The sequence below is a fragment of the Thalassophryne amazonica genome, chromosome 10, assembly GCF_902500255.1.
Source record: "Thalassophryne amazonica chromosome 10, fThaAma1.1, whole genome shotgun sequence".
Lineage (NCBI taxonomy): Eukaryota > Metazoa > Chordata > Actinopteri > Batrachoidiformes > Batrachoididae > Thalassophryne > Thalassophryne amazonica.
In genome coordinates, this window is record NC_047112.1 from 89264950 (window position 1) to 89525506 (window position 260557).

General features: G+C 41.0%; 3 protein-coding genes across 7 annotated transcripts; 2 read left to right on the forward strand and 1 right to left on the reverse strand.

The window, feature by feature from the left end:
• Window positions 1-11639: 11639 nt before the first annotated feature.
• On the reverse strand, window positions 11640-117082 carry osbpl1a (oxysterol binding protein-like 1A). 5 transcript variants are annotated; one of them, XM_034180456.1, is made up of 29 exons: window positions 116858-117082; window positions 103431-103560; window positions 103263-103348; window positions 96660-96734; window positions 96457-96568; window positions 96232-96317; window positions 94674-94818; window positions 91380-91456; window positions 91244-91288; window positions 84035-84108; window positions 83834-83897; window positions 83639-83740; window positions 81870-81989; window positions 81645-81726; window positions 74878-74984; window positions 43619-43781; window positions 41195-41387; window positions 36321-36396; window positions 35992-36126; window positions 34458-34555; window positions 34175-34357; window positions 33264-33371; window positions 32954-33043; window positions 29726-29852; window positions 24618-24731; window positions 23382-23505; window positions 23208-23298; window positions 20537-20557; window positions 11640-13155 (listed from the first exon to the last, which is right to left on the reverse strand). In XM_034180456.1, exons 2-29 carry the CDS (start codon window positions 103552-103554, stop codon window positions 13053-13055), a joined length of 2925 nt encoding a protein of 974 aa, XP_034036347.1. In that variant the 5' UTR covers window positions 103555-103560; window positions 116858-117082; the 3' UTR covers window positions 11640-13052. The 5 variants fall into 5 exon arrangements, with proteins under 5 accessions (XP_034036347.1, XP_034036345.1, XP_034036344.1 ...); XM_034180454.1 differs by having other exon boundaries at window positions 91389-91456; window positions 103431-103577; XM_034180453.1 differs by having other exon boundaries at window positions 103431-103577.
• A 266-nt stretch (window positions 117083-117348) lies between these two features.
• Window positions 117349-214196, forward strand: impact (impact RWD domain protein). The gene is made up of 11 exons (XM_034180465.1): window positions 117349-117506; window positions 121791-121919; window positions 122008-122060; window positions 122172-122234; window positions 126594-126679; window positions 147729-147854; window positions 147973-148067; window positions 155856-155929; window positions 160628-160718; window positions 194527-194661; window positions 214122-214196. Exons 1-11 carry the CDS (start codon window positions 117459-117461, stop codon window positions 214161-214163), a joined length of 942 nt encoding a protein of 313 aa, XP_034036356.1. The 5' UTR covers window positions 117349-117458; the 3' UTR covers window positions 214164-214196.
• A 21778-nt stretch (window positions 214197-235974) lies between these two features.
• LOC117519165 (histamine H3 receptor) lies at window positions 235975-255805 on the forward strand. Its single transcript, XM_034180475.1, has 3 exons — window positions 235975-236384; window positions 239907-240073; window positions 254926-255805. Exons 1-3 carry the CDS (start codon window positions 236147-236149, stop codon window positions 255778-255780), a joined length of 1260 nt encoding a protein of 419 aa, XP_034036366.1. The 5' UTR covers window positions 235975-236146; the 3' UTR covers window positions 255781-255805.
• The last annotated feature ends 4752 nt before the right edge of the window (window positions 255806-260557 follow it).

The window sequence follows — 260557 nt, forward strand, 5'->3', positions numbered from 1 at the left end:
GAACTTTAGGACAACCTGATAATAATGAATTACAATAGTCCAGCCTAGAGGAAATAAATGCATGAATTAGTTTTTCAGCATCACTCTGAGACAAGACCTTTCTGATTTAGAGATATTGCGTAAATGCAAAAAAGGCAGTCCTACATATTTGTTTAATATCCGCTTTGAAGGACATATCCTGATCAAAAATTGACTCCACGATTTCTCACAGTATTACTAGGAGATCAGGGAAAATGCCATCCAGAGTAACGATCTGGTTAGACACCATGCTTCTAAGATTTGTGGGGCCAAGTACCAATAACTTCAGTTTATCTGAGTTTAGAGCAGAAATTAGAGGTCATCCATGTCTTTATGTCTGTAAGACAATCCTGCAGTTTAGCTAATTGGTGTGTATCCTCTGGCTTCATGGATAGATAAAGCTGGGTATCATCTGCGTAACAATGAAAATTTAGCAATACCGTCTAATAATACTGCCTAAGGGAAAGCATGTATAAAGTGAATAAAATTGGTCCTGCACAGAACCGTGTGGAACTCCATATTAACTTTAGTCTGTGAAGAAGATTCCCATTACATGAACAAACTGTAATCTATTAGACAAATATGATTCCAACCACCGCCAGCGCAGTGCCTTTAATACCTATGACATGCTCTAATCTCTGTAATAAATTTTATGGTCAACAGTATCAAAAGCAGCACTGAGGTCCAACAGAACAAGCACAGAGATAAGTCCACTGTCCGAAGCCATAAGAAGATCATTTTGTAACCGTCACTAATGCTGTTTCTGTACTATGATGAATTCTAAAACCTGACTGAAACTCTTCAAATAGACCATTCCTCTGCAGGTGATCAGTTAGCTGTTTTACAACTACCCTCTCAAGAATCTTTGAGAGAAAAGGAAGGTTGGAAATTGGCCTATATTAGCTAAGATAGCTGGGTCAAGTGATGGCTTTTTAAGTAATGGTTTAATTACTGCCACCTTAAAGGCCTGTGGTACATAACCAACTAACAAAGATAGATTGATCATATTTAAGATTGAAGCATTAAATAATGGTAGGACTTCCTTGAGCAGCCTGGCAGGAATGGGGTCCAATAAACATGCCGATGGTTTTGGACGAAGCAACCAATGAAAATAACTCAGACAGAACAACCGGAGAGAAAGAGTCTAACCAAATACCGGCATCACTGAAAGCAGCCAAAGATAACGATACATCTTTGGGATGGTTATGAGTAATTTTTTCTCTAATAGTCAAATTTTGTTAGCAAAGAAAGTCATGAAGTCATTACTAGTTAAAGTTAATGGAATACTCAGCTCAATAGAGCTCTGACTCTTTGTCAGCTTAGCTACAGTGCTGAAAAGAAACCTGAGGTTATTCTTATTTTCCTTCAATTAGTGATGAGTAGAAAGATGTCCTAGCTTTACGGAGGGCTTTTTATAGAGCAACAAACTCTTTTTCCAGGCTAAGTGAAGATCTTCTAAATTAGTGAGACGCCATTTCCTCTCCAACTTACGGGTTATCTGCTTTAAGCTACGAGTTTGTGAGTTATACCACGGAGTCAGACACTTCTGATTTAAAGCTCTCTTTTTCAGAGGAGCTACAGCATCCAAAGTTGTCTTCAAAGAGGATGTAAAACTATTGACGAGATAGATTTAGTTTCCTTCCCACTCAACATTTGGACTCCTGATGATCCACGGAATGATACAACATTCACAGCACATGTGAGCTGGCTTACGGCAACATGAAATATGAACTCTCTGGAGTCGGCCTGTCGCGGCAACGCATCAAAGTCACATGACTGAATTAAGCGGATGTACCATCAACTCCACCACATTCTGAGTCTCTGTTTGAATGTGTGTTGAAAGTGCGGACTTCAAACTATATAACAATTTTTTAAATTGTATTGATTGGGTTCGTAAAAGTAATGATTAATAATTTTTGCCATGCTTTTTCCTGAATATTACAGTCATGTGTGTTTCGTGCTGAAATGTGCTTCAAAACGGGAGTGTTGGAAAGGTGTAGTGACATGGACCCACAACAGGGGGCGTTAATGAACGGACAATGGATAATCCAAAAGTAACAATTTAATGTTGTGAATTGCACAACGGAATACAGACAATTGCAGTTGAGGAGTACAGTCAATCATACACAAGGTGACGTGTGGGCAGGCTCGAGGATAGAAGACGTCTGTCCAGAGAAGAGCCGGATCCCACACGGCTTCCACCGCCAACGGATCTGAAGAACACCGGAGCCGCCAAGTCCTGGGTCCCAGGTGGCCACCGTCTCCAGCTGTCAGACCAGGTACTGCTGGCAGAAACAGAAAACAGTTAATGGTGGGTGTGTGAAGACACACCCAGTAATCGTTTTCCTGAGTAGTTCCTCCGGAGGTAGAATCTCCACCTCCAGATACAATGTCACCCGTGCAGCTCCTGTTGGTCTCCTTCCTGGATGGAGTGAGAGGCGAAGACCGTCGTCCTCTCACTGTCTGCCAATCCAGCCTCCAATAGACCCCGCAGGAACACGGCTGCACACAGACCACTATTTTCAAACAACGAACAATCACAGCAGAGAAAATTACCTTGCTTGGTAGCTGATTTCTCGGCGGGGAGGTGGAGTTGTAGTCCGGCCTTTATGGTGATGGTGTTGAGTGGTGGATGAGTGACAGCTGGTACGGATGATGAGTGACAGCTGTCACTCCCAGTCGCTCCGACGCCATCTCGTGCTTGAAACCCGCACTTCAAGCAGGGCGCCATCTTGTGGTGGTGGACCAGCAGTACCTCCTCTTCAGTGGCCCACACAACAGGGAGTTTCTCTTCCTTTTCTCCCCTCTCTCGCCAGAGCAATTGTAAGGAAAAAAAAAATCACGACTTCCCCTTTACCATTGGTGGAAAAGATGCACAACCTAAACCAATCAAAAATGATCACCAACCCATGTATTTGGTTGCTGAGAAGATTGTGCACAGCGTAGAGCAGTTTCATTACGGCAGCAGCACAGCCAGAATGAAATGCAGAGAGAGAGAGAGAGAGAGAGAGAGAGAGAGAGAGAGAGAGAGAGAGAGCTGATATTGAGATGGAAGATCTGTACAAGTTTTTTGGTCTTCTGATATACATGTCATTGGTGTCGCTGCCAAGAGCAGGAGAGAGTCATATCCCAGATGCTGACTAAAAAGCCACCAAAGCCAGACCGAGGTGCCAATGCTGCCTTCAGGTGGACAACAGGAGGAATGACAAAGTGTCAAGCCTGTGAAATGCCCATCTGTCTTATGTTGGACAGGAAGTGTTTATTCTGATTGACAAAAACAATTTGTGTAGTATCTTATTGTTTTGTAATTAACAAAAACACCATTAGCATTTCCTGCATTTTAATGTAAATAGTTGTATATAACTTTGGTGTTTGCTACATTTGTACATATGTTTTTGAAATTTATAATTTGTATTTGCATTCTAATTTATAAAAATTGTTTGCTAAACATGTTTGTGGTTTTCACAGTAAAAAAAAAACCTACTGGATTTTATGCCTGTGTGAAATTAGATCTATTGTATTTTTACAGTATGTCAGAATGAAACAAATCCTGTAAAGTCACACAGGTAAGGTTGTGTTGGAAAAAATGACACCAAACAAGGTAAAGTAAACAGTTTCTTAAAGGTAAATTATGAAGGAAAAACAAAACTAGTCAAAAACGGTCAAGGGTTAATGTTGTTTCAGAATTTCCTGGGGGTTTTTTTTCTCTGCGTCTTTTAAGAAACAGCTGCCTTGCACCAGGTTTGCCAAGACAGAAAAGCCCACCAGAACTTTGGACCACAAGCCAAACATAACTTACATGGCTGCCAAGTGGCTCTTCAGAGGGTTAGGTACCTTCCATGTGGGGGTGAGCAAACTGATGGTGCCTCCAAGTGCAACAGCAAACTACAGAATTTAATGTTTTGAAAAAAAATAAAATAATGCTTCGATTCATGCTTCGCTTCATGCTTCATAACTGAAGCTTCAGTTAGCCTGGTTCTATTTATACCTTGGTTGTATTACTTCTTACGGGCATTTGTAAATAAATAAAATGTAACATATAAACATCAGCTGAAGAGGATAAAGAGCAAAAAGGCAGCAGGTCCAGACAAGATTAGCCCGAGGCTCCTCAAATCCTGCGCAGATAAGCTGTGTGGGGTCATGGAGTGGGTCTTCAACCTGAGCCTGAAGCTGAGGATGGTGCCACACCTCTGGAAAACGTCATGTGTGGTCCCAGTGCCCAAAACACCGCACGCCAAGGACCTCAACAGCTTCAAGCCAGTGGCAGACATCCCACCTGATGAAGACCCTAGAGTGTCTCGTCCTGTGTCACCTCCACTCCACGGTGAGCTCTGCTATGGACCCAAAGCAGTTTGCTTACTGGCCTGGCATCGGAGTGGAGGACGCCATCATCTCCCTGCTGCACTGCTCACTGTCCCACCTGGAGAGGCCCGGCAGCGCTGTGAGGATTCTTTTCTTTGACTTCTCCAGCGCTTTCAACACCATCCAGCCGCGGCTCCTGAGGGATAAGCTAGTGATTGCAGGAGTGGACGAGGATCTGGCTGAGTGGGTCCTGGACTACCTCACAAACCGGCCCCAGTTTGTGAGGACCAAGAACTGCGTGTCTGACCTCCTGACCTGCAGTGTGGGGGCCCCCCAGGGGACGGTCCTCGCGCCCTTCCTCTTCACTCTTTACACTGCAGACTTCAGACACAACACGGACAGCCGTGTCCTGCAGAAGTTCTCCGATGACTCCACTTCTGAGGACCTTCTATGACTCTGTGGTGGCATCTGCCATCCTGTATGGTGTGGTCTGCTGGAGCAGCAGCATCACAGAGAGGGACAGGAAAAGACTGGATAAGATCATCAGGAAATCCTGCTCTGTCCTGGGCTGTCCTCCGGACTCTGTGCAGGAGGTGTGGGGGACAGGAGGGTCCTGGCTAAACTTAAATCTATGCTGGACCACGAGTGTCACCCCCTGCTGGATGTTCTGTCTGCTCTGGAGCAGTTTCAGTGACAGACTCATCCACCCTCGCTGTGTGAGGGAGAGATTCTGCAGATCGTTTCTCCCGGCTGCTGTCAGACTGTACAATGATCAATGCTAGTACTGTGGTAACCATAGCAACCAGGACAAATCATGTCATTACCTGCTGTATTTATTAGGTGCAATAATTTAACTTATGGTGCAAACTCAAGTCACTTTACCTATATTACACTACATATTACATATATATACAGTAGTACTTATATTTTAACCTGTCCATATTGTAAATATCAGAGTAACTTATCGTACATTTCACGCTGAAGTCATTTTATCTGATCACTCTCACATCCTGACAGTGCAGCATTGAACTGAACAATGGTAGCCTCAGCTTTACCTGGCACTCAGTGCTTTTTTAGTTCTTGTTTTTAAGAGATGCTTGTTTGTTTTATTGCATGCCCTTCTGTCTACTCCTACTGTTCTATGCTGCGATGTGACACTGAAATTTCCCCATTGAGGGATGAATAAAGGCTTTCTTATCTTATCTTATCTTAAACATGTCAGTTGATGATGCTGGGCATCCTGTGTTTATCTGGAACAGCTGCTGAGACTCTGTGGCCTTCAGAAGCTCACACATAGGGGGTTCTTCCACGGAGCAGCACTCAGGTAAAACTCACACTGTACAACCCAAGTTCCAATGAAGTTTGGGACGTTGTGTAAAATGTAAATAAAAACAGAATATAATGATTTGCAAATCCTCTTCAACCTATATTCAACTGAATACACCACAAAGACAAGATATTTAATGTTCAAACCGCTAAACTTTACTGTTGTTGTGCAAATATTTGCTCTTTTTGAAATGGATGCCAGCAACACGTTTCAAAAAAGCTGGGACAGTGGTACGTTTACCACTGTGTTACATCACCTTTCCTTCCAACAACACTCAATAAGCGTTTGGGAACTGAGGACACTAATTGCTGAAGCTTTGTAGGTGGAATTCTCTCCCATTCTTGCTTGATGTATGACTTCAGTTGTTCAACAGTCCGGGGTCTCCCTTGTTGTATTTTGGGCTTCATAATGCCCCACACATTTTCAATGGACAACAGGTCTGGACTGCAGGCAGACCAGTCTAGTACCTGCAGTCTTTTATTAAGAAGCCACGCTGTTGTAACACATGCAGAATGTGGCTTGGCATTGTCTTGCTGAAATAAGCAGGGACGTCCCTGAAAAAGACATTGCTTGGATGGCAGCACGTGTTGCTCCAAAACCTGGATGTACTTTTCAGCATTGATGGTGCCATCACAGATGTGTAAGTTGCCCATGCCATGGGCACTAACACACCCCCATACCATCGCAGATGCTGGCTTTTGAACCCTGTGCTGGTAACAGTCTGGATGGTCTTCTTCGTCTTTTGTCTGGAGGACACGACATCCATGATTTCCGAAAACAATTTGAAATGTGGACTCATCAGACCACAGCACACTTTTCCATTTTGTGTCTGTCCATTTCAAATGCACTCAGGCCCAGAGAAAGCGGCGGTGTTTCTGGATGTTGTTGATGTATGGCTTTCGCTTGGCATGGTAGAGTTTTAACTTGCAGTTGTAGATGTAGCGACGAACTGTGTTAACTGACAATACGAGGTCTGTTAGAAAGCTATCCGACCTTTTTATTTTTTCAAAAACCATATGGATTTGAATCACGTGTGATTGCAACAGCCAAGCTTGAACCTTCGTGCGCATGCGTGAGTTTTTTCATGCCTGTTGGTTGCGTCATTCGCCTGTGAGCAGGCTTTGCGTGAGCAGTGGTCCACCCCTCTCGTCGGATTTTTATTGCAAATAACATGTCTGAACGATTTGGAGCTTTGATGCATCAAATTTTTCCAGAAACTGTGAGAGACCTCCAGGTGGACACCATTTGGAAAATTCAGATGGCTTTCAGGGATGATTTTATGGGGATTACACAGATTAAGGAGTGCTCCAGCCAGTTTAAAGACCGCCCACAGTGTCTGAGACCGCGGCGCACTCCGAGCGCTGATCGACAGGCTGACACCCCGCTGAAACAACCAGATCATTTCCAAAGTGAAGGCTTTGTTGATCCAGGACGTCGTCTGACTTCCACAGAAATGGCAGAAGACGTGGACATCAGCACTTTTTTGGCACATTCCACTGTTACAGGAGTTTTTGTCATGGAAAGAGAAGTGGAGGGATGCGCCACGAAGCCGCTCATGGCGCGGGACAAAAGCACCTCCGTGTTGGTCTCACAGGACGGCTTTCAGATGGCTTTCGGTGGCTCTTCAGTTGTGTGACTATCCGAGAAATTGTGGATGAGCTGGACATGCCAGAACATGTCCTGTGAGGCTTCATCACGGTGTTGCTTTGCGCCATGCGGCTCCATCTCGAAGCACGAATTTCTCCGCATGTCTGTCTCAATGTGCCGAAAAAGTGCTGATGTCCACATCTTCTGCAATTTCTGTGGTAGTCAAACGATTTCCCAGATCAACACAGCGTTCAGTTTGGAAATGAATGGCCCATTCCACTGTTACAGGAGTTTTTGTCATGGAAAGAAGAGCGGAGAAATTTGCGCGTCGGGACGGAGCTGCATGGCACAAAGTAACGCCGTGATGAAGCCTCACAGGACATATTCTGGCATGTCCAGCTCATCCACAATTTCTCGGATAGTCACGCGACTAAAAAGCCACCGAAAGCCGTCTGAAAGCCATCTGAAAGCTGTCCTGTGAGACCAACACGGAAGTGCTTTTGTCCGCGCCATGAGCGGCTCCGTGGCGCATCCCTCCGCTTCTCTTTCCATGACAAAAACTTCTGTAACAGTGGAATGTGCCAAAAAAGTGCTGATGTCCACGTCTTCTGCCATTTCTGTGGAAGTCAGACGACGTCCCGGATCAACAAAGCCTTCACTTTGGAAATGATCTTGTTGTTTCAGCGGGGTTTCAGCCTGTCGATCGGCGCTTGGAGTGCGCCGCGCTCTCAGACGCTGTGGGCGGTCTTTAAACTGGCTGGAGCACTCCTTAATCTGTGTAATCCCCATAAAATCGTCCCTGAAAGCTATCTGAATTTTCCGAATGGTGTCCACCTGGAGGTGTCTCACAGTTTCTGGAAAAATTTGATGCAGCAAAGCTCCAAATCGTTCAGACATTTTATTCGCAATAAAAATCTGACGAGAGGGGTGGACCACTGCTCACACAAAGCCTGCTCACAGGCAAATGACGCAACCGACAGGCGTGAAAAAACTCACGCATGCGCACGAAGGTTCAAGCTTGGCTGATGCAATCACACGTGATTCAAATCCATATGGTTTTTGAAAAAAATAAAAAGGTCGGATAGTTTTCTAACAGACCTCGTAGTTTTCTGAAGTGTTCCTGAGCCCACGCAGTAAGTTCCTTTAAACAATGATGTTGGTTTTTAATGCAGTGCCACCTGAGGGATTGAAGGTCACGGGCATTCAATGCTGGTTTTTGGCCTTGCCGCTTACATGTAGAAAGTTCTCCAGATTCGCTGAATCTTCTGATTATATTATGGACTGTAGATAATGGAATGCCTAAATTCCCTTGCAATTGAACATTGAGAAACATTGTTCTTAAAGTGTTGGACTATTTGTCACGCAGTTGTTCACAAAGTGGTGATCCTCGCACCATCTTTGCTTGTGAACGGCTGAGCCTTTTGGGGATGCTCCTTTTATACCCAATCATGACACTCACAATTAGTGTCCTCAGTTCCCAAATGCTTATTGAGTGTTGTTAGAAGGAAAGGTGATGTAACACAGTGTTAAGCATACCAGTGTCCCAGCTTTTTTGAAATGTGTTGCAGGCATCGATTTCAAAATGAGCAAATATTTGCACAAAAACAACGTTTATCAGTTTGAACATTAAATATCTTGTCTTTGTGGTGTATTCAATTGAATATAGGTTAAAGAGGATTTGCAAATCAATGTATTCTGTTTTTATTTACATTTTACACAACTTTATTGGAATTGGGGTTATATGTATATAGTAATGAAATGATGTGGATTACTGTTTTTCCTTTTATGTTTTACACGAGTTACCATGAAGTGTTTTTAATGTAACACGTTTGTGTTATAAAAACATGTTTTTAATCATGTTTTTTTTACATGATTGGAGCATTTTTACATTTTGACCTCTGTGTAATTCTTCATCGACCCCTAGCTGGCTACAGCTACCACCCTGGGATGGCTGTACTACATTTTTGAGTTGGCCAGAGGCTGGATTCTCAGTGTTGTTTCGTCAACTTAAGTGGTACCGAAAACCTGCTTGGCCCATGGACAGCAGCAATTCCACAGCCGGACGCTTTATTTCGTGAACTACTCCTGCCATCTTTTCTTGTCCTGACCGAGGTACTAGGGAAAGGCTTGATATCTTTTTAAATATGACTGACAAGAAAATCAAATGTCTAATTATATCTGACAGGAAGCCTTGCAGATTTAAAATATCGAGGGAGAACACCACAATCCTTCAATCATTCAACAAGTGAATTTTGTCAAGTCATTATAACAGTCATTATTTGAGATCTGTGAAACACTATATTTATATTGACTGAAATAGTAATCAGAAATAATGTAATTTTTTTTTTTTATCAAAGACTAAAATGTCTTGACAAATACGAGACTAAAATTCTGTTAGAATGGCCTAAGCAGTGGGTCACCCGAGTTCTCTCAGAGGGGTGACCTCTCTTTTGACTAAAACTAGACGACAATAACCTGACTTTTTTAGCTGACTAAAACCTGATTACAAAAAAAAAGTGGTATGTGAATGACTAAATATGACTAAATCTAAAAAGGGCAAGACTTAATAAAAAAACAGGTGACAAAATTAACACCTTCACCCAAAAGACTGACCATCTGGCTTCCCTTGGCGTGGCACTTCTGGAATCCACCTACAGTATGTGTGTACATTTGGTCCAAATCAGGTTAAAAACTAATTCCCTTTGCCAAAATTAATTACTTGACATCAATTTCAGGGTCAACCTTCATTGACATACAAGTTTTGCATAAATTGGTAAAATTTACTGGGAGTAGACCAATAAACAAACAGGCAGGCGCAATGACCCGAACCCCAATGACTGACCTTTGACAAATTTGGTCTTGTCTGGGCAATTCTGAAATCTACCTACGTGTGTGCCATCTTTGGTGCAAATTGGAGTCAAGAAAACAAAACAACAAAAACCCCTTACAGTTTGACCTTTGACTCCAAATGACATTGACCCCAATGATTGAGCTGTGGTATGGTTGATCTAGCCTGGACAATTTCATAACACACCTCCATCATGTTTGGTGGACATCAGAGTGAAAATAATTTCGACCTTTAACACAAATTACCTTGATCTTTGCCAAAACTAACCCTTTAAAGGTCATTTCATGGTTAGCCTTCATCCACCTACAGTTTCATAAAAATCAGATAAACACCTTGGAGGAATAGGAGAACAAACATACAGAGAAAAGTTGTTGAAATTGTTGCACGAGATCAGGTTTTATGAACAAACATTGACAGATTCTCTCTGTCTGCTGGTCTCCATTGAGGGGCAACAAGGTGAACTCAAGTCTCTGTGTCCTCACCATCTGTTGGCTGTGTGTGAAATGTAAAGGTTAATGGAAGGTCTGTTGTATTTGATGCAGCTTCCTGAGCGGTTGATTCTGTCTGTGCCAACGCATCCTGTCGGCTGAGAGAACGGAGCTCAAGCCAAACAAAGCTCTTTATCCCCAGAGGACGTCCATCACATTTACTCATAGTGGGAGGTATTTTAAAATTCAGCTGGAAATGGAACTGCAAAGACTGAAAACATCTGTGGTGTCTAAATGTGAAGGAAAAATTTCACAATGTTATTTACTTTTGGGGTAAATAACATTTTTGAATGTGTCAATATCTACTCATTGAAAATGCCTGGAGCTGCAAAATGCAGCAAAAATACATTCTGATGAATAATTCATTATCACCTGGAGCTGAAATTATGGCCGACCTCAAGATGACACTTTTTTTCTATTGTTTGTTTGTTTAAATGCATTTTATTTTATTTTAGTGGTTGTAGGGGAAAAAATTCACTTCATGATTCTGACATTAAGTAATATGATCACTTTCAATAATAGAAATAGTAACTTTTAGCTCATTTTATTTATTTTTACAGTAAGCTCAGGTGTGAAATGATTTACAAATTTTAGGTTTATATAAAAAAATCAGTGGTATGTGAAGGTCATTCAAATGTATAATGACATTTTCACAACTAAATGTTGGAACTGTTGAACCCAGAGATAAAATACTTTCACAAATATGTACAACACTGAGCATGTTTTATTCTGTCAATGTGCAGAAAACCTTTAAAAATTTGAAGGCCTGCTAATGTTAAGAAATAAACATGGAAATGTGTTAAAATTTGACATGTGCCAGGCAGTACCTTGACCAAGTTAATCTACTACTTTATTATTTGAAATGTGTGACATTTGATTTTTATTGGAATAACAATGCTGTGATGTTCCAAATATGAATTTGTGTTGACACTGATGAAGACACAAAAAACAAACACTGTATTTTAAATAAAAAATTGTAGGATGTGTGAAAAATGAAAAAAAAAAAAAAAAAGCAAAATTAAAGAGTTAATGCTGAAATTAAAAGGAAATTAACCCAAACACAAACACCCAGGTGGTTGCTCCAAAAGTAAATTTATGTTGCACTGAAACAAAATATATAAATTACATTGTGCCTTTACACATTGTTTGAGGCAGAATACATCTGTCAAAATAATACAACTTTGGGCCCTATCTTGATGATCTATGTTGCGCAACACAATACTCTCCATTCATCCTTTCTCATCAATTTGCACAGTCATGTAAATGTGGAAAATGAAGGGAAAGGGTGAATGGAGGGTATCAGAGTGGGTCCAATTCCACTTTGCTATTTAGCGGGCTTGTAATCTGAACGCAACACAGAACAAACTGCACAAAAGGGTTGGATTTATTTGTGCATTTAATCATGGGTGTGTTTTTGGGCATAGCATGAAATAAATCAGTGTCATCGGTTATCCCCTTTAAGAGCTGAAGGTATCAGGAAACCTGCGCATTGGTATTTAAAGACTCACGTAAGTGGTTTTCCGGTGAAATATCTGGTGCATCACTGCGCACCAACAGACACCAACCACCAAAGCTCTCTGAGGTGAAGCAGTGAATCACTAAAGTGAAGTTTTGCATTTTTCCAAAAATGTTTTATTTCCTTTCACAGTTGTTTTCAATTCAGTTTAATTGTATATACAAGCAGAATGTGTTTGCGTCACGAATCCCCCTATCTAAGGCACATGTGAATATTGCTCTACATGAATACCAGAACGACTGTGGTCTTCACTTGCAAACATGGTTTTGATGGTCTATGGTGCAATCATTCTCTACTGCTCCAAAACGGTGCTTGACCAGGCCTAAATTTTCAGCAACATGCCCGCGAGAGCATAAATGAGAGCAATCCTCGTTATTCACATGACGCGGATGCTGGGTGTGAAAATCAGTTGTATGCTACCAACTACACTTGCACTGCGCTGTGAGCTGCTTTGCAATGAAGATAGGGCCCTTTAACTGAGCTTGCTGCAGAAAGCTCAGAGTAATTTTGTGACTTTAACACTATTCAGCAATAAAGTGAATGGAATGATGAGCTACTCTGTGTAATACATATATACAAGTATAATGTCAAAACACGATTACATTTAAAACAAAACACACACAAAAATAACCCATTTACTGACATAATACAGCTACATTATGTCCGCTGTACTAAAAATACATTAGAAACTGTAAACAATCCTATCCCAATGTACAAACCAATTTCAAAGCATTGTCAAACAATTGCACATTTTGTAGCTGTTAAATATTAATTATAAACATTTTATCCACAGTTTTACATCAGCGTGTTAAAGCCACACTGTTTAAGTACAATGTTTGCATAGGTTTTTTTTTTTTATCTCCTGTCACCATTCCATAAAAAAGAAGAAAAGAAAAAGTAAAACGGAATTAAATGTAGCTTCTGTGAGAGAATATGTTGTGGGGTCTTTTGTATAGGAAATATTGGTTAGTAAATGTCTGGCAGGTGGCTGTATTTTCTGTCCCAGTATCCACCAGAAAAGAGCCAGTCCTGGGAGTTGGTGTGGGGGTTTTGTCCCTGGTGAAACCACCTGAAAAGATGGAGATGCATCAGCATTCAGCAGGAGAACAATCAGATCAAACAGAACATCACACCTCAAACAAGCCAGACAAGGACAGGAAGTACAAGCTGTCTCACAAGGTTATGGGGTCTGACAGTTTTTGTCATTTACTTTTTTCCTTTATGTACTTTGTATTGTTACGTGTGCTGTATTAATTAGGAAGGGGAATGATGGACTGAAGAAACTGAATGTGACATTTGAGTTATTCCATCCAAGGTCAGTGAGAACTGCTACAAGTTTAAACTTTCTGTAACAGAATTTAGAATAAACACAAGTTCAAAAACAAATAATGACTATGAACGTTTCAGCGTAATTACATCCATAAGTGATGATTTGTTTATGAATTACAGCGCTGTTTATGTATAATGAATACATTTTACAGGACTTTTTTTTACCTTCCTGTTTTATTTTGGTAGATGTCTGTCCTTGTTTCTGATGCTTTACATTTCCTGTTCCCGCCTTATTCAGTTGATTGCCCCTGCATTTGCCCTCATATCTCCCTGTGTATTTAAAGTCAGTCCTTTTGGCTCCGTGCGCCTGACTGTGTTTATCTCATGTTCTTTCTTCCTAGTAAACTGACAGTTTGATTTTTGGACACCGTTTAGGATTTATTTGCCATGGTGGACAGATTCCTGGTGTATGACCTTTTGCTTGTACACCTCGTTTTACTCGTTTGGACACTGTTGCCTCTGTGGACTAATTCCTGTGTACCAAACCTGTGCTTGAATCGCATTTTTACATTCTCTTGTGTCCTTTGAATGTTTCTCTGCATTTGGATCTCAGTTCATCATTTTTTTCCCCACAGTGCAACCAGCGGGCGAGACATCACTGTGTGCAGGGAGTCAAAGTAAAAATCTTTTGAGCACAATAACTTCTTTTTTAATGGCTTGATTATCACCAAATGTGGTATGTGTATAATATGTACAGCAGTATGCAAACGTTTGGGCACCCCTGATAATTTTCATGATTTTCCTTTATAAATCATTGGTTGTCTGGATCAGAAATTTCAGTTAAATATATCATACAGCAGACGAACATAGTGACATTTGAGAAGTGAAATTAAGTTTCTAGTATTTACAGAAATTGTACATTAATTATTTAAACAAAATTGGCCAGGTGCATAAATTTGGGCACCCTTGTCATTTTATTGATTTGAATACATTTAGCACTAATTACTGGAACACAAAACTGGTTTGGTAAGCTCACTGACCCTTGACCTCCTTACACAGGTGAAGCCCAACACGAGAAAGGGTATTTAAGGTGACCATTTGCAAATGTTTACCCTCTTTGCATCTCTTCTAATGAGTGGCAACATGGGAGCCTCTAAACAACTCTCAAATGACCTGAACACAAAGATTGTTCAACATCATGGTCTAGGGGGAGGATGCAAAAAGCTATCTCAGAGATTTCAGCTGTCAGTTTCCACTGTGAGGAACATAGTGAGGAAATGGAAGACCACACGCACAGTACTAGTTAAGGCCCAAAGTGGCAGGCCAAGAAAAATCTCAAATAAACTGAAGCGAAGGATGGTGAGAACATTCATAGTCAACCCACAGACCTGCTCCAAAGACCTACAGCATGATCTTGCTGCAGATAGTGTCTCTGTGCATCATTCAATTATACAGTGCACTTTGCACAAGGAGATGCTGTATGATGCTGTAATGCAGAGGAAGCCTTTTCTGAGTATACGCCACAAACAGAGTCGCTTGAGGTATGCTAAAACACATTTGGACAAGCCAGCTTAATTTTGGAATAAGGTGCTGTGGACTGATGAAACTAAAATTGAGTTATTTGTACATAACAAGGCGTGGCATGCATGGCTGAAAAAGAACACAACATTCTAAGAACAACACTTGCTACCTACAGTAAAATTTGGAGGTGGTTCCATCATGCTGTGGGGCTGTGTGGCCAGTGCAGGTACTGGGAATCTTGTTAAAGTTGAGGGTCACATGGATTCCAGTCAATATCAGCAGATTTTTGAGAACAATATTCATGAATCAGTGGCAAAGTTGAAATTGCGCTGGATCTTTCTTTTTTTTTAACTTTATTTTTATTGTTTTTAAAGGTTCATACCAACATTAACTCAACAATAACATCAGTCACAGTAACATAACAGTCTGAAGTTACAGATTTCTATAACAGATTGACAGATATTTTAGTACAATATTACAATATCAAATTGCTTGTCATATTTTTCCCCTTTCAGTTTAAGATTATAAGTAATTTTCTCCATCCCTGAAATATTTTCCACAATATTGATCCAGTCCTGTTGTGTGGGTGGGTCTGGTTGTAACCATTTCTTTGTGATTGCTTTTTTAGAAGCAGCTAAGATGATTTTTGTGAGATACATGTCTTCATTCCTCACCACTTCGGTTATGTTTCCCAGATACAACACCAGACATGTATCTGGAATTTCATATCCCAAGATTTTGGTCAAAGCTGTTTTGAATTGTTCCCAATAAGCCCTTATTTTTAAGCATGTCCAGAATATATGAGTATGATTAGCCTCCGTTTCCCCACATAACCTCCAGCATGTTTGCAAGCTTGAGGTTTGTCCACTCTTGATTTTAGGTGTAATAAAAAAACGGGTCAAATTCTTCCAACAGTATTCTCTCCACAGCAATGAGTTTGTTGTACTGTGTTGTGTTTCACACATCTTAAACCAGTTGTCATCTGTAATGTCTATTGCCAATTCAGTTTCCCATTTCCTTTTTATGTAAAGAGTGCTTTCTTCTCTACCTTCTCCCTGTGAATTGTAAAAAGCTGAAATTACTTTAGATGGATTCTGTTCGTATGCGCCTTTCACCACCCCAATAATACCTAGTGACTCATCAAACAAGTCAAATATACATTGTTTTTACAGTAGTCCCTTACTTGCAAGTACCTAAACAAAACCTTGTTTTCCATGCCATATTTCTCTTTCAGCTGCTGGAAGGACATCATTTTACCATTTTTCAAAAGAGTACAAATTGCAGCTATCCCCTTTAGTTCCCATTGTTTAAATGTTTGATCTAGTTTACCAGGCTTAAAATCTGGGTTGTACCTAAACCATTTTAGTAAAAAGGATTTTTCTTTTAGTTTATATTTTTCTAATGCAGTGTGCCATGTTTCTAAAGTAAATTTTACAATTGGGTTCATTTTTCCCCTTAATGATAACATAAACTGTTTGTCTGAGATGAGAATTTGAATTTTGTATCCCTCCACTTTTCCCTCAATGTCCTTCCAGCGTGCTTCGTAGTCCGGAATGCACCAGCACGCCAAGGATCTAAATTGAGCTGCATAAAAGTATTCCTTCAAATTAGGTAAACCCATTCCCCCTTTCTTTTTGGGGAGCTGCAATGTTGTATATTTTATTCTTGGCTTTTTGGAATTCCAAATAAACCTTGAAATCATTTTGTCCCATGCTTTAAATCGGTTTTGTGAAACAGGAAGTGGTAATGACTGGAACAAGTACAATATTCTTGGGAGAACGTTCATTTTCATTATTTGTATTCTGGAGTAGAAATGTGTAGGTAAAGTAGACCATCTATTCAAATCCCTTTTAATGTCTTCTTCTATTTTGTTGTAATTAGTGTCAGAAACTTCAGAGAGTGACTTTGTCAGAGTTATGCCTAAATATTTCAGGGTTTCAGAGTTCCACTTTAATTTATATTGATCTTTTATCTTTTGGGAAGGGGAGTAATTGAATACTAGAATTTGTGTCTCAGATATATTAATTTTGTAACCAGAGATGTATTCAAATGTTTCAAACAGGTGCATTAGATGTGGTAGGCAGTGTTCAGGATTTTGCAGAATAATAATCACATCATCTGCAAATAATCCGATAAGGTGTTGCTGGTCAGCTATCTTAACACCCTCTAAATTTGGATTTTGCCTTACCGCCTGTGCAAGAGGTTCCGCGTAGAGAGCAAAAAGTATCGGGGAGGGAACGCAACCCTGTTTAGTTCCTCTCTGTATATGTAATACTATCCGTTAAGCTGCCATTCACTTTGATTCGGGCTGTAGGTTTGTGGTATAATGTCTTAAAACACTGAATTGAACTATCATTAAAGCCAAATTTTCTCAATACTTCGTATAAAAACTGCCAATTAACACTATCAAATGCTTTTTCTTGATCTAAACTAATTAATACAGTGCTAGTGCCAGTTGTTTGGGCATTATCAATAATGTGGAGGACTCCTCGTGTGTCTGGCGCCCCCTAATGAAATCAGTTTGATCTACCTCAATTAAATCTGGTACAAATGCTTCAAGTCTTTTAGAAATAATTGATGCATAAATTTTGTAATCCACACTGAGGAGGGAAATGGGGTGAAAATTTTGACAGTACTCTTTATCTTTGCCTTCTTTGGGTAAGATTGTAATAATGGCCTCTCCCCAAGATGGTGGGGCAATGCCATGTTTTAGTGTCCAATTAAAGCAGGATAAGAGGAGGGGTTTGAGATCTTCACTAAATACTTTAAAGAATTCAGATTGATACCCATCACTGCCTGGTGATTTTGAAACCTTTTGTTTAGAAATGGCTGCCTCTAACTCTTTGTCTGTGATCTGTGATGTGATTAGTTTGTTCTGGCTCTCCCCGATTGAGGGCAGGTCAAGTGAATCAAGAAAATGTTTTATGGTTTCAGGATCAGCAGCTGCAGGTTGAGAATATAGTTTTGTATAGTATTTTTTAAACTCATTCTCTATCTCTTTTGGTTTAAATTGTAGGTTATTATTTTCAAGATTTCTAATTTTATTTACAGTCATTGATATTTGTTGTTTTCGCAGTCATCTGGCTAATATTTTGGCTGCTTTTGGCCCTGATTCGTAGTATGTTTGCTGTGTAAACCTTGACTTTTTTTCAACTTCTTCTCTTAGTATTTTATCAATTTCTTTCCTGACTGTGGTTATTTGTTGTAAAGTTCCTGGGTTGCTGGTGCGTTTGTGTTCCTCTTCAAGATTTTTAAGTTTTTCTGTTTTGCTCTCATAAGCAGCCATTCTAGCCCGTTTTTGTGCTGATGTGAGCACGATCAATTTTCCCCGCAAAACTGCTTTTAGTGCATCCCAGAGTATGACTGGGGTCACATCCCCTGTATCATTTTCATCTATATATCTTTTGATTTCTTCCTTTATACTTTTAATGTTGTCGTCTTGGTTTAAAATACCCACATTTAATCTCCATATTGTATTTATTTTCCTGCTGTTGAGGTTGATTTTAAGACTGATCAAACTATGATCTGAGACATCTGCTACATTAATTTTACATTCTGTTACATTATGAATTTCCTCAGCATTGATTAAAAAGTAATCTATTCTAGAATAAATTGAATGGGGAACTGAATAGTGTGTGTAGTCCTTAACTTGTGGATTCAGTGTCCTCCATACATCAATCAGTCCCACTTCTTGTATTATTGTGTTCATTAAATTAGTCATGTGATTTTTGCACTTTTTAGTACTGGTTGTATCAATATTCCGGTTCAAAACAACGTTACAATCACCTGCACATATTAATAGATTAATAGGTTGAATAGGGTCTTAAAGAAATTCTTATAACTCTCCTGGGGAGCATAGATGTTTACCAAGGTAACCAGTCTATTTTCCAGTTTACCTTTAATTATTACATACCTACCATCTTTGTCAGTTATCTCTTTAGCTAAATCAAATTGAACAGAGTTGGTGATTAATATAACTACCCCTCTTTTTTGGCTAGGTTTGTAGGAGCTATAATATGTATTTCTGTATCCAAACCTCTTGAGTTTTTCATGTTCTAGTGAAGGCAAATGTGTCTCCTGTAAAAGTATGACCTGGGCATTTTCTTTTTTAAGCTTAGACAAAACCTTACTTCTTTTTATTGGATTATTCAAGCCATTTACATTCAATGACACCAATTTAATATTATTAAAAAGCATGTTCTTTCCCCATATTTGAATTGTAGTTCTCCAGACGTCTAACACCGGCCTGAACAAATGGCCAACAACAAAACACCAAACATCAAATAAAATACAAATAAAAAGGAAAAAATGTCTGACTCCCAAGTTAGGGTGAACTCTTCACACCCTTTGTCCCCGTTGGAAGGCTGAGGGGAGATTCTCTTCGTGGAGGGCCCCTCCTTGGTGGCGAAACACGCAGTCTCTGAAGTGATTTCTTCAGCAGCTTATCAGCAAACTGTAACACTGAATCTTTTTCAGTCCCCTCTTTGATGTTGTAAATGCGGATATTATTTCATCATGCTCTTCCTTCCAGATCTGTCAGTTTATGTTGCATTATCCTGTTGTTTGCGATCACTTTGGTTAAAGCGTCCTTCATGGCTGCGGTCAGCGTCTCAGCCTCCCCGATACGTGCCTCAGCCTCGCTTAGCTTGTTTTCCAGTGCATTAGCTCGTTCGGTATTTGCTGTAACACTCTGGTATATTTCAGTTTTTAAAGCCGCCATCTCAATTTTCATGTCTTCTCTCAGTTCTTCACGGATTTTCTGGAAGTCTTGCTTATTCTCTGTGCGGAATATTTGTAGTTCCATTTGAATCTCTTTTAGCTTGTTGCTAATGCTATCCGCACCTTCACATTGCTGTTCGGGGTTTTCCATTTCCTCCTCTTGTTGTCGTGTTTCATGCTTTGCACAAATTCTGGTCCACTTACCCCCTTTCATTCCAGATGAATTTGGCTAAAAGAAAACCACGCTGGTCTTGAATATGGGGTCTTTTTCTGAACTTTGCTATCGGGCACTCTGAGTTATGCTGCCATCTTGTCTCGCTCGCTATTGGAAGTCGCGCTGGATCTTTCAACAAGACAACAACCCTAAACACTACTCAAAATCTAATAAGTCGTTGATGCAGAGGAACAAGTACAATGTTCTGGAATGGCCATCTCAGTCCCCAGACCTGAATATTATTGAAAATCTGTGGTTTGATTTTAAATGGGCTGTCCATGCTCGGAAACCAACAAACCTGACTGAACTGGAGATGTTATGTAAAAACGAATGGTCCAAAATACCTTCAACCAGAATCCAAACTCTCAATGGAACCTATAGGAAGCATTTAGAGGCTGTTGTCTCTGCAAAAGGAGGCTCTACTAAATATTGATGTATTTTTTCTTTCGTTCCCCCAAAACAGTGGACCACACCCACAGTGATGGCATTCCTAAATCATTTACCTGATTAGGATTTAATTACACTGAAATTAAAGCTGCAATCCACATTCAAAGCTCATAGACATTATTTTCTTTAAACGCTAATATGTTTTGATTGACAACTCAAATGACAAAACCTGTCACTGAAATATATTTGGACCCAAGTGCATATGTACAGTAGGTAGGGCAAAAACAACGAAATTGAGTTCCATGATCACACAGTGAGTCAAACAGCAGGAAGTTCTAACCTTGGGCCGAGGGCAGGATTCCTTTACACCAAAATGAGGAAGCAGCAGAAAAATACAGAGTTAACTTTAGCATCTCAAACCAACCAAATTATGAAATTAAAAACAAACAGACAAACCCCCTCCCCTCCACTAAACTAAAGACAGAAATTTCACATTGAAAACTCCAGCACAGGTTTAATTTTAGGGCCCCTTCACACATAACATGATTGAAGCCGACTAGCGCACAAAGAAGGAATTGCATGCCACTCGTAAAAAATCGGAGCTGCCTCAAACGCCTCGTACAGCTGTCACCACAACCATTCGCGCATACCAGCGACCAAAAGACAGCGAGTGCCCTGTGAGTGCCCATTCGACCCCCTCTTGGCAGGTGTCAGCCAAATTCCAGGTGCCACACATGAACATCCAACACCACTCGCTGGACACTTAGAAAAGGTGGGGCTATTTGCGCTCACCGCACGATAGTGGAGTGCAGATGACCACATTCGAGCTGCCTGTGAAAATTGTCTAAGTGCAACACGAGTGCACCATTACCAAGCAACACACATGGGTGTGACTGTGACGAACACCCACAACACACACACACACACACACACACACACACACACACACACACACACACACACACACACACACACACACACACACACACACACACACACACACACACACACACACACACACACACACACACACACACACACACACACACACACACACACACACACAAATGCCATGTAATACTAAAGACTTATTTTCCCTTTCGTATGGCGAGCATACTGACATAGTATGTTACTATGCTTTTTACTCTTTTAAATTCATTTTATTAGTAAATGGAGTGGGCCGCGGCCTCAACTTTATCTAAAGTCTGGGTCTTTTAGTGAAGCATAGGGCTAGTGGCCGGCAATCACCTTAGTATTTCTTCTGTTTTTCTTGTTGCTTAATGCTGACTAATTATTTTGTTGTCTTTCCGATGCCTGATTTTTTTTTTATTCTCTCTGTTTGAGGTGCGGCTCCATCCAGAGATGCACGTGGCATCTGTTTCTATAACCCTCCTGTCCTGTGCACCGGCAACATTTCCTGTATATTTGTTTTGTGAATTGTTTTGTAAATTGTGTCAGCAGCATGCCCCAAGCAGAGGGCCACCCCTTTGAGTCTGGTCTGCTTGAGGTTTCTTCCTCAAATCATCAGAGTTTTTCCTTACCACTGTCGCCTGTGTGCTTGCTTGGGTTGGTAAGGTTAGACCTTACTTGTGTGAAGCGCCTTGAGGCAACTTTGTCATTATTTGGCACTATATAAATGAAAATAAATTGAAACTGAAGAGTGTGGTGTGTGCTCCCCCAACACAAATGGCTTGTGGAATGTCCCCCCCCCACACACACCATGACCCGACATTGTGGCTGAGTGCGATCGCTGTCCAGCGCAGTGCACAGCTGGAACAGCTGACTGCTGTGTACTGCAACTCAGCTGATCACATGAGGACCGGCGAGCGTCTGTGCGTGCACGGCACGGTGTGAAATTAATGAGCTGGCTAGGCAGGCTGATGTCACTTCCACCATGTAAACTGTAATTTACATGATAGACAGAGTGGAAATTAAATACAACAAATAAGGGTAAAGCCATAAATTCTTCATGTGTTCATTCACTTTGCTAATACACTTTGCTGTGGACATACAGCGCCTGTCAGCTGACCGCCGACTATCAGACCTGACCGTGCACGCAAAGAGTTAAATTAGAAACACAGACATCAGACAGATGTAGGACAAAATTAAATAATGCATACAACAATAAAAATCACAGAAAAAAGGAACAGAGTGAGCCTTTTTTCTGTGAGCTGACGAGGGCTGCAGACAAATGTAGGTGTGTTCCTGTGACCTGCAGCTGTTCAGATATCTGTGCTTGCAAGTCACAACTGGAGAACACCTGTAGTGGCTTGTAGAATATGACCTGGCATAACTTTACTGTGAGGCGCAGATGTCAGCATGCCGTCCTCGCGTGGAAATAAATTAAAACACATACTGCCTGTTAGCTGATCACCGCATCAGCGCACCACAATGCTGGACGTCACCGCGAGCTGCGTGTAACTGCGGGATTTCCCCGCATTGTAATAATTAAACTACATATCACATTTGCAATGCAGTTACCAGCAGATCACTGCATGCTGGACACACCATGCCAGCTCTTCAGGGTAATTCATGTAAAACATAAAAGGAAGAAGAGTAATCCACGTCATTTCATTACTTCCTGGTGTACGTCTAAGTCCACTCTTTATAACAGGAATTACGTATTATAAATTATGGTGTTTTTACATTTTTTTGCTCCGCTGCTGTGTGCGCGACTTTCCACGTGCTCGCACTGTGTTCGTGCGCGCGAACATGAGTGTAGAAGGAACCGTCGCAGTGGTATCGTGCACAACTGTCTGACCGCGTGTCCCTCCCGACAGCAGGCGAAATTTTTGCGGTTCCCCATTTTGTTTTTTTGTTTGTGGATTTTTGGCCGTTTTCTGCGTCTTTAGCCCAACTTCGTTATGTGTCATGTATGTTACGTGTGAAGGGGCCACATCAGCTGAAGACACCAAACAGTGGTAGAAATAAAAAGAATTTCACATATATTTGAATATTACGTGACACCCTGATTCAAGCAGTTTAGAGGAGAGATATTTTTCTCATCTCACCTGGTCTTCCACTCCTCATCACATTTTGCGCGGTTTTTGCGAGCACCTCTCTGTTTTTCTTCCAGCCTTTTCTTCTCCTCGCTGGCCAGATCTATTGGCACAGTGGACAGTATTGAGTTTCAGAGAATCAGAAAAGGGAATTCACTTCCAGATGTGGGCACTGAGCATCGTTACCGATGTCTCCGTTCTCCATGGCTCGTATGTCTGGTCTGAGCCTGCAGTCAGTTTGAGGAATAACTCCCTCGATCTCCTTATGCAGCTCGTTCAGCTGCATCGCAAATGATGTGAAGCTGTACATCTGTGGTTAACATCAGAGTCAGTGTCAATATTAAAACACATCACACACATGGTAAATACAGCGGGCCCCGTGCAAGAACATTTCCAGAAATTTGTCTAAACTTTAAGGACAAAGGGCTCATAAAAATGGTTCCCCGTGCACCCCCTCCCCCCACCACCCCGACATGCACACAATTCAGGAAATGCTCATTAACTCCAGATTATTGCATAAATTATGTAATTGTTGAATGCCCTCTGTGCATAAACCTCACACTCATCCATGCACATGGTGAATTTGCATAAATAATGGCTGAGAATACCATATAGGACAATGCGCCCCACCCATACTGTAAATATCAGCAGTGCCCAATCAAGATATGGCTTTGGAGATTGGGGGGGGGGGGGGGGGGTCATTTAACATAGGTTGGTGGTGGTTTGCCCGGAATGCCTGTTTGGAACATTTGTGCGCCTCTGGGAGCCAGTAGGTTGTTCATGTGCATGTCCCCATGGCAAAGGGGACTTCTACACATTGAGTGAGTTTTGGGATTGTTCCATTTCCTCATTGTTGGACTAATGAAGGAATAAATTCACTTTTCCTTTGTTAAAGGTTTGAGGTTTATTAACATTTTGGATGGACTCAAAACAGTATTTGTTCAACAATAAAATGAATCCTCAGGAACAAAACTAGCTTAATAATTCTGCAAACAGTGTAGATATATTACAATGAAAAAAGAACCAACTTACAATGTTGGTTCAATTGGTAACATCTAAATGAATTACGTTGTTTGAACTTAAGCTAATAAGTTAGATCTTACAAACTTAAGTTCAAACAACTTAATTCATTTAAATGTTATCAACTGAAGCAATGAATTTAAGTTGGTTCAATGATTCTCTTTTTTCAGTGTACAACTGCAATTAAATAATGTCAAATTAATTATGATGTGTAATTTATGTGGGACTTTCAAAGTCCACTACTTCAACGTATTGAAATACACAATAAATTACTGAAAACTGCGCAACTCCTACTACATGTCTAATTCACTTGTAGATTTTGTTTGTACCTATAGCAAAACTCAGTTGTTCTTGCAAGAGGCCCAGTGTTTTGATACAAAATGCTACAATAGCTGGTATGACCTGGGCAGAGTTGGGCGGTCTGGGTGCGATTCTCCACAGCTGCTGGCTGCCAGGAATTACTTCCACAGTGTCTGTGCTCGGAAAAGGAATATGATCGGGATCCTCACTGCAACTCTAAAATATCATCAATTAACTCAGCTAGTAGAACTGAAAATAATATGTACGGTAATCACATTCTCTGCAGGATACCGTTTGTGACAACAATAATAAACTTTAATTGCACAGCACACATCAAAGTGCTGTGAAGCAACAGAAAAGTGATTTTAATTCTAACACCTACAACATGCATGATTGACAGACTTTCCAATGAAACTGATTAAAATTACCACATCTTGCTGTGGAAGACTAAATAAATAAGATTATCCAGAAACTCCTTCAGCACTGTAACAAACACAGAAAATTAACAAGTTTTTCCTGTTGACAAAACTCATAATGAACACTAAAGGTGTGCACACAGTATCTTCAGTCAGGGCAAAAATGAAAACCACACTGTATTTAAATCAAAGAAAGAAAGACTAAAAATGAATTATAAACAAGTTGTAAATAACTGTACAAATAAGTAATTGTAAAATAAGATGATTAAAAAACAAATAAATACATCAATCACATGAAATGCCAGTGTTATTACTTAGAAAAACAGACAGGAGCATCACAATGGTCACAATGTAATGAAATGTCAAAAAATCTGATATTTAGGACATTAACTGACCACAGACAGACCCATATACAAAAATAGGGTCAAGAGACCCCAAAGTTGTTTAGACAAAGAGTAATTTTGACCAAATATGGGAAAAGTGGCATTATTGATTCAAGGTCGGTGTAAATCTTTGTGTAGGTAGACACTGATTCAAATAATGTATGAGGTCTGTTAGAAAAGTATCTGACCTTTTTTTTTTTTTTTTTTGCAAAAACCTGATGGATTTGAATCAAGTGTGCTTGCATGAGCCAACCTTGAACCTTTGTGCGCATGCGTGAATTTTTTCACGCCTGTCGATTGCGTCATTTGCTGGCAAGCAGCATTTGTGTGATGTCGTGTGTAGTGCTCTACAAAACCATCTGATGCCCATATCATCGTCACCGAAAGCCGTCTGAATCTTCCAAATGGTTTCCACCTGGCTGTCGCCCAGTTTCTGGCAAAATTTGATGCAGTCGCGCTGCTCCAGTCGTTCCATCATTTTCCTTGCAATGAAAATCCGCCGAGAGCACTACACACGACCTCACACAAATGCTGCTTACCAGCAAATGACGCAATCGGCAGGAATGAAAAAATTCACGCATGCGCATGAAGGTTCAAGATTGGCTCATGCAAGCACGCTTGATTCAAATCCATCAGGTTTTTGCAAAAAAAAAAAGGTTGGATACTTTTCTCACAGACCTCATGTCTGTGAGAAAAGTATCCAACCTTTTTATTTTATGTAAAAAATATATGGATTTGATTCATATGTTTTTACGTCAGCCAAGCTTGACCCTCCGTGCGCATGCGTGAGTTTTTTCACGCCTGTCGGTTGCGTCATTCGCCTGTGGGCAGGCTTTGAGTGAGCACTGGTCCACCCCTCTCGTCATTTTTTCATTGCAAGGAAATGGCGGAATGATTTGGGCTTTGTTCCATCAGAATTTTTTCAGAAACTGTTAGAGACAGGCAGCTGGAAACCATTCGGAAAATTCACATGGCTTTCGGTGAAAATTTTATGGGCTTCACAGAGATTAAGGAGTGTTACTACAGCTTTAAAGGAGACCTGCATTGAAAAAAATGCAGTCAGATTTTTTGAACAAAAAATGACTTACATTTACACATGAGATCCTTCTGAATGTAGTAAAGTAAATCTGGAAGCCCAGATCTGTCATTCAACGGAGAAATCTTCATTTGAAAATGACAAATTTACAGCTAACATTTAGCCCTCCGCAAATTGTCCCTCTCATCATGGACGCTGCCGAGACGTCACGGACAAGACCCTCTCCCAGCATGCATTGCGCCAGTTGTAATTTGTGGATTTACGTCAGTTTGCATCTGCACCTTTTTCTTGTCTTATACGGAAGGATCTGCTTTTTTTAAAACTTCATATTGTCTTGTGGCACGTTTGGTGAGTACACATTTCTTTTATTTGTGCTTGAAAATTATTTTGGGGGACTTTTTCATACGCCCGTTTGATTGAGTGGTGTCGCAATGAAAATCTACTGTCTTTCGCCTCCGGTACCATCGCGGGATATGGAGGCGAGACCCGCAAAGAATCCCAGTCATTAAAAATATATAAACCTCTCTCAGCGTCCATGGAGCTCTGGGGCTCCGATTGCCGAGACGTGGGGTGCTGTGGATTTTGCCACAAGAAGTCTGTCCTTGCAGCAACAGGTGTACCGGCCGCTTCGCATTAAAACAGCGAGCGTAGCGGAGGCAGAGAGCGGGAGAGGAAGAACGGTGCCCGCTGTCGATGTCGTTGCTGATCTGAGCACACAGATCTGTATCTCACATTCATTACAGATTACTTTTGGATGTTGAAACCAGGATGTGTATAAGTAACATTACTAACAGATAAAATCAATTTCAATGCGGGATCGGACTGAAGGCGGGAGCGCGTCGTCTTGTCCCTGACGTCATGGAAATGATACGGCTGTACAAACTGTTTTCACAGAGGGCTAAATTTTAGCTGCAAATTTGTCATTTTTAAACGAAGATTTCTCAGCTGAATTACAAATTTGGGCTTACAGATTTACTTTACTGCATTCACAAGGGTCTTATAAATACATATCAGCTATTTCTTTCTGAAATCTGACCACATTTATTTCAATGCAGGTCTACTTTAAGGATGCCCACAGCGGCTGAGGGCGCGCTGCGCTCCGAGCCGCTATCGACAGGATGAAACGACCATTTCATTTCTAAACGGATGTCTGTATGGATCCGGGACCATCATGTGCAATTTCTCTGGTTATCACAAGAGCTGGACATCAGCCATTTTCCAGCAGATTTCATTTTTAATGCGATTTTGTCATGGAAAGCCGCGCGGAGGCTTTGCGCGTCATGACGGAGCCGCTGATGGAGCGAGACAAAGAACACCTCCGTTTTGGAGTGTCAGAGGACAAGTTGGCACATGCCCAGCTCTCCACAATTTCTCTTATACTCACTCGACTGGTAAGCCACTGAAAGCCGAGATAGGCATGTCCCAACTTGTCCTCTGACACTCCAAAATGGAGGCGTTCTTTGTCTCGCTCCATCAGCGGCTCCGTCATGACACGCGAAGCCTCCGCGCGGCTTTCCATGACAAAATCTCTTGTTAAAAGTGAAATCTGCCGGAAAATGGCTGATGTCTAGCTCTTGTGATAACCAGAGAAATTGCACACAATGGTCCCGGATCCATACAGCCATCCGTTTAGAAATGAAATGGTCATTTCAGCCTGTCGATCGTGGCTCGGAGCGCGGTGCGCCATTGTGGGCCATCCTTAAAGCTGTAGTAACACTCCTTAATCTCTGTGAAGCCCATAAAATTTTCACCGAAAGCCATGTGAATTATCCGAATGGTTTCCAGCTGCCTGTCTCTAACAGTTTCTGAAAAAATTCTAATGGAACAAAGCCCAAATCATTCCGCCATTTCCTCGCAATGAAAAAATGATGAGAGGGGTGGACCAGTGCTCACTCAAAGCCTGCCCACAGGTGAATGACGCAACCGACAGACGTGAAAAAACTCACGCATGCGCACGAAGGTTCAAGCTTGGCTGACGTAAAAACATATGAATCAAATCCATATATTTTTTGCATAAAATAAAAAGGTCGGTTACTTTTCTCACAGACCTCGTATATGCAGAATCAACTTAAATAATAATAATAATAATAATAATAACAATAATCATAAAATAACATTTTACTGAGCAGTTTTTCAACTATTAATTGAGAAATGTACAAAATGTCATTTGGGGGCCTCTTAAAATGATTCAAGGACAAAGTTTTTTTGTCCCATGTAGGCAACCTGTCAAAGAATCTTTATGTGAAATTAGAAAGTTATTACAGCGTTACTGAACAGTTTTTCAGTAATAAACTGAAAGGTGTGAAAAATTACATTTTTTGCCCTTGTTGGGGGGTTACTAAAATGTTTTTGAGAAAATCAGTGAGTGGTGATTTTAAAACTTTTGTTGGGGGGGGGGGGGGCTGCTGGATACTCTGGGCAGGTGCCACGTCCTGCTGAAAAGGAAATCAGCATTTCCATAAAGCTGGTCAGCAGATGGTAACACAAAGTCCTCCAAAATATCCTGGTTAGATTGCTGTGTTGACCTTGGACTTCATGAAACACAGTGTACCATCACCAGCAGATGACTTGGCACCCCAAATCATCACTGACTGTGGATACTTACTGGAACTGGCATTTAAGCAACTTGGATTCTGTGCCTCTCCACTCTTCCTCCAGACTCTGGGACATTGATTTGCAAATAAAATGTAAAATAAAATACACGTTCATATGAAAAGAGGATTATGGACCACTGAAGAGTGGCTTAAGCCAGCGATCACTGGGGAAGCGGAGTAAACCCTGGAACTTCTCCCACAAGGCAACAGTAAGCCACCATGTTGCCCTCATTTTCATCAATTACTAAGAAATGTGAAGAATATAGTACAGTATGATGAATCTGTTTGGAGGAGGCACTTATCAAAAACTGAGTGACTGTGTAAGAAGGAGAGTAGTGATGGAAGCCAACAAAACACCTTCAGTGACTGTGACTGGAGAAGCTGTGTAAAGCAACTTTTGCCTGTAGCATCACCAGTTTCATGGTGGACTGGAACAGGTAACACATTTCTTAAAAAAAAAAAAAAGATGTCAAATTTCAGCTGCAGTTTGCCAGAAAGCACATGGGAGACAAGGCCAGATTAGCTTCAAGTCCACTGTGATGGTGTAACAAACAAAAATATATGTGCACCAGAGTGGTTTTCAATCCTAGTCCTGAGGGACCCCTTTCCTGAACATGTCCTGTTTCTGCCACAGGTGATTACCTCAGTGAGCTAATCAGGAGTGAGCACACACCAGAATTAGTCAATCAGGTGAGAATGCTGGGAAATGTTCAGAGCAAGGGTCACTGAGAACCAGGATTCTAAAGCAGAGTGCTCCAGTAAAACAGGTGACACTTCATACCGGTTTGCTGGCTTTCTTTTCTTCTGCTGCTTTCTTATCATTTCTCTTATGTGCTTCAAAGTCAGCAGGATCGATGATGTACAGGCACTCTGTCCACTTGCCGTAGAGCACGCACAGCTTCCTTTTGCTGAGCAACACACACACACACACACACACACACACACACACACACACACACACACACACACACACACACACACACACACACACACACACACACACACACACACACACACACACACACACAGACTGCCTTCACAACAGATTACAGGCACTTCTAATAAGAAAGCTTCCACATCTTAAAAAAACAAACTGACAGGTGAATAAAAAGTCTGCGGGTCACAGAGCTTTCTCTTATCGTGCCCCTGTTCTGTGGAATGACCTCTCTGCATCAATAAAACAGTCAGATTCTGTGGAGACTTTCAAGTCCAGACATAAGACGCACCTATTTTCCCTTTCGTATGGCTAGCATACTGGCATAGTATGGTATTATGCATTTTACTCTTTTAAATTAATTTTATTATTAAATGGAGTGGGCCGCGGCCTCAATTTTATCTAAAGTCTGGGTCTTTTAGTGAAGCTTAGCACTAGTGGCCGGCGATCACCTTAGTATTTCTTCAGTTTTTCTTGTTGCTTAATTCTGACAAATTATACTGTATTTGTTGTCTTTCTGATTCCTTGATTCTGTTTTTTTCTCTTTGTTTGAAGTGCAGCTCCATCCAGAGATGGGTGTGGTGTCTGTTTCTATAACCCTCCTGTCCTGTGTGCTAGCAAAATATTCCTGTATATTCGTTTTGTGAATTGTTTTGTAAATTGTGTCAGTAGTATGGCCCAAGCAGAGGGTCACCCCTTTGAGTCTGGTCTGCTTGAGGTTTCTTACTCAAATCATCAGAGGGAGTTTTTCCTTACCACTGCTGCTCTGGGGGTTGGTAAGGTTAGACCTTACTTGTGTGAAGTGCCTTGAGGCAACTTTGTTGTGATTTAGTGGTATATAAATTAAAATAAACTGAAACTGAAATTGAACTTTTGTGTGCACTAAACACTGATTCCATTTAACAGATGTAGTAAAGGCAATTATTATTAAATGTGTGAAGTGTTTATTCTTCATTTAAGGTCAATTTAAAGTTATCATATTGTGCCAAATCAACTTTTCCAAAGGTTAACTGTTAAATATTGATGAAATCTAACCTTAATCATTGCTAAAGGATTGCTAAAAAAGCAGGTTGAGCATAATAGTTTTGAGTTTGTAGCGTCAACAGCAGATGCTACTATTATTGTGAACACCCCCTTTTCTACTTTTTTTTACTAATAGCCCAATTTCATAGCCTTAAGAGTGTGCATATCATGAATGCTTGGTCTTGTTGGATTTGTGAGAATCTACTGAATCTACTGGTACCTTGTTTCCCATGTAACAATAAGAAATATACTCAAAACCTGGATTAATCTTTTTAGTCACATAGCACTATAATTCTGAACACTACTGTATGTTACTGCTGCAAATAAGTATTTGAACACCTACCAACCAGCAAGAATTCTGGCTCTCACAGACCTGTTAATTTTTCTTTAAGAAGCCCTCTTATTCTGCACTCTTTACCTGTATTAATTGCACCTGTTTGAACTTGTTACCTGTATAAAAGACACCTGTTCACACACTCAATCAATCACACTCCAACCTGTCCACCATAGCCAAGACCAAAGAGCTGTCTAAGGACACCAGGGACAAAACTGTCAACCTGCACAAGGCTGGGATGGACTACAGGACAACAGGCAAGCAGCTTGGTAGAAGACAACAACTGTAATGATTATTTATTAGAAAGTGGAAGAAACACAAGATGACTGTCAATCTCCCTCAGTCTGGGATTCCATGCAAGATCTCACTTTGTGGGGTAAGGATGATTCTGAGAAAGCTCAGAACTACACAGGAGGACCTGGTCAATGACCTGAAGAGAGCTGGGACCACAGTCACAAAGATTACATGAGTAACACATGATGCTGTCATGGTTTAAAATCCTGCAGAGTAGCAAGGTCCCCCTGCTCAAGCCAGCACATATCCAGGCCCATTTGAAGTTCACCAGTGACCATCTGGATGATCCAGAGGAGGCAAGGGAGAAGGTCATGTGGTCAGATGAGACCAGAATAGAGCTTTTTGGAATCAACTCCACTTACCATGTTTAGAGGATGAGAACGACCCCAAGAAAACCATCCCAACCATGAAGCATGAGGGTGGAAACATCATACTCTGGGGGTGCTCTTCTGCAAAGGGGACAGGACGACTGCACCGTATTGAAGGGAGGATGGATGGGGTCATGTATTGCGAGATTTTGTCAAACAACCTCCTTCCCTCAGTAAGAGCATTGAAGATGGGTCATGGCTGGGTTTTCCAGCATGACAATGACCCCAAACACACAGCCAGGGCAACTAAGGAGGGGCTCCGTAAGAAGCATTTCAAGGTCCTGGAGTGGCCTGGCCAGTCTCTAGACCTGAACTCAATAAAAAATCTTTGGAGGGTGCTGAAACTCCAAACCTGAAAGATCTGTATGGAGGAGTGGACCAAAATCCCTGCTGCAGTGTGTGAAAACTTGGTCAAGAACTACAGGAAATGTTTGACCTCTGTAATTGCAAACAAAGGCTACTGTACCAAATATTAACATTGATTTTCACAGGTGTTCAAATACTTATTTGCAGCAGTAACATACAAATAAATTATTAAAAAAATCATACATTGTGATTTCCGGATTTTTTTTTTTAGATTATGTCTCTCACAGTGGACATGCACCTAAGATGAAAATTTCAGACCCCTCCATGATTTCTAAGTGGGAGAACTTGCAAAATCGCAGGGTGTTCAAATACTTATTTTCCTCACTGTATTACAGAAGTACACATTGTAACTTCTGTTTGCACAGACACATGCCTACTGCTCATGCCGCTTTCTTTCAAACAGGGCGTGGCTTTAAATCAACATGCAGAGAAGCCTGTCATATGTTGGAGACCTCAAAATGTCATTTTTTTTTTAAAAACAATACATTATTTTCATACTGATGACAATGGAAGAAAATCATGCTCAAACTTGAGGGAAAGCCAAAAGAGAGACTTAAGTATCTATGGTGTACTTTTAGTAACAGTCTATTATCTGTTTATGAACACCTGTTGAGCTATTAGATTGCTGAAAACTATATTATAACCTCCTTAAAATAATTTCTGAACACAGTGCATCAGTGTGAATTGTACCTTTTATCCAGAATATATCCCTCAACCTTGTGCAGTTCTTTGCCAAAAAGGCCACATGGTTTGAAATTCAGACAACATCGTTCACCAGTCCTAAAACAAAAACAAAAACAAAAAAAAGGGGGGGGGGGGGGCTTAATCTCTTCCTTCTTCATTTACCAAATCCATTCTTCTAATTTTCGATTAAACTACATCAATAACCGTTTAGAGATTTTCTTAACTTCATAATTTGTCATTTATAGCCATGTATGCCAAACATAGTTTTTGTATGTATAGGAATGTAAAACATGTTAGTTACTGCCTGCCGACGTACCTGTGATTAATCACCTCCACATTTCCATACTGTTCAATCCACAGCTGGCCCACAATGATGTTGTGTACACAGCATGTAGGATTTGTCCATGTGTAGGCTTCATTGTACCTGAAATTACACAAAAAATGGAGCTAAGATATATTAATGTAAATATTTACATTCAAGAAAGGTAACTAAAGTATTTTGCGATGTTTGCTGGTGGGTGCATAAATACTGATGTGAACAGATTACCTGACAAATAGAATATAGTGACCATAAGTATGTATAGATACAGTAAAATTATTGCACAAGATAAATTGCACAGTTGTGCATGCAGTAAAGCACAAAAGGTGAAGGTAGACGTAGTTGAAAAATCAGCAGGTGATTATGGTGCTAGATGCTAAATGTGAATGAAATTGCTCAACTGGTTCTTGAGATATGCTAAGAAGCAAAAATACCCAGACGGATGGACATGTTGATCACTATACACTCTGTATTTCATACAAGGGGGACAATAAATGAATAAAACGATTCCTTCTTGGCAGAAAGGGGACCACTTTTAAACTAATGAATCAGGGTGCACCAAAGGATTTCCATGATCACGCCATAGTCTCTGCATATGAATTTATGAATGGACTGATCACAACAGCTAGCCATGGTTTGGGAGGTTTTCCTGAAACCATGTAATTTCAATTCCAACAACTAATCCTGTTAATTTACATGAAATAAATGTGCTCCTGAGTCGATTTGACCTGGTGGATGTTTTGCTGTGACAGTCAATCCAGCAACTGTTATGAAGAATCAAGAAATATGGACTCATACCAAACTGTCAACAACTGAATGGAGCTCAAACACTGATCCATGTATAGAGTCATCAGGTTTTACTCCAGGAGAACAAGAATACTGTTTCTTCATCAGCTGTAAGTATTTACTTGGGCAGCTCCAGTGTGATGATGCCTTTTGGCTCTGCTTCCACACTCTTGCCCCAGAACTTCAGCTTAGGGTAGATGGATCCATGAAACACAAAGTCCTGCTGCAGCCCCTCAGCATGGAAGGCGCTGACTGGAGGGTGGTGGCTGACCTGTTCTGATATCAACCTGAAGCCCAGATCCTCTCTGAGAGCAGCAGTGAGACAGGAACACAGCTGTGATGTGAACTTGGTCGACAAAGTTCATGTTTCATTTGGATGTATAAAAACTGCACAGTCCCACTCACCTGACCAGTTCATAGGTTTCTCCCAGCAGGGGGTTGAAGGGTTTACCGGTCCGCTCCCACTGCGATGCCACAGCAGATACGGCAAATGCAGCTATGCACTAAACATAACAGGTAAACACAAATAATGTTACAATAAACTCCAAGGTCAAATCCAGTCTAAATATTATGTAACAGCTAACTTATAAATCCATAATGTTATGTGACATGTAAGGATATTCAAGATGGGTTACTACACTTATAACAATCATTTACACATTTTGAAGTTTTTATGTTTTATTTAAAAAGTTTATTTTTTAAGAAAGAAAAAAAAGATGACAGGACATGAGTACACTGTAAAAAAAGAAAATACTCCACTCCATATTGGTAGAATTTAAATGCAGTTGTTACTTAGCAATCTGTGTAATGGAATAAAAAAACATTTTTTTTCTTTTTTCAAATTTTTGTTTTCCATATTGAAAAAAACAAATAAATGACTGATACATGGATCCTTTTTGTGATAGAATTGTGCAAGCACTTTGTGTACTTGCTTCCCAAAGAGATCATCTCCAGTTTAAGGCTGCCTTTCACCCCATTCTCCTTTAATTTATTTGTTTTTTAGCAAATTACAACAGTTTTATACTGTAAAACTGACAATACATTTTTAGAAATATATTTAATATTATTTTTATATTATTTAATAATTTAATACTTCAGCTATTGTACTGAAGTCTGGGGTAACACATACGTATAACAGTCCCACTAAGTATCTGTGTCTGTTACAAAAAAGAGCCATTAGAATTATCAAAAAAAAAAAAAAAAAAAAAAAAAAGGTTACAGAGAGCATACCAATACGTTGTTTATTGCAACTAGTCAACTAAAATTTAAGGATCTTGTTGACTTAAAAAATTCATTTATTTTGGTTTGCACAGACAGAAGTGAAACAGAAGTGTCCCTCTGTTTATGTAGTTAAACTTTGGAATGTATTGACTGAAGAAATTAAATGTACAAATATTTATGGATTCAAAAGGACGTTCCTGGAGAGCTTGTGATGGTAAAATAAAATGAATGTAGGACAGATTGGTGAAATCCTGGATGAAAAGCTGATGCAGTCGCCACAAATCCTTACATTTGGGAGATTTGGCTTTCAGTAGTTCAATGACCTCAATCATACAACTTAATCTCCACAGGAACTGATGAAAAACAACAGTAATGATGTGGGAAAGAGGCCGAGCCAGATTCCAATTCCACTGAGAATATGTGACTAGACTTGAAAGCTGTTGTTTACTCTATGAAATGTGATAGAACACAAGCAGATTTGGGGAGAAGAATGTGGCAGCAGTATCGTCCAGATGTGAACAACTGATCGATGCACGGTTTGGTTTTCACTTTACTTTACTTTACTTAACATCACCCCCACCCCCTTTTTTGGAGGGTGAAAGATAAATAAATAAATCCAATGTGATCCAATAAAAAAGTAACACATGAAAACTTTAAAGGAAGTGGATAATTACAGAGGTGCTGTCTTAATAATGATATGCACTGTCGGAGAGCAAACCTTCATCCTGTCAATAGAGTTATCTGATGTGTTAGCCTGGTGGATGAGGTACGTGTGCTCCATGTACTCTGTCAAGCGCTGAAGGAAGCTGAGTGGCTCATTGAAAATGACTGGCATTGTAATCTTTGAGAGTTCCTGAAAGAGACAGGAGGAGAAAGTCAGACATAAGTTCATCTGTGAATTTGAACTCACATTTGAGAGCTATCTTTACAAATGTTCACCCATGAATCTATGTTTGTACTATTATGCAAAACTTGTTTGAATATGGGCAAGGTTGATTGAAATGATTTCGAGAAAGAATCTCAGTCTGGCACTGAAGACAATCTCACCATTCCGATGCAGTTCCTCAAGATGCTCCAAATGCTGAAGTCGTTTCTTGAAAACATCGGTGCAGGTAAGCTGGTCCTGAGACAACATATGTACTCATCAGTACTCTGACATGCCTTAGTTTGTACCACTACAATTAACCTAGTTAGATTTAAATTAAATAAATGAACCACACATGTAATAATTGATTGCCACCACCAAGGATATTACATTTTTACCCGCATCAGCTACTTGGTTTGTGCTACTAGGACTACACAAAAATAAGTAAATAAATAAAGGTCCATTTCTCATGTAATAATGTTGTGGTGAGCCCTGGGCCAAGAAAGAGACCCTCAGATTTATTTTTTATTTTTTTTGCAAATATGGATCCAGGGATAGATGGGATATTTTTCAGCATTTTCTTAACTTTTTTTTGTATAAAAAATATTTTTTTTATGTGTCCCGCACTCTCTCCCTCTCTGTTTCCCGGGGGTGGGGGTAGGGGGGAAGGCAGACTGAGCACTGCACCAGAGCCCTGTGCAGGACTAATATCTCCTTCCCACTCCCGGCCGCTCCAGCTGAATGTTGGACCGTTACCGCCGGCACCAGTAACGTGTGTATTACACTCCCTCCCGATCCCACAAAGGGCCTGTCCAGTCCCGTCCACACCTGCAAAATGCTGAAGCCCCCGTCACACATAGCAAGAATGTGCAGGAGTCAGCCTGACATGGCAAATATTGCCGAAACCGGATGTAGTTGGGAGGAAAACAGGTGTGGTCAGCAGTGTCAGAATCTCATCCACACCTGTACGATGGCATCCAAAACGCATGTAGACAACAGGTAGATGACACAGACTGCTGTCAGATGGCCATAAAAGGCGCTGTAGACTGCCCGATGTCCAAACGTCTGGATGACAAAAACAGGACCAGAGTGGGAGGCAGCGCTGTGTTCCTCCCTTTGCACAGGCCCTGTCGGTACTGAACATTGGAGTACAACCAACATATGGACCGGACTCACGCCATATGTGTCAAAGTCGGCATGGTGCGGTCACTCACTCGGTCATGCAATCACATCTGGGCTCATCCTCCCTTTCACAGCACTACTGATCTCACGTGCGTGTGCATGTATGCATGGAGCAGAGATGCTGGACTGATGCGGTGATCGCTGGGTGTGTGTGTGTGTGTGTGTTCCCAATTGCTGAATGAGCAGCTATGACATTATTATACGTGCCATGTGCAGGTCATACTGGCAGGCTTTGCGGTGCCAGATCCATCTCGAGGTTCCCTCGCATGCACTCAAACCATTTCGGATCCTGTTTTGGCACCATAAGAATATGTACATTGCAGTCAGATGGTCCTCAGACTGCACATGGCCCGCCTTCAGATAGGTGTCCCATCTCAACGGCGCCCAGAGGGTTTTGAACATGTGCATCACACTCGGGCCGCCGGCCGATTTTGACCGTGTGGACTCTCGCAGATGGCCGTCAGAACGTTTTGAAACTGAAACCCGACACTTTTCCGATGTGCTCCGATTCGTCATTGTGACGCCATTCTGCGTGATTCTGGCTATGTGTGACAGGGGTATGAGAATTTATGGGCATATAATAGAGCTGCATTCAATCTGTGTCTCCTTCCATCTCATGGAGGAAAACACGTCACTTAGGCCATTAAGGTGATTCATATGGTTGACTGTTTCGATACTCTGGGCTGTATGTCTTTTAATGCACTGGTCCGGAATACTGCAACTTGATGGATTTTTAGATTTAGTTTAAAGACAGCCTCATGTGACAGGTGAACATGCAGTGACTGACCTGTCACACGAGACTGTGAATGCAGCACCTCGCTGCCCGCTCCCTCTCTCTCTCTCTGTTTCACTCTCTCATTGTCTCTGTCTCTGTCTCTCTCTCGCTCTCTCTCTCTCTCGCTTTCACCTGGTCTCTGTGGAACAGTTGTGTATAACGGCTGCCATGCTGGCCAGGCGGGTTCACGCACGAGCCATGATGTGAACAAATGAGATGTGTGGATGAAGCAGGCACACACAGTGCTGTGATCAGCTGTTATCCCGGCCGGAGTGACAAGAGCAGGAGTCCATGTGATTGCTGGTTGCCTGTATAAAGTGCTGGTGGCCCCCACTGTCACATGGATAGTAAGGAAGGAGAAAAGGACTTGTACTGATTGGCCAGACAAATGGACCATGCTGGAAAGGATGTGCAGCAGGTTAGGGTAGTAAAAGATGCAGACGAGAATATGCCTGACAAGTGAGGAGAGTGTGTTGATAAGGTGGAGGGAATATTTTGAGGAGCTGATGACTGAAGAAAATGAGAGAGAGAAAAGGCTGGATGATGGAGAGACAGTAAATCAGGAAGTACAAGAGATTAGTAAGGATGAAGTGAAGGCAGCTATGAAGAGGACGAAGAGTGGAAAGGCAGTTGGAGGAGAAATGGAAATGTCTAGGAGAGATGGGAGTGGCGTTTCTAACCAGACTGTTTAATAAAATCTTGGAAAGTGAGAGGATGCTTGAAGAGTGGAGACGAAGTGTGCTGGTTCCTATTTTTAAGAACAAGGGCGATATGCAGAACTGCAGTAACTACAGAGGCAAAAAGTTGATCAGCCACAGCATGAAGTTATGGGAAAGAGTAGTAGAAGCTAGACTTAGAAAACAGGTGAAGATCTGTGAGCAGCAATATGGTTTAATGCCAAGAAAGAGCACTACGATGCAATATTTGCTCTGAGAATACTGATGGAGAAGTATAGAGAAGGCCAAGACGAGTTACGTGATTTGTTTGTGATTCAGAGAAAGCATAAGAGAGGGTGCCAGGAATAGAGTTGTGGTACTGTATGAGGAAGTCTGGAGTGGCAAAGAAGTATATGAGGGTAATGCAGGACATGTTCAATGATAGTGTGACAGCGGTGAAATGCACAGTAGGAATTACAGACTCATTCAAGGTGCAGGTGGGATTACACCAAGGATCAGCTCTTGAGTCCTTTCTTGTTTGCAGTGGTGATGGACAGGTTGACAGATGAGATCAGACAGGAGTCTCCATGGACTACAATGTTTTCAGATGACACTGTGATCTGTAGTGAGAGCAGAGAGCAGGTTGAGATATGCTCTGGAGAAAAGGGGAATGAAAGTCAGTAGGAGCAAGACTGAGCACATGTGTGTGAATGGGAGGGAGCCCAGTGGAATAGTGTGGCTACAAGGGTAGAAGTGGTGAAAATGGATGAGTTGAAATACTTGGGGTCATCTGTTGAAAGTAATGGAGAGTGTGGTAGAAAAGTGAAGAAGAGAGTGCAGGCAGGGTGGAGTGGGTGGAGAAAGGTGGCAGGAGTGATTTGTGACCGAAGAATATCTGCAAGAGTGAATGAGAATGCTTACAAGACAGTAGTGAGACCAGCTATGTTGCACAGCTTAGAGAGGGTGGCACTAACCAAAAAAGACAGGAGGCAGAGCTGAAGATGTTGCAAGTCTCTTTGGGAGTGACGAGAATGGACAGGATTAGGAATGAACACATCAGAGGGACAGCTCAGGTGGGACAGTTTGGAGAAAGTCAAAGACGTGAGACTGAAGTGGTCTGGACATGTACAGAGGAGGTATCCCCAGTATACAGGCAGAAGGATGCTGAGGATGGAACTACCAAGCAGGAAAAGAAGAGGGAGGCCAAAGAGGAGGTTTATGGATGTGCTGAGGGAGGACATGCAAGTGGGTGATGTGACAGAGGAAGATACAGAGGACAGGGTGAGATGGAAACAACCGATCTGCTGTGGCAACGCCTAACAAGAGCAGCCAAAAGAAAAATAATGTATTGCACAAATCTTATTGTGGCGCATGATCACACTGGTGTCATACTCATCACAGGTGTGACTGTGATATCAAAGAGCCACAGGCTTTTGTGCAACCAAGAATTATGGAATCAAAAAACGTGATATTTACTGTAAGACATATATCTTCAAATATTTTGACTCACCCAAAAATTAGATGTGCTGATATAAAAGGTACAAAATGAGATGTAAATACCAAAAAAAGGACGACTTTTTAAGCTTTTTATTTGTATGAATTTTTTGATTGTAAACCCAAATGCTTTCAACATGTTGCAGAGCAAACCCAAAATAAAAGGCCTTGTCATTCCAATACTCTTAGGAGTGGTTTGTAACACACAGATGAATGTTTTTGAATAATAAAAGATCCTGGTTAATGTCACCTGCGTGTTTAGACTGTGTGAACCCACATAGATAGGTTCAAACGCACTGTGAGTCGACTGCACGACTCTCATATAAATGTTTTATAAGGCTAAGTGTGGATGAGGTTCTTAACTCACAAATTTGGATCACTATATAAAGTGAGACGATTAACAGTCTTAAAGTTAACATTCCAGCAGTCTGACGTGAACTCCCAAGATGCTCTACAGCCTGGCGGGATCATACTGCGGTGTGATGACAGAGATTAACTGTGACTTAATCAATATTTATCAGCTCCAAACACCAGTCAGCCCTTCAACTTGTTCTGCTGGCCTTACCAGTATGGCAGTGATGTTAAATTATTCACAAGACCACAGAAAGCAATGACCTGAGTTGAAAATCAACAAGAAAGAAGATGTACCCCCTGTTAAAAACAGAGGTGGCCAAGTGCTTAATGCGCCTGGTGCCAGTGCGGAAGGTTCCAGGTTCAAACCCCACCCCTGCCGGTTTCTCCATCTTGAGTTGCCTGTGGAAGGGCATCTGGTGTAAAACGTGCCAATGCGACATGCAAATCCACATCAAATGTGCTGTGGCGACCCCGAGTGAAAACATGGGGAGCAGCTGAAGGGATTTACATTTATCTTGTGCTGAGTTTGTGCATGTTTTGATATACAAGCTGAATAAAATCATCCCATTTTTCAAACTGCGGGGGCATGTCTAACCTATGCCTTGTAATCCCATTGGGTTGCGTCTCATCCATGTCACCATGGTGATCCTCCTGTAACATGCTGTTGGGAGTGTTGCCACGTCTGCTCAGCGTGACAGAGCCTGCCTCCTCCTCCTTCTCCTCGTCTTTGTCAAACGAATGGCTGGCCACCGTCTCAAAGCCGCTCAGTGAGAGCTCGGAGTGGGAATCTGGCAGAGGTGAAGACAAATCTGATTCAAAAACCAAATTTAAAGAATAAAGACCAACACACTTCTGACTTAACGTTAGTGTCAGGCATTTTAAAGTTTGTTTAAACAGTTAGTTAATGAGCAGTCATTGTCATACGTGAGATCATGCTCAACATCACAGCCACACAAATACAGGTCGTCCATCCATCTATTCTACAGCATAGTGCAAACATCTTATAAAGCAAAGATGCTGCAAGCATAATAAATAAAACTTCTCAATATGAAGTTATGAAAAAGACTGGTCATCCTTTAAAAAAAAATATATTATGTAACTACTCTTTATCTTCAAAATCTTTGTTTTATGTGAATTAGTTTTACAGGTTTTACAACAACATACTGATCAATTCATTAATCACTGAATATTTTAATCTCTCTCTTCTCTTTTCCTCTTTGTAGGATGTAAACCTACTGTATTTAATTGAGTACAAGTCACTTTTTTTTTTTTTAACTAGTTTTGAAAGATTTATAATGACTATTTATATTGGACTTTCCCAGGAATGAAAACCTTAAACAAAATAATAAATAATAAAATAATAAATGATAATAATAAAAATAACAATGCACAAAAAACAACAAAAAGTTGATAATACAAAAAAAGTAAACATTTTGGAACATTAAAATATTTCAAATTTAATGAAAAGTTAAATAATAAAAAGTGTTTATTTTACAAACATATGTTGGTGCTTAAAAAGATCATGTTGTACAAATTTGTGCAAACTGGATTTTTAAAAGCTTTTAATTAAAGATGGCTGAGGTTTAATGTGATCATAACGTTAACATCATTAAAGACCCATAAGTGTGCGACAGTGCATATTGGACGTTGCCTGGTGTAAGGTCTGCTTTAGGTGTCTGTGGCATATGTAAATCCCCGTGCCCATATAGATTTTTATTTATTTATTTTTCTGGCATAAAAGTCCTGAGAGGGCACAGAGAAACGCTTCATTCCAGTGCCTTGTCTCAGAGCTTTCTGAAAAATGTAAACTGTTACTTGTGGGATGCATCTATGGCAAAAAAAAATATCCAACTAATGATCAGTTTATATTGGTATGGTGATTATAAAGCATGAGCCCTAAGCTGGAACCATGCATCTGTCCAATCTACTGTCACAGATGAGATATTTTTTGTCTCTATTGTGATAGATTTTGTGTGATATATCAGTATCAAAGCAGCCAAATGGAATATAATGAGAAAATAGAAAATCACTTCACAGATAACAACACAAAGCAGATGTGGGACTCCAGCACCTGACCAACTACAGAGGCAGCACCACCTCTGTATTGAATTGCTCTGCCTTACTAACTGATTAACTTAACAGCTTCTTTGCACACTTTGAGGTTTCTCCATCCACCCACACATATCCCCCTGTCACAACCTACCAAGCACCAATTGTACAGGTACTTGAAGTAAGGTAACTTTTCAGAACAGTGAAGCAGAGCAAAGCTGCTGGCCCAGAGGGGGTACTCAGGGCCTGTGCTTATGAACTACCTGGAGTCTTCACCCACATCTTCAACTGGTCCCTCGCACAAGCTGCTCTCCCACCATACCTCAAATCAGCCACCATCATCCCTATCCTAAAGAATCCACACAATAAATAAATGGAGCGCTCTGAAGACACTCTCTGAAGGCTGATGGATGTTGCCAAATACTCTTTGTTCTCATTTAGAATAACTGAAAGATGCTGGAAGCACTCTATGGACACTGGGCCTAATAGACGTTTACATGCGGACTCACACTTGGAGGCCGTGTAATGAGCGTCAGCTCCTTTCCGTTAAAAGCAACAGGTTGGCTTTTATAAACCTGAAAATTGTTTTCTTTTTGATGGATCAGCTCATTATTTTTAATGGGATATTTTCAGCTACAAACTTCAGTTTATCTTTTTGTACAGAATGATCCAGACCAGTTTGATGAAAAGGTGTGTACATTTCTGCACAGTACTGTACATCAGCCTCAATATATGAGTTGTGTTTTTTTTCTGCTACAGAACTTGAAGAACTTCCATACCATTCATATCAATTTTATTTCTTTTTTAATCACAATCAGGTAGCACTTACATCATACTTGATGACCACCAAATATAGCAATGACAATCATCAACAAATGAAAGGGTTTAAAGATAAATGACAGAGCACAGAGAGTGAGCAAAGCTCATCAAGAAATGTCCTGTCATCCTTGTTGGATAACTGTCAACTCACCAGACAGGGCGTCGTGGAACTCATCCTCGCTGAGCGCACTTCTCGGTGAAGATCCCTTGATGACGGATTGCTCAAGTTCGTGGTGCTCTGTTGCAAGAGTCTGCAAAGCTTCAGAGAGGATCTTATTCTTCTCCACCTCCTGCTCCAATTTCAGGCTGCGCACCTGAGCTCGCCACACACACACACACACACACACACACACACACACACACACACACACACACACACACACACACACACACACACACACACACACACACACACACACACACACACCTTCAGCACAGGAATGAGCCAAGTACCCATCACTCTTAAAGCCACTACAACTACCACGGATTCCATTTGTCAAAGCTGTTCCCCAGTAATTGGACCTACTAACTAAACCAACAGTTAATCACATTTTTTTTACTCTTAATGTTTTGAAACAGAAAGAATGACAGAATGATGACAGCATGGCAAACAAACAGCTGCCCGCTCTGTGCTGTTCTCTCATTATCAGGTTCACAGAGGCAGAGATGGAGCCATGTTTATCTGTAATAGAGCACAGCTGCCTGCTCCCTGCTGTCTCAGATGGCGTGTTGGAGAACATGACTCCAGTGCAGGACAGCAGATCAAATGACACTAACTGAGGAGGCCATTAGCCAAATGTGTCTTTTTAGACAAAATATTACTGCTAATAATATGAGGATGTGATTATTTTTCAACTGTCATATTCCCAAATCTTTCTTCACCATATTCATTTGCACTTTTTAAATACAAAGCATACAGATGATACAACCCCAATTCCAGTGAACTTGGGACGTTGTGTAAAATGTAAATAAAAACAGAATACAATGATTTGCAAATCCTCTTCAACCTATATTCAACTGAATACACCACAAAGACAAGATATTTAATATTCGCCGCGCCGATAAGGGGGGTGCTGCTGTTGTATCTTGAGGATACCACTGATGTTCTGAATCTAATCGATAATTGGAATTGTGCAAGTGGTGATATCCTTGTGTCTTTGGATGTACAAAGCCTATATATATATATATATATATATATATATATATATATATATATATATATATGCATACCTCACCACGCAGGCTTAGAAGCCATTTCCTTCTATCTTGCTGAACGTCCTACTGATGTACTGCCACCTTCAGACTTTTTGATTAAATTGGTTGAGATTGTCTTATCGAATAATTTTTTTAAATACTCAGAAAAATATTATCTACAACTACAGGGGACTGCTATGGGGAGTGCTTTTGCGCCATCATACACCTGTTTAGTGATGGGTTTTTGGGAAAAGAAACATATTTTTAGCATTGAAAACAACCCGTTTCACTCAAAAATATCATTATGCCGTAGATACATTGATGACGTCCTCTTAATTTGGAGGGGCACATATAATGAGTTACATCAATTCTTGAATTATATTAATTTCACCACAGATTATTTATCTTTTACTATGAACTATAATCCTCATTCCACAGATTTCCTAGATCTCACTATTTATAAGGATGTTAATTTTTTGCAATCAACTATTTACCGTAAACCTCTTAGTAGAAATACTTGATTGATAGCTGAGAGTAATCATCCACCCCATTTAGTTCGTAACATACCAGTGGGTCAGTTTTTGCCAGTCAGAAAAAATTGTAGTTCTATCACTGACTTCATGTCAAAAGCAGCTCATCTAGCAACTCCGTTTGAACAATGTGGTTATAGTAAAATTGATATTGGTAAAGCATGGGGCAGAGCTCTAAATACTGATCGTGCCTCTTTACTTAAGAAAAAATCTAAATCTTCTTCAACATCTAAATTGTTTTTTTCTACCTGCTATACTCCATTTGCGGGAAGAATAAAAAACATAATTTATAAACATTGGCACATTCTTAAGAGTGATCCCACACTTAAAGACATCTGTGCTGAACCGCCTAAATTTATATTTAGGCGTGCCCGAAATATTCGTGATAGACTTGTTCATTCAGATATGATTATTCCCGTCTCAACTGCCTGGCCCTCCAGCCCACCAAAAGGTTTCTTCAGATGTGGTAATTGTGCACATTGTTCAGATTCCACTAATGCTTCATGTTTCTCTCATCCTCGCACTGGTAAGCAATATTCTTTTTCTTCATTTATCAATTGTAATACTACACATGTAGTATATCTTTTAAAATTCCCTTGTGGATTGGCATATATTGGCCAAACAAAACGTCAACTTAAATTACGGATAGCTGAACATAAAATAGCAATCCATACTCAGAATCTAACTTATGCCATGGCAAGGCACTATAAACAGGCCGGTCATGGCTCTCCAGCATCCTTAAAATTTGGGGGGATTGAGAGAATCACAGCTCCACCCAGAGGTGGTGATATCATTAAAAAACTCTTATGTAGAGAAGCATTTTGGATTTACACTTTAGGCACCTTGGAACCTTTTGGTCTGAATGAAGAACTAAAATTTACTTGTTTTCTCTAATATCTGTTTTTATTCTGGTTTTAGTCATGTTTGTTTTGGGACAGTGTGTTTCCAATCATGAACTGATTACTAATTGAGTGAGTGTTGTGTCTGACGGATGGTCATGCCCCTATGGAAGCATTAGGACACCTGCTTCTTATTAGTATTTAAGCTGTACCATCATTGTCTTTGCAGGACTCTGAGGAAGATGTGACTCTCACGTTGAAGCGTTAGTCCCGCTGTATATTTTTGTTTTCAGCACCTTATTAAACTTTCCGACACTTATTTCTGTGTTGCACCAGTTGTTTTTCTCTTGTACAAGATATTTAATGTTCAAACTGATAAACATTATTGTTTTTGTGCAAATATTTGCTCATTTTGAAATGGATGCCTGCAACACGTTTCAAAAAAATCAAATCAAATCAATTTCATTTATATAGCGCCAAATCACAACAAACAGTTGCCCCAAGGCGCTTTATATTGTAAGGCAAAGCCATACAATAATTACAGAAAAACCCCAACTGTCAAAACGACCCCCTGTGAGCAAGCACTTGGCGACAGTGGGAAGGAAAAACTCCATTTTAACAGGAAGAAACCTCCAGCAGAACCAGGCTCAGGGAGGGGCAGTCTTCTGCTGGGACTGGTTGGGGCTGAGGGAGAGAACCAGGAAAAAGACATGCTGTGGAGGGGAGCAGAGATCAATCACTAATGATTAAATGCAGAGTGGTGCATACAGAGCAAAAAGAGAAAGAAACACTCAGTGCATCATGGGAAGCAGTCTAAGTCTATAGCAGCATAACTAAGGGATGGTTCAGGGTCACCTGATCCAGCCCTAACTATAAGCTTTAGCAAAAAGGAAAGTTTTAAGCCTAATCTTAAAAGTAGAGAGGGTGTCTGTCTCCCTGATCCGAACTGGGAGCTGGTTCCAGAGGAGAGGAGCCTGAAAGCTGAAGGCTCTGCCTCCCATTCTACTCTTACAAACCCTAGGAACTACAAGTAAGCCTGCAGTCTCAGAGCGAAGCGCTCTATTGGGGTGATATGGTACTATGAGGTCCCTAAGATAAGATGGGACCTGATTATTCAAAACCTTATAAGTAAGAAGAAGAATTTTAAATTCTATTCTAGAATTAACAGGAAGCCAATGAAGAGAGGCCAATATGGGTGAGATATGCTCTCTCCTTCTAGTCCCTGTCAGTACTCTCCTCCTAGAGGAAATAAATGCATGAATTAGTTTTTCAGCATCACTCTGAGACAAGACCTTTCTAATTTTATAGATATTGCGCAAATGCAAAAAAGCAGTCCTACATATTTGTTTAATATGCGCTTTGAATGACATCCTGATCAAACATGACTCCAAGATTTCTCACAGTATTACTAGAGGTCAGGGTAATGCCATCCAGAGTAAGGATCTGGTTAGACACCATGTTTCTAAGATTTGTGGGGCCAAGTACAATAACTTCAGTTTTATCTGAGTTTAAAAGCAGGACATTAGAGGTCATCCATGTCTTTATGTCTGTAAGACAATCCTGCAGTTTAGCTAATTGGTGTGTGTCCTCTGGCTTCATGAATAGATAAAGCTGGGTATCATCTGCGTAACAATGAAAATTTAAGCAATGCTGTCTAATAATACTGCCTAAGGGAAACATGTATAAAGTGAATAAAATTGGTCCTAGCACAGAACCTTGTGGAACTCCATAATTAACCTTAGTCTGTGAAGAAGATTCCCCATTTACATGAACAAATTGTAATCTATTAGATAAATATGATTCAAACCACCGCAGCGCAGTGCCTTTAATACCTATGGCATGCTCTAATCTCTGTAATAAAATTTTATGGTCAACAGTATCAAAAGCAGCACTGAGGTCTAACAGAACAAGCACAGAGATGAGTCCACTGTCTGAGGCCATAAGAAGATCATTTGTAACCTTCACTAATGCTGTTTCTGTACTATGATGAATTCTAAACCCTGACTGAAACTCTTCAAATAGACCATTCCTCTGCAGATGATCAGTTAGCTGTTTTACAACTACCCTTTCAAGAATTTTTGAGAGAAAAGGAAGGTTGGAGATTGGCCTATAATTACATAGCTGGGTCAAGTGATGGCTTTTTAAGTAATGGTTTAATTACTGCCACCTTAAAAGCCTGTGGTACATAGCCAACTAATAAAGACAGATTGATCATATTTAAGATCGAAGCATTAATTAATGGTAGGGCTTCCTTGAGCAGCCTGGTAGGAATGGGGTCTAATAGACATGTTGATGGTTTGGAGGAAGTAACTAATGAAAATAACTCAGATAGAACAATCGGAGAGAAAGAGTCTAACCAAATACCGGCATCACTGAAAGCAGCCAAAGAGAACAATATGTCTTTGGGATGGTTATGAGTAATTTTTTCTCTAATAGTTAAAATTTTATTAGCAAAGAAAGTCATGAAGTCATTACTAATTAAAGTTAAAGGAATACTCAGCTCAATAGAGCTCTGACTCTTTGTCAGCCTGGCTACAGTGCTGAAAAGAAACCTGGGGTTGTTCTTATTTTCTTCAATTAGTGATGAGTAGTAAGATGTCCTAGCTTTATAGAGCAACAGACTCTTTTTCCAGGCTAAGTGAAGATCTTCTAAATTAGTGAGATGCCATTTCCTCTCCAACGTACGGGTTATCTGCTTTAAGCTGCGAGTTTGTGAGTTATACCATGGAGTCAGGCACTTCTAATTTAAGGCTCTCTTTTTCAGAGGAGCTACAGTATCCAAAGTTGTCCTCAATGAGGATATAAAACTACTGACGAGATAATCTATCTCACTCACAGAGTTTAGGTAGCTACTCTGCCCTGTGTTGGTATATGGCATTGGAGAACATAAAGAAGGAATCATATCCTTAAACCTAGTTGCAGCGTTTTCTGAAAGACTTCTACTGTAATGAAACTTATTCCCCACTACTGGGTAGTCCATCAGAGTAAATGTAAATGTTATTAAGAAATGATCAGACAGAAGGGGGTTTTCAGGGAATACTGTTAAGTCTTCAATTTCCATACCATAAGTCAGAACAAGATCTAAGGTATGATTAAAGTGGTGGGTGGACTCATTTACATTTTGAGCAAAGCCAATCGAGTCTAACAATAGATTAAATGCAGTGTTGAGGCCGTCATTCTCAGCATCTGTGTGGATGTTAAAATCGCCCACTATAATTATCTTATCTGAGCTAAGCACTAAGTCAGACAAAAGTTCCGAAAATTCACAGAGAAACTCACAGTAATGACCAGGAGGATGATAGATAACAACAAATAAAACTGGTTTTTGGGACTTCCAATTTGGATGGACATGACTAAGAGACAAGCTTTCAAATGAATTAAAGCTCTGTCTGGGTTTTTGATTAATTAATAAGCTGGAGTGGAAGATTGCTGCTAATCCTCTGCCTCGGCCCGTGCTACGAGCATTCTGGCAGTTAGTGTGACTCGGGGGTGTTGACTCATTTAAACTAACATATTCATCCTGCTGTAACCAGGTTTCTGTAAGGCAGAATAAATCAATATGTTGATCCATTATTATATCATTTACTAACAGGGACTTAGAAGAGAGAGATCTAATGTTTAATAGATCACATTTAACTGTTTTAGTCTGTGGTGCAGTTGAAGGTGCTATATTATTTTTTCTTTTTGAATTTTTATGCTTAAGTAGATTTTTACTGGTTGTTGGTGGTCTGGGAGCAGGCACCGTCTCTACAGGGATGGGGTAATGAGGAGATGGCAGGGGGAGAGAAGCTGCAGAGAGGTGTGTAAGACTATAACTCTGCTTCCTGGTCCCAACCCTGGATAGTCACGGTTTGGAGGATTTAAGAAAATTGGTCAGATTTCTAGAAATGAGAGCTGCTCCATACAAAGTGGGATGGATGCCGTCTCTCCTAACAAGACCAGGTTTTCCCCAGAAGCTTTGCCAATTATCTATGAAGCCCACCTCATCATCAAAAAGCTGGGACAATGGTATGTTTACCACTGTGTCACATCAACTTTCCTTCTAACAACACTCAATAAGCATTTGGGAACTGAGGACACTAATTGTGAGTGTCATGACTGGGTATAAAAGGAGCATGCCCAAAAGTCTCAGCCATTCACAAGCACAGATGGGGCGAGGATCAACACTTTGTGAACAACTGCGTCAAAAAATAGTCCAACAGTTTAAGAATAATGTTTCTCAATGTTCAACTGCAAGAAATTTAGGGATTCCATCATCTACAGCCCATAATATAATCAGAAGATTCAGAGAATCTGGAGAACTTTCTACACTTAAGCGGCAAGGCCGAAAACCAACAATGAATGCCCATGACCTTCGATCACTCAGGCGGCACTGCATTAAAAACCGACATTATTGTGTACAGGATCTTACTGTGTGGGCTCAGGAGCACTTCAGAAAACCATTGTCGGTTAAGACAGTTTGTTGCTACATCTACAAGTGCAAGTTAAAGCTCTACCATGCAAAGCGAAAGCCATACATCAACAACTTCCAGAAACACCGTCGCCTTCTCTGGGCCCGAACTCATTTGAAATGGACAGATGCAAAGTGGAAAAGTGTGGTGTGGTCTGATGAGTCCACATTTCAAAATGTTTTTGGAAATCATGGACATCGTGTCCTCTGAACATAAGAGGAAAAACACCATCCAGACTGTTACCAGCGCTAAGTTCAAAAGCCAGCATCTGTGATGGTATGGGGGTGTGTTAGTGCCCATGGCATGGGCAACTTACACATCTGTGATGGCACCATCAATGCTGAAAGGTACATCCAGGTTTTGGAGCAACACATGCTGCCAACGAGCAACGTCTTTTTCAGGGACGCCCCTGCTTATTTCAGCAAGCCAATGCCAAGCCACATTCTGCACGTATTACAACAGCGTGGCTTCGTAGGAAAAGATTGCGGGTACTAGACTGGCCTGCCTGCAGTCCAGACATGTTGCTCATTGAAAATGTGTGGCGCATTATGAAGCGCAAAATACAACAATGGAGACCCCGGACTGTTGAACAACTGAAGTCGTACATCAAGCAAGAATCGGAAATAATTCCACCTACAAAGCTTCAACAATTAGTGTCCTCAGTTCCCAAAAACTTATTGAGTGTTGTTAGAAGGAAAGGTGATGTAACACAGTGGTAAACATACCCCTGTCCCAGCTTTTTTGAAACGTGTTGCAGGCATCCATTTCAAAATGAGCAAATATTTGCACAAAAACAATAAAGTTTTTCAGTTTGAACATTAAATATCTTGTCTTTGTGGTGTATCTGAATATAGGTTGAAGAAGATTTGCAAAACATTGTATTCTGTTTTTATTTACATTTTTTACGCAATGTTCCAACTTCATTGGAATTGGGGTTGTAGAAGATGCAGTGTCTAAAATCTTTTCCACGCAGCTGTTAATTTGAGCTGCATATTCCTATGTGGTTTATTTGCATTCAAACCCCACACCACAAAGCTTTCATGCTGGGATGGATGCAGGTCAGTCACAGGCATAACTTTGCATGCGTGTTGGCAGAAAATGTTCAAACTCAATTTTTACCAACTATACACTATATACTCTATACGGTTTCATAAAAAAAATGTATCAAGTAAGGTCGAACATGTGCTTTACATCAAGTTAATAAAAAATAATATAGTCAGGTCCATAAGTTTTAGGACACTGATGATTTTTGTACTGTTGATTCTGTACACCATCACAATGGAGTTAAAATTAATCTAATTTCTAAGCTACAGAAGCCCATTAATATCTTCAGTGTAGTCACGGTGTTTAATTACTGTTATTGAGAACTGCTGTACTCCAAACAGATTTGCCATACAGTACAGTTTAAGACTGATGTTAATGAATCCAAGACATATTCACTGACTTGTCTGAAGGAAAAAATAAAATAAAATAAAAAAACCCCAAAGAAAACAAAAAACTAGCTCCAACTGGCTCTGAAAATGGAGGCACTATGTATAAAAAGGCTGTAATTCCAAAATAGTTAATGTAAAAAGTTTTGTTAAACCTCTGGAATTAAAGCTGCAAACTTAAATTACAAGCACATTCTGACTGTTTCACTTCACCTCCACTGTGATGGAGCACAGAGGCAAAATCACAAAGATTGTGTCACTGTCCAAATACTTACTCACCTGCCTGTATACAAACATAAATGTGTGAGTGAGACTTTGTGAATCCGTGAGTGAAACATATATTACAGGACTATATTTATTTGGGAAAATATATTGTTGCTTGTAAGATCACTAATCTTAAGGTAGCCTGCAGTGTGTTTGTGTGTCTTATATAGAGGTTTTCTTAAATATAAAAATTCACACTCACAACAGGTTTTTGACAGCCAAAAGGCACAAAAGAGAGAAAGAAAATAAAATGGCCCTAAATTATCATAAAAGGTGGTAACCAAAACAAAACATGTAAGGTGACCTGAGGAGAAAGAGCTGCATTATAAACAGATGATGACAATCTGTTAATCCCATGCCACTGGTAAAAATTCCGTCATCTTGAGCCCTTCCACAGGTGACAGGCAGGTGTAACTGTGAAATGATTGTCTTGCTGTCACAGGCAAATAAACACAACCACTGCTGAATGTAATGCACATTTAGCTCCATAAATATTTAGACGGTGACGATCCTTCTATTTTTGCCTCTGTACACCATCACAATGGAGTTGATATTAAGCAAACGTGATTGAAATGTAGAATTTCAGTTTCATTTCAAAGGATTTAACAGTTGTTTTTATACAAAGACCTTTTATCTGCTTAATTTGCCACAGAGTAACAAGGAACCAGACCACACTTAGACATGAACCTGCTGGTCAGGCCGTTGTCTCATGGAAATGGAGAGACTGTGTATCCAAATGGCTTTAATTGCTTTAATTGCTGAAAACAGTACAGGACTTGTACTGTACTGCAAAAATTAGATGAGAGTGAGTTTTAGTCCTTCTCAGCCTGCTTGTGTCAACAATAACTTAATAACAATAAAAGTTGTCATCTTGTAACTCACCATATTATCGCTACATATCATTAGAACAAACCTTTTCATATCTGGTTCACTTTAATAGACCAGATCAATTTTTTTTTTAAAAAAAGGAACTTTGTTTTGCCTTGGATGTGTCTGTCACCTGCTGGATGGTTTGTGGACTTTGGATGGATTATGAAAAACTAAGCACGTGTGCTTGAACTGACATGAATTTTCTCTGCCACCCAATTAAAAATGGGCACGTCGTGTGTTTGTCGATGCGCTGTACCAACCAGCGTACACTTCATTGTTGGCGAGCAACAACAGGGAGAAATATTCTTGTCAGTATGCGGTCAAAGACAGGGCAAAATATACAACAGAACAGGAATGTAACAAGGAAACTAAAGAATGAATAGAATGTGTGGATGGGGATGAGGGAAAAAACTTTTCATCGGTACTGCAAATTACACTAATGGCAAAGTCAAGAGAATGAACTAGACCCACAGTGTTTTGATTCATACACAACACTAAAGTAACAATGACAAATTATTGATGGGTTGTTTATTCATTCTACTTTGAATGTGTGCAATGCTTACTGACATTCACAGTGGCAAGAAAAATATGTGAACAAGGGTTTATCTCCACACTGGGAACCACTGGATTAGACCATGATAAGTATTAGTTTTGAAATAACAAAAAAAAAAAAAAAAAAAATCTAACTTCTGCATGTAAAAAAAATGAAAATGATGCCCTTTAAACTCAGTGAAAGCTAATCTCTACAACATGACATAAATAAAATAGCCAAAATGATGGGTTGCATAATTGCACCCTTTAGTGTAACACAAGTAAATCATCTTTTTTTTTTTTTACAGCCAGTCAGAGTCAGAGGATGGATACATGAACATTTCCAAGTCAACATTTCCAGTGGAATTATAAAAAGTGACATACATCATGAATCTTAAATTCTGGTTTTTCCTTTTATTTCTCACAAATATGTGCATCTTATGCCAGCAGTGCTTGCCAGATACAGCTGATGGCTTCCAGCCCAAAAACTGTTCAAAAATGGCCAAAACCATATAACTATGAAAATACTAGCTCAATGTTTTGCTGAGTATTTTAAATGTCACAGTTGCTTATGGATCATAAAAAGCAATGCGGCTGAAGCAGCATACATAAAAATCAGGGACCCATTAAATCAATGTTAAGAACACCTATCAGTCATTTCTTAACCAGAATACTATTAGTTTGGAAGCCATACGCAGTAAAAACATTTTTCTTTTCTTCAGGGAAGCTTATTTTTGAATGTACTGTCTGGGTGAAAAACAGGCAACGTTAGCGTTCACACACTTTCAGAGGTTTGTACGGCCTGTGAGCACGGTACATCCATCCACACTGATGGCTACAAAGAAACCACATTACACACATCACCACATAAATACTGTGTTCATTTAATGGCATTAAAAAACATGCCATTTCACATCATTAATGTTTTTCAGTACACAGTAGATCCTGGCTGTGAGCTCGGAACATGACATTGTAAATACATCTGTTGAAGTGCACTCAAAGAAAACCAATTTGGCAACATATTATCTGCATCCATCGAAGCACGTTTTATCAGGTGGCATGAATTGTGCTCTTATGAATTAGGTTTGGTTCAAAATGTCATGTAGAAAGAGGTTTTATATATATTCAATTTAAATATATATATATATATATATATATATATATATATATATATTTTCACGCGTGTCGGTGACGTCATTTCCCTGTGGGCAGGCCTTGAGTGAGATGGGGTTCAGCCCTCTCGGCTGAATTCCTTTGTTTCACACGCTGCTCGAGACGGCGCGCGTTGCTTTATCAAAATTTTTTCTGGACCTGTGAGGAATATCCGAGTGGACACTATTCGAGAAATTAAGCTGGTTTTCGGTGAAAAGTTTAACGGCTGATGAGAGATTATGGGGTGTTTCTGTCGCTGTAAGGACTTCCCACGGAGCGGGACGTCATGCAGTGCTTCCAGGCGCCGTCGTCGGCCTGTTTCGAGCTGAAAACATCCTAATTTAAGGCTTAATTCACCCAGGACGTCGTGAGAGAACAGAGAAGATTCAGAAGAGGCCGGCATGAGGACTTTATGCGGACATTCCATTGTTTAAGGACATTTTGTAATGAAAGACGTGCGCGCAAATTCGCCGAGTCGTCATGGAAACGACTCGGCGAATTTGCGCGCGCCGCGACAGGAAAAACACCTCCGTGTTGAAAACCATTTGTAAAATTCAGGCGGCTTTTGATGGCTTTCAACAAGTGAGCAACTGAGAAATTGTTTAACAGCTTGGGCATGTTCTAACTTGCCCGTTAAGGTTTCCAACGGAGGTGTTTTTCCTGTCGCGACCCCCCGCGGTCGGGTCCGGCCCAACATGCGACTCTGCCCGCACGTTCTTTCATTACAAAATGTCCGTTAACAATGGAATGTCCGAATAAACTCCTCATGCCGACTTCTTCTGAAAGTTCTCTGTTCTCTGACGACTTCCTGGGTCAACAGAGCCTGAAATGTGGAAGTTTTCAACTTGAAACGGTGAGACGCTGCCGCCTCGAAGCGCAGATCGCCGTCAGGCACCGTGGGCCGTCCTTACGGCAACACTACCAGACCAAAATCTCTCATAAACCGTTAAAATTTTTACCGAAAACCAGCTGAATTTATCGAATGGTGTCCACTCAGTTGTGCCTTACAGTTTTGAAAAAATTTTGATCAAACAAAGCAGCAGTCTCTGAGCCATTCCTAAACAATGAAAAAAATCGATGAGAGGGTGGGCCACTCCTCACTCAAAGACTGCCCACAGGCGAATGACGTAACCGACAGGCGTGAAAAAACTCTTGCATGCCCACGAGGGTTCAAGCATGTCTGATGTAATCACACGTGATTCAAATCCATATGGTTTTTGAAAAAAATAATAAGGTCGGATACTTTTCTAATAGACCTCGTATATTTAATTTAAATGAAATTAATCGGCATATTATTTATTCAGAATGCAAACACCGCTACAACATGCAGAAGCTGACTAATTAAGTTAAATAATGTGGCGTGAATTGCTTCTTGTTACCACTCAATAGCCAAAAACCTCATTAGGATTGCCTGCCTGCACAGACTGTTTCCAAATGGAGGAAAACGTTTACCTCACTAAATAAATGAAAGTAAATAAAATTTTTAAAGAACTGAATATACAGCTACAGGGTTTGACCTAGGATTTGGAAATTTGGAGTCCCTGGGACTTCATGTGGTAACAAAATGTGGAATCCCCCTGTGATTTGATGTAGTTCCTACTCAATCAATGACTTTTGATGTTCAAAGGTGATGGACAATTGAATACAAACCATTTGGATTTCCTGCATGGTACACACAGCTTATTATTTTTTTTCCCCCACGTTTTGGTATATTATGATGTTGTGGCAGCTTTTTGAAAAAGTTCTAAAAACATTCTAAAAAGTATCACTGCAAGCTGGGATACTTTTCTATGTACCCCCCCCCCCTTTCCCCCAATGAAATTGCAGGATCAAAATGGCCAAAGAGCTGCAATTGTTATTATTATGTTTGCATAATGCATTAAAAAATAAAAAGATTAGTTGTTCTAGTGAGACATTTTATGGAATTGAAAACTATTTTGTTTATATCAATATCAGTATTGCAATTTTTTTTACTCCCCAATATTGGTGTAAGCACGCCCCCCTCCCCCATAGCATTGCACACACATTTAACTCATGCAACTAGCCACAGAGAGGCTGAAGAAGGTTTTGCTGGTTTTTGTCCATGTTCGTGGTTTACCTTTCTAAAAATTTGCAATGAAAGTTGTGATAGTTTTTGTCTTGTTTTTGCAGTGAAATTACAGGAACAAATGAAAAGTGCACAACAGTTGCAATTATTATTATTATTCTGTATAATGCATTAAAAATTTAAAAGGAAGTTGGCATATTATTGAAAACTATTTTTTTTCTATATCGGTATCATAAATTTATTTTACTCCGTAAATCTATATCAATACCAGCTCCCCTCAAGAAAATTGATATCGGTTGGGCTCTACCAGTGCATATGCACTTGACTGCTGCAGGCAGCCACAGAAAGGCCGGACAAGAACCTTTTGCTGTTGTGTGTGTCTGTTTATTTGTGTTGTACATCAATTACTGTGAAACAATTCAAAAATGTTTTGTTAAACTAAACAGTTTTGTTAAATTGAAAACACATCCTCTGAAAACCACACTCTGTGTCTCATCACTTTTAACTTGCTCTGACTGAAATGTTCTCTCTACAGCCAGGAACAGAAAAGGAAAAAAAAATGCAGCCAGGCTGCCATGATGAACCTAAGCACTGTGTGGTGGTGTTCCAGAGGGCACTGATGACTTCAACAGAACCTATACAGGGGGATTTTACATGATGTTCATTCTGTGCCCTCAGGACACTACATGCATGAATAATCTGTCATTTTTATATTCATTACTTTTTTTGTATGGAGGGCTGACAATAAACTGAAACCTGCACTTAGCTGCTTTCCTTAACTTAGCTGCCCCCCTCCAGTGCCCACTGTGGCATGTAAGTCGACTCTTAATTAGAATGAATGAATCATCTGGGGAGGCCAATTAAGTCTTGCAGGGTGCAATGTCTTTTTTAAATAGTTACATAAGTTGTGTAAAATGTGTATCTGTAATGAGGACAGCGCAGACGTCCGCTTGTTATTTTTCTGCCTGAGGGAATTCAGTCCACACATGATGGTAAAATGATAATACAGTAAAACTATTATTATTATTTTATTTTTACTTCTATTTTGTCATTTGATTTTTTTTTTTTGAACAAGTGTTTATTATTCAACTTCGTTTAAAGCTTTACAACGTATAATGTTCACTTATATAACACAGAACAGAGCTCACACACACACGCAAAAAAACCCCCCCAAAAAAACCGAACAAAAATCAGAACAGAGAAACCTTGGCAAATTTGTACATTTCAAATTGTTACTTTTGGTATCTAATGTATAGTATTTATAGTGTTGGAAAGAATATATACATTTCCTTCTTTTTCTGCTCTACTCCACCTCACAATCTGTATTTATATCCAGTCATAGTATGTTATCAGTGGTTTCCATCTCTTTCTAAATAGGTCCATAGTGAGATTTAATCTTGCTGTTATTTTCTCCATTTTGTAAACATCCAACATCCTATCTTTCCAATGATTTGTTGTAGGTGGATCAGGTTTATACCAAAATATAGTTATCATTTTCTTAGCCACCAATATCATTATCTTGAAAAGATACACTTTTTCTTTAGCTAGTAAGTCCCCTGGGAGCAATCCAAAAACAAAAACAAGGGGGTTCCAGTCAATATAGATTTGTAGAATATTTGAAATTAATTCCTTGATTCCCTCCCAAAATATTTTAAGTTTTGGACAATCCCAGAAAATATGAGTGTGATTGCCAATTTGTCCACAGTTTCTCCAGCATAAGTTTGTTTTTGATTTATTAAATTTGAAAGTGGTAGCAGGTGTCTTAAAATATTGAGTGTTTATTTTCCATAAAAACTCTTTCCATGTTGGGCTATTTGTCAGTTTGTGTCCACCTTCACAAATTTGTTCCCATTCTTGATCTTCAATTATTATGTTCATTTCCAATTCCCACTTTTCTTTTATCTCTAAAGAGTTCTCCGACATATTTCTTTGTAGACTTTTGTATAGATTTGATATCATTTTATCATATTGTTTATGCTTGAGTGTATTAATGAATAGCATTTCCAAATGTGTAGGTTGTTTATTCAGAAGAGACCATTCTTTATGGGACATTAAATAACTTCTCAATTGCAGGAATCTATAAAAATCTATTGATGTTAAGCCATATTTTTCCTGGCATTGACTAAATGATCCTAGTATCTCCCCTTTAAATAAATCATTAATGAAAATTAAATTCTTATTTTTCCAGTTTTTGAACCTCTGATCTTGTTGCCCTGGTATGAAATCTAAAATATCTGTAATTTTCATGGCTCTGGATATTGACTGGGGGGCTTTAATCTTTTTCCTAACAGTATTTAGAACTCTGTGAGTTCACTTCATGTAATTATTTGAGATTTTAAATTTGTTCCATATCTCATTTGAGCAGAATATTAAAGATTGTAATGGGATTTTGGGACAATACCTTTGTTCTAATGTCAGCCATTGCGTTTCTTTGTTTTGTTTTAACCATTCCATTGCTCCATTTAGTTGTGCTGCCCAGTAATATAACTTCAAATTCGGTAAATTAAGACCTCCACAAGCTTTACTGCTGGACAGTAAAGAGAATTTGATTCTAGCCTTTCTTTTTTGCCATACAAATGTAGAAATCATTTTTTGCATTTTATTAAATTCGGTTACTGGGATCCAGATAGGGACAGATGAAAATAAATATAACAGCCTGGGAACAATATTCATTCTAATTGTTTCAATCCTCCCGAAGAGGGAAAGAGGTAAAATTGTCCACCTGTCTAAATCTTTTTGAATTTGATCGAGTAGTTTTCCATAATTTTCTTTGTATAATTGGGAACTGTCTTTGGTAACATTTATTCCCAAGTATCGAAAACCATTGTGTGACCAATTGAATTTAACTTTTTTAGAGAGTTCTATAGGCCAATTCCCTGTTAACATCATTGCTTCAGATTTTGATTCATTTATTTTATATCCCGAAATGATGCTAAAGTCATGTAAACAGTCTAGAAGTTTTGGTATTGAGGTCATTGGGTCTCTAATGTATAGTATTATGTCATCTGCATATAGTGACAGTTTGTGGGTCCTTATATGATCTGGTATACCTAGAATTGAAGATTCGCTTCTAATTAATTCTGCCAGGGGTTCTATACTAATAGCAAATAGAATTGGAGATAAGCAGCAGCCTTGACGGGTACCTCTTTTCAAAGGGAAACGTTCCGACAAGTGCCCATTAACACGACCTCTTGAAGTAGGGTTGGAATATAACACTTCAAACCAACTGATGAAATTTTTTGTCAAAACCCATTTCCCCTAGAACATGCTTTAGAAACATCCAGTCCACTCGGCCAAATGCCTTCTCGGCATCGAGGCCAAGAAGCATTGATGGATGTGAACTTTGCTGTGCTGTTAATATTATATTAAGGGTACGTCTCATATTATTTATTCCAAATCTTTTTGGTATAAATCCTGTCTGGTCTGGGTTAATAAGTTTATTAATGATTTTTTGAAGTCTTTTAGACAAAATGGAGCTTAAGATTTTAACATCATTACAGAGGAGACTTATTGGTCTGTATGAGGCACATTGTGTGGGATCTTTACCGTCCTTATATATTACTGAGATGATTGCTTCTGCCCAGGTTTTTGGTGGCTCTTTGACATTTAAGGCATAATTAAATACCCTTTGTAGGAGAGGGACAAGTTCCGTTTGAAAACAAAAATAAAATTCCCTGGGGAATCCATCCACACCAGGTGATTTATTATTTTTTAACTTCCCTATGATGGATTTTATTTCTTCTTTTGTAATGGGAACTACAAATCCTTTTGCCTCATTTTTGTCTAGTTTAGTGAGATTAATTCACTGTAAAAATTGTTTAATTTTTCCTGGTTTATTGGGGATAGCTGTAGAATCATACAATTCTTTATAATATTCAGAAAATGCATTTGCTATCTCCCTTGGTTGAGATATATATTTTTTTGATTTGGTGCATACTACTTTTTGAACAATTCGACTAGCCTGTGCTTTTCTTAATTGAAATGCGAGTAATCTGCTTGCTTTATTTCCTTGTTCGTAATATTTCTGATTAGAAAAGCGTAAAGCCCCCTCCACCTTGTGTGTGAGTAGGTCATTCAAATTTTGTCTACATTTTTTTAATTCTTGTAAAACCATATCCTTATTTGTTCTTTTATGTTCCATTTCTAGTTTTTCAATCTGTTCTTCTAATCTTATTTGGTTCCTCTCGCGCTCCTTCTTAAGTTTAGAGGAGAATGAGATAATTTTACCCCTCAAGACTGCTTTTGCTGTGTCCCATAAAGTTGAAGGTGAAGTTGCCTCTTTGTCATTAGTCTCCAAAAAATAATTCAATTCCTCTTTTATATATTGAACTGCCTCTGGATTATTTAGAAGTGATACATTTAGTCTCCATAGTTTTAAAGGTTTGTCTTGATCCAAGTTTAAGGACATTAAAACTGGTCCGTGATCTGAAAGAGTTTGTGGTCTTTTATTATATGAGCTCTTTGTTTAGAAACACATAGAAAGTCAATTCTTGAATGACTTTTATGAACATTTGAAAAGTAGGTATAATCTCTGACCTTTGGATTTTTTACCCGCCATATGTCAACTAATCCCAATTCTTTCAACAGATTGTTCAATGCCCTAGCTTTGGATAGTTGGTATTTTTGTTCTAATGGAAATTTATCTATGTAGTGGTTTAAAACACAATTAAAGTCTCCTCCTAGTATTATTGGTCCTTTTGAATTCATCGCTAAAATTTGAGCTATTTGTCGAAAAAAAATTGGGTTGTCCTCGTTTGGGGCATATATGTTCATAATTGTTAGAGTTATTCCACCAATTGAACCAATAATAATTATCCAGCGTCCGTTTTTATCCTTCATAATTTTTTCCGAAACCAGACATAAAGATTTGTGGCATAGTATAGTAACACCCCTTTTTTTTTGTAATTTTCATATGAAGCGCTAAATACCTGTCCCACCCAGTCCTTTTTCAATTTTGCATGCTCTTCCTCATTTAAATGAGTTTCTTGTAGTAACGCGATTGAACAACTTAACCTCTTTAATTGGGCCAAGATCTTCTTTCTCTTTATGACGTGATTTAAACCATTTATATTATAACTTACTATCTTCAACACTGTCATTATGAAGTAAGAGTGGGTTTACCATACACTGCATCTCTCCTGGGTGCCTCAGCATCATTCCAAGCCACACTGACAATCATTTTCAATTTGCCAAGAAAGAAAAACATCGAACAAGTTGAACCTTCAAAAAGAACCTTAAAGAAAAACTTCCAAAAATACAGTTTGCTGTCCCGATACGGGACAACAAACTCCTGATGTAAACTAGGCAGGGAGGCCTGGCTCCATGGATAAAATACACAAAGATGTGTGAGCAGCATTCCACATTCTTCCCGACCTAATGCTGCTTTGAATGCCCGGGTTTAGACAGATATTCCCTTCGTTACACTCCGACTTATGGCTTAACAAATGTTAATTGTTTCTCAGCCTACGTGTTCTCTTATTCTTATATTGATATGCATACATATATATATATATATATATATATATATATATATATATATATATATATATATATATATATATATATATATATATATATATACACACACACATACACACATACATACATATACTCAACAAAAATATAAACGCAACACTTTTGGTTTTGCTCCCATTTGTATGAGATGAACTCAAAGATCTAAAACTTTTTCCACATACACAATATCACCATTTCCCTCAAATATTGTTCACAAACCAGTCGAAATCTGTGATAGTGAGCACTTCTCCTTTGCTGAGATAATCCATCCCACCTCACAGGTGTGCCATATCAAGATGCTGATTAGACACCATGATTAGTGCACAGGTGTGCCTTAGACTGCCCACAATAAAAGGCCACTCTGAAAGGTGCAGTTTTGTTTTATTGGGGGGGGTACCAGTCAGTATCTGGTGTGACCACCATTTGCCTCATGCAGTGCAACACATCTCCTTCGCATCATCCGTGAAGAGAACACCTCTCCAACGTGCCAAACGCCAGCGAATGTGAGCATTTGCCCACTCAAGTCGGTTACGACGACGAACTGGAGTCAGGTCGAGACCCCGATGAGGACGACGAGCATGCAGATGAGCTTCCCTGAGACGGTTTCTGACAGTTTGTGCAGAAATTCTTTGGTTATGCAAACCGATTGTTTCAGCAGCTGTCCAAGTGGCTGGTCTCAAACGATCTTGGAGGTGAACATGCTGGATGTGGAGGTCCTGGGCTGGTGTGGTTACACGTGGTCTGCGGTTGTGAGGATGGTTGGATGTACTGCCAAATTCTCTGAAACGACTTTGGAGATGGCTTATGGTAGAGAAATGAACATTCAATACACGAGCAACAGCTCTGGTTGACATTCCTGCTGTCAGCATGCCAATTGCACGCTCCCTCAAATCTTGCGACATCTGTGGCATTGTGCTGTGTGATAAAACTGCACCTTTCAGAGTGGCCTTTTATTGTGGGCAGTCTAAGGCACACCTGTGCACTAATCATGGTGTCTAATCAGCATCTTGATATGGCACACCTGTGAGGTGGGATGGATTATCTCAGCAAAGGAGAAGTGCTCACTATCACAGATTTAGACTGGTTTGTGAACAATATTTGAGGGAAATGGTGATATTGTGTATGTGGAAAAAGTTTTAGATCTTTGAGTTCATCTCATACAAAATGGGAGCAAAACCAAAAGTGTTGCATTTATATTTTTGTTGAGTGTATATACACGTACACATACATACACACATACATACATGCATACATACTTACACAAATATACACAAGCTTATGCACACAACCATACTCGTTTATATATACACTCACACTTACACATTCCTACACACGTACGCATATGAGTATTCACATGCACATATGTACCCACACAGACATATACACGCTTCTGGATACATATACACTCATACATTCTCACATATATATATATATATATTTATATATATATATATATTTTTTTTTTTTTTTTTCCCCCTCTTTCCTCCCCTTTCTTCTTTCTTTGTAACTTCTATAGTTCCAATAGTTCAAGGGGGATGTAGAAATCTTGTCTTCATTTTAGACCTCCTCAGAGTAGGTCATAGGTTTTATGATGGCTCTATTGTCCTCTGTGTTCAGCATTTGTCCAGACTTTTTCTGCCAGCCCCGAGTTTGCCAGCCATCCTGTAACAGTTCACTCTCTAGAAGATCCCTCTCATCCACCTCTACCGTAATCCCCAGCTCTCTGAGAGTAGATTGGGCGTCCAGGAGGGAAGGGAAGATTTTGATACCAGTCTCCAGGAATAGCTTCAGTTGGGCTGGGTATGGTGATTGTGCCTTTATTTTACGCTCCTTGAGTTTTTTGATCACCTCACACACTTGTTTCCTTTTCCTTTGCACCTCTGGAGAAAAATCTTGGTCAAAAAAGACCTTTTTCCCGTTGAATTCAACATTCTGTTGCTCCCAGGCCTGTCGCAACACTGCCTGTTTCACACTGAAATCTACAAACTGAACTATAATGGACCTCAGTGGTGCCGTCAGTTTTGGCTTAGACACTGTAGACCTGTGCGCTCGCTCGATGCGAATATCGGTGTCTTCAGTTAAGTTTAGTTTCGACTTGAGAAATTGAGTGATGAACGGTATCATCTCTTTTCCTTCTGAATCTTCTTTTATTCCATGAAGTCTTATGTTGTTTTTGCGCATTCTGTTCTCCAGTTCATCTTGCTTTGCAGTTAGCTTAGCATCTTTTTTAAGCAGGTATGCTAACACTTTTTCCTGTCGTGTGTCTCGATCTTCATTGTTGCTTACCCTGGTTTCCGCAACTTCGATTCTTTTTTCCAGTGTATCAATTCTTTTGTTGATTTCTCCTATTGTCATCTCCATGCGCGTTTGAGACTCCTTAATATCTCGTTGAGCATTTCCAGACTCCTCTCGGAATTTACGAAGCTCCATGAGCAACAGGTTTTCGGCCCCGGCTTGTGTTAGGCTAGCATCTAGCGTTAGCTGCTTTTGCGTCATTTTCGTGTCTTCACTTTTCCCCATTTTAGCATCTTTCTTGCTCATTCGTTGTCCAGTAGCCATTCTTGTAGGTTCTTTTATTTTCATTCAGTTAAATTGATATTGTAGGCTGTTTTCCAAAATTCTTGATCGGAGTGCAACTTAGACGCGTCTTCACTCGGGCATACCGGAAGCGGAAGTGTCATTTGATTTTTAAATGGACCACAACGGGGTTTATGGTTAGCATTGTTGTCTCACAGCGCGAAGGTCATGGGTTCGATTCCCACCTGTGGCCTTCTTGTGTGGAGTTTGTGTGTTCTCCCCGTGTTTGTGTGGGTTCTCTCTGGGTGCTACTGCTTCCTCCCACATCCAGACATGCAGGTTAGGTGGATTGGAAACTTTAAATTGTCCGTAGGTGTGCATGTGGGTGTGGATGTGTTTGTCTGTATGTGGCCCTGCAACAGATTGGCGTCCTGTCCAGAGTGCTCCCCGCCTTTCGCTCTATGTCTGCTGGGATAGGGTCCAGCCCCCCGTGACACCTTAACTGGACTAAGCGGTTGAAGTTGAGTGTGTATGGACCACAATGAAAATAAGTGTTTTCACTTTCTTGGGTCATCCATGTATTTTTAATGTATTTACTATTATGTTATGTACTTACATTGAACTCACAAAATAAAATCACACACATATGCACACACACACGCTTTTAATATATAGATGATTTACTGCCCCCTGCTGGATTGGCGTGTAGCATCTCTAAAAATATTAGTCCTGTCAACATTCTGTTTCGACTGCGTTCATCCTTGACCCAAAATACATAAGCATACCAAACGGCAAATGTCAGCTCTCCACAGTTTGTGCGTGATAGAAATTGCACGTACGCACGCATACATACATACATGCATGCATGCACGCACAGCTTTTTGTCTGACTCTGCTCTAAGTAGGTGCTTTTAATTTGACACACAAACAGAGATGGTGGTGGAAGACTTCAACAATACTACACTTTTCACTTATGGTACCGGTAGCATGACACTTAACTCACTCACTGTAATAACAACATCACACTAAACTAACTAAACCAATTGAACTACAAAAACACAACAAATCAATAACACGAACAACACAACTAACATGAACCACAGTAACAACATTTAAATCCCCAAACTCCAATGTTGCATTGCAACACCATGCCCATTGTTTACTGGTTAGGTAAAATTGCTAATTTCTCCAAAAATATTAGTCCTATCAACTTTCCTCTTTTGCAGCGTTCATCCTTGACCCAAAACACATAAGGATACTAAACGGCAAATGTCAGCTCTCCCCGGTTTCTGTGTGATCGAAACCATACACACGCATTCACGCACACAGAGGCCACTTGCCTATTATAATATAGATATTTTCAATAATATTGGTGTGATATTGACTGGTTAGTGCAGCACTGACTGGCAAAATGATGAAGTCTCAGGATGTCATATTAACTATAACATTAATGATGATTATGATGATGTAGTGTAACCAGATAAATTATATAATTGTATGATGACTGAGTTAAATTTTAAGGACAAATTCTAAAATACAGGTCATATCAGATATACTTGTTTACATCAAAAACAGACTCCCCTCCATTGTCTTTCACATTATTTTTCCCAAATTACAAAATAAGGATTTTTGTTTTTATTTTTGTAAGACGTGAGACTACAATCATATTTCCTTTGGGGTTTTCCCCCCTGAGCTCCATGTATTCCCTAACCATAAGAAATAAAATATTACTGTAAACCTACTGGTTTGGTCATTAGTTGATTCCTTGTTTATAATTTTTGATCATGAATCTTCACGCCATGTTTTATTCCTTAATTAGTTGTGTGCCCTATAAATTAAGGTGTAAACTACAGTACTTGGAGGAATACAAATTTATTTTATGTTTATTATTTTAAACTCTATTAAATCCACAGATTCTAGTATTGTAGATTTGACCACAGGAATCACAGTCCAGGTTAATCCAGATCATCATGTCCAGATGACTTTAAACTCAAAGTCAGCTATGCACTTTTAAAAAATGTAGGATGGTCACCTATACATCTGTCAATGTCTATTTTGATTTGAAATTAGCACAACTGGATTCCTTGGTCCAAACAATGTAGATTTACCCACTCGAGTTGTAAGTGAAGTACTGCTTACATATGCATTTTTCAGCAATGCTGTTTTATTTTGTGTTTGAGTTTTATTCCAAGTGACTTACTATCACAGTCAAACACTGATGCCATGAGCATCCATGCAAAGTGTTGACCAGGGGCTTGTTTCATGAAAATTGCAGTGTGCAACCTGATATTTGTGATGTGATCATTTTCTGTTGCACAGTTTGAGGTGTTGAAATTCATTGAATTGGTGGAATGCAAATGCATATTGGGAGGAGGCTGTGACAGAAAAACAATCACTCAGTAATCATCTTCATCTCTCTGACTGTGTATTTGACATGTAATGTAGCACATCCTATTGTACAATAAATATTTATGTGAGAGAAAGTGCTCAGAGCAGGGAAAAAAATTATACAAATTGATGGCATACCACAAAACTATGCCCTCTAATAAGTTAAAAATGTAACTCGCGTGTTGCCCTTTAGGGATCTACCGTCACTAGATTGGGTAGTGTTTATAAAATAGGTAGCTGACATTTTTGAAGGGTGGTAATAAATTTTGCAAAGTTTCTATAATGATTTTAACTGAAAGTGCAGCAAATTAAAATGAGAAAGTTCTGTGAATAATTATATTAATTATTTGGCAAATGTAGTTGATGTTATGTTTTACAACAGGCAAGGTTGACATATTTCCTTTGTTCACAGCTTGTGTAGTTACCAGGGACTGATTACTGGTGATATAAATGTCCGTTAATCACTGTTGTTAGCTAATATCTCTAATTTCTCCAAAAATATTAGTCCTATCAACTTTTTGTTTTGGTGATATTCCATCCTTGACCCAAAATACACTTACCAAGTGGCAAATGTCAGCTCTCCCCAGTTTGTCCGTGATCGAACTTAGAAAGAGGCCACTTGGCTTTTAATATATATAGATGATTTATCGCCCCTTGCTGGAATGGCATGTGAGTCCAAAATTTAATTTTCAATGTCCACTGTTCACTGTTATTACCTAATATCCCTAATTTCTCAAAAAAATATTAGTCCTATCAACTTTCCATTTCCATGGCATTCATCCTTGACCCAAAATACATAAGCATACCAAACAGCAAATGTCAGCTCTCCCCAGTTTCTCCGTGATCAAAGCCATACACGTGCACGCACGTGTACATGTACTCAGAGGCCACTTGGCTTTTAATATACAGATGATTATACTAACAATCACTGAGACCTTAAGTCTCATGCATGAAGCACTCACAGAAACACAACTGTTTCGTAAGTGGCTTGTACGAGTGATTAAAGAGAACTTTCCACTTTCACCATTCACATATTTTGATGTTTTTTTTTTCGCGGATGTATGATCAAAATCTACGAGCGGTCCAGATCTGTACTAGAAATCGTGCAAGTAATCTGCTGGCATCCAAACCTGTTTTCAGGGTTGACATCATCCTGTTTACAGTGTGACTTGATATAATATTTATTATATCTAACAATATCATTGTGATACTATTAGATAAGATATTCCTGTATTAGTTACCTGCATGTGTGAGGGATGAACGGGCTGTAGCCTGATCCATCCCAAGTGAAGGAAAAATGTTTCAAACCTCCTGACTGGAGTCCACCTGCTGAATGACACAGCCTTAACAGAAAGGCAAGCATGTGCTGGTGCCATGCCTCGCCACATCCACAACACCACAGAACCATCCCAGGTCCCAGAAAGCAACTACTCACGCAGCCAACTGGTCCATTCCCTCATCTCTAATATAACCATCTGCTATAGCCAGGTGAAACTCTGGCGTCCTCCTGTCCTTCTCCAGTTACCGGGGTCCTCACTCATTATTTTTCCCCACTCATTGGCTTTAGAAGGTCTATGAATTCCACATTTTATGCTGCTAAAGGCACCTTGACACTTGCATGAATTTCATCCCCGCACCGCTCCACCATTCTCCCTGCCAATGTGTCCCGCTTTGTCCCGTTTGATGCCACGCTATATAAAATAATAATTTTATAGCCGATGACGTATTTGATCTCAGAACTAGCACTAAAAAAAAATAAAATAAAAAATAAAAACCAACATGGGTGTTGTTGGTTAAGTCTAACATGCAGCTTCTACGATACAGAATCAAGTTTTATGGGTGAACACATTCAAATCATGTAGTTTTAACATAACATGCAACAGCATAAAATTTAACTTGCTCAGTGAATATAATAAAATTATGGAAAGTATTTCCACCCAAGTAAAATTCTTTAATATAGCCGGAAACAAGTTTACTGAGTGACCTAAATGTAAATTTGTTGGGTCAACATGATGAATTTGCATTACTGTTGCTTAATTACAATGAGTCAGGCCAACTACATTTGTAAGGGTAAATGTAAAAAACAAAAAACAAAAAAACAAACAAACAGTAAGTCCCTTTGGCTGCTCGTTTGTTTGCGCTCGAGGTCACCACAGCAAATCCAAGGTGGATCTGCATAAATTGTGATTATTCAACACAGCAAAGTTAAGTTGACATTAACTGTACTATTTTAAAAGTAGTTATAACTTGGTAGTGCACTTGGTTTCAATGCGAGAGGTTCCTGGTTCAAACCCCACCCCTGCCACATTTCTCCATGTAATGTGGAGTTGTGTCAGGAAGGGCATCTGGTGTGAAACCTGTACCAATTCAACATGCCGATCCACCTTAGATTTGCTGTTGCAACTCCGAGTGGAAACAAGAGAGAAGCTTACTGTACTGTGAACTTACTGTTTTTTTTTTCATCACATTTACCCTTAAAAATCTAGTTGGCCTGAACCATGGTAATTAGGTAACAGTAATGCAAATACATCAGGTTGACCCAACAAATTTACACTTACGTCACTCCGTAAAATTCTTTCTGGCTAGGTTAACACATTTTACTTGGATGGAAATGCTTTACATATTTTTTTATGTTCACAGAGCAAGTTATTTTTTTTTTGAGTTTGGTTGATGAAACATGTCTCATCGCTCCCAAAATCACAGAGAAATTATCTACAGCTACAAGTTGTCTCGTGCGTCGTGTGGTGGAAAATGTATTTGGAATCTTGTCTCATAGGTAATTATTTATATTATATATATTGTAATTGATTGGTAAAACAGTAGCATTTTCATTACTTCTTATGAGTTAGATAATATATCTGTCAAGTTATGTTTATTACAGATGTAACATCTCATCATAATCATTCAGATGCCCTGCACGTATTGACACACAATGTGTCAAAATACGTTGCGCAGTGTTCATGACTAGTTCACACAAGTGGTACAAAATTAATACGTGCGAGCAATATTGAACATTTCAAAATTTTCTTCACAACCACGCAGAGATCACGTTCACTTTACAACAGTTTACGACGGGTTTACTCAATGGCACACCAGATTGCATGCCAGTGCGGGGATCAAATTTCTGCAAGTGAAAAGGTGCCTTAACTTTCTTGTGTGTTTCTCAGCAGGACATCAATCTTTGATTACTAAAGTTCCTCGGCCATGTCTCTGATCCCATTGGGGTGCATGGCCTTATTCGGTGTGTTTTGGGCATTAGTTCTGGTAATTCACTCTTCTTGCGAACGCACTGATTTACACACAGGTGGACATCAACATTATTACAAAAAAAATTTAATTATTAATTAATTAAATCCAAATTAATTTGGATTTAAGAGTGATTGCTGAATAATATGAGTCCATCGCAATCAAAAAGGTATGATATATTAAAAAAATTTAAAAAAGACATTTGCAAAAATGTTGTTGCTTGAGGTCCAGTGTCCCTCACACCCACAATAATTCTGAAAACAGAATGAAAGCTATTTTAACTGGAGCACAGAAAATAGTTAAATAAATAAATAAAAAAAAGATATTTGTTGAATAACAGAGACACACTGACAGAGTGACTGTGAATTCATATTTAAATAAAAATAAATAAATAAATAAATAAATAAATAATGTCTTAAATGTGTGTAATTCCACTTTGTAGGTTGATGAGAGTTAATAGTTAATAACTGTTAATTGCTCATAGTTGCTATCTGATTGACTTAATTTCCATGTTGATGTTGACTTTAAAAAATGAAATGCATACTATTCCAGTCACACAGACCTGAGTGAGGAACATTTGTTTTATCTACACAAAGTGGAATCCTTATTATGATGTTTTTTTGTTTATATTAAATTATATATTTATGTTGACTGAATCAACAGATGACATTATGTTAATATGAAAAGTGCAACATCATTAATTTCCCTGTAATCAACTGAACACTTCAACACAGGGTGCAGAGGGATTAAAAAGAAAGCAATTTGCTTCAAAAAGGTTTAGAGACAAACTTTGAACTTTTAGAACTGTAAACATTGAAGATAAAATGCAGTGCTATAGAGCCCGTTATTCATTCATCCATTCATTCCTGACATTAGATCTTGTAAGCTTCGGTCGACTTTGAGAAACCTACAGAGTAGCTGCAAATTTCAGCAGCATTTATACAACATCGCTTCTTGTCAAATGCAACACTGCTGCTTTTTTTCAAGTTGTGACTTCAAACCAGCCGCAGATCACTTTCAAGAAAAGTGACCCTGTCAGCAGGAGCACTTTGGAGTTTGGCGCCTTGCTCATGGACACTTTGACACACAGATAACTGAAATTCTACTCACTGAAATATAAGCAATTTCAGTCAAGTAATCCTTGTTACATACTGAGGAGGATAAAATGTGCACTCTTATTCTGAATTATTTGACTTCATTAGAAAATCATATGGAAATCCACTCCTCTAAACTATATACATTTTCATCAGACATGAAACTACTACGTACACTGGTCACGTTGTATGAAAACAGAACTTTAGGTTCTACGTCTATGTATAATTTAAGGCAAGAGCTTTCAAATGGACTTTCTAGTCAAGACAATTAATTCAAAAATGTCAGTAATAATCAGCGCTTGAACAGATACGATCACGATGCAGTGTAGCAACAGAGACTATATCTACTGTTACTCAAGGGTGACCATGAATTGCCAAGATGGTGCAGCTATTTCTTGCAATTGAACACTTCAACAGGTGATTTCACAGATGATCAGGACTTGAATTTGAGTGGAGGAGCTCATTAGTAAAAACACTATGCTAAGGCAATTAACTGCAAGGAAAACCTGCAACAACTTAACACTGACTTCTACAACGCCGTAACTCCATGGCCACACAATCATGTCAATGTGGGCGTGACCCTTTTGAAGTTCTCTGTTGCGTTGGTGGGTGTCGCAATGCACATTACCACTGGAATTGTAGGGACATGAAGAACAAGGCTGAGACTTTCTTTCTGCTTGCATCACCATTGCTGCTGGTCATTTCTTCTGGATCAATTTGTCCCTCAGTGACCTCCATGTTTGTAGCGAGAAGCCTGTCTTCAATATTCAACCTCCTAAGTTTGCATTAAGCAAAAGGTATTCTTCAAAGAAGAACCAAGCACAGCTCAAGGCCTGGAATACTATATCTAGGTGTCAAAAGGATGTTCTCTGTGACCAACACAGGATGGCCAGGTGTCATAAAACTCACCACTATCAGGATTTAAGACTCCCCAAAGAGCATTCCTTACTAACAGTTTGGGCCCTTATCAGCTTCAAAAGCCAGATGGTCAGCACTCCTTTTTCATCTAAAAACACAGACCCCAGAAAGACATACTTTTCCCCCAAAGCCCAGAAAGTTGTTGTTACAGCAAAATTCCAATAGGTTCATGTCACAGAAGAATTGCTATCAACTTGGAGATCACAACACAGTTTTTTTTTGGTCAAAATCAACCTCAGATTGGTGGATTTCATATTTTATGATGAAATCCAATAACCAGCCTCTTCCAGTACGTGGACCAAAATTGACCCCTTTTCGGTGAATTGGGGAAGGACATGTGCCCAATTCATGCAGTGTTATAAAGTGGTAGTTTCATTTAAAAAGTTATACTATTGTTTGTTGCAACAAAGAAAAAAAAAAAGAAAGGGGAGAAACAAGTATGTGATCATTTAACCTTACACATGGAATTTATATATCCTGTGCCTTTTGTTCTGATCATAGATTGTAGAAAGTTTATCAAATGTGTGCTTTTTCATATATGATTATGTGTGTTATTTCTAAAGGAAATTGTTTACTAGATTTTTGTAAAATAAGACTTGCTTGGTTTTAAGCGGGAATTTAAGAAGTGGACACTGATTGATTATAAAATTAGACAAAGAAATGCAAAAAAAACTACAGTACCCAGAATTCTTGGGGGTGGAGCTTTTAACCCTTTAAAAGCATGCACCCCTGGGAAAGTCGCTCTTACGCTCTCTTGCTCTTACACTTACACTCCTCCTCCTTCACCTTTCTCTTTTTCTTGGGTCTTGAGACGCTTGCCTCCGCCGTCCCATTTTTTGTTTGTGCAAAGATCATGGGTTCAAATCCCTGCCTGACTGGAATATCACTAAGGGCCCTTGGGCAAGGCCTTTAATCCCCTATTGCTCCCGGTGTGTAGTGAACGCCTTGTATAGTGAGGCATATGTGAGGCATAATTGTAAAGCGCTTTGAGCATCTGATGCAGATGGAAAAGCGCTATATAAATGCAGTCCATTTACCATTTATTTTTCTTCTTAAACTCCAAATTTATCTCGTGAACATTTTTCTTACAACATCAACTATTTTTGTATTGAGTTTTGATTCGACCTGGCTTCCAAAGACGGCGCCGAAAGACGAATTTTTGTTTTCGGGCGAATAGAAAATAAAGACACTCAAACCTTTATTCTGACGATTCCAGACGGGAAGCGCTGCAGAGATATATACATCCAGGTCAGCCTGAGCCGCACAGCGATTCGAAACACCATCAAAAGTCACAGCATAATAACGTAAATCACCCCTCGTAACCAATGAAACCGGGCGCGGTGACTGGCAGAGTCACTTCGTCAAGATCCTCCAAGTCAGCTGTGAAGATGAACGATTCATTGACTGGAGACCAGACAGCTCCCAGCATCTGACCTCACAGAGATCCTATCTGCACTGCGCATCAAGTAAGACCTGGGTTTTGTGTCAGAATTTGAGCTGAGTGGCTTCATTTAATTCTATTCCCTGTCATCAACAATATCTCACGTTAATAAATGCCAAATTAAATTCCCTTCTGACTAGGACTAGGACGTAACGCATTCTTAAACTCCCGCAACTAAACCGTAGTCCATAAACGTCATATAATAATTGTTCATTGAACTTCGTCATCATAAAATCGCATTACTGTGATATGTCCTGTTATTCAACCCCTGACTGAGTTAAATAAATATTTAAACGTATACAGTGTCTGTGGTTTGTATGGTTTACAGAGGAATCTTCTGACTGGAAGATCAGAGACTGATTTAATATTTCCTATTGACTGACCCTAAAATCATTGATATTACAACCTTGTTATAATATCATTCAGTCATAGGTGGTGCCCCCATTATTCGAGGTAAAATTATCCACAAGTGATCATATCAACATATCCTAAAACACATCTTTCCGCTACACGTTTGTGTACAATCATCAACCTCCAAAACAACATTATGTGCACTTTCCCTCCATGAATTTCTGGTCATTTGACTGTTTTTCTAGTTTTTGAAGCTGTGTTGTGTCATTTTTGTGGACTTCTGCAAATAAGTTCCTCTATTTGGTTCATTATCCAAATGTAATCGTGTGCGAACTGCAAAAACATTTAAATATGACAGGAGACAAATGAGTGAAACCGGAAAAGTGACCATTGAAGCTTCACAGCCTGTGGTCTCCGTCGTTTCGACATGTAGCTTACATTTTTGGGAGGAGCACGTTTGCGTACAGAGAGGGGCTCGGAGAGGGTTCACAATGACGTAGAGACTTCTGCGTGGTGACGGAGCTGTGTAGCTGAAATAGCATAAATCAGGCTATAGCCCTTCAAGCTACATACCCTCCTGCACCCCTACACCTCACCCCCTAATCAAAAGTGTGCTTAACAATGGGAGACTTACCCCATCCTGCCTGGAGAAAAGGCTCAGACAGACACTGAGATGGGATGTAGTCTCACTGGACAACTCAGAGATTTCATGCATTTTCTCCAATAAGGCAGATGGAAAACCTGAGGGGACAAATGAGGTTAAAACACCAGTGAAGAAGGTCCAAATTGGGCAAAATACTGAGTGAAATGACACAGTTTAATTTGGCCAGCAGCTGAGCCCCTGGATTCATTAGTTTCGTTCCAGCAATCGTGAGAATAGATTTTTTTCAACAGAATTGGCTCATTAACTTACAAAGATGAACAAGCAAAAAGTTCTCTACGTGTGATCCTGCCGTTTTTAATAAATGGGGTGGAAAGAGCAAACTATTTTGTAATCAGGGAGGCTAAATGTGCACACTGCACTGCACTAAGATAAAAGATTATCCGTGAATGATATAATCTGACCATGTGATGTAAATTGTCCGATCCGAGTCGTGTGTTATGATATGTAAGAAGCAAACAAGGCAATGTCTGGCGATGCCGAGTCTCCCTCAACTTTGATGAATTTAAGATGTCTAATTCACATAGAATCGGTCAAATTTGAGAAGGTAAAGGTCATTATGAATGTCCGGTGGAAAAAGTTCACTTCCTGTGCCAAAGAGTGGCTTTATTTGAGTGGCAGAGATCATGAAATCATGATTATCGGCAAGGATGGAAGTTTTCTGATGGGGAACACATCACTTGGATGTCCAAACCCTCAGCACCCAATCATCTCCTTCAGTGGATTGGCAGATGTCTGAATTCTGCATTCTTGTATGAATGCAGAGCTTCCTTGTCCAGATCTTTGCAAATGTACAAACTGCACCAGCTTAACTGAAGAAGATGTTGCTGATGAAGATGATTTAGATAAAATGTGATGGGCAGCAGCAAGAAAAATATTTTATTTAGCTATTGTTACCCTTTGTCTACAAAACAAACAAACTTCATAGATATCCCTCTGTTGCTTCTGATTTTCCTTTTTGTTACATAAGACAATTTCCAAACCCTGTGAGAAATTACTCATGTTAATTAAGTTTTAAAATCCCGAGTGGGTCATTTTTTGAAAATCAGATGGCCCTGCTGAGTAAATGTCAATCGTACTGTTCGGTGTGTGTTGAAGCTGTCATACTCAAATTTGGTTTCTAATGTAGTAAGTTTGAATATATCTGCTCTCCAGAATGTCTTCGGTAACTGTCAAAATTTCAAAGAGTAGCAACCGTGACAGCTTCCGTTTTTCTCCTCTCTTTTACGGTGCATCCAGAAAGTATTCATAGTGCTTCACTTTTTCCACATTTTATGTTACAGCCTTATTCTTAAATGGAGTAAATTTATTTTTTCCGCCAAAATTCTACTCACCACACCCCATAATGACAACATGAAAAAAACTTTTTTTTTTTGCAAATGTATTAAAAATAAAAAACTAAGAAATCCCATGTATATAGGTATTCACACCCTTTGCTCAATACTTTTTTGATGCACCTTTGGCAGCAATTACAGCCTCAAGTCTTCTTGAATAAGATGCCACAAGCTTAGTAGAGAAGCTTGAATCTTCAACTGGACTGGGTTGCTTGATGCGAAGATGTTTTGCTTCTAATCGCAGAAGCATCCTCAGCTAAATTTCTTGCTCTTGTAGTCTGACTTCTGTCTTGACTCTTGTAGAGAAGAATAACAGAAGCCAGCAAAAGCTCGAGTTTTAAACCTAACCAGACCCCTCCTACCGAGAGTAAGACTGATATTGGCAACTGCTAACAATTGCTCTAATTAGCACCTATTGTACTCTGGTTAGCACCCTCCTAATGACAGGGCAGCTGTCCCTCTTAACGATGGGACTGACACCTCTTTGACGACTCTCCTGATGACGTGAATGACTCATTACCATGAACAAAAGACTGAAACTGCTTTGACCTGAGTACCCCATTGTAAACAGGGGACAAAGCGTGTCTCCGACCCCCTCCCTGGTTAAGGCTGGGTTTCAACTGTTTCACATAGAATGCCTCCTTCACACCTCTCTCAAACCATTTCTTCTCTCTGGCTAAGATTTTAACTTCCTTGTCCTCAAACGTCTGGTTAGTGTCTTTAAGGTGGAGATATACTGCAGACTGGGGTCCACCAGCACCCTCGCTGTGGAGCTGGTATAGCCTTTTGCGCAACGGCTGGTTCGTCTCACCTATGTAGTGTTCGTTACAGTTCTCCTGACATCTGATAGAATACACTACATTGCTCTGTTTGTAACTAGGGATCCTGTCCTTAGGGTGAACTAATTTCTGTCTCAAGGTGTTAACAGGTTTAAAGTAAATTGGGATTTTGTGTTGTCTGAAGATTCTCTGTAGTTTTTCCCCTACTCCTGTTAAATAAGGGAGAGACACTCCTCTTCTTCTTGGCTCCATCTCCTGTCTGTCTGGTCTCTTTGTTCTTTGGGACTTCTGCACTTTATCCAGGGACCATCGTGGGTACCCACATACTGTGAGGGCTTTCCAGACATGTTGATGTTCTTTAGTCCTCCCCTCTGTAGTTGTGGGCACCTGAAGGGCTCTGTGTTGAAGGGTCCTGATCACCCCGAGGTTGTGTTCAAGGGGATGGTTTGAGCCAAAGAGCAGATATTGAGCGGTTTTCTGTAAACTCCTGTCTGGAGCTGCCTGTTCTCTCCAATCGTCCAAGAAGCTCTTGGACTGTGACCAAGACTCTTCAACACAGAGCTGGCTTCTGTTATTCTTCTCTGCAAGAGTCAAGACAGAAGTCAGACTACCAGAGCAAGAAATTTAGCTGAGGAAGCTTCTGTGATTACAAGCGAAACGTCCTCGCCTCAAGCATCCCAGTCCAGTCGAAGATTCACGCTTCTCTACTATGGAAACCACCTGGACAACTGAGAGCCTTCACAGAAACATGCTACAAGCTTGGTACACCTATCTTTGGGCAGTTTTTCCCATTCCTCTTTGCAGCACCTCTCAAGCTCCATCAGGTTAGATGGGGAGCATCGGTGCACAGCCATTTTCAGATCTCTCCAGAGATGTTCAATCAGATTCAGGTCTGGGCTCTAGCTGGGTCATGCAAGGACATTCACAGAGTGGTCCTGAAGCTACTTCTTTGATATCTTGGCAGTGTGCTTAGGGTCATTATCCTGCTGAAAGATGAACAGTCACCCCAGTCTCAGGTCAAGAGCGCTCTGGAGTAGGTTTTCATCCAGGATGTCTCTGTACATTGCTACATTCATCTTTCCCTCATTCCTGACTAGTCTCCCAGTTACAGCCATTGAAAAACATCCCTACAGCATGATGCTGCCACCATGCTTCACTGTAGGGATGGTATTGGCTAGGTGATGAGGGGTGCCTGGTTTCCTTCAAACATGATGCCTAGCATGCATGCCAAAGAGTTTGATCTTTGTCTCATCAGACCAGAGAATTTCATTTCTCGTGATCTGAGAGTCCTTCAGGTGCCTTTTGGCAAACTCCAGGTGAGCTGCCATGTGCCCTTTACTAAGGAATTCCTTCCATCTGGCAACTCTATCCTATAAAGCCCTGATTGGTGGATTGCTGCAGAGATGGTTGTCCTTCTGGAAGGTTCTCCTCTCTCCACAGAGGAATACTGGAGCTGTGACAGTGTGACGAACTTCTTCCAGTTACGGATGATGGAGGCCACTGTGTTCATTGGGACCTTCAAAGCAGCAGAAATGTTTCTGTACCCTTCCCAAGATTTGTGTCTCCAGACAATCCTGTCTCAGAAGTCTACAGACAATTCCTTTGACTTCATGTTTGGTTTGTGCTCTGACATGCACTGTCAACTGTGGGACCTTATATGTAAACAGGTGTGTGCCTTTCCAAATCATGTCCAATCAACTGAAATTACCACAGGTGGACCTCTTTTAAGCTGTAGAAACATCTCAAGGATGATCAGTGGAAACAGGATGCACCTGAGCTCAATTTTGAGCTTCATGGCAAAGGCTGTGAATACTTATGTATCTGATTTCTTAGTTTTTTATTTTTTTATTCTGATTAATACATTTGCAAAAAATCTCAATAAAAGTTTTTTTCACAGTCATTATGGGATATTGTGTTTAGAAGTTTGAGGGAAAAAATGAATGCCATCCATTTTGGAATAAGGCTGTAACATAACAAAATGTGGAAAAGGAGAAGCGCTGTGAATACTTTCCGGGTGCACCATATAAATGCACATATCAAAGCAACTTCAAACAAAACAGCAGCAATACATATACAGTGGAGGATAGCCTTGTGCATGATATTTGATGGACAGTAATGAGAGGAATGTTTTGTCGTTCCAACCTGGAGCCTTTGCCAGCATTGTTTTTTCAAAGAAACAAACTGTGTTTGGATTTCGTAGCTGTCCTGTTCATTAAAATAGTTTCCTATATCTTTGCATTATACCATTTTATTCATACATATTGCATAGAATTACACTGAAATGTGCTCTTTTGCTAATTTAACAACTTACGACCTTCAGTGGGTAAAATTAACCTTTTCTGAACATATTTCTCTGAACGCATTGTTTCATTATATGCCTGATGTAGTGCAGTAACTGCTGGTCAAATTCTGACATCAAAATCTGAATTACAATCATGTGATCTGCACTTAGAAACCATTTTGATCACAAACTGGCTCTAAAAAGAGAGCCTCTGAATCAGAATGAGATTATGAGAAAATTTAGATGTTAATGAAGTACACTGAATAAAATTCTATACTTTTTTGCTGAATATATTTTAATCAATAATGCAAGAGATATGTAAAGAAACAGTTTGTAACAACAGCAATCACAGATTTCTGACGTCTGCCACTCCGGATCCAGATCACCTCTCAAATTCAGTGGAGTCTTCCAAGACCCAATAGCTTTGTGTTGTGCAATTTTGGTGAGAATCCATGGAGTAGTTTTGATGTAATCCTTCAAAGCCTATATAAAGTGAAACTTGATCCAGAATCTGGATTCAGATCACCTCCAAAATGTAATGGAGTCTTTCGTGACCTATTATATATCAGTGTTGAAAATTTTGTCAAAATCTGTGCAATAGTTTTGACGTAATCTTGCTAACAGACAGACAGACAAATAAACGCTGATGATTTTATTATGTCCTTGGCGGACGTAATGAGTCAATAACTCATATCAATAGAAATTTAAATTTCATGATGTAGATTTTGTAATGGCCTATGGAGCACAACTTGCACTTGCCAATAGGTTAACAGTCAAAATTTTCTCTGTTGCACTTGTAGATTGAGCATTCCCCTTTACAGCAGTATTTGATCAGCTCTCTGTACGATTGGGAGACCTCTGGAATGTCATTCATACTGGCACCCATGACTCTGACACCTTGGTCCAGGTAAAATTCTGTGGCGAAGGAACCTCAAGTTGTGACTGTGTGCAGGTCATCCAGATTCCTGTCTGATACACAGTAAGTCAGACATGCTGGAGTAGAGCATCACTGGTAGGTGGAAATTGTCCAGGCCTCAGTTTTTCTTATTGACAGACCTCAAATAACTTTGACTGAGCTGAAATGATTGGTTTCATAATACAAGACAACAGTCAACCCCTCCAGTTTCCTGAAATGTTAATATCCAACAGCTGGAAGACTCACAAATGCCTCTGTGACACTTTCATATGAGAGTTACTTGGAGATCTGCCAGGCCTGCCACACTGACTTTTTGGCCCTGCCACTGCAGACTGAGGTTGGGTAATGCCTGAGAAAATGCATGGGACACAAGTAATGCTCATGATTTTTGGTTTCACCAGGCTTGGGCAATGGTGTTAGGTGACAAATCTTTAAGTTTTGTTCAAGCCAAATTCCACCCAGATGTCAGACAAATTATGTGTGGCAATGAGATCACAGAATACTCCAGCAAGGATAGCTACAACGTCCATGTCTATAGTATGTGCTGGAATAAATTTTGCTCCATGTTCCAATGCATGCAGTCCATCCAGCTGCCTGGCAGCTACTTTCCTACACATCCCGTTTCCTGTTGTTTCTCGAGTTGATTCCTTTTAACTGTCTTGTATGTATGCATTCCATAGAACATCCAACTGCTTGACTGCATGCAACTTCTTTTCCCACCCTGGGATAAATACCTGTTATGCATTCTCATGAATGTGCTAGCAGCAGTGGTTGGAGGGCAATGGTCAAAGATGGCACCATCAAGGACTTTGCAATCATAAAACAACAGTGGCTCTTTTTGTCTGGGCTGCTCAAAACTTGCAGCAAGCACCCAGCTAAATATACATATTTGCTGTTCAATATAAAACCTTGTGTAATAACTACATTACATATAAATTATTACATGTTATTGCTTGGATTTGGCCAGGTTTGATCTGGGTTTTACTATTTGACCTTGACTTTCACCTCAAATTATGACATTAATATCAGAATTGTAATTGGTTATCAAACCCCAAAAGAACAGGTATAACACTTGATTGTGTGACGCTTCATAGAGAATTTTTGTGTGGTGGCTATCATGGATTTCATGATTACGCAGTAATGAGTTTAGGCTAATATTGATAGACGTGCCCTAAGGAAGCCCCGTGTCAAATTTGCCCTAAGGAAGCCCTTTGTCAAATTTGTCTGAAATATGAGCAAAACTAGATACACACATTCTCAATTAAGAGGACATCAGCCAAGTTCTCTGAACACACCAGTTTTAAATGCAGCTATAATGGCGATCAAAAGTTTCCTATTTCCACTTTGCCGGGTTCATATAATGAGCTTCTCTTTCTGTTGTGTAGAGTACAACATAAATACCCAAGTGACAATAAAATAACAGGCCTTACTTTCCATTAGCCGGTCATTTTTCAGGATGGACAGGAACGCTGCCACCTCCATCTCCAGCTTTTTGTGACTGGTGTCTGCTGCCTGGATTCAGAGAAATGAGGAATAGACTACAGGTGAACAAAAGCAGCACAGAGAGGGAGGATGGGGACTGTCTAATGAGCACAAACACTACAGATCATTATGTTGACATGTTAATTATAGAGGTTTTTTTTTTTGACTGCCACCTGTAGTGAGTCTGTAAGCTCCCCGAGTGACATCACGTCCTCCTCCTCCTCGCTATCCTGGTCTTGAGCACAGTAGTGTGTGCTGTAAGCAGCATGCTCGTCCAGTGCATCCAGCCAGACCTGGTCCAAGATAGCTTTTATTTCTTTTTATAAGAATCAACCATAATCGTACCGTATTTTCTGAACTATAAGTTGCACTTTGTTTTTGGTTTGGTTGGTCCTGCAGCTTATATTTCAAAGCAACTTATATGTTAAAAAAAATACTACATTATCACTAGATGGGACCATCTACACAAGTGACAAGCTGCTCCTGTATACTGGTCAGAATGAGATCTGTCTGATCCACACTATGGAGCAGAAGGTGGTGAGAATGCAACATTGAGCAGTGATTAAAACAATTCAGAAGAAACCTAACCAGGACTCTGGTTTACTAAAAAACTATAGGCCAATATCAACCCTATCCTTTAGCTCTAAAATCCTTGAAAAAGTGGTTTCACGGCAACTTGTGGGCCATGTCACCGAGAATAACCTGTTTGAGCCCCTGCGGTCTAACTTTAGAATGCAGCATTAGATGATACAGTGATAAAGTGAAAAACCTTGGAGCCGTGGATCTCACATTGTGATATGCCCTACACATTAGAGAACTCATTAGGACTGCTTTCTTGTGTCTCTATAATATTGTGAGGCTGATGCAGAGACTCTGATCCATGCCTTTGTCTCTTCTAGATTAGATTACTACAATGTCCTAGTCCCTGTTTTACCGGAGTGCAGCATTAGTGATCTCAACTTGGTTCTAAATGCTGCTGCTAGAACTTTGACCAGAAGGAGAAAGGAGCATATTACCCTGATTTTTGCCTCCCTTCATTAGTTTCCTCTCCCTGTGAGGTCTGATTTTAAGCTTTTGTTGCTAACTTACAACATGCTTCATGGACTAGTACCTCCCTACATGGTCAACCTAATTAAACCTTATGTACCAGCCTGTGTTCTGTGTTCTCAGGACACAGGATTAGTGTGTGTTCCTAAGTTTCAAAAGAAGTTAGCAAGCCACAGAGCTTTCTCTGTTCTGTGGAAGAATCTGCCTGCTGAGATAAAACAGTCCGACGCTCTGGAGTCATTCAATTGAAGACTAATGACTCATCTGTTTTCCCTTTCGCATGGCTACCATACTTGTGTAGTATCAAACCATATTTCCTGTCTTTTTTAAACTGTTATTAACAATGGAGCAGGTCTCAGCCTCATTATATCTAAATTCTGGGTCTGTTATACCCCTGTTACACAGGGACAGATCCATTCTGTGGTCCTTGTGCAGTCATGAAATTGCAGAGAATGCTGCAGGATGCCGAAGAGCCACACAGCTGGCCCCAGGACCTTAGAAGGCCTTCTCGGTATACTCTCACAACCCCCCATGATCACCATGGTGAGAGAGAGAGAAGAATGAAGCGGCACCTGACTACTGCAGAAGAGCTGCCAAGGTTGGAGGACACACAAATAACATACAGGCCCTGCACAAACACCTCACAGAGCACCCCATGACCGCCCAGCGGCAGCGCAGCGATCAGGGCTGTGTGCCATGATTTTTATGAATAAAGTTCAATTTATGAAGCGCTGCTATAAAGCGCTAAATAAGTTCTTACTTGTCCAAGCTTTTTCCCTCTACATGATGTATTTTTTGCACAGATGTGATGAACACTCTGGTGCCACTTACAGTCCAGAATATACGCTAACAAAAACAACCAAAGGTGAAAGAAAAGAAAAAAAAACAAACATACTTTTCGTGTTTCCTCTGGGTCACTTTTAGATGATACTTTGAAGTGATGCACACTATCATCAAAGCACTTTATGGTAAAAAAGCAGTTATCTTTGGCTGTGATCTAAAATAAAAAAATAAAAAAACATACTGTCATGTACAACAATTTAAAAAGAGCGGACAAAATCAGCAAATAATTTTATAGCTCTTGACTTACCATACACTGAGCATGTGTGAGCGACTTACAGCCCTGTCTTCTGATATTGGCAGCAGCATCTGACCTATGAGGCAGAGATGGTGCAGACAAACTATTCTGTCTTATGAATGTGTGTGCTGACTTCTCCAACAGCTTAATAATATAAATTGTGCAGCATGTGGATTTGTCTGACACTGAATCAAAGTGAGAGAAGGCACCTACTGTTTAGAGTACCAGGACAAAACACCATCCTGAAGAACAACCCAGTACGAGCGCCAGCCAAAAAATCTGGAGCTCTGCAAGACAAACCGAATCAGAACGGTCAGAGTTTGAACAGTCATTACCTCCAGCATGAGGTTTGGCTACTTTCTGTAGGTGGTTTATTGAACAAGCTTTCACCAAACTTCATGAAAAGGTTGCCTGTAACCTGGAACATGAACCACTATATTTCACAGTGGATCTGCAATAAGTAAACAAGCAGCAATCAATTTATAGATTGATGCATAGAAGATGGCACAGCTAAAAAAAAAAAAAGAAAAAAAAAGTGTTGAGGCTATTATCTTTAGACCAGCATATGAATCGAGCCCTTTTTCCTCAGGTGTGACTCACATGTTAAGTATGGGCCTGAAATAGATCCATTATGTCATGAGAAAGCTCTGGGTAAATTGGCAAATGTCAAAAACCCATTTTTTAACAAAAAGGTGCACTTACCAAGTGCACACAACCTGTGAGGTGATAATGACCAACAATTATGTTTTCATCAACCAACAGGGTTTTTAGGGTACGATCTTGGCAGTCTAAAACGAATAGCTGACGTAAATGCTGATGGCGCCTGTCAAACGTCTTTCTGTGTAAAGCTGCAGTGTAAATCAGGGCGTTGGGTGCTAAGGGGCTGAAAAAAAGTCACCAAATTAAGCCTGCTTCACAATTCACTGCACATGTGGCAGGCACGTACATGCTGCAGGGAGTGGCAGCCCACAGGCCTACTGCAGCTATCTGGGGGAAAGTTTGTGAAAGAGTACTGGTGTTGGACTTGTCACATACAGGCTGCACGGCTATCACAGGAAGAAGAAAACAGCACAAAAATATGGTATAGTGCAGCAGATAGCTGAAACAATCCTTCAAATGGTGATGCAAACACAAAATTTGGCACATATACAGTAGTGTTCAGAATAATAGTAGTGCTATGTGACTAAAAAGATTAATCCAAGTTTTGAGTATATTTCTTATTGTTACATGAGAAACAAGGTACCAGTAGTGTTGTGTGGGCCGCCAGAAGAGGAGGTACTGCTGGCCCACCACCAGAGGGCGCCCTTCCTGAAGTGCGGGCTTCAGGCACGAGAGGGCGCTGCCACCACGGACACAGCCGGGAGTGACAGCTGTCACTCATTATTTCCTGACAGCTGTCACTCATTCTTCATCATCTCACTCCATAAAACCCAGATGTCATCTCCACCTCATCGCCGAGATATCGTACTTCTATGGAGGTAATATCCTCAGCCATTTGTGTTTACCTTATAATCTGTATATTGTGAGTGTTTGCAGGCGTACCGGTCCCATGTTTTGTGGAAGCTGAGTGAGTGCAGGATGGCACTCTTTTCCTCTGAGGGATCACTGCATACTCATCAGAATATTGAGTGAGAGGTGGAGGTGGCATTCCCAGCATTGTTGTTACGGGGTGTACACACACCCACACTTGACTGTCTTTGTTCTTCGCCGGCAGTACCAGATCCGACAGTCGGGGACGGTGATCACCTGGGAATTCGGGACTTGACGGCTCCAGTATTCACCAGGTTCGGTGGCGGCGGAAATCGTGTGGTTCCAGCTCTTCTCAGGACAGATGTCTTCTATCCTCGAGCCTGCCCACACGTCACCTTTGTGGATTGACTGTTGTCATATTCTGAGATTGTCTGTGTATTCGTTGTGCACCTTCACAACATTAAATTGTTACTTTTTGGCTCATCTATTGACCGTTCATTTGCGCCCCCTGTTGTGGGTCCGTGTCACTACACTTTCACAACAAGTAGATTCAGTAGATTCTCACAAATCCAACAAGACCAAGCATTCATGATATGCACACTCTTAAGGCTATGAAATTGGGCTATTAGTAAAAAAAATGTAGAAAAGGGGGTGTTCACAATAATAGTAGCATCTGCTGTTGATGCTACAAACTCAAAACTATTATGTTCAAACTCCTTTTTTAGCAATCCTGTGACTCACTAAACTAGTATTTAGTTGTATAACCACAGTTTTTCATGATTTCTTCACATCTGCGAGGCATTAATTTTGTTGGTTTGGAACCAAGATTTTGCTTGTTTACTAGTGTGCTTGGGGTCATTGTCTTGTTGAAAAACCCGTTTCAAGGGCATGTCCTCTTCAGCATAAGGCAACGTCACCTCTTCAAGTATTTTGACATATCCAAACTGATCCATGATACCTGGTATGCGATATATAGGCCCAACACCATAGTAGGAGAAACATGCCCATATCATGATGCTTGCACCACCATGCTTCACTGTCTTCACTGTGAACTGTGGCTTGAATTCAGAGTTTGGGGGTCGTCTCACAAACTGTCTGCACAACAATTTTACTCTCATCAGTCCACAAAATATTCTTCCATTTCTCATTAGGCCAGTTGATGTGTTCTTTAGCAAATTGTAACCTCTTCTGCACATGTCTTCTATTTAACAGAGGGACTTTGCAGGGGATTCTTGCAAATAAATTAGCTTCACACAGGCGTCTCCTAACTGTCACAGCACTTACAGGTAACTCCAGACTGTCTTTGATCATCCTGGAGCTGATCAATGGGTGAGCCTTTGCCATTCTAGTTATTCTTCTATCCATTTTGATGGTTGTTTTCCGTTTTCTTCCACACGTCTCTGGTGTTTTTGTCCATTTTAAAGCATTGGAGATCATTGTAGATGAACAGCCTATAATTTTTTGCACCTGTGTATAAGTTTTCCCCTCTCCAATCAACTTTTTAATCAAACTACGCTGTTCTTCTGAACAATGTCTTGAATGTCCCATTTTCCTCAGGCTTTCAAAGAGAAAAGCATGTTCAACAGGTTCTGGCTTCATCCTTAAAAAGGGGACACCTGATTCACACCTGTTTGTTACACAAAATTGATGAACTCACTGACTGAATGCCACACCACTATTATTGTGAACACCCCCTTTTCTACTTTTTTTTTTTTAACTAATAGCCCAATTTCATAGCCTTAAGAGTGTGCATATCATGAATGCTTGGATTTGTGAGAATCTACTGAATCTACTGGTACCTTGTTTCCCATGTAACAATAAGAAATATACTCAAAACCTGGATTAATCTTTTTGGTCACATAGCACTACTATTATTCTGAACACTACTGTACTCCTTTAGACATTACTCTTTTGAAAAAACTGATTGGCCACTTGAATTTTCAATAGGCTGCCAGGTAGGGGTCAATTGAGGAATTACTGTTATGTGCAGACGCAGGTTGAGGAGCAGACCAACGTCTGACCGAACCCAGCGCTAAATAACCAGAAAGCGGTTCCACAAACAAAACGATTTTATTTCCCCTCTAGTGCAATAATTAGTGTACAACATAAATATTTAGTTTGTCTGGTGGAGTGAAGGACGGCGCGCTCTCCAGCGCCCAAAAAGATCAAAGCCTCGGCGCTTCTGGACTCAGATTCACCGCCAAACACCCCCCAGGTGGACACGACAAACTGACTCTGTGAAGGATGGAAAAGGTGAGGTAAGTCAACAGAGCTACAGCAAATATCTTTCTGAGGCACACACTATCAGCAACACATTCAGGTCTGAATTTAAGCTTTATGTAAATGAGCAGCTTCTCACAACAGGTGGAGGATCATCAGTCCGTACGCCACGGCAGTGAGAAGCAAACTGCACAATTCTCATCAATGTTCAAATATACTGCATAACAAAATGCCAAATTACTATTAACGATCATTCAGACAATAATCACCTCTGATGTGTGCTGACAGCATGTGTCCCTCACCCGTCCTCCTTCACAGGCACGATGTGTCAAACCCTGGCGCGGTCCTCAGCGTCTCACAAACGAACGTCACAAGGTCGAGTTCCCGGCAATTCTGCTTGAATCACACATGGCTTAAATGCAGAACGCCATCTCATTATCTGCTTCAGCTGAAAGTCTTTAAGTTTACACGTGAGCATCATCCACAGGTGCAGCTAATAATGCTGATGAGGATGAAGGACTCTTCTGCCAGCACCTTCTCCACAGACAAAAACCAGTTTGCATACCACCTGGAGAGCAAAGAAAAGAAAACAACACAAAAACATCCAGCCAAACCCCCAACACACAACAAAATCTAACAACTTCTTCTTCCAATATGCTCATTGAAGCCTGCTACAATTACCACTTTCTTCCTTGGGTATGCAATCTACTACCTCATCTAACTCACTCAAGAAATATTTTTTTCTCCATCTCACAGCCTACTTGTGGGGCATATGCACTGATGACAATCACCAACACCCCTTAAATTTAAAGCATCACACTCATCACCTTTCTAGGCACTTGCATAACCTCCAACACACTCTTGACATACTCTCCCTTTGATGGCCAAAAGGTTAAAGCGGTGATCTTGAGACCAGAGGATACTCGGTTTAAATCCCCAACAGACTGGATAATCACTATGGGTCCTTGGACAAGATCCTTAAATCACAAGTTGCTCCTGGTGTACAACTGAGTGGCTTGCATGGTAGTAGTCCATTTACCATTTCCTCCAGAATGACTCTACCATCATTTCTCCTCCCATCCACATCATGATACAACAGCAAGGATTTAAGCAAGAAAAAAAAAAAAATCTTCTGACTGATTATTATTTATTTTTTTGTGGCCAAATTATAAGATGTTCAACATCTATCTTTTTATAGAAACCCTTTTGCAATCACGTCCCAGGATTTAAGGAAAAACAGGGTGGAGACAGCAAAGAAAACAATCACAATCAAAGAAGTCTTTTAAAATACAAAAGATTAAATACAAGATGTGTTTATTTTTCCTAATCAAAAAAAGAATGAGCAGAAATTTTAAAAATGCTTTGATTTTCTCTTCATATTTAAAATAAGGCTAATAAAAATAAAATCACTGGCAAACATAAAAAATAAAAAAAATACCCGTTTTCTCTTATTACAGAATATGTAAGTAGGGTGAGGTCAAAAAATCTGAAACTATTGGGCTGCGAGCACCAATGCCAGGGAGGGTGTGGGAGGAGGGTGACCCTCCCGCAGGTGGAGGGGAAATGTTTTGAAAATGAGGTACCAAATGGTGCATTATGAGCACAATTTTAAGGATGAATAGAACAAAAAGTCCACATTTGTTCACAAAAATGTTTGTATTTTACATATTTACACAGAGTAGAAGTTGTGGTAGCTGGAAAAAAATTGTACTCATTTCCATTATATCAACTTTAAATTCATGACATAGAAGTCAAGCCACAGCCAGGACACAATTACTCACCGCAATGCATGGTAAACTGATTGAACAATATTCAGTTAAACTTATTTGAACTGATATTCAATAGTAGAATAAATTTGTTATTCATAGTTGTGTAGATTCAAAACAATGAGGGTCTAGAATGATATGAGGTAAAATAATCAATTTTAAAATTGCATGCCAGTGCTGCTTTATCAGTGAGAATAAAATAGCTTAGATTGAACTAAGCCATTACTGAGCCAATACAACACCAGAACCACTTGGAGACCTAAATCAACAGTGGGAATTTAACTGTTTCATTGTCACTTTAAGTTGTTCAACCATTTCCAGGTTGCTCACAGTAAAACCAAGTCATATTAAGTAAGTGGGCGACTGGCATTTTAAACACAGTGAACACATGGAAAACAAATGAAATGTCTGTCAGCAAAAACTCAGTATCAAAGGGAAAACCATCACTTCATGAACAAAAGAAATTCAGGAAATAATGTTTTTTTCAAGAATCAATTCATTAAAAAAATTACCGTTGATAGCCTTCTTTGTGGCAAGAAACATCGCCGGAAGTTGCTGCATTGACTACACAGGCATTCCGGGCAACTTTGTGTTTCACTGTTTTGGTGTGGTCACGGAGGCACTGTTTTCCACGTGAAGCATACTTCAAGTGGTCTTGACACCAGGTGCATTCAGCTTCCTCATTATATCATGTCTTTGTTGAGTGGACAAGGCTGAAATCTCACTTTTGTTCAAAATGTTGGTGTCCTAACATTTCAGCCTACCTACAAAACACGGCACCACATCAAAAAATATGAGTCCAAAAGCTCAAACTGTCTAAACAGGCTGTAGTATGTGGCACTGCAACGTTTCCACAAAAACCAGAGATGTGTAGCATGTGCAGAACACTGTCTGTCCAAATCTGCCCTGCTGCCATATTTGTCACACAGGTCTAAAGAGCTAATCAATGCAGTAGCAACTTTACAAAGTGGGACAGAGTAAATATTGTCTTTTAATCTCACCCATTGCCTGCTTTCAATCTGATTCATCATCACAGCCTGCGGAAAAACTCTTACCCATAGAAGACGGCCTTGTCTTAGGCTGCTGTATTTCATCTGGAAGTACTTTAATTCCTTATTATGGGAAAAAAAGACCATCTGTGTGAGAGAGGTGGGGCTATGACATAATCATTTGAGAAACCTGACCAATGAGACGTGCCGTAAGATATTCCACCAGGGGAAGTATGTGTTGGCTGATCAATAGTGCTGTCATTCGCGGTGGAGCCACAGGGCAATCCACTGACCACGTGACAGCCCTCAAAAATCAAATATCTGAATTTTATTCTGCACTCTTTACCTGTATTAATTGCACCTGTTTGAACTTGTTACCTGTATAATAATAAGAGGGCTTCTTAAAGAAAAATTAACAGGTCTGTGTGAGCCAGAATTCTTGCTGATTGGCAGGTGTTCAAATACTTATTTGCAGCAGTAACATACAAATAAATTATTAAAAAAATCATACATTGTGATTTCCAGATTTTTTTTTTTAGATTGTGTCTCTCACAGTGGACATGCACCTAAGATGAAAATTTCAGACCCCTCCATGATTTCTAAGTGGGAGAACTTGCAAAATCGCAGGGTGTTCAAATACTTATTTTCCTCACTGTAACTGCTGATCATATTCATATTCTGGAACATTTCTACACATCGCTTTCCATTAACATTTTAAATACAAAGCTTTATGCTTTAACATAAAGCCTAAAAGTCCAACTAACTTACTTTCTGTATAGAACTGACAGCAAAAACTACAACTGAGGCCAAGCATCTGGTATAAGACTCTCCACAGTCGCAGTACACTTCTATTTAAAACATGTTTCTGACTGTGGCTTTGTCAAATTGTTATAAATTTTCTCAGTTTCAAGCTTTCTGTCAGTCTATAACATAGTAATCTCTATCATTCAGCATGAATAACAATTTGTACACTTTACCTTGCAGAGGAGTCCCTCATACTTTTTGACATGGCGGGTCATACCCTGAAAAAGAGTCAAGATATGAGGAGGACAATCAGTACAAAACAAATCAAAGAACAAATTACAGTAACTTTGATAAGTTCATAGTCAGCAGAGCATTTACTCGATGCACGTTGCCTTCAAGAACTTGCTTCATTACTGCGTCACTGGCCAAGTCAAACACAGTTTGGCCTGTGAGAACCAAACACAAAACAAGGGCTTTTTCTGAGTTACACCACACATCAAAAAATATGTACACATACATACACACACACACACACACACACACACACACACACACACACACACACACACACACACACACACACACACACACACACACACACACACACACACACACACACACACACACACACACTAGAGTATGACAAATCTGCTGTAAAGGTTAGTGTATTATCACTCATGCAAATTACTCAAGAATAACATTATCAGATGAGAGGCAAAACCTGCAACATAGACACCACACTTAAAAACAATCTCTTTATTCAAAAATGAATTTCTTTTGTTACTGACATGTCACCATTACTTGGTCACGTCAGTATCGCAGTGCATTTTTGGTCTGTTTTCTTTCTAAACTTTTACCTACACTATTCTTTTTTTATACTAGCGCAGTGCCCATAGGAAGTATGTAGAAAAGTGGGAGCTTTATTGAGAATTTATATTGAAGCTATAGTGTAAGAACGTTCTGCCTCGTGATAATAAAGCAAAAAGTGTCTCAGACTGTTTGTGCATTATTTATTTCTTTATTTTTCCCATTTCTCCACGTGAATGCCTTATAGTCATCTGTTTAAGGCTGAGAGTGACTCATCTTTGTTGACGATCTTTGTTGAAGCAGACGCTGAGAACATTCTGCACTGTGATAATAAAGCAAGAAATGTCTGTCTGTCTGTCTGTCTGTCTGCGGCTCACATATCTCTCAGACTATTTGTGCATTATTTCTTTCTTTATTTTTTTCCGTCTCTCCCCATGAGTGACTCATCTTTGTCGACAATCTTTGTGAATCTGGTGGGTGAGAATGTTGTCTTGTGGCACTAATGATGTTGACTTCAAAATAAAGGTTTTGAAATTTAATCCCAAAACTTTTCACAATAAAGGATGGACATCATCCGCCGCATCAAGCCATATCCCAAAGCTGAGGCCGATGTGACAAACAGTCAGAGAGATATAGAGATATGTGAGCCACATACCCTCACTCACATGGTTATTGACTACAGAGTGACGCACGTAATTAATAAATATAGAGAAATAAATTTTTAAGTGAGCCTTCAAGCCATGGCAGAAGAGTTAGCACTGTGGGATAGAAAATGGGCAACTTATACAACCCCTGGCAAAAATTATGGAATCACCGGCCTTGGAGGATGTTCATTCAGTTGTTTAATTTTGTAGAAAAAAAGCAGATCACAGACATGACACAAAACTAAAGTCATTTCAAATGGCAACGTTCTGGCTTTAAGAAACACTATAAGAAATCAGGAAAAAAAAATTGTGGCAGTCAGTAACGGTTACTTTTTAGACCAAGTAGAGGGAAAAAAATATGGAATCACTCAATTCTGAGGAATAAATTATGGAATCACCCTGTAAATTTTCATCCCCAAAACTAACACCTGCATCAAATCAGATCTGCTCGTTAGTCTGCATCTAAAAAGGAGTGATCAAACCTTGGAGAGCTGTTGCACCAAGTGGACTGACATGAATCATGGCTCCAACACGAGAGATGTCAATTGAAACAAAGGAGAGGATTATCAAACTCTTAAAAGAGGGTAAATCATCACGCAATGTTGCAAAAGATGTTGGTTGTTCACAGTCAGCTGTGTCTAAACTCTGCACCAAATACAAACAACATGGGAAGGTTGTTAAAGGCAAACATACTGGTAGACCAAGGAAGACATCAAACCGCCTAAAGGAAGTGGGATTTACATACAGAAAAGCTAAACGAAAGCCATCATTAACACCTAAACAGAAAAACCAAGGTTACAATGGGCTAAGGAAAAGCAATCGTGGAGTGTGGATGACTGGATGAAAGTCATAGTGATGAATCTCGAATCTGCATTGGGCAAGGTGATGATGCTGGAACTTTTGTTTGGTGCCATTCCAATGAGATTTATAAAGATGACTGCCTGAAGAGAACATGTAAATTTCCACAGTCATTGATGATATGGGGCTGCATGTCAGGTAAAGGCACTGGGGAGATGGCTGTCATTACATCATCAATAAATGCACAAGTTTACGTTGATATTTTGGACACTTTTCTTATCCCATCAATTGAAAGGATGTTTGGGGATGATGAAATCATTTTTCAAGATGATAATGCATCTTGCCATAGAGCAAAAACTGTGAAAACATTCCTTGCAAAAAGACACATAGGGTCAATGTCATGGCCTGCAAATAGTCCAGATCTTAATCCAATTGAAAATCTTTGGTGGAAGTTGAAGAAAGTGGTCCATGACAAGGCTCCAACCTGCAAAGTTGATCTGGCAACAGCAATCAGAGAAAGTTGGAGCCAGATTGATGAAGAGTACTGTTTGTCACTCATTAAGTCCATGCCTCAGACACTGCAAGCTGTTATAAAAGCCAGAGGTGGTGCAACAAAATACTAGTGATGTGTTGGAGCGTTCTTTTGTTTTTCATGATTCCATAATTTTTTCCTCAGAATTGAGTGATTCCATATTTTTTTCCCTCTGCTTGGTCTAAAAAAGTAACCGTTACTCACTGCCACAATTTTTTTTTCCTGATTTCTTGTAGTGTTTCTTAAAGCCAGAAAGTTGCCATTTGAAATGACTTTAGTTTTGTGTCATGTCTGAAATCTGCTTTTTTTCTACAAAATTAAACAACTGAATGAACATCCTCCGAGGCCGGTGATTCCATATTTTTTGCCAGGGGTTGTACATAGACATGGATTCAGTTACCAGTCACACTACCTGTCGGTGTCATTGCAGGGGACATTTAATTTGCATTGTCCCATTCCACCCACCTACCAGCTTTAGACAGGGAAATAACCTACGATGGACAAGAGTTCTATCCAGAGGGAGTTGTAAAGTTGTATCTGCTTCGGGGCCTACATAGGAGTTACTTCTCTAAACCTTGGCTGACATTTCTTCTCTTATAATGACTTACAAGGTATTTGCACAGCTTGACCAAAAGACCAAAACACAAAATATGTCCTCTGAAATTATGGTGAAAGTTAAATAGACTAAAACACATGTTTGTTTCCTGAATTTTTTTTATTGCTTAATTTCTTTAACTAATTACAAAACAAAAAAAGAAGTAAAATACCTTGAACTGAACTTAACTGTTTCAGATCACTGTTCAAGAAGTATCCGCACTAATGGGCCCTCTGTGATTATTAAAACAAGATGAATGATTGACAGGTGTGGCTGCTGAGTTTTACCATTGTTGTTCTTGATGTTGGGGCTGGCTCCACTCTTCAGCAGTCTCAGTGCGCATTGCTTCTGCCCTCGATAGGCTGCACAATGAAGTGGCGTGTTACCCAGGAGATCAGTGCAGTTAATATCTGGAGGCTTCTTCCTGTGAAGCTGCAGTGAACATACAGGGGTCCTCAAAGCTAAAAATGCAAATCATTGTGAATTCAAGACAGAATATATAACACTGCAACGCCTTTCCAAAAACAGACTGTCTCTGTGCTCTTTTCTGTATTTAAAATAAACATTCTGTAAGTATTGATTTCATCCTTATTTGTCCAAACAGTGTGTTTTTGGAGAATGGGTTTAGTGTCACTGAGATTTGAGACTCAATCTGGAGTTAATATTTGTCCTTGGAAACATGTGACAGGAAGAAAGTTATGAATGAGATCTGTAGAAGCGCACACATTTTTTTTTGCTTGTACATATATGACATACATTAAAAAAATGTAACTCTTTACAACACTTGGTTTCTTGATTCCATTTCACTGAGGTAACAATGGCACTCTTAGTTTTTTTTTTTAATTTTTAATAAATTTTCAAATTTTTCACATGGTCATTATGGGGTATTGTGTGTAGACTTTTGAGGAAAAAAAGAATTTCATCCATTTTGGAATAAGGCTATAACATAACATAATGTGGAAAAGGTGAAGCGCTGCATATACTTTCCAGATGCATACTCTGCATCTCTTTGAATTTAACTTCGGTTCTGGTCGAAAATAGATTGCCTTTGCAAGATTCTCTGCATAACAGCAAAGCAGAACCAACAAGTCTGTGTCCTCTCCAATGAGAACAGTGTCAACAAATTGAGCTGATTTCACTGCAGTCGTGACATAGTGTATCGGCATCTCCTTTGGCATGTTGGACAACACATCCTACTCTCTCCAGTTTATCACTCAAAATGTTTATGAACCTCTGCTTGTTTATTTGGTTTGACAAAAAGTCTGCGTTCTTCAAGGAAATAGTATTTCAGACCTTCTTTTGATGACAGATACAAGATTTCCAGTTGTTTCACTGGTTCCGTTGATATTGTTACCTAATTAACATAAATTTGCATATTTTGGGAACTTCCAAACCTTCTATTGGTCTCTGTTTTATTTCTAGTGTATATCAGAGGAGAATCCCACATGAAACATTTTTTTTTTTAATTAGTGGTGGTTTGGCACCTTAAACTGAATAACTTGACTGGACTACAACCATCTCTAGGGTTCACAGAGAATGGTACAAAAAAGAGATGATATTCAGTGAATGGCAGTTGTGTGAACGAAAATGACTTGTGACGTCAGAGGTCAGAGGAGAATGGACAGACTGGTTAAATGGGCGACTGTGATGCCATCATGTCAATATGGACCAACATCTGTGAGGAATGTTTCCAACACCTTGTTGAATCTATGCCACAAAGAATGAAGGCAGATCTGAAGACAAAAGTGGGTCCAACCCAGAATGCGCAAGGTGTACCTAATAAAGTGGCCATTGAATGCATGTGTGATGCTGTAATCAAATCATTTATTAGCCTGTGATACCAACCAGATCAGTTAAAGCTGACAGATCTCCTTCACGTGCAGCGTCCAACAACTGATCTTCCAGTTTCCTCTCCTCCGTTCTCTCAGCCGCTGATATCCATAAGGGGGTAAGATTTATTAGAAAATTAATGAGACAATTATATAAATTCCAACATACTGTATATAAAACAGAGAGAAAATGAATGGTCTGTTTTGTGACATCTTGTTGAATATAAGATATTTCTCTCACCTTCTAACATGCTTCTAATCTCTGCATTTTTGGTGACATCTTTAGGAATCTGTGCTGTTCCATTGATGACAGTGGCACACGCATCATAGTGCAGCAACAGCATGACAACCTCCTGATTAATACACGACAGACTGATTGATGCAGAAACAATGAAGAAAAATGAATCTGAAAACACAGTGGAAAATGTACAAATGTTAAGGTACCTTTCTTCCTGTGAAAGCAGCTTTATGCAACGCTGTGTCTCCTATATTGTTGGGGAGGTTAACATCTGCCCCAGCCTGTAGCATGGAAGGAAAATGCATGTCAATTCAGACAGTATTCAAGACCAAAAATTTTAAAGCTACATTGTGTAGGAATTGGTGTCATCTAGTGGTGAGGTGATGCTGGATACAGTTATTGGCAAGCTTTGATGAATTTACAGTAAATCACTGCTTTTACAGCCAGTTTTCTTTATGCTGTGTTTACACATAACAATGGCAAGTCACGAATGCCACGAAGTATACATTCTGATCACGAGTGTGATGATTCAGGGCAGAGGTGTCAGGTGTCCTCAGGAACTGCTGCAATCTGTTACCATGCATTACAATTAATGGCACGTGTTGCTGGAGAATTGTCAGGAATCGTTAAGTTCTGTCACGTTGTGAATGAGGCGAATTGTCTCCACATACACCTCCATTTTCATCCATCAGCTGCTGAACAATTCAGATCGCTCCAGTTTACTCCTCAAAATCCACAGCAGAAGAACGTTGTGATTGCATGCTTGCTTGGGTCTGTGCCATGGAGTGGCGTAGTGTTGTGTGATCAAAGCACTGCTGCAGCACCTCCTCCTGCTGGTCCCATGTCAGACACAGACGTTCCACTGGTCGTTCAACGACCCCCACCACCGTCCCCTGAAGCATACATAAGCCCTCCGGAGCCGTACGGAGGTTGTGTATAGACGTGCGCGGACTTCCTAATGCAGTGTTCGCTCGTCTTTGCACAGCGTCCCGTCATGTACGCGTCACACGCTAGCCGGGTGGCTTATGTCATTAATCTGCTTCGAGGAGAGGCACGCGCCTGGGCTACGGCGCTCTGGGAGCAGAACTCACGGCTCCTAACGTCATACGCTGGGTTTGTAAAGGAGTTCAAACAGGTTTTTGATCATCCCAACAGAGGCGAGACCGCTTCGAGCATGCTACTGTCAATGAGACAGGGGCGCTGGAGTGCAGCCGAGTATGCAGTCGACTTCCGCATTGCGGCTGCGAGGTCCGGCTGGAATACCGTTGCACTCCGCGCCGCCTTCATAAACGGACTGTCTCCGGTCCTGAAGGAGCATCTGCTGGCTAAGGAGGAACCGCGGGATTTTGACGGGCTTGTCGACCTGGTTATACGCTTAGACAACCGCTTAGAGGAACACCGTCGGGAGCAGGGCGGGGGGCGTGACCAGGCACGAGCCGTCCCTCTTCCTTCCGGGTCCGAAAGGGTGCCGTCATCCCCACGCTCCACAGCCAGAGGGCCCCGTGTGGCAACAGCTCCCCCTGCTGACGAAGCAATGGACACGAGCAGGGCCAAAGTGAAACCAAATGACAGACAAAGGAGGCTGGCCTGCGGGGAGTGTTTTTTCTGTGGCTCTAGTGGTCATATACAGAGGAACTGCCCCAAACGGTCAAAACGCCCGTCCTTAGAAACTGGGCTAAGGGTGGGCCATAACATGCACGCGGGGAAGCCCCGTAGATCCGCACGAATCCCAGTCACGATCCTTAGTGAGGAGTTAACCCTTCACGCCCCAGCACTCGTAGACACGGGGTCGGAAGGGAATCTGCTGGACAGCAGATGGGCAAAGGAAGTAGGGCTCCCTCTGGTGGCTCTGCCTTCACCTTTGAAGGTACGGGCCCTAGATGGCACCATTCTTCCATTAATCACACACCAGACACAGCCCGTGACATTGGTTGTGTCTGGGAATCACAGGGAGGAGATTGTGTTTTTTGTAACACCTTCAACCTCCCGAGTGATTTTGGGTTTTCCATGGGTGTTGAAACACAATCCCCGGATTGATTGGCCGTCTGGGGTTGTGACGCAGTGGAGCGAAACCTGCCACCGGGAGTGTTTAGGATCCTCGGTTCCACCCGGTGTGACAGCTAAAGAGGAGGTCAAAATCCCCCCCAATCTGACGGGGGTACCGGAGGAGTACCACGATCTTGCTGAAGTCTTCAAAAAAGATCTCACTCGCCCTTCCCCCGCACCGACCGTACGATTGCGCCATCGATTTGATTCCGGGCGCTGAGTATCCGTCCAGCAGGCTGTACAACCTCTCACGTCCGGAACGCGAATCAGTGGAGACCTACATCCGGGACTCCTTAGCTGCCGGGTTGATCCGGAACTCCATCTCCCCAATGGGCGTGGGTTTCTTTTTTGTGGGTAAGAAGGACAGCGGACTCCGTCCATGCATCGATTACAGAGGGCTGAACGAGATTACGGTTCGCAATCGATACCCATTACCTTTGTTGGATTCGGTGTTCACGCCCCTGCATGGAGCCCAAATATTCACCAAACTCGATCTTAGGAATGCGTACCACTTGGTTCGGATCCGGAAGGGAGACGAGTGGAAGACGGCATTTAACACCCCCTTAGGTCACTTTGAGTACCTGGTCATGCCGTTCGGCCTCACAAACGCCCCCGCAACCCTTGTGCCTATTTTTCCCGCAGGTTGACCCCGGCTGAGAGGAACTATGACGTCGGCAATCGGGAACTCCTGGCGGTGAAGGAGGCTCTTGAATAGTGGAGACACCTGTTGGAGGGAGCGACGGTGCCCTTCACGGTTTTCACGGACCATCGGAACCTGGAGTACATCCGGACCGCCAAGCGGCTGAACCACAGGCAAGCCCGCTGGTCACTGTTCTTCGGGCGCTTTGACTTCCAGATTACATACCGCCCCGGGACCAAGAACCAACGATCGGATGCCCTGTCCCGGGTGCATGAAGAGGAAGCCAAGGCCGAGTTGTCGGACCCCACAGAGACCATCATCCCCGAGTCCACTGTCATGGCCACTCTCACCTGGGACGTGGAGAAGACCGTCCGGGAGGCCCTGACACGGAACCCGGACCCGGGGACCGGCCCGAAGAACAAACTGTACGTCCCACCAGAGGCCAGAGCTGCGGTTTTGGACTTCTGTCATGGTTCCAAGCTCTCCTGTCATCCCGGGGTGCGCAGAACCATGGCAGTGGTCCAGCAGCGCTTCTGGTGGGTGTCTATGGAGGCCGACGTCCGGGACTATGTCCAGGCCTGTACCACCTGTGCCAGGGGCAAGGCTGACCATAAGAGGACTTCGGGACTCCTCCAGCCCCTACCGGTACCTCACCACCCCTGGTCCCACATCGGCCTGGACTTTGTCACGGGCCTCCCGCTGTCCCAGGGCAACACCACCATCCTCACGATAGTGGACCGGTTCTCCAAGGCGGCCCACTTCGTGGCCCTCCCGAAGCTCCCTACGGCCCAGGAGACAGCAGACCTCCTGGTCCACTACGTCGTGCGTCTGCATGGGATACCAGCGGACATCGTCTCGGATCGTGGTCCTCAGTTCTCCTCCCAGGTTTGGAGGAGCTTCTGCAGGGAACTGGGGGCCACCGTGAGTCTCTCGTCTGGGTATCACCCTCAGACAAACGGACAGGCAGAGCGGGCTAACCAGGAGCTGGAGCAGGCCCTCCGCTGCGTAACCTCTGCGCACCCGACGGCCTGGAGCGCCCATCTGGCCTGGATCGAGTACGCCCACAACAGCCAAGTGTCGTCAGCCACCGGCCTCTCCCCGTTTGAGGTGTGTTTGGGGTACCAGCCTCGATTGTTCCCACTTGTGGAGGGAGAGGTCGGTGTGCCCTCAGTCCAGGCCCACCTCAGGAGGTGCCGCCGGGTGTGGTGGACCGCCCGTTCTGCCCTGTTGAAGGCCCGGACGAGGGCCAAGGCCCATGCAGACCGCCGGCGTTCCCCGGCCCCTGCATACCAGCCCGGGCAGGAGGTGTGGTTATCGACCAATGACATCCCGCTGCAAGTGGAATCACAGAAACTCAAAGTCAGGTTTATCGGACCGTTTCCCGTACTCAAAGTCCTCAGTCCGGCCGCAGTGAAGCTGGCAACTTTAGCTTCACTGCGGATCCACCCGGTGTTCCACGTGTCACGTCTCAAACCCCATCACACCTCACCACTCTGCACCCCTGGACCTGCACCGCCTCCTGCCCGGATCATCGACGGGGAGCGGGCATGGACCGTGCGTCGGCTCCTGGACGTCCGTCGTAAGGGTCGGGGGTTCCATTATCTGGTGGACTGGGAGGGGTATGGACCCGAAGAACGCTCCTGGGTGAAGAGGAGCTTCATCCTGGACCCGGCCCTCCTGGCCGATTTCTACAACCGTCACCCGGACAAGCCAGGTCGGGCGCCAGGAGGCACCCGTTGAGGGGGGGGTCCTGTTGTGTGGGCCGCTGAAGAGGAGGTACTGCTGGCCCACCACCACCAGATGGCGCCCTGCTTGGAGTGAGGGCTTCAAGCACGAGAGGGCGCCGAAACTAGTGGAGTGACAGCTGTCACATCATCAACACCAGCTGTCACTCATCTACGTCATCCTCCATAAAAGCCGGACTGCAACTCCACCTCCCCGCCGAGAAATCAGCTACCATTCAGGTAATTTTCTCTGCTGACTTAAAACATTGAGTAATAATCTGAACTTCTTTGCAGCCGTTTTCCTGTGGTGTTTTCCTTATCTGTGGGATTGGCGTTTGGTGTGATCAGCGACGGCTTCGCTTCACACCCCAACCAGATAAGTGATTAGACAGGAGCTGCACGAGTGTGTGATTGGAGGTGGAGGTGCTCCCTCCCAAAAGAACACAGACTGTGGGATTACTGAGTGTGCGAACTCACACTCATCAATACTGTTTCTGTTCTCTGCCAGCAGTACCGGGTCTGACTGCTGAAGACAGTGGCCACCTGGGGCGCAGGGCTTGGCGGCTCCGGTGTTCTTCAGATCCGTTGGTGGTGGAAGCTGTGTGGGATCCGGCTCTTCTCTCGCCAGACGTCTTCTATCTTCGAGCCTGCCCACACGTCACCTTGTGTATAATTGACATTCCACAATATTGTTATTGTCTGTACTTCGTTGTGCGATTCACAACATTAAATTGTTACTTTTTGGCTTATCCATTGTCCGTTCATTAACGCCCCCTGTTGTGGGTCCGTGTCACAACACCTTCCCAACAGCGTAGAAAGGAGGAGGAGACGCAAAGAGTCAGATCTGTGGCTCCACGCGGCTCTCGTCTTGCACGTTTTCCCAAACATCAGGCACATGCAGCAGGTGGAACACCTGCAGGAGCGCACTGAGGAGCATTGGAATGAAAGTTTTTGGCTGACTTGGCATCACTGTCCTTCTTCAGCACACTGCAGAAATGAAACTGAATGCGGTGCAGCGGGGTTTAATTGTGTGCATGTCAGAGAAGAACACTGTCACGCTCTATTAAGGATCACCACTAATCAAGATGGATCAACACGCTCAGTTGCAACCTCCAGAACATGAGGCGAAATGAGGGTGGTGCGTGACATTTGTGGAAGATTTTTGACAGCCAATAACATGCTCCACGAAAATCACGAATATCACACACCAACACGCATTATTAAGAAACCTATTCAGATGCGTTAAGTCACGTTAAGAATGTCAGGAATGTGCCAAGAATGTTGCAAATATGACATTCATAACGCGCCTTGCCTATGTGTAAACGCAACATTAGACAAGTCAGGGGATGGATTCATGGACATTTCCAAGTCAACAATTACCGTATTTTCCGGACTATAATCACACCGGACTATAATGCCCCTTTCACACCAGTGCAAACGTAAAATTGCATATTGTGGCGTACCGTCTACGCTGAGTTAAGCAGCTCTATGCCCAGTTTAAGCAGCTCTACGGTGAGTTTTTGCTCCCTGCGTGGCAGTATGCTGAGGTCTACATGCGTAGAACACAAAAAAATTAAACCTGTTTAATTATTTCTGCGTAGGTCGCACCTTTTTTTGCATATGAACTATTTAATTTGGGATTTTTGTGCATTGTTGTGTATTTTTTATGACTTGCATTTATTCTTTTATTATTAGAGTTTATTTTGTTTAGTGCTTTGATCTTGGGAAAGTTCTATATAAATAGTCATTATAATTACCATTATTTATAACAAACTTGTGAATTTTCAGAACAGTATAAGTCATGCGACTTCCCAAACTAGTAAAAAAAAAAAGTCACTTATACTTCAGAAAACACAGTATTTGTTGGACTTTATTTACACCAATTATGAAGAAACAAAAACAGTGTGGTTCTCAGACAGTTCTCAAAAACTAAGGGACTGTGCAAGAAGGAGATGAGTGAGGGAAGCCACCAAGATAACCAAGACAATTCTGAAGAAGTTATAGGCTTCTGTGGCTGTGATTGGAGAAACTGTGCATATTTTTGACCATGTATTAAAATGTGTACATAAAATATAGGGGTACCACCAATTTTGTCCATGTGTGACAGTAATATAGTGTTGTAATGCTGTTGGAGTGGTAAGAAGACCTATTGATTTGAGGTATTTGGGGAGTTTCGTAGCCCGTGCGATTCTCTTTGCTTTTTCATTGGTAAAGTCGTCCTTGGTATGAAAATGTTTGAGAACCACTGTTCTAAGGTGATGAAAGCACTGATTCCTTGTTGCGGGTAATTATATACTAGTGAACAGATGGTTATGAATGCTATAATCTATTTCTGCTAATTAACATCCAATAAATCAAACATATGGTGGCTTTAAAATGTAACATTTCTTTCACCTGACCTTAAGCAGTTCCTCCACTACGTCTTTGTGTCCAAAGTAGGAGGACAAGTGAAGAGGCGTCCATCCCAGATTAGACTTACTCTTACCTGAGCAAACAGAACTCACAGTTACTGTTACGACACTCTTAGACTGACGTCACTCCCACGTGGTAATCATGCACTACTGCACCTTTGCAGTTGATGTTGATGTCCATCTCGTTCCTGATCTTCGACATGAGGAGCCTCTGAATCCCGGGCAGATCACCATTCCTAGCGTACTGTAGGAGCTGTTCCTCTAGCTCCAGCTTTTCCATGAACCCCTGCAGATGAACGGAAACTGCAGCAGAAGAAAGAGATGCACTTTCATATGCCGATGCACACAGGTTTTCAAAAGAACCCTTGTAGCTATATTAAGCTTATGCTCAGTCAAAACTGCAGATAAACTGATAAACATGGATTTCATCAGCTGCAGCACAGTTGTTAATTTTTCAGAAGCTTTATGAGGTATAAAGCAAAGATATTTAATCCCAATCACGGTGATTCCATTTGGAGGAGCCTCAAAAGCAAGCTGTGAAGTGTAATTAGTTAGAACACATGAGAGCAGATCACGAGCATCTTCTGTCACATGATGAAGAAATGTCAAAACAACTGTCAAACAGCAGGAGTAACGCAGCATTAATACTAAACGTAGCAGTCACCAGACCAGTAGTGCAGGAAGAAACAAGTCTTTCTCCTTCCCCTTTGCAAAGCATAAATCCACATGACACGTTTTTAGCTACAATGAGACCTGTGGTAATCGTATGAAATGTCACATGACATCAAGAAAGATTACGGTAATACTGTAAACCACATCCTTATGAAGACACAACTCATGCTGAGTACTGCTGCTACTACTGCTCACTGCTGGGTAAACGAACACAGGTTTGACCTGAAATTACTGCAAACATAAATAAACCTTGCTACAAATGATAATGTGTTACCCGCAAAATTATAGTAAAGACATATTTCACTATAATTTTCAAAAAGAATGCAACAGAGGGCCTTCAATTACTTAAGGCAGTGACCCATACAGTCTATGGTTACGTTCACAGTGCCATCATAGATCACATGGGGCTTCCCACTGACTTGCGTGATGGATGCTGGGAAGCACATGGTGACAGCCAATCAGAGTGAAGAAAGGCACGGCGACATCAGCTGGCTGGTTGCTCGAACAAAAGAAACCAAGACGGTGGAAAACGCTCTGAAACAGCTTATTTTTTTGTCAAAATCCTCCTGCAAAAGGCATTAAAAGGAAGATAATGGAATAGAATTCCCCACCAGGTAAATATATTCTCTTCATTAAAATGAGCTGTAATTTTGGAACACATTTAAAAAAAATAAACCAACATTACAATGCTTGGATTTCAGCAGGAACTAAATTTTGTCAGTTTTGTGAAATTTAAAAGGCAGTACAGGCAGCTTTAAAAAGTTATGATCTTTTCTTATGTCTTAAGAAACACTATGACAGTTGCCCCATCACCCCTTGGTCATGCTACAAAAGACAGGGTAAGGTGACCATTCATGTTCAAGCAGTGTGGGTATTTTATAATGACAACAGACAAGTGGTCACAGTGCTGCCAGTGTGGTGGGCCCAAATTTTATGAACATGCCGAGTAATGCGATGCATCAACTGCCAATCTAAGTGAAGGCAATATGATGTATGTTGTTGCTTGGTGTTATATTCCTAATTTTATAGAATGAAGTTGATATATATATATATATATATATATATATATATATATATATATATATATATATATATATATATATATATATATATATATATATATATATATATATATATATATATATATATATATATATATATATATCAAAGGTGTTTTTACTTTGAGAATGTTGCCTAGTATTATTCCTCCAATACATTCATAGTCAAGCATTTAAGTCTGAATTGTTAGCCTCATTGTAAAGGCAATTGTAATAGCCATGTCTGTTTGTCCGCTGTGATGTCTTCAAAACACAAAGAACACCATCAATCAAACTATGTGGAAAAACTCAGTGGACCAATCACTTGCATCTTCATCATCAAAAATATATTAATGACCATATCTCAGAAACTACATGAAATAGGTTTATGCATAGACCTTTGCTCTCCTGGGGTTAATAAATGCATCAGACCTCGAATGTCAATGAAAAATAAAGTGTCAGATTTTGTGAACGCAGTAAGACCAGTTGTAAAAGCCTGGCTTGTGGCCACAAAAACGTAATCACTGACAACCAAATATCCCATGTAGGTGTCCCCCTGTGCTGCACGCTTAACAGTTACACAAACATCTTAATGTATAAAGTTCCACAAACACGCAACTCCTTTATGCCTTTTGGTTAAAAATGCTACTAAAACAGGAAATGGAACAATAATGTAACATTACCAAAACAGCAGTGTTTCCCTTACAATTTTATAGGCGTGGCAGGTCACCAGGCCAACAGGAACTTCCACTAAATAATAAATTTGGATGTCGATCATTTCAGCCTATCCGCAGTGCTTTCATTGTGGCTTTCCCTAACATACACTATCTTCTGTGGAATAACTTTTTTGAAAGTGATATGACAGTACATTAATTGGCTTATTATTTTCATTATTATTTTAAACATTACTGGAGATCAGCTGACAGCAGCACAATATTGAAAACTTCTGTTATCCAGCATCAATTAAAGTTAGCCATCAAAGCTCTCAATGGGTGTTAGACATCAAAATCTGCTCAACAGATTTTGACTAATAGCAACATTTTAAAAGTTGGACATTATCTACCACCTTCTGATTTCTGGAATCTGTAGGTCCGCACATTTTTTTTTTTTGAAATGCTTTCTTACTGTGCACGTGATTCGCTGGTGCTGTTAAAACTCTTGAATAATTCCTGTTTTGTGACAAACATCTGTGTTGTTGAAGGCAAAGTGTCATTCAGAAAAAGATGTAAAGCTCTGATGACCTGTCTGATGGTTCAGACAGCAGCTTGTTAAACTTGTTACATGAGCCACTGTGCAGCGCTCAGATCAGGTTTGATAATTTGGGGACTGCAGGTCACGCCTGTCCTAGGCTCAATTTGCTTTGCAATGCTTCACAAGGGAGTCTGGAGTAAAATCTTCAAGGGTGCACATGCACCATGAGATCTGTCAGTGGTGACGGGGATTCTGACAATAAATGTGCACATAAAATTTTGCTCTTAACCAAGTACATTTTTTGCAACCAATACTAGCAGTTGGTGCTAAGTGATGCTGAAACTGAATGCTCCTCATTTTTTAGCATTTTTTAAATATGTTTATGTGATTATTCGTTGTGATGTATCCACTCATTGGTGAAAGTAATAGAATTGTAAAATGTAGGTGTTTTGTCTCAAGCTTTACGCATCACTTTTGATTTTACATTTCTGAGACTCTTACACAATACACCTTGCAATTTCTATTGTCTCCCAAATGAGTATTCTCAAAATATAAATGAGCAAATAAATAAACAGAATTCTAGGGAAAACACTGGACGGTTCTCTGGTTGGTTCTTTTCTCCTGTGCTAATTCGTGAGGCTGGGAAAACAGGCTGAAATCTGCCTGTTTTTGAGCATGACAACACACAGAGGAATTGGGGACTTGTTAAAGATTTTGTATATATGTTATCACTGTTAAACATTTGTACCTTTGTCTTCTTTCCCATGAAAACGGTGTTGTGCTGTTTGGCACCTGTCTTAACGTAACCCTGTGCTTGTTATTCAACCTTGTTTTAGCATGCTGGGGTCAATCTGAACTGGGAATGAAGAGCTGGATGTACTTATTATTATACAACTTTGTTGTGTAGCCGCTAACGACTGGGAGTGAAGCATGATGGGGTCAGGCTGAACTGGGAGTAAAAGAACTGGAGGTTGTTTTGACTGTTGTGATGTGATGCTTAGTGTGAAGAACAGGACACTCCAGGCAGATGCAGAACAGCTGATAACTGCAACAGACGAACGGGATGTGCTGACCTTCGACGATAAGAGTAAAAGAAAGAAACTGTTTTTCCTTACAGCTGCACTTATTGACGTATGTGTTTATGTTACGGGAAGAAACTTGTCTTGCGTCGCTCCCCCCCACCCTTAGGACAAGTTTTTTTTATGTGGTGAGGGCTTCTCTAATAAAAAGAGCGGGAGAGCAGGCCAGACTTTAGTGTAGCCTTGGTGTACAGCCTGACTGCACTCCCCGCGAGATTAATTTGACTTTCTGTCTCACTGGTGTTTCTTGACTCTGTTTGTCTTATCAAGGTTTTAAGAATGTTTGGAGGAGAAAATACCCAACATTGACTGGGGGCTCGTCCGGGATCTCAACAACACCGGAGGTGTCCGGCGGGGGTCGCCAAGTCCAGACGTAAATCCTTGGCCAAGGTCCGATCGATTGATCGTGTCTGCAATTGTCGACCACCGTTGGCATCGTCTGGTTGACGAGATTTTCCCGAAGAAGACAGGCAGGAGGTCGAGTCAGTGAGTAGAATTTCTTTGTAACAGTACTGAGTGAGTGGTGATCAGATCACATAAAACAGTTAAACTCCGTAAGCGATGATACAGAATCGTCTGTTAATGAAACACAGTTAAACTCTGTAAGGAGGGCGGACTCCTCTACGGTTGCGAGGGACGCACGTAGTTAAATTCCGAAGGAGGGTACGGACTCCTCTGTTTTAATACGTAAGGGGAATCCCGGGTAGAAATACGTGCACTGTAAAAAGGCAGTTAAATCTCGCAGGGACGGTGGAGTCCCCTAATGCATGACATTAGTTAAATTCCACGGGAGGGCGAGCTCCCCTGGCCTAAGAATACGCGTACGATTATTAAAAGTGTTTCTATGTGTAAATAGTGTTTTGTGTAAGTGTAAATAGAATAACTGTGTGAAAGTGTAATACTTTGGACAACGTTAGTGACAACCGTGTGTGTGGAAGCAGAGGCAAGTGATTCCGCTTCCTACGGGGAGGTGAAAGGAATCAACCACACGACGGCAAATTAATTGTCACGTCCAAAGAAGTGAAAACTTCAGATTTAGAACACCCTAGGTGTGCCCCCGTCTGAAGTCCAAATTATAACAAGGGATAATAAAAATGGGGGGTAAGACGTCTAAAAATAAGGAAAATTTATCAACTGACGACTGGAAATTTATGGAAGCAAAAAATCCAAAAGCAACAAAGAAATTGGAGACCTGGATAAATAAACATGACTTTGACGGACGACTGAACCTGATCAGTATACAGAAGCTAAAGAAGGAGTTAGAACAGGAACATAAAGGTGATGAGAAAAAGATGCAGAAAGTAGGGGCCGATTTAGTGGCATTTTGAGAGGAGGAAGCAGAGAACAGATGGAAGGGAGCAGAGAAGCGACGATTAGAGAAAGCAAGGAAAAAGAAAGCTGTAGGTAAGGCAGAAGAAGATGTGATAATTCAGCACAGAGAACCAGAACAGCCTCAACAACCACCGCCGGCTGAATCGTCGGCGACAACAACACCTTTATATCCTCCTCTACCAGAGGATGACGATGTGCCGCCACCACAGTATGATTTGGCAGTAAAACCTAAGGTAAAAAGTGAAAAACCAGAAAAACCACAAACACGCAGTCAAGCGAAAGTGCCTACAGCCCCTCCCATGGTGGAACACAGTGACCAGGGAGATGCCTATCCTATGATAGAAGTACCAAATCCTCGTGCAGGAACAGCAGGACAGCGATCAACCATGCTCGTATATCGAACATGGAATGCTGATGATATCAAAGCAGCAGTCGACATGATGCCATCGCCACGTGTCGATATCGAGGGATTTATGCAGGATATAGAAAACATTAGAAATTCTTACCACCTTAATGGACCTGAAGTCCAACAGGTGTGGATGAAAGCATGTGGCCCTAAATGGAGTCAGATACGCGGAGACTGGAATCCTGCAGACCAACAAGGCGTACCACTGACACATGATGATCTAGTCTTGAAAACAAGAGTGGAAGCTATGATTACACGTGCAAAAGGTGTGTTAGGACCAAAGATAAATTATACTGAAATTACCAGGACAACACAGAAAGAAGGAGAGCCATGGACAGAGTTTAGATGCAGATTTGAGAATGTATTTAGAGTCCATAGTGGCATATTGCCAGGAACACCAGTGTATGAACAACAATTGAAAAACGCTCTGATCCAACATTCCAATAAGGATATAAAAGCTTGGATACAGAAACATTGGATTGGATTGCCTACAGGCACATTGGAAGAAACACATACACACTGCTGTCATGCAGAAGGAGTCTTAAAGCAGAAAAAGACAGGAAACAGCGACAAAGGAGTGTATGTAGCACACGGAGATGATGAAATATGTTACCAACAGGGTAACTTGAGGCAGCAGAAGCAGTGCAAATGCCCCCAAAAGCCATGGCAAAACAGACAAGGTGGACAGCCACAACGCCAAGGACCATGGCAACCGCGGCAGCAGCACAGACAGGGAGGACCACCATGTGGTCCCCTGATTTGTTGGAACTGTGGGAGGGAGGGACATATGTATAGAAATTGTCCGAATCCACCTACTGAGGGAGCAGCAGGAGGAATTCCACAACGGAATAATCCTCCGCAGCCACAGTATCCACAATGACTAGAATCCATAATCCATGATTCCACATCAGATAGGCAGTCTGATTGTGATATGGATCTGTGTGCCTTACTGGGAAATCCGGTACCAAAACCAGAAGTGACTTTGTTGGTAAATGGACGACCAGTGACATTCCTTTGTCATACAGGAGCATGTAGAACCACATGTAATGACAACATACCTGTCCATCAATTAAGCAACGAAATTTTTAGGGTTCGCTCTGCAAATGGACAAACATCAGACGTCCCTATCACTAAACCCATAACGTTGACAGATCCATTTGGCCTGACATGTACTATGTCAGTGTTGAACATGCCACAATGTCCAGTTAACCTCTTAGGACGAGACGGATTGACTGCATTGGGCTTGTCCATAATTGTGGAACAAGGGAAATTAGTTGTTGAGCGCACAGGAGGCGTTAACATGGTAAGAGAAGAAAGCGATGACCCCACATTCCACTATTACTATACATTTGACATTTCAGAAGAAGATGCTGCAGGATGCAAGCAACAGCCCTACTAAAAAATCCTGAACAAAAGATGTCACCACCTGACCTGCATGTCACAATGTGGCATAAAGATCCTCCAGGTCCGGATGGTGACTATGAAAACAAATTGAAAAACATTTCACCTGTGAAGCTGACAATGACAGATTTGATTCATGATGGCAACTCAACAGCTGTCATAACAGTGACAGGTGCCACTGAAGATTGATTGATTGAAAATTGAGATTCACAGGTATGCCATTACATGTGTCACTTTGTAAGCCATATTTGACAGAATGGCAAGCATTGGGACTGACAGTCATAACAGCTTTGTCAGCCACTGATTGGAGCAGAGTTGGACCACGAACGGAGTTCAGTCCATCAACTAAATTGTATAAAGTGCCAGTTAATGTCTCATTGGTGCTGACAGCCGGAACACATATTGATGTGTCCACTTCACAATCCTGAGTGTTTCAGTTGAGTCCTGAAGAGGATGATCTTCTTTCTTCAGTACCATCAGGATTGTGGACAACAGGTCCTTCAGACGTAGGACTGATAAAAAATGCACAACCTGTAGTTATGAGACCAAAAACAGAATACAGACCATGTGTAAGACAGTATCCATTGAAACCTGATGCAATTGAAGGAATCAGGCCAGTAATAGAGGATTTGTTAACAGCAGGAGTAATAGTGCCATGCCCAGATTCACCATGTAACACACCCATATTTCCTGTAAAAAAGGCTCCGCCCTCAGTGGGATGGAGAATGATTCAAGATCTGCAGGCAGTAAATGCTGCTGTGATTAAAAGAGCACCATGTGTTCCAGATCCACACACCTTGTTAAATTCGCTGAGACCAAATTCTAATAGTTATTTAGAATTATTATTATTAGTTATTTATTTACTGTTCCGTTTTAATATTTGTTTAATTCTGCTGTGTTTTCTGCATCCAAACTGTACAGCACTGACTGACATAGCCAAGTTTGATCCAAATCAGATCACATATTATGAATAAAAGTATGCTCTTATTCATGATATGTTGCTTAAAACAAGTAAGTGAAACCATAAAGTTATTGCAGATGCATTTTCTGAATGTTTGTTTTTCTTCACGGATGCCAAATTCAAGCTGATGCATATAATTTGCCTTCAATTACAATGGCAGTCACATTCTTTGCGTGATAAATTAGGTTTTTCCGTGTCAGTGAAAAAAAAACACTTAACATTTGAGAATTTTATGCAGCAAAAATAACCATGCACAAAAATAAGTACAGTTGCAAATTAAACAAGGAGGAGGGAACCAGCCGGTTAACTGCTTACACCTGTATGAGCCAATAAGAAGCGCTCGGTGCAAACAGCTTTGCAGCAAATGAAATGGAGTAACTTGGTGTTCATTGCCGACCTCTTTATCCTTTGGACGGAGGCCGGTGTCACAGACCGAACGGTCCCCCCCCAAAAATCGGTCCGCCATACCTTTACTGCGCATGCCTCATTTCGGAGCGTCAGCAGCAATTCACAGATTATCGCCTCGTTTCTGCTTCAAACTGCACTCCAGTCATCATCTATCTCATGGACAGATATCCGAAGCTTTTGTACAACAATCATTTCCACATAAATTTAGCATTATTTCATAATAAACGACGGGGGAGCTAATCACATACTGGATTGTCGCACCATTCCAGCAGGGGGCGGTAAATCATCTACAGTGAGGAAAATAAGTATTTGAACACCCTGCGATTTTGCAAGTTCTCCCACTTAGAAATCATGGAGGGGTCTGAAATTTTCATCTTAGGTGCATGCCCACTGTGAGAGACATAATCAAAAAAAAAAAAAGAAAAATCTGGAAATCACAATGTATGATTTTTTTAATAATTTTTTTGTATGTTACTGCTGCATATAAGTATTTGAACACCTGTGAAAATCAATGTTAATATTTGGTACAGTAGCCTTTGTCTGCCATTACAAACGTCAAACGTTTCCAGTAGTTTTTCACTAGGTTTGCACACACTGCAGCAGGGATTTTGGTCCAGTCCTCCATACAGATCTTCTCTAGATCTTTCAGGTTTGGAGTTTCAGTTCCCTCCAAAGATTTTCTATTGAGTTCAGGTCTGGAGACTGGCCAGGCCACTCCAGGACCTTGAAATGCTTCTTACGAAGCCCCTCCTTAGTTGCCCTGGCTGTGTGTTTGGGGTCATTGTCATGCTGGAAGACCCAGCCATGACCCATCTTCAATGCTCTTACTGAGGGAAGGAGGTTGTTTGCCAAAATCTCGCAATACATGACCCCATCCATCCTCCTTTCAATACGGTGCAGTCGTCCTGTCCCCTTTGCCCAGAGCATGATGTTTCCACCCCCCATGCTTCACGGTTGGGATGGTTTTCTTGGGGTTGTTCTCATCCTCTAAACATGGTAAGTGGAGTTGATTCCAAAAAGCTCTATTCTGGTCTCATCTGACCACATGACCTTCTCCCATGTCTCCTCTGGATCATCCAGATGGTCACTGGTGAACTTCAAATGGGCATGGACATGAAGACCTTGTTGCCCTGCAGGACTTTAAACCATGACAGCATCATGTGCTACTAATGTAATCTTTGTGACTGTGGTCCCAGCTCTCTTCAAGTCATTGACCAGGTCCTCCTGTGTAGTTCTGAGCTTTCTCAGAATCATCCTTACCCCACAAAGTGAGATCTTGCATGGAATCCCAGACAGAGGGAGATTGACAGTCATCTTGAGTTTCTTAACTTTCTGTTAAATAATCATAACAGTTGTTGTCTTCTACCAAGCTGCTTGCCTGTTGTCCTGTAGTCCATCCCAGCCTTGTGCAGGTCTACAGTTTTGTCCCTGGTGTCCTTAGACAGCTCTTTGGTCTTGGCTATGGTGGACAGATTGGAGTGTGATTGATTGAGTGTGTGAACACGTGTCTTTTATACAGGTAACAAGTTCAAACAGGTGCAATTAATACAGGTAAAGAGTGCAGAATAAGAGGGCTTCTTAAAGAAAAATTAACAGGTCTGTGTGAGCCACAATTCTTGCTGGTTGGTAGGTGTTCAAATACTTATTTGCAGCAGTAACATACAAATAAATTATTAAAAAAATCATTCATTGTGATTTCCGGATTTTTCTTTTTAGATTATGTCTCTCACAGTGGACATGTACCTAAGATGAAAATTTCAGACCCCTCCATGATTTCTAAGTGGGAGAACTTGCAAAACCGCAGGGTGTTCAAATACTTATTTTCCTCACTGTATATATTAAGAGCCAAGTCGCCTCTGTATACATGTATGCATGTGTGTGTGTGTGTATGATTTCAATCACAGACAACCTGGGGAAAGCTGACATTTGCCGTTGGGAATGCTTATGTATTTTGGGTCAAGGATGAACGTTGCCAAAACGGAATGTTGATAGGACTAACATTTTTGGAGAAATTGTGATTAGCTAACAACACTGAACAATGGAGATTGATAATTACATTCTGGACTCACACACCATTCCAATAGGGGGCAGTAAATCATCTATATATTAAAAGTGAAGTGGCATCTGTGTATGTGTACGCATGCGTGCGTGACTTTATTGAGTAACTTCAATGTAAGTACATAATATAATTGTAAATACATTAAAAATACATGCATGACACAAGAAAGTGAAAACATCATTTCCATTATGGTTCATTTAAAAATCAAATGACATAATAATAAAAAGTAATAATAATATCACTGATGATAATATTAATAATAACAATAATAATAATAATAATAATAATAATAATAACAATAATTATAGTGTGTATATGATAACAAGAACTTCAACAGTTTATAAATATATTAAGACAGTAAATTAACATAAAAAATACATAATTAACAGGAAATTAAAGGACTGAGTTCTTCTTCTAAAAACCGTTAAGGTCTAAGGTTCTAAAACATTCTGGAATCACACACCATTCCAACTCATGATAGAAACTTTGCATAATTTACAATCACCCTTGAGAAATGTCAGCTACCTATTTTATAAACACTACCCAATCTAGAGCTTGTGAATCCGCACGGGCAACACACGTGTATTTTAATTGTGTTATGTTTCATTTATTGAAGTACCGCAGTTAAAGAAAGAAAGAACTTGTGCAAAACTACCTTTTCTGAGTTTAAATAGTTTTACATTTGGCAAACCAAAAAAAGTACTTTGGTAAACAAATTTAGGGGTCTGGTGCCCCATAGGGCCAGTGCTTAAAAATATTAGCACATAACCCAGGAGACCTAAGATTAGTTTAGGACTTCAAAGGTTAATTTATCTTTGATCTTCTGACTGCCGCCCTAATCCCACAGTCAGAGTAGCTACAAATGACAGCGAGAAGCACTTTGCTTTTGTTGCTTGATGGACTTTCCCAGGATGTGGCTAGCTCATCATAGCTGTATGATCCCCATAAGATCTTCACCGAAAGCCATCTGAATTTTCCAAATAGTTTCCACTTGGCTGTCTCTCACACTTTCTGAAAAAATTTTGATGAAGCAAAGCGGCAGTCGATTAGCCAATTTCCTGAAAATGAAAATCCGACGAGGGGGCTGGACCACTCCTCCCACAAGGCGTGCTCACAGGCGAATGACGCAACCGACAGGCGTGAAAAAACTCACACATGCGCACGAAGGTTCAAGCTTGGCTGATGCAATCACACGTGATTCAAATCCATATAGTTTTTGCAAAAAATAAAAAGGTCAGATAGTTTTCTAACAGACCTCGTATAGTAAAATATTTGTATTTTACCCACATTGGTACAAATTACATCTAATTATACACTTTTGTGGATCATGATTTATCCAGACATCACTAATTTTTTGGAACATATTCACAACCTTCCTAATTGGTCAGTGTTCTACAGCACAGCTGTTACCACAGCCTACATGTGTTTTCATGTCCTAATGGATTGCATCTAATTAAAAAAATATCTAGGCTAATATCCAGACAGAGAGCTTCACATACCACACTCAAAGTAATAATTTAAAATGTTCAAAGTATGGTTTAATAAATTGATAAATTTAATATATTAATTATTTACACGCATGCATTTAGGCCCCATAAAAAAACCCAAAACATTAATTTATCATCCCCACCCGCACGCCAAAATCAGCCAGCATCAATTTTTTTGTTTTTGTTTTTTGGCGAATTTCAATGACGATGGTACATCTGGTGCAAGAACCGGCATGCCGCTAGGTGGCGAGTGTGCTTTCGCCGAAGACGGCCGAAGGTTACCAAGCCAGTCCCAGAACTTGCCGCTTGTTGTCACTGACAACCACACACACGAGGACGACGCCATTTATCGTGATATAGATTTCAGATAAGGCCAAGAAGCTGAAGCCATGGTACAGGGTGAACCTTCTCCCCGAGGCGACCATGAGTGATATTTACAGCCAGTATGCATGTAGTATGCTGGACAATGGAGGTAGCTTGGACACTAGGTACAACGGTTGCAAGGTGAGTTCCTCGTCAGTTACCTCGTCCTCGAGAATTAAATAAACAGAGTGCCATAAACTTATGTTAATTCTTATTACATGGGGAAGTTTTGTTTCCCAACTTTAAAATTTTACTGTATTGTTTGTTCCGTTTCTAAAAAAACAAAAACAAAAAACAAGCGCAATCCAAGATTTTTGACCTCCACCAAGCCGTATCTGGATCACCTTCAAAGTGGCATCTTCCATGCCTGACATAATCCTTCAAAGTCTGTATAAAGTGAAATCTTGATCCAGAATCCAGATCTGGATCAGGATCACCTCCAAAGTTTAATGGAGTCTTCCGTGACCTATTATCTACTGGTGGTGAAAATTTCATCAAAATCTGTGCAGTAGTTTGCCGTAATACTGCCAACAGATAGACTAATAAATAAAAAAATAAACACCAATGATTTTATTATGTCCTAGGAGGAGGTAATAAAACAAAATCCGCCCTCCCTCATCACTTATTTCTGGTGTCAAGGATGATAAACTAACATATTTTTTATTTATTTATTTTTAAATGGGACTTGATGTGGTTGACAATTCCTTGTCAGGGGACTCGCATGCTGACTCCTTGGCTGACTCACATGCATTGCTTTTTGTTTTGTTGTTATTATAGCTTTTTCATTCTCATACGTGTCATTTTTTTAAAAAATTATTTAAAGAAAACTTTTGCTTTGCACAATTCTAGAAGTCTTGCCCAGTAGCATAATTTTGATATGGTGCAGGTTCAATACTTTCAATTCGCGCACTGCTCAGAACAGACAGAAATGTTGCACTGTGAAGATGTTTAACACTAAACCAATATTTAAATGGTGGCTAAAACGCACAACAAGTTGCACAATATGACCCCTTTAAGAAGTGAAATATTTAAACTATTAGCCAACACACACACACACAGTTTTCTAATTGAATGCAGTTTACATAATTTTTTACTAATCATTCTAGGCTCTATTTATGTTCTAAAACCAGCCCGAAGTGATGTTTATTCATTCTGAAACGTGTCTGTCACGAAACAGAAGCACTTACTGCTTCGGTCCATAGTGACGTCACAGGCCTTCCCGCAATGATGTTTTAAGCTCCTTTGAGCCTCTTCAGTGACGGAACAGCGGCACAAAGTGCGCGAGGCATATTCAGCGCTAAAGTGCACATTACACTAACGGCTTTTGACACAGAAAACAGAAACAGAGTTGATCGAAACAGAACTGCTGTCACTCTGCATCACGTCCACGCGTCTGTTGTCTGTTTACACTAATGTCAGCTGATCAGTTACCTGCCACGGCTCAGGAACATCCTTTCACAATAAAAGCATTGACGCGAAATAAAGTGTTTAGGAATCACTCGCGCCTCCCAATCTGGCTGTTTAGTCAATAGAAGTACAAAATAAAAAATAGTAGACAAAACAGCATATTTATGTTGGCTACCCCTTAAATTGGCAGAAAATCATATTTTCCAGTGAAAACCGGAAATAACCCGGAAATAAAATTAATCGTATCTTCTTTGCTCTGGAAGTTTTTTGTTTGTTTGTTTTCAACACGAGAACCTTAATGGGAAAATGTAGTTTGATGTCTTTGCAGAGTAAGCTCTATTTTAATATTTGTAATACTGTATTAGTAAACTGTATATATCAATGGCTGACACCGTTAATCCTGGAAACGAGGGAGATCTTCAATCACAAGTAAGTTGCCTGCTTTAAAAACCTCAGGCAGCCTGGTTTAGAGCAGCCAAACAAAAACAGAATTTAAAAATAAAGATTTTATCATGAGCTAAAGTGTAGATTGACAACCAAATGTTGACAGCAGTGTTTTTTTTGCCAAAAACTCCCTAATGGAATGATCTGCCTGCACCAATACGACAGTCGGACTCTGTGGAGACTTTTAAAGCCAGGTTGAAGACACATCTCTTCTCCCTGTTTTATCATCAGTATTTTATTGTGTGTCTTTTTTTATACGTTTTTTTTTTTTTTTTTACTTCTTTTAATTTTTTATGGTTACATTTTTTTTATTGTATTTTAATCTTATTTCATTTTATTCTGCTTTTAAATGCTTGTGAAGCGCCTTGAGGCGATTACTCGTGATTTGGCGCTATATAAATTAATAAAGTATTATTATAATTATTATAATCACCACGGAGCAGGGTTATAAACCCTTAAAGGGGTCCTGTTGTGCAGAACTATTCCAAAATTCCACAGCCGTCATTTTGGTGGGCTGGTGTTAGAAAACAAAAACAAACAACTGAAAAGTAGTAAGTCCACGTTAAACCATAGTCCTTTTGCTTGTGTAGTGCTTGGACAGCAGAAAACATAGCTGAGTTGATGAGTGAGTGAGTTAGTCCATCTGAGCCAAGTTGTTTAGACAATAACTCAAAAACAATAAATGCTGTCATCTTGTAACTCACAAATTTAAAGTAACATATAACGAGGATAAACTGCACTACATCTGGTGAATTTTGATGCTTTAAATTGATCAAAAAAGCAACTTTGTTTTTCCTATGTAATATCTCATAGATGTGTCTGCCACCTGCTGGATGATTAGTGGCTGCTGGATAAATGATGGGCAATTATGAATAGCTGGGCTTGAACTGGTGTCATGTACTTTTCTTTTCCACTGTATATTTCTTTCCATGACACGCATTTTATCAGAAACCTGAACATGTCATACAATTTTTTTCCTTTCCTTGAGAGAAAAGATTTCATGATAATTATATCGTACAATTTATTCCCCTTCTGTTTAGCGACAGGAGGGGATTCACTGTCTGTAATGGTTGATGGGTTTGTCTTGGTAGATCTGGACTTATCAAATGGCCTTTAAACAGTAAGGGATATCTGTTAATCCTTGTTAGATGTCTGTTTTCAGATTAAAAAAAAAAATTCAGTATCTGTCTCACTGAAAGGCTAGAACAGCGCCATGGTTCCTTTTGTTGAATGGCGCAGTGCCAAATGTGTGCCAGGGAAAGAAAAAGACGACAGAAAGAAAAGTATGTGACACTGGTATGTGAACTTTGACTGCCTCCTGATAAACACTGGGCATGTCATGTGCTCGTTGCTGCCATCCATCCAGCTAACAATTTAAGATAGCAACCATGGAAGAAACATGACACTCCGTGGGTAAATGTGTGGCTGGGGAATGGTACATAAATGTTTTATCGATACTTCAGATTAGTGATGCTGACTCGAAATACTGCTCTGGAACATTTTTAAACCTTTATAATACTGATGTTTTGAAACATGCTTCTGGAGTCCATGTGAGATGGCCCTGATGAATTATTAAACGATTGATTTGGTGGAAGCTCTCAGTTGGCTGATATTGTTTGGGGGGGGTCTATAATTCTAAAAAAATACTAGGAATGAGTTCAAATGAACCATATATCCATAAAACTCAATTTTGCAACATTATTTTGTGTTTAGAGTTAGCTTCCCTTGGATACTAGCATATATGTGAAAACCTCAGATATGTGCATTTTCGCCTAAAAAACACACTGAGAGAGTTTATCATCAAAATCATGTTGACCGTTATGTGGCCAAACTGAATGTACGCATTCAGTTACTCATTCGAGTGGTGAAGGTCTGTAAGATTTTAAGGAAAGCCACTTGATTGACCATAAACAGTACTAAGTGAACATATGACCACTCCCGCAACCATAATTCTCCATGTATTATATTGTTTGCATCGTTGTAATTCATATCTGGCTGTGTTAACCAGCATTTTTTTTAAACATTGTATCAATACTATAAATAAGATTAGAGCCCGACCGCTATGAATTTTTTGAGGCCGATGCCGATAACAATATTTGGATGGAAAAAATGCAGATAATCCATAAATCGGCTGATTTGTCTATAGCCGATAAATCAGCCGATATTATTATTTTTTTTTTTTAATGAATAAAATGTTCTTTTTTGGAACCTTAACAAAAAAACGGTATGAGCTAAAAGCTGAAGCTTTGTCCTCATATTGATTAACTTTATAACAGAGAAGAATTTTCAAATTCAAAAAATGCAATCAAGAATTAAACCTTTGTGAAATTAGCAAATACATTTCCTTAAAAAGAGTTGTGAAATACATCTGATCTTGTACCTCTAGTTGCTGCAACTTAGATATAGGTTCAGGATAAGGATATAGATCCTTATAAACTTACTTGTATGCTTTTGTCAGCCAATCAGTACAGTGTGACGGCGAACTACGGGGGGCAGTGATGAACACATTTAAGCAGGGCGTAAGCAGCTCTCAGTTGAATGGAGTCAGAGCTCCATCTAGTGGACAAATGGTGCAAGGACATTTTACATTGCTGACAAACATTATTTCAGTAACTGTTCTGTTTATGAGAAATTATCGGCAAAATTTCGGCCGATAGTAAGTACTTTGAAAAGGGCTTATATTGGCCGATAATATCAGTCAGGCTCTAAATAAGATACCATATTTTTTGTCTCTAGACAGATGACACAACATCAAACTAGCTTTGCAGAATAATTGACATTGACACTGACAGACCAAACGAAGCAGTCGCTTAGGATATTCACCTTGAAATCTTTACTCTTTGTCATTTTATTTTTCAAAACGTGAGTTGAATTATTTCATTTCATTCCTTTTTGGACATCGTTCAAGTTGATTTTTGAATACCATGAAGCGCAAGAGCATCAGAAAAGCCCTATTAGGATCTACAGTGACACTGGCAATCTCCCTTACATTAGGTCTAATGGCTTAATGAGAATAGCCTTACGTGTGCCTAACATATAAGGATGCATATTGAAAGTTCTCTAGAAAATAGAGTTTTTCCTTCCCACTGTAGCCAAGTGCTTGCTCACAGGGGGTAGTTTTGACCGTTGGGTTTTACGTAATTATTGTATGGCCTTGCCTTACAATATAAAGCGCCTTGGGGCAACTGTTTGTTGTGATTTGGCGCTATATAAATAAAATTGATTGATTGATTGATAATCACAGTATTTCATAAAATGCCAGTAGCCACAAGAAGCAAAACCACAGAGAAAAATTATGTTTAGATATCTTCTTTTTGTACAATAAAGGTTATTTTAAAGTCATTGTCAGGTGTTTTTCTTCCAAAAAGGCATTTATAGTCCCCCTCTACTTGCACATTTAACAATTGAACAGTCCATATGGCATAATTATGGCTCCCCATTACATCTAACACTGCCATTTTTTGATTGCTTGTGATACAGTATATGTATATGTGACGTGGTATTAAGTGGGATTAAATATACAAGTTATGACTCACTCACACAGAGCATCATAATGCTGCCACTGGTTATTTGAATCTGGATCCAGATTCTGGATCAGGATTTCACTTTGTAGACTTTTAAGGAATACATCAAAACTACTTCACAGATATGACATTCTGATGTAAAACCAAGATCAGGAAGACACTATTTTGTTTCAGATTGTAACATCTTGATCAGTCAGACCATTGTGGATCAGTTTGCAATTATTACATTATGGTGTGGAATCCGGATCCAGGTAGAGTCTGGGTCACGATGTGAATCACATATTTTTAAAAAAAAATTTTATTTTGAGTCCTCATCAATCCTTGGCGGATGTCAGAAATGTCGGATTGCTCTTGTTTAAAATGTCTTAAAAGCACAAAATAAGATGTAAGGCTCTTAAAAAGAGCTAAAACCGTTCAGATCTGTTTATAGTAGGTTAATGTCCAGTTTGAAGCATTTTAAAATCGGTTTATATGCCAGTGCTTGTAACTTTAAAATGGCCCATACCAAATTTACTTTAAATAAAGCAGGAAAGGGGCAAATCATCTCATACAAAGTGTCAAAACAAGCAAACGTTTGGGAACATTTCTTGATAAATGACGAAATCCTTAAATTGTTATGGAAACAATTGCAAATTGTTTTTTCAGTCAGTCAGTTGACGGGCTAATCTGTTCAGTTCCACTGGCAGACATGCATCATTACAGAATCTTTGACGCTTTTGTTCTGTTACTGTTTCCTCTCTTTCAGATTGAAGAGGTGGAGGCCTTGTCTTCCATATATGGTAACGAGTGGTGTGTCGTAGATGAAGCGTCTAGAATATTTTGCATCAAAATATCAGACAACTTGGAGGAACCAAAATTGACAGCATGCCTGCAGGTAGAAAAACAAAAACGTTGTTCTTTTTTTTATTCAGATGTGTCACTCCTTGATGTTTATAATCGATATACATTTTTTTATGTATTAGATTATTCTCCCACCTGATTACCCTAGCGCAGCCCCGCCTATCTATCAGATGAAGTAAGTCTGTTTGTCCTCCTGTGATGTGATGAATTGACAGAACAAAGTCCCACTCAAAAGCCCACTTGTCATGCTCTTCAATAGCCCTTTGTTTGTTCTCGCCTTTTGTAGTGCACCGTGGCTTCGTGGCCTAGAGAGAGCCCAATTGGCAAACAGCCTGGAAGACCTTTATATGTGAGTGCTTCTCATAATTTCTGTCTTCATGTGGGAATCTATTCAGTAAAATTGACTATAATATAGCCTTTTTAAAAATATTTTTTTTATATTTTCAAACATTGCTAGATTTCCATATTTGGTCCTATTTTCCACCCAGGGTAAAGCTGTGCACAAGTCTCATTCCTAGTACTCAACCAACACGTCTAATTTTTATGCTAATGCCTGCCCACGTCATGCAAATAGTGAACAGAATTGTCCTTATTTCCACGCACAAGGACACAGTAGTCTAAAAATCAGGTGTAGTTGGGTACAGTGCAAGCTGAATTGCTGTTGTGAGGAAGCAAAAAGTGGTAGGACTTTCCTTGGACTTCCCATTGTTCTGGGTATTGGTCAGTCCAATACATGCTGTCAAACACATCCTTTTTATGTTGGCAAATAGAAACTACCAGTTGTAGTCAATCATGATTACTAATGAGGAGTTAGGCCTTGGCTTTGTCACATTAAAAGACATTGCAGAACCTTCAGCACCACTTATTTAAATATTTAAGTGAATGTATGCATTTATTTGAGTGTGTATGCATAATTTTGACCCTGTCTGGATTAGAGAAGATCAAAAATAAATTTAAATTTGTGCACCCAGGTCTTGTTCTTTAAAGTCAGTATTGATGTATGCTGTATAATCATTCCACCCTGGCAAAAGAACAGTTTAAAGACTCCAGCCATCCATTTCCATATCCACTTACTCTATTTAAGGGTCACATACATCATTAAAAGCCCAACGTTACCATGACATTTATGCACATGATGAGTGCACTATGTAAACTTCTGACCTTGCCTCATAGCAGGAAGGTTGTGGGATCACTTCCCACCTGGGACCTTTCTGTGTGGAGTTCGCATCTTCTCCCTGTGTTTGCGTGGCTTCCCTCTGGGTCCTCTGGCTTCTGCCCTCATCCAAAAACATGTTAATCAATCAATCAATCAATCAACTTTTTTCTTATATAGCGCCAAATCACAACAAACAGTTGCCCCAAGGCGCTCAATGTTAATAGGACTGTACTTTCCTGGATAGAGACCACTGATGTTATGCCCAGAATCTGCTGGAGCCACTCTTCCAATTTCAGGGTTACAGCTCCTCGTGCCTCCTGTTATCACTGGAACCACTTTGGACTTTACCTTCCACATCTGCTCCAGTTGCTCCTTCAGCCCTTGGTACTTCTCAGTTTTCTCGTGCTCCTTTTTTTGATGTTGCTGTCAGCTGGGATTGCCACATCGATCACAACTGTGGTTTGGCCAGCAGCTGCTTGCCTATACACACACACACACACATATATATATATATATATATATATATATATATATATATATATATATATACAATGTGTGTGTATATACAGTGAGGAAAATAAGTATGTGAACACCCTGCAATTTTGCAAGTTCTCCCACTTAGAGATCATCGCGGGGTCTGAAATTTTCATCTTAGGTGCACGTCCACTGTAAGAGACGTAATCTAAAAAAAAACTCCAGAAATCACAATGTATGATTTTTTTTTTTATATATATAATTTATTTGTATTTTACTGCTGCAAATAAGTATTTGAACACCTACCACCCAGCAAGAATTCTGGCTCACACAGACCTGTTAATTTTTCTTTAAGAAGCCCTGTTATTCTGCACTCTTTACCTGTATTAACTGCACCTGTTTGAACTTGTTACCTGTATAAAAGACACCTGTTCACACACTCAGTCAATCACACTCCAACCTGTCCAACCTGTCCACCACAGCCAAGACCAAAGAGCTGTCTAAGGACACCAGGGACAAAACTGTAGACCTGCACAAGGCTGGGATGGACTACAGGACAACAGGCAAGCAGCTTGGTAGAAGACAATAACTGTTATGATAATTTATTAGAAAGTGGAAGAAACTCAAGATGACTGTCAATCTCCCTCAGTCTGGGATTCCATGCAAGATCTCACTTTGTGGGGTAAGGATGACTTTGAGAAAGCTCAGAACTACACAGGAGGACCTGATCAGTGACCTGAAGAGAGCTGGGACCACAGTCAGAAAGATTACATTAGTAACACATGATGCTATGGTTTAAAATCCTGCAGAGCAGCAAGGTCCCCCTGCTCAAGCCAGCAAATATCCAGGCCCGTTTGAAGTTCATCAGTGACCATCTGGATGATCCAGAGGAGGCATGGGAGAAGGTCATGTGGTCAGATACCAGAATAGAGCTTTTTGGAATCAACTCCACTTACCATGTTTAGAGGATGAGAACAACCCCAAGAAAACTATCCCAACCGTGAAGCATGGGGGTGGAAACATCATACTGTGGGGGTGCTCTTCTGCAAAGTGGACAGGACGACTGCACCGTATTGAAGGGAGGATGGATGGGGTCATGTATTGTGAGATTTTGGCAAACAGCCTCCTTCCCTCAGTAAGAGCATTGAAGATGGGTCATGGCTGGGTCTTCCAGCATGACAGTGACCCCAAACACACAGCCAGGGCAACTAAGGAGGGGCTCCGTAAGAAGCATTTCAAGGTCCTAGAGTCGCCTGGCCAGTCTCCAGACCTGAACTCAATAGAAAATCTTTGGAGGGAGCTGAAACTCCAAACCTGAAAGATTTGGAGAAGATCTGTATCGAGGAGTGGACCAAAATCCCTGCTGCAGTGTGTGCAAACCTGGTGAAAAACTACAGGAAACGTTTGACCTCTATGATTGCAAACAAAGGCCACTGTACCAAATATTAACATTGATTTTCACAGCTGTTCAAATACTTATTTGCAGCAGTAACATACAAATAAATTATTAAAAAATCATACATTGTGATTTCTGGATTTTTTTTTTTGATTATGTCTCTCACAGTGGACATGCACCTAAGATGAAAATTTCAGACCTCTCCATGATTTCTAAGTGGGAGAACTTACAAAATCGCAGGGTGTTCAAATACTTATTTTCCTCACTGTAGCTCTGTTTTTACTGTACAATGACAAGGAGGAGAAGAAACGGATTTGTTGGTGGGTTTACTGGTGTCCTGACTATGAGATGTGCACTGCCATCTAGTGGTCCATGACTCACATGAGAGGTTGGTTTCAGCAGAGTTAACGGTTTAGGGCACATTGTAAACACACCTCGTGAAGTATGGACAGCAAGACATCATCAGAGCACAGCATAAGTTCATCACAGGTGCTACACCGCTTCTAGATAACCCTCTCAACTTGAGAAAACGTGACATCATCTTAATCACTTGTGAATTGGTATTCACACTGCCATGCACACTGCCATCTACTGGATGGCACATTTGCTATACATGCTGAATCACTTAAACAGAATTTTCAGTTTTCAAATTGCCTTTTTTTTTTTTTTTTTTTTTTTTTACAAATAAAGAAATGACATATTTACAAATACAGATTTATTTGTAAATACCAACACACACATTACTGTAACTTGTCTGTTGGTTTTTATAAACCGACCAACCACTGATGACAGGAAGCTCAATTTTCCTATAATGCCTTTTAGCATGTGTGTCTGTAAACACTAAAACCTTCAACGTTAGTGCATTACTTTAAAACTAAAACATATAACTCATATTTTCACTTTGTACAAACGACAGAGGTGATGTTAATTTTGATAACCTGTCCGGAATTAGTTTGTTTAAAATTTTAACCATAGCTGCTACAAAACATGTAACAGGCAGGAACTAAAATGTATGATTTCAGATTTTAAAATGCGTTTAACTGTTAAGCTTTAGTCACTATGCCCACAATAAGATGTTAGCAGTCTAAAAGTTATTGGAGCTAAATTTAGCAGAAGTTAACTGGTCCGCTGATGGTTTTCAAAGTTAGCTGTAAAGCTTATCAGCTAACAAAAAAGTTAGCTTTGCTAATTACTGGCTAGCGGATTAGCGGAACTGTGCCCACCACTGGTCAGGGAGGTGGCAAAACTGCCCGAAGATAGGTGCACTAAGCTTGGGGCATGATATTCGAGAAGACTTGAGGCTGTAATTGCTGCCAAAGGTGCATCAACAAAGTCTTGAGAAAATGGTGTGAATACCTATGTACATGTGATTTCTTAGTTGTTTTTTTTTATTTTTTTATTTTAATACATTTGCAAAAATTAAAAAAATTCACGTTGTGATTATGGGGTGTTGTGAGTAGAATTTTGAGGGTGAAAAAATGAATTTACTCCATTTTGGAATAAGGCTGTCACATAACAAAATGTGGAAAAAGTGAAGCGCTGTGAACATTTTCTGGATGTACTGTACACCCTCTAAATAGCAAACTGGAATTAGATATGCACCATAGGTCATGCACCACTACCATAGGCCATGTTGTCTCAAAGAGAATCTTGCATCTCATGAAAATATTTCAATTTCCCAGGGATCATGCTGGGGAGAGCATCCTGTACCTGTGGGTGGAAAAAATCAGAGAATTCCTCATCGAGAAAACCCAAAGTTCAGAACCAGGTGAGATGTGAAAGCGGCAGTCTTGCTTTTTGGATGATGTTCCATGAGCAGTTTTCAGTAAATGGAAGTGACAGTTGATTGGTTTCTCCGGAATTTATTTATTTTTACTGTACTCACCAATGCCATGCTTTTCATTAAGGGTGTATTCACACTAGGCCCAGGTGCCTTGTACCATGCTCCAACACGATTTTTTTCTCCAAGCCACTCCCCTGGTGTTCTGCACTCATATTGTACTGCATCATCTTCTTGATTTGGCTGCTCCTGTTAGGCGTCTCCACGGCAGATAAGTCAGATTTCTATCTCACCATGTCCTCTGTATCTAACTCTGTCACTCCAACCACCTGCATGTCCTCCCTCAACACATCCATAAACCTCCTCTTTGGCCTCCCTCTTCTCCTCCTGCCTGGTGGCTCTATCCTCAGCATCCTTCTCCCTATATACCCAGGGTCCCTCCTCTGCACATGTCCAAACCATCTCAATCTTGCCTCTCTGACTTTGTCTGCAAACCGTCCCACCTGAGCTGTCCATTCTCGTCACTCCCAAGGAGACTCGCAACATCTTCAGCTCTGCCTGCTGTCTGTTTATTAATGCCACCGTCTCTAAGCCGTACAACATAACTGGTCTCACTACTGTCTTATAGACTTTTCCCTTCACTCTTGCAGATATTCTTCAGTCACAAATTACTCCTGCCACCTTTCTCTACCCACTCCACCCTGCCTGCACTCTCTTCTTCACCTCTCTGCCACCATTATTTTGGACAGTTGTCCCCAAGTATTTAGGGCAGTCTGTGGCGCAGCTGTGCGCTGCAGCCTTCCACTGCGATCTCCATCCGCCACCCCTGCCTTGCAATTTTAATGCACACACCTTCCGTTTACATGTTTAGTAAACACCTTCACCAGTTTAGAGTCGGGGTCACTAGGCGGTGGTGGGTTTGCAGGGCTGGCTGTGGCACAGCGGTGTGCCGTGGCCACCCACGGCAGTCTGCCATCTGCCGTCTCTTGCCCTGCTTTTAATGCAACACTTTATTTTTGCACACTTAGGGGGTCATACACAGCAAGAGATTAATTGTAACAACTATGGTGGGGTTGGTAGGTAGGGTGAGTGTGGTACGTGGGATTGGCCCCAGGTGGCTGTGGATGTCTGGGGCTCTGGGGTAGGGGGTCTGCCTCGCCGGTTCTGCCATGGTCCCCTGGCCCTGCTCTGTGCCTATGGGGCCCGGGCTCCCGCGGCCCGTTGTGGGGGTGGGTGGTGGCGGTGGGGCGCGGGTGTCTGCACTGGGGGGCTGGCGGCTGCTGGGGGGATGGGGGGGTCGTGGTCTCTGCGGGATGGGTCTCGCTCAGGCGGTCTCTTGGCCACGGGCTTTGGTGGCTGGGTGGGATCCGGGGTGGGGGGTAGGTTGGGGGTGGGGGGGCTTGGGGGCAGTGCTGGCTGCACTGGGGGCCTAACTGTCTGGGGGCCTTGTGCCTTGTGCTGCACTGGGGGCCTCTTGTCTGGGAGCTGGGCCCCGCCCTCGTGTGGCTCGGTGGTCCCTACCTTGTGCTTTGGATTCGGTTGTGGTGGCGCCTTTGCTCCCTGTCCTTGCCGCCGCTCACTCCCGCCCTCAGGGGCCGTGGCTCGGGTGGTGTGGTTCGGGGCTCCCCCTATTGGTGGGCCCATGCCGGCGCCCTGTGTGCGCCCTCGGGTTTGGGGCAGCTCCCCGCGACCCTGTGGGGGTGGGGGGGTGGGGGTGGGGTTGTCAGGGGTGCATTCCGGCGACGTCGGGCCACTCCCCTATTGGTTTGCTGTGCTGCACGGTGGCTGCGGGGGCTGCCTTTCCTGCCCCCCTGTGCCCTTCCGCTGCCCCTTTTCTCCTGGCTCCTCCGGGGCCCTGCGTCCTGGACCCACTTCCGTCGTTGCTCGCGGCTGGCCGCGTGGCTTCTGATGTGCCGGAGTGGTCCATGTCATATGGTAAGGTTCTGTACTCTTGTCTTGGCTCAACACACTAGCCACAGTAGTGATCGGATATTTAGCTGTGATCTGGGTCTCTGTGTGTGGATGGTCGCGTGTTTGTGGCCGTCACCACAATTTGGTTTTTGGGTGCTCTTAATAGGATTAACACTACGGTGTTCTGGATTAGGGTATGGATGCTCACTAATTAGACAACAGACTGTTGCTGTCACTGTTCATGTGTGGTTGTTTGTCATGGTATGTCATATGGTTGGGGCCCCGTCTCCTCGGTGTCTCACGTCACAGTTATTGTCTTCACCACTTGTCTCTCATTCTTGTCTGTCTTTGTGTTGTTTTGGTGGTCGGCCCTTCCTGATAGAAGCTGTCGGTTGGCTTTGAGTAGGATGTTGTAGGCTGATCGGGAAGGGCGGATGGGGGTCACACACCACATTCACTCATGCACTACATACCTTCTGTCTTGCAAGAATAAATTGCATATATGCATATTAATGTTCATAAATGGTTCTGCCAGTGTGGCATTTACCATTACTATATATGCAGACAGGGGGGAATAAATAAATAAATAAACTCATCTACTTTCACCACTTCTACTCCTTGTAACCGCACTATTCCACTGGGCTCCCTCTCATTTACACACATGTACTCAGTCTTGCTTCTACTGATTTTCATTCCCCTTTGATATTAAAATTTAATAAAGAAAATAACAGATCCAACTATTGAAAATCTTAAGCCCCTTTCACACCGGGGCTGCTCCCAGTTGCGTTGTGTGTCGTTATGACGATGCCACGTGGAAGCAACTCAGTGCTGAGACAATGCAACTCTGTGCCACAACAGCACGAGGGACGCAAAGGTCGAAGCAAATCGGATGCCAAAAATTAAACATGTTTAATTTTTGTTTGCATCCTCTACTCGACGCAGAAATTAAGTGGTTTCAGCGGAAGTCAGAGCAACAGGACGGTACTCAACATGACTGGAAGCCACACACTCACAAGACGTTACCCGATGCCAATTTATGATTCCTGCTGTGTTCCATTGTTCCCGAAGTATAAATCACGCAGGATTGTTTTTATACCGTGTACACAATGCAGTAAAACTACATGCTCAAAAAAGAGCACAGAAAAAAAAATACTAATTGCAGCTCCTCGCTCTTCTCTCACAAAAGTGTTTAAATAAAATCCATAAGTCCTGCTCACAGACTGATTGCCAGGGACAGGACATGTCCACATCCAGTAAAAAGTCTGGGCATCGCCAGTCCGCTCACGGACGATTTGTTCATGCGCGCACATGTGAACAATTAAAAGAAAGAAAATATGAAGCTGGTTGCACTCCTCGCTCTCCCCTCAAACTCTGTGAGCAGGACTTCTGTCCTTTATTTAACACAATGATGACAATCTGATTGCCAGAGACAGGACATGTCCACATCCAGTAAAAAGTCTAGACATCTCCAGCCCACTCACAGACGGTTTGCTCACGCACACACATGTGAACAATTAAAAGAAAGAAAAAAAAAAACTATCTGGTTGTAGGCAGTTTCTCACTCTTTTCAATTTCAATTTATTTTCATGTATATAGCGCCAAATCACAACAGAGTTGCCTCAAAGTGCTTCACACAGGTAAGGTCTAACCTTACCAACCCCCAGAGCAACAGTGGTAAGGAAAAACTCCCTCTGAGGAAGAAACCTCAAGCAGACCAGACTCAAAGGGGTGACCCTCTGCTTGGGCCATGCTACAAACATAAATTACAGAACAATTCACAGAACAGTTCACGGACGAATGTACAAGAAATGCTATTGGCGCACAGGACAGGAGGATCGCCAACACGAATACAACTCCCATCTCTGGATGGAGCTGCACCTTAAACAGAATCAGGCATCAGAAAGACAAAAAAATACTGTATAAATTGCCAGCATTAAACAACAAGAAAAACAGAGAAATACTAAGGTGATCGCTGGCCACTGGCCCTAAACTTCACTAAAAGACCCAGAATTTAGGTAAAGTTGAGGCCGCGGCCCGCTCCAATTACTAATAAATGAATTAAAAGAGTAAAAAGCGTAAAACAAAACTGTACCAGTATGCTAGCCATATGAAAGGGAAAATAAGTGCGTCTTAAGTCTGGACTTGAAAGTCTCCACAGAATCTGACTGTTTTATTGACGCAGGCAGATCATTCCGCAGAACAGGGGCACGATAAGAGAAAGCTCTGTGACCCGCAGACTTCTTATTCACCTTAGGGACACAAAGTAGTCCTGCACCCTGAGAACGTAAAACCCGGGCCGGTACATAAGGTTTAATTAGGTCAGCTAGGTAGGGAGGTGCCAGTCCATGAATAATTTTATAGGTTAGTAGCAGAACCTTAAAATCTGATCTCACTGGGACAGGAAGCCAGTGATGGGATGCCAAAATGGGTGTAATGTGGTCGAACTTTCTACTTCGTGTCAAAAGTCTGGCTGCAGCATTTTTGAACGAATTGGAGACCCCTAATGCTAGACTGCGGTAAACCAGAAAATAGAACATTGCAGTAGTCCAATCTAGAAGAGATAAATGCATGGATCAGGGTCTCGGCATCAGCCGTAGACAGGATGGGACGAATCTTCGCTATATTTCACAGGTGGAAGAAAGCAGTCCTAGTAATATTTCTAATGTGGAGGCCAAAGGACAACGAAGGATCAAAAATTACCCCAAGGTTCCTCATTTTGTCAGTGTGATGTATGACACACGAGCCGAGGCTCAGTGTTAACTGGTCAAATTGATGCCGATGTCTCACTGGACCATCAGTGTTATCAGAGTTTAAAAGTAGGAAGTTTCTAGACATCCAACTTCTCACTGCTGCAAGGCAATCTTCTAAGGATTTTATGTGAACGAGATTACCAGCAGTTATCGGCATGTATAACTGAGTATCATCTGCATAGCAGTGAAAGGTAATCCCAAAATGCCGGAATATGTGCCCAAGAGGTGCTATATAAAGGGAGAAAAGCAGGGGGCCTAAGACAGACCCCTGTGGAACCCCAAATTTCATGTCACTAAGGTTAGAGGTAGTGTTACTGTACAAAACACAGTGAGAACGACTGGTCAAGTATGACGTCAGCCATACAAAGGCACTCCCAGTAATCCCAAAATGATTTTCCAGCCTATCAAGTAGAATATGATGATCCACTGTATCAAATGCAGCACTGAAATCTAACAGCAACAGAGCCGTAGTGAATCCATTGTAAGCAGAAGATCATTCATCACTTTAGCGAGAGCTGTCTCTGTGGAATGATATTTTCTAAAAGCAGACTGCAGTGGCTCAAAGAGATTATTCTCAGTAAGATAGTCTACGAGCTGCCGTGACACCACTTTTTCCAGAATTTTAGAGAAAAATGATAGATTTGATATTGGCCGATAGTTTGTCAATACACTAGGGTCAAGATTAGGTTTCTTAAGTAATGGTTTAATCACTGCAGATTTGAAACATTTAGGAACAGATCCAGAAGTTAAAGAAAGATTAATAATTTCCAGCACAGTGGGCCACAGGTCCTTAAACAGTTTTGTTGGTATAGGATCAAATAAACAGGTTGTGCTTTTTGTTGACATTACGAGTTTTGTCATGCCTATTGAGATACTGTCAAATTCTGTAAATCTAGGTAATACCTCAGTAGTGGCGCCCACATCAATAGCAGGGTGTAGTGGCTGGATTAAGGCATGCCGGGATATGTTTAACCCGATGTCTTCTATTTTCTTCTCAAAGTAATCCAAGAAATCTTGTGCTGTAAAAGGAGAGCGAACTACAAGTGGTTGTCCATGCAAAAGTGTTGCCACTGTGTCGAACAAGAACTTTGATCAAATCAGAGTAGTAAGAAACAAATGTAATCCAGAATAAGCAGTACACAGTTGAGTTTTTTAATTTACAGAAAGGATTTGATGCCATAGATCATACTTTACTAGTGGATAAATTGCAGAAACATGGTATCAGGGGATTGGCACATGATTGGATAGCTAGCTATTTACAATGTGTCCATATTGGTGGGATAAACTGATCATTTTTGAAGATTACATGTGGGATGCCTCAGGGTTCTGTCCTTGGTCCATTGCTGTTTCTTTTATATATTAACGATATATGTTTCGTTTCTAAGTCCCTGAATTGTATTTTATTTGCTGATGATATGACTGTGTTCTGTAGTGGGGTATCATTTGGGACAGCTTTTGGATATGGTAGAGAAGGAACTACAGAAATTTAAACAATGGTTTGATTCGAATAAATTATTGCTTCATCTTGGTAAAACAAAGTGTATTATATTTGGAAATAAGCCCAGGAATTTAAGGAGAAATATAATATTACATGATGCTGAAAGTGAAATTGTAACTGAAACAAAATTTCTTGGAGTTGTTGTTGATGATATGAATCCATACTGTCAAAAGCCATTGCAATTCTGTATAAAGCCCAAGATTTCCTTTGTCAGTATTCACTAATCACTGTATATTATTCATTATTATCACTTTACTGGGGCGTTGCTGGGCTGGTATCGTAGATTTACGTCGACGCTCTGTGGCTATACTCGCCCGCTGTGCGTAAACAAATGACGTCAAAGCACGCAGCTCAAGAACTGTCCACAGAGGGAAAAAAACAAATTGTCCGCAGAGGAAAACATAAAAAGGTGAGAAGTGTGTGTTGGTCCAAATATGGATATTCTGGATGATTCTCTCATGGATAGTACAACAATGAACAGCAGCCAAAGCAGCCAGCTTGATGAGGACGCACTGCCGAATTTGGAGAGCAGCGCGCGCCAGCCGACACGACAAAAGTTAAAGTGAGACAACTTTTTATGTACACGTTACGTGTTGTGTATGTCAGTAAAAAGTGATAATAATGCAAATAACATGCTGTTGTCATGTGGTATGCATTTTCTGAGTCCCTCCTTTCACGCCCAGTCACCCAACATGACAGCTATTCGCCCAAGTTAGATGAGGGCGAATATCTGTCATTGCAGGCGTCCGCCCTCCAAAAGCATGTTATTGTATTATTACTTGCTCCATATACGGCATATTGCATTGAGGTTTGGGGAAACACATATAAAACAATAATTTTATATTTTTTATTGCAAAAGATAGCCATAAGAATTATCAGTAATAAACCTTACTGTGAGCCAACAAACCCACTATTTATCCATTAAATATTCTTAAATTCAAGGACTTAGTTGATTACATTACAAGACAAATCATGTATAAAGCAAAAAAAAAACAAAAAAAAAAACGTCTACCTCAACAAGTCCAAAATCTGTTTAAAATTAAGGACACTAGTTATAATTTGAGAGTAACATTATTGTTTCATAAATTAAAGACTTGAATTACTGTAAAAAAATCACTTTTTTCTGTAAAAGGTGTAAACATTTGGAATAACTGTCCTGATGACATTAAATGATACAGTACTTTAGTCAGCTTTAAAAGACTTTATAAAAATAATATTTCTCACTACAGTATGAGCAATTACATTTACTGATTTTGTATTATTAGTTTTGGATTGTGAGTTGTGCACAATTTTTTTATTTTGTTGTGAAGAAAAACGTTCGTTCATTGATTAATCTTAAAGGTCTGTGCTTTGTTTCTTTTGTATTTGTTTTGTGTGTGTGTGTGTGTGTGTGTGTGTGTGTGTGTGTATGTGTGTGTATATATATATATATATATATATATATATATATATATATATATATATATATATATATATATATACACATACATACATAAATGGCTACTTTTGTCTTTCTGTCTGTCCGGAATAGGCTCTAAAACTACGAAAGGTGAACTCCCCAAAGTTACATATTCTGAACCACCATGACATGGGCTACAACCTGGTACAATTTTCAAACAAAAAAATTAATATTAAGACAAGAATATTAACAATAATCTGATACATACAGTTTTGTCTTTCTGTCTGTCTGGAATAGGCTCTAAAACTACAAAAGGTGAACTCCCCAAAGTTACATATTCTGAACCACCATGACATGGGCTACAACCTGGTACTATTGTCAAACAAAAAAATTAATATTAAGACAACAATATTAACAATAATCTGATACATACAGTTGAACCATATGTACCTCAGTGGCAGTTGTACTCCAGCACAAATCTCTCAGCTTTAATAGTTGGCCGCTGGCCCTATGCATATATGCAGGAGCTCAGTAGCCTGCCTACTGCTATAAACAGAGCCCAGACTCCTGGGCTATCTGCTGCTGGCTGCTGGCTAGCACACATAGCATGGGTGTGCATGCCAGCTTGGTTGTATAACCAAGCAAATTCAAATATCCCCCTTGATATGAATGCATCCTTTCTTTGCACATGCTGCACATGGGTGCTACAAACCTGTTTGACTCTCCTTGAAAAGATTTGAACAACTCTACAAACTTTAGTGTTTTCAGACCTGTTTATAGCAAAAACAAATGTGAGTATTCTGTCATTTACTGACTAATCATATACTGAACATTTTGATTGTAAGAATATAAATACACAATTCAATACAAAGTAACTTTCTTCCATGTGCTTTGTTATCCCCATACTCCCCTCTACCAATATTACACCCATGATATTTGACACCATGTGTGAATGAGTAGATATGCCATCCTACTTAAAAATAGTCCTTCAATCTGGTTTCATCATTATGGCAATATGCACCCTCAAATTGAGATTTTTCTGTACCTAATGGCCAATACTGCGTTATGTTTATCAACTTCAAAATAAATACAGGGTAAACTCTTCATAATGCTGTCCCCAGGAACAAGGATTTAGACCTGCAGATAAGGTGCCAGCTCAGAGATGTAGATGGGTTCTCCCCATGCCAGGCATTGGTGGCTGGGGGGGGGGGGGGGTGTCAATCCACATGAATTTTGATAGTTCTCCCCATGCCAGGCATTGGTGGGTGGCTGAGAAGGGGTGGGGGTGGCTGTGTGTGTGTGTGTGTGTGTGTGTGTGTGTGTGTGGGGGGGGGGGGGGGGGGGGGGGGGGGGGTCAATCCACATGAATTTTGATAAAACTTATACACAATCACTATGATATAATACTTATCAGAATACAGCCTATTCCTTCTTGGAATGAAGGTTTTCACTCTTAGCAGAGAGCTTTCAACCACAGGCTTTAAATTAAACTTTAAAAGTTTACTGGATAAAATATCAAGCTTAGTCTTTTCTTGCAATTTGTACATGTATTTCTAAACATTTGCACATTTTCTAAAAATAAAGGTGTCGAGTGTACATGATGTGTATCACTTGCCTAGCGTTGATCATAATGTATCAGGCAAACGCATGTTTTCTGTATCACAATGGCACTCTGCAGATCATTTGAAAAAGTGATGTAGTTCTAACTGCTGATGGGGCAGCACCCTTTCAATCAGCCAGTAAGCGGGCATAGAGCCTGTGTTCTCCAATGGCGCGTTGTATATAGGCTGCTCATTATGATGTAAATATCATAAATTAAAATTTGTTATTTATCAACTCTTCACTACCTGCTGTCCTATTATAATAGTGCACTAGCTTCGGGGTTGATCTAATAGTTTTGGTATGTTGATGTTTCATGGCTCAAACTGTTTTTAGTGGTCAAACCTCTTTTTTACAATTGAAAAGATTGTTTGTTCCCTAAATATACCAATGAATGCATAACTTTAAGAAATGCAAGGCAACATTTACACCATTTAAAGATGGAATGCCTCAAAGTGTGCAAAAAGAAACCACTACTTTTGCTGATAATGTGGTGGGCCTGAATATGGCAGAAACCTGTGATCTTCCACAGTTAGTTAGTCAGATGCTCCAGAGTTGGTAACCCCAATCAGCTGTATATCCACTTTCCTGACAGAAGGACAAGGAACATTGTCTACCAATAGGCTCTTCAGAACTACTGGTCAGTAAAAGCTACATTTAAATATATATTCAACATCTCAAATCCAAAAATTAACATTTGCTTAAAAGCCATTTTATTATTGTAACATTCTTATAAACTAGATTTGCAATGTATCAACAATTATAAAGGTCATAACATCAATTCTGATTAATGATTATGAGCATACTTGATCTGCAATATAAAGTCTGAAGAACTTCATTGTTGTTTCTTGCATGCAGCAAAATTCAGTTTTCTCTCTTGGTTTGGGGATTCCACCTATTTTGGATTTTTAGTTCAAATCTTTGCCTATTCGGACTACATATATACTTATAAGATATCTACAATTATGACAAAATATAAACTTTGGAATATTTTGTAGATTATATCTTAAACCTGGGCAACGCCAGGTACCCCAGCTAGTGTGTATGTGTGTGTGTGTGTGTGTGTGTGTGTATATATATATATATATATATATATATATATATATATATATGAAGAATCCGGTTTTCTTTGGACATCAATCCTTGCTTTTCATCTGCGAATGAGCTATGCTCTCTTTGTTATCAAGGCAGGCTGTCTCTTTTGTGCAGCAAACCTAAAAAATAAAATCTGTCCTCCCCTTTGTTGTATCCTGTAAATTATCCTCTATGGTTCATGTGGTAATAAGTGTAACTTTTCACAGCAATTTAGCACAGAGAAACTGGAATGACAGCTAATTCCTATTGAATTGACAGGGATACGGGGGTGGGGATAAAGGAGAAGTGATGAAACAGAAAGATGCCCATTTCTCTCAAATAGAAATGAAAAGCAGTACTCAGCTTTCAGTTCAATGAACACCTGGCAGCATGGATGAATCAGCTGCTAACATCACGGTCTCATCCTGACGGCTAATAGAGAGGCAAATAATACTGCTCATGCATAATTCCTTCAGTGGTACAACAACTTCAAACTGCTTAATGATAACTTGACTGATTTAGCTTTGCTTGAAGTGTTATATCTAGTTTGTTTAAAACTGTCACTGTTCTGAATGTACCATTAGGATTTCTATTACCCAAAAGCCTCCATTAGCCATTGTGGCAACTAAGATTAGATTAGATAGAACTTTATTGATCCTTTGGGAAGACTCCCTCAGGGAAATTGAGATTCCAGCAGCATTGTATAGCAGCACACAGTGTAAGAAGCACACCTAGCATCAAAAGTGAAAGTAATAAAGAAAAACAGTTTGCCATATCGATACACAATAGAAATACCAGACATACTGGTTTACTGGCTACTACTGTTCCTCTCCTTCCCGTCCTCTGTCTTCCTGTTACTTCTCCTCCCCCTGAGTGAGGAGTTGTACAGTCTGATGGCCTGAGGGACAAAGGAGGTTTTCAGTCTGCTGGTCCTGCACTTGGGAAGGAGCAGTCTGTGGCTGAAGAGTCTCCTCTGGTTGCTGATGACGGTATGCAGAGGGTGAATACGTACAAGTCAGTGCATGATGGAAGCTCAGAAGGGAATTGAAATCAACCTGGACAAAGTACTAGGTACCAGTTAATAGACCACTCGCCCAAGACTAAAGGTTATTTCTTAATAACGAGAATATACAGAACTGTCTACCAGAGAGACACAAAATTCCAAATAAACCTCTTACAACATTAAACATTGAAATACTGAGGGCTGGGAATGTTATTGAGAATGGTCTATGACATCACAATACTTTGCATTCTTGGATTGCCGTTGCACAAACAGTGGTGGCTGGGTGTGTCTTCGTGTTTTTTGTTGTTGTTGCTAGTTCACTTGTTCGACAACCCCAATTCCAATGAAGTTGGGATGTTGTGTAAAATGTAAATAAAACAGAATTCAATGATTTGCAAATTCTGTTCAACCTACATTCAATTGAATACACCACAAAGACAAAATATTTAATGTTCAAACTGATAAACTTTATTGTTATTATGCAAATATTTGCTCATTTTGAAATGGATGCCTGCAACATGTTTCAAAAAAGCTGGGACAGTGGTATGTTTACCACTGTGTTACATCACCTTTCCTTCTAACAACACTCAATAAGCATTTGGGAACTGAGGACACTAATTGTTGAAGCTTTGTGGATGGAATTCTTTCCCATTCCTGCTTGATGTACGACTTCAGTTGTTCAACAGTCCGGGGTCTCTGTTGCCGTATTTTGCGCTTCATAATGCGCCACACATTTTCAATGGGCGACAGGTCTGGACTGCAGGCAGGCCAGTCTAGTACCTGCACTCTTTTACCATGAAGCCACACTGTTGTAACACGTGCAGAATGTGGCTTGGCATTGTCTTGCCGAAATAAGCAGGGACGTCCCTGAAAAACACGTTGCTTGGATGGCAGCATGTGTTGCTCCAAAACCTGGATGTACCCTTCAGTATTGATGGTGCCACAGATGTGTAAGTTGCCCATGCCATGGGCACTAACACACCCCCATACCATCACAGATGCTGGCTTTTGAACTTTGCGCTGGTAACAGTCTGTATGGTCTTTCTCCTCTTTTGTCCATGATTTCCAAAAACAATTTGAAATGTGAACTCATCAAGCCACAGCACACTTTTCCACTTTGCGTCTGTCCATTTCAGATGAGCTCGGGCCCAGAGAAGGCGACTGTGTTTCTGGATGTTGATGATGTATGGCTTTCGCTTTACATGGTAGAGTTTTAACTTGCACTTGTAGATGTAGTGATGAACTGTGTTCCTGAGCCCACACGGTAAGATCCTTTACACAATGATGTTGGTTTTTAATGCAGTGCCGCCTGAGGGATCGAAGGTTACAGGCATTCAATGTTGGTTTTCAGCCTTGCCATTTACGTGAAGAAAGTTCTCCAGATTCTCTGAATCTTCTGATTATATTATGGACTGTAGATGATGGAATCCCTAAATTCCTTGCAGTTGAACATTGAGAAACATTGTTCATAAACTGTTGGACTATTTTTTCACGCAGTTGTTCACAAAGTAGTGATCCTCACCCGATCTTTGCTTGTGAATGGCTGAGCATTTTGGGGATACTCCTTTTATACCCAGTCATGACACTCACAATTAGTGTCCTCGGTTCCCAAACGCTTATTGAGTGTTGTTAGAAGGAAAGGTGATGTAACACAGTGGTAAACATACCACTGTCCCAGGTTTTTTGAAGCGTGTTGCAGGCATCCATTTCAAAATGTGCAAATATTTGCACAAAAACAAAAAAGTTTATCAGTTTGAACATTAAATATCTTGTCTTTGTGGTGTATTCAATTGAATATAGGTTGAAGAGGATTTGAAAATCATTGTATTCTGTTTTATTTACATTACACACAATGTTCCAACTTCATTGGAATTGGGGTTGTATGTTTGTGTGTAACATATTTCCTTGCGGTGAATACCAATAAAAAAAAAAAAAAACTAAGCCAACAGCCACAATGATGGGTGACAACAAAGAACAAACAACAGGTAAACAGAAAGGGGGGGGGACGGCTGGGCGAGAAAATCCACAGCATGTTATTACACTGCAGAAAGAATCTCAACAAGAAGGCACACAGGGCCAGATAGTACCTCAAACAGCATGGAACAGAGGGTGATATAGAGAAGAACATCAGAGAACAGGCCCGGCGCCAGAAAAAAAAATATTAAGGGGCGATGAGTTTATCACAGGGGGCGGGGTCGCTCCCCACCCCACCCACCCACCGCCCCCCCCCCCCCCCCCCTAAAAAAAGTGCACACCGGAGGAGACGTGCCTCTGAGCGTGCGTAATGAATTGGGTGCGCTCCTGGAAAGCTTGTGTATTTAGGCTACACTGTTGTAAGAGAATGACTAAGAGTAAAGAGTGATGACAGTATTTTTTTAATTATTATTTGAACGTATAGACCCTCGGTCAAGTGATCTCCTACATACCACACAGAGCCGGTGTTCTGTCGAGATGAGGTGTGCCAACTTTTGACACTCTGAGCTGTGATGTACCTTCATGTTGTCCAATAGGAACGACGCGTCGGGCCAAAACACGGAAGACTCCTTGCAGAAACCACTGATCTGTACAAAATGGATCGGACCAATCCGATTGGTGCAGAAACCACTGATCTGTACAAAATGGATTGGACCAATCCGATTGGTGCAGAAACCACTGATCTGTACAAAACATTAACGTGTGACAGGACTGCTCATTTAGAGAGCAGTTTTCTGAAGAAAAATCATTGGAAATGTTTTTTTGTTGTTTGTTACCTCAAAATTTCTGATTACTGTTAAAAAAAAAGTTTAGAACACTTGTAATTAAAATAGCTAAATAAATCAATAAATGGTTCTTTAGAAACCTTTCATCTGTAAATTAAAACCACCTGTTATTTCATATTAGATAATTTCTTGTTTAACATAAGGAACCTCAGACATTTATTTTTAGACAAATAAAATAACATGGAAACTTGTATATTTTTTAAGTCTGGTAGATTATTTATATCTCATTTCAACCAGAAAAACAAACACTAAATAAATACAAATGTTTATTATAAATGCAAAAGGAAATAATTTAACAATGACTGCAGTGTGATTGTAAATTAGGATTTCTGTGACATAAACCTCATGATGAATTTTTTTATAGTCATTTAAACTTGTAATTTCATCAAAATATGTAATTGCCTTTAATGTTGTTATCAGGACAGTCATTTCTAAAATATGAATTTGAGCACAATAAGTGGAGAGCTTCTACCTGTGCAAATGTCTTTTGACTTTGATTCGTGGACATTTTTAATGATCCGTTCATTTATTGTTAAAATATAAAATGAAACAGTTTTTTTTTTAAATAATAAAATAGTTGCTGTTGAAAGAGCCTTTTATTTAGAAGCAGGTGTTCTGCTGGATTCACGGGACCAGATGAAGGTCTCTTCTGCAGTTTTTAACTCTGGTGGTGTTGCTGAAAAGCAGAGATGTTTTCTTTCGACTGGACTTCGTGGTGTTCAGCTCATCAATTGAAGTTTGGTTGTCTGCACAGCAAATGTTCCTGATTGGGACAAATAAAAATATTTCTTTAAATATAAAGAAACACTAAACAGTTTATACATAAAAAAGGGGGAAAAACGGCAAACAAAACGATGGAAAAAATGCCCGAAAAAATGTTATTTAAAGCTGAGCTTTTGTGGTGTCTGGAAAAAAAAGCTGTAGCTTTATTTGGTAAAAATAAAAAAAGACTGAAACATTTACAAATTAAAACGTTCACTGAGATCAACTGTGCTAAAAGGCTAAGCTAACGTTAGCCGATCATTAAACCTTCACAGTTCAGTAAACGTCACGTTTTATTTTTACATTATTCTCACCTCAGTAAAGCTGCAGAACTAAACTCCGTTGGGCAAACTGGGACTTCACATATATCCAAAAAGTGGGAGATTTCGGACTGAGTGGGTTTGCTCCATCACCCCGGCTGCCTGCCTCGCTCTGCCCAGTGATGATGCCTGAAGGCCGGCTTCTCCGTGCGGGTCGGCCCGCTGTCGCGGTTCGATCGATATCCCACCAAGATGTCAGTCCTCCCTCGGTCGGTGTCACTCCGAAAAGTAGCTGATGGGGTTTTTTAAAGGTTTTTTTGTGGTTCAGGCGACGCAAATTCAAGATGGTGATCGCCGAACTTTATTCAGGTTGTGGAAACAGCCAGAGTGTGACGTAGCAATCTCCCCTTGCCGCTTCCGAAGCGACACGTCTGACTTCACGACACGTTGGAAACGCACCGCCCTCTGCCGCACTGACAAGCGCAACCCTCAACCTATCAAATCCCTTGAACACAGACACACGCCATATCCATTTGTTTTAAAATTAATTACTTTAGTTAATTAATTTGGTTTATTTGTTAAATATGTGATATTATTGAATAACTAATATTTTGCTATATTTTCCAGTATTTCTTTTTCTTTCTTTTTTATTTTTTTGATAACTCTAACATCCGAGGGGGCGAGGTTGATGACGTGTCCCCTCGTGGCGCCGGCTATGTCAGAGAACCACGCATCTCCACGGGCTGTATCACCAACAGATAGAAAGATTGAGCAACTTAGAGAAACCTTGACTGTGGCTTGAAAACACAGGTGAAAGACAGGACAGAGGCTCTGATTGTGGAAGCACAAGGACGGGCACTCTGCAACAAATCATTACAAGCATTGGTTGACTGCATCAACAAAGACCACAAGATGTGCCTGCAACATTTGCGAAATATGATATGTCACATTTTAAATTATGTGCAATGTGCCATGCCTAATATGCATTATTACCTCATTCAGTTATTTGGAAGAGTGGGGACAAAAAAAGTGGTCTTTTTATTTCTATTAATCCCAGCAAAGCAGGGCTCCCCTTATTTGACCACACCTTCCCCACAAACTAGAAGTTTGATGCCTGCCCACTTGCCTGTCTGTGTTTCACCATCGTGATCCGTGATTATGATTTGAATTTAATTAATTAGCTTATAATGCGCCAAATCACAGCAAAGCCGTCTCAAGGCGCCTTACATAAAACAATTCAACATAAAATTTAAATAAATAATTAAAAATGAATAAAAAATTCAAATACATGATTAAAAACAGAAGTAAAAGAATAAAACATAAAAAAAAAACTATTCATAAGAAAGAGAATAAAAATAGGTTTTGAGTCTTGACCTAAAAATGTCCACAGACTCCGACTGCCTCACGGTCGCAGGAAGACTGTTCCACAGGGTGGGTGCACGATGCGAAAAGGCTCTTTGACCTGCTGACTTCTTCTTCACCCTGGGAACACAGAGAAGTCCCGCATCCTGCGACCGCAAAGCCCGGGCCGGCACGTAAAGTTCCACCAGATCAGCCAGATAAGATGGCGCCAGTCCATGAACAACCTTATAAGTCAATAACAAAACCTTAAAATCTGCTCTCACAGAGACAGGGAGCCAGTGCAAAGATGCCAAAATGGGTATGATATGTTCAGACCTTCTGCTACGTGTCAGAAGTCTGGCTGCAGCGTTCTGAACCAGCTGAAGACCTCTAATGCTGGACTGTGGTAACCCTGAAAATAGAACATTACAATAATCTAGTCTAGAAGAAACAAAAGCATGAATCAGGGTCTCAGCATCAGCCATGGACAGGATGGGGTGTCTCCTCGCTATATTTTGCAGATGAAAAAAAGCCGTCCTAGTAACATCCCTGATGTGGAGGTCAAAAGACAATGTGGGATCAAAAATTACCCCAAGGTTCCTCATTTTGTCCGTATGATGTATGACACATGAACCCAGGCCGAGCGCCAGCTGGTCAAACTGATGCCGATATCTCGCTGGACCAAGAACCATCATTTCAGTCTTATCAAAGTTTAAAAGTAGGAAGTTTAAAAGTAGTAGTAGTGTAGTTTAAATGATTATAGTCATTGCTATTATTTTCCTTTCCTCTCCTGTAGGTGCTGCAGATTGTCAGGCAAGAAAGGCAAAACTGTTGACCTTGCAGAATTAATAAATACTGTCCAAAATGGTGACATTTCTCATGTTGCCTATACAGTGGGGGAAATAAGTATTTGATCCACTGTCAATTTTGCAGGTTTTCCCACCTACAAAGAACGGAGAGGTCTGTAATTTTTATCATAGGTATACTTCAATTGTGAGAGACAGAATCTTAAAAAAAAAATCCAGAAAATCACATTGTATGATTTTTAAATAAGTAATTTGCATTTTATTGCATGAAATAAGTATTTGATCACCTACCAACCAGCAAGAATTCTGGCTCTCACAGACCTGTTAATTTTTCTTTAAGAAGCCCTCTTATTCTGCACTCTTTACCTGTATTAATTGCATCTGTTTGAACTTGTTACCTGTATAAAAGACACACTCCAACCTGTCCACCATAGCCAAGACCAAAGAGCTGTCTAAGGACATCAAGGATGAAACTGTAGACCTGCACAAGGCTGGGATGGACTGCAGGACAACAGGCAAGCAGCTTGGTAGAAGACAACAACTGTTATGATTATTTATTAGAAAATGGAAGAAACACAAGATAACTATCAAGCTCCCTCGGTCTGGGATTCCATGCAAGATCTCACTTTGTGGGGTACAGATGATTCTAAGAAAGCTCAGAACTATACCGGAGGACCTGGTCAGTGACCTGAAGAGAGGTGGGAACACAGCCACAAAGATTACATTAGTAACACATGATGCTGTCATGGTTTAAAATCCTGCAGGGCAGCAAGGTCCCCCTGCTCAAGCCAGCACATGCCCAGGCCCATTTGAAGATCACCAGTGACCATCTGGATGATCCAGAGGAGGCATGGGAGAAGGTCATGTGGTCAGATGAAACCAAAATAGCTTTTTGGAATCATCTCCGTGTTTAGAGGATGAGAACAACTCCAAGAAAACCATCCCAACCATGAAACATGGGGGTGGAAACATCATACTCTGGGGGTGCTCTTCTGCAAAGGGGATAGGACAACTGCACCGTATTGAAGGGAGGATGGATGGGGTCATGTATTGTGAGATTTTGGCAAACAACCTCTTTTCCTCAGTAACAGCATTGAAGATGGGTCGTGGCTTGGTCTTCCAGCATGACAGTGACCCCAAACACACAGCCAGAGAAACTAAGGAGGGGCTCCGTAGGAAGCATTTCAAGGTCCTCTAGTGGCCTAGCCAGTCTCCAGACCTGAACTCAATAGAAAATCTTTGGAGGGAGCTGAAACTCCAAACCTGAAAGATCTGGAGAAGATCTTTATGGAGGAGTGGACCAAAATCCCTGCTGCAGTGTGCGAAAACTTGGTCAAGAACTACAGGAAACGTCTGACCTCTGTAATGGCAGACAAATGTTTCTGTACCAATTGTTAAGGACTGTTTTTCTAAGGGATCAAATACTTATTTCATGCAATAAAATGCAAATTAATTATTTAAAAATCATACAGTGTGTTTTTCTGGATTTTTTTTTAGATTGTGTCTCTCACAGTTGAAGTGTACGTACAATTAAAAAAATACAGACCTCTCCATTCTTTGTAGGTGGAAAAACCTGCAAAATTGACAGTGGATCACATACTTATTTCCCTCACTGTATGTCACTTCTGTCTTTCCCCTTAAGTTTTTTCAGGCCCAGTAGTACTCACTGAAAAACTCAAATCATGAGGCGCTTTGAAAAAAATCAGCAAGCAAAAAAAAAACTTAACTCTCATTGAAAAAGATTCTTCTGTGAACATAATCCAACAGTGGATGCATTGTTGGATTATTTTTCTTCTTTCTTTCTTTTTATGTTTTTTGTTGTTGTTCTGGACCTGTGTGTCCAAAATAAATTCATTCATTCATTCATTCAAACTGTTACACCCTATAAAGTCTGTGAAAATGGCAAATTATAAAAACGGTGAGCATTAGTCATTGCTTCACTACAATGTGTATTTTAAGATTTTTTTTTTTTTTAATGAATGAGTCCATCTTGTCCATTAGTGTTGTAAATACAAATCTGCAATGCCTATTCAGTTCAGCTTGTATTTAGATGAAACTCGACAACGGTAAAACACCATATGAAGATGTGCATGAAAATAAATAATTCTGATCTGATGCCTTCAAGGGGACATAGTCAGACTCTTGTTCATTTAATGCATCATATTTGTCAATTATAAGTGTAACGTTTATGGCTTTAATCAGTGTGAAACAGATCTGAAGGATATCTGTTAAACAGCCCTTTGGTAGTGATGCACAATAATTTATTTTTGAACAAAAAAGACATCGCATGCAATAATAATAATAATAGACCAGTTATTTCAGCTCCCCTGCTGGGCTGGATGGTATACGCCTGGAATGGTTTCTGAAATCTTTAGAAATATTCACTGTTGCAGCTACCTCAGTGAGTATCGTGTGCTGTTCAAGCTTTTTGTTGCTGTGTGGAATGGGAAAGTCAGCATTGCATTTTTAATTAATTGGTTTAGTTATAATATTAAGAGTTGACATCAGTCTGTGCTTCCCAGAATATTTAAATATGAAAATGTATGTGAGCGCAATTATAGCCTTATCACCGTATTTTATCATCTTTGGTACCAAAACCCCATTTTTGGTCACACTTTGGAAATCTGTTATCACTTATGATTTGTCTGTTTTTGCATAGTATGCCATGTAACCATTTAAAATAGCAGGTAATGGGGGCATTTAGTAGGGTTGGGAAGACGCTTCTAAATAACCCCAAAATACCCCATAAATACTAAATACTAAAATAGTAGAGTTTGGGGATGTGATGGTCTAGTGGTTAAGCGTTGGGCTTCAGACCAGAGGAGCTTCAGTTTAAAACCCAGCCAGACTGGAAAATCACTAAGGACCCTTGGACTAGGTCCTTAATCCCCAAGTTGCTCCCAGTGTGTAGTGAGTGCCTAGCATGGCAGCAGCCTGACATCGATGTGTGAGTGTGTTTGTATGAATGGGTGAATGCAAGGCATAATTGTGAAGCGCTTTGAGCTTCTGATGCAAATGGAAAAGTGCTATATAAATGCAGTCTGTTTGCCATTCATCTGCCATTTAATGAAATTCATTAGTCGACTAGACGGGTACCACTAGTCTGGGACTAAATTTAACATTGAATTAATTAAGCCAGTGTCGAATCTTTTAGTGAAACTCAAATCTGACATTTATTTTAACAAATATAAGCACAAAATCACAAATTCAAGAAACAGCATTAGCATGAAGACAATACCTGCATTCATTTACTAGGCATAGACCCATTTGAGCTGAATAATTCACCTCCCGAAGCTCACACACTTTCTTCACTGAGTGAAGGGAGTGGTAGCAGCTCCAGCAAGTCTATTCTTTTAAGAGTTAAATAAACTTAATGAATGGCTTTGGACAAGACGACAAAAAAAAAAGTCAACTAGTCAGATGTTAGCTAGTTGTAGTCGGCTATGTATAATGAAGTTATACATAGGTTATATATAGGGAGGTGATGGTCTCTTGGTTAAGCGTTGGGCTGAAGACCAGAGGATCCTCGGTTCAAACCCCAGCCTGACCGGAAAATCACTAAGGATCCTTGGGCAAGGTCCTTAATCTCCAAGTTGCTTCCGGTGTGTGGTGAGCACCTTGCACGGCAGCACCCTGACATCAGCGTGTGAGTGTGTTTGTGTGAACGGGTGAATGTGAGGCATCATTCTAAAGCGCTTTGAGCATCTGATGCAGCTGGAAAAGTGCTATATCAATGCAGTTCATTTACCATTTATACAGTAAGTGTAACTTGCACAATAAAAGCCTCGATGAATTTGACCTTATACTTTTAAAGAAAAAAAATCATTGTCAAGACATAACATTTATTATATGATGTATTATATAACCTGCTGCAGTGGATCTTCTGGGAAATGTGAACATGACAGCTGAAGAGGAAATGGACGATGACAAGGACCTACCGGACTACAGGACTTTGAAACAGAACACAGAAAATGCACATCTGTTCATGGATCATGCAAATGGTATGACCTGCTCAGTGAGCCACATGCATCTGGGTTACATGTGGTGGATTAAATGGCTAAAACCAAACCAAACTGATTATAATATCAAATTTAATATAATATGATGCTTCTATTGCAGATGAAGAGCTGCCTTCAATAAAACATGGAACGACCATCACTGACCGACGCAGTACCTTCCAGCCTCACTTAGCCCCTGTGGTGACTCCCAGACAGGTACAGCACGTGGGCACACAGGTGGCGTGATTTTACGATAATAACAAACACTAGGCGGGAATGATTGTTAATCTCCAGTTCATAAAACACTAAAATGTATTTATATTTCACCAGTTCTATTTGCAAATGTGGTGGCGAATGTTTCTGTGAGTTTCAGTAGAGATTGCTCGATAAGGACGGTATCACTGAGCAAAATGTAAATTTGCTAATTTACACATTAATTTCAGGGAGTGAAATATCTGTGACTCGTTCATATCCTGTAATCTCTCCAGCTCTCCAATAACATCACAGCTCCTCTTAAAAGCTTCCACCTGCTTAAAAGTGCTCTTTAGGCTAAAATGTTAATGTGTGTCACTGACTCCCTCACAGCAGATGAACTGAGTAAACAGAAGTATGTACATAATTCACACACACATATACAGTGAGGAAAATAAGTATTTGAACACCCTGCGATTTTGCAAGTTCTCCCACTTAGAAATCATGGAGGGGTCTGAAATTTTCATCTTAGGTGCATGTCCACTGTGAGAGACATAATCTAAAAAAAAAAAAAATCCGTAAATCACAATGTATGATATTTTTTTTAAGAATTTATTTGTATGTTACTGCTGCAAATAAGTATTTGAACACCTGTGAAAATCAATGTTAATATTTGATACAGTAGCTTTTGTTTGCAATTACAGAGGTCAAACGTTTCCTGTAGTTTTTCACCAGGTTTTTGGTTCACTCCTCCATACAGATCTTCTCCAAATCTTTCAGGTTTGGAGTTTCAGCTCCCTCCAAAGATTTTCTATTGAGTTCAGGTCTGAAGACTGGCCAGGCCACTCCAGGACCTTGAAATGCTTCTTATGGAGCCCCTCCTTAGTTGCCCTGGCTGTGTGTTTGGGGTCATTGTCATGCTGGAAGACCCAGCCATGACCCATCTTCAATGCTCTTACTGAGGGAAAGAGGTTGTTTGCCAAGATCTCGCAATACATGACCCCATCCATCCTCCCTTCAATATGGTGCAGTCGTTCTGTCCCCTTTGCAGAAGACCACCCCAGAGTATGATGTTTCCACCCTCATGCTTCACGGTTGGGATGGTTTTCTTGGGGCTGTTCTCATCCTCTAAACATGGTAAGTGGAGTTGATTCCAAAAAGCTCTATTTTGGTCTCATCTGACCACATGACCTTCTCCCATGCCTCCTCTGGATCATCCAGATGTCACTGGTGAGCTTCAAACGGGCCTGGACATGTGCTGGCTTGAGCAGGGGGACCTTGCTGCTCTGCAAGATTTTAAACCATGACAGCATCATGTGTTACTAATGTAATCTTTGTGACTGTGGTCCCAGCTCTCTTAAGGTCATTGACCAGGTCCTCCTGTGTAGTTCTGAGCTTTCTCAGAATCATCCTTACCCCACAAAGTGAGATCTTGCATGGAATCCCAGACCGAGGGAGATTGACAGTCATCTTGTGTTTCTTCCACTTTCTAATAAATAATCATAACAGTTGTTGTCTTCTACCAAGCTGCTTGCCTGTTGTCCTGTAGTCCATCCCAGCCTTGTGCAGGTCTACAGTTTTGTCCCTAGTGTTCTTAGACAGCTCTTTGGTCTTGGCTATGGTGGACAGGTTGGAGTGTGATTGATTGAGTGTGTGAACAGGTGTCTTTTATACAGGTAACAAGTTCAAACAGATGCAATTAATACAGGTAAAGAATGCAGAATAAGAGGGCTTCTTAAAGAAAAATTAACAGGTCTGTGTGAGCCAGAATTCTTGCTGGTTGGTAGGGGGTCAAATACTTATTTGCAGCAGTAACATACAAATTAATTATTAAAAAAATCATACATTATGATTTCCGGATTTTTTTTTTTTTAGATTGTCTCTCACAGTGGACATGCACCTAAGATGAAAATTTCAGACCCCTCCATGATTTCTAAGTGGGAGAACTTGCAAAAACCGCAGGGTGTTCAAATACTTATTTTCCTCACTGTATATGTGTATTATGTATGGGTGTGTATATGTATAGCTTTCAGCTAAAAGTACTTAGTTTGTATTTTTGAACAGAGATGTTGCATCAGAAAACTAAAATTTTATTCAGTGCCACACATTGAAGCCTGACATATTCACCCTTTTTTTTTTATCTTTTTCAATTGTCAGTTCCAATGGAATTTGTATGACATGTTTTAGGGGCATTTACTCAGTTTTAGTTATCACAAACACTTAATAAACTTGGAAGACAAATGTGTTTTCCACTTTTGCAGAAGTAATCATCTTAATGTTGTAAATGTAACTAAAGCTAACCTTACCTCACTCTTGAGCAGTGGTGGGCACAGATAACCAAAAGATTAACTCCGATAACAGATAATCAGATAACTGAAAAGTTATCTTCGATAAATTTAAAACAATAAACCACCCAAAAATGTATCGGAAGTTACAGATAACCAATAACTGATAAATTCCAGTATTGTCTCCGGTACACTTACAACTACTAACAAGCTGATTTTGAGTTTTAAAACCACGATCGCTTTTAGTAGCATCAAAAGCAACAACAGACCCAAACAATGAGTCAGCAATTCTGTCTTTGAGCGCCCTGCCCCCTGCTGGAAGCTTCTGTTTACTACATGGCTTCCAGCATAGAAGCAACTGAGAGGAGCCGCAAAGCTCAACTCTCTACCCAATCACAGCACTGCTGTCAGGCCGAGGTCTTGGAAAATAAAGCAGTGCTGAGTTATGGTTTGGTGTATATATAAAATGAATACTGATAGAATAACTCCATTAATGTCAGTTCTGTCATTTGTGCAAAGTTAAGATATAACATATATCTTTTAATGTTGAATAATGCACTAATTCTGAAGTTTTGTAACAAACACAGACAGATGGCATTCTGGGTAAAATGTGCCTCTGCTCACACTGATTGGATGATTCATTCTATGTAAACCAACACATTAATGTGAGGTGTGTCGTGTGCTGGTGTTTACAGATAAATGTGCTTTTGTAAAATATGCCATTTTTTATTTGTAAAAAAAAAAAAAGGCATTTTTCAAAAAAAAAAAAAGCCATGTTGTAATTAGATAACCGTCTGATATAACTGGTGTCAAAATAAATAGAACACTGCCATTCACCCTATTGATGTATCCCATAATTCCTTGTGTGAATTCTCGCAAACCAGTTCTCCTTTGCCTGCAGAGGATAGAGTGGTTTCTTCTTAAAGCAGCTCTTCTCTGTTGTGCAGAGAGTAGAACTACACATCTGTTCACCTTTCTTTACCACGTTAACGGTCTAAAAATGATCAGACAAAAATTTATCGGACGATAATTAGTCTGATAATGGTTTTCAAAGTTATCTGAAAAGAATCCGATAATGAAAACTTTATCTTCGATAATTATTGGTTATCGGATTATCGGAACTGTGCCCACCACTGCTCATGAGACACACAATGTACTCGTCTACGTCTGCACAATACTTTACCTTTACCTTTACCTTCGCGAATGAAAGAAAAACAAACAAACAGTGGTTAGTTGGTTGGGTGGACAATGTGCATTTCCCTGATTTCAGTTATGGTGTAGTTCTGTTTGTCATGTGAAGAACATTGACTACTTGAAATTAAATTCCTTGATTTTGCTTTAATAATGATTTTGCATATACAAGTATTTATGGTATGTATTATTTGTTAGAAGCAGTTACGCTTCTGATTGTGCATGCAGCAGTATGTGAGATTATCACACCATTTGTTTGAAACTGGAGTTTCACATTTCATTTTCATCCACTGTATTCCTTTGTATAACACATTTCTTAATATAATGAGTTTACTGCTACCTATTCATCTTTGGACATATCTCCTTGAAGTATGCCAGCTGACAGTGATTACAAAATAATACAACTTATCATATTTTCCAGAGTATAAGGCACAGTACTACACAGTACTTACTACTTTGTGAAGTTCTGTGACTTATACTGCAGTGTGACTTATTTTCAGAAAAATCACGTGTTAGTAGTAATAATAATAATCATCATCATTATTTATGTAGGGCTTTCCTAGGAATCAACACACAAAATGAATGAAACTCCAATAATAACAGTAAACTTCAACAATCCTAAATCCTAAATTAAAGAACTAATTAAAAAATCAAATAGAGACATGATTTTTTTTAACTCCTCTTCTGACTTTATGCGTGAGCCACTGCAGACGCACACAGTCACAGAACTACATACATAAGGCGCATTATGTACGTTGTATAGGAAGATACATGTTACCCCTATATGCACAGATTACATTCAGCTATGTATTCAGTTTTGTGGATCATGATGTGTCCCAACATCACAAAATTTTTGAACATGTTCAAAATTTCTCCTATTGCTCAGAAAGCTCTGCAATGCTACTGTTACAGCAGTTTTCACACTACAGCATGTTCTGATTGGTAGCCGATTATTATTATTATTATTATTATTATTTAGTTGCAAAGGTGAACAAATAGGTGCTAGAAATCAACAATGAGAGATCTGTTGTCTTATGTTCTATTAATGAACCCAAAATTACAGACAGAGAGATAATGAGAGGTGTGTAACTTATTGGCAGAGCCGGGAGCAAACAAATCATGAAGTGCAATAACAGCATACAAAAGTAATTCCAAAAAGGCAGTTGCAAAACCGGAAGAACAGCTGAGCAGACTAACATGAAATGAGAACGTACCAGGCTACTACAGATAAAGCGTGAAGAAAAATACAGTACTAACTGAGAACGTGGGGAGCAAACAAAGGAGAATGAATCCACAACAAAAGACTAACAGGTGAAAACTTAAATTCCAGACAAACGTAATTATGACAGGTGCGGGGAATCGGCATGAACAGAAGATAGATGTGGAAAAGAACTAATACTAGGTAACTACATTGAACAGAATACTAACAATGCCAAAACAATGCAACAGACATCTAAAAGCTGAGTGCACAAAATAACACGTAACAATAACCAATCATAAATGAAGGAAAGGAGAAATCATATAACCACAAAGCAACATAGAACTTAGGAGTTAATAAAACGCAAGAGTGACAGAACTAACATAATGATATAAGGAGGTGATCAAAATACAAAGACTATAAAAACTAATAATGACCAAAACCAAAATCCAGAACTAAAGCAGAAACCAGTGTGGAACTCAAACTTGTGAAGGAGCGCAACAGGAAGACACAACAAGACTGACAGGTGAGGATGAAGGGGTGGAACATGGGGGACTCAAGGCGCTTCACACAAGCAAGGTCTAACCTTACCAACCCCCAGAGCAAGCACACAGGCAACAGTGGTAAGGGAAAAACTCTCTCTGAGGAAGAAACCTCAAGCAGATCAGACTCAAAGGGGTGACCCTCTGCTTGGGCCATACTTCTGACACCATTTACAAAATAAATCACAAAACGAACATACAGGAAATGTTGCCGGTGCACAGGACAGGAGGGTTTCAGAAACAGACACCACACCCATCACTGGATGGAGCCGCACCTCAAACAGAGAGAAAAAAAAAAACAGAATCAAGCATCAGCAAGACAACAAATACAGTATAATTTGTCAGTATTAAGCAACAAGAAGAACAAAAGAAATACTAAGGTGATGGCTGGCCACTGGCCCTAAGCTTCACTAAAAGACCCAGAATTTAGATAAAGTTGAGGCTACGGCCCACTCCGTTTCCTAATAAAATTAATTTAAAAGAGTAAAAAGCATAGCAACATGCTATGCCAGTATGCTAGCCATATGAAAGGGAAAATAAGTGCATCTTAAGTCTGGACTTGAAAGTCTCTACAGAATCTGACTGTTTTATTGACGCAGAGAGATCATTCCACAGAATAGGTGCATGATAAAAGACAGCTCTATGGCCCGCGGACATTTTATTCACCCTAGGGAAACAAAGTAGTCCTGCACCCTGAGAACGCAAAGCCCGGGCCGGTACATAGGGTTTAATTAGGTCACCTAAGTAGGGAGGTGCCACTCCGTGAATAATTTTATAGGTTAGTAGCAGAACCTTAAATCTGATCTCACAGGGACAGGAAGCCAGTGAAGAGACGGCAGAATGGTTGTAATGTGGTCAAACTTTCTGCTTCTTGTCAAAAGTCTTGCAGCAGCATTTTGAACCAATTGGAGACCCCTAATGCTGGACTGCGGTAAATCTGAAAATAGAACATTGCAGTAATCCATTCTAGAAGAGGCAAACGCATGAATCAGGGTCTCAGTATCAGTCATAGACAGGATGGGACACATCTTTGTTACATTTCACACGTGGAAGAAAGCAGTCCTAATAGGATTAATAAATGGAATAGTTTTTACTGTGTTGAATGCTTGGGTTGCAAAGTAAATTCCAAACATTGTCGACTTACATTGGATTCTGTGGCATGTGACATATGCTACCCTGTAATGTGATAATTGAGCATGACACATGGTGCAAACTTTTTCTTTTTAAAACCCTATTATCTCAACCAATAATTTGCATCACATTTTACAAAAATTGGAGCAACTTTAACTTTTGATCCCTGTACAAACTGAAACTGACTTTTGTCACCATTTTTGCTGTTTTTATCCCATAACTCCATAACGTTCAGTCATAGATAGCCAAACTATACCTTTTTGGAATATTTATGATCAGAAAAATAATGTGTTATACTTTTCAACATGATTGGAGCATCTTTTAATAATTGTATAGCGCTTAATTGGCATAATTGTAAAGCGCTTTGAGCGTCTGATGCAGATGGAAAAGCGCTATATAAATGCAGTCCATTTACCATTTTAAATTTTGACCCCTGTGTAATTCTTCATTGACCCCTACCTGGCCACCATATTGGATTTTCAAGTGGTCAGCACTTTTTGTTCAAACACTGATTTATGAAGAACCTTCATGCCAAATCTGATGCATGTATGACCAAGTAAATAATTCTTGTCAAAAGTCATACTTATCTTCTCCACTAACTGGGATCAGACAAGAACAAAAGAACCTATGAAAACCTATGAACCTATGAAACCTACGAAAATATCACTAAATGAACACATCCAGAAAATAATCATCCTTAAAGAAGTCACCAACAACCGAATACATACAGAACATAATCATACTTAAAAGTGCACAGATTGGGGGGGTGGGGTTCCACAACAAGATTTGCCAACTCAGTCTTATTTACGTTGCGTAACAGAAGCGAGTATGCCCCCTATCACTTAACTTTTAAATTATTCTAAATTGTATCATGTTAAAATTGAAAAGTGTAGTGTTTCCTCTTAGGAACAGTCATAAACAAATAAACACTTTAGAAAGACAACATTGAAAAGACACAACAGTGAACCGAGTGGCCACCAGACCTTGGCTTTGGAAATGAACGAAACTGCAAAAACAAGCTCATTTCTGGCAACATGTAACTACAAAAGCACACATATGCTGAGAGAGAAGGAAAAGCATCTGAAGGATTCAGAAGCTTCTGTGGATGTGATTGGAGAAATTAGGCATTGGGCAACTTCTGTCTTTTGCTTCAACAGCTGCAGTGTCATCATGACAGAGGCAAAAAAAAAAAAAAAAAATCACCTACAGTTTGTCAAAGCATGAATATTTATTTTAAAAAATCTTTCTAAATTTGATTTGTGCATTAGTCAGCATTTGTGTTAGATGTTTCTAGAGAGAGCATTAGTGTCCTTTGGACATGGCTTTTAAATGAGCTTTTTGAACACGTCACACTGGTTGGTGTTCAGTAATGAAAAGGATTCATAGATATGCTGCAATGGCATAGAGCTTGTAAACGTGAGTCAGAGTGCTGTCGGGATTAATTATGGTCTGTCTTGTGTTGCAGGTTAAAATGGTCTTGGAGAAGCTGTATGAAAACAAGAAGATTGCAAGTGCCACTCATAATATTTATGCCTACAGGTCAGCAGCATGTGATTTATTTCATATGTTATAGTTTTACTTTCATATGCAAAGTATGTCAAAGTAAGTACTTTCATCTTCTCCCTTTCTTCCACTTGGGGTCACCACACTAGATCCAGTTTGGCTCTGCATGTTTATTTGGCACAGTTTTTACACCTGATGCCCTTCGTGACACAACTCCTCATTTCATGGAGAGTGGGTAGGAGTGGCCTTGAGCCAGGAGTCTTCTGCTCTGGAATGAAACATGCTAGCTGTTTGGCCACCATGCTGCCATTGTGCAAAGGATTAATGCACTTTAGTTTATTTGTACAGTATCAAATCACAACCTAAGTCGCCCCAAGGAGCTCTACATGAGTAAGGTTTAAACCTTTACCCACCCTATATGCAAGCACATTGGTGACAGTGATAAAGAAAAACTCTCTGATGCGTTTTTCATTATTGGAAGACACCTCAAGCAGACCAGACTTGGGGGGGTTGAACATCTACTTTGGCCATATTAAGAAATAAAACAAAAAAATTATCAAAGTATGCAGTGACAGAAGTGTGGCAGCGAAGCAACCATATGCAGTCTAGTCTAAATATTAAAAGCCAAGTGGTCTCTGTGTACATGTATGCGTGCCCGTGTATGGCTTCCAACACAGACAAACTGACATTTGCTGTTTGGTATGCTTATGTATTTTGGGTCAAGGATGAATGACGCAAAATGGAATGTTGATAGGATTAATATTTTTGGAGAAGCTACGGATATTAGCTAGCAACAGTGAACAGTGGACGTTGATAATTACATTCTGGAGTCACACGCCATTCCAGCGGGGGGGCGGTAAATCATCTATATATTAAAAGCCAAGAGGCCTATGTGCGTGCGTGTGTGTGCACCTTCGAACACGGAAAAACTGGGGAGAGCTGACATTTGCCATTTGGTAAGCTTATGTATTTTTGGTCAAGGATGAGTGCCGCCAAAATGGAACGCTGATAGGACTAATATTTTGGGAGAAACTATGAATATTAGCTAACAACAGTGAACAATGAACGTTGATAATTACATTCTGAACTCACATGCCATTCCAGCAGGTAAATAATCTATATATTAAAAGCAAACTGGCCTCTGTGTGCGTGCGTGTGTACCTTAGAACACAGAGAAACTTGGGAGAGCTGAGATTTGCCGTTAGGTATGTTTATATATTTTAGGTCAAGGATCAACGCCACCAAAACGGAACATTGATAGGACTAGTATTTTTGGAGAAATTATGGATATTATGTAACAACAGTGAGCAATGAACGTTGATAATTACATTCTGGACTCACCTGTCATTCCAAATCATTATAGAAACTGCATAATTTATTACCACCCTTGAAAAATGTCAGCTACCTATTTTATAAACACTACCCAATCTAGAGCCCATGACCCTATAGGCAAGACACTAGTGTTCATAATGACAGATGGCCGAAAGGACAACCAGGAGGCAAAGACCAGAGGCTCAGCCAAACAATCACACTAGTAAATCAGGGATAACTCTGTGTAGGTTCTCAGTCATCCGTGCAAAGATCAGAAGATTCTTGACATTTAGTTGAGACAATTGGACTTCTTGTTTAATTCGGAACCATTTTGCCATTCATCTGTGTCCTCATCAGATTGTGATAATACTGGTGAGGGAGCACTAGGAATATACTCTTGCAGGGTGTGTTTCTCTGTTGTTAAGGTGCCTTGACACATGCACGCATTTAAGCCCCACACTTCCCCACAACTTGCTGTGACAGTGCCACCCGCTGTGTTCCCAGCTAGATGCTGCGCTGTGTGCTGCTGGATGCTGCGTATATAAAATCATTATTTTGTAGTGGATTAATCATATTATCTTAGAGCTTGGCTGATGAAAACACCTCTAATCGCTTCCGGAATCACAGAGGCCCGCTCCAGCTGCAGCTTTTCTCTCTCTCTCTCTCTCTCTCTCTCTCTCTCGTGTGCTTCATGAAGTGGACAACGGATTTGGAATAGTCTAAAAGGTAATTATTTATAATATTTATATTGTACATCCCCAATTCCAATGAAGTTGGGACGTTGTGTAAAATGTAAATAAAAACAGAATACAATGATTTGCAAATCCTCTTCAACCTATAATCAATTGATTACACCACAAAGACAAGATATTTAATATTTTCTCATGTTGTATTTTGCGCTTCATAATGTGCCACACATTTTTAATGGGTGATAGGTCTGGACTGCAGGCAGGCCAGTCTAGTACCCGCACTCTTTTACTACAAAGTCACGCTGTTGTAACACGTGCAGAATGTGGCTTGGCATTGTCTTGCTGAAATAAGCAGGGACGTCCCTGAAAAAGATGTTGCTTGGATGGCAGCGTGTGTTGCTCCAAAACCTGGATGTACCTTTCAGCATTGATGGTGCCATCACAGATGTGTAAGTTGCCCATGCCATGGGCCCTAACACACCCCCATACCATCACTGATGCTGGCTTTTGAACTTTGTGTTGGTAACAATCTGGATGGTCTTTTTCCTGTTTTGTCCGGAGGACACGACGTCCATGATTTCCAAAAACAATTTGAACTGTGGACTCATCAGACCACAGCACACTTTTCCAATTTGTGTCTGTCCATTTCAAATGAGCTCGGGCCCAGAGAAAGTGGTGGTGTTTCTGGATGTTGTTGATGTATGTCTTTCCCTTTGCATGGTAGAGTTTTAACTTGCACTTGTAGATGTAGCGACAAACTGTATTAACTGACGATGGTTTTCTGGTGTTCTTGAGCCCATGCAGTAAGATCCTTTACACAATGATGTCGGTTTTTAATGCAGTGCCGCCTGAGGGATCGAAGGTCATGGGCATTCAATGTTGGTTTTCGGCATTGCTGCTTACGTGTAGAAAGTTCTCCAGTTTCTCTGAATCTTCTGATTATATTATGGACTGTAGATGATGGAATCCCTAAATTCCTTGCAATTGAAGTTGAGAAACATTGTTCTTAAACTGTTGGACTATTTTTTCTTGCAGTTGTTCACAAAGTGGTGATCCTCGCCCTATCTTTGCTTGTGAATGGCTGAGACTTTTTGGGATGCTACCTTTATACCCAATCATGAGTGTCCTCAGTTCCCAAACACTTATTGAGTGTTGTTAGATGGAAAGGTGATGTAACACAGTGGTAAACATACCACTATCCCAGCTTTTTTTGAAACGTGTTACAGGCATCCATTTCAAAATGAGAAAATATTTGCACAAAAACAATAAAGTTTATCAGTTTGAACATTAAATATCTTGTCTTTGTGGTGTATTCAATTCAGTATAGGTTGAATAGGATTTGCAAATCATTGTATTCTGTTTTTATTTACATTTTACACAACGTCCCAACTTCATTGGAATTTGGGTTGTAATAGCTTGGTAAGACAGTTGCATGCTCATTCCTTCTTATGAGTATCTGTAAAATGATGTTTATGATAGATTTAACATCGTCATAATCGTTCAGATGTGCTGCACCATGATGCGGATCGCTGATGCAATGACTCACACTCACACTCAGTGTTTTTTAATTGTTTGTGCAATGTTCATGTGAAGTTCATATAATTAACGCATGACAGAGATTTTGAATATTTCTAATTTTCTTTGCACACTTGCACAGCCATGCACAGTTTACAATGGTTTGCAATGAGTTTACTCTGCTGCATGGCAGATTGTGTACCAGTGCATGGCTCAAACTTGTGCAAGTGTCAAGGCACCTTAAGCTTTAAACAGTTGTAAGAGTGAACAGTGGCTCCAGATTCACTGTAGGTCGGCAGAATCATTTCCATCCTCATAGGGTTGTTAGAGTTAATGTCCCTTTTTGGGGGAGGCATACTGTGGTTCTGATGTTTCTGGGATGCATGAAAGGACAACATTGTTAGTTGTGGATAGCTGATGTCTCAGACCTCTGCCACTGTTTAGGGAAGGCCTTTCCACAATATGTAGTGTTGTCTTTTCATCCCTGACATTTTTAGGGAAAATAAATATTATATTTTAAGTTTCTGAATCTGCACCAGTGACCGAAGGTGATGACTAGAAGTCTTTGGTATTGGCTAGAAGTCTCTGTCTGTTCCGAGGATCCTTGGGTACTGCTAGAATGACTTAGTCTCAAATGAGCAGTTACTTAGGGAAATTAAGATGAATATCACTTGCATTCTTTGCAATTTCTCTAATGTGTTGGTCAGGGGTCACTGTGGGTTCAAAGGTCACTCTGAATTTTTTACGATGATGAATGACATGTATCCAATGTTAATGTTAACTGATCAAACTGAAGTGTCACAAGACCAGTGAGCTGCATCTAAATCTTCCTAGAATTTCAAATTAAGAAATTACAGGCTATCCAGTCTTTGACTGAAGCCAGATAATCCCCTAAAATCATAATTAGAGGGATGTGAGTTATTGAGTGTCATTAGTAATGAATAATCCTGAATCAAAGCCCAACAGTCCAGTCTTGGCAGGATTCTACATGAGTTGAATGAGTGTGTGTTTGTTTTCTCACAAACCCATGTGTGTTGTGTGTTCGGTTTAATGAGGTGGACGTGGAGCTGCCCCCCCTGGTGGTCATTACTCACCAGGAGGAGATACTGACATTTAGACCACTTGAAAAACTTTTGCTAAACCGTGCCACTGTGTCATTTTGTGACGTCAAATGTCATATTGCTCTCCTCCTATTGCCAAGCTGTTGTGTCTGTTGCAGAATCTACTGTGAGGACAAGCACAGCTTCCTGCAGGACTGCGAGGATGACGGTGAGACAGCGGCAGGAGGGAGACTGCTCCATTTACTGCAGGTTATTATATCTTTAAAAGAATATTACACTTGACCCAGTAGATCAGCAGAGTGTAGTGGGAGGAGTGTTGTGTAAAAAGGAAAGCATGAACACAGAACTGATGAAATAGTTAGCGTACACCCACACACCATGCCATTGCTTCGAATTCATAATACAGTCATGCTGTTACATTTGTTACTGCATCCAGCTTTCATTTGGCTTCCACATCCTTAATTATTACTTGTTCAGAGCTATAATGTTAATTTTTCAGTCTGCATAATTTCACATCTGTTGTTTCTTCTCTGGGGACTGTCGGAGATAAAGAGTTTTTACCAATTCTTGCAGAATACATAAACCACATGTTGGAGTATTCCCCTACATTATACCATGTTTGTTGGATAGTTGGTACGATTGTGGGCAGAAGTTTGCACCCACCTTAGCTAAGAATTTTCAAACTCAATTTTCCCCTATGGCATGTATCCCATTTTATAAAACAAGTTAGTCAGATTCACAGGTAGTTTGAAAGTGACACAATGTTTATAGCGCTATCTCTGTACACCACCACAATAGACTTTATGTGACCTAATCAAGATGTGATTGTAGTGTCAACTTTCATCTTTAATATAAGGATTTTAACAGAATCAAGTCAAGTCAAGTCAAGTCTGGGAGCATGTGCTGGTGTAGCACTTTATCACATCTGTGACACCACTGAAAAGCATTGGGTCCTGGATGGCAACTTCCCAGACAGACAACCATTCCATTCCTACATGTCTATAATAATCATCTGCCTGCCTCACCCAGGTGAAACATGAGCATCCTTTTGACCTTCTCCAGCAACTGGCATCCTCAATACTCAGGCGCTTGCATGCTGGCTCTTGCACAGTGAAACACGCCACATGGCCAAAATATCGAAGCGGATGCTCGATCACAATACAAGTGGTACTCCTCATTTTAGTCTCTGTCCAAGTAATAACTCGTTTGATACAAAGTCATTCCAGCGGTACTCAAAGAACCAACGAAAAGAGCCAGTACGAAAGACATCATGTTGTCACCTTAGGTCACTGGTTAGCGTCCAAGTCTCACAACCTGTCAGGAATGGCGGACAGAAACGTCTGGACACAATTGCAGGACTCGACAACGTAGCTGTGGTTCGTAAAGGTGTTTATTGAAGGATTCAGTGGGATCCGGTACACAGCAAGGCAGTCCAAAACAAGCAGACAGATCAAAAACATCAGGCTTAAGGCGTGGTCAATACAAACAGGCAGGTGGTTGAAACACAACGTGGTAGCAGGACTTGGAGACATGGAACACAGGGTTGGAAGCGAAGGCACATACTTCAGTGTGACTTATATATTTTTTCTCTTTCCCTCTCTTCAAGAGGCATTTTTGACAGATGTGACTAGTACTTTGGAAAAAAATGCTATCTGATTATAGATTATATAGATTTTGGAATCAGTTGTACAGAGGTTATAGATGTTGTTCAAGCTATGATCAGTTGACAGTGTTTGAAGTGGCTGTGTTTTAAAAACCCTGCCTGATTAATGGCCCAAAGGTTCATATGGTGAGAAAATGCAAGTATATAATTATGCATATCAATTTTGGTGTAAATTGAACAAGTTGTTATTGTGCTGAAAGAAAAATATGAAGCAGATGAAGCCAATGGGGGATTAAAAAAAATGAAATTACTGCACACTGTGTTTATGACACAAAGTGCAATGGACACTACCATGGGGCAAAAATCGAGCAGTTAAGGGTGTTGTTTCATACACGATTATAATGGAGATATTTTTAATGGGGGGCCAGTGTTGCCAACTCCTCAGTAAGAAAAGTAGCTATTGGCTGTCCTAAAAGTCGCTAGAAGTTGCTAGATGACATCATCATCTAAATGGCATATTATTTGCATAGTATGACGACATAACAGATGCCGTAGGAAAAAAAAACCTTGTGGGAGAGAAAATTATTTGGTAAATTCCCTATTCATAAATGCAGAGTATTGAAAAAGAATTTACACGGACTGAATATGAACAATATATAATTAGTATTAAGCTCATAGATTCTCCCAAATGTCCTAAAACTGTCACGCTCTATAAGAGAATTAATGTTAAAGAATCCCTTTATTTTTGTTATTGTACAATTTATTTTTTCTGTCTCTTTCTATTTAATTAAATTTAATCTATTTATTCTGTGAATGTTATTGTGGCCTTGTCCTTTGTTCATTTACTATTAATATATTTGTTGAAATAAAGTTTTGAGAAAAAAACATGAAAGAAACAAAAAAGTGAGTGAAAACACCTTAATAATATTTAGAGCCACAAATATACTTGATTGTTGCTTTATTTATTTTGCCATTAAAATTGGCTATCACTTCTTAAAACAAAATAACTTCTCAAGTCGCAGAGCAGCAAACACGATGAAGGCTGACTGAGTCCGAGTCAGGTTTGCCATTCAATGTGGGAACAGCCCAAAGAGGTTAACAGCCTTGGAGCGGAGGCATCACGCATAGGTGTTTGAACGTGGAGAATTGTAGCTATCCCTCCGCTCAGTGCTTTGCAATAGGGCTCTGTGGCTTTGCAGCTGCAGCGGAGGTGGGGAGGCCCACTGCTTCTTGATGAGAACAGAGACTACATCAACATGTGCTTTTACTTTTGAGCCACCAAACAGCAGAAAAGTCTCCATTGATGCCAGGAAAAGTAGCTAGGTTTGTCGCTAGTCACTTTTGACAAAATAAGTCGTCAAGAGGGTTTTGAAAGTCGCCAGATTTAGCGATAAACACTGTGGGGGGCTGGGAGTTCTGCTGTAAGTGAACCCCATATTTGTAAATCCATGTTGCACCCCTGCAGATATACAAGTGAAAATAAACAGTAATGACTTTTCAAACCCTGCTAAAAACAGACATTTTCCACCAAAATATTTTTCTAAAAGTAATTCATCAAAAGACCGAATCACATTCACCTGTCTGCTCTGCTGTCATCCAGGTCAGTGACACTGAAGATGAAAACGGCAGAGCCAAGCATTTGTTGATCCAGTGATGGCGTTCTAGTGATTCAGTACCGCCACCAGTCAGCACCATGTTGCTCACCTTTCTATAATGTGTAAATGTTCTTTTGGTCTGTAAGATATTTGATCCCGTGACAGAAACTTTACACAGTTACAAATTTACGATATCAAAGAGACACTTGTCAGTGTCTTGTGTCAGATGGCAAAATGACTCACACATACACCCACGTCACATTAAAATGTGCGGTTGTCCACGAACATTTTCCCCTTTGGTATTGAATGAAAGACAGTGAAAGAGTTCAAACAGAACAAATGTTTGCTGTCATCAGAGCCAAGCAGTGAATCTTCAACATTCTGTTGTGGTCTTTTGCCAGCAGGCGCTGAATTCAATGGAAGAGCCACTGTAGATGAGATTCATTAAATAAATCCACTTTCACCCTCATTCATAAGATGACCACAGCAGTGTTGTGTAATCCTCCTATGGGAAAGAGCAGACAGGTGAATGTGAATTTGATTTGCTCTTTTGATGAATTACTTTTAGAAAAATATTTTGGTGGAAAATGTGTGTTTGGAGCAGCGTTTACTGGCTTGTTTCACTCATACTGGTGGTGATGAAGTGTTTTGAAAAGCTGGTTAGAAGTCACATCATGTTATTCACAACCCCCACTCAAGACCCATACCAATTCACTTACAAGGCCAACAGGTCAACAGAGGATACCGTGACTGCTGCCATCCACACCACGCTGATTCACCTGGAGCAACAGGGTAAGTAAGTATACCAATCTTCTCTTCATTGATTATAGTTCAGCATTCAACACCATCCTCCCCCATGACCTCACGAGGAAACTGCTAAACATCAGTCTAAATCATTCCACGTCTTTGGATTAAGGACTTTCTGTCAGATCGGTAACAGAGAGTCATGATGGGGCCCCCCACATACGAGGTCTGTGAGAAAAGTATCGTACCTTTTTATTTTTTTCAAAAACTATATGGATTTGATTCATATGTTTTTATGTCAGCCAAGCTTGAACCTCCGTGCGCATGCGTGAGTTTTTCCACACCTGTCGGTTGCGTCATTCACCTGTGGGCAGGCTTTGAGTGAGCACTGGTCCACCCCTTTCGTCGTTGTTTCATTGCGAGGAAATGGCGGAATGATTTGGGCTTTTTTTCCATCAGAATTTTTTCAGAAACTGTTAGAGACAGGCAGCTGGAAACCATTCGAAAAATATATCTGGCTTTCGGTGAAAATTTTACGGGCTTCACAGAGAATAAGGAGTGTTACTACAGCTTTAAGGACGGCCCACAATGGCGCTCGGCGCGCCGCGCTCCGAGCCACCATCGAGAGGCAGAAACCACCACATCATTTCTAAACGGATCGCTGTGTGGAGCCAGGACCGTTGTGTGTAATTTCTCTGGTTATCACAAGAGCTGGACATCAGCCATTTTCCGGCAGATTTGTCCAGCTCTCCACAATTTCTCTTATACTCAGTCGACTGGTAAGCACTGAAAGCCGAGATAGGCATGTCCCAACTTGTCCCCTGGCACTCCGAAACGGAGGTGTTCCTTTGTCTCGCTCCATCAGCGAATTGGTCGTGACGCGCGAAGCGTCCGCGCGGCTTTCCATGACAAAATCTCTTGTTAAAAGTGAAATCTGCTGAAAAATGGCTGATGTCCAGCTCTTGTGATAACCAGAGAAATTGCGCACAATGGTCCTGGCTCCACACAGCGATCTGTTTAGAAATGATGTGGTGGTTTCTGCCTCTCGATGGCGGCTCGGAGCGCGGCGCGCCGTGCGCCATTGTGGGTCGTCCTTAAAGCTGTAGTAACACTCCTTATTCTCTGTGAAGCCCGTAAAATTTTCACCGAAAGCCAGATAAATTTTTCGAATGGTTTCCAGCTGCCTGTCTCTAACAGTTTCTGAAAAAATTCTGATGGGAAAAAAAGCCCAAATCATTCCGCCATTTCCTTGCAATGAAACGACGAGAGGGGTGGAGCAGTACTCACTCAAAGCCTGCCCAAAGGCGAATGACGCAACCGACAGGCGTGGAAAAACTCACGCATGGGCACGAAGGTTCAAGCTTGGCTGACATAAAAACATATTCAAGGATTCAAAAGAATTTTATTGTCATATGCACAAAGGAACATGTTCCCTGCACAATGAATTGTGTCTACTGCATTTAACCCATCCTAATTGCCAGTTAGGAGCAGCAGTTGCCATAAGGCGCCCGGGGACCAGCTATAGATGTACATCCCTGCTTTAGGTCACAGCAGGGCTGAGCAAACCATGACCGACCCAAAGACAAACAACACACACGTAACAGACATAAGCTGGCCAGAGAGAAAACTGACCAACCTTTAGTCAAAAAGTGATTGACCCTGTCAGCCAATCAGAATCGACTACGTCACTAAGCCCTGCCCCCCTTATGACGTCACAGCCAATCAGAATCGATGACGTCACTATGTCCCGCCCCTAACCCCTCCCCTAACCCCACCCCTTATGACATCACAGCCAATCATAATCGATGATGTCACTATGCCCTGCCCCTAAGCCCCGCCCCTAGTCCCGCCTCCAAGCCCCGCCCCTTATGACGTCACATCCAATCAGAGTCGATGACGTCAGTATGTCCCGCCCCTAAGCCCCGCCCCTGGCTCCTCCCCTGGTCCCGCCCCTGGCTCCTCCCCTAGCCCCACCCCAAGCTCCTCCCCTAACCCTGCCCCAAGCACCGCCTCCAAGCCCCACCTCCCCTCCCACCCGGGTCTAATATTTTAATGTCATTTTATTTCATGAATTAAAGAATGATTAAAAATACCTAGATCTTTTTAATGTATTAAAGAATTAACTAATTCTGAAATAATTAAACATAAATCAGTGTCTATTATTTAATACCCCTTTAATATTTTTAATTCTTAAATTAAAGCGCCTCCTTTTATGGTTTTTAATGCCTCAATTAAAGAAGGAATAAAAAATACCGTATCTTACGCATAATTATGGGAGGTTTTCTTCAATTTAGTGATTAAACACGAATATTTTAATACGCCTTTAATATTTCTTAATTCTTGAATTATCGCGTTTCCTTTTCTGTTTTTTTAATTCGTAAATTAAAGAAGGGAAACAAATAGCCGTCTCTCTCGGGTGTAAGTCTTTGCAGCAAGACGGTCAAATACCCACGCATAGAGCCGCTCGCGGAAACATGACCCCACAGCTGTAATACCTGTTGCAGACGCTAGCTGTGTCTGTGTGTGCGTGCGTGCGTGTGTGCTTGCGTGTGTGCTCGCGTGTGTGTGCGTGTGTGTGTGTGGCAGGACACCTGCTGAGCGGAGATGCTGCCCCGAGGTGATGAACCCGGACAATCAACAAAGCTCCTTCTCACTCACGCCAGATGCAGTTTCTATTAAGATATTACCCAGTCGATCAGGGACTGCGGGACACCCGCTGATCGGAGATGCCGCCCCGAGGTGATGAAGGCGGAAAAAAACAAAGTTTCTTCTCCGTCACTCCCGGCAGGGTGGCTGGGTGTCAGGCCAGATGGTATTTTTAGAGCAAAAGGTGCCAGTAAGTGTTTTTCACAAAAAACCTCGTTTGAAAAACAATTTACCCTTTTCAACAATATTATAGGAAAGAACACAGGCCGTATAAGGTTTAGAATATGTGCTTTATTACATTCATTAAAGTCACACACAGAGAAAAAAGTATACGTTCATGTTAAACACAGCATACGTGAAGGAAAACATTAAGAAAAAGTACTTGTTCCAGTTACCTGAAGAAAAAAGCAATTGTTCATGTTTATTAAACACAGCATACGTTAAGAAAAAAGTATTTGGTCCACTTACATGAAGAAAAAAGCATATACATTCATGTTTATTAAACACAGCATACATTAAGAAAAAAGGTACTTGTTCCAGTTACCTGAAGAAAAAAGCATATGTTCATGGTTATTAAACACAAATTTGGTCCACTTACATGAAGAAAAAAGCATACGTCCATGTTTATTAAAGGGTAACCATCAGGCTGTCGCGGTAAATTAGCTGATAGATGATTATTATGTCTCCAGCTGCGTATAATAAACTCAAGTCTGCTCAAAGCCACTTTTTTAAGGCAACAAGTTCGCATATTTTTTTTGTAAAGTCAACTTATTATATTTTACACATTTTGGGATTCAAACATCAAATCCTTATCTCAACACTTCACGGTAACGTTCACATGCCAACGGCTTGGATGTTAAGTCCTAAATCTAAACATGTTCTTTGCTCACTTGTATCGCTGCAAGTTCCTGCTTTACCATCTCATTCTGACCAAGAAACATCTGAAGTGGGTCAAAAAAATAACTGAAACTGTTCTTGAAAGCAGCTTTCTCCTGGTTAGTTTTTAATACACCCTGAAGACATCAAGATTCTCCGATCACATTTCTTGGGAGACTTTCCAAAAGGGAGACATCTATTGTTTTAATATGAAAATCAGCCGTCAGCATTTTATGTCAAGTGTTCCCTGAAAATCACAGATAACTGAATGACGGAGAACTGAAGCAACAACTTTGAAGTTTCAAATAAAACAGGGTTCATCAGCATTTTCTGGTTTATCAGAATCTGAATCAGAACAGCTTTTAATGGCCAAGTATCCACAGAATACATGGAATTTGACTTTGGTTTGAGCCGCACTCTCTCTGTACACTGTAAATGCATGCTAACATACAAACTAATTAAGTTAACCAGACTTAGTTTTCAAGCTGTAGCTTCAAGAAAATTAAGTTGACCTGAATATGATGAATGAACAAAACTATTTTGAGAATTAAGCCGTCACTTGCTGGATGCTCACAGTAAATACATTACTGTAATTTAATTTTTTCAGTACAGCAAAATAAACAAGTTACTGTAATCTAGATTTAATTTTTTCAGTACAGCAAAATAAACAAGTTACTGTAATCTAGATTTTAAGTTTATTTGAGTACTGCACACTCGCAATAATTAAGGTAATCAAATCTGCTTCAAGACAACATAAATTACTTTGTAAGGGAGCAAGTTTGCATTTTTAGTAAAGTCATCTTATTATTTTTTACAGTGTAAGCCATGTAGAAATACCCTAAACAGCGAATAATCCGCAGTAAAAATTGTACAACGTGTTTTTAAAAAACGCTTGTAATTATGAAGAAACTAGTTTAGCTAACAACTGCTACAGAAAGGTGAACATTTATTAAAATGAATCTGAAATACACGAGTTGACCAACATCAGGAGGGTAAGAGTGCTAATGTTAAAACTCACTGTTGTTACTCCGCTGTTTTATGATTTGTAAAAAGCTGCACCAGGCACTTGAAAGTTGCACATTTCTGACCAATTCTGTCAAAAAACATTAACAGCCTGTGAGCCGACACACTGCTGTCAGTGTGACAAGCGGAAAGTCTGTCATGTAGAATCTGTGCATTTGTTCAGAGCGTATAATTATAAATCTCAAGTCGTTTTAACGTGGATAAAGATTTAAATGCGGTTGTTTTGCAGAAGTTCCACTGAAAACACACAGAAGCTGTAATTTTTACAATTCACACGCCATATCTTTGATAGAAACAGTCGGTGGTCATTTATTGAGAAATCTAACTGGCGGAGGGTTTTACGCTTTAAACGCTTATTTGGTTGTGAAAAGCTCCACAAAAACTTATACTTTTCGAGCTGATGCTGACTGTTTGCATAAATTTTTGGCTGAGTGGGGAAACGTCTGACATTATATAGCCAATATGTTTTTTCTTACTTTATGGCCCTTTAAAAACTTTAGTCATATTACTAAATCATTGTTTTTCTTTTTTTCTTACCTCATGAAGGCGACTCTCTCTCTCCGGCTCCCCGTGTCGTCTAATAACCCTCTGGGCTTCATTTGTCGGCCTGAATTCTTCTTCTTCTTCTCGTTAAACCAGAATAAACTTTTTATGCATCGCAATTATTCTCTCTCGAGTCCGTCCCCGCGGCGCCCTGTTGACGGTTCGACAGACCTCCGTCGGTTATAACACACCAGCTCCGCGTTATTAACCTGTATTTTTAATATAAATGAGATTTCAGAGGGTTACTACATCTCTGTTGCTGTGTCTGGGGAAAAAAAACTTGATTAAACAGCGTTAAATAAACTCCTAACAGAATATCCACAAACTGTAACACAGACCATACTTATTAATTAAATATTTACACTTTAAAAAGTTATGAGCCGATTTTCTTACGTCATAAAGGAGAGTCTGTCCCTGGCGCGTCGTGTCGTCTAAATGATCCTCTGGGGTTAATTTGTCAGGCCGAATTCTTCCATCAGAATAAACTTTTCTCACCGTGGGGCTCTATATCTAACAAAAAACATCATTTAAAAAATGTTTTTACCGCCGAGGATCTTTTTTTAAAAAAACAGAAGCATTTCTATCAAAAGATTACTTAAATCACTTGCCGTGAAAGACTTTCGCACTCTGAAGAAAAAGAAAACTTCATTCCGAGAGAATGAACGTCTGCTCCGGTCAGCGGCTGGAATGAAGGAAAAACACTGCAGCAGGAGGCGGGACAGAAAACTGGTCCAGCCTCCGGATTTAGCCTGACACCTCGGACCGAGGGACACAGCAGGACCTCATAAAAATATTGCTTCAAACCGGACCTGTGACGCTGGCCCGGTTTGTCAAAAGAGGTGCGACCTTTTGTGCTAAACACCCCAAATACACACACACAGACACACACTTTTAAGACGCAAATATCCCCAGACCCGCGCGTGTAGTGGTTCCATAGTATGAACAAAAGTGGATGGATAGCAAAGTCATGACGGATAATACAGAAATAGTGGACCTTTTAATAGTTGCACTAAAAGAATAAAACGCTACTTACAGGAGAATTAGTTTTCCCAGCTTCAGCCTGTCTTATTCCAGACATGTCAGAAACCGCATGAACAAAACATCTACATATCTTTAACACCAAAGAGATTTAAATATATCCGTACATACATATGTACATACTTATATTTTTTCCCATTTCTATTCCCATGTTTCCTTTTTGTGAATATTTACAAATAAAATAAAGGTCACTGCGTGTATTAAATATATATCAGCGCCACCGGGGCGTCGTACCAAGATGTGCTGTCTTTATACCCCGAAAATACTATCGCAAACGATGATCCGGTTTCTGATTTTCTGAAAAGATATCGTAATTGCCTTAAGAAAAGGGGCAATACCTCCTGTATCCAGCTACAAGGACCTTCGCACTTTTAAATGCTGTGACAGCTTGTGTTAACCTTTGATCCTATTTTTTTTTTTTTTTTTTTTTTATGTTTTTTCACGTGAAAATGTAACCCCTGTCTTAGGACAACCTCCCGATCATACCTTTTAAAGTTTTATCACGTTTGCACGCTTTAAAACATTGTTATTAAGTACAGAAAGAAGTGTTAATCGTTGATCCTAATTTTTTTATGTTTTTTTTCACCTGAAAATGGGTTGGATGTGTGAGAGCGGCCTTCCGATCATACCTTTAAAGTTTTATCGCGTTTGGATAATTTAAAACGTCGTTATTAAGCGCAGAAAGAAGCGTTGACCTTTGACCTTGAATTTTTTATGCGCGTTTTTTTGTGAAAAAATGCTTCGGGTGTGTTGAGAATGCTCTCCCGATCATACCTTTAAAGTTTTACCGCGTTTGGACGCGTTTAAAAATTGTCACGGCTCGTGTTAATCTTTGATCCTAAAATTTTTTAATGTTTTTTTTTGCCTGAAAACGGACCGGATGTGTTGAGAGCGGCCTCCCGATCATACCTTTAAAGTTTTATCGCGTATGCAGGCGTTTAAATATTCTCCCTCACATAAAACATGTTCAAGCTAAAATATCTAAAAATATTTCTAGTACCCTCAACAAAGCAAAAATATTTATTGAATTACAAAGCTCTACATATTTTATATCATTCACTTGTTTCGCCATATCTGAATTACTGCGTGGAAGTTTGAGGCAACATTTACAAACCCTCACTTCAACCATTACCTTTATGATACCTTGTCAGTATTCACGACAGCCGATTAAACAGTGTCTTTACTATAACCTTGATTAGCAATTTTAATGTGTATTCTTTATTCTATACAACGTATAGCCTATTGAAATGATGTAGTTAACTAAGGTGCAGCAATACAAATTCTATGGAAAAGAAGAGACTTACATGATTAATTATAACATTTATTAAAATAAGGGATTACTTTCATCAATCAGCAACTCCGTCACTACATAAACGGAAAGTTCACCCCTTAAAAGTCAAAATTCAGCCAAAAGAGGGGCACCTATTCTCGTTTTGAGCTTCTCACAAACCTTCATGTACTGCGTCTCCTGGAACTCACCGTGGAAGAATATGAAGAGCTATTGTGGAATACTTTCGAGCAAAACTGCCGACAAAGATGTTCAGATGGTTCTCGCAGGATGCTAAGGTGACACTCCATGTGGTCCGGCTGCTGATGGTCTATTTCAGAGAGCCCACGGATGGGCTTGTCCTTCTTGCAGACATAAGTTTGTTCCTCTTCTTTCTTAAATTTTTATTGCATTGAATAATATTCTCACAACATGTATATATTTTCTGTACCCTATAGTCATCTTCCATAGGCTGACATCGAGAAGACCCTCACCCTGCCCATGATCTAATACTGCTTGGTATTTGGTGAATTCGCACATTCGCATCAGATGAGCCGAAGTTATAGTCATCCCAGCAAAGCATGAATGTTAACCCGATTAGAGATATTTTCAAGATGCTTTCTGAAATAACTCCAATTTCATATTTCAGATGGGACAGAGCGTGTAACTGTAACGCTGTAATTTCAGTGTACTACAGTACCAAGAGGAGGCTGCCAGCACACTTGATTTCATTCAAAAGTAAGCCTCTTCTTCTCCAATTGACCTATTCACAGCAGTCATTTTGACATTAAATTGTATGGTCAACTCTATCGTGGTGCTGTAATGACATAAATTGAAATGAAATTAACGATAGAAGGTTCACTTCTTCTATAAACAACAACGCTCTTCTGGAGTGACAAGATTAGGAATGAACATATCAGAGGGACGGCTCAGGTGCACGGTTTGGAGACAGAGTCAGAGAGGCGAGATTGTGATGGTTTGGACGTGCAGAGGAGGGACCCATAGGGAGAAGGATGCTGAGGATGGAGCCACCAGGCAGGAGGAAACGAGGGAGGCCAGAGAGGAGGTTCATGGATGTGCTGAGGGAGGACATGCGGGTGGTTGGTGTGACAGAGGAAGATACAGAGGACAGGGTGAGAAGGAAACGAATGATCTGCTGTGGCCACCCCTAACGGGAACGGCTGAAAGACAAAGAAGATGCTGAAGATCCTGTCCAAATTACTAGTGATTGTTTAGCAACAATCCTGTATGTCCATATGTTTGGAATGCGCCAATAGCCATCTCATCAATGTATCTGGTTAAACATAGTTCTGATTTTATCACCCAACCGTGCTCTATATTGGAGATTTTATTTATGTCCAACCTCCGATCTCGGACTACCGTTTTTTCAGGTGATACATTGGGATCAAACCTGAAAGGGTGACAAAGACCTGCCGCGGCATGACCACTTCCAAAAGGACAGGTAGACTTGTTCAAAAAAAATTCGACCACGGTGAATCCCCAGGTAGCCACACTGCTCAAGAACCTGATGGATCTTGAGTGGAATTTCATATAGGTGACTAAGAACGCTCTACTCCCGCTCGTCTTGTCAGCAGTGTTTAAATTTTGACTTTTAAGGGGTGAACTTTCCGTTTATGTAGTGACGGAGTTGCTGATTGATGAAAGTAATCCCTTATTTTAATAAATGTTATAATTAATCATGTAAGTCTCTTCTTTTCCATAGAATTTGTATTGCTGCACCTTAGTTAACTACATCATTTCAATAGGCTATACGTTGTATAGAATAAAGAATACACATTAAAATTGCTAATCAAGGTTATAGTAAAGACACTGTTTAATCGGCTGTCGTGAATACTGACAAGGTATCATAAAGGTAATGGTTGAAGTGAGGGTTTGTAAATGTTGCCTCAAACTTCCACGCAGTAATTCAGATATGGCGAAACAAGTGAATGATATAAAATATGTAGAGCTTTGTAATTCAATAAATATTTTTGCTTTGTTGAGGGTACTAGAAATATTTTTAGATATTTTAGCTTGAACATGTTTTATGTGAGGGAGAATATTTAAACGCCTGCATACGCGATAAAACTTTAAAGGTATGATTGGGAGGCCGCTCTCAACACATCCGGTCCGTTTTCAGGCAAAAAAAAAACATTAAAAAATTTTAGGATCAAAGATTAACACGAGCCGTGACAATTTTTAAACGCGTCCAAACGCGGTAAAACTTTAAAGGTATGATCGGGAGAGCATTCTCAACACACCCGAAGCATTTTTTCACAAAAAAACGCGCATAAAAAATTCAAGGTCAAAGGTCAACGCTTCTTTCTGCGCTTAATAACGACGTTTTAAATTATCCAAACGCGATAAAACTTTAAAGGTATGATCGGAAGGCCGCTCTCACACATCCAACCCATTTTCAGGTGAAAAAAAACATAAAAAAATTAGGATCAAAGATTAACACTTCTTTCTCTATGTTGTGTGGGCCGCTGAAGAGGAGGTACTGCTGGCCCACCACCACCAGAGGGCGCCCTGCTTGGAGTGCGGGCTCCAAGCACAAGAGGGCGCCAGACCCAGAGGAGGTGACAGCTGTCACTCATTACTCCAGCTGTCACTCATCTACACCACCATATAAGCCGGACTGCAACTCCACCTCCCCGCCGAGAAATCGACTACCAGTACTAAGGTAATTTCTCTGCTGACAGACACTTTGTGTGTAATAATCTGAACTTCTGTTGCAGCCGTTATTCCTGGTGCTTTCCTTGTCTGGAGGATTGGCGTGACAGTGACGGCTTCACCTCGCACCCCGTCCCAGATAAGTGATTGATCAGGAGCTGCACGAGTGTGTGTGATTTTGGAGGTGGAGGTGCTTCCTCCTAACGGTGTCTGGACTGTTAATCACTGAGTGTGCGGACTCACACTCACACATCATCTTTCTGTTTTCTGCCAGCAGTACCAGGGTCGACAGCCGAAGACAGAGGCCACCTGGGGACTCGGGACTTGGCGGCTCCGGTGTTCTTCAGGCCGTTGGTGGTGGAAGCCGTGTGGGATGCGGCTTCTCTCTCGTCGGGCGTCTTCTATCTTCGAGCCTGCCCACACGTCACCTGGTGTTTATTGACTGTGAACATTAAGACACGTTTCGTTGTGTAATATCACAACATTAAATTGTTACCTTTTGGCTTACTCATTGTCCGTTCATTTGCGCCCCCTGTTGTGGGTCCGTGCTACGACACCTTCACAACAGGATTTCTCGGCCATCGTCATGGACTCCGAGGGGCGTCAACTCCAGCTTGAACGGCCAATGGAAGAGCCAGGAGCGCAGGCGTCAGCGGGAGGCGGGTTGAGTGAGCTGCAGCAGATCTTAACCGCCTTCAAGGCCCGGTTAGTGTTTGTGACCGAGCAGAGTGTCCTCCTTAATCGGAGGGTGGAGGCTCTCACCGCCAGGGTGGAAGCGCGCGATCAGGGCGCTGCTGCAGCCACTCCTCTGGCTGGTCCTGGGCCCGTATCAAACGTTCCACTGGTCGTTCAACGAACCCCCCCACCGTCCCCTGAAGCATACATAAGCCCTCCGGAACCGTACGGGGGCTGTGTTGAGACGTGCGCAGACTTCCTCATGCAGTGTTCGCTCGTCTTTTCACAGCGCCCCGTCATGTACGCATCAGACGCCAGCCGGGTGGCTTATGTTATTAATTTGCTTCGAGGAAAGGCACGCGCATGGGCTACGGCGCTTTGGGAGCAGAATTCACGGCTCCTAACGTCTTATACTGGGTTCGTACGGGAATTCAAACAAGTGTTTGATCATCCCAACAGAGGCGAGACCGCTTCGAACGTGCTGCTGTCGATGAGACAGGGGCGCTGTAGCGCAGCCGAGTATGCAGTCGACTTCCGCATCGCGGCAGCGAGGTCCGGCTGGAATAACGTTGCGCTCCGCGCCGCCTTTGTAAATGGACTGTCCCCGGTCCTTAAGGAGCACCTACTGGCCAAGGATGAACCGCGGGAATTTGACGGGTTGATCGATTTGGTTATACGTTTAGACAACCGTTTAAATGAGCATCGTCGGGAGCAGGCCGGGGGGCGTGACCGGGCACGAGCCGTCCCTCCCCCTTCCGGTTCCGACAAGGTGACGTCGTCCCCACGCTTCACTGCCAGAGAGCTCCGTGTGGCTACGGCTCCCCCTGCTGAGGAGGCTAGGGACACGAGCAGGGCCAAATTAAGATCAAAAATCAGACAAAGGAGGCTGGCCCGCGGGGAGTGTTTTGTCTGCGGCTCTTGCGAGCACATGCAGAAGGACTGCCCTAAAACGGTCAAACTACAACGCCCGTCCTTAGAAACTGGGCTAAGGGTGGGTCATAACATGCACGCGGGAAAACCCCGCAAATCTGCACGAATCCCGGTAACAATCCTTTGTGGGGATTTAACCCTTCATGCCCCAGCACTGATAGACACAGGGTCTGAAGGGAATCTGCTGGACAGCAGATGGGTAAAGGAAGTAGGGCTCCCTCTGGTGGCTCTGCCGGCACCATTGCAGGTGCGAGCACTAGATGGCACCCTGCTCCCATTAATCACACATCAGACACAACCAGTGACTTTGGTTGTGTCTGGGAATCACAGGGAGGAGATAGTGTTCCATGTAACACCTTCTACCTCCCGAGTGATTTTGGGCTTTCCATGGATGGTGAAGCACAATCCCCGGATTGATTGGCCGTCTGGGGTTGTGACGCAGTGGAGCGAAACCTGCCACCGGGAGTGCTTAGGATCCTCGGTTCCTCCCGGCACTACGGCTAATGAGGAGGCCAAAGTTCCCCCCAATCTATCGGCGGTGCCAAAGGAGTACCACGATCTTGCTGACGTTTTCAGCAAAGATCTGGCACTCACTCTTCCCCCGCACCGACCGTATGATTGTGCCATCGATTTGGTCCCGGGCGCTGAGTACCCGTCCAGTAGGTTGTACAACCTCTCACGTCCGGAACGCGAATCAATGGAGACCTACATCCGGGACTCCTTAGCTGCCGGGCTGATCCGGAACTCCACCTCCCCAATGGGTGCTGGTTTCTTTTTTGTGGGCAAGAAAGACGGCGGACTCCGTCCATGCATTGATTACCGAGGGCTGAACGAGATCACGGTTCGCAACCGATACCCGTTACCTCTGTTGGATTCAGTGTTCACGCCCCTGCATGGAGCCCAAATTTTCACAAAATTGGATCTTAGAAACGCGTACCACCTGGTTCGGGTCCGGAAGGGAGACGAATGGAAGACGGCATTCAACACCCCGTTAGGTCATTTTGAGTACCTGGTCATGCCGTTCGGCCTCACTAACGCCCCCGCGACGTTCCAAGCTTTGGTAAATGACGTCTTGCGGGACTTCCTGCATCGGTTCGTCTTCGTATATCTGGACGATATACTCATCTTTTCCCCGGACCCTGAGACCCATGTCCAGCATGTACGTCAGGTCCTACAGCGGTTGTTGGAGAACCGGCTGTTTGTGAAGGGCGAGAAGTGCGAGTTCCACTGCACTTCTTTGTCCTTCCTGGGGTTCATCATCTCCTCCAACTCCGTCGCCCCTGATCCGGCTAAGGTTGCGGCGGTGAGAGATTGGCCCCAACCGATAAGCCGCAGGAAACTACAGCAGTTCCTAGGCTTTGCAAATTTCTACAGGAGGTTCATTAAAGGTTACAGTCAGGTAGTTAGCCCCCTGACTGCCCTGACCTCCACCAAGGTCCCCTTCGCCTGGTCGGATCGGTGCGAAGCCGCGTTCCAGGAGTTGAAACGCCGGTTCTCGACTGCACCAGTTCTGGTGCAGCCTGATCCTGATCGCCAGTACATAGTAGAAGTGGACGCCTCTGACTCAGGGATAGGAGCCGTGCTGTCCCAGAGCGTGGAGGCTGATAAAGTCCTCCATCCTTGTGCCTTTTATTCCCGCAGGTTGACCCCAGCTGAACGGAACTATGACGTCGGCAATCGGGAACTTCTTGCGGTGAAGGAGGCTCTTGAAGAGTGGAGACACCTGCTGGAGGGGGCATCGTTGCCCTTCACGGTTTTCACGGACCATCGGAACCTGGAGTACATCCGGACCGCCAAGCGGCTGAACCCCAGGCAAGCCCGCTGGTCTCTGTTCTTCGGGCGCTTTGACTTCCAGATCACGTATCGCCCCGGGACCAAGAACCAAAAACCAGATGCATTGTCCCGGGTGCACGAAGAAGAAGCCAAAGCGGGGCTGTCGAACCCCACCGAGACCATCAGCCCCGAGTCCACTGTCGTGGCCACCCTCACCTGGGACGTGGAGAAGACCGTCCGGGAGGCCCTGACAACGAGCCCGGACCCGGGGACTGGCCCCAAGAACAGACTGTACGTCCCACCAGAGGCAAGAGCTGCCGTATTGGACTTCTGTCACGGGTCCAAGCTCTCCTGTCATCCCGGAGTGCGTAGGACCGTGGCAGTAGTCCAGCAGCGCTTCTGGTGGGCGTCCCTGGAAACCGACGTCCGGGACTACGTCCAGGCCTGTACCATCTGCGCCAGGGGCAAGGCAGACCATCGGAGGACGACGGGACTCCTCCAACCCCTGCCAGTGCCTCATCGTCCCTGGTCTCACATCGGCCTGGACTTCATCACGGGCCTCCCGCCGTCCCAGGGCAACACCGTTATTCTCACAATAGTGGACCGGTTCTCCAAGGCGGCCCACTTCGTGGCCCTCCCGAAGCTCCCGACGGCCCAGGAGACGGCGGACCTCCTGGTCCACCACGTCATGCGGCTGCATGGGATACCATCGGACATCGTTTCAGATCGTGGTCCCCAGTTCTCTTCACAGGTGTGGAAGAGTTTCTGTAAGGAGCTGGGGGCCACCGTGAGTCTCTCGTCCGGGTACCACCCCCAGACCAACGGCCAGGCAGAGCGGGCTAACCAGGAGTTGGAACAGGCCCTTCGCTGCGTCACCTCCGCGCACCCGGCGGCCTGGAGTCACCATCTGGCCTGGATCGAGTATGCCCATAACAGCCAAATCTCGTCTGCTACCGGCCTCTCCCCTTTTGAGGCATGTTTGGGGTTCCAGCCCCCATTGTTCCCGCTGGTGGAGGGAGAGGTCGGTGTGCCCTCGGTCCAGGCCCACCTCAGGAGGTGCCGCCGGGTGTGGCGGACCGCCCGCTCTGCCCTATTAAAGGCCCGGACGAGGGCCAAAACCCATGCGGACCGCCGACGTTCCCCGGCCCCCACATACCAGCCCGGGCAGGAGGTGTGGCTGTCAACAAAGGACATCCCCCTCTGTGTGGACTCACCCAAATTAAAGGACAGATACATCGGCCCATTCCCCATCCTCAAGATCATCAACCCGGCCGCAGTGAAGCTCCGACTCCCAGCTTCACTGCGGATCCACCCTGTTTTCCACGTGTCCCGTATCAAACCACACCACACCTCGCCCCTCTGTGCACCTGGCCCTACGCCGCCTCCTGCCCGGCTCATTGACGGGGAGCCTGCTTGGACGGTCCGCAGGCTCCTGGACGTCCGTCGTAAGGGCCGGGGGTTCCAATATCTGGTGGACTGGGAGGGGTATGGACCCGAGCAACGCTCCTGGGTGAAGAGGAGCTTCATCCTGGACCCGGCCCTCCTGGCCGATTTCTACAGCCGACACCCGGACAAGCCTGGTCGGGCGCCAGGAGGCGCCCGTTGAGGGGGGGGTCCTGTTGTGTGGGCCGCTGAAGAGGAGGTACTGCTGGCCCACCACCACCAGAGGGTGCCCTGCTTGGAGTGCGGGCTCCAAGCACAAGAGGGCGCCAGACCCAGAGGAGGTGACAGCTGTCACTCATTACTCCAGCTGTCACTCATCTACACCACCATATAAGCCGGACTGCAACTCCACCTCCCCGCCGAGAAATCGACTACCAGTACTAAGGTAATTTCTCTGCTGACAGACACTTTGTGTGTAATAATCTGAACTTCTGTTGCAGCCGTTATTCCTGGTGCTTTCCTTGTCTGGAGGATTGGCGTGACAGTGACGGCTTCACCTCGCACCCCGTCCCAGATAAGTGATTGATCAGGAGCTGCACGAGTGTGTGTGATTTTGGAGGTGGAGGTGCTTCCTCCTAACGGTGTCTGGACTGTTAATCACTGAGTGTGCGGACTCACACTCACACATCATCTTTCTGTTTTCTGCCAGCAGTACCAGGGTCGACAGCCGAAGACAGAGACCACCTGGGGACTCGGGACTTGGCGGCTCCGGTGTTCTTCAGGCCGTTGGTGGTGGAAGCCGTGTGGGACGCGGCTTCTCTCTCGTCGGGCGTCTTCTATCTTCGAGCCTGCCCACACGTCACCTGGTGTTTATTGACTGTGAACATTAAGACACGTTTCGTTGTGTAATATCACAACATTAAATTGTTACCTTTTGGCTTACTCATTGTCCGTTCATTTGCGCCCCCTGTTGTGGGTCCGTGCTACGACACCTTCACAACACTGTACTTAATAACAATGTTTTAAAGCGTGCAAATGTGATAAAACTTTAAAAGGTATGATCGGGAGGTTGTCCTAAGACAGGGGTTACATTTTCACGTGAAAAAACATAAAAAAAAAATAAAAAAAATTAGGATCAAAGGTTAACACAAGCTGTCACAGCATTTAAAAGTGCGAAGGTCCTTGTAGCTGGATACAGGAGGTATTGCCCCTTTTCTTAAGGCAATTACGATATCTTTTCAGAAAATCAGAAACCGGATCATCGTTTGCGATAGTATTTTCGGGGTATAAAGACAGCACATCTTGGTACGACGCCCCGGTGGCGCTGATATATATTTAATACACGCAGTGACCTTTATTTTATTTGTAAATATTCACAAAAAGGAAACATGGGAATAGAAATGGGAAAAAATATAAGTATGTACATATGTATGTACGGATATATTTAAATCTCTTTGGTGTTAAAGATATGTAGATGTTTTGTTCATGCGGTTTCTGACATGTCTGGAATAAGACAGGCTGAAGCTGGGAAAACTAATTCTCCTGTAAGTAGCGTTTTATTCTTTTAGTGCAACTATTAAAAGGTCCACTATTTCTGTATTATCCGTCATGACTTTGCTATCCATCCACTTTTGTTCATACTATGGAACCACTACACGCGCGGGTCTGGGGATATTTGCGTCTTAAAAGTGTGTGTCTGTGTATTTGGGGTGTTTAGCGCAAAAGGTCGCACCTCTTTTGACAAACCGGGCCAGCATCACAGGTCCGGTTTGAAGCAATATTTTTATGAGGTCCTGCTGTGTCCCTCGGTCCGAGGTGTCAGGCTAAATCCGGAGGCTGGACCAGTTTTCTGTCCCGCCTCCTGCTGCAGTGTTTTTCCTTCATTCCAGCCGCTGACCGGAGCAGACGTTCATTCTCTCGGAATGAAGTTTTCTTTTTCTTCAGAGTGCGAAAGTCTTTCACGGCAAGTGATTTAAGTAATCTTTTGATAGAAATGCTTCTGTTTTTTTAAAAAAATATCCTCGGCGGTAAAAACATTTTTTAAATTATGTTTTTTGTTAGATATAGAGCCCCACGGTGAGAAAAGTTTATTCTGATGGAGCAGAAGAATTCGGCCTGACAAATTAACCCCAGAGGATCATTTAGACGACACGACGCGCCAGGGACAGACTCTCCTTTATGACGTAAGAAAATCGGCTCATAACTTTTTAAAGTGTAAATATTTAATTAATAAGTATGGTCTGTGTTACAGTTTGTGGATATTCTGTTAGGAGTTTATTTAACGCTGTTTAATCAAGTTTTTTTTCCCCAGACACAGCAACAGAGATGTAGTAACCCTCTGAAATCTCATTTATATTAAAAATACAGGTTAATAACGCGGAGCTGGTGTGTTATAACCGACGGAGGTCTGTCGAACCGTCAACAGGGCGCCGCGGGGACGGACTTGTGTTACACGGTAAGAAGAAAAAAATCACATCATGACGTTTTTTTTTTAAAAGTGTAGGCTAAATATTTAATAAGTCGCATCTTTTCTTTCAGTTTGTGGCGAGACGTGACCGTTGCTCCTGCAAGATGCCCGGAGGTTCGAGGATATTTTGGACTGGTATTAATGAATGTTTTTGAGAGAGAATAATTGCGATGCATAAAAAGTTTATTCTGGTTTAACGAGAAAAAGAAGAAGAATTCAGGCCGACAAATGAAGCCCAGAGGGTTATTAGACGACACGGGGAGCCGGAGAGAGAGAGTCGCCTTCATGAGTTAAGAAAAAAAGAAAAACAATGATTTAGTAATATGACTAAAGTTTTTAAAGGGCCATAAAGTAAGAAAAAACATATTGGCTATATAATGTCAGACGTTTCCCCACTCAGCCAAAAATGTATGCAAACAGTCAGCATCAGCTCGAAAAGTATAAGTTTTTGTGGAGCTTTTCACAACCAAATAAGCGTTTAAAGCGTAAAACCCTCCGCCAGTTAGATTTCTCAATAAATGACCACCGACTGTTTCTATCAAAGATACGGCGTGTGAATTGTAAAAATGACAGCTTCTGTGTGTTTTCAGTGGAACTTCTGCAAAACAACCGCATTTAAATCTTTATCCACGTTAAAACGACTTGAGATTTATAATTATACGCTCTGAACAAATGCACAGATTCTACATGACACACTTTCCTCTTGTCACACTGACAGCAGTGTGTCGGCTCACAGGCTGTTAATGTTTTTTGACAGAATTGGTCAGAAATGTGCAACTTTCAAGTGCCTGGTGCAGCTTTTTACAAATCATAAAACAGCGGAGTAACAACAGTGAGTTTTAACATTAGAACTCTTACCCTCCTGATGTTGGTCAACTCGTGTATTTCAGATTCATTTTAATAAATGTTCACCTTTCTGTAGCAGTTGTTAGCTAAACTAGTTTCTTCATAATTACAAGCGGTTTTTAAAAACACGTTGTACAATTTTTACTGCGGATTATTCGCTGTTTAGGGTATTTCTACATGCCTTACACTGTAAAAAATAATAAGATGACTTTACTAAAAATGCAAACTTGCTCCCTTACAAAGTAATTTATGTTGTCTTGAAGCAGATTTGATTACCTTAATTATTGCGAGTGTGCAGTACTCAAATAAACTTAAAATCTAGATTACAGTAACTTGTTTATTTTGCTGTACTGAAAAAATTAAATCTAGATTACAGTAACTTGTTTATTTTGCTGTACTGAAAAAATTAAATTACAGTAATGTATTTACTGTGAGCATCCAGCAAGTGACGGCTTAATTCTCAAAATAGTTTTGTTCATTCATCATATTCAGGTCAACTTAATTTTCTTGAAGCTACAGCTTGAAAACTGAGTCTGGTTAACTTAATTCGTTTGTATGTTAGCATGCATTTACAGTGTACAGAGAGAGTGCGGCTCAAACCAAAGTCAAATTCCATGTATTCTGTGGATACTTGGCCATTAAAAGCTGTTCTGATTCAGATTCTGATAAACCAGAAAATGCTGATGAACCCTGTTTCATTTGAAACTTCAAAGTTGTTGCTTCAGTTCTCCGTCATTCAGTTATCTGTGATTTTCAGGGAACACTTGACATAAAATGCTGACGGCTGATTTTCATATTAAAACAATAGATGTCTCCCTTTTGGAAAGTCTCCCAAGAAATGTGATCGGAGAATCTTGATGTCTTCAGGGTGTATTAAAAACTAACCAGGAGAAAGCTGCTTTCAAGAACAGTTTCAGTTATTTTTTTGACCCACTTCAGATGTTTCTTGGTCAGAATGAGGTGGTAAAGCAGGAACTTGCAGCGATACAAGTGAGCAAAGAACATGTTTAGATTTAGGACTTAACATCCAAGCCGTTGGCATGTGAACGTTACTGTGAAGTGTTGAGATAAGGATTTGATGTTTGAATCCCAAAATGTGTAAAATATAATAAGTTGACTTTACAAAAAAAATATGCGAACTTGTTGCCTTAAAAAAGTGGCTTTGAGCAGACTTGAGTTTATTATACGCAGCTGGAGACATAATAATCATCTATCAGCTAATTTACCGCGACAGCCTGATGGTTACCCTTTAATAAACATGGACGTATGCTTTTTTCTTCATGTAAGTGGACCAAATTTGTGTTTAATAACCATGAACATATGCTTTTTTCTTCAGGTAACTGGAACAAGTACTTTTTCTTAATGTTTTCCTTCATGTATGTTGTGTTTAATAAACATGAACGTATACTTTTTTCTTCAGGTAACTGGACCAAATACCTTTTTTCTTAATGTATGCTGTGTTTAATAAACATGAATGTATATGCTTTTTTCTTCATGTAAGTGGACCAAATACTTTTTTCTTAACGTATGCTGTGTTTAATAAACATGAACAATTGCTTTTTTCTTCAGGTAACTGGAACAAGTACTTTTTCTTAATGTTTTCCTTCGCGTATGCTGTGTTTAATAAACATGAACGTATACTTTTTCTCTGTGTGTGACTTTAATGAATGTAATAAAGCACATATTCTAAACCTTATACGGCCTGTGTTCTTTCCTATAATGTTGAAAAGGGTAAATTGTTTTTCAAACGAGGTTTTTTGTGAAAAACACTTACTGGCACCTTTTGCTCTAAAAATACCATCTGGCCTGACACCCAGCCACCCTGCCGGGAGTGACGGAGAAGAAACTTTGTTTTTTTCCGCCTTCATCACCTCGGGGCGGCATCTCCGATCAGCGGGTGTCCCGCAGTCCCTGATCGACTGGGTAATATCTTAATAGAAACTGCATCTGGCGTGAGTGAGAAGGAGCTTTGTTAATTGTCCGGGTTCATCACCTCGGGGCAGCATCTCCGCTCAGCGGGTGTCCTGCCACACGCACACACACGCGAGCACACACGCAAGCACACACGCACGCACGCACACACAGACACAGCTAGCGTCTGCAACAGGTATTACAGCCGTGGGGTCATGTTTCCGCGAGCGGCTCTATGCGTGGGTATTTGACCGTCTTGCTGCAAAGGCTTACACCCGAGAGAGACGGCTATTTGTTTCCCTTCTTTAATTTACAAATTAAAAAAACAGAAAAGGAAACGCGATAATTCAAGAATTAAGAAATATTAAAGGCGTATTAAAATGTTCGTGTTTAATCACTAAATTGAAGAAAACCTCCCATAATTATGCGTAAGATACGGTATTTTTTATTCCTTCTTTAATTGAGGCATTAAAAACCATAAAAGGAGGCGCTTTAATTTAAGAATTAAAAATATTAAAGGGGTATTAAATAATAGACACTGATTTATGTTTAATTATTTCAGAATTAGTTAATTCTTTAATACATTAAAAAGATCTAGGTATTTTTAATCATTCTTTAATTCATGAAATAAAATGACATTAAAATATTAGACCCGGGTGGGAGGGGAGGTGGGGCTTGGAGGCGGTGCTTGGGGCGGGGTTAGGGGAGGAGCTTGGGGGTGGGGCTAGGGGAGGAGCCAGGGGCGGGACCAGGGGAGGAGCCAGGGCGGGGCTTAGGGGCGGGACATACTGACGTCATCGACTCTGATTGGATGTGACGTCATAAGGGGCGGGTGCTCGGAGGCGGGGCTTAGGGGTGGGGCATAGTGACGTCATCGATTCTGATTGGATGTGACGTCATATGGGGCGGGATTAGGGAGGGGTTAGGGGCGGGGCTTAGGGGCGGGACATAGTGACATCATCGATTCTGATTGGCTGTGACGTCATAAGGGGGCGGGGCTTAGTGACGTAGTCGATTCTGATTGGCTGACAGGGTCATTAATCACTTTTTGACTAAAGGTTGGTCAGTTTTCTCTCTCTGGCCTGGTACATAAACACATAAAAAAGCACACACAAGGTAAGGAAGAGAAAAAACCCTCAAGGTCGCTGCCTTCGAGAAGCCACAACAATGGGGAAAAAACTCTTATCAGCACAGAGAACAGTAAACACACAGACAAACAAGAACACAGGACGACAATGAATCAAATCCATATAGTTTTTGAAAAAAATAAAAAGGTCCGTTACTTTTCTCACAGACCTCGTATCTACAGCTCTCACACTCTGCACCAGTTACCCTCAAGGCTGCGTGCTGAGCCCACTGCTCTTCACCTTCTACACCTCTGACTGCACCCGTATCCACACCAGCAACACCTTCATTAAGTATGCGGATGACACAACAGTGGTAGGCTGGGAGGAGATGAGTCCCCCTACTGGGATGAGGTGAAACAGCTGATGGTGTTGTGTAGAGAAAATAACCTGCTCCTGAACACATCCAAAGCCAAGGAGCTAATCATAGACTTTTGGAGAAACAAAACAGACATTCAGCCCATTATCATTGGTGGGACCTGTGTGGAAAGGGTCAGGGACTTCCATTTCCATTTCCTGGGAGTCCACACACTTGGTCAAGAAGGCACAGCAACAGCACTTTCTGAGAATCCTCAGGAAAAATAACATAAATCAGAGATCGCTTGTGTCTTTTTACCGCTGTACCATGGAGAGCATCCTCACATACTGCCTCTGTACGTGGTTTGCCATCTACACGGTGGCAAACAGGAAAGAGTTCCAGAGGGTTAACAAAATATCAGAGATCACTGGTTGCCCTCTACATACACTGGGGGGTCTTCATGGCTCTTGGTGTCTCAGGAGAGCCAACACCATCCTGAAGGACTCATCCCACCCTGGCCACTCTCTGTTTGAGCTACTGCCATCAGGCCGATGGCACAGGGTCATTAAAACAAGTACAAATAGACAGAAAAACAGTTTCTGCCCAACTGCTGTTAGAGCTTTGAATGCCACCATGGAACCAAATAGCCATGTCACGTGCTGCACTTGAAATGAGGGCAATATTTGTTTATATGCCATTTCCACTGCCACTGAAAGATTCACAGTTTTGTACATACTTTTCTCTTTTTATATGCGATCTCTTTTTTTTCTCTTATAATTTTATTTCTTTTTTAATTTGCACTCTGAACATACCTCTTTCATTCGGTTAAATTTTATGTTTATTTTTCTTCTCCGGACCTTACAAGTCTGATTGTGGTTTACTCAGATTAATATTTGCACTGAAAGGCTGCACCTTACCTTTCATTGAACTGGTTATAATGACAATAAAGTAGCTGTGTCTGTAATAAAACACTGAAGATGTCGATTGTAAAATTGTGCTTCACTTCACCCTTTCAAATTAACTTGAAAATAATTAATCTCTTCACAAACAAAAACAGCACACATTGTAGATGATGCATCTGCTAAATCTCAAAACACCCTGGGCCCTATCTTCCATGTAATGAGGGATATTTAGAATAGCATGGATTGTCCTTTTGACACAAACTCCTGAACAGTGTTCTGAAATGTTGCGTTGCAAAGGTTTGAAATATTTTTGAAGAGCATTTTGAGTTTTCCATCACTAGTTTTCAGTGCTGATAAAAGGTTTTGGTATCATCTCTAGCCACACATTCTATCCACTCTTTATTTCTGGGTTTACATTACTGTTTTGTTGTATATTTCTTCTTGTATTTGTCCATGTAGTAAGCTAGTCAGCATCATGATTCTCCCTTCAGTTGTGAGCTAAATGCATTAGTTGAGGCTTCCATGAAAGCCAGTGGGAGGAGTGCAGTGACAGACATATTACTGTATTTTCCCTAGTATCAGTTGTCTTTTTTTTTTTTTTTTTTTTTTTTACTAGTTTGGGAGGTCCTGTGACTTATATTCCACTGTGCCATGTATACTGGAAAATAATGTTTTTTATTATTATAACTGTTTATATAGGGCTTTTCCAAGAATGCACAAAATAAAATAAAAACTATCCTACAACAATGCACAAAACCCTAAATTATAGTGCTGATAATTCCGAAGAAAGGTGTGACTCGTGGAAAATATGGTTTCAACCACAGCTGTTTGTAGTTTTGCATATTTCATCCACCATGGACCTGTCATTCACCAGGTGGGCAGACATGTCTTTGGGGTTTTACATAGGCCTGATAGATCTGATGCATCAGAGTCAACCAACATGTAATGACTTCATCCTCATTATTTGTTTGTTTTTTTTAATTTGGTGAGTTACAAGATGATAAAATTTATTGTTTTTGAGTTATTGCTTACATCGGCTAGAATGGACTCACTCGCTCATTTACATCTTTGCTGTGCAAGCCTTACACAATTATCAGCTCAGCAAATAATGACTTCTCACTCAGGGGGAGGAGGAGTAGCAGGAAGACAGGGGACTGGAAGGAGAGGAACAATAGTAGCCAGTAAGCCAGTAGCGAGCAGCATTTCTGGTATTTATATTTGTATTTACATTTTGCAAATTGCTTGCTTCTACTTTTGATACTCTGTGTGCTTCTTAATTAAGTTCTGTCTAATCTAATCTGATGTACAAAATAGATAATGAAGCCAGTCTGCTCTGTGTGAGCCTGATCCTGTCAGTTCTCAGAAGCTAGGCAGAGGGGGTTTTGTCTAGTACTTAGATGGGAGACCTCTTTGGAATACCCGGGGCTGTGTGTGTCCCTCCAGCTAAAACTGGAGTTGGACTCAGAAAGAGTATCTGGTGGAAAACGTGTGCCAAATCCCAATGTACTGTAGATCTGTACTGGATCAGCTGTGGCAACCCTGAACAAAAACAGGAGTAGCCACAAGGCAAAGAACAACAATAAAATAGAAAAGAACAAACAAGTATCTTTCAAAACATCTTTTTATACTTAACATGAGCATGAGAGAAAATTCAAAATATGTCATGTACACACATTAATAGCTTCAGGTACTCTGTGTCCTTGCTCATCCATTGAAAAAGCGTACTGATTAATCTGTGACACTTATCCTACTGAGCAATTTACATGAAGAGTTTCCTCCTTGATCTGTAATGCTCTAATCCTGTTTGCCTCCAGCCCCTTCTTCTTGATGCTTCATTTAGGCCTGTGCCTTATTTGTTTCTGCCAGTGAATGTGAGGAGATGGATGGAAAAAAGGATCTGATTAATAGTTCTGGCAGCCAGATGCAGATGAGTCCCCTCAATCTCCAAATTGCATTATAGGTCTTGCATCACCCAGCAAAATTCTCCCCGTGTTAGAGCAACGCTTCAACATATGGTCGAGGTTTCTTCTTAGTGGACGTACCAGTGTTGCATTTACACCACGTTGAGGATAATGCAGAGAAGTCAGTGACACCCGTGGATATGATATCAAGTATTCATGGTGTTCCTCCCTGTCTAATATACTGTATACGAGATACAATTTCACTGATACTTACTGGACTGGTAAGCATTGAAAGCCGAGATAGGCACGTCCCAACTTGTCCTCTAACACTCGAAACGGAGGTGTTCCTTTGTCTCGCTTCATCAGCGAATCGGTCATGACGCGCGAAGCCTCCGCGCGGCTTTCCATGACAAAATCTCTTGTTAAAAGTGAAATCTGCCAGAAAATGGCTGATGTCCAGCTCTTGTGATAACCAGAGAAAGAGCACACGACGGTCTCGTATCCACAGAGCCATCAGCTTAGAAATTATCCAGTGGTTTGTGCTGCGACGTCGCAGCTCGGAGTGCGGTGCACTGACCGTCCTTAAAGGGGTCCTTAAAGCTGTAGTTAAAGATTTTCGAAAATTTTTTCGCAGCCGCCGCGACGCTCCACCACAGGAAAAACATCTCTGTTGGAAGCCTTAAGGACAAGTTGGAACATGTCCAGCTGTTAAACAATTTCTCATATACTCACTCCACTGAAAGCCATCAAAAGCCGCCTGGATTTTACAAATGGTTATCAACACGGAGGTGTTTTTCCTGTGCCACCGCACCGCGCCGGCTGCGTCCCGAAGCGCGGACCCGTCCGCACGTCTTTCATTAAAACAATCTCCTTTAACAGTGGAAAATCCGGATAAAATGCTGAAACCGACTTCTTCTGAAACTTCTCTGTTCTCTCACGACGCCCTGGATCAATAGAGCCTGAAATGTGGAGGCTTTCAGCTTGAAACAGGCTGACGACGGCGCCTGAGAGCGCTGCGCGACGTCTCGCACCGTGAAAAGTCCTTAAAGCGACAGTTTCACCTCAAAATCTCTCATCAGCCGTTAAAATTTTCACTGAAAACCAGCTTAATTTTTTGAACCGTGTCCACTTCGATGTGTCTCACAGGTTTAGAAAAAATTTTGATCAAACAAAGCGCCAGTCTCTCAGCAACTTCTCAGACAAAGGAATTCCGACGAGGGGCTGGACGACTCCTCCCACAAGGAGTGCTCACAGGCGAATGACGTCACCGACAGGCGTGGAAAAACTCACGCATGCGCACGAGGGTTCAAGCATGTCTGACGTAAAAACATATGAATGAAATCCATATAGTTTTTGAAAAAAATAAAAAGGACCTATACTTTATTGACAGACCTCGTATATACACAGAAGACCTATTTCTCTCAAATATTGTTCACAAATCTGTCTGAATCTGTGTTAGTGAGCACTTCTTTGTTGAGATAATCCATCCCACCTCAGGTGTGGCACATCATGGTGTTGTTTAGACAGCATGATTATTGCACAGGAGTGCCTTAGGCTGGCCACAATAAAAGGCTACTCTGAAATGTTCAGTTTTTTCACACAGCACAATGCCACAGATATCGCAAGTTTTGAGGGAGTGTTCATTTGGCATGCTGACTGCAGGAATGTCCACCAGAGCTATTGCCCATGAACTGAATGTTCATTTCTCTACCATAAGCCGTCTTTAAAGGCATTTCAGAGAATTTGGTAGTACATCCAAGAAGCCTCACAACCACAGACCACGTGTAACCATCCCAGCCCAGGATGTACACATCCAGCATGTTCATCTCCAAGATTGTCTGAGATCAGCTACCTGGACAGCTGCTACAATAATCAGTTTGCAGAACCAAAGAATTTCTTCACAAACTGTCAGAATATGTCTCAGGGAAGCTCATCTGCATGCTCGTCCTCATCAGGGTCTCAACCTGACTGCAGTTTGTTGTCTTAACTGACTTGAGTAGGCAAATGCTCACATTCGATGGCATCTGGCTGTTGATCAACTCTATGCGAAGGAGAAGTGTTGCACTGCGTGAGGCAAATGGTGGTCACACCAGATGATCACAACTGACTGGTTTTCTGATCCCCCCTGATCTCCTGCCATAAAGGTAAACTGCACATTTCAGAGTGGCCTTTTATTGTGGCCAGCCTAAGGCACACCTGTGCAATAGTCATGCTGTCTAATCAGCATGATTAGACAGCATTAGCATGGATTATCTCACAAAGGAGAAGTGCTCACTAATGCAGATTTAGACACATTTGTGAACAATATTTGAGAGAAGTAGGTCTTTTATGCACATATAGAAAATGTTTTAGATCTTTGAGTTCAGCTCATGAAAAATGGGAGCAAAAACAAAAGTGTTGTGTTTATATTTTTGTTCAGTGTATTTTCCATAGTTTCGAACAACTACGACGTGGTAGATTGGGTTACTGCTGAAACTCTACAACCCCTGGCAAAAATTATGGAATCACCGGCCTCGGAGGATGTTCATTCAGTTGTTTAATTTTGTAGAAAAAAAGCAGATCACAGACAAGACACAAAACTAAAGTCATTTCAAATGGAAACTTTCTGGCTTTAAGAAACACTATAAGAAATCAAGAAAAAAAATTGTGGCAGTCAGTAACGGTTACTTTTTTAAGACCAAGCAGAGGGAAAAAAATATGGACTCACTCAATTCTGAGGAAAAAATTATGGAATCACCCTGTACATTTTCATCCCCAAAACTAACACCTGCATCAAATCAGATCTGCTCATTAGTCTGCATCTAAAAAGGAGTGATCACACCTTGGAGAGCTGTTGCACCAAGTGGACTGACATGAATCATGGCTCCAACATGAGAGATGTCAATTGAAACAAAGGAGAGGATTATCAAACTCTTAAAAGAGGGTAAATCATCACACAATGTTGCAAAAGATGTTGGTTGTTCACAGTCAGCTGTGTCTAAACTGTGGACCAAATACAAACAACATGGGAAGGTTGTTAAAGGCAAACATACTGGTAGACCAAGGAAGACATCAAAGCGTCAAGACAGAAAACTTAAAGCAATATGTCTCAAAAATCGAAAATGCACAACAAAACAAATGAGGAACGAATGGGAGGAAACTGTAGTCAACGTCTGTGACCGAACTGTAAGAAACCGCCTAAAGGAAATGGGATTTACATACAGAAAAGCTAAACGAAAGCCATCATTAACACCTAAACAGAAAAAACAAGGTTACAATGGCCTAAGGAAAAGCAATCATGGACTGTGGATGACTGGATGAAAGTCATATTCAGTGATGAATCTCGAATCTGCATTGGGCAAGGTGATGATGCTGGAACTTTTGTTTGGTGCCATTCCTATGAGATTTATAAAGATGACTGCCTGAAGAGAACATGTAAATTTCCACAGTCATTGATGATATGGGGCTGCATGTCAGGTAAAGGCACTGGGGAGATGGCTGTCATTACATCATCAATAAATGCACAAGTTTATGTTGATATTTTGGACACTTTTCTTATCCCATCAATTGAAAGGATGTTTGGGGATGATGAAATCATTTTTCAAGATGATAATGCATCTTGCCATAGAGCAAAAACTGAAAACATTCCTTGCAAAAAGACACATAGGGTCAATGTCATGGCCTGCAAATAGTCCGGATCTTAATCCAATTGAAAATCTTTGGTGGAAGTTGAAGGAAATGGTCCATGACAAGGCTCCAACCTGCAAAGCTGATCTGGCAACAGCAATCAGAGAAAGTTGGAGCCAGATTGATGAAGAGTACTGTTTGTCACTCATTAAGTCCATGCCTCAGAGACTGCAAGCTGTTATAAAAGCCAGAGGTGGTGCAACAAAATACTAGTGATATGTTGGAGCATTCTTTTGTTTTTTATGATTCCATAATGTATTCCTCAGAATTGAGTGATTCCATATTTTTTTTTCCCTCTGCTTGATCTAAAAAGTAACCGTTACTGACTGCCACAATTTTTGTTTTCCTGATTTCTTATAGTGTTTCTTAAAGCCAGAAAGTTGCCATTTGAAATTACTTTAGTTTTGTGTCATGTCTGTGAGATTTTATTTTAGGCCAAATCGCCCAGGCCTAACATCTGGACAAGCCAGCTTCATTTTGTAAGAAGGTGCTGTGGACTGAAAACTGCTGTGGACTAAAATTTAGTTATTTGGACATAACAAGGGGTGGTATGCATGGCTGAAAAAGAACACAGCATTCCAAGAAAAATACTTGCTACCTACAGTAAAATTTGGAGGTGGTTCCATCATGCTGTGGGGCTGTGTGGCCAGTGCAGGTACTGGGAATCTTGTTAAAGTTGAGGGTCACATGGATTCCAGTCAATATCAGCAGATTCTTGAGAACAGTGTTCATGAATCAGTGACAAATTTGAAGTTGCACCGGGGCTGGATCTTTCAACAAGACGACCCTAAACACTGCTCAAAATCTACTAAGGCATTCATGCAGAGGAACAAGTACAATGTTCTGGAATGGCCATCTCAGTCCCCAGATCTGAATATTATTGAAAATCTGTGGTGTGATTTTAAGTGGGCTGTTTGTGCTCAGAAACCAAGAAACCTGAGATGTTCTGTAAAGAAGAATGGTCCAAAATACCTTCAACCAGAATCCAGACTATCATTGGAACCGATAGGAAGCATTTAGAGGCTGTTATTTCTGTTGGGGTGCCCAAATTTATGCACCTGCCTAATTTTGTTTAAAGAATTATTGCACACTTTCTGTAAATCCTATAAACTTCATTTCACTTCTCAAATATCACTGTGTTTGTCTGCTATATGATATATTTAACTGAAATTTCTGATCCACATAACCAATGATTTGTAAAGGAAAATGATGAAAATTATCAGGGGTGCCCAAACGTTTGCATACAGCTGTATGTTCAGACTACAACACGCCTATGCCTAATGGGCACAGAAAATTCACCCACTTTGTGTACAATGCCACGTTTTGCACGGATATTTCCTGCTGCTTAAATATGATTGTATGCCCAGACATGCCTTAAATGTGTTTGAACCCACTGGCCAACTCGTTTTTGCATCCACCGATAAGATAAGGCCCTTAGTCAAAGTTCACAGGTTGTTCAAGAAAAGAGTTATACCTATATATGGGTGATTCTTTAACTACGGGCACTATTGGCCTTGTAAATGTAATTTCCACCACACCATTGCCTTACAATATAAAGTGCCTTGGGGCAACTGTTTGTTGTGATTTGGCGCTATATACATGTGCTCTGATGTCACTGTTTAGCTCCATAGAAACTACCCAAACAATCTTTCATACAAACTGTTTAAAGGGACATTATAGTGTTGTGGTGGAAATTACGGCAATAGTGTGGGACAACTAGATTTTGTTTAAAAAGTCACAACAGTTGTATGACATTGAATACCCCAATTATGTTTTGATTATTTTACTGATATTTTATTCAGAGATATTTTAAAACATTAGAAAAAATGTTTCTTTACCATTCATTTTTATCATTGAAGATCAAAAGTCTGGGTGTGGGACAAGCACAAAACGGCAATATTTGCATATAATGATGCTGAAAAAAGGTGAAAAAGTCATCATAGACTACTAGAACAAATTTCTTAACACACTTTCATTGTAAAGATAACTATAAAAGTGTGAAATTTCCCCTTTTTTTCTGTTTTTCATACAATATGATCAAAGGACATAATAAGTGTCCGTAGTCTAAGAATCACCCATATTCTGTTATAGATCTTGTCTGGTGCAAGGTCTCAAACTTATTACTCCAGTTTCCATTCATCCCATTAACAAAGACATCTGTTTCTCGCCACAGATTCTAGATGTGCGTAACGTGATGGTGGTTGTGTCTCGATGGTTTGGAGGTATTTTGTTGGGACCTGACCGCTTCAAACACATTAACAACTGTGCGAGGAACATCCTCATACAGGAAGGATACACTGCATCCTCGGTGAGCCCCTGTTATTGTTGTCTTCCCATATGTTTTACGTATTGTTCTGTCATGTCCCAGTGACACTTCATCAGTCAATGTTTGACTGTTGCTGACAGTTTGACAGTTTTCTAATGATGAAAACCACCTGGTGTTTTACACATTACAGTAAATCACATAAACTGCTTTGTCAATTCTGATACAAAAAAATGTTTTTTCTGGTATTGTTTACAGATTATATGGTATTTAAAGCTATACGGCCTTTCAAATTTCAGAAAACCGACAAAATTTAGTTTCTACTGAAATTCTAGTATATTCAAGTTTATTTTGAAATGTTTTCCAACATTCCAGCTCATTTTAATGAAGAGAGCATATTTACCTGTAGTGGCGCTGAGCAGCTCGTTCAGTGATAGACTGAGGCACTCTCAGTGCAAGAAGGAACAATACCGCAGGTCGTTCTTTCCTGTTGCTGTCAGACTGTACAATAACACTGTGAAATAACCACATGCAATAATATGTCCACAAATCATGTGCAGTAACAACTCGTTGACAAATCCCTGCACTAATGTCACCTTATCACATCTAAATTCTACTTCACACATTGTAAATAAGATGCTCCTATCTCTTTTTCAATCCCAATCATGTTTATATATGTGCATATGTACTTATATATGTACGTACATATATATATATATATATATATATATATATATATATATATATATATATATATATATATATATATATATAATATGCATATGTGTATGTTTATAGGTATGTGTGTACGTGTGTGCATATGTCTGACAGTTTGACAGTTTTCTAATGATGAAAGCCAACTGGTGTCTTACACATTACAGTAAATCACATAAACTGCTTTGTCAAGTCTGATACAAAAAAAATGTTTTTTCTGGTATTGTTTACACATTATATGTTATTTAGTATTGTTTACACATTATATGTTATTTAAAGCTATACGGCCTTTCAAACTTCAGAAAACCGACAAAATTTAGTTTCTACTGAAATTCAAGTATTATGAATGTTTATTTTTGAAATGTTTTCTAACATTACGGCTCATTTTAATGAAGAGAGCATATTTACCTGGGGGGAATTCCATAATGAATATTTTATTTTCCTTTTAACGTCTTCAGGAGGATTTGCGTGTGTGCATGTATGAGGTTTTTAAAAGCTTCCTTTGACCTGGCATGATGGGTGTACATGGAGCGTGCACGCAAACATCCGTAAGATATCCTGTAAATCACTTCAGAGGTTTTATCTTGTTTCGAAAACAGCATTTTTATATTTAGGTGTGTTTATTTCTCACTAACCTTTACAAAATATATGAGAAACATATTCGATTTATATAGAAATAAGCTGTTTCAGAGCGCTTTCAGCGTTTTTGAATTGTTTTGTTCAAGATAACAGCCAGTGACATCACTGACCTTTCTCTACTCTGAGTGGCTGCCACCATGTGCTTCCCAGCCCTCCAGCCAGCTCTCCAGTCCCTCTGACCTCCCACCTTCTTCCCCCTGGTCACCTCTACTGCACCCCGGATTTGTCCCTCCTCCCCCGGGACTGTATTCAGCACCAGCCCACCTCAGCTACCCCCCTTCCTCCCCTCTCACTGTAACTCCAACCGAGGTGAGAGGCCAGCTCCTGCGGCTGAAGCAGAGGAAAGCAGCAGGACCTGATGGGATCTCACCGAGGCTGCTGAGGACCTGTGCAGATGAGCTCTGTGAGGTCCTCAGCCACATCTTCAACAAGAGCCTCAGCCTAAGGGTGGTCCCCACCCTGTGGAAGACCTCCTGTGTGGTCCTGGTTCCCAAAACACCACACGCCAAGGAACCGGCTCACTACAGACCAGTTGCCCTGACCTCACACCTCATGAAGACCATGGAACAGCTCGTCCTGTCTCACCTCCGCACCGTGGTGAGCGATATCCTGGACCCACTGCAGTTCGCCTACAGGCCCAACATCGTGAGCACCCTGTTGCAGCGGGTGCTCACCCACCTGGAGACCGGCGGGAGCACTGTGAGAGTCATGTTCTTTGATTTCTCCAGCGCTTTCAACACCATCAGACCGGCGCTGCTGCGCGGGGAAGCTGGAGGACGCAGGTGTGGATGGACATCTCGCCGCCTGGACCATTGACTACCTCACTGACCGTCTGCAGTACGTGCGGCTGCATGGCTGTCAGTCTGAGGTGATAAGATGCAACACCAGGGCCCCCCAGGGCACCGTCCTCTCGCCTTTCCTCTTCACCCTCTACACCTCGGACTTCACCTACAACATGGACAGCTGCCATCTCCAGAAGTTCTCTGATGACTCCGCCATTGTGGGTCGTGTGTCTGAGGGGAACGAGCTGGAGTACCGGTCGGTCATCACAGACTTCGTGGACTTGTGTGAGCACAACCACTTGTGTCTTAACACCAGTAATACGAAGGAGATGTTGATCGACTTCAGGAAGAAACCACCACCCCACTCACCGGTGAACATCCAGGGGGAGGACATAGAGACTGTGGACAATACCCGGGTGTTCATCTCAACAACAAACTGGACTGGACTCACAACACTGACGCCCTATACAAGAAAGGACAGAGTCGCCTCCACCTCCTGAGGAGACTAAGATCTGTTGGAGTGAGCAGGCCTCTGCTTAAGACCTTCTATGACTCTGTTGGAGCCTCTGCTCTCCTCTGTGCTGTCGTCTGTTGGGCCCCGGGCAGCACACAGCAGGAGAGAAAGAGACTGAATAAGCTGGTCAGGAAGTCCAGCTCTGTCCTGGGCTGTCCTCTGGACTCTCTGGAGGAGGTGGGTGAGAGCAGGGTGTTAGCCAAGTTCAAATCCATCATGGACAACTCCTCTCACCCTCTGCACCGGACTGTAGTGGAGCTGAGCTGCTCCTTCAGTAACAAACTGAGGCACCCTCAGTGCAGGAAGGAACAATACTGCAGGTCGTTCCTCCCTGCTGCTGTCAGACTGTACAATAACACTGTGAAATAACCACATGCAATAATATGTCCACAAATCATGTGCAGTAACAACTCGTTTACAAATCCCTCCACTAATGTCACCTTATCTAAATTCCACTTCACACATTGTAAATTAGATGCTCCTATCTCTTTTTCAATACCAATCATGTTTATATATGCATATGTACTTATATGTGTACGTACATATATATATTTGCATATGTACGAGGTCTATTAGAAAAGTATCCAAACTTATTTTTTTCAAAAACCATATGGATTTGAATCACGTGTGATTGCGTCAGCCAAGCTTGAACCTTCGTGCGCATGCGTGAGTTTATTCACGCCTGTCGGTTGCGTCATTCGCCTGTGAGCAGGCTTTGAGTGAGGAGTGGTCCACCCCTCTCGTCGTTTTTTTCATTGTTTAGGAATGGCTCAGAGACTGCCGCTTTGCTTGATCAAAATGTTTTCAGAAACTGTGAGGGACATCAAAGTGGACACCATTCGAGAAATTCAGATGGTTTTTGGTGAAAATGTTATGGGCTTCAAAGAGATTACGGAGTGTTACTGTCGCTTTAAGGATGGCCCAGAGCGACTGGTGTTGCGCCGCGCTCCAAAGCCGCCATCGACAGGCTGAGCGACCATTTCATTTCTAAACGGATGGCTGTATGGATCCGTGACCATCGTGTGCAATTTCTCTGGTTATGACAAGAGCTGGACATCAACCATTTTCCGGCAGATTTCACTTTTAACAAGAGATTTTGTCATGGAAAGCCGAGCGGAGGCTTCGCGCATCACGATGGATTCACTACTGGAGCGAGACAAAACCACCTCCGTTTTGGTCTCACAGGACGGCTTTGAGATGGCGTTCAGACAGCTGTCGGTGGTTTTTCCATCGAGTGATTATCCAAGAAATTCTGGATGTGCCTGGACATGCCAGAACATGTCCTGTGAGGCTTCATCACGGCGTTGCTTTGCGCCATGCGGCACCGCCGCGACGCGCGAAGCCTCCGCTCCTCTTTCCATGACAAAAACTCCTGTAACAGTGGAATGTGCCGTTCATTTCCAAACTGGTCGCTGTGTTTTATCCGGGATGTCATCTGGCTAGCACAGGAATTGTGAAAAGACGTGGACATCAGCACTTTTTCAGCACATTGAGACAGACGTGCGGAGGAATTCCGCGCGTCGCGGTGGTGCCGCATGGCGCAAAGCAACGCCGTGATGAAGCCTCACAGGACATGTTCTGGCATGTCCAGGCACATCCACAATTTCTCGGATAATCACTCGATGGAAAAACCACCGACAGCTGTCTGAACGCCATTTCAAAGCCGTCCTGTGAGACCAAAACGGAGGTGGTTTTGTCTCGCTCCAGAAGCGAATCCATCGTGACGCGCGAAGCCTCCGCTCGGCTTTCCATGACAAAATCTCTTGTTAAAAGTGAAATCTGCCGGAAAATGGTTGATGTCCAGCTCTTGTCATAACCAAAGAAATTGCACACGATGGTCACGGATCCATACAGCCATCCGTTTAGAAATGAAATGGTCGCTCAGCCTGTCGATGGCGGCTTCGGAGCGCGGCGCACCACCAGTCGCTCTGGGCCGTCCTTAAAGCGACAGTAACACTCCGTAATCTCTTTGAAGCACATAAAATTTTCACCAAAAACCATCTGAATTTCTCGAATGGTGTCCACTTTGATGTCCCTCACAGTTTCTGAAAAAATTTTGATCAAGCAAAGCGGCATTCTCTGAGCCATTCCTAAACAATGAAAAAAACGACGAGAAGGGTGGACCACTCCTCACTCAAAGCTTGCTCACAGGCGAATGACGCAACCGACAGGCGTGAAAAAACTCACGCATGCGCACGAAGGTTCAAGCTTGGCTGACACAATCACACGTGATTCAAATCCATATGGTTTTTGAAAAAAATAATAAGGTCGGATACTTTTCTAATAGACCTCGTATATGTGTATCTGTATCTGTATAGGTATGTGTGTACGTGCGGACGGATCCGCGCGTCGGGACGCAGCCGACGCGGTGCGGCGGCACAGGAAAAACACCTCCGTGTTGATAACCATTTGTAAAATCCAGGCGGCTTTTGATGGCTTTCAGTGGAGTGAGTATATGAGAAATTGTTTAACAGGCAGGACATGTTCCAACTTGTCCTTAAGGCTTTCAACAGAGGTGTTTTTCCTGTGGCAGAGCGTCGCGTCGGCTGCGTCCCGACGCGCGGACCCGTCCGCACGTCTTTCATTAAAAAAATCTCCTTTAACAGTGGAATATCCGGATAAAATGCTGAAACCGACTTCTTCTGAAACTTCTCTGTTCTCTCACGACGTCCTGGATCAATAGAACCTGAAATGTGGAGGTTTTCAGCTTGAACAGGCTGACGGCGGCGGCTGAGAGTGCTGAGCGACGTCTCGCACCGTGGGAAGTCCTTAAAGCGACAGAATCACCTCAAAATCTCTCATCAGCCGTTAAAATTTTCACTGAAAACTAGCTTAATTTTTCGAACCGTGTCCACTTCGATGTGTCTCACAGGTTTAGAAAAAATTTTGATCAAACAAAGCGCCAGTCTCTCAGCAACTTCTCAGACAAAGGAATTCCGACGAGGGGCTGGACGACTCCTCCCACAAGGAGTGCTCACAGGCGAATGACGTCACCGACAGGCGTGGAAAAACTCACGCATGCGCACGAGGGTTCAAGCATGTCTGACGTAAAAACATATGAATGAAATCCATATAGTTTTTGAAAAAAATAAAAAGGACCGTAACTTTATTGACAGCCCTCGTATATATATATATATATATATATATATATATATATGTATATATATATATATATGTATATATATATATGTATATGTGATTTGGCACTATATACATGTGTTCTGATGTCAGCAGGGGTGGTGGCCAAGCGGTTAATGCGCTTAATTTCAGTGCAAAAGGTTCTGGGTTCAAATCCCACCCCTGCCACATTTCTCCATGTAATGTGGAGTTGCGTCAGGAAGGGCATCCGGCGTAAAACTTGTGCCAATTCAAGATGCAGATCCACCTTGGATTTGCTGTGGCGACCCCGAGTGCAAAAACAAGGGAGCAGCCGAAGGGACTTACTTACTACATGTGCTCTGATGTCACTGTTTATCTCCATAGAAACTACCCACACAATCTTTCATACAAACTTTTTAAAGGGACATTATTGTTGTGGTCGAAATTACGGCAATAGTGTGGGACAACTACATTCCGTTTAAAAAAATCACAACAGTTGTATGACATTGAATACCCCAATTATGTTTTGATTATTTTACTGATATTTTATTCAGAGATATTTTAAAACATTAGAAAAAACGTTTTTTACTATTCATTTTCATCATTGAAGATCATAAGTCTGGGTGTGGGACAAGCACAAAACGTCAATATTTACATATAATGATGCTGAAAAAAGGTGAAAAAGTCATCATAGACTACTAGGACAAATTTCTTAAAACACTTTCATTGTAAAGATAACTATAAAAGTGTGAAATTTCCCCTTTTTTCTTTTTTTCATAAAATATGATCAAGGGATATAAAAGTGAATCACCCATATATATATATATATAAAGTATTTGGACACCCTGCAATTTTGCAAGTTCTCCCACTTAGAAATCATGGAGGGGTCTGAAATTTTCATCTTAGGTGCATGTCCACTGTGAGAGACATAATCTAAAAAAAAAAAAAAAAAATCCACAAATCACAATGTATGATTTTTTTTTTTTTTTAAGAATTTATTTGTATGTTACTGCTGCAAATAAGTATTTCAACACCTGTGAAAATCAATGTTAATATTTGATACAGTAGCCTTTGTTTGCAATTACAGAGGTCAAACGTTTCCTGTAGTTTTTCACCAGGTTTGCACACACTGCAGCAGGGATTTTGGTTCACTCCTCCATACAGATCTTCTCCAAATCTTTCCGGTTTGGAGTTTCAGCTCCCTCCAAAGATTTTCTATTGAGTTCAGGTCTGGAGACTGGCCAGGCCACTCCAGGACCTTGAAATGCTTCTTACGGAGCCCCTCCTTAGTTGCCCTGGCTGTGTGTTTGGGGTCATTGTCTTGCTGGAAGACCCAGCCATGACCCATCTTCAATGCTCTTACTGAGGGAAGGAGGTTGTTTGCCAAAATCTCGCAATACATCACCCCATCCATCCTCCCTTCAATACGGTGCAGTCGTCCTGTCCCCTTTGCAGAAGAGCATCCCCAGAGTATGATGTTTCCACCCTCATGCTTCACGGTTGGGATGGTTTTCTTGGGGTCGTTCTCATCCTCTAAACATGGTAAGTGGAGTTGATTCCAAAAAGCTCTATTCTGGTCTCATCTGACCACATGACCTTCTCCCTTGCCTCCTCTGGATCATCCAGATGGTCACTGGTGAACTTCAAATGGGCCTGGACATGTGTTGGCTTGAGCAGGGGGACCTTGCTGCCCTGCAGGATTTTAAACCATGACAGCATCATGTGTTACTAATGTAATCTTTGTGACTGTGGTCCCAGCTCTCTTCAGGTCATTGACCAGGTCTTCCTGTGTAGTTCTGAGCATTCTCAGAATCATCCTAACCCCACAAAGTGAGATCTTGCATGGAATCCGATGCCGAGGGAGATTGATAGTCATCTTGTGTTTCTTCCACTTTCTAATAAATAATCATAACAGTTGTTGTCTTCTACCAAGCTGCTTGCCTGTTGTCCTGTAGTCCATCCCAGCCTTGTGCAGGTCTACAGTTTTGTCCCTGGTGTCCTTAGACAGCTCTTTGGTCTTGGCTATGGTGGACAGGTTGGAGTGTGATTGATTGAGTGTGTGAACAGGTGTCTTTTATACAGGTAACAAGTTCAAACAGGTGCAGTTAATACAGGTAAAGAGTGCAGAATAAGAGGGCTTCTTAAAGAAAAATTAACAGGTCTGTGAGAGCCAGAATTCTTGCTGGTTGGTAGGTGTTCAAATACTTATTTGCAGCAGTAACATACAAATAAATTATTAAAAAATCATACATTGTGATTTCCGGATTGTTTTTTTAGATTATGTCTCTCACAGTGGACATGCACCTAAGATGAAAATTTCAGACCCCTCCATGGTTTCTAAGTGGGAGAACTTGCAAAATCGCAGGGTGTTTAAAATACTTATTTTCCTCACTGTGTGTGTGTATATATATATATATATATATATATATATATATATATATATATATATATATATATATATATATATATATATAATATATATGTGTATACACATATATATTTTCTATTTCTACCTTATTTTCTTATTTTATTGTTTTGTTACAAGTATTATTATTATTGCTTATCCTTGCACATGCTTTTTGATGAACATTTTCCTCTACTTGCACCCATCCTGTGTGTTTTTTTAAGAGCTGACGTAACATGTGAATTCCTCCTCTGTGAGATCAAAAACGTTTTATCTTATCTTATCATGCAAGTCAGGGGAATACCCCACGTGACCTATGATGCCGCTATCATGGACTGTAAGGGTCACTACTGTAAGTAGTTCAAGGCTGTCTTTCCGTTTGAGATTTTTCCTTTCAGTGGAAGTACTTCTAAATTTTTTCTACACAGTGCAAATTTTGATCATATTGGCAATGTAATATTATGAATCCCCAATTTAAAGGCTAATAAATAAAATTATAGTAGAGCCAAAGAAAATTCTTCTTATGACTTAAATATTAAAAGATCCATAGTGGTATACCTTTAACATGCTTTGGTTTTTTATTTTGTCTTTGTTTGTTCAAGACTACCCGCTGCCGTTCTCCACGTTATGTAGAGTTGTATCAGGAAGGACATCCTTCGTAAAACCTGTACCAAATCAACATGCACATCCATATCAGATCTGCTGCAGCAACCCTGAATATAAGTTTAAATAACTTATTATAGGGCTTAAACTGACAATTTATTTTAAAAAAAATTTACCCTCCATATAATTGTCTCTATATAGTTGTCTATTGGATTACATCTCCTGTAATTCGTTTTGGGATGCATTTTGTATTTTTGTTTGTTTTTATGTTGCGCGACGTGTCGAGCCACACCGTCCTTCAATATTTTGTTCATTTGAAGTTTGGTTTTTGCACAAACAACGGCATCTCATAAAACTTCACTCTGTACAGATTTGAAATCACTGTACGCTGTGTAGCTGTTTAGCGGTTGTCTCGTCTGTGAAATTTTACACTAATTCATCTAAAACGTCAACTTGTGTCATAAGCTGGTGGCGTTGCAGCGCATTGATCTCATCCGAGGACAGTGATTTAACACAAATGCGGATGGATGTGCTTTCACTTTTAGGTTTGTATTTCAGAAGAGAAAGGTAAATTAACCAGTTCCATTTGTGATTCCAACATTTTTGGATGGAAAAATACAGGCACCTGCTTCAAATGGCTGGTTTGCTGTTCTGTCTGTTCAACTCAGACACAGGAGCTAGAGGTGGGCAGATCGATCCTAATATCGATAATATCGATACCAACGCTGGTATTGATATTGAACAATCCTCGTGTAAAAAGATCGATAGCTGTTTTTCTCTCCCACACGCACTGACTGCTGCGCACGCAGATTCATCAAAGTCTACTCTCTGTCTGTAAGAGCAGAGCTGCGCTGTGTCACACAGCACGGAGCAGCGCACCTTTGTATTGTGGTTTGTCAGCCCTCTACCTCAGGAGATTTTGTTTTAAGTTGTGTTGAGTGCTATTTTTTTAAACAAAAATGTTGATTGTGATAATAAAGTATTTTGTTGTCATGTACAATGTTTGGCGAAATTCTGTCCTTGGTCTTTTGGATCCTTTGGATCTATGAAGCTTAAATATGAAAAGGTATCGGTATTGATATCGGCGATACTGGGCCTGTATTTACTTGGTATCGGATCAATACAAAATTCCCAGTATCGCCCACCTCTAACAGGAGCAGATTGAGTGAGCTGGCCACGCCTCCTGTCCTGAGGCAGCTGGCCATGCCTCCTGCACAGAGCATGAAACTAGCGGGATGCAGCCTGTGGACACGAGCAGCGCTACTCCCTGAAATATATAATATTGTGTGTGTATTGTACGGTTCAATACAATTACATGTATTGTGATACCCCTAGATTTATGTGTTTTATAGACATACAGTGGCAATTGTGACCACGTTCACAATAGTTATTATGAGACTATTATCAGATTAGAGATAGTTACTAACACCATACAAATATGAATGTGATCAACCAGGGGATAGACTAAGATCTATCTCCAAATGGACATTCATGAGTGGCTTTAATTTCCCAAAAGGGCCACATTTAAGTCTTGTTTAAGAATATATGGTTAATTTGTGTTTCTTTGAAATTCATTTTGAGCTGTGAGAACCATCAAGGTTCATCTGGCTCAGGTTTGATGTTTTCTCAGTGCTGTTAAATGCTGTGCTTGAGAAAATGACAGTACATCTGTGTATAAGCCCAGTATACACTCCTCATACTCTGTTTCAAAGCTTGTTCAGTGTGTGTGTGAGACAACCTCAGGGTTAACATATACTGTAACGAAAAAATTATAAAGCAAAAGCTCTTTCGACCATGTATGTTACGAGGCTACCGCAATCCCAGTGAATAAATCCACTCTAATCAAAACAGAATTCCTCAAAATAAAAATACTTAAAATATATAGTTTAGCAAATGTATTAAATTAATGAAGTGTGTAAAATCTCCAAAACAACAATAGCTAATTATTTTAGTGGGTTTCTTTAGTCACAGTATTTATTAAATATGTGTTGATAAATAACATGTACGTTATTATGATCACAGCCAAAAAAATTGGTGATAATTGTTGAATCATTCGTCTTTTCTATACTGAGAAGCATGTTCCAAGATCCTTCTAAATTATATGTATTTAATTCAGTTGCAGTTCATTATTTCACTTTGTTGCAGCACTGTTTATTTTAGTGATGTTACAATTTTCATATAAAATATTGTATAATTGGATTGGCACTCGCTTGGCTTTAGGTGTGATGTGCGTCCAAGGTTCTGGACATAGACCAACACATTCACCCTTGCATACACACCTATGGTCAATGCAACTGTCAAATTCACCTAACATGCATGTTTTTGGAAGTGGGAGGAAGCCACACAAACACAGGGAAAACATGCAAACTCCACATAGAAAGGACCAGGAGGGAAGTGATACCAGGACCTGTGAGGCAACAATGCTAACCACTAAGCCACCGTGCCGCCCAACATGTATACTTGCTAACATAACTATAGCTAGTCCAGGAGTGAAGAAGCCACCTCAGCCCTGCAGGACTGCTTTGATGTCACAGATTGGGGAGTGTTTGCTGAAGGGACAGACCTGGAAGGACACACATCAGCTGTTCTGGATTACATCCTTAACACAGGAACACCACAGGGGTGTATCCTCAGTCCCCTCTGCTACTTCCTTCTACATGACTGCTCCCCCATTCACTAACACCATTGTCAGATTTGCTGATGACACCACTGTAGTGGGACTGATGACAGACAGTCTACAGGGAAGAGCTCCAGTATCTGACCAACTGATGCTTCAGTAATAACCTGGATTTGAACATTATTTAAACCAAGGAACTGATGATGGATTTCAGGAAGCCCAAACCTCACCACACACTCTGCTCTCTTTATCAACAGCGAGGAGGTACAGAGAGTAGAGAGCTTCAGGCTCCTCGGAGTACACATCTCGGCCAAACTCAGCCGGTCTATTAACACCTCCTATCAGTGGGAATGCCCAGCAGAGAATTTACTTCCTCAAGAAGTTAAAGCAGGCTCACCTCCCTCATCACCTGATGATGAACTTTTACCGGGCAGCCATCAAGAGGCTTCTGACCCACTGCTGCACAGTGTGGTTCACTGTGAAAGTGACCTGCTGCGGGTGGTGAGGGAGGCAGAGAGAACCATCGGGACCGAGTTCGACTCCTAAAGACGGCCAGGAACATCGCAAAGGATCCCACTCATCCTGGACACTTCCCATTCTCCCCCCTCCCCTCCGGGAAAAGGTATAGGACAATCAAAACAAAATCAAACGGGCTCAAACACAGCTTATTTCCCTCCGGATTGGTGCACCCCCATCACCAAGACCCTATAAGTGCAATACCATAGTCTTTTGTCACCCATCCATTTTTATGCTGCTCATTAATTCTTATTTTGTATATATCTATTCTTCTTCTTCTTCTCATTGTTATTATTCTGTATTTTGTTTTATATATCGTGAATGGAAGAGCTGTTTAACTGCCTTTTACAGTATTATATTGCCTGGCTATGTTTTTACAGTGATATAAAGATCTATTCTGTTCTATAAATGCTAATGTTAGCCCTTTTGTGATGTTAACCCCAATGATAATGTCAGCATGAAAATTCTCTAGCAGTACAGTAATGTGATGCTAATGTGCTAATGTTAAACTAAAAACTAGGTAGTATCACATAATATGATGCTAATGGGCTAACAATAGCATGAACTGGCTAAGGGGCTAACATTAGCATGGAAACTCTCTAGCAACACATAACACTATGTTAATATTAGTATAAACTGAGTGCCTCCGTTGTGAGCACTGGGATTTTTAGTGTGCTTCAAAAACATACTTAACAATTTTATTTGTTGCCTGAAAAATGACAACCTAACAATATGGTGGTTGAATTTTTGCTGGACAGACTAACTACCATATAACAGATGCACAGATCTGGGCTTTAGAGAATTATAGTATAGATTAGGGTACAGTGAGACATGCGGCCATTTTTATCATCAGATATTCCTTGTTGTAAATATGCAGCATCATTGTAAAGCATCTGCTAGATGGAAAACTGTTACAGAAGTGCCGTCCTCCTCCTTCTTGTACACTTCCCTTTGTGCTCCCTCTCCTGTCAATGAGCTGTTACAATAAGGATATTGGTTTATTTGAAGCTTCTGGTTGCCATTTGTTGTGGAGATCAAACACTCTCTCCTTGCTTTTAGCAGCCTGAAATTTGGATCATTGGGCTTTGAAGTCACCATTGTGTTCTGTGAAGTTATTCCATTAGCAACATGATTGGCCTTTGTGCAGTTTCCACAGGCAGATTAAAGGTACAGCAACCCTGGTTTCAAAAGTATACAGCTTCAAAACCTGATCATCTCACTGACAAAATCAGAACTAGATTTTCCTTCCACCCTGAAAACAAAGGCTTGATTTGTCCTGAATTCTGCCTTTGGACTGTTTGGACTAATGAAAACCCCTGCATGAGGAGTAAAACTGTGTTCATTTTTTTATGGTCAAAGACATTTTAGACATGGTTTCTTCATTATCGGATAGATTGAGCTTTGCAGATGTTTCATAGTGCATGCAGATAATGGGCATGCTGTGCAAATCTTTGTGCAGTGTCAGTGGTAGCTGCTATTCATGTAGTCAGGTCCATAAGTGTTTGGACAACAAAATATGTCATTGTTTTTCTCTGTACACCACCACAATGGAGTTGAAATGAAACAATCAGGATGTGCTTGTTACGTAGACTTTAAGCTTTAATTCAAGGGATTTAACAAAAAAATCACATTAACTGCTTTAGGAATTACAATTTAGTATATACTGTACACAGTCCCTTTATTTTCAGAAGCTATAACTAATTGGACAAACTAAATACACATATTATTGTACATACAAATTACCTTTACAACCAGCTTTTTGTTTGTTGTTGTTGTTGTTGTTGAGGGGTTTTTCCTATATGGCATTTGACACAGTAATGTGGCAGCCAACAGCTATTTTTTTATGTAAGGATGAATGGTATAATGGCATTTTGTGCGCAGAATGAAGCAGCGCTCCCTCTGTGCACTGAGATTTTCTGTCCTCTACTTACATTCCCAATTGGGCTACATGTGCACATTTAGTGCACACAGTTTCTATATGTGCACACTTAGTGAATGCAACACCCACCCTGTGACATCGTTCAATCATAGGCTTCTTGGAAAAAATGGGGAATAGTCCAACTTTTGCCTGTTGTATGCCCCAGTCACAGCAAACAACCATGCAATGTTCAAAGTCTCTTGTCCATTCTGGTTTGGGATGGGTATCAAAAACCAGTTCCTGTTAAGAATTGATAATAAATTATTTGATCCACCAACATCAATAGGCTTTTTGATTAACAATTCCCTTACTGGTTCTTTCAGTTCAGTTTTTTTTTCTATTTATTTCATTTATATAGCACCGAATCACAACGCGCTTCACACAAGTACAGTCTAACCTTACCAACCCTCAGAGCAACAGTGGTAAGGAAAAACCTCAAGCAGGCCAGAGTCAAAGGGGTGACCCTCTGCTTGGGCCATGCTACAGACGCAAATTACAAAACAATTCACAAAACGAATATGCAAGAAATGTCGTCGGTGCACAGGACGGTTTCCGGAACAGATACCACACCCATCTCTGGATAGAGTCGCACCTCAAACAGAGAGAAAAAAAAAAGCAGAATCAAGCATCAGAAAGACAACAAATACAGTGCAATTTGTCAGCATTAAGCAACAAGAAAAACAGAAGAAAATACTAAGGAGATCGCCTGCCACTAGCCCTAAGCTTCACTAAAAGACCCAGACTTTAGATAAAGTTAAGGCCGCGGTCTGCAGTGTTTCCCAATAAAATGAATTAAAACAGTAAAAAGCATTGAAACATACTATGCCAGTATGCTAACCATACGAAATGGAAAATAAGTGCATCTTAAGTCTGGACTTGAAAGTCTCTACAGAATTTGACTGTTTTATTGAAGCAGGGAGATCATTCCATAGAACACGGCCACGGTAAGGGAAAGCTCTATGACCTGCAGACTTTTTATTCACCCTAGGGACACAAAGTAATCCTGCATCTTGAGAACGCAAAGCCCGGGCCGGTATGTAGGGTTTGCTATGCTAGCCATATGAAAGGGAAAATAAGTGCGTCTTAAGTCTGGACTTGAAAGTCTCTACAGAATCTCTTCAGGTTCTTTAGTTCACATTACGTCAGAGCTCCGACCAACAGCTAGCTCCTTTAAGATTCCAGTTAGCTCCTTTAAGACTCAATAAAATGTTATTGCCATAAAAAACCTGTAAAGTCTACTTTTTGTACAAAGAAAATTCACAGGAAGTATTGATAAGGTAATCGATAAAGAATCTGATCGATACCAGGAATTGATAATGGCATCGGTATCGATAAAATCTTATCAATACTCATCCCTAATTCTGGTGCTTGGTTTGAACTTCAGTAAATCAAGCAGATCATTGTGTTGTGTGTTGGGGTGTGTGGCTGGATGTTTTGGTGTTCTTTTATTTTCTTTGCTCTTCAGGTGGCATGGAAACTGATTTGTCTGTGGAGAAGGTGCTGGCTGAAGAATCCTCACCCTCATCAACATCATGTGAAGCACCTGTGACTGGTGCTCACATGCAACCTTAAAGACTTTCAGCTCAAGCAGATAATTGGATGGCGTTCTGCTTTTAAGGCATGTGTCATTCAAGCAGAACTGCCGGGAACTCGACTTTGTGATGTTCGTTTGTGAGACGCTGAGGACCGCGCCTGGGTTTGACACATCGAGCCCGTGAAGCAAGGAAGGGTGAGGGCACATGCTGTCAGCACACATTAAAGGTAATTAAGTATTTGACTAATTGTTGATAGTAACTTGGTGTTTTGTTACATAGTATAGTTGAATTGTGATGAGAATTGTGCAGCTTGCTTCTCACTGCTGTGGCGTGCAGGATAAGTGATCCTCCACTTGTTGTGAGAAGCTGCTCATTTGCATAAAGATAAAAAGTACAGACCTGAATGTGTTGCTGATAGCGTGTGTCTTTTGAAAGATATTGTTGTAACTGCTGACTTACCTCACATCTTCTTTGCTTCACAGAGAGTCAGTTTGTCGTGTCCACCTGGGGGGTGTTTGTCTGGTGGTAGTGGGTCCAGGAGCGCCGGACTTCTCTCCTTGCGGGCGCTGGAGAGCGTGCCAGCAGTCACTCCTCCAGAAGGATGTTGGTTTTGGTTTTGTACATTTTATTTAGGCACAGGGGAAAAATAAATTGTTTTTGTTGTTGGAACCGCTTTCTGGTTATTTTTAGCGCTGGGTTCTGTCTGACGCAGGTTCGGTCCTCAATCCGCATCGACACATAACACATTGTCCAAGTGACTACATGCAGTGAATTTCTGCTATGTGATTGGTTGATGAGATGATTGCCTCAGTCCCCAGTCACACGAGTGACAAACTGGCAACCTCCTTGTGAAAGGAAAAAAGTGGTGACCACCTGGTGATTACAGTGAATTGTGTCTTTGGCAGTGACCAGCTGCAAGGAGTTGCAGCAAACAGCTGAAACTAAAAATAGAAAAGGAAATCTCCCCCCACCTTTAAAGCATATGGCTACACACACACAGACACACATGCACAGAGGGTGCACGTGCATTTTTGGCTAGAAAACTGTTTTTCTGACTATAGTTTATTGTTGAATCCACATGTGGACATGAAAACTGGCACAGCATGTGACAAATGACAGCATGCTGCAGTGAGAATGCGATAATCCATGTGGTACGATGTGATTATAATAATGAAGTGGTAAATGGACTGCATCAGACGCTCAAAGCGCTTTACTGTAATGCCTCACATTCACCCCGATGTCAGGGTGCTGCCATAAAAGGCGCTCACTACACACCAGGAGCAACTAGGGGAGTAAAGATCTTGTCCAGGAGCCCTTAGTGATTTTCTGGTCAGTCTGGGATTTGAACCAAGGATCCTCTGGTCTCAAGCCCAACGCTTAACCACTAGTGATGTGGAGCACGCACAACCTTGCGTGTGTTAAGAGAACAGTGGGGACATAATAATAAAATTCTTTAACCCTTGATTAAAAAAAGAAAAATCCCCGTTCAACTCCGATCAGATTTTTTATTTTTTAGAACTTGGACCAAACCTGAATCTGCCAGAATAAATACCACTGAGCTGATGGCTGCGTGTAGAAGCCAAGAGATTTGCAACAGATGGCAACAGATTTGTGTTATTGCCCTATTTGTCACATTCATTTGCCGTTTTATTTCACACAGATTCCATGCAGTTGTCCACTTGACCCCATTCACTCTTATAACCATAGCAGGCGACTCACCGTCAGACTCTGTCTAATTTACAATAGTGTTCAGAATAATAGTAGTGCTGTGTGACTAAAAAGATTAATCCAGGTTTTGAGTATATTTCTTATTGTTACATGGGAAACAAGGTACCAGTAGATTCAGTAGATTCTCACAAATCCAACAAGACCAAGCATTCATGATATGCACACTCTTAAGGTTATGAAATTGGGCTATTAGTAAAAAAAGTAGAAAAGGGGGTGTTCACAATAATAGTAGCATCTGCTGTTGACGCTACAAACTCAAAACTATTATGTTCAAACTGCTTTTTTAGCAATCCTGTGAATCACTAAACTAGTATTTAGTTGTTTAACCACAGTTTTTCATGATTTCTTCACATCTGCGAGGCATGGAGTCAACCAATTTGTGGCACCTTTCAGCTGTTATTTCACTCCAAGATTCTTTAACAACATTCCACAATTCATTCACATTTCTTGGTTTTGCTTCAGAAACAGCTTTTTTGATGTCATCCCACAAGTTCTCAATTGGATTTAGGTCCGGGGATTGAGCAGGCCACTCCAAAACATTAATTTTGTTGGTTTGGAACCAAGATTTTGCTCATTTACTAGTGTGCTTGGGGTCATTGTCTTGTTGAAACACCCATTTCAAGGGCATGTTCTCTTCAGCATAAGGCAACATGACCTCTTCAAGTATTTTGACATATCCATACTGATCCATGATACCTGGTATGCGATATATAGGCCCAACACCATAGTAGGAGAAACATGCCCATATCATGATGCTTGCACCACCATGCTTCGCTGTCTTCACTGTGAACTGTGGCTTGAATTCAGAGTTTGGGGGTCGTCTCACAAACTGTATGCGGCCCTTGGACCCAAAAAGAACAATTTTACTCTCATCAGTCCACAAAATATTCCTCCGTTTCTCTTTAGGCCAGTTGATGTGTTCTTTGGCAAATTGTAACCTCTTCTGCACATATCTTTTATTTAACAGAGGGACTTTGCGGGGGATTCTTGCAAATAAATTAGCTCACACAGGCGTCTTCTAACTGTCACAGCACTTACAGGTAACTCCAGACTGTCTTTGATCATCCTGGAGCTGATCAATGGGTGAGCCTTTGACATTCTGGTTATTCTTCTATCCATTTTGATGGTTGGTTTCTGTTTTCTTCCATGTATCTCTTTTTTTTTTTTGTCCATTTTAAAGCATTGGAGATCATTGTAGATGAACAGCCTATAATTTTTTGCACCTGCGTATAAGTTTTCCCCTCTCCAATCAACTTTTTAATCAAACTACGCTGTTCTTCTGAACAATGTCTTGAACGTCCCATTTTCCTCAGGCTTTCAAAGAGAAAAGCATGTTTAACAGGTGCTGGCTTCATCCTTAAATAGGGGACACCTGATTCACACCTCTTTGTTCCACAAAATTGACGAACTCACTGACTGAATGCCACACTACTATTATTGTGAACACCCCCTTTTCTACTTTTTTTTTTACTAATAGCCTGATTTCATAGCCTTAAGAGTGTGCATATCATGAATGCTTGGTCTTGTTGGATTTGTGAGAATCTACTGAATCTACTGGTACCTTGTTTCCCATGTAACAATAAGAAATATACTCAAAACCTGGATTAATCTTTTTAGTCACGTAGCACTACTATTATTCTGAACACTACTGTATCTCTGTCTGTCCATACACCTGACATGTGTCTGCAGATCTGGTCGCTGTCTTTGACATGACCATTTCAGGAATTCATAGTTGCATTGTGACAGCAAGGTGACTGCACATCATCACACTGAATTTGTGTCACACTGCGGTTTCCAATCAGTGTTTCTCGTGGTGTGCCCTGAATGACCAGTTGAACATGCATACCAAATAAACCAGCCAGTGACTGCATGTTGAAGTATTTGTTGGCTCACTCTACATCCCAGTGGTGTCAAAACACAGGAATGAAGAGGAGAGCTGCGTGAATCAGATGACTGTGAATGCACGGCCCATTGGATAAAGAGACCGTGTCATAAACACCATCCAAATACTTATGTCCACCTACAGAGGGACTCTAATTAGTCAGCTTACCATGCAGCTGTAAATGTTGTATGAGTTGCAAATAATACTGATAGTTTTCTTGTTTTGTGTAATTGCAGGTCAGCGTGCTGTATTTAACAGTTTCCTGTTTGCATCCTGGATTGTTTGAATAGTAATTAACAGTGGATGTTCCATAACAGTATTTAAGCCTGCAGCGTTTCATTTGATGCAGCTTATCAGAATACATTAAACCAGCATGATGTGCGCCAAATCAGTACTTCTTAATTGTCATGCTGCAGTTTGTCAGCCAATCCCAGCAGGAGATCAGGCAAAGGAGTCTGTGTCTGTAAAGTCATACTCAGACACAGAAAAGCTTTGCAAATAGAGTGCTGACTACAGTCTGCTGGCTTTCTAATTCTTCTCCTCTCTTTTCACAGGATCAAAAGCTCAAAAGGTCGAAATGCAAGAAGACGAAATGATTCTGAAAATTAAAACACTTTTGTTGAAGATCATTGTTGTTTTATTCAGAGAAAGAGTTGTTTAAACTGATTATGGTGCATTGATTACCCCCACCACCACCACCAAAAAAAAAAAAAAAAAAAAAAAAAAAATCACCAAGTTGCTGCAAATCCTATTACAATATTTGAATAGTCACACCAGCTGGCCAGTTTAATTTTGCTTCAGAACTGTGGATTTTGTATTGCTCATTGTTTGTTTAAAAAGCCTTCCCCCTGTGTATCAATTGCACTTGGATGTCTCATACATGTTTAGTGCCAAATGGTGGTCTGTTCCCTTGCCAGTTTTGATTCAGCCTTCAGTCAGATCATGCAGCTGAAAGTTACACACCATTTATTGAGAGTTCTGCTATAATCAGATGTTGCTGTCCAACAGGATGAAGTTCAGTCCAGACAAATGCTGCCTCACTCGCACAAAGGTCACATGTCCATCTCCCTCAATGACTTTGGCGTCTCCTTGAAGCCTCCTACATATTCACAACCCTCCGAGCGTTTACCTCCTGTGGCTCATGGGCGTTTTGATTCACATTTCCATTTTGTTGTCACTCAGTCTCTGTGAAGATGAGGTGAGCAGATTAACATTGCTTTGAGGGAATTAAGGCACCTTGACACTTGCACGAATTTGATGCCTGCACTGGCACGCAATCTGGCATGCCAATGAGTACACGCCGTAAAGTGTTGTAAACTGTGTGCAGCTGTGTGCCAGTGTGCAAAGAAAATTTTGAAATGTTCAAAATTTCTGCCACACATTAATTTCGTGCACTTGCATGAACTAGTCATGAACATTACGCAACCTATTTGCAAACATTGTAGGTCAATGTGTTTCATTGCGCACAGGGCATCTGAACAATTAGAATGACATGTTACATCTATAATAAGCATAATTTTACAGATACATTATCTAAATCATAACAAGGAATGAAAGTGCAACTGTTTTACCAATCCATTACAATATATAAATATATACTGCGCTTTTAAAGAGTCACAGCACTTATTCAGGTTTGATCAGACCTGATCGATCAGGTCATCTGATGAGCACAACGGCATGCAGCGACTACGCTTTTAAAGAGTCACAGTGCTTATTCAGGTTTGATCAGACCTGATTGATCAGGTTGTCTGATGAGCACACCGACATGCAGCGACTACGCTTTTATAGAGTCACAGCGCTTATTCAGGTTTGATCAGACCTGATCGATCAGGGCATCTGATGATCTCACCGACATGGCAGCTACTGCGCTTTTAAAGATTCGCAGAGTTTATTCAGGTTTGATCACACCTGAGAGAAAGAGAGCGAGAGAGAGAGAGCAAGCGACCGGCCTGCTATTTCTGTTCTGTTTCTGGATTTATGAGTTGAGGTTTGGTTCCCTGTTCTAGCCACACACACGTCCATCAGTTATTTTATTTTATTATTTTTTTATTATTATTTTTTTTATTTGAACTTATTTATTTGGCACACAACTCGTCAATAACAAAAACTGATATACAAGACAATTCCACAGTGACGTGTGACCAAAAAGGGGGTGAGCAGAAGCAAAGCTTATAAACGCCCACCCCATATATACATACATACATATATACATATTACCTACTATTAGTTAGATCATCTATTCTGAGCACACAGAGGTTCTGGGGGCTGTGTGATCATGTTCGCCAGCTGATTCATTCTGGATGTACGCACTCAGTTTTTGGATGTGTACAGGAGTGCAGTGTTGCACATACTTGCATGCAGTAACAATGTGTTGCGCAGACCTGTTTAAAACTGCGTATTTAAACATGTTTAATTTCTTCCATCCTCCGCACGGAGCCCTCAACATACTGCTGCATAGGGAGCAAAAACGCGACATAGACCTGCTAAAAGTGGGTGTAGGGTTGCTCAACACAGCGTAGATGGTACGTCACAATATGCACAATACATAATACTACATTTGTGCCAGTGTGAAAGGGGCTTTAGATGGTAGTTTGGTTATCAGTGCAACAACACAACCACTGGTGTGATGGCCAGAGGAGATCAGGTTTAAACCTAGTCTCAAACTATTCCACAGAGTAATGGCAGAAATGAGACTTCTTGAATCTTTGAACCAGCATCTTTGTAACAGTGCCTGGAAATGTTTGAACCAGTAAATCTGCCAATTGCTTCAGGAGATGATTCACTGTTTTGAACTATTGATCCTAAATGAGACAATTGCTTCAGGCTGTAATGGTTCAATGAGAGACCCCTGAGCAGAGAACACCACAGATACACAGTTCAAACATGTTCAATCAGCAGATGGTGGTACTGGAGCAGTCCAAACACACAGAAGCAGTATCCCGTGCAATAATGTGGCCCATGTGGAAACGGCATGAATAGTTGAGAACATAAAGTCTTTGGGACACGTGGGAAGACCGGCTGTCTGACAACTGAGTCCATACAAGAAGCAGCAAGTGAGTAATCCAGGTAAGCAAGCAGAGGGTCAATACACAGCTACCAGACCTCCCAGGCAGACAAATTAAGAATTGGCAGGCGTATTCAGGAAATGCGTAGAGGCAGTGTGGGTCGGCAACTGGAGATCAAACATGGAGAAAGAAAGCAAGAACACAGCCAACAAGGTAAGACAATCTGGCACTGGAATGGGGTTGTGGACAGCTATATAATGCATGATTCAACAAGGAAGTGCGAGTGCATGTAAAACCAGCAGTCCAAGTGACTGTGGCACAGGAAGTAAAGACAATAGAAATACCCAAGGGGTATATCAAAATAAGAGCATGAGGAACCATCAGCAGAATTCACTGGAAATCGTAATGAAACGTGAGGTAAATTCTAAATGATCAAAAATCCAAAGAGGCACAAAACAGACACCAGAGATATAAACCGTGACACAGGCATGCCCCCCCAAAAAAAGTAATGGAAGTGCCTCAAAAAAGCATGATTATTATTTTGATTTGTTGAAAGGATGTAAAACAATAAATTTTGAGATGCTCAGAACGAACACACTTGTTTTGAAATGTTACCAACTCCAGTCAGTACTTCTGGGAGATGCAGATTCAAAAAGTTCTAAACATTCAATATAACAAAAACTTAAGGCAAATACTCACTTTCAAAATACCGTATAAGAAAACTGAAATGATTACTTGTTTTAAAATTCTCAAAATGGTAAATGAACCAACTGCTTCATAAAACAATTCATTTTCCAAACATTTTAAAACAGCAAATGAAACCGTTATGAAAGAATATAGCAATTATTTGCTTTAAAACACTCAAATGAAAAAACGCATCAGAAAATGATTGTGTGATAAAGGTTGAAATACAGAATGAAACTGCAGATTTGATATGGAGTCAGGAAGAAGATAGTGGCATTCCCAGTAGAGCCTCCTTCTGTTGTCAAAGAACCTGAAGCCAAAGCTCTGCTGTGCAAACAAAATAGAAAGGCAACAAGGCCAGATCATGTGTCTGCCCTTACATTTAACTCTTGCTATGTTCATCCTTCCTTCCCTTACTTTAGTGTTCCCAGTAAAAATTGACCTGCCTGTTTTAACTACTCTTAACACAAAAACCATTAATCAGCACCAATTTTTTTAATTTAACACTCTTTTTACCCAAGGCCAACATATGGCCATCGGGTATTGCGAGGACCTAGCATTAGTGTAGCTTAATTGAGAGAGTGGCATCATGACAAGTTCAAAAAATCGGTCATGTGACTCATGGTGCCATCTTGGGTTCAAAATAGCATTCGCTGTTAATCTGTCTGCATGGAAATCCAGCTATTTTATTTATTTATTTGCTGAAAATGCCAGGTTGCTGTGCATTTGAAGGCACAAAGACACAACAAGGGCTTCAAGATGTAGATTCCCTTCAGAACCGAACAGAAGAAACATTTGGGAAAATATAAAGTCAGCCGTGTGGGATGGAAGCCGACATCATTGTCAAAGTTTTGAGAGGTAAATTTATTGTTCAGTCCCATGTACAGTAAAACTCACCTAAACCGTCATATAAACCAGATAGTCGCAGTCACCAAACAAAAAAAAATCCCAAAGTTTTTGTATTGTTTTCCATGTAATAAACACTGTTATGTGTCGGACGCAGCTCGGAGAACCGACCAGCGTTTGAAGGACCCAGTATGAAATAAGCAGAGCACGGTACAAAGGCTAACTGAATTTAATACATAACAGTGATAATAACAAAAGATAATATAACAAAAAGGTGCGGTCTGGCGTGGTGCGCTCCCAGCAGCGCTAACGGTCCGGAGCCAGAAGCTGTTTCGGACTCAAGGACCCCGCCGACACCCCCCAGGTGGCCGCAACAACCGAGTCTGTGAAAGAAGGAACCATTATGTGAGTCCACACTCTACACACAGAACACTTAAAGGTGTACAAACAGCAAACACTTCCTGGCTTGATTACTGATCAGCTCCCAACCTGCAGGCATGGAACATCCCGTTCACAAAACTCCACCGCAGTGGAAGCTGATACATGACTAACATACAGCTCAATACAATAAGGTGTGAGGGACACCACATTTACTGACTGTATAACAGTTAGTCACAAAATCTAACGTACCTCAGGAAGTGTGCTGACGAGCGTGAGACCTCACCCCCTCCTCTTTCACAGACTGTGCATCAAACCTGGACATTCTCAGCGTCCGCTGCTGATGAGATGGCTCCCAAGACGACGATCTCACCCGTCTGGTCACAAGGTCGAGTCTCTGGCAAATACACACTGTGCACTCCAGTCTTAAATGCCAACATGCTCCAATCCATCCAGATGCACCTCAGCTGTGAGTCCTGATGAGTCGCAGGTGATCAGGGTGAGGTCCTGACAGCCTCAGCAACACAGCCACTCAGTCCCAAATGCACGCCACCTGGGAGGAAACCAAACGACAAACAAACCGGCAGCCAGGCCCCCCCAGCCATATAACAAACACCATATATAACAGATTTTGTATAACGGTTTTTTGCTCATATCAGATAAAATGTCCCATCTGATCGCAATGTATTTCCATTAAATACCCCAAGCAGTCTGGATGTGCACAGTAACAGAGGTACAAATTAAAGTTCAGTGCTGACTGCTGACGCTCGCCAATTTGAGGAAAGTGGGACCAGAGTCATTTCTGTGATTAAAAGTCCGATCTTTGATTTTTTTCACACCGTGTTCAGACTTGGACCTGCAGCCTGACGTGCACCTATTAAATCAGACACAAAGGCTGTGATTTGACACTTTTCTGCTTTCACTGCTTCGTCTGCCATCATAACAGTTTTTGCAGTGTGCACGCTGATTACAAATAGATTAGAAAAGTCCACATATTTACAGCATGAAGTCGGTAAAAGAGGAAATACCTTTGAATTGGAGGTGATGATTGCAGAAAGAAAAGCTTGTTGAGGGTCAGATTAGTCCAAAATAAAGCATAATCCAGCGATGGAGAACTATAAAACTGTCACGCATGTCATTGCATGACACGGAGTTACAGCTGTGCAGCTGCATAAATCAGGCTTTAAATTGATTAAATAAATCATCATAAATGATGAATTTATGTAAATTTGATAGCTTAACTATTTTTATATTTATTGTGATAGCACCTGTACCTGGATGTGTTGCTGTATGTGGTTAAATGATTAAAAAAACAAACAAACAAAAAAAAAAAAACGTTGAAAACATAAAAGATTCATTCTGTAGTCTGGTAAAAAAAGAGTTGGAAGCTGGACTTGATGTCATGCACATGAGATGTCGGATACTGTGTTGGTCCAGGTGTCATCTTTATGATGTTTTCCACACTTGCTCTCCCTCCTCTGTCCTGGGGAGGAATGGAGATCAGAGCAACTCTCCACTCTTGAACTGGAATGTCTCCTCAGGTGCCTGTTCTTTGTGTCAGTTTCCTCAAACTCTGGATCAAAATCGGTGTTGTCTTCCACTTCGAAGTCATCCTCCTCTATCTCTGCTTCAGGCCCCTCTTCATCTTAAATTCCGGTCTAGAATCTGGCCTCTGACTGAAAACCACCTGGTCAGTCAAAAGGAGTGCAAGGCAAACATCAAGCTATATTTTGGTGTTTGTGTGAAGATATGATACATTGATTGGTCTGGAAGGTATGGTTCACCTTCCAGACCAATTCCACCTGTGGTTGACTAAACCACTCAAAATTTAATAAAAGTGGTGATCATCATCACTTTGATATGTTCATGTGCACACTGTGGAGGATATCATGAGGCCTTGAGGCAGTCAGATGTAAAACATATTTATGAGTGTTTTAAGTTGTAAATCGGTCAGATGACAGGAAGGTTAAAGTACTGTGCTGATCAGTTGGCTTCTGTTCTTACATGTATTGTATATATCTTAATAATAGCAAACTGGCCTCTGTGTGTATGTGTGTGTGCGCGTGTATATGGCTTCAATCACACAAAAACTGGGGAGAGCTGACATTAATTAACGTTACAAAATTACATAATTAACAGGAAATAAAAGGGTTGAGTTCTTCTTCTAAAAAATGTTGAGGTCTAATGTTCTAAAAACATTCTGGACTCACACACAACTCTAATTCATTGTACAACCTTTGCTTAATTTATTACCACCCTTACCACAAAAGTGTCAGATGCCTATTTTTTAAACACTACCCAATCTAGAGCCCCTGCATCCCCATGGGCAACAAGCTAGTATATTAACTGGTCTCTAATGTAAGGTCCCTGCTTGTGTTAAATCTGCTGCTGTCCCAGGACCTAAGAAGTCTAGTCAATTTTCAATGACAATAAAAGGCATCTTATCTTATCTTATAGTCAAGTCAAGTCAACTTTATTGTCATTTCTACAATACATCACAGACATATTGAGAACTGAAATACCTGATCTCTGGACTCCCTGACCTCACAAAAGAAGGTATTTAAGAAATATAATAAAGTATAAATATCAAGTGTAGAGATCTAACAGCTGTAAAAAAAAATATATATATATAGTATATAGTATTGTTATATATATATATAGTATTGTTGATCTAGTTGATCTTGATCTAGTTACCTAGATAACGATTTGTTTCACAGTGTAATCTTCACGTGCCTTAACTAAAGCACTCCCTCTGCTGAATCACCTCTAAATTATTTACACATTATTCACTTTGTGTGTCTTTTAGGAATCCGCTAGCTTAGCGCAGCTACTAGCTCTTAGCCGGTTTAGCATGGCGGCTTCTCCTGTCTCTCCCGCACTTTTCTGCTCTGGGTGTGAAATGTTTAGTTATTCCTCGGCCTCCTTTAGCAGTAATGGTACTTGTAATAAGTGCAGCTTATTCGTAGCTTGGGAGGCCAGGCTGGGCGAATTGGAGACTCGGCTCCGCACCATGGAAAATTCTACAGCTAGCCAGGCCCCTGTAGTCAGTGCGGACCAAGGTAGCTTAGCTGCCGTTAGTTTCCCTCTGGCAGATCCCGAGCAGCCGGGAAAGCAGGCCGACTGGGTGACTGTGAGGAGGAAGCGTAGTTCTAAACAGAAGCCCCGTGTACACCGCCAACCCGTTCACATTTCTAACCGTTTTTCCCCACTCGACGACACACCCGCCGAGGATCAAACTCTGGTTATTGGTGACTCTCTGTTTTGAGAAATGTGAAGTTAGCGACACCAGCAACCATAGTCAATTGTCTTCCGGGGGCCAGAGCAGACGACATTGAAGGAAATTTGAAACTGCTGGCTAAGGCTAAGCATAAATTTGGTAAGATTGTAATTCACGTCAGCAGTAATGACACCTGGTTACGCCAATCGGAGGTCACTAAAATTAACATTGAATCGGTGTGTAACTTTGCAAAAACAATGTCGGACTCTGTAGTTTTCTCTGGGCCCCTCCCCAATTGGACCAGGAGTGACATGTTTAGCTGCATGTTCTCCTTGAATTGCTGGCTGTCTGAGTGGTGTCCAAAAAATGAGGTGGGCTTCATAGATAACTGGCAAAGCTTCTGGGGAAAACCTGGTCTTGTTAGGAGAGACGGCATCCATCCCACTTTGGATGGAGCAGCTCTCATTTCTAGAAATCTGGCCAGTTTTCTTAAATCCTCCAAACCGTGACTATCCAGGGTTGGGACCAGGAAGCAGAGTTGTAGTCTTACACACCTCTCTGCAGCTTCTCTTCCCCTGCCATCCCCTCATTACCCCATCCCCGTAGAGACGGTGCCTGCTCCCAGACCACCAATAACCAGCAAAAATCTATTTAAGCATAAAAATTCAAAAAGAAAAAATAATATAGCACCTTCAACTGCACCACAGACTAAAACAGTTAAATGTGGTCTATTAAACATTAGGTCTCTCTCTTCTAAGTCCTTGTTAGTAAATGATATAATAATTGATCAACATATTGATTTATTCTGCCTTACAGAAACCTGGTTACAGCAGGATGAATATGTTAGTTTAAATGAGTCAACACCCCCGAGTCACACTAACTGCCAGAATGCTTGTAGCACGGGCCGAGGCGGAGGATTAGCAGCAGTCTTCCATTCCAGCTTATTAATTAATCAAAAACCCAGACAGAGCTTTAATTCATTTGAAAGCTTGACTCTTAGTCTTGTCCATCCAAATTGGAAGTCCCAAAAAACAGTTTTATTTGTTATTATCTATCGTCCACCTGGTCATTACTGTGAGTTTCTCTGTGAATTTTCAGACCTTTTGTCTGACTTAGTGCTTAGCTCAGATAAGATAATTATAGTGGGCGATTTTAACATCCCCACAGATGCTGAGAATGACAGCCTCAACACTGCATTTAATCTATTATTAGACTCTATCGGTTTTGCTCAAAAAGTAAATGAGTCCACCCACCACTTTAATCATATCTTAGATCTTGTTCTGACTTATGGTATGGAAATTGAAGACTTAACAGTATTCCCTGAAAACTCCCTTCTGTCTGATCATTTCTTAATAACATTTACATTTACTCTGATGGACTACCCAGCAGTGGGGAATAAGTTTCATTACACTAGAAGTCTTTCAGAAAGCGCTGTAACTAGGTTTAAGGATATGATTCCTTCTTTATCTTCTCTAATGCCATATACCAACACAGTGCAGAGTAGCTACCTAAACTGTGTAAGTGAGATAGAGTATCTCGTCAATAGTTTTACATCCTCATTGAAGACAACTTTGGATGCTGTAGCTTCTCTGCAAAAGAGAGCTTTAAATCAGAAGTGCCTGACTCCGTGGTATAACTCACAAACTCGCAGCTTAAAGCAGATAACCCGTAAGTTGGAGAGGAAATGGCATCTCACTAATTTAGAAGATCTTCACTTAGCCTGGAAAAAGAGTCTGTTGCTCTATAAAAAAGCCCTCTGTAAAGCTAGGACATCTTACTACTCATCACTAATTGAAGAAAATAAGAACAACCCCAGGTTTCTTTTCAGCACTGTAGCCAGGCTGACAAAGAGTCAGAGCTCTATTGAGCCGAGTATTCCTTTAACTTTAACTAGTAATGACTTCTGACTTTCTTTGCTAATAACATTTTAACTATTAGAGAAAAAATTACTCATAACCATCCCAAAGACATATCGTTATCTTTGGCTGCTTTCAGTGATGCCGGTATTTGGTTAGACTCTTTCTCTCCGATTGTTCTGTCTGAGTTATTTTCATTAGTTACTTCATCCAAACCATCAACATGTTTATTAGACCCCATTCCTACCAGGCTGCTCAAGGAAGCCCTACCATTATTTAATGCTTCGATATTAAATATGATCATTCTATCTTTGTTAGTTGGCTATGTACCACAGGCTTTTAAGGTGGCAGTAATTAAACCATTACTTAAAAAGCCATCACTTGACCCAGCTATCTTAGCTAATTATAGGCCAATCTCCATCCTTCCTTTTCTCTCAAAAATTCTTGAAAGGGTAGTTGTAAAACAGCTAACTGATCATCTGCAGAGGAATGCTCTATTTGAAGAGTTTCAGTCAGGTTTTAGAATTCATCATAGTACAGAAACAGCATTAGTGAAGGTTACAATGATCTTCTTATGGCCTCAGACAGTGGACTCATCTCTGTGCTTGTTCTGTTAGACCTCAGTGCTGCTTTTGATACTGTTGACCATAAAATTTTATTACAGAGATTAGAGCATGCCATAGGTATTAAAGGCACTGCGCTGCGGTGGTTTGAATCATATTTATCTAATAGATTACAATTTGTTCATGTAAATGGGGAATCTTCTTCACAGACTAAGGTTAATTATGGAGTTCCACAAGGTTCTGTGCTAGGACCAATTTATTCACTTTATACATGCTTCCCTTAGGCAGTATTATTAGACGGCATTGCTTAAATTTTCATTGTTACGCAGATGATACCCAGCTTTATCTATCCATGAAGCCAGAGGACACACACCAATTAGCTAAACTGCAGGATTGTCTTACAGACATAAAGACATGGATGACCTCTAATTTCCTGCTTTTAAACTCAGATAAAACTGAAGTTATTGTACTTGGCCCCACAAATCTTAGAAACATGGTGTCTAACCAGATCCTTACTCTGGATGGCATTACCCTGACCTCTAGTAATACTGTGAGAAATCTTGGAGTCATTTTTGATCAGGATATGTCATTCAAAGCGCATATTAAACAAATATATAGGACTGCTTTTTTGCATTTACGCAATATCTCTAAAATTAGAAAGGTCTTGTCTCAGAGTGATGCTGAAAAACTAATTCATGCATTTATTTCCTCTAGGCTGGACTATTGTAATTCATTATTATCAGGTTGTCCTGAAAAGCCTTCAGTTAATTCAAAATGCTGCAGCTAGAGTACTAACGGGGACTAGAAGGAGAGATCATATCTCACCCATATTGGCCTCTCTTCATTGGCTTCCTGTTAATTCTAGAATAGAATTTAAAATTCTTCTTCTTACTTATAAGGTTTTGAATAATCAGGTCCCATCTTATCTTAGGGACCTCATAGTACCATATCACCCCAGTAGAGCGCTTCGCTCTCAGACTGCAGGCTTACTTGTAGTTCCTAGGGTTTGTAAGAGTAGAATGGGAGGCAGAGCCTTCAGCTTTCAGGCTCCTCTCCTGTGGAACCAGCTCCCAATTCAGATCAGGGAGACAGACACCCTCTCTACTTTTAAGATTAGGCTTAAAACTTTCCTTTTTGCTAAAGCTTATAGTTAGGGCTGGATCAGGTGACCCTGAACCATCCCTTAGTTATGCTGCTATAGACTTAGACTGCTGGGGGGTTCCCATGATGCACCCAGTGTTTCTTTTTATTCACCTCCTTTTGCTCTGTATGCACCACTCTGCATTTACAACCCCTGGCAAAAATTATGGAATCACCGGCCTCGGAGGATGTTCATTCAGTTGTTTAATTTTGTAGGAAAAAGCAGATCACAGACATGACACAAAACTAAAGTCATTTCAAATGGCAACTTTCTGGCTTTAAGAAACACTATAAGAAATCAAGAAAAAAAGATTGTGGCAGTCAGTAACGGTTACTTTTTTAGACCAAGCAGAGGAAAAAAATATGGAATCACTCAATTCTGAGGAAAAAATTATGGAATCACCCTGTAAATTTTCATCCCCAAAACAAACACCTGCATCATATCAGATCTGCTTGTTAGTCTGCATCTAAAAAGGAGTGATCACACCTTGGAGAGCTGTTGCACCAAGTGGACTGACATGAATCATGGCTCCAACACGAGAGATGTCAATTGAACCAAAGGAGAGGATTATCAAACTCTTAAAAGAGGGTAAATCATCACGCAATGTTGCAAAAGATGTTGGTTGTTCACAGTCAGCTGTGTCTAAACTCTGGACCAAATACAAACAACATGGGAAGGTTGTTAAAGGCAAACATACTGGTAGACCAAGGAAGACATCAAAGCGTCAAGACAGAAAACTTAAAGCAATATGTCTCAAAAATCGAAAAATGCACAACAAAACAAATGAGGAACGAATGGGAGGAAACTGGAGTCAACGTCTGTGACCGAACTGTAAGAAACCGCCTAAAGGAAATGGGATTTACATACAGAAAAGCTAAACAAAAGCCATCATTAACACCTAAACAGAAAAAAACAAGGTTACAATGGGCTAAGGAAAAGCAATCGTGGACTGTGGATGACTGGATGAAAGTCATATTCAGTGATGAATCTCGAATCTGCATTGGGCAAGGTGATGATGCTCCAACTTTTGTTTGGTGCCGTTCCAATGAGATTTATAAAGATGACTGCCTGAAGAGAACATGTAAATTTCCACAGTCATTGATGATATGGGGCTGCATGTCAGGTAAAGGCACTGGGGAGATGGCTGTCATTACATCATCAATAAATGCACAAGTTTACGTTGATATTTTGGACAATTGAAAGGATGTTTGGGGATGATTAAATCATTTTTCAAGATGATAATGCATGTTGCCATAGAGCAAAAACTGTGAAAACATTCCTTGCAAAAAGACACATAGGGTCAATGTCAACGAGCAGATCTGATTTGATGCAGGTGTTAATTTGGGGGATGAAAATTTACAGGATGATTCCATAATTTATTCCTCAGAATTGAGTGATTACATATTTTTTTCCTCTGCTTGGTCTAAAAAAGTAACAGTTACTGATTGTCACAATCTTTTTTTCTTGATTTCGTATAGTGTCTTAAAGCCAGAAAGTTGCCATTTGAAAGTTTTGTGTCATGTCTGTGATCTGCTTTTTTTCTACAAAATTAAACAACTGAATGAACATCCTCCGAGGCCAGTGATTCCATAATTTTTGCCAGGGGTTGTAATCATTAGTGATTGATCTCTGCTCCCCTCCACAGCATGTCTTTTTCCTGGTTCTCTCCCTCAGCCCCAACCAGTCCCAGCAGAAGACTGCCCCTCCCTGAGCCTGGTTCTGCTGGAGGTTTCTTCCTGTTAAAAGGGAGTTTTTCCTTCCCACTGTCGCCAAGTGCTTGCTCACAGGGGGTCGTTTTGACTGTTGGGGTCTTTACGTAATTATTGTATGGACTTGCCTTACAATATAAAGTGCCTTGGGGCAACTGTTTGTTGTGATTTGGGTCTATATAAATAAAATTGATTGATTGATTGATTATTTTGTGTGTGTCTGTGTGTGTGTGTGTGTATATATATATATATATATATATATATATATATATATATATATATAGCCAGATAAAAGCCTCATTGAAATTAAAAATCTCTTTTCCAAGAGTGACCTGGCCAAGAAGGCAGCATAACAACATGGTGACAAAGAGACACTTTCATACATAACAAACATACTGCAGTGGCCCTGCAGTAATGTTCATGTTATTATGTTTTATCTGTTCAGTGTTCTGTGTTTATTGGCTGTCTGACGCATCGAAAGAGAGAGGGTGAGTGGGGAGAGTGAAAAAAAAAAAGACCGGGGAGTTGTTCTGTGCTGAGCTCTGAGTGGCCCCGCTAACTTGCATCAACAGCTTGCAGATGCTATGGCGGCGCAGTGAGGGAACGCCGAGGGAACTCTCATCTGAGAGTCAAAGATGAGGGTATGGACTGTTTATGAGGGTACGTTAGGACCTGACACAGAGCTTGCCCATCTTCAGAGCACTTGGCCCACCTGAGACGGACAGCCAGGAGGCTAGCTGCTGAAGCCAACTTTTGCTCGTTGATAGACCCCAAGACCACACCCACCAACCTCAAGAGCAACAGAGGTGCAACATGGGAGGGAACCCCCGCTCCAAGCTTCTCCTCCTACACCCTTGTTCCCCACCCCAACTGAGATATAGCCCCACAGGTGAGGTGGACAGACTGGCCTCACCGTGGACAGCACCGTTGCTTAGTGGTTAGCACTGTTGCCTCACAGCAAGAAGGTCATGGGATTGATGCCCTCCTGTGGCCTTTCTATATGGAGTTTGCATGTTCTCCCCGTGTTTATGTGGGTTTCCTCCGGGTGCTCCGGTTTCCTCCCACATTTAAAGACATGCAGGTTGGGTGAATTGGTTAGGTGAATCAAGGTATGCCCCCGCTGTCTTCCCTTGGCACATCAGGCAGCCACTGAAGGCACAATTGACGAAATACTGAAGGCTGAGATTGAGCCATCTGACAGCCCAGGGGCCTCAGGGATTGTGATGGTCAATCAGAAGAACAGTTCAAAGACAAGGTTCTGTGTCGACTACAGACAACTAAACAGTGTGACAAAGAAAGACCCATACCCTCTGCCTCGCATTGACAAGGCCCTGGACTTGGTGTCCGGCTTCTCCTTTTTGGACCTACGCAGTGGGTATTGGCAGGTGTCCCCTCAGCCCTGAAGCCAGACCAAAGACTGCTTTCTGTAACGGCAGAGGGTTGTGGCAGTTTCAAGTCCTCTGCTTTGGCCTGTGCTACGCCCCGGCCACGTTCAAAAGACTGATGAAAAAGGTGTTGGCTGACATCCCTTGACAGGAATGTCTCGTCTACTTGGACGATATCTTGGTCCATGGGAGTCCTTCCAGACAGCCTTGGGGGGCATGTGGTGGGTTCTACAGAGGATAGCAGCAGCAAGTCTGAAGTTTCACCCTGACAAGTGCTGCTTCATGAGGAAAGTGTTGGAGTTTTAGGACACAGAGAGTCTGGGGAGAGGGCATTGGCACTTTGGAGGAGAAAGTGCAGGCCGTGAAAGGCTGGCTGGTCCCCACTGACCTGCGTAAGCTGAAGAGATTCAGTGGGCTGACGTCCTACTATTGGCGGTTTGTCTTCAGCTTTTGCACCTCTGTTCTGCCTGCACAGGAAAGACAGTGACTTTTCTTGGACACCCGAATGCAAGCAGGCCTTCAGCTCTTAGAAGAACGCTTTGACTGAGTCCCCCATTCTTACCTCTCCAGACCCCAACCTGCCATTTGTCCTGAACACAGATGCTTGTGATGTTGGGATGGGGGCAGTGTTGAGCCAAGTGGGGCAAGGGGAGAGAAAGGGGTGGCATACGTCAGTAAAACCCTCAACAAAGCTAAACGGTGCTATTATGTGACACGCCGAGAGCTATTGTGAGTGCAATAAGCCACTTCAAGTACTACCTGTGCAGCCTTCCTTTTTCTGTCTGAACTGATCATGCAGCCCTCCAGTGGTTAATGTCTTTCAAGGATGCCAAAAGCACAGACAGCACACTGGCTGGAAGAACTGGCACCATATGTCTTTCAAGTGGAATACAGGGCTGGAGACCACCATGCCAATACTGGCGCCATGTCCTGGCGCCCCTGTGCTCCTAATGGCTGCCGATATTGTGACAAGACTTTGTAAGGTGGGGTGGGGGGTGGGGGGGTAGTGTAGTGACCCTGCAGTAATGTTTGTGTTATAATGTTTTATCTGTTCGGTGTTCTCTGTATTTATGGGCTGTCTGGTGCATCAAAGGAGAGAGGGGGAGTGGAGAGAGTGAAAAAAAAGACCGGGGAGTTGTTCTGTGCTGAGCTGTGAGCATTGTTTGTTATTGGCACGTGGTTACTGCCAACAGTAACCATTATTTTGCTGCAGAATAAAGAACCATTCCAACACACACACACATATATATATATATATATATATATATATATATATATATATATATATATATATATATATATATATATATATATATATATATATATATATATATATATATATAGTATGTTCATTAGTATGCATTGTCCCATTTCAAATAAATGTGACTTGATTTGACTTGAATTATTTCCGATTCTTGCTTGATGTACAATTTCAGTTGTTCAACAGTCAAGACAAAAATAGACAAAAACGTGTGTGTGTGTGTGTATATATAAGAGTCCCTCAGGATTTCCCTCCAAATTATTGTTTTAGTTTACATATATTTATTGGGGCAAGAGAGACAATAAATCCACAATCTATGTGAAAATTGAAAACTGTTTTTAAAAATGACTTGGTGTTTTAAAACATTTGAAACACTACATTGATGACATCTAATGGACAATTATGGAAGATGCCCCCTCCCCCCAAAAAAATCAAGCTAGACTCTCGGTGGGGATGGATAAATGTTTACTCTTTTTTTGCCATTATGAGCTGAAATAGTCGTAATCACATTTTCAGCTCGATCTGTGAAGGATCAGAAACTCCCTCTGCGTCTGCATATAAATCTTGCTGCTCATTTCAGCCATTGAGAATAATTGCACTTAATTCACTTTAACTGAGAGTCTTGCTTCTCTCTGATAAGCTGTCATCATGCTGCTATCATCATCTCAGTCAAACAAATTCTTTAGAGGCTTGTAAAGATCTCATGGAGCAAAATTCATATACTCAATCAACACCAAGGAAGCTAATTATATGATACTTTAAATTTTCATCCACACAGTATCACTTGGATTCTTTCTGCTGTTGGGATAACTTTAATTTACTCGGGTTCAATTAGACAGTCAGTGAAGTTCTTGAATGTAAATACAGCTAAGTCTGTCTGTCTGTCTGTCCGTCTGTCTCACCATGCATACTGAAGTGGAACTCAGATAATGACTGAGTGTATAGTGTAGTCCATCACTGTTAATTTGAGTACAATTATAACTAAATTGAATTCATTTTTTTGTAGGAATTACAGCGCATTAGTTTTTGGCCCCATTTATTAAAGCATTCAACAACATTTAGACAATTGTCTGCTGTTTTTGTCCACATATGGTTTCCCCTCATTATTTCATTAACAGATCAGCAGATAAACAGTCTACAGGTGGTTGCTGGTATTGCATGTTTCTCAGAGCTGCATTTTTTTCAAAGGGTTGATGCAAACCCTGTACATTCTACACACCCCAGTATGTGCAAGTAAATATACAGTGCTGTGAAAAAGGTAGCGCCCCTTGAGCTTTTACATGTTTGACATTATGTAGGACAGGGGTGGCCAAGTTTGGTCCTCGAGAGCCACCTTCCTGACACTCTTAGTTGTCTCCCTGCTCCAACACACCTGAATCCAATGAAAGGCTCATTAAAAGTCTGCTAACAAGTCTTTCATTGGATTCAGGTGTGTTCTAGCAGGGAGACAACTAAGAGTGTCAAGAAGGTGGCTCTCGAGGACCAAACTTGGCCACCCCTGATGTAGGACATCAAATAAATAAATAAAATAATGACAATAACAACATAAGTCCCTTACAGCTGCTCCCTCCTTTTCACTCAGGGTCACCACAGCATATCTAAGGTGGATCTGCAGGTCGATTTGACACAAGTTCCACACTGGATGCCCTTTCTAACGCAACTCCACATTACAGGGGGACAGATGATAAGTGTGGGATTTGAACTGGGAACCTTCTGCATTGAAACCAAGCACACTAACCACTTGGCCACCACTCCTGCTAAAAGACCAACAAACAAATAATAATAATAATAATGATAATAAAATAATAATAAATTAAAGCTTTTTATATTACAATTTCTAAAATGATGCCCTTTAAATTCACAGTGAAAAGTAATCTCTACATCATGAACTAAAATAAATAAAAATCTAAAAGCCAAAACGATGGTGAGAATAAGTAAGTGTCCCCTTTATTAGAACACACATAAATCATCACTTTTACATTCAGTTTTCTTCAGACAAGTCAGGGGATGGATACATGAAAATTTCCAAGGCACTGATTATGTCTTGAACTTTGCTTACATCACTTATGAAGTAATACAAACAGTATGGCACTCTATGGTAAAGCAGTGTGGAGCAGACAGTTCTCAATACAAGAAGGAGACGAATGAAGAAAGACAACCAGACAACCCTAAATAAGTTATAGGCTTCTGTGGCTGCGACTGGAGAAATGGTGAACAGTGCAAGTTCTGAATTTTGTATCACCAGTTACACAGCTTCACAATGAAATGGTAGAGAGAAGGATTAAAAAAAGAAGAAAACTTGAAAGTTCAGCTACAATTTGCCAGAAGGCACATCGGAGATGCAAGCCTAGATTTGATCTGTTTTATTGAAAGAAAATTCTACTCTGCTCCACTCCAATATGAAGCCATGAGTGGTGATGTAAAATGCAAAACTTGCACTATGCACAGTTTCTTTGTAACTTTTTGCACTGTCACCTCCACACACACACAAAAAAAACGAGGTGTAAAAATGATGGTGTACATGTGTTCTACACACACACACACACACACACACACACACACACACACACACACACACACACACACACACACACACACACACACACACACACACACACACACACACACACACACACACACACTCATCTTCAACCACTTATTGATCAGGTTGTGGGGGGCTGGAGACTATCCCAACAGTCAAGGCATGAGGCGGGGTACACCCTGGACAGGACGCCAGTCTGTTGGAGAGCCACATATAGACAAACAAACACATTCACGCACACCTAGACACTAAGAAATAAAGCATTCAATTTAATTGTTAAAGTTAAGGTAACTTTTTCCACATAACAGTGTCAATTAAGTGCAAAACAATATTGTAGTTGAAATTAATTAAATCAAATTAAACATTATTATTTAAATCCCTAAAATTAACAATTGCAAGTATATTGAAAACAATAGCATTAATTACATTTAAAACCCCCTGTGTTTCACTTCTTAAAGTGAATTTTTAAAGTTTCCAATTCACCTAACCTGCATGTCTTTAGATGTGGGAGGAAGTCAGAGCACCCAGAGGGAACCCACACAAACACAGGGAGAACATGTAAACTCCCACACAGAAAGGACACAGGTGGGAATCGATCCCATGACTTTCTCGCTGTGAGGCAACAGTGCTAACCACTAAGGCAACAGTGCTGCCTACATGTGTGCTGCTAAATTTAAGACTTTTTTCTTTTAATTCATGATGTAGTGATTGCTTTTCACTGTGAGTTGAAAGGGCAGAATTTTACAAGTTTTATGTAATACAAAACACCTTTATTATTTATTTATTTATTTTGATGTCCTGAAAAATTTCAAACATGTTAAAAAAAAGCTCAAGGGGGCACTGACATTTTCACAGCACTGTACATATGTCTGTAAAGGTGTTTCTTGCCTATGTATGACTTAATTATGAATCAATTAATCACAAATATTTTGCTGATCAATATGTCCTTTAGTTCATTAACCTGTTATATTCTGACCAATTTTGTTCCATCAAGGCTCTTGGTTGCTGAGTTATACAAAAAAAAGTATTTTTGCATATGTTTATTTGGCCTTAACTAGTGAACAATCTACTCCAAAATCCAATTACCTCTAGATATCTATTCAAGTCATATTCCTACAAGGTTAGAAGGAGACCCGTCCAGCTGTTTTTGAGTTATCTTACGTATGTACGCATGCACGCGCGCACACACACACACACACACACACACACACACACACACACACACACACACACACACACACACACACACACACACACACACACACACACACACACACACACACACACATCAGTGAAAACAATTCCTTGCTCTCACAGCAGGGTCATTATTTAAAGAGACAAGTGAGGGAAGTCACCAAAGCATCATAAGAACTTCACCAGTCACAGCTTCATGCTGAAGTGGAACAGAGAAAGATGATAAACTAGAGCACCGTGCTCGTAGAGCGCAAACCTCTGTCAAGACACGCTTCCAATTCCACAAAATTTTACCTTGGAAAATATTTCAAGGTCAAAGTCCTGTTAGAAGTGGCTTTTCACAAGTTAAATAAGATGTGATCAAATGTCAGGAGCAGTGTTGCCACAGTTACTTTGATAAAGTAATCCAATTACTGATTACTGATTACTCCTTGAAAAAGTAACTTAGTTACTTTACTGATTACTCAATTGTAAAAGTAACTAAGTTAGATTACTAGTTACTTTTTTAGTTACTTTCCCCAGCTGCCGCCAACAACCCTCTGCCACCTCAACATGATAATGATACCTGTTTTGCCAAAACTCACTTTATAGTCACCCTTTCTTGACTTCAATGAAAATAAATACTTGTTTTATAAAAAGTAAAATAATCTTTCTTGACCTCATATTTAACTGTTGACAGCACTGTAACAGTAAAACTTGCAATTTCTAACCTACATTGTAAATGTAACTATTAAATTCTAACATTTTTGTAACATTTAAATTCTCTATAAACATTTTACTTGTCAAAATTATTATTATTTTAAGTAGTATTAGTAGTTGTAGTAAAAAAACAAAAAACAAAATAAAAAACGGCTTCAAAACTGGACCTTTAATCTAGGGGTGTTGTGGGGGAGGGGGGCACATCCCTGCCCCACGCCCCCATTCCACCTGGATTCGCCTCTGCTTTGGCGTTTGCGCACAAAGAATGGATAACATTTATTTATGCAGAAAACATGACCAGATTTACAGGTAAGAAAGTTTTATTGTGTTTTCACATCATGTGGTCCTCAGAAAGAGAGTTTAGGTGCATTTGAGTGGAAAACAGTGTTAGTTGTTGAGGCGTCGCGGAGGATCAGCTGTTTTTAACGAGACGATACAGAGCGGCTCAGCTCAGAATTATAAATAAATGAGAAAAATAAAGCATAAAAAATGACTTTGTAAAGCTCAGTGCAGGTGTGCTGTTTTCACCGCGCTTTAAGAGGTGAGAACGAGTCGTAGCTGATAAAAAGCTCACAGCTCGCTTAAAGTGGGCAGTTCAGTCGAACCCCGACCATCTGCCTACAGACCAAGTTTACTGCTGCTGTCGACCCACAATGCAAAAATAATAGTAACGCACAGTGACTTGGAGAAGTAATTTTAATCTGATTACTCATTTGGAAAGATTAATGCGTTAGATTACTCGTTACAAAAAAAGTGGTTAGATTAGAGTAACACCGGCATCACTGGTCAGGAGTATGTATTTAATTCATGCACTTGAATCAAAGTTTTTTTTTTTTTTTCACCATTTTCAGTTTCTGAGTTCTTTTTCAGTTAATTTTCACAGAACATTGGTTATCTCTGCTATGCACAATTTGTCATTGTTTTTTGGCACTTTGTTTCTGACTGATAACTGGAAGACAGACAAACAGGCATAAAATTGGAACCTCCATCCAATTTTGGTAGTGTAGGTAAATCCATAACAGAAAAATGAGAGTGGTTGAGGCACTTTTAATTGAGATATAATGCAAAATGTACAACAAATAGGCTTTTCAATATTAAATTCAAATGTCCACAAAATCCACAATCTGGATCAGATGCAGATCAAACTTTGTCAGACGATAGTGAGTGCCAGTCTGTACCTCACTTTCAAATATGAGAGTGATTGAGGCACGTTTGATTAAGATATAATATAATCCTTCCTCTGAGCAAGTGCTAATTAGCAGTGAAATTAGATCATCTGCTAATTGGCTCAATAATAAACTGTGAAAACCAGAGGAACGGGTCATCTTTATTTCCGCTGTCTTTGTGCCGTGACCTCTGACTGACGGTGCGCGTGCACACACACCTGTCTGCGGGTGACTAGACCGTGCGCGTGCAGCAGCTCACATCCTTGCGTGTGAGCGTGCACTACTTCATCTGATTGCAGCCTGCTGCACCGTTTGATCATGCTGGTAGGTGGAAAGAAGCAAAACGTCAAATACATGAAAAATACCAGAGGAAGACCGGAACGCATTTTTCCTTCAAGATAAAATCGGTCTAACCACAGCGCAGGTTTTCATTTAGTTGGGATGTGTAATTTTGGGAAAGCTGTGCGCAGTTCTTCTTCCCAGATGTCCTGCAGGTGTCATGTTTATCACTCGCTCACTCATCTTCAACCGCTTATCTTAATTTAAAAAGTATTTGTGTGTAGCGCCGACAGACGCTGACGTAAGAGTTGTATTTTGGAAATATCACCGGATTTGCATTCTGGTCGTTGCGGTGGCACAAAGAAGAAGCGACGCGCTCTTGGAAACATCAGCCGCGCGTTGAGCTGAGCGCTTATTCGGCGCGCACTTTCGGATCTGTTAATCTATACGGGCTTCTTTTTTAATTTAAACCAGATCACAGATACAATCTGGGAAAAATGTTAGAGTTTGGAGAAACATATCCACGCGCGCTTTCACGCTGCTTGGCACAGCGGGACGCACGGTGCCTGTGCGTAACTGGACTTTGTCCACGTGTTCTGCGCGTCAAATAAAAAATATGTATATATCGGCAATGATTGACACTTGAATTTAACTATGAGCGCGCACATTCTTGAGTCCAACTCCAGCGGGAACATGACTCCTGTGGTGTCCGAGGCTAAGGCTGTCCTCCCGGGCTACCTGCTGGTCATCCTCTCGGTGCTCATGGTCACTCTGGTTGTCGTTACTGTGGCTGGAAACGCGCTTGTCATCGTGGCTTTTATTATGGATAAAACCCTGAGAAATCAAAGCAACTACTTCTTTCTAAACCTTGCTATATCTGATTTTTTCGTGGGTGAGTTGGCGCCTTTCTTGTTCTGTGAATTTGTTCAGTTTTCACCTGATTATTTGTTGGAATCTAATGGGAAAAACACACCTCCAGCTACTTAAGCATTATGATTTTCTTCCCAGCAGATTTTCTCCATAATCCTCCAGAAATGATAATGTGCCATTTCTGAAATAAATGGCTTACTGTTGAATTTGCTGTCATTTTACTTCTTAAATTTTGGAATGTTGCAAGTTATTGACTACAGGGCTGCAACGAAGCATTATTTTCATAACTGATTAATCTGTAGATATTTTTTCCTTTAATTTCATTTTATTAGTTGTTTGGTCCATAAAATGTCAGAAAGTGGTGAAAAATATTGATTGGTGTCTCCAAAAGATGTCCTCAAATGTACTGTCAACAGTCCAAAGACATTCAGTTTATTGTCCAAGAAAATTAAATGAATTAGTAATGAAACCAGAGAATATTAACATTTTACAAAGCTGAACTCAAAGAATTTGGATTTTAAAAAAGCCTCAAAATAATCAATTATGAAAGTAGTTGCACATTAATTTAATAGTCGATTAATTGATTGTTCGTTGCAGCTCTACTATATTGCTCTTTACTGCATTGATGAATGCTTCTTTATAAAAATTATTCCACTTAAAACATAGGGATGTTTTCCATCCATCCATCCATCCATCCATCCATCCATCCATCCATCCATCCATCCATCCATCCATCCATCCATCCATCCATCCATCCATCCATCCATCCATCCATCCATCCATCCATCCATATATCTATACTCAAAAATTATATAAATGCAACACTTCTTTTGTTCCCATTTTTCATACAATGAAGTAAAACATCTAAGATTTCTTCTATGGACACAACGGCTTATTTTGTTCACTAATTTGTTAAAATCTGTGTTCATGAGCACTTCAGCTTTGCCAAGGCAATCCATCCCACCTGCCAGCTGTGGCATAACACTGATTAAACAGCATGATTATTGCACGTGTGCCTTGCACAAATTACAGTATAAAAGGTCACTCTAAAATGTACAGATTTATCTCACAACACAATGCACAGAAGTCACAAATTTTGAGGGAATTGGCACCAGCTCTGGTGGAATGTCCACCAGAGCTGGTGCCTGTGTTGTTCATTTCACTACCAGCAAAACACCTCCAACATCATTTCAGAGAATCTGGTTGCACATCCAACCAGTCTCACAACTGCTGACCACGTTAACCCAGGACTGCCACATCCAGCTTCTTCAGATATTTTTTGAAGACTGAGTGCATATTTTAGAGTGGCCTTTTATTATGACCAGTCCACAGTACACGTGCAATATTCTGGCTTTTTAATAATACCTTGATATGCCACACCTGCAAGGTGGATGAATTATTTTGGCAAAGATGAAGTGCTCACACAGATTCAGACAATTTTGTGAACAAAGTTTGAGGAAAGCTTGCTCAAAGGAAATAATTCAAGGGAACTAAACACTAGTCTTATGGTCGACTAGTCCTAGTTCTAGTTCCCTTCACACGTAGCACAAATAAGTAGGAATCAGGGCAAATCATGGTGAAATAGCCCGAATCAACGAACCATGAAAACATCGAGCTGACATCAGGAGGGACACACGGTTGGGCAGGCGTGAACGAGCCAGCTGCAACAGTTTTGTGCACATGTATGAGCATGCACAAAACCATCACAGCGGGAACACAGTGCAAGCAGCTGGAGAGTGTGGAACCACATCGTGCAGCTGTTGTGGAACAAAATAAAAATAAAAAATACATGCCACCCATGGGATTCGAACCTGCAATTTACAAAAGCTCTGATTAACAGACAGAAACATTACCACTGCACTACCACCGCTATCCTATAAAAGGTGCATAAAATGCCTTAAATCAACAACGAGATAAATGTATTTTTTTTTTAAAAAAAGAGAAGTCAGACAATGTAGATGAAGAGGAAGTCTTTAATTACGGCAAAAAAAAAAAAATACTGTAATTGCCCCTGTTGTGGAGGGGAAAAAACAGCTGGAACATGTTGCACAACATCGTACCTCTGCTGTGAAGAAAAAAAAAACACACACCATAAAAAAACCACTACATTTCATTGAATCACTCTTATCGAGCGGACAATACAAGTATGAACTGTCTGTTCCTCTGCAGATGACCCATGGTCATAGACGTACAGTCATGACATGACATGAATGATGCAGTGAGCTCTGATCATGTCCACATCTGCTGGTGCGTGCCCTGCCCAACACGTGTGTCCTGTGGACGGCACGCCGCAGGACAGACACAGTGTCATGTGGAACAGAGCTCACGTGGGTGACGTGACATTCAGATCACTCGCTGCTTGTTATGATCTGATGGTCCGTGCCACCTGCGACAGACTGTCAATGTGCACGCCATGCACTTGCTTGCTGCAGTTCGTTGCAACAGCGATATATATTTTTATATATGTACACGTGAGGACAGCAAGCAGACACACATACGTCACAGTGGACAGTTGTTAGGTCATGTCTGTCAAAACATGGTATGTGTTCCTCAGCTGGGACGTCCAGAACCACAGCTCTCCACAGCCACTCCTGTCAGTGGACACGCCCCCTGTCTGTCCAGTGCACACCCAAGTGTCACTCTGTTTCTCTGTTATGTGATCATTTTTTTAGCCATTTGTTATGTAATTGTGTATGTAGGTAGTGTAGTGCATATTATATGTGTATACCTGTCCTGGCTGTGGTCTCTGTGTTCTTATTGTGACACGTTGTGTGCACTGAGCCGTCATTTGCAGCCATCAGTGAGTCTCTGGTCAGCAGCTCGCCGTGCTGTGTGCGCTCTGACATGGCTGGCCGCTCCCCATCTGTTGTGTGTTGCGGGAAGAGCCGACACCCTGGCACGCCACATGTGTGCTGCTTTTTTGCAACGCCACACTCGTGGGGGCACTTAGACAAATTTCACATCCAGCTCGAAAGTGATTGTCTGCTGACTGTTTTCGTGCAGACAGTGCAAATGGCCACACATTTTCTAAGTGTCAAGGGAGCGGTGTTGGATGTTCATGTGTGTCACCTGGAATTTGGCCGACACCTGCCGCGAGGATGATCAAATGGGCTCTCACAGGGCACACACTGTCTTTCAGCCGCTGGTGTGTGCGAATAATTGTAGCGATACGTGAACCCACTTCATCTGAACCCAACAAAACTTACTTCTTGGTTTTGCTGTCTTTTCTAATCTATTTAAATATTGTGCACAGAAATACCAAGTAGCCATAAAGTGGCCACGCCCCGGAAATGCCCATCAAGCGACAAATACAAACTTCTAGTCACCCTCATTTATAGCTCATCTGACTGTAGCTTTAGTTCTTTAACTCCAACACATGGAAAATGGGAATGAAATCCTTCCATTATATCTAGTCTGTCTATCTACCTGCCTGCCGACTTAGTTACCCACCCATCTGTTTATATATTTGTCATGCCTCATAAATGGTCTTTGCATTGTGTGTTTCCGTGTGGCAGAATTATCACTCAGCGTGTGACTTTTCCAGGTGTTTTCTGCATCCCAGTGTACATCCCCTACAACCTGACGGGCCGGTGGATGCTGGGTAAGGGCCTGTGCAAGGTGTGGCTGGTCATCGACTACCTGCTGTGCACTGCTTCAGTCTTTAACATTGTCCTCATTAGTTATGACCGCTTTCTGTCTGTCACCAGAGCTGTAAGTAGAAGTGCTCTTTAAAACACACACAAATGTAACATATAGTGGCTATAAAAAGTACTCACCTTGTGGGCATGTTAGATGTTTTTATTGTTTGGTAACTTTTTGTTAAAGTTTTCTTAGAAATTCATTTGAATTTGTTCTCTTTAATTTCAATTCTGACAGCAAAAATATGCAACATCAGCTAAATTAAATAAAGATATAAAACCTGCAATAGTGGTTTGCATAAGTACTCATGGCCTTTAATATAACAACTAAATCATCACTTTTATGGCCTGCTGGCTGCAGGCAAGGTATGAAGAAAAAGTTTAAAAGTCAGTGATTTTTTTTCTTGGGCTTTAGTTAAATCAATCATGAAGAAATGGTAAAAGGGTTGTATTTCTGGAGTGATTTCCCATGTGAAACAGGCCCACATAGCACCAAAACAATATGCCTCAGATTCACATCAATAAGCAGCTGCACACCTGGAGTGACTGAGGATCCGTCGCACCTTAGCCCTGGTCAGAAGGTTGAGATAGGTGTTAGTTTTTATTGTTTTCTGGCAGACATGCTTCAAGTCATGTTTGTCTCCTTGTGTCTGATTCCCGAGTCCTGTGTGAGTGTGTGTCTGCCTCTTGACTCCTGTGTGAGCGTGTGTCTGCTTCCCGAGTCCTGTGTGAGCGTGTGTCTGCCTCCCGAGTCCTGTGTGAGCGTATGTCTGCCTCTTGAGTCCTGTGTGAGCGTGTGTCTGCTTTCCGAGTCCTGTGTGAACGTGTGTCTGCCTCTTGAGTCCTGTGTGAGCGTGTGTCTGCTTCCCGAGTCCTGTGTGAACGTGTGTCTGCCTCTTGAGTCCTGTGTGAGCGTGTGTCTGCTTCCCGAGTCCTGTGTGAGCGTGTGTCTGCTTCCCGAGTCCTGTGTGAGCGTGTGTCTGCCTCCCGAGTCCTGTGTGAGCGTATGTCTGCCTCTTGAGTCCTGTGTGAGCGTGTGTCTGCTTTCCGAGTCCTGTGTGAACGTGTGTCTGCCTCTTGAGTCCTGTGTGAGCGTGTGTCTGCTTCCCGAGTCCTGTGTGAGTGTGTGTCTGCCTCTTGAGTCCTGTGTGAGCGTGTGTCTGCTTCCCGAGTCCTGTGTGAGCGTGTGTCTGCCTCCCGAGTCCTGTGTGGATGTATGTTTGTGTGCGAGTCCTTCGTGCATTCCTTTGTGTGCACCTGTTATCCTATGGTCTGCATATCTGTGTGTGTGTGTGTGTGTTCATTATTGTGTCATCTGTGTGTGTTTCAGTCCTGTGCACCTGTTGTCCGGCTGTCTGCGTGTGTGTGTGTGTGTACCTATTACCCCGTCTCCTGTGTGTGTGTGTGTACCTATTACCCCGTCTCCTGCGTGTGTGTGTGTACCTATTACCCTGTCTCCTGCGTGTGGGTGTGTGTGTGTACCTATTACCCCGTCTCCTGCGTGTGTGTGTGTACCTATTACCCCGTCTCCTGCATGTGTGTGTGTGTGTGTGTGTACCTATTACCCCATCTCCTGCGTGTGGGTGTGTGTGTGTACCTATTACCCCATCTCCTGCATGTGTGTGTGTACCTATTACCCCGTCTCCTGCGTGTGGGTGTGTGTGTGTACCTATTACCCCGTCTCCTGCGTGTGGGTGTGTGTGTGTGTACCTATTACCCCGTCTCCTGCGTGTGTGTGTGTACCTATTACCCCGTCTCCTGCATGTGTGTGTGTACCTATTACCCCGTCTCCTGCGTGTGGGTGTGTGTGTGTACCTATTACCCCGTCTCCTGCGTGTGGGTGTGTGTGTGTGTACCTATTACCCCGTCTCCTGCGTGTGTGTGTGTACCTATTACCCCGTCTCCTGCGTGTGTGTGTGTACCTATTACCCCGTCTCCTGCATGTGTGTGTCATGCACAGTAGCTCTGCCCATCCTCTGTGTCTGGTGTGTCTGATGTCTGCTCGTGTTCATCCCCATTTTATGTTTCTTTCCTGGTGCGCTCCGGCATCGTGTGTTCATTTGCTCATTCGTGTTTCCTCGTTTGAACTATTGTATTTTGGTTTATGAGGTTGTGTGTTATTGGTTTATGTGTTCTTCTCTGCGGTGTTGATTGGTTTTTGTTTGTCATTTCTCATACTCACAGTTTTTGCTGTTCTGTGTTTTAATTTCCGATTATTGTCTGTTTAGTTATTTATTCCAAGTGTTTCTGTTAGTTCACGTGCACCTGTTAATTCCTCTTTCTAGTTTCTCCTGCACACCTGTCACTCATTAGTTAGTCTTCTCAGTTCTGCCATTCCATTCTATGTTTGTTGGTTAGAGTGTTTTTGTGGTTTCATTCCAGATCACTTGTGAGTATTGTTGGTGTATTTCCCTCTGTGTCACCCCGTCATTTTGTTAGTGATATTATCCTGTTTCCTCACTGGTTGTTCTTGATTGCTCGGTATGTTAGGGCCCTGTCACATGACACACGTTGATAGCTGAACAAAGGAAAAAAGTCACAAAGTCACAAATTGTTGAGAAAAGATGGACGAATGATCCTGCACTTTTCCCATCACTGAAAAGTCTGTGAATCAAGACTGCAAAAAGGAACAAAACAAAACCGAAACTAACACTAGAAAAGTGAAGCAAACGTTGACCTTGATACTTTAAACAAAATCAAAACAATTTGCAATGATGTGACTGACAGTATGAGACCGAGCACAGCCAGCCTGTGCTCATGTCTACAGCACCTGCAAGTGTGGGATTTGTTGTCTTGACAACAGATGAGAGATGTTGTTTGTCTTCACAACAACGTGTACTCACGCATGTTCCAGCCACAAATGGCTGGAACATGCGTGAGTAGTTGATAAAATGGAGTAGCTGATAAAACGTTCTTGTCACTATTGTTTCTGTATGACACCTTTGCTTTTTGTCCCACACATGGACGAGTCATCAGCGATATGAGGACGTTACGTCTGAGCGTTAGTTATTGATCCGTTCAGATATCGTCAGTGTTTGTGCAAGACGTAGGACAAAGTTGGACGACCAAAACGCTGATGTTACAGGAACTATGTAAACAATGAGAACTGTCAAGACAGACAGCAAAACAGAATATGGACGAACTGAGGTTGTCCTCTGGATTTGTTCACATTTTTCAACAGTTTGAAAATTCTGACAAAGCGCCAGCTACAGAAGCAAAGCTGGACGACAGTTAAACGATGCTTCCGTAAGTCAAAGTAAGTCCAGATTTCTTCTTTCATTTTGGCTTCAGTGTCCTTTGTTAGTGCTGTGTGACCGAGGCTTTACTTGTTTTTCACTTTGTATGATTAAAGCACTTGGTATTTTTTTGCACACATCCCTCTTAGTCTGGCTGCCTGGTTCTGGGGTTTAAATCATCTTGATGACCAGCGACTAATTGTAACAAACGTTGCATAATTTTTTGCCACCCTTGAAAAATGTCAGATACCTATTTTATAAACACTACCCAATCTAGAGCCCATGGATCCCCACAGGCAGCGTGCTAGTACACACACACACACACACACACACACACACACACACACACACACACACACACACACACACACACACACACACACACACACACACACACACACATATATATGTATATCTATATATATCTGTATCTACATATCTATCTATCTATATATCTATCTATCTATATATATATACGAGGGCTGTCCGTAAAGTATAGGTCCTTTTTATTTTTTTCTAAAACTATATGGATTTCATTCATATGTTTTTACGTCAGACATGCTTGAACCCTCGTGCGCATGCGTGAGTTTTTCCACGCCTGTCGGTGACGTCATTCGCCTGTGAGCACTCCTTGTGGAGGAGTCGTCAGAGCCCCTTGTCGGAATTCCTTTGTCTGAGAAGTTGCTGAGAGACTGGCGCTTTGTTTGATCAAAATTTTTTTCTAAACCTGTGAGACACATCAAAGTGGACATGGTTCGAAAAATTAAGCTGGTCTTCAGTGAAAATTTTAACAGCTGATGAGAGATTTTGAGGTGATTCTGTCGCTTTAAGGACTTTTCACGGTGCGAGACGTCGCGCTGCGCTCTCAGGCGGCGTCATCAGCCTGTTTCAAGCTTAAAACCTCCACATTTCAGGCTTTATTGATCCAGGACGTCGTGAGAGAACAGAGAAGTTTCAGAAGAAGTCGGTTTCAGCATTTTATCCGGATATTCCACTGTTAAAGGAGATTTTTTTAATGAAAGACGTGCAGGCGGATTGCAGCGTCGGCTCGCAGCCGCCGCGACGCTCCGCCACAGGAAAAACACCTCTGTTGGAAGCCTTGAGGACAAGTTGGAACATCTCCAGCTGATAAACAATTTCTCATATACTCACTCCACTGAAAGCCATCAAAAGCCGCCTGGATTTTATAAATGGTTATCAACACGGAGGTGTTTTTCCTGTGCCGCCGCGCCGCGTCGGCTGCGTCCCGATGCGCGGACCCGTCCGCACGTCTTTCATTAAAAAAAATCTCCTTTAACAGTGGAATATCCGGATAAAATGCTGAAACCGACTTCTTCTGAAACTTCTCTGTTCTCTCACGACGTCCTGGATCAATAGAGCCTGAAATGTGGAGGTTTTAAGCTTGAAACAGGCTGATGACGCTGCCTGAGAGCGCAGCGCGACGTCTCGCACCGTGAAAAGTCCTTAAAGCGACAGAATCACCTCAAAATCTCTCATCAGCTGTTAAAATTTTCACTGAAAACCAGCTTAATTTTTCGAACCATGTCCACTTCGATGTGTCTCACAGGTTTAGAAAAAATTTTGATCAAACAAAGCGCCAGTCTCTCAGCAACTTCTCAGACAAAGGAATTCCGACGAGGGGCTGGACGACTCCTCCCACAAGGAGTGCTCACAGGCGAATGACGTCACCGACAGGCATGGAAAAACTCACGCATGCGCACGAGGGTGCAAGCATGTCTGACGTAAAAACATATGAATGAAATCCATATAGTTTTTGAAAAAAATAAAAAGGACCTATACTTTTACGGACAGCCCTCGATATATATATATATATATATATATATATATAGATATAATATATATATATATATATATATATATATATATATATGTATATATACACTCAACAAAAATATAAATGCAACACTTTTGGTTTTGCTCCCATTTTGTATGAGATGAACTCAAAGATCTAAAACTTTTTCCACATACACAATATCACCATTTCCCTCAAATATTGTTCACAAACCAGTCTAAATCTGTGACAGTGAGCACCTCTCCTTTGCTGAGATAATCCATCCCACCTCACAGGTGTGCCATACCAAGATGCTGATTAGACACCATGATTAGTGCACAGGTGTGCCTTAGACTGCCCACAATAGTGTGTCTGTGTGAAAGCGTGAATGTGAGGCATCGGTGCTTTGAGCTTCTGATATAAATGAAAAAGCACCATATAAATGCAGCCTATATATATATATATATATATATATATATATATAGAGAGAGAGAGAGAGAGAGAGAGAGAGAGAGAGAGAGAGAGATTTGTGTTCTGTTCATCTTTTTTCATGTTTTGCAGATATTTCCTCTATTTTAAAAATACATGAAATATCAATAAAATTAATTTAAAATTCACAGGTTGTAATTTGATAATTTTTTAAAATTTTACATTATTTTATGACAATTTTTTTTTAATTAAGCATTTTATCCCATGTGCCATGAAACTGTTTGTAGGACAGCAATTCAATTCAAGTCAATGCATTTAATTTATATGTAGCACCAAATCAAAACTGCACCAAGGCACTTCACGAGTATGGTCTAATCTTACCAACCCCCCCCCCCCCCCCCCCCCCCCCCCCCGAGCAAGCACACAGGTGACAGTGGTAAGGAAAAACTCCCACTGGTGTTAATGAGGAAGAAACCTCAAGCAGACCAGACTCAGAGGGGTGACCTACTGCTGAGGCCATTGTAACAGTTACAGAGTTACAGTAGATTGCATGATAGTTCAAAATCCAGTGTAAGGCTAAACTGACAATGTCCCAGAAGTAGTCCCATATCCCTGCCACTGGCAGTGTCACTTCTACGCTGTCGTTGTGGAATTCGGTGGGTCGGATCGATCTTCCATCATGTAGCACTGGTCACTGAACAGCCACGTGTAAATGTTACTTTATGCACAATCTCTTTAGCTACAGCCACTGAAGCATGTAACTCTTTCAGGGTTACCACGGGTGTCTTGGTGGTTTCCCTCATCACTCATCTCCATCAGGTACACTTTTGAGAACAACTTGCTAAGGGTTTACCTACAATATTATACTATTTCTATTCATTAATGATTGATTTAAACAAACTCCAAGAGATATCCAGTGAGTTGGAAATGTGCTTTTATCCATCCCCTGACCTCGGTCTGTTATGTTACATTAAAACAGATGAGTACTTGTGCAAGAAATGATTTCGTTTTATATTTTTATTTTATTGAGATCATGCTGCACATATCAGAGACTGTTTTTTGAATTATTCAAAAACCAAACCTTGTTTTTATTTTTTGATTTGATAACTGAAAAAAACATAGGTGGGGGTGAGTACTTTTTCTAGGTACACAGTCTGTTGTAATTGTGTCAATCCTCAGTGCAGTAATGTGGAAATTATTTCGATTTTCAGATTTGTTCCCTCAGCTTGTCAAATATAAATCTTTCATCATGATTTGTATGAATGAGGCGCTGAATAATATTTTTTGCCACATCTGACAATCTCTAGCAGCAAACAAGGTGACCAAAGGATCCCAAATAGTCCATGGAGACTCGTGACTGATCTCATCCTCAACCTGTCCATCGCCACTGCAAACACAAAAGACTAAGAGCAGATCCTTGGTGTAATCCCACCTCCATCTTGATTGAATATGTCATTCCTATTGCGCATCTGTCACACTATCCTTGTACACATCCTGCATTACCCTCACATACTCTGCCACTATAGACTTCTCATGCAATACCACAACTCTGCTCTTAGCACCCTGTCATAAGCTTTGTCTAAACGCACAAAAACACAACGTAACTCCTTCTGGCCTCTATACTTCTCCATCAGTATTCTCAGAGCAAACATCATATCTGTAGTGCTCTTTCTCACCATGAAACCATATTGATGCTCACAGATTTTCATCTCCTTTCTAAGCGTAGGTTCTACTACTCTTTCCCATAACTTCATGCTGTGGCTGATCAACTTTATGCCTCTGTAGTTACTGCAGCTCTGCACATCACCCCTTGTTGTTAAAAATAGGAAACGGCATCTCTCCTACACATTTCTATGCCTCCACTGGAATGTCATCTGGGCCTACTGTCTTTTCACTCTTCATCCTCTTCATAACTGCCCTCACTTCATCCTTACTTATCCCTTGAACTTGCTGATTTACTCTCTCCACATCATCCAGCCTTTTCTCTTTCTCATTTTCTTCATTCATCAGCATCTCAAAATATTCTCTCCACCTTCTCAACACACTCTTCTCGTTTGTCAACACATTACCATCTGCATCCTTTACCACCCTAACCTGATGCACATCCTTTCCAGCTCTGTTCCTTTGTCTGCCCAATAGGTACAAGTCCTTTTCTCCTTCCTTACTATTCAGCTTCTTGGCTAGCTCGCTATGACTCAGATTTATAGAGTGCCTTATTATCACGAGATATCCAAAGCACTTACAAATTGCTTAATTATTCATTCCCTCACACAGTCACACATTGGTGGTGGTAAGCTACTAGTGTAGCCACAGCTGCCCTGGGGCAGACTGATGGAAGCGTGGTTGCCATTCTATGCCTACGGCCCCTCCGACCACCACCTCATTCATACACAGGAAATGGGAGTGCCTGGAGGAAACTCATGCAGACACGGGGAGGACATGCAAACTCCACACAGAAAGGGCGGGAAGCAATCCCACAACCTTCTTGCTGTGAGGCAACAGTGCTAACCACTAAGCCACTTTGAGCAGATGAGTTCATCAGTGAAATCACCTGCTGGAGACAATGGCTGTGAAGTTTGACATTTTAACATGAGCTTCTGTGAAAAATACGTTTTTGGAGCCAGTTTCAAGTGGCCATTCAACAAACTGTAAGACTTTCCACTTCCAAGTTTGCTTAATTTCAGACAGAGGTTAACAGTCCATTCTTTGATACAAAATATTTCAGAAACGAGTCTCACAGAAAGAACAAAAAGACAACATCTCTGCCAAGGTGCCCAGCTTGCATCATTCATCCCGTCATCCTCTGAATAACAATACATCAGATACCAGCACATTTCTATCATTAAACAAGACAAGAGATGACAATGTAACTGACTAATGATATCGCCTCTGCACAATGTCGAGCTTTAAACTAGCCCCTTTGTGCCTCATTTTGGCTGGTATTTTCTATTGCTTAAATACTGATTTGCAATCGGACACACCCCAAATGGATTTTTGACCTTTGCACAGATTATTTTTTTTATTAGTGATTAAGATAGAGCCTCAAAAGTGGGTGACATGATGTGCAGTGATGCAGAACTAAAATCTGCCCTTAACAGAAAACAGAGCTAATTTTTTCCTTGGCCAACTATTCCTCAGACCTCATGAGACAGCCTCTTTCACCTTGTGGAGTTTTCATTATATGGAATAATTTTGGGTTTGCTGCAGACACAATTCTGGATGCATCGCTTTCTGTATTTAAATGCACCACATAATTTTCATACATATGGCAGTTTGTCTTTAGCAGGGGTGGTGGACAAGTGGTTAAAGCACTTGGTTTCATTGCAGAAGGTTCCAGGTTCAAATCTCACCCCTGCCACATTTCTCCATGTAATGTGGAGTTGCGTCAGGAAGGGCATCCAGCGTAAAACCTGTGCCAATTCAACATGCAGATCCACCTTGGATTTGCTGTGGTGACCCCGAGTGCAAACAAGGGAGCAGCTCAAGGAACTTACTATGGCAATTTGTGTTTGTATGTATGATGATTTTATTTCTTCTGTCTGCACAGGCGATTCATTGTGACTGTCTAGAAAGCTTATAGCCATGGCAACAAGGTTGTTCAGTTCATTTTCTATAGGGCCACAACTAGCTGTTTTCATAGTTGTTTAATAGATTAGTTGTTGGTCCATAAAATATCAGAAAATGATGAAAACTGTTGATCAAATTTTTTTCAGAGTCCAAGATGATGCCTTCAAATGTTTTGTTTTCTCCACAATCCAGAGCATTTGGTTTACTGCCAGACAGGCGGAATAACTGAAAAAGCTGATATATATATATATATATATATATATATATATAAAGACTCAAAACAATTGATCAGATTTCAAAATAGTTTTCCATTAATTTAATAGTCAATTAAAAATCTGTTGCAGCTCTAATTTTCATTAGTCCATGTGGTACTCATGTAAAACAGGTCAGGTACCAAGACTCCCAGCATGTTTTGTGGAGTGTGAGGTGGTCAAATGGGCATATAAATTGGAAAACATTACATATTTTTATCCATTTTTATTCCAGAAATACATACATGCATAGATGCATCTTCACCCGCTTATCTGGGATTGGGTCACAGGGGCAACAGTTCCAGCAGGGACCACAAACTTCCTTTCCTGGGCCATATAAACCACCTCTGACTGGGGGATCCTGAGGCGTTCCCAGGCTAGTGTGGAGATATAATCTCTCCACTTAGTCCTTATCTCACCTCATATCTAAGGGAGACACCAGCCACCCTCCTGAGGAAAGCCATTTCAGCCGCTTGTATCTGTGATCGAGTTCTTTTGGTCATGACCCAACCCTCATGCCCTTAGGTGAGAGTAGGAACGAAGATTGACCAGTAGATCGAGAGCTTCGCCGTTAGCGTCAGCTCCCTTTTCGTCACAACAGTACGGTAGAGCGAATGCAATACCGCCCCTGCTGCGCTGATTCTCCGGCCAATCTCATGCTCCATTGTCCCCTCACTCGTGAACAAGATCCCGAGGTACTTGAACTCCTTCACTTGGGGCAAGACCTCATTCCCTACCTGGAGTAGGCAATCCATCGGTTTCCTGCTGAGAACCATGGCCTCAGATTTAGAGGTACTGACTCTCAGCCCAGCTGCTTCACACTTGGCTGTGAACCAATCCAGTGAGTGTTGGAGGGCACAGGCCAAGAGGACCACATCATCTGCAAAAAGCAGTGATGAGACCCTGACCCCACCAATCTGGAAACCCTCCTCCCCCTTACTACACCTCGATATCCTTTCTATGAATATCACAAACAGGATTGGTGACATGGCACAGCCCTGGCAGAGTTGTTTGACTACCTCAGTGACTTCCACCAGGGAAATTGATGATGATCCTCCATCAGCTTCCAGCTCTGCCTCTACTACAGCGGGTGCTGCAGTCTGATGCAGGAGTTCCTCGAAGTCTTCTTTCCAGTGCCCGATTACCTCCTCAGTTGATGTCAACTGAGTCCCATCCTTTCTGTAAACAGCTTGGATGGTTCCCCGTTTGCCTCTCCTGAGGTGTCTCATGATCCGCTAGAAGCACATTGGTGCCGTGGTGCATATTCCAGAAATATACCTTAGTAATATTAAAAAAAATATCTATTTCTGTGGCCTTTTCTGCCTTATCAGATTTTGCTACTTGTATAAGGTGGCAGCATAATTTGACAGTATTTGCTCTGTTAGTTTTCCTACCTTGTTAGAAAATAATGCTACTGTTATATTTTACTAAACAAAATTAAATGACCCAATGAAACAACATTATTATTGAGTTATTGTTTACTATCATAAAGTAATCAGCTATATGCCTAAATTCTAAAATTTTTCAACTTTTCAGAATTTTTGCTCTCAGAAGCACTTATGCCATCACGAAATGGAGTGAGATTGGTTTGGTATTGACAGATATGATTTTGTCTTAAGGTGCAAAGGGTTGCTAGTAGTACAAGCATGAATCAAAAATCTATGCACAATAGTATATAATGATATAGAATAGCTTAGTTTTCACAATCAAAGAACTCTGGGTAGCATAAAATATTAGGAATTTCACATTAAGTTGGGTTGGGTCACATATTCAGTTAGTTAATTGTTTCTGACATGAGAATTTTTGTATTAACACAATACAGATATTTAATACAATATTTTTGTATCAATAAATATGTACAAACTGGAATATTTGTGGAGATAAAAAAAATGAATTTAGCATTTTTTCATAGGAAATATTTACAAAAAAAGTCTTCTTTATTTAGCTGTAATTCCATTGTTTGACAGTCAAGTAATTATTTTATTTTGTTTAATTTTATTCATTTATGAATCAGTCCGCAGGGGGCTGGAGTTCCATCATTTTGCATTGGAAATAGGAGTCATGTGCCTTTACAATGAATGCTTGAGAATCCATTATTGGTGTCCTGATGTAGTTCCATGCCATCGCTTAGGCAGGGGAGTTTAAAATTGCTGCTTAATCACAGTTGAAGACCATCAATGACTCATAATGAGAGGAGAAATCCAGCTGTTGCAACTGCTGAGAGACATTCGTTGGCTCAGTGGCAAGAAAAGCTAAAAAACGCAGAGAAGAAAGGTAAATGGAACGCTGCTAAATGACACAGTTAAGAATGAAAAGAGGTGAAAGGAAAATGGAAGCAGTGCAAAGAGAATGAGTGATGCAGAAGAATGTCAGAAGAGCAGATAAATAGAAACCAGATGTCTCTTTCACACTTGGTGAATGTTACTCTCAGCCTGACGTTCCTCTTCTCTCTTTGACTTTACTGACACACAGTGACACAATACAGTGCATCCAGAAAGTATTCACAGCGCTTCACTTTTTCCACATTTTGTTATATTGCAGCCTTTTTCCAAAATGGTGTAAATTCATTTTGTCCCTCAAAATTCTACTCACAACACCCCATAATGACAACATGACAAAAAGTTATTTTGAAGTTTTTGCAAATTTATTAAAAAAAAAAAAAAAAAACTAAGAAAACACATGTACGTAAGTATTCACACCCTTTGCTCAATACTTTGTTGATGCTCCTTTGGCAGCAATTACAGCCTCAAGTTTTTGAATATGATGCCACAAGCTTGCCACCTATATTCCTCTTTGCAGCACCTCTCAAGCTCCATCAGGTTGGATGGGGTGTGTCGGTGCACAGCCATTTTCAGATCTCTCCAGAGATGTTTGGTTGGATTCAGGTCTGGGCTCTGGCTGGGCCACTCAAGAACATTCACAGAGTTGTCCTGAAGCCATTCCTTTGATAACTTGGCTGTGTGCTGAGGGTGATTGTCCTGCTGAAAGATGAACCATTGCTCCAGTCTGAAGACAAGAGCATTCTGGAGCAGGTTTTCATCCAGGATGTCTCTGTACATTGCTGCATTCATCTTTCCCTCAATCCTAACTAGTCTCCCAGTTCCTACCACTGAAAAACATCCCCACAGCATGATGCTGCCACCACCATGCTTCACTGTAGGGATGGTGCCTGGTTTCCTCCAAACATGACACCTGGCATGTTTTGTTTCTCATGGTCTGAGAGTCCTTCAGGTGCTTTATAGCAAACTCCAGACAGGCTGCCATGTGCCTCTGGTCAGTCTACTGTATAGGCCTGATTGGCACCTCCCTGACTAAGGCCCTTCTTCCCCAATCACTCAGTTTAGATGGGCAGCCAGAGTCTTGGTGGATCCAAACTTCATTCATTTATGGATGATGGAGGCCACTGTGCTGATTGGGACTTTCAAATCAGTAGACATGTTTCTGTACCCTTGTCCAGATTTGTGCCTCGTGACAATCCAGTCTTGGAGGTCTGCAGACAATTCCTAGTTTTTACTCTGACATGCACTGTCAACTGTGTGACCTTATATGTAGTCAGGTGTGTGACTTTCCAAATCATGTCCAATCAACTGAATTTACCCCAGGTGGACTCCAATTAAGCTGCAGAAACATCTCAAGGATGATCTGTGGAAACAGGATGCACCAGAGCTCAATTTTAAGCTTCATGACAAAGGCCGTGAATAGTTATGTACATGTGATTTCTTTTGTTGTTTTTTTTAAATAAATTTGCAAAAATCTAAAAAAAAAAAAAAAAAAAAAAAAAGGGGGGGACCTTTGAGCCTTATTCCAAAATGGATGAAATTCACTAAGGAGCGTATTTTTCCTCAAACTACCACACGCAATACCCCATAATGACAAAAGGTTTTTATGAGATTACTCTCATAAAAATTTGGTTTTTATGAGATCTGAGGAGGTGCTGGTCTGTGAAGTCCTTGTATGGATGACTGCTAGCATAATATTGACTGTCAGTGTTGGTGCAGGAGTTATGGCCTAGCTGTTAAGCGTGCTTGTTACCAGTGTGGAAAGTTCCTGGTTCAAGACCACCCCGCTCATTCCCTATGTAATGTGGAATTGTGTCAGGAAGGGTATGTGGCGTAAAACATGTGCCTAATCAACATGCAGATCCACGTTGGTCCTGCTGTGGTGACCTTGGGTCAAACAAGGGAGAAGCCAAAGGGACTTACTTTATGATACAAAATCTCTGTCAAGTAACTCTGAAGTCTTGGTATTCACAGGTGAAATCCCATGTTTTATCCCAGTTCAGACAGGGGCTTGATCTGGGTCTTGTAGTGCCACGAGCTGAAAATGCCAAGACAGTGACAGTGTTGCACCCCTGTCTACTGTCTACCAGCAGGTACCCATAATTTGCAGTTATCTCATTAATGTTCCATGTTTGCATAGACTTGGTGTTGGGTAAGGCTGTGGATGCCAGTGACTTAGGTGCATTTGTTGGTGAGGAAAGGTTTACTGATCTTCAATTTGTAGATGATGCTGTGATTTTTGCAAAATGAATGGATGTCCTGATTGCAACCACTGAGAAGCTGAGCCAGGAAAGCACCTGACTTTGTGATAGTCTTGAATCGAAAGTAAGATCCAGGCTTTCAGTGACTTCTTGGATTTGGTCCTGAGAAGTGTATCTGTATGTGGATTGTAGAGACATTCAGTTAGTTTGACAGTGACATTAATGTCTCTGGGCTCTCTGCTTTTCAAATCAAGAGGCACCTGGGAAAACCTTATGGAGTCCTGAGGTCACTGGACAGAGGTGATTGTGATGCTGATACCTTTGCAGGAGAAGAAATATCCAAGTCTTTAGGGTCCCCATGTTTCCTGTCTCACGATATGGTTGTGAGAGTTGCACACTAACCAGTGACCTAAGATGATGAGTGGATGTCTGTGGTACTAGGTGTCTTCAGAAGAACCTTGGGTCCCGCTGGAATGACATTGTCAGCAATGAATAGTTACTTCAGGAGATGACTTATGGAGATGAGGAATTTCACTTTGTGAGGGAACATCAGGTATGACATTTTGGCCATGTAACATGGTATTACAATGGTGACTCCACATTGTGATGTTATTCAGCCATCAGTGATGGACGATGGAATTATTTAACTGTCCAACCCTAGTGGTTGTCTGCCCGGGTGGTTGCCATCTAGGAACCACAATGGTTGCACAATGTGGTGGACATTAACCTGCTTTCAGTCTTTCCAAGGTTCCTGCAGACAGACTGTGTGTATGTCTGCAGGATTATGCAATGACAAAGTGCAGTGCCTCCTTGAGTAACAAGGTCCACACTGCAAACCAGAGGTGGGACAAAGTCACTGTCAAGTCATTCTTAAGTTATCAATCTGCAAGTCCAAGTAAAGTCTCAAGTCAGCTTGCAAACAGTTGGTGGTCATTATAACTTGAGATTTGACTTGGGACTTGCTGATTCATGACTTGAAAGTGACTTGATGGTGACTTCATCCCACCTCTGCTACAAATTATTACATTCCTGAGGCTATCTCTCCTCTTATGTGGATGTACACCTACTGTACCCACCCTAAGGGCTCTGACTTTGAGCTTATTTGAAATGGGCTTGTGTTATGTATAGGGCATTACTGTAAGTGACACTTCTACCACTCTTTTCACACAGGTTCAATACAGAGCCCAACGAAAAATGACCCACCAGGCTGTGATCAAGATGTTGGCAGTGTGGGTGTTGGCCTTCCTCCTCTACGGACCTGCCATCATCTTCTGGGAGGTCATCGTTGGTCAGAGTGTGGTTCCAGCCCATGAGTGTTACGCTGAGTTTTATTTCACCTGGTACTTCTTACTCAGTGCTTCGACTTTCGAGTTCTTCTCCCCATTTGTGTCAGTAACCTTCTTCAACCTTAGCATCTACCTGAACATCCACCGCAGGAATAAGAGCTGGGTACCAGGCGAGGACTGCGTGAAATCCAAGAGGAACATTAGAAAGCAGAGAGACAGTGGATCATTGTCTGTATTTTTTATGAAAACACGGAAAGTGTCATCCAGTGAGCCCGCAGCTATTTCAGCAGTTATCCAGGATGATGAAGTTCAGTCTCCTCCTTCCAGCGCAGATCCTAATAGCAGCCAGATCTTTATGGAGGGGGTGAAGTTTTCTCCTTGCAGGAAAAACTCCAGTCTCTTTCAGCCCACGGCCTTCTCTATGGCACTTAGCCACAGAGTACAGGGATCTCTTCTTTCCCGAGATAAAAAAATCGCCAAGTCTTTGGCCATTATTGTCTGTATTTTTGCGATTTGCTGGGCTCCATACACTTTGTTAATGATTATTCGTGCTGCCTGTAGGGGTACATGTGTGTCAAACTACTGGTATGAGATTACATTTTGGCTCCTCTGGTTAAACTCTGCCATCAACCCTTTTTTGTATCCTCTCTGCCACACCAGCTTTCGAAGGGCTTTTGCAAAGATTCTGTGTCCCAAACGACAGTCTGTCCAGCCTCAGATTCATGTGCAGTCTTGTTAGCTGAATTCAGTTGTACTTCCACATGTTATAAATGCAGAAGTCAAACACTTTTAAAATCAACATTTTTAAGTCACACCTGTAAAAAACGAAAAACCTCAAAGAAGAAGAAGAAAAAAAACATATAAGTGCCACCTTTTTTCTGTATTATCAGCTTTTTAAGTTGGGATTTTGTGCACTGTTGTATACTTTTTATTATAGGCATTTGTTCTTTTATTGTTGGATTTTTTTTGGTTTGTTTGTTTGCTTTGATAAATTGTTATTATAATTATTGTTATAAAAAGAAAACAGATGCTTTAATATACAAGTTGCACTAGAGTATAAATCACAGGACCCCCCAAACTAGTAAAAAACAAACAAAAAAAAAGCTGCAACTTATATTCTGGAAAATACCGCAGTGTTCTTCCATCAACATTTTCTTTAAATAAAAGGAAGAAGAAAGTCTTCATTAAAGTGAGTTTTGCAAAAAAAAAAAAAAAAAAAAAAAAAAAAAAAAAAAAAAATATATATATATTATATAGATATATATATATATATATATATATATATATATATATATATATATATATATATATATATATATATATTGAGACAGTAAAACATATAAAGTCCTGAAGAAAAGCATGACACCCCCACCCCCCATAATTCTAAGTCGAACACTGGCATCTTTCACAGTATGTGTAGCAGCTCAGTGCATTGCGATCCTCTTGCGATTCTTTGTCAATGTTAGATATTCCAGAGGTCAAACACACTTCGCCCTATTAGGATGGGACTGATTTTTTTATGGGGAGGTGGAGTATCTGTATATATTTATGGATGTTTGCACAAGATAAAGTTTGGTGTAAATGATATAGATGAGAGTACTTGAATCCATACTTGAAATAAACTGCGGAAAATTACTGACATCTCCATTCGCATAGGATTAAAATAGCCTCAGGTAGTTTCTTCTGCTTATTTTATAAAAGGTTAAAGGTGCTGGAATTTGTACCAACATATGAATGGGCACTGAGAAATAATGACTGACATGATGCATTCAGACTGGAACTCTAGTAATAATTATTTTACCCCACCTCCTCATATAAATTAACAATGACTGAATAGGGCTTTTGTTTCTTCGCCATGCTGTGACAAAGCCACTGCAGCACAGTACTGTGTTCACAGTCAGCACACATAGTGACTTTTTCCCTCCTATTTCAACTGAATTTATCTGTCTGCATCTCTGCAGTCTTGCTGCAGTTTAAGATTGTATCAAAACACAAGTTTTTTGTTAACTTTGTAGGTGTAGTATTTAAATCACAATAATGAAGATGTGATGAAAATGCTAAATTTGTGAGTGTAATTGTTCAGCAGTCAAAATGTTTAAAGAAATGTAATTGTAATGAATGTTTATGAGCATGTTGTGCAAAGTTATATAGGAAAAAGAAATAGAAATTTTTTTTTTTGAAGCATCAGACAATATATTGGCCAACAGGGGGGTTGCATACCGACATATTGGATTTTGGTTGTGCAAGGGATTGTGGGAAATGTATGCCTGCTGCGGATGCACAGAAAGTAAACAAAGGCTCAGAATGCGGGGGGATTACTTGTTGTGTCGCTGGATGCTTCAAATGTGTACCTCTATGTTTTTCCTAAGAATGCAACGCTTAGAAACAAATGGATTTTCTTGCCTTTTAAATTTGCAGTTCTCCACTTTAACCATCTTTTTAGTTCCCCTACTGTTGCTGCCTCGAATGGTAAGTTAATAACAGCTCCAGGTACACCTGGTTCCAAAATTGGCTTAAAAGTACCACATCCCTCTTTCTTTACACCCATAGACACTGACTGTAGGTATATAGACTATCCCATGATGCATTATGTGAGAGCTACTCCCAGGCATGCACACTGACAAATGCAACCCCCCTATTGGACCAGGACTTGGATGGGATCCTTAACCAAAAACCACAGTTAGGTCATCCCTAATTATATGCGTGGAAAGCAGTAGACTGCTGAGTGACCCTTTAAAAAAATTATATAATTGTACTTTTTTAAACAACTGATTTTTAGTGATTTTGTTGAGATGACTGAGGACACTTCTAACACCAAGTAGGGATTAATTAGGGTAGTTTGTGAACAGCCAACTCCTCACTGATTAGATTAATACAGGCTCCATGGAAGTGCAAAAAAGAGTAAAGAATGAAAAAAAAAAAGAAAAAGACATGTAAAATGGCATGAGGAACCCGATACAGGCCTCTACTTATCTTCAAGAAGAACCAGCTGCTGTTCACCATACCTTCTCTCTGAAGTAAAGAGGCACAATAACTGTGTGATAACAGTCCATTTTTCTCCTAGACTGTGTCAACATGTCATACAGAGGCCAAGCCAGCTGATTTGAGCATCTCACATGGTATGCAGAGTCTAGATATCGACTTCTTTGACATTTGCTGGAGACATTTTAGACAAGGTTTCACTATTCTGAGAACAGGAGGGGTTCTACATGCATGGACAAATTTGTTGGTACCCTTCCATGAAAGAAAGAAAAACCCATAATGGTCACTGAAATAAATTAAAACTAACAAAAGTAATAATAAATAAAAATTTAACGAAAATTAACTGATGAAAATCAGACACTGCTTTTGACTTGTGGTTCAACAGATTCATTAAAAAAAAAAACTAACTGTTGAAACTGGCCTGAACAAAAATGATGGTATCCCTTGAAAACATTGAAGACCACAGCGACATGTTAAACTAAGACATGTCCAATAATTACCATCACATGTGTCTTTTATCTTGTAATCAGTCTGCCTGTTTAAAGGGTGAAAAGTAGTCACCGTGCTGTTTGGTATCATGGACTACAGAAAGCTAAGGAGATTAGAAAGACAATTATTGATGGACGTGTTAAAGGTGAAGGCTACAAGACCATCTCCAAGCAGCTTGATGTTCCTTTGACTACAACTTCACATTCAGAGGTTTGAGGTCCACAGGACTGTACCCAACCTCACTGGACGTGGCTGCAAGAGGAAAACTGATGACAAATTGAAGAGACTGATTATAAGAATTGTAACTGAAGAGCCCAGAACAACTTTCAAAGAGATTAGAGGTGAACTCCAAGGTCATGGTACATCAGCGTCAGATCGCACCATTTGCCGCCTTTTGCCGCCAAAGTGGACTTATAAGAAGATGACTAAGGAGCACGCCACTGCCTGGAATGTGCCAAAATGCATATTGACAAGCCACAAAGCTTCTCAGAGAATGAAAACTGGGAATATCAGCTCTATGTTCATAGATGCAAAAATGAAGCATACAAAGAAAAGAACACTACCTGCTGTGAAACGATGGAGGTTCCATTATGTTCTGGGGCTGCTTTGTTGAATCTGTCACAGAGTTTCTTGGATCTGTGCAGGTACAATGAAATCTCAAGACTATCAAGGCATTCTGGAGCGAAATGTGCTGCCCAGTGTCAGAAAGCTTGGTCTCAGTCGCAGATCATGGGTCCTCAAACAGGATAATGACCCCCCCAAAAAAACACAACTAAAAACACCCAAGAAGGGCTAAGAACAAAACTGGACTATTCTGAAGTGGCCTTCTATGAGTCCTGATCTAAATCTAAAACATGCAGCACCCTTCAACCCTGAGACAGCTCAGTGTGTTAAAGAGGAGGTCGACAAAAAAAAAAAAAAACCCCGTCAGCAGCTGCACAAGTCTCCTTAAGCCTTACAGAAATCATTTAATTGCAGTGACCTCTTCAAAAAGGTTGTTCAACAAAATATTAAGGGTACCATCATTTTAGTCCACGCCAGCTTCATTGTTTTTTGTTTTTTTTTAATAATTCTGTTGAACCACAATTCAAAAACAGTGTCTGATTTTCATCAGTTAATTCTCAGTAAATGTTTATTTATTATTACGTTTGCCAGTTCAAATTATTTTAGTGACCATTATGGGTTTTCTTTCTTTAATGGAATGGCACCAACAATTTTGGCCATGTGAGCACATGCACACGACAAAATCACAACCATATTTATCGGTAAAATGTATATTAAAAGCAATTTTGCACAATGTGACCTATTTAAAATGATACAACTTAAATAATTTTTAATATCAGTCTCTTAAATCAAATCTATTAGTTTTAAAACTTCTAAAAAAGGAAATGTTGGCCTCCAGTAGTTTATGCAACACATACAAATTCACACGTACACAGTTATGGTCAGACGTTTACATACATTCATCATGGACATGAATGTCACAGCAAAACTGGGATTTATCTTTCTTTGAGCTGGGACATAATGATTGAACACAAGGTATTATTTATACATGGAGCACAGCCACGCTGTATAAAATCTGTAATTTTACAGATTTCTTTTCCATTTACAGATTTTTCCTGGATTGAAAAAACAAAACATAAAATATCAATAAAATTGAAAAAAAAAAAAATTTTTTTTTCAGTATAAAACTAAGTTGAATGTCTTGTAGCATGTTTTACCTTGGCCAGACGCTTGTGGAAGCCATCAACAAACTTCTGGTTGAATTCTGGTTGGATGTTTGACTGCTACTCTTGACAGAATTGATAAGAGTTCAATTATATTTGTTGATTTCCTGGTTTCTTCTTGTGTAGTCCAGCATCTTAAGTGTCTATGTTGGTAAGGAAAGGTTTACTGTCCAATACTTTTTGGATGATACTGTGATCTTTGACAATCCAATGCCTTGATTGCAGAACTTGAGAAGCTGAGTGAAGAGTCAAAGTAAGACTCAGCCATCAGACGTGTGTCTGTATGTGGTGAAAGTGACAAATATGTTGAGAGATTAA

Bases quoted from the DNA above. Each gene is read 5' to 3' on its own strand.
- impact (XM_034180465.1), top strand. From the start codon at position 117,459: ATGGCTGACACCGTTAATCCTGGAAACGAGGGAGATCTTCAATCACAA. The intron at 126,680-147,728 runs GTGAGATGTGAA...AACCTGCTGCAG, and splicing joins AACCCAAAGTTCAGAACCAG to TGGATCTTCTGGGAAATGTG. The intron at 160,719-194,526 runs GTTATTATATCT...TTCTCGCCACAG, and splicing joins GACTGCTCCATTTACTGCAG to ATTCTAGATGTGCGTAACGT.
- LOC117519165 (XM_034180475.1), top strand. From the start codon at position 236,147: ATGAGCGCGCACATTCTTGAGTCCAACTCCAGCGGGAACATGACTCCT. The intron at 236,385-239,906 runs GTGAGTTGGCGC...TGACTTTTCCAG, and splicing joins TATATCTGATTTTTTCGTGG to GTGTTTTCTGCATCCCAGTG. The intron at 240,074-254,925 runs GTAAGTAGAAGT...CTTTTCACACAG, and splicing joins TTCTGTCTGTCACCAGAGCT to GTTCAATACAGAGCCCAACG.
- osbpl1a (XM_034180453.1), bottom strand. The intron at 91,457-94,673 runs GTAAAACTCAGC...TGGTTCTCACAG, and splicing joins CAACATCAAGAACAACAATG to GCCAAACTGTGTTTGACTTG. The intron at 43,782-74,877 runs GTAAGTCTCCCA...TGGCGAGCTCAG, and splicing joins TTTTCTCCAGGCAGGATGGG to GTGCGCAGCCTGAAATTGGA.